The following is a 235,263-nucleotide window of genomic DNA, read 5'->3' as shown; positions in this document are numbered from 1 at the left end:
ATGTCAATTTAGTGGAGCAAAAATGGAGGTTCCAACAAATGGTACTGGAAAAATTGTATTTCCGTATGCAAAAAAAAAAAAAAAAAAAAAAAAAAAAAAACCTCAACACATACGTTATACCTAAGACAAAAATTAGCTCAAATTAATCCTAAAGATAAAACATAAAAGTATACAAAATTTAAAATATAACATAGGGGGAAACCTTTTGACCTCAAGTTAGGCAAAGATTTCTTAGATATGACACTAAAAGCACAAGCAATTAAAAAAAAAGTTTTTTTAAATTGATGAATTGGATTTCATTGAATTAAAATATTTTGGTCTGAAAGACACATTAAGAGAACGAAATTGGAAACCACAGACTTGATGAAAATATTTACAAATCACATTTGTATGACAAAGGACTTGTATCTAGAATAAAAAACTTTCAACTCAGCAATAAGAAAATTAATCTCTCAGTAAAAAAAAAAAGCATGAAAGACTTCAACAGACACTTGAACAAAATAGATACACAAATGAAAAATAACTACCTAAATAGATGCTTTTCATCTTTATTCATCATGAATAATGAGTAATTATTTAAAACTATAGTGAATATCACTACACAACTATTGAAATAGCATAATTAAATTTAAAGCCATTAACAACTCTAAATGCTGGTGAGGATGCAAAGCAAATAAAGCTTTCATACATGACTGATGGGAACACAAAACATCACTTGGGAAAGCAGTTTGCAATTTCTTATAAAGCTAAATATCCAATTACTATATGAATCAGCAATCCCATTTCTAGGTAGTTACTCAAGAAAAATAAAAACTTATGTTCAGTCAAAAATGTGTACCTCCATATTTATAACAGCTTAACTTACAATTGCCCAAAACTAGAAACAATCCAAATATCTTTTAACTGGTGAGTGATAAACTCTCATACATCCATAAAAGGGAATATTGCTCAGCAACTTTTTTTTAAAAAAAGAGCCACTGATACACAACAGAAATGTATCCCAAATGTATCATGCTAAGGTTATCTTTTTAAAATTTTTTAAGTTTATTTATTTTTGAGAGAGAGAGTGAGAGCGTGCACAAGCAAGGGAGGGGCACACGGAAAGGGAGACACAGAATTCAAAGCAGGCTCCCGGCTCTGAGCTGTAAGCACAGAGCCCTTATGAGAGGCTCGAACCCACAAACCACGAGATCATGACCTGAGCTGAAGTCAGACGTTTAACCAATTAAACCACCTAGGTGCCCCTATCATGCTAAGTTTAAAAAGCCATACTCAAGAAGTTGCATACCAAGTGATTCCAAATATATGACATGGTGGGAAAGCCAGAGCTACAGGAGTAGATAACCTATCATTGGTTGCCAGAGTTGGGACAAGAAATGGGTTGAATATAAAAGAGTAGCATGAGAGGGGGCGCCTGGGTGGCGCAGTTGGTTAAGCGTCCAACTTCAGCCAGGTCACGATCTCGCGGTCCGTGAGTTCGAGCCCCGCGTCGGGCTCTGGGCTGATGGCTCGGAGCCTGGAGCCTGTTTCTGATTCTGTGTCTCCCTCTCTCTCTGCCCCTCCCCCGTTCATGCTCTGTCTCTCTCTGTCCCAAAAATAAATTAAAAAAAAAAAAAAAAAAAAAAAAAGAGTAGCATGAGAAACTTTTTTTGGATGATGAAAATGTTATGTATCTTGACCGTAATTGTGGTGATTATATGATTCTACGTGTATTTCACAACTCATAGAACTATACACCCAAAAGTGTAAAATTTACTGTATGTAAAATTTAATTGTTATAACAAAAATAAATTTTAAAATAAAACTTTGTTTTAGATCCTATCTCCATGTGCTTTTTATATTATGCCAGAGTGCTTTAGCCTTGTATCCAGCAATAATTGTTATAAAGAACAGAACAGACTCTTGTAGACAATTAGTAGTCTCCACCAGAGAAAGCTTGATTCTGCATGAGATTATTTGCTAGTGAAAAACCTTTCTCTATAGGCTTATAAAGAGAAATGATGAGAAGATTAAAATTTTGTAAGTGATAGAATTTTAAAAACTATAGTGATTTCTCATCCATATAAAAACTAGGTAAAATCATTGCAGGCTGTCCAATAACTATTAAGAGCTAAAGAAACTAACCCAAAGGGACCGGACTGAAAAGAAACGAAAAGTACAAGTTAGGATAAAAGTATAATATAGTGTAAAAAGGGAGAGGAAATAAAGTTGAAAAGGAAAGACAGGATAAAAAGGGAAGGCGCCTGGGTGGCTCAATCATTGTTTAAGTACCTGGCGTAGGCTCAGGTCATGATCTCACAGTTTGGTTTGTGAATTCAAATTCCATATCAGGTGAGCTCAAGCCCCGTTTCTGGTGAGCTTGAGCCCCACTTCAGGTGAGCCCGCTTCTCCCTCTCTCTCTCTCTCTCTCTCTCTTTCTCTGTCTCTGCCCCTTGCTCACTTGTTTTTCTCCCCCAAAAATGATAAAGAGTGGAAAAAATACAATGGAAGAAATAGTATATACAATTTTTTTATCTTTCTCATGCAGCATGCATTTCCCATTATGTAGATATAAAAGCAAAAGCATATACAACTGGGTACTAAATGTTACTGGCTTTTACTAAGTTGAATTAACTTTCTCACACAATGAAGCAGATTTTTTAAAGTCTTCTTCCTTACAAAAGTATTGTCAATTATTTCCCCTTAGAGCTGACATATAAAATATCACCAACTATCTCAGAAAATAAAATTATCAAAATGTTCTCTTCTGAATATGTCTAACGCTGATTCTCATATCCTTTAAATGTAGGGAAACTACTGAGAAAGTAGTTACACATATTAAGCTTAAAACAACATTGAAATCAACTTTATCAGTCCGATAAAAGTTATCATAAAGTTATCAATAAACTATGTGGTGCTTTAACATTTACAACAGCACAATGTGCCATAGATATATATCTTCAGGGCATAAAGAAATAACATCTTTCATTCAAAGAAAACACCCAACCCTTCTAATCAAATTGTACTTATTAAGATGCCAATGAAAATACATAGAGACTTCCAAGTACACTATAAATTAAAGCTAAGAGAGGACAATTTATCAAAATCTGAGAATTTCCATGACTTGTACTGTCTATTGGGATGAACTGATAAGAATAGTCTTGAACTATACATCATATTTTCCAGCCTATGAACCAAAACATGACAGAATCTTCTTTTTGGCTTTCCCAGTGAGCACACTTAGAATGGACATGTGGGTTTTTTTTTTTTTTTTTTCTGTCCCAGCCTCTAATTCCCCTTCTTCTGGTCCTGGCATAGCGAGAGCCAACCCTCCTTTAGTATCTGTCCATGTAACTCAGATGAAGCTGACTCCACCCCATTCCAGGATTAAGCTCATGGACTAAGCATGGGCAATCAGAACACTGTGGGTCCCTTACTACAGTGATTGATTCAGGAATGGGCACCTGGACCAACCCAAGCCAATCAGAGCCAAAAAGATTCTATTTTAGGATTTTTTTTTAATGATTAGGAAATGGAAGATGTTTTTGTACCAAACTTGAACTAGTAGAGTGTACCTCTAAAGATATTAGTGTCCATCTTACTACCACAGGGACAGAGTTGAGAAAGAACTAACACAGAGAAAGCAGATCTCAGAAATGTTTTAGAGACTGTGTCCTAATGGGATCATGTAAGTCTCTGGATCTATTTCTGTAGATCTACCTTTAAACTTTTCAGTTTTTGAGCAAATTAATTCACTGTTTATTAGACCATTTGAGCTAGAATTCTGCCAAATTTAATGGAAAACATCCAGGCTAATAAAATTTATATGCTAGCCATTTTCTACATTTAACAGTCACCTGTTGAAAAACCAAACAAACAAAAAACAGCAATAAGAGTGAAATACCACTAGATGTGGTAGTTAATTGCAAAAGTAGGGAAAATGGCAAGAAGTGCATGGAGAATCCTCTACTTTCCATCTCCAGTCAGCCATGTCAAGGTAAAACAAGCTTTTTAAAAAGCTTCTACTTGGGTCTGATTTTCTGCACAGTAATATACATTTGGATTATGATATATCAGGGGCTTTCAACCAAGGAGATTTTGTTCTCCAGGTGACCCTTGGCAATGTTGGGATGGAGACATTTTTGGCTGTGATAACGTGGGAAGGGTGCTACCAGCATCTAGTAGGTAGAGGCCAGGGCCAGGGATGCCTCTGTACATCTATGGTGCACAAGACTGACCTCCACAATGAAGAATTGTCCAGTCCAAAGTATCAAGAGTGCCAAGGTTGGAAAGCTGTGATCCATAACTATCAACATGTACATCCTTATCTGTATCTATTTTTATATCAAGTACTTATTTGGGGTCTCTGCTTGTTTCTGTAGTTTTGATCATTGGCATTTCCTGATAACTACACTTGGTTCTGTATAAGAGACCACAGAACCCATTAGCAGACTCTTCAGAGACTGAGAAAAGATGTTTTCAGTAATCTTGAGCATTGCAGTCAGCTTCTGACTCAAGCTATGGAGCCCTGGTTTATGTAGCCACATAAACTCTGAAAAGGAACAGACCCTGTGACTGGGAATGGAAACTTCCACAGTTCTGAGGATTGCACATGTGGTCTCCACAGGAGACCTGTGGCACTTATTAAAAAGAATAGCAAAAGAAAGGGGGGAAACAGCTTTAAGTATGGAATGCCAACAGAATTATATTTTCAAATATGTGGAAAGTTGGTACTTCTTTACCTGCAATAACAGTAAGTTGTAAATTGAATTTACTTTTTTTTAATGTTTATTTATTTTGAGAGAGAGGGAGAGCGCGCCGGTGTGTGAACAAGGGAGGGGCAGAGAGAGAGGGAGAATCCCAAGCAGGTTCCACACTGTCAGCACAGAGCCTGACGCAGGGTTTATGGAGCCACAAACTGTGAGATCATGACCTGAGCTGAAACCAAGAGTCGGATGCTTAACCAACAGAGCCACCCAGGATCCCCATTAAATTGAATTTACTTTTAAATGGATCTTTAGACTCAGGTAATATTGTTCACCTCTGAGAGGCACTGAAAGTATAAAATTTAGGTTTACCTTGTTAAGTGGACAGATAATTTATCAGAGAAAACTCTATTTTTTAAAGTTGAGAAAATCTGAAGGAGCAAAACTCTTATTCTGACAAAAGTGTTCAAATGGATGAGGGAGAAATGTTGAAACTGAAGAATTCTCTAGCTTGCACAGACCAGATCCTTTCTGTAAGAGAAAAAAAGATAATGCTCATTCTGAGTCATGATATTAATAATTTAAAAACTGGTTTGTATATAAGAATAAATAAACAATTTGTTTATAATCACTGTGTTGCTTTATGCTCATTTTAAAAAAACTTTAAAACATTTAAGAAAATTTGCTGTGTTAGACTTACGAAAACATTATAATTACAGTCTATGTTAAAATATTTGGAAATTTTAATTGACTACATAAATAAATTTTTATTTATAGTTGTATAAAGAATGTGGGAATATTTGAAAAAAATTGTATGCAGGATTAAAAAAACATTAATTGACATACAAATTCCTCTACACACATAAAAATTCCAGAAAACTGCCTGTTTTACAAAATATCACATGGTGTCTGCCCCTACTTTAGGGCTATCTGATTGTATTGTCCTAAGAAAAGAAAGAATGCATAGAGAAAAAGCAATTATCAGAGAAGATCAAAGGAGGATTTTAAAATCCTTTTTCCCAGGGTGCCTGGCAGGCTCAGCTGGGAAGGCATGTGACTCTTGATCTCAGGGTAGTGAGTTCGAGCCCCATGTTAGGTGGAGCGATTACTTTTTAAAAAATTAAATATATGGATATATAAAACATTGAATTCTTTAAAAATAAATAAATAAAATCCTTCTCCCTCCAAATCATAGCATTTTGAGTCCATGTTTGAGAACCAGACTTCATGGTTTCGAGTTCTGTGGCTCAAGCATTTAATAATGGTGTCACTTTGGGGGCACCTGTGTGGCTCAGTCAGTTAAGCAACTGACTTTGGCTCAGGTCATGATCTCACGTTTTATGGGTTTGAGCACGCATCGGGCTCTGTGCTGATAGCTCAGAGCCTGGAGCTTGCTTTGGATTCTGTGTCTCCCTCTCTCTCTGCCTCTCCCTGCTCATGCTCTGTCTCTCTCTTTCTCTCAAAAATAAATAAAAAAACATTTTTTAATGGTGGTGTCACTTTGGGAAAATTATCTTACTTATTTAATCATTCTCTGACTCAGTATATTCATTAATAAATGGGAATAGTAGAAGCTACCCCATAGATTGCTATAAGGATTAAATGAAACAACATTTTATTTATTTTTTTTCAACGTTTTTTATTTATTTTTGGGACAGAGAGAGACAGAGCATGAACGGGGGAGGGGCAGAGAGAGAGGGAGACACAGAATCGGAAACAGGCTCCAGGCTCCGAGCCATCAGCCCAGAGCCTGACGCGGGGCTCGAACTCACGGACCGCGAGATCGTGACCTGGCTGAAGTCGGATGCTTAACCGACTGCGCCACCCAGGCGCCCCTGAAACAACATTTTAAAGGACTTGGCATAATATGTGAAAGATGGATAACGTTATTATATTACTCTAAACTCTGAAACCCTTCTCTTATGTCCTAGAATAGGCAGAAGTTTGTTGTTGTTGTTGTTGTTGGTTTGGTTTGGTTTTAGTTGTTTTACATTTAAAAATATTTTTTTAAGTTTGTATTCAAGTTCCAGTGAGTTAACATACAGTGTAATATTAGTTTCAGGTATATAATATAGTGATTCAACACTTCCATACAACACCTGGTGCTCATCACAAGTGCCCTCCTTAATCCCCATCACCTATTTCACCCAACCTCCCACCCACCTTCCCTCTGGTAGCCATCAGTTTGTTCTCCATACTTAATGGTTTGTTTGTTTGTTTGTTTGTTTGTTTATACATTTTAGAGACCCAATCTTGAAAATCAGAAGGAGTATTAGCCAAAAATTTTTGAATTTTACCTTTGACTTCGCCAAACTGTAAAAGAGAAAAAAAAAAGTTCAGTTACTTTTAATATTCTGTCATATTAGTGCAAAAAATTTATAGAGTTGGGAAGAAAACATAAGATATATCCCTGAGTTCTGTTTCATATTGAAATGGATCCAAAAGAGACAAAATTCAGATGAAAAGAGGCATATGGACTTTTACAATGATGGTGACAGAGATGTGGGATGATTCATATTTGTATGCTTAAGGTACACCATACCCTCTCCTGAGAGTTTGACATATCCACTTAACTGGTCCCCCAAACAGCCTTCTATGTGGACACTACTTAGAAGTGACATCCATTTTTGTGAATGGAAAAGCTAACACAGTGAAAGCTTTAGTAGCTTACCAGGTTGGGAGGGGTGGTGAGTGGCAGAAAAGTCACTACACCAAAAAAGTCTGAGACCTATGGCTCTGGGAACATAACCGTTTTTTACTTACTTTTATTACAGTAATAATAAAAGTTTGTATGTTTGTATGAAACAATAAGGCTAATAAAATGTTCTTTCCATTAATCACCATAACAGGTAATACTTAATGCTTACTATGCACAAAGAGCTGTTCTAAATGCTTAATGTGTATTAACTCTCTTAACACTCACATCAACACTATAAAGTGGATTACAGTTCATTTACCCAATTTGTTAACAAGGAAACCTAGGCACAGGAAAGCTAAGTGAGTTACCCAATGTGTACACATGTCAGGTGAGGAAAGGGGTCAGGTCACACCATGTAAACTGCATCCAAGGAGTATACTGCCTCTTACTATGAAAGAAATAGTCTCTAGTCTCTCCACTTTGAAATATTAAATAATACCTATTGTATATTTGAGAATAATGAAAAAAGGCTAATTATGGGGAAAATAAGTTAATTCCAATACTGGTTCATAAATTCATATTTTCAATGAACTCTTTTTAAACGTATACTAAAATCATTTTCCTTTGTGACAGTCCTGGCCCATGTAACTGAGATTTATACAAATTAGATACAAAAATCTATTGGGGGCGCCTGGGTGGCTCAGTCAGTTGAGTGTCCAACTCTTGATTTCAGCTCAGGTCATAATCTCATGGCTGTGAGATTGAGCCCTGCGTCAGGCTCCATGCTGGCAGTGGAGCCTGCTTGAGATTCTCTCTCTCCCTCTGCCCCTCCCCCATTCTCTCTCTCTTTCTCTCAAAATAATAATAATAATAATAATTTTAAAAAAGAAAAAAATCTTTTGTTTAAAGACAGAGCCTAAGAAATGTTTCTCTATTTGAATCAGATATTAAATAGATTCCTGAAAATTTCATTGCCAAAGTATACATGACATCATATCTTTTTAAACCTTTGTTTATACAAGGCCAAGTGAAACAGAATATTATTTGGATTAAATGTCTTTGAGACATGTATAAGCTTCACCATTTGCAGGGAGATCTATTTTACTGAATTTGAAAATGGCACTGAAAAACAGTAGTTGGAATGTTAAGACTTTCTATTATTTTACTCTTTAATTATTTAAAATATTTATATTCCATTACTTTTCTATTAAGGATGATCTTCATAAACTATGATAGAAACAATCTGGCATCATACCCAGACTTCGCTGATATTTCAAGCAATGGGGATAAAAATAATATGGTTTGGGTTAGTTTGAGACCTTGACTGGAGGCCACAGCTTCTGTGGCTTCTGAATTGTTTAGAAAAGAAGTTGAGGTTTGAATTACTCTTTTCCTACATTCTTTCATAAAAAGAGAGAGGAATGTTAAATGAATGATATTAATCAAAGAAAAAAAATGTTTTGGAGTTAGTCAATGCATCAGAAATTCAGACACCAGGGACCTGGAAAAAGAAGTGTTAAGGTAAGAGGGTGGTCCTCAAACTGAAAGCTGATGTGTGGTGTTCAAACTCAAGCAAGACAAGTTTTTCCCATCCCTGCACATGTAGAGCCTGGACACACCCAAGCTGACAGGACCAATTTAAAAAGAGAATGTCAGAAAAAAACTGGAGAAAGAGAGCATCACCCGAGAGTGAGAGGCAGATGCAGGCTAGAATGAGTACAGCTCTTCCTTTACTTACAATGGGCTTACATCCTGACGAACTCATCATAAGTGAAAAATATCATAAGTCGAAATGCATTTAATACTCCTACCCTACTGAACACATCACAACTTACCTAGCCTATCTTAAATGTGATCAGAATGCTTACATTCGCCTACAGTTGGGCAAAATCACCTAACACAAAGCCTATTTTAAAAGCGAGTATTGAATATCTCATGCAATTTATTGAATGCGGTACTAACAGTGAATAACAGAATGGTTGTGCGGCTACAGAGTGGTTGACGGTGTACCAGTTGTTTCCCTCATGGTCACGTGGCTGACCAGGAGCTGCTGAGGCCGCTGCCTGGCATCACCAGAGAGGATCATACCACATATCACTATCCCAGGAAAAGATTCAAATTCAAAATTTGAAGTACAGTTTCTACTGAATGTATATCACTTTCACACCATCATAAAGCCAAAAAATGCTAAGTCGAGTCATAATAAGTCAGAAACCATCTGTAATTTTGATTAGCCTCATGAAAAGGCAGATCATCTTTGCCCTGGAGAGATAGATCAATACAAAAATACATTGCACCAAAAATCATGCGATACAGTTAAAGCAATGGCTACGGAGAAATTATTAGCTATAGACATCTACATTTAAGAAAGAAGAAAAAACTCAAATTAATAACCTAATCTTCCACCTTAAGAAACTAGGAAAGGAGAATAAACCAAAAAAACATAAGCAAAAGGAAGGAGGCAAGAAAACTTAGTGTGGAAACAAATGAAATAGACAACAGAAAAACAGAAGACGGGTGCCTGAGTCGCTCAGTCAGTTAAGTGTCCAATTCTTAATTTCAGCTCAGGTCATAGTCTCATGGTTCATGGGATCAAGCCCCACATAGGGCTCTGTGCTGGCAGCGATTCTCTCTCTCTCTCTCTCTCTCTCTCTCTCTCTCTCTCTCCCTCCCCCACTCGCATGTGTGCACACTCTTTTCTCTTTCTCAAAAATATTTTTTTAAAAAAGAAAATAAAAACAACAGAGAATACCAATAAAACCAAAAGTTGATTCTTTGAAAAGATTCACAAAATTGACACACCTTTAAGTAGATTGACAAAGAAAAAAAGAGAAAATACTCAATTTACTAAAATAAAGAATGAAATTAAGAACATCACTACTGATCTTACAGAAATAAAAAGAATTTCCCCTCAAAATGCTATAACAATTACTTGCCAAAAAATTAGATAATCTAAATGAGGTGGATGAATTCCCAGAAACACATGAACTATTAAAACAGATTCAAGAAGAAAAGAAGCTCTGAATAGTCATATCACAAGTAAAAAGATTTAATAGGTAATTAAAAAAAAACTTCCCCCAACACTAACTCACACACACACACACACACACACACACACACAAGCCAAAAATTAAATAGATTCATTGGCGAATTCTACCAAGCATCTAAAGAATTAACACCAATCCTTCACAAACTCTTCCGAAGAATAGAACAGGAGGGAACACTTTTCAAGTCATTCATTCCGTGAGGCCAGTATTACCCTAATAACAAAACTCAGACACATCACAAGAAAAGAGACTACATATTAACATATCAATATGAATATAGATGCAAAAATCCTCAAAAAAATATTACCAAATAATCCAGAAATTCATAAAGATTATACAACACGACCAAATGAGATTTATCTGAGGAATGCAAGGTTCATTTAACATGAAAATCAATCAACATGAAACACCGTATTATGGACTAGCAGGGCCAAACCTACACAATCATGTCAATAGACACACACAGAATAGACAAATCATTTGCTAAAATCCAATACTCTCTCATAATGAAACACTCAGTAAATCAGAAATAAAAGCAACATTCTCAACCTGATAAGTCATCTACAAAACCACACAGCTGGGGACACTCAGCTGGGTGGCTCAGTTGGTTAAGCATCTGCCTTCAGCTTAGGTCATGACTTCATAGTTCATGAGTTTGAGCCCTGCATTGGGCTCCATACCTGCTTGGGATTCTCTCTCTCCCCTCTCTCTCTCTGCCCCTACCCTGCTTGTGCTCTCGCTCTCAAAATAAATAAATGAACTTTAAAAAGAGTTAAAAAAAAAAAAGCTAATATAATTAATGGTAAAAGAATACCTTTTCCCTAAGATCATGAAAAAGAAAAGGATGTCCACTTTTACCACTTCTATATAAAATTACACTGAAGATTCTGGAGAAGAATTTTATTTATAAAAATAAAAGGTTTAATATGTCATATATCAAAAATATCAAAAACAATTTTAAATATTTTTCTATTAATATAACCACAAACTAGAGACAGGAAAGTTGTACACAACTATAAGAGAGAGTTAACCATCCATAATCAAAATGGAAAAAATTTTAACACACTTTTTTCAGTATCTGATAGAATACAGATAAAAAGAAACAAGACTATAAAATACCAAATAGGGACTCCTGGGTGTCTCAGTCAGTTAAGCATCTGACTTCTGCTCAGGTCATGATCTCATGGTTGGTGGGTTCGAGCCCCACGTTGGGGTCTGCACTGGTTGTGCAGAGCCTGCTTGGGATTCTCTCTCTCCCTCTCTCTCTCTCTGCCCCTTCCCTGCTTGTGCTCTCTCTCTCCTCTCTCTCTCTCTCTCTCTCTCTCTCAAAATGAATAAATGTAAACATAATAAAATAAAATAAAATAAAATAAAATACTGAATAGCACACCCTACAAACCTGACCTAATAGAGGGATATCGAACACTGCACAAACACTGCAAACTACATTCTCTCAAATACATCAGTCATTTACATAAACTGCTATGACTTGGCCTTCAAATAACTCTCAGATAATTGCAAAAGTTTGAAGTCATATAAATAATATACTATGATCAGGGATGCCTGGGTGACTGAGTCGATTAAATGTCAGACTTTGGCTCAGGTCATGATCTCACAGCTCACGAGTTTGAGCCCCATGTTGGGTTCTGTGCTAACAGCTCAGAGCCTGGAGTCTGCTTTGGATTCTATGTCTCCCTCTCTCTCTGTTCCTCTCTACCCACACTCTGTCTCTCTCTCTCTCTCTCTCTCTCTCTATCTCTCAAAAATAAAGATTTCTTAAAATTTTTTAAACAAAATTTTTTTTAATAATAATATACTACAATCATAATTCAGTTACCCTAGAAGTCAATAACAAAAATGTAACAGGGAAATAAATATTTCATGTTTGGAAATAAAGAAATATCACTTCAGCTGAGTCAAGGTACAATTAATAAGTCATAATTGAAATAGATGACAAGGAAAGTAAAACTGTCTACTGAAAATGGAGAGGAAGTGTACAATAATATAGTGAAAGAAAAAGAAAAGAAGTGAAAGATGGCTTGAGAATATAAAGGAGTTAGGAAAAGAAGGTACTAGGTGGGGAAAATTGGGAATATCTTTACAAACAATAGAGACAAACATAAAATAACAGGAACTATACATTTTCAGAAAGCAAGGCAGAGTAGAAAAATGTACTATCTAATCCTGAGTTTTAAAATGCACCAATTGGAGTGCAACAAAATAAGAATTTATGGATATGTCTTTAACATAAACACACACACAGATTTCAGACCAGTAGTCTGACTAACTTGCTATCAGAACAGAAATCAGCAGAAAAATGAATTATGGAAAGAGCCCAAATATCCACTGACAAATGAATAAAGACGATGTGGTATGTGTATTCAATGGAATACTACTCAGTGATCAAAAAGAATGAAATCTTGCCATTTGCAACAATGTGGATGGAACTAGAGTGTATTATGCTGAGCAAAATAAGTGAGTCAGAGAGAGACAAATACATGATTTCACTCATATGTGGAATTTAAGAAACAAAACAGATGAACATAGGGGAAGAGAAGCAAAATAATATAAAAACAGAGGGAGACAAACCATAAGAGACTCTTAAGTACAGAAAACAAACTGAGGGTTGCTGGAGGGGTATTGGGTGGGAGGATGGGCTAAATGGGTGGGGTGCCTGGGTGGCTCAGTCGGTTGAGTGACCAACCTCGGCTCAGGTCATGATCTCATGGTTTGTGAGTTTGAGCCCCCTGTCAGGCTCTGTGCTGACAGCTCACAGCCAAGAACCTGCTTCTGATTCTGTGTCTCCCTCTCTCTCTGCCCCTCCCCCACTCATGCTCTATCTCAGTCTCAGAAATAAATAAACATAATTTTTTTTAAAAAAAGGAGGGCACTTGTTGGGATGAGCACTGGGTGTTATCTGGAAGTGATGAATCACTAAATTCTATTCTTGAAATCATTATTGCACTATATGTGAACTTGGATTTAAATTAAAAAAATAAATAAAATAATAAGAAAAAGGAGAATAAAATAAAGGAAAGCAAGTTAATTAAACTGAAGGAAGATTTTTTTAAGAAGATAGAGGGCAAACTAGACAGACACAAAAGGGAAAGTGTTTTACAGCAAAGCGTAAATAGTGATTGGAGCCCAAATAAATCTGACAAAGGAAGAGAGGTGAGGTCTCAGACAGTCATCTGGAAAGACCCACCCCATGTCCTCCACTAGAGACAGAGTTAAAGGTGCAAAGAGGGCATAGTAGGATCAGCTGGGAGAATTACCCTTGAAGATTGGGAGAAGTATGCAAAATTGCTGAATAAAATTTTTGGACAGATTGGGGGGGAACCAAGAATAGAGTAAAATATTCAAAGAATTATTGGGTGAGTTTCAAAGTAACATGAAGTTTATTGTAAGTGGACAATGCAAGCATGAGCTATGCCCTGTGGGGACATGCCAAGAAACGCATGGAATTTGGGACTCTTAAGGAAAAAAAACACAACCAAGATGAAGCAAGATAAAAGGGAGCCAGACAGGACAACAATAGATCAAGTATAGGCCTGCATTAGATTTTTGGTGGTGGAAAAATACCTCCTATATCAGATTAACCAATTTTAAAACAGCAAGACGGATGAGGTTTGTTTCAATAGTTGGTGCTTCTAGTAGATCCATAAGCTAATGGTTTGTTTCTCTTTACGATGGGAGACTCCCACAAAACCAAGTCTGAAAGAGTACATGAGATAAGAAACAGTAAGGCTGGGAAGAAAGAAGAATTAAAAACAAAAATGTCCTCGGTTTTGAGATTCTCTGCAGTAGAAAAATAAAGGGTATGAATGATTTTTTTAAATTTTTTACTTATCTTTTTTTTACCGGTTATTTATTTATAAAAGACAGAGAGAGAGAGAGAGACAGAGCATGAGCAGGAGAGGGACAGAGAGAGAGGGAGACACAGAATCCGAAGCAGGCGCCAGGCTCTGAGGTGTTAGCACAGAGCCCGATGCAGGACTCGAACTCACAAACTGCGAGATAATGACCTGAGTTGAAGGTGGACACTTAACCAACTGAGCCACCCAGGCATCCTGATTTTTCTTAAAGTAATTTAAATGTGAGAGACTCTGCTGAGGCTTTCTTAAAGGAGTAGAGGAGGAGCAGAGGTGAAAGAAATACTTGAGATATATACCACAATTGGGAAAATAAAGATATAAGTGTAAGAAATGCTACTCAAGTCCCGAAACAAAGGCTGAGGAAAACACGTGTTGAGGAGCACATGGCAGAAACATCCATCTACCTTACACTCCCAGAGGCAACCCCTTGAGATTCAACAAGGAGAACTTCAGTTAAGGAACCTGCTGAGGCTGGGGCACCTGGGTGGCTCAGTCGGTTGAACAACCGACTTCGGCTCAGGTCATGATCTCACGGTTTGTGAGTTTGAGCCCCGAGTTGGGCTCTGTGCTGACAGCTCAGAGCCTGGAGCCTGCTTCGGATTCTGTGTCTCCCTCTCTCTCTGTGCCCCTCCCCTGCTCATGCTCTGTCTCTCTCTGTGTCAAAAGTAAATAAACATAAAAAAAAGTTTTTTTAATAAAAAAATAAATTAAAAAAAAAGGAATCTGCTGAGGCTGATTCCCCAGTTGGAACATAAATGGAGATTATGTGAAAATCTTCCAGTGGAAGCAGATTTCACATGCCCTTCCATATAGCAAGAGGAAGTTGAAGTGGCTTCTGTAACATGAACTGAACTTGTGGGCTCACAAAAGTATGGTAACTGTTGCCAGAGTGCCCGTACTCAAAGGGTAAATGGAAATGAAGAGGTTTTGAATATTCTTGTTGAGGCAAAAATAGAGATCCACAAAAAACCTGGTAACTTGTGGTAATCCATAGGTGGAATTTTTCCCCCATCATGTGCAAACACACAGTATCCATAATTACCTCCAGTGAACTGACATTCAAAGATCATGGATCCAAACAACTCACTTGGAGGGACAGACATTCTGATGAACCTGAAACCAAAGTTTTCTCTTTTCAGTCTATCTCCTTCACTCACAGTTCCCATCTTTGGAGTTTACCAAGCACTAGGTTCTGGGACCATCATTTTGTTTGGGATAGCTCTTCTCTCCGAGCTTGGGAATATTGTGTGTGTGTGTGTGTGTGTGTGTGTGTGTGTGTGTGTGTGTGTGTGTGTGGTGTGTGTGTGTGGTGTGGTGTGGTAGGTGTGGGGAGCTAAAACTGTGATTGTGTTGCATAGCCTGTTATTTAAAGATGAAGCATGTTTAAATTAAATTTCTGAGATTCTGAAAGAACCACACCCATATCCATTAAAGACAGTACCCACTGAAGCTTTTCTAGCAGTGATTAAAATCACCTCCAAGCCTTTAAAAATATCCAGTTCCATAGGCCAATGATTATCAGAGTGTGGTCCGCAGACTATGACCAGAACCATCAGCATCACCTGGGAACCTTTTAGAAATGCAAACTGGGGGTAGGGTCCAGCAATCTATGTTTTACTAAACCTTTGCAGGGATTCTAAGGCACAGTAAAGTTTGAGGACCACTGGTCTAGTTTATCCCAAGCAAATGAAATCAGAAACTCAGGAGGAGTCTGGACATCAGATTCAGAATCACTGTATTAAAGAATCCCTGGGGCGCCTGGGTGGCTCAATCGGTTAAGCAGCTGACTTCAGCTCAGGTCAAGATCTCACGTTTTATGTGTTCAAGCCCCACATCGGGCTCTGTGCTGATAGCTCAGAGCCTGGAGCCTGCTTTGGATTCTGTGTCTCCGTCCCCTCTGCCTCTCTCCGCTCATGCTCTGTCTCTCAAAAATAAATAAATGTTAAAAAAAAAATTAATGAATCCCTGAAACTGGGACACCTGGGTGGTTCAGTTGGTTGAGTGTCCCACTCTTGATTGAAGTTCAGGTCATGATCCAAAGTTTGTGAGATTGAGCCCCGTGTCCGACTCTGCGTTGAACACTAAGCCTGCTTGAGATTCTCTCTCTCCATTTGCCTCTCCTTACTCATGTTCTCTCTCTTAAAAAAAAAAAAAAAAAAAAAAGGTAAAAAAAACATTTTTGTAAATTTCAAATTAAAAAAAAAAAAGAATCCCTGAATCTGTCTAGGCAGTGAACTGAGAGTCATCTGGCTGAGACTGAGCAGAAAAGATATTGGGAAATTAGAATTGGGGTTGGGGGAGAAGTAATTTAAGACATTTGTATTATAATTTCTTTGGAGTTTTGAAGATCAAGTAAATTTTATTATGACTTTTTTTATTATTTAAAACTCACAAGAACAAAATCTGGTTTCAGATTTTAAATCCTGTGGACTTCAGCTAATTTGTAATAATTAAAAGAACTTGAGATTAAAGTTGAGACACACACGGAAGTAGAGAGAACAGTGTAACTCACCTGTGTATTTCTCAGATTAAACAATTATCAACATTTTCCCATATTTGTTTCAACTACTCTTGTTCTTCCTTCTTTTTTTGCTTTTTTGTTTTTGGTTGTTTTCTTTTTTGTTTTTGCTTTGTTTTGTTCTGGGGGGAATGGGGCTACAGCATTTTTGAGAAAATCCCTGGTATTGTTTTATTTAGAATCATAGGTACTTTCCATAAATTTCACTAAAAAATAGGGCTATTTTCTTATATAACCACAATTCTATTTTCTTTCGTAACAAAATTAATAATTTTTCAGTATCATCTAACATCTTGTTTGTAATAATATTTCTTCAAACATCTTAAAAATATCTTTTGCAGGGGCGCCTAGGTAGCTCAGTCAGTTAAGCGTCCAGCTTCAGCTCAGGTCATGATCTCACAGTTCGTGGATCTGAGCCTCGTGTCAGGCTCTGTGCTGACAGCTCAGAGCCTGGAGCCTGCTTGGGATTTTGTGTCTCCCTCTCTCTCTCTGTCCCTCCCCGCTTGTGCTCTGTCTCTGTCTCTCTCTCAAAAATAAATAAACATTAATATATATATATACAATATACATATATATAATATATATATATGTATATTGTATATATATATATTTGCAAATTCATTTGAAACAGGAACCACACAAGGACCACACATGGTATTTGAATTACATTTTTTAACATTTTTGACTGTTAATTTTTAACATTTTTGACTCTCCCTTTTATATTCATGTCATCGACTTGTGGCTGAAATAAGATGGTTCTTCTGTAGAATGTCTTCATTCCGGGTTTGTCTAATTGTTTCCTCTTTGTGCTATTTAACTGTTTCCCTTCCTCTCTCCTCCCACTAAACTAGAAATTAAACGTTAGAAACTTAGATTCAGGTTCAAGCTTTTTTGTGCGACTAGTTCACATGTTCTCTGTACTTCATAAAGTCTGGTTGTTTGGCTGTGTTGATTTTAAGACTAACAAGTGCATTCAAACAATGGCTATCTGATCCTTCTGTTATAATCATCAACTTTTCTCTTCAAGATTTTGACATCCGTTAATGGTTACTGTTTGAATCGATTACTGCTTTGAACGTCACAAAATGGTGCATTTATAATGCTACTGCCCTACCTATAGTTGCATTTGAAATTCTATAAAACCAACTTACTCTCATCAACTATGCCCCCTTAGTTAACTTGAAATAGTATACAAAACAAGACGAATAAATGTTTAGCTCTTTCTCTCTTTGATAACATTTATCCAAAATTTGAGAAAACAAATTTAAGGCACACATCCTTCACTCAGCAGTTATGCTTCTAGAAATGTTTCCTGTATATAAACTTAGACAAGTGTGGAAAGAAATATGTACAAAGATTTTTACGTAGGATTTTTTTGTAATATAAAAAATAAATTTATGAAAATAACCAACATATTTCTCAATAAGATATTGCCTAAATAAATTACAATATATTTGTACATAAGAATACGATGCAGCTATTAAAAAGTGTGCTTCTCTTAAGAAACTAAGAAAAGGAACTTCCTGAATTTAATTTACTATCTATTGCAAAGCCACAGCAGTCATCTGATTTCATAAAGGCACTTCACATAGACATCATCTACTATCCCATTTATTCTTTAAAATAGTATTAAAAGCCCTGGACAACATAAGAAAAAGAAATAAGAGGTGTAAGAATTGGAAAGGAAAAGACAAAATAACCAATATTGGTGCAGAGAATGAGGGAGTTCAGCAAGTTTCCTCAGTACAAGATCAACATGTAAAAATCAACAACCTCTAAAGCAGCAGCAACCAACTAGAAAATATGCCAGGAAATAGAATACCTTGAACAATAGCGATAAAACTACAAAATGTCTAGCAAATAATCTAACATATAATATTTAGAATTTCACGAAATACTGAGTAAAGGAAAGGGCTGTGAATGAAAAACAAGAAAACAAAGGTACTGGTAAATATCAGTGAAACCTGAAGTCAACATTTGGATGATGACATAGGTTTGGACTAGGCTCACCATACTGCTCACTGAAACTTCAGTTTCAGCCACAGATTCTAGCTGCTGCCCTATGTTCTGGAACAATGAATAGGGAAGGAGAATAAATTTCAGGTGACAAGGGCTCTTCATATATCTGCTCCCAGCTGGCTGAAGAAGGCTTTGTGTTCAAAATCTTGGCTCATCTCATGGAATGCCCATCTGCATTTCTGCCATGTGATGGATTTTGTGCTACAAGAGGCAAGTTTCACGAGTCATTAATTATACCAGATGGTGATGAAAGACTTAATAGACAACATAAATCTGCTGGAGAAACAAACATCAACAAATCACTTCAGGAAATAGCATCCATCCATATATTATTATGGACAACACTAGTTTTGCCACAGTGGGTATCAGGCATCGAAGTTGGCTGGATAGTCATAAATTAAGTTATCCAGAAATCCAGATAGGAAATTCTTATTTTTACAAAATATAAAATCTCAGAAGATCACTTCTAGCAGGAGAAACATATATATTATGCCTCGATATTCAAACAGAAATATAACTCAGTGTGATACAGTCATCGTGCAGCTTGCTTGAAACCCTGTGAAAACAGAAAATTGATTAGGAACATACTTGTTACAGGAGCAGGGACCTATTATCTGTGACAGGCTTGTTCTTTTGAATAGAAAATGGTGCTAATGTACAGTAATGAGGTCAAAGTTCTATGGCCAATCCCCTGTGGGACAATTTTTTCTTTTTTGTTTTCAGGTTACATTGTATAATTTGCCCTTAAATAGGACAGAAAGGGGGTGGAAGGAGTAGGAATGGATAAATCTATCTCTATTACTGAAAAGACACTCAAATGACTTATTCTGCAGGTGGCAGATCAGAACCATCTTTAAAATGGAAGACAGCTGGAGCTCTGTTGGTTAACGGTCTGACTTAGGCCCAGGTCATGATCTTAAGGTTTGTGGGTTCAAGCCCCACATTGGGCTCCATGCTGACAGCTCAGAGCCTGGAGCCTGCTTTGGATTCTGTGTCTCCCTCTCTTCCTGCCCCTTCCCCACTTGCGCTCTCAAACTCTCTCTGTCTCTCAAAAATAAATAAACGTTAAAAACTTATTTAAGATTAATTTTAAAAATAAATAAATAATAAAATAAAATGAAAGACAGACATTCATTATGAACACAAATGATACTTGTCACTCCTATCAGTGGTGGAAAATGTTAAATATTATTTCAAGCAATGTAACCTGTTGTTTTACACTTGATATGAGATATAGTACTTTAATACCATATGGGATCTAGTAACAACTCAATTCACACTATTTTCCACAGAAAATTATGTCTTCTTTTGAATTTTCCTAGTTCAGCATTAAACATTAAAAGAACTCACAATAGTAGCTCATGGAGAAGAAATATATTCTGATGATCTTGCTAGCTTTCCCTGGATATTACAAAACATCATACTGCTAGCTCTTTTCCATAACAGGCATTAGTACAATATTTTTAACACTTGACTTTCCCATTATGAGTAAAAGAAATAGCTATTAAAAACTTAATAATAGTAATGGTATACATACTATTACTATTAGTATATAAACACTAGTATATTAAAAGTAATAGTATTTATTATGTTTAGCAATGGTTCATTAATTAAGACAGCTTGAAAATCTTTGTCAGTTTGTCAGAATTGCCACTAATCAAATTTGTTATATGGATATGTTTAAATAAGAAAATTAACACTGAACCTTATAAAACTGAAACTTTGGTACTTGAATTTTAGTCATAAATTTTGAGAAAAATAAAGTTACTTTAGAAAAAAATGAATACTTTCTTTAGTCTAAACATCTAGCCCCTGGATATTTATTAGCTGTAGATATAGAAAATGAAGCATAAGACAGAAGAAAATAAGGAATTACTGCTAACTTCTGGGATAAGCAAGGAAGGTTCTTCCCAGGGGACTCTATGTATCAGGCAGGATAGGCTAATTGCTACAGAAACCCAAGATCTCAGTGGCTTCAGCCACTAAAGGTTGGTTTCCTGCCCAATTCTGCAGGGGCTCTGAATATCACTGCAAATTTTATTAGTCATGTCAAGACTCCCAACCATTCCTTACCAGAGCCATTCTCAGAGTTACACTTGCTGTGGGCAACCTTGAAAAATGAGATAATGTCTTCTCCATGACAAAGCACAGTCTTGCTTCTGCTTCCTAGCAACATGGTGAATTCCCCAAACTCAGTGTTCCTTTTCCGTAATGTAGCCCACCACATGTGAAGACATCTCTCACGTGTCCTGTGCTGCATGAACGGAACTTGGGAAGCAAGAATAGATACAAGCCAATATGAAAAACTGGCTACTAGTTTTGCAGGGAATAGAAAGTACTTTATCTCTGACTCAGAAGTTTTGGGTCTTCTGCCAGGATCCAAGGAACAGTAATAAGTTTACTTGCTATCTTGCAAGTAGAGTAAAATCCTAACACTTCACAATTCTTGACAGGTGGAGATTGGGGCTCTGTCTCATGCAGTCATTCAAGGGACCCAGGCATATTCCATCCAGTGGCTGTTCCAGCCAGAGTCCTTACCTAGATCTAGCTGACGTGTGAGGGAAAGACCAACATGGACTGCATAGGAAGTTTAGGGTACTGGCTTAAAAGTGGCCTATATAATTTCCATCCACATTCCATTGACTAAAACGCAGTCATATGACCTCACCTTACTACTGGGAAGGCTGAGATATAATTTAAATGTAATTTAACTGTGTGCCCATGAGTAAAAAAAGAAACAGGGCTTGGGAAGGATATAGTGATGTCTTTGCCACAGACCATAATGCTGGTGTGATAATGGAAAATATGAAATTATTTTCTCAATGGCAGCTAGTGCCTGCACAAAATAAAATTAACAAATACATCTAGAGTAATGTTTTGTTGTGGAGGAATCAGCATTTCTGCAATACCATGAGATGAGGGCAAGAGTAAGAAGGAAGGTGTAGCATTCTCTATTTTTCTAGAAAATAAAGGAGGCCTACTTATCTTGATCTGAGGCCCTTATCCTATAAAGACTTGAAGCAAAAATGGAATTAAACTTGCCAATTAAAGGTAACTTAGGCTCTCTTATTTTTTAAAAGCCTATTTTGGTTTACCTTCATTTATTTCAGGTAATTTCTCAGTCATTTATTGTCTCCCCTATCAGAGAGTATCTGAGTATAGAGGTGAAGAGAAAAGGATTCTCGGGTCTAGAGCTCTAGGCGAGGTCCAGCATTGTGCTCCTGGCCCTCCCTGAACTCTGTGAGGCCATTTCTCATCCTGCTTGGACACTGGGCATCTTCCTGGTATCAGCTGCTGAAACTCACAGAAGGGAACTTGTAGTCTTTTCTCTGTCCTGATCAGATCCTTGTGCTGGTCCCTCAGTGATTTGAACTTGGCCTTGGTAGAATAGAAGAGGAACTGACTCCCTCTACTCTGGTGAGAGCATCCCCTCAACCATTCCAATCTGTCACCTGGATGCACCTTGTTGGTTGTTCTTTTTCTTTGACGGGACCTGAAATCCCAGCCTGTGCCCAGGGAAATGAGGAGAAAGTCCACGTGCTCCCATTTACCTGAACCTTATCTGATTTTGTTTTAATGTTCCACCCTAGAACTTGACCTGGAATGGGGAAGAAGAAGTCACAGATCTGAACACGTCCCCTTCCTTCTTCCTTTCCACTTACTTCTTTTCCTGGAGATCTCTCATTCTTCCCCATGTCAACTGCAGTCTTCCCACATCACAGCTTGTATTCTCCCTCTTCCTGTGCTCCCTAGTACAATTTTAAGTTTAGACTTCAAGGAGTTTGGAAATAAAGGAATCCTCTTCTCTCTCAACAAATGTTTCCTCCCAAGAGCCTCCTTTTACAAGAGCTCTAAATGCATCCATGCAATAAATAGTGTGTTCTCTGAAGCCCTGAAACCCACTGGTTCACTAGGTGGAAAGTCCCAGAACATTATAATTTAGAGGAAAGGAAAATACATCACTTCACTGTTGCAAATGTGTATCTGATACATTCTCACTCTTTAAGGAAAACTGCTAAAAATATTGATAATGTTTCCTTCCCACACATACCTCCAGTATAACTTGTAATGAATATTACCTTGTGGTATTTGGGGATGTCATAGCTTTCCGTTCTAGGACAATGCTAATATCTTGGATGACTTTCAACTCCAATATTACACAATCAAGTTCCAGTAATTACTTCTCTGGTCCTTTTTCTCATATGAGTGTTGAGTAGTATCCATTGTCTTAGAGCCACACTGGGACCTTCAATGTGGTTATTTTATGTTTAAAAAAAAAAAGAAGAAAGCCTTTGTCTTATTAGAGTTTTAATTTGTTTGGGGCCCCTGGGTGGCTCAGTCAGTTGAGCATCTGACACTTTTTTCAACTCAGGTCATGGTCTCACAGTTAATGGGTTCAAGCCCCTTGTCAGGCTCTGTGCTGACAGCATGGAGCCTGCTTAATATTCTCTCTCCCTCTCTCTCTGTGCCTCCCCTGCTCTCTATCTCACTCTCTCTCAAAATAAATAAACAAAACTTAAAAAAATTAAATAAAAAAGAATTTTAAATTGTTTATGTCAGTATTACAATTAATAAAAGGGCAAGTTTTCTTGATTACCATTACAATTTTTCAATGAGATTTCTGAAACAAGCCTGTTCTTTGTGTTAAAAGTCTGTCTTTTAAGGTCAGAAAAACTAAGAACTGTCTTAAGTAGACAATTAGGAAATGTAATCATAGAGGTTTGCTATTCTAAACATTCTTCATGAAGAAATTGTTCTTTGTCAGAGTCGGCAGGGTGGTGACACTGGGTACATCACTGCATTAAAGTGTGTCCCTAGATTCAGGTCCCTGTCTTAGGGGCACATGGAATAGGGCACTGGCATTTGGGCAACCTTGGGTCCAAACCCAGGTGTGGAGAGAAAGAAAGAGATGAGGAGTCCTTTAAACTAGTAGTTATACTCAAGTCATGATCCTTGGGTCATGGGATCAAACCCTGTGTTGGGTTCTGAGCTGAGTGTGGAGCCTGCTTGGGATTCTCTCTCCCTTTTCCACTCTTTCTCACACTCTCCCTCTACGAAAAACAACAACAACAAACCACCACCACCACCAACACCACACACACACACAAACAGAAAAAAACACTAGTAGTTACAGATTCAAAAGCACATCCTGGCTACACCTCTGTCAGATGGACATTAGTTTAGCCACAAACTATGAGGAATATTTTGTACTTACATATCATGAAAACATTTTCTGACAATTACCTAATATCAATGTTCTGATACTTCAGTTTGTCTTTTTAAAAATAGAATAAGCTGGGGCGCCTGGGTGGCGCAGCCGGTTAAGCGTCCGACTTCAGCCAGGTCATGATCTCACGGTCCGTGAGTTCGAGCCCCGCGTCAGGCTCTGTGCTGATGCCTTGGAGCCTGGAGCCTGCTTCCGATTCTGTGTCTCCCTCTTTGCCCCTCCCCCGTTCATGCTCTGTCTCTCTCTGTCCCAAAAATAAATAAAAAACGTTGAAAAAAAAATAGAATAAGCTGCCTTGTGCGTAGTAAGTTTCTTTTCACAGGAACTATTCAAACACAGGCGGTTGAGGTTTATAATTGAAATATGAAAATAGATTCCTTGATAATTTACATTTGACAAGATCTGTGGTCCTGTGGAAACTCAGTCCAAAAGACCAAAGAGACAAAATCAGTCCTTTGAATTTGAGGATGAAAAATTATGTCATTCAAAAAAAAGCTTTGGTCTTAAGAATGGAAATATATTTGAGGGGAGGAGCCAAGATGGCGGAACAGCATGGAAGTTTTTTGTGTCTCTCACGTCCATGAAATACATCCAGATCAACACTAAACCATCCTGCACACCTAGAAAACTGACTAGAGGATTAACACAACAATCTGCACAACCTGAACCACAGATTTCAACAGGTACATGGCACAAAGAGGTAAACTTGGGGAGCAAGAAGCCACAGTGGGCAGGGAGGTGCTTTTGCAGGCAAAGAGAGGACAGAGACGGGGGGTGGGGGGGGGGAGAATACGGGAAAAGCACCCCTCCCCAAAAGCAGCTGGAGAGAAAGTGGAAAATTGGAAACAGCTGCAGGGGCTAAACTAAAAAGGGAGAAAGGAGAAAGGAGAAAGGAGAGGGTTTAAATTGCATTAAGACTGTAAACAAGGGGAGTGCAAAGTCTGCAACTCCACAGCTCGATACCTGGCAGTGCTCTGGTGGGACGGGTGAAGCCCCAGGAACAGAGTGGGGTCCAGGAGGTTCTCAGGTGACACTGGGAAAAGCGGTTCCACTGCTGGAAGGACATTTGGTAGAGACTGTTGAAGCCACCTGGTCCCAGCAGAACCCAGAAAATGGCCACATTCACTGGTGCTGGAACAAGGTCATTAAGGGTGAAGCCTGGTGCCAGATGTGTGTTGTGATTTTCTGTAATCCCTGAAATGCTGCTGCTACACTATCTCACGAACTTTTTCTGGGGCGGGCTGGCACCTGGCTGCAGTCTCGGGGCACTGGCAGCAGCAGGGTCCAGCAAGCATTCCTGGGTGCAGCCGACATTCAGCCATTGCTCATTTGGCCATTGTTCAGTAAGACCCTCCCACAGAGGGGAAGAACAGGTCAAAGCCGCAGCCCTTCAGAAGTAAGGGGATGGGGAAAACAGCCACATCTGAGACAAAACTTGGGAGAGAGCTACTGCCTGGGGCCTGGTCACGGAGAGTGAAAAAGTGGGGAGTGGACAAAAGCTGAACTCAGAGGACGGGTGCATGATTGCTGATCTGGGAGAACAGACTGGGTAGCTGGCTGGCGTCATTTTCACCGCTCCTGCACATGCGTGCACACACCTATGACCACGCAACACTCCACCCCAGTAGGCTAGCAGCTCCATCTAGTGGAGAATGGAGCCGCTACACTGAGCACCGCCCAATTGGGGCAACCTTGCTCTTCAAAAACACAAGTCTCACTGCCTGCTTAGTTTATGGACTAGAAAGCGCTTCATAGTCTGACTTCTAGGGGAAAACAAAGTAATTTCAGTCCTATTTCAATCTGTTAGCAGGTCCATCTATTCAATTTTCTTTCTTTTCTTTTTCTTTTTTTCACTTATTTTCTTTTCTTGAATACAGAAAGAGAATATTTCATTTTTATATTCAGTGTTTATTAAAAATATTTTCCTTTAATTTTTTACTATATTTTTTACTTTTGTGTAAATATTTTCAAAATCTACTTTACTTCCATCATTTTATTTTAGTCTACTTCAGTGTATTCACTTTTTCAAATTTTCAAACTATTTCCTTTTTTTCTTTTTTCTTTTTCATTTCTTTTCTTTGTCTTGAATGCAGAAAGAGAAAAACTTCATTTGTACTTTCAACTTCTACTAAAAATATTTCTCTTTAATTTTTTACTATATTCTTTACTTTTGTGTAAAAATTTCAAGTTCTATTTTACTCCCATCATCTCATTTTAGTCTACTTCAGTGTATTCATTTTTTCAAATTCTCAAATGACTTCCTTTCCTCTCCCCCCTGTTTTTCTCTAATCTCTCAAACCACTTTCAACACCCAGACCAAAACACACCTAGGATCTATCATCATTTATTCGATTTGTGTGTGTGTGTATGTGTTTAATTTTAAAATTTTAATATATTTTTAATTTTAATTTTTTTTAATTTTAATTTTTCTACCTTCATAATTCCTTTTCTCCCTTCAGAATGGCAAAACGTAGGAATTCACCCCAAAAGAAAGAGCAGGTAGAAACGACAGCCAGGGATGTAACCAACACAGGTACAAGCAAGATGTCTGAACCAGAATTTAGAATCACGATAATAAGAATACTAGCTGGAGTCAAAAATAGATTAGAATCCCTTTCTGCAGAGATAAAAGAAGTAAAAAATAGTCAGAATGACATAAAAAATGCTATAAATGAGCTGCAATCATGGACGGGTGCCACGGCGGCAAGGATGGATGAGGCAGAATAGAGAATCAGCGATATAGAGGACAGACTTATAGAGAATATGAAGCAGAAAAAAAGAGGGACATTAAGACAAAAGAGCACGATTTAAGAATTAAAGAAATCAGTGACTCATTAAAAAGGAACAACATCAGAATCATAGGGGTCCCAGAAGAGGAAGAGAGAGAAATAGGGGTAGAAGTGTTATGTGAGCCAATCATAGCGGAAAACTTTCCTAACCTGGGGAAAGACACAGACATCAAAATCTAGGAAGCACAGAGGACCCCCATTAGATTCAACAAAAACCGACCATCAACAAGGCATATCATAGTCAAACTCACAAAATACTCAGGCAAGGAGAGAATCATGAAAGCAGCAAGGGAAAAAAGTCCCTAACCTACAAGGGAAGACAGATCAGGTTTGCAGCAGACCTATCCACAGAAATGTGGCAGGCCAGAAAGGAGTGGCAGGATATATTCAACGTGCTGAATCAGAAAAATATGCAGCCGAGAATTCTTTATCCAGCAAGGCTGTCATTCAAAATAGAAGAAGAGATTAAAAATTTCCCAGACAAACAAAAATTAAAGGAGTTTGTGACCACTAAACCATCCCTGAAAAATTTTAAGGGGACTCTCTGAGGGGACAAAAGATGAAAAAAAAAAAAAAGACCAAAAGCAACAAAGACTGGAAAGGACCAGAGAACACCAGAAACTCTAACTCTACAAACAACATAATGGCAATAAATTCATATCTTTCAGTACTCACTCTAAACGTCAATGGACTCAATGCTCCAATCAAAAGACATAGGGTGACAGAATGGATAAGAAAACAAGATCCATCTAAATGCTGTTTACAAGAGACCCATTTTAGACCTAAAGACACCTCCAGATTGAAAATAAGGGGATGGATAACCATCTATCATACTAATGGTCAACAAAAGAAAGCCAGAGTAGCCATACTTATATCAGAAAATCTAGACTGTAAAATAAAGACTGTATCCAATGGAGTACTACGTGGCAATGAGAAAGAATGAAATATGGCCCTTTGTAGCAGCATGGATGGAACTGGAGAGTGTTACGCTAAGTGAAATAAGCCATGCAGAGAAAGACAGATACCATATGTTTTCACTCTTATGTGGATCCTGAGAAACTTAACAGAAACCCATGGGAGAGGGGAAGGAAAAAAAAAAAGAGGTTAGAGTGGAAGAGAGCCAAAGCATAAGAGACTCTTAAAAACTGAGAACAAACTGAGGGTTGATGGGGGGTGGGAGGGAGGGGAGGGTGGGTGATGGGTATTGAGGAGGGCACCTTTTGGGATGAGCACTGGGTGTTGTATGGAAACCAATTTGACAATAAACTTCATACATTGAAAAAAATAAATAAATAAACCAATAAATAAATAAATAAATAAATAAATAAAATAAAGACTGTATCAAGAGATGAAGAAGGACATTATGTCATAATCAAGGGGTCTATCCACCAAGAAGACTTAACAATTGTAAACATTTATGTGCCAAATGTGGTAACACCCAAATATATAAATCAATTAATCACAAACATAAAGAAACTCATTGATAGTAATACCATAGTAGTAGGAGACTTCAACACCTCACTCACAGCAATGGACAGATCATCTAATCAAAAAATCAACAAGGAAACAATGGCTTTGAATGACACACTGGACCAGATGGACTTAACATATATTCAGAACATTTCATCCTAAAGCAGCAGAATATACATTCTTCTCCAGTGCACATGGAACGTTCTCCAGAATAGACCATATACTAGGACACAAATCAGCCCTAAGTAAGTATAAAAAGATTGAGATCATACTGTGCATATTTTCAGACCCAACACTATGAAACTCGAAACCAACCACAAGAAAAAATTTGGAAAGGGAACAAATACTTGGAGACTGAAGAACATCCTACTAAAAATGAATGGGCTAACCAAGAAATTAAAGAGGAAATTAAAAAGTATATGGAAGCCATTGAAAATGATAACACCACAACCCAAAACCTCTGGGACGCAGCAAAGGCGATCATAAGAGGAAAGTATATAGCAATCCAGAACTTCCTAAAGAAGGAAGAAAGATCTGATACACAACCTAATCTTATGCCTCAAGGAGCTGGAAAAAGAACAGCAAATAACCCCAAACCAGCAGAAGATAGGAAATAATAAAGATTAAAGCAGAAATTAATGCTATCAAAACCAAAAAAACAGTAGAACAGATCAATGAAACCAGAAGTTCGTTCTTTGAAAGAATTAACAAAATTGATAAACCACTGGCCATTTTGATCAAAAAGAAAAAGGAAAGGACCCAAATAAATAAAATCAAGAATGAAAGAGAAGAGATCACAACCAACACAGCAGAAATAAAAACAATAATAAGAGAATATTATGAGCAATTATATGCCAATAAAATGGGAAATCTGAAAGAAATGGACAAATTCCCAGAAACATATACACTACCAAAACTGAAACAGGAAGAAATAGAAAATTTGAACAGACCTATAACCAGTAAGGAAATCAAATTAGTAATACAAAATCTGCCAAAAACCAAGAGTCCAGGGCCAGATGGCTTTCCAGGGGAATTCTACCAAACATTTAAGGAAGAGTTAACACCTATTCTCTTGAAGCTGTTCCAACAAATAGAAATGGAAGGAAAACTTCCAAACTCTCTCTATGAAGTCAGCATTACCTCAATTCCAAAACCAGACAGATACCCCACTAAAAAGGAGAACGATAGACTAATTTCCCTGATGAACATGGATGCAAAAATCCTCAACAAGATATTAGCCAACCAGCTCCAACAATACATTTAAAAAAATATTCACCACAACCAAGTGGGATTCATACCTGAGATGCAGGGCTGGTTCAATATCTGCAAAACAATCAATGTGATTCATCACATCAACAAAAGAAAGGACGAGAACCCTATGGTCCTCTCAATAGATGCAGAGAAAGCATTTGACAAAATACAGCATCCTTTCTTGACAAAAACCCTCAAGAAAGTAGGGATAGAAGGAGCATACCTCGAGATCATAAAAGCCATATATGAATGACCCAACGCTAATATCATCCTTAATGGGGAAAAACTGAGAGTTTTCCCCCTAAGGTCAGGAACAAGACAGGGATGTCCACTCTCACCACTGTTATTCAACATAGTACTAGAAGTCTTAGCTTCTGCAATCAGACAACACAAAGATATAAAAGGCATCAAAATCAGCCAGGAGGTAAAATTTTCACTCTTCACAGATGACATGATACTCTATATGGAAAACCCAAAAGATTCCACAAAAAAACTGCTGCTAGAACTGATTCATGAATTCAGCAAAGTTGCAGGATATAAAATCAATGCACAGAAATCGGTTGCATTCCTATACACCAACAATGAAGTGACAGAAAGAGAAATCAAGGAATCAATCCCATTTACAGTTGCACCAAAAACCGAATAAATCTAACCAAAGAGGTAAAAAATCTGTATACTGAAAACTATAGAAAGCTGATGAAAGCCCTTGAAGAAGACACAAAAAAATAGAAAAAGATTCTGTGCTCCTGGATACGAAGAACAAATATTGTTAAAATGTCAATACTATCCAAAGCAATCTACATATTCCATGCAATCCCTATCAAAAAACACCAGCATTCTTCACAGAGCTAGAACAAATAATCTTAAAATTTGTATGGAACCAGAAAAGACCCTGAATAGCCAAAGCAATCTTGAAAAAGAAAGCCAAAGCATGAGGCATTACAATCCCAGACTTCAAGCTATACTACAAAGCTGTAATCATCAAGACAGTATGGTACTGGCACAAGAACAGACACTCAGATCAATGGAACAGAATAGAGAACCCAGAAATGGACCCACAAACGTATGGGCAACTAATCTTTGACAAAGCAGTAAAGAATATCCAATGGAATAAAGACAGTCTCTTCAGCAAGTGGTGCTGGGAAAACTGGCAGCGACATGCCAAAAAATGAACCTGGACAACCATTCACAAAATAAAATGGTGAATGGACACCATTCACAAATACAAACTCAAAATGGGTGAAAGACCTAAATGTAACACAGGAAGCCATCAAAATCCTAGAGGAGGAAGCAGGCAAAAACCTCTTTGATCTTGGCCGCAGCAACTTCTTACTCAACACGTCTCCGGAGGCACGGAAACAAAAGCAAAAATGAACTACTGGGACCTCATCAAAATAAAAAGCTTCTTCACAGAGAAGGAAACAATCAGCAAAACTCAAAGGCAACTGACAGAATGGGAGAAAATATTTGCAAACGACATATCAGATAAAGGGTTAGTATCCAAAATCTATAAAGAACTTATCAAACCCAACACCCAAAAATCAAATAATCCAGTGAAGAAATGGGCAAAAGACATGAATAGACACTTCTCCAAAGAAGACATCCAGATGGCCAACCAACACATGAGATAATGCTCAACATCATCAGGGAAATACAAATCAAAATCACAATGAGATACCACCTGACACCTGTCAGAATGGCTAACATTAACAACTCCGGCAACAACAGATGTTGGCGAGGATGCAGAGAAAAAGGATCTCTTTTGCATTCTTTGTGGGAATGCAAGCTGGTGCAGCCACTCTGGAAAATGGCATGGAGGTTCCTCAAAAAACTAAAAATAGAACTACCCCACAACCCAGCAATTGTACTCCTAGGCATTTATCCAAGGGATACAGGTGTGCTGTTTCAAAGGGACACATGCACCCCCATGTTTATAGTAGCACTATCAACAATAGCCAAAGTATGGAAAGAACCCAAATGTCCATCGATGCATGAATGGATAAAGAAGAGGTGGTATATATATATGGATGTATATATGGACTAATGGAGTATTAGTTGGCAAACAAAAAGAATGAAATCTTGCCATTTGCAATTATGTGGATGGAATTGGAGGGTAACAAGCTAAGTGAAATTAGTCAGAGAAAGAAAAAAAATCATATGACTTCACCCATATGAAGACTTTAAGAGACAAAACAGATGAACTTAAGGGAGGGAAACAAAAATAACAAAAACAGGGAGGGGGACAAAACAGAAGAGACTCATAAATATGGAGAATAAACTGAGGGTTACTGGAGGGGTTGTGAGAGGAGGGATGGGCTAAATGGGTAAGGGGCACTAAGGAATCTACTTCTGAAATCATTGTTGCACTATATACTAACTAATTTGGATGTAAATTTAAAAAAATAGAAAATAAAATTTTTAAAAAATGGAAATATATTCAATAATTGGGAAGTACTTTTATTGATTCACTTACACATTTTTCTACTTTATTTCTATAACTTCCACAACACAATTATCAAACACCTTGGCTTTCACAAGGAGTATCAACAAGACGTTACTTTACATGTAGTCAGTAAAAGACCATCAGATTTTTTTCCACATCTGCTGAGCATTCACAGTAATTTCTATTTTAGCAGCTTCCAATGATCTAACATGGAATAGAAGTCACTGCACATTTTTCTTTTGAAAAAATTATAAATATCCAAAATGTTGCTGATTCAGGAGAACTGCAGATGCCCTCAAACCTTCCTACATTTTTGCATATCCCTCGCCCAGCTCCTAGTCCAGACACTGCCCCCCACCCCACTCACTACCTTGATGCCCTGCAGTGAGTAGCACCAGTCATTTCTTGTTCTTGTTGCCTTGTGGTCTATAGTAGGCACCCCAGGGGAGAAGCACTTATTTGTTCTATACTTGCCTTTTCTGTCCTTTTCTTGTGACAAAAGAGGAAGCAATATAAAAGAATATTAAAATAAAAAAATAGGGGTGCTTGGGTGGCTCAGTTGGTTAAGCATCTGACTTTGGCTCAGGTCATGATCTTGCAGTTCATGGGTTAGGTTCTAGCCCCACATCGGGTTCTGTGCTGACAGCCCAGAGTCTGGAGCCTGCTTTGGATTCTATGTCTCCCTTGCCCTCGGCCCCTACCCTTCTCATGCCTTGTCTCTGTCTCTCAAAAATAAATAAACATTAAAAAATATATTTAAAAAAACTTTTTAACGTTTATTCATTTCTTGAGAGACAGAGAGAGACAGCACGAGCAGGAGAGGGGCAGAGAGGGAGACACAGAATTGGAAGAAGGCTCCAGCCTCTGAGCTGTCAGCACAGAGCTCGATGCAGGGCTCAAACTCACAAACTGCAAGATCATGACCCAAGCCGAAGTCAGACGCTTAACAAACTGAGCCACCCAGGCACCCAACATTTAAAATTTTTTTCAAATAAAAAACAGGAGCAGCTGTGGTCATTCACGTTGGTAAAATGGAGCCATAGAGCTTTTTTGCAATGGCATTATTGCAATGAACTCAGAGAGTTTAAATTGAAATGATAGTTTTTCTAAAACTAGCTATGTGACTTTGGGGAAAATAATTCATTTTTCTGTGTTTCATGGAGAACATGACACAAAAATTGAGGAGAGTAAAATCCTTCCCTCACAGTATTGTTGTGAAAATTAAAAAGTTAACAGATGTAGGGGCGCCTGGGTGGTTCAGTTGGTTTAGTGACCAACTCTTGATCTTGGTTCAGGTCATGGTCTCATGGTTTGTGGGATCAAGCCCTGTGTCAGGCTCCACAATGAGCATAGAGCCTGCGTGAGATTCTCTCTCCATCTCTTTCTCCCCTCCCCTGCATCAAAGTAAATAAATAAAATTTATTTAAAAAGTTAATAGATACAAAGCATTCAGAGTAGTGTCTATATATAACAAGCATAATATAAATGTCAGCTATTTTTGCTGTGGTTTTTTCAGGTAGGAAAAAAAGGACAACCAGCATGAAACTGATGTCCTACCTTCTATTATGATTTCAGTGTATTTCTTGTGATTTGGTCTTCAGGAAAAATAGTGACTCACTCAATTCACCTCGAGGTACTCACGTTCCCTTTTCAATGATTGCATTTTCTTAGAGCTACCCATCAGCCAATTGAGGCAATTATTATATGACCCCTTAGCTTTCTTTACTCTACATTTACAGTTTGACATCCCTAAAACCTACCTCTTATATTTTCATAGTAAATGGAGGATTATAAAATTTATACCCTAAGGTTACAGCCCACAAATTTAACTCTAATAACACTGTATAAACCAGGAACTGTCCAAATTACAGTCAATAAATAATAACCAAGAATGTTAATGCTAATAGAATTAGTTTGACAACCCCAAGAAAATATTTAAAAAATATATTTTATATGTCTAAACTCCATGAAGAAATATTCTAAGAAATACTTAAATTTTCATACACTGGAAAGCTAATCCATGTGAAATACGATAATGTCCAATTAGGCAGGATTTTTTAAAACTGGCCATTTAAAGTTCCAAAATTCTTTTCTCTTTAGATAAACCCAGGTTTTAAATTTGGTCAGCATTTCCATTGTTCTAGGAAGAGACCTGAAGGCTCCATGTCTCCCAGGTTTTCCACAGGAATGCTAACTGGCAGTGACAAGTAATAGCAGCTGAAAAACAAGTCTCCCAATGGACTGTGAGAGTCTTCAGTTCCTTCTTCCCCTGGAACCTGCACAGAAGAATGGCCCCTTTGCACTAAGTGAGTCTCTAGGTTCTTACATATTTGACTGATGACCTGAGAACAATCCATGATGTCCTACCAATCTGAGCAAATGGGGTACTAAGCAATTACAATGAACATTGAAGGAGATAAATGTTATGGGAAAGCCATAGAAGCCAAGAGAAGACAGGGGTCTGAGCAAAGCAGAGTGGTAAACAGTGTCCAGAGCTGCTGAGACTAAACATTGCTCAAGATGCTTTTTAATCATCTCTTGGATCTATGGTTTAGGTCATCCACCTTGTAAGTACAGTTTCCGTGGAAAGGTAGAGGTGGAATCAGATTTCCATGGATGGAAGAATGAATAGCAAGTGAGGATGTAAAGAGAGCAAAATAGGGCACCTGGATGGCTCAGTCGGTTAAGCATCCAACTCTTGATTTCGGCTCTGGTCATGATCTCACAGTTTGTGAGATCGATCCTGCATCGGGCTGTGTGTTGAAAGTGTGGAGCCTGTTTGGAATTCTCTCTCCCTCTCTCTCTGCCTCTCTCCCACTCACGTTCTCTGTCTCTCTCTCAAAATAAATATTTTTTAAAATAAAATTAAAATTAAAAATTTTTAAAAAGAGAGCAAAGTATACTACTTTCTCAAGAATTTTGTTTGACGAAGGGAGGCCCAGTAGCTAAAGACCGACCTAGGGAAGAGGGGGAACAAGTTTATATGTTAAGAAGAAAAACAAATAGAGAGAAAGCTTGAAAATAAAAGGGATGGGCTAGAATTAGGGAGAGTTTTAGGAAGAAACTAATGGATGAGATTTACAATTCAGCAAAGGGACTGGCCAGAGAAAGAGGAGGGCTCCCCCCATCCTCTGGCAGAGTGGGGAGCAGTAGATAAAGTTTGAAAAAGCTATTGAGAGGAAGGGGAAATGGAGCCGGTCAGAGACAGGATGAGGTCTACTATGTAATGCTCGTTGTCCAGCTCACATTGTTCCAACACCAGTTTGCAAGAAAATGGGAGACAGCTAGCCTGGTCCAGAGTTGGGATCTTGTCAGGTGGCGTGGCAAGAAAACAGATTTCAAATTTTCCTAGCCAGTCACACAATTGTGTAATTCCTAGAAATCAATGTCTTTTCTGTCTGTGTGTGTATGTATACATAGTTAGGAATAGATCTCCTAGTAGTTCTCTTTCTCTGGTAGGTCCCTGACTGATACAGACATTGTAGCTTGTCCAAGGGCACACTGCTGGTAGGTGCTAGAGCCACTCTCCTGACGTGGGCAGTCTGGGCCTTGAACCAATGTTCTTACCCACCTCCCCACTCTGCCTCTCCTGTAATTTCCAGTCATTAGTGGTCTAATTAAATATTCAGGACTTGGCCCTGAGGGAAAAAAACAAAGAGAAAGAAAGACAAATCACACCTGAATGAAGAGGAACACAGTATAAATGAGTTCATTGAGTGTAGGGATATGCAGAATAGGAAGAATAGCATTAGACCCTAGAGGAGAGATTTTGGGTTATGCCAGGAAATGAAGATGAAGAATGTGTATTTGCTTAGAAGAGGAGAAGAGCATTCCGCGTGGAGTGTGTGACACATGCAGAAACCCAAAGCAAGTCACGTAGAACATGGCTATGGCAAGCCTCCAAAATGAAAGTTAATAAGCAAAGAACATGAAATCTGTATTACATATCAATTGCTGCATAACAAAGTGAGAGCTGGAATCAAGTGAAAACTCAGTCTCACACATGCCTGGCAATTATGCGGTGTCTTCACATTAGCTTTTTGAGCTTCTCCAAAACATGGTGGCCAGATCCCAAGGCCGAGTATTGAGAGGGAGAAAGAGAGACAGTCAGACAGACAGACAGAACTGACCTTCTTATGATGAAGCCTCAGAAGTCGGGTAATATCTCCTGTACTTCTTTACTCCTTTAATTCTATTTCCAATTTCAAGTGGAAAGCAACGTGGAAAGGCGAGGTGTGGAGAGCATGTGGAACATGAAATATTGCAATGTTAATTTTGGAAAATACAATATCCCACACAATAACTCATGGCAGATTAGTCCCAGTGTGAGCTGATCCATTATCTCTTTTAAATGCTTCCTGATAAAAATTTGGTGGGGGAGGGGGAAGGCTGTATCACTCTCCTGGTTGTTTACAGAACCTTCATTCAACATTTTTCAAAAAGCAGCCTAGCTTTTTTTTTAATGCTTTTATTTATTTTTGAGACAGAGAGAGGCAGAGCATGAGCAGGGGAGGGGCAGAGAGAGGGGGAGACACAGAATCCGAAGCAGGGTCCAGGCTCTGAACTGGCAGCACAGAGCCCGACGTGGGGCCCGAACTCATGGAACGCGAGATCATGACGTGAGTCTGACGCTTAACTGACTGAGCCACCCAGGTGCCCCATCATCCTAGCTATTAAATCAAACCATTTAACTTCACACCTTGACCTCAGAGACCTGTAACAAATAAGCACTTTCTGTTGATGTTCTGTGATATCACTAGTGAAGGGGAGAAAGCTCCGAGCTGAGCAAGTGAGCACAGCAGTGTGGCCAACACCCAGCTCCTCTGTAGACAGGACTTGGAGCCAGGAGGAAGCAGGTAAGGTAGTTCCCATTTGACCTAGAAAATGACTTCCATTTATTGAAGAAGCATAAACAGAATCTGAACACATATGTTAATTATTTTTCCTATGGAGGGCACATGAGCCTGGGTTTTCCACTCTCATCACCTGGTACCATGATGGCATCATCACCTTCATACAAATGAGGCTTAAAGACACAACAGGCTTTTCAATCCAAGGATGCATGACTGTTTGCTCTGGTCTGAGGCTGTTGTCTTATGATTCACAAGGTTTCCTTAAATGCAGTTTCTTCACCTTACATGAATTGAATCCTGGCTAGCTGTGTCCCTCCATCCTGCATCTGTGTACTTGGTCTTAACCTTGTTTCCAGGACTTTCTGCCTGACTCTCCTAACTGAAGTCACTGACTTTTTCATGTATTTCCTGACAGCAATAAATGAACTTTTCCCATCGATTTTTGGATTAAATTATTTTTTCAATACCCCCAACAAGCTGCATTGATTGAGTCAGGTTTTTTTTTTTTATTAATTATTTCTACCAACTGCTTATGTCCTAATAATCTAATATCGAGAATATGTGAGTTTTTAGAGAATTGACAGAAAGAAACTGTTAGGAAGTTTCTGGAAACAAGATAGAAATCAAAGGAAATAAGTAAACGTACTTTGAAAACTATAAAACACCACTATTCAAATAATCACATACATATGTGCATGCAAACATATAGATATAGATATAGATATAGATATAGATATAGATATAGATATAGATATAGATATATACACACACACACACACACAAATGTATATATGAAACTTTTCTGTTTTTTGCAAACTTGTAAAAACATTTATTAAATACAATAAAACCTTGGATTGTGAGTAACTTGTTCTGCGAGTGTTCTGCAAGACGAGCAAACATTTCTAATAAATTTTAACTTGATAAATGAGCGATGTCTTAACAACACGAGTAGTAAGTGATGCCGAATGTCACATGATCACCACTGAACCAAAGGTTCTTGAAATTTGCTTTTGATATACAAGTGCTTTGGATTACAAGCATGTTTCTGGAACAATTATGCCCATAAACCAAGGTTTTATTGTACTTACTATGTAAGGGATGCAGTGATTGCAGGCACCTTCTGATAGTTGAAGTAGAGGAAGCCAGGAACACTAGGAGAGAGTAGTAGGAGCTAATTAGATAGGGTGGCAGGGGACAATTCATATAGAATTTTGCAGGATTTTAACTGCATTCTAAATTTAATGAGATGTCAGTGCAGGGTGGTAGAACAAATGGAGAGAGCTTGACTGGAGGAGATCTGTATTCTAGATATTTCTAATACAATTGTACCTGATTTGTTATTATTTAAGTTTTCTCTGTATTTGTTCAGGACTCCCCAGGGTTTTTGAACACTTGTACTTGAGACTAGTTTTGAATATCTTTCCCTAAAAACTACACCAAAGGATGAACTTACTGACAGAAGACTGGTCTGGGGTGACCTGAAAACCCCATCCAGGCATATAATTGGATATATTATGCTTTGGGAAACTTTCATATGTGGGGAGCAGGGCATGTAGCAAAAGTTCCCATCTAATCCCCTCGTAGGTATTGCCCACAACTGGTGAGTGGTGTCTTTCATGTCCTCAACTGGGAAACACATCTCTTACCACCTCCATTTCAGGGCTGGCGTCTGTACAGAATCAAAAGCAAGAAAGACTTACATTTTAACAGTTGATTCAGCATGTAGATCTCTTACTCATCCTCCATTTTACTTACTTATCATTCTCTAATAATGAATTGTGTCAAATTCTTTGTTAGTCAAATTTTCCTAATTTGTTATTTTTCTATTTTTTAAACTTTGGCTTCATGGTTAAACACACACACACACACACACACACACACACACACCAAAAAACAGTTGACTAGGAATGAAAGATTGTTCAAAATGCTCATAATATGTATTAGTATACATGTGTTTAAAAATGTGACAGGTAATTAGTTTTCCATAATGTAGGATTCTGGAAAGCTAGTTTACAATGAATAATGTATCTGGAAGAGTACAGCCATTAGTCTGAACCTCTAGGGCTTTTCAGTTTCCAAAGAGAAAATATATTCTGTATATAATTGCATGGCATTTTCAGTGGCTGCAGAAATACCAGTAACTAAGTACCTTTGATTATAATATTAACAAAAATTTGGTAAGATACTTAGCAATTTTTAGTAAATGCAATACATTCATAACTAGCAGGATATTATAAGTATTCCTAAAGTGGTCTTTAAATATTAAAATGAACATCTTTCTAATCCTTCTTTGACTCTAATCTAGAAGTAGAAATTCAAATTTTGCTGAGAAGAGAAGATTCCCACACCAGCCTGAAGGATTAACATCATGCCAAATATACGAAGGAGTCTGTAGGGGAAGTTTAAGAGAGCTTCTCTCTGTGTCATATAACCAAAATGGAATGTTTCCTGAGGCATCAAACTGTGATAAATTATCTGTTCCAGAATGCTTTAAAAAAATAAAATTATGCACTGATTTTAGTTAATAATGTACTCCATTGTTCTTCCTCAGTTCTCTGGGGCGTATCTCATAACCTAGGGAAAGAGACAGGCAGGAAGCAATTAATTACAATAGAGTCAGATACTTTCAGTAGAAGAAACAAAGTAGAAACCAATCCTGATTTTCCTTATTCTAGTTTCAGTCCTTTGACTGATGTGCAGGAGGTCACTGTATCCAAGATAGGGCTTCCTGAAACATAGTGAGATGTATAGTATGTGTAAGGTCATAGAGATGAATTGGTGTAAGTAGCCATGCTGGGTAGAGCCTATAGATATTTTTAGCTGGGTGGTATGCATACATACAGGTTATCTGGGGTTCATGAAGTTACCTCCCCAGTTTGTAGGCATTGGCTTCTGGTTTATAAAAGAGCAATTCTGTATTTACAAAGTGGCAATTCAGTCACATCTGGAGTTAGGATTCTGAGGACTATGTACAGACAGATCTTATTTAACAACCAAGATTTTTTAACTTCTGCCCATTGGATCATCTGCAGCTAGGCCAGGTACCCCCATGTTGGATAGAGAGTTTCCCATGGCTGCAACAAGAGGCCTGGTCACTGGCCCCTCCAAGTACTTTCTAACCTTGGCAATGAGTTCAGAGGCCATCCCTTCTCTACATCCTAGGAATTGAGCTATATAGAGGTTAGGCATACATTTCTTCCTGTGTGTAAATCCTCTCACTGATTAGCTCCTTTCTCTCTGATGACGGTGCTCTGTGTACTATATACTAACCACCTACAACCAGGGAGAGAGAAAGGGGCCAGCCTAACGTGGCAAAAATCCTCAGGCTTCACATAACACATCTTCTGATCTGTGGTCTGGCACCTCTTATTAATTATCTGAAAGAACAGCTGAGTGGAGGGAGTCTTACTGTTTGCCCTAGAAACTTGAACCCTTGAAGAGTAGGTTGATCAGAGTTTTGGTTTTTGTTTATTTTTTAAATTGTTCAAAATAAGGCTCAAGGAAAAACTGGCTTGCTCAAGAACACGGAGAGTTGACAACAGTCATTTATTCAAGTATTCAAAAATTATTTATTGAGGGGCGCCTGGGTGGCTCAGTTGGTTAAGCGTCCAACTTTGGCTCAGGTCATGATCTGGTGGTTCGTGAGTTCAAGCCCCGCGTTGGGTTCTGGGCTGACAGCTCAGAGCCTGGAGCCTGCTTCAGATTCTGTGTCTCCCTTTCATTCTTCCCCTCTCCAGCTTGTGCTCTGTATCTCTCTCTCTCAAAAATAAATAAACATTAAAGAAAAAGAAATATTCAAAAACTATTCATTGAGTACCCACAACCCTATTTTTGAAACTTTAAGATGTATCTTTTTTTCACATTTTGAAATTTCTGAAATCAGGGTCGGTCTTAGAGTTGCTGTCTACTAGGCCTTGACTGCCATAAGCACCAAAACTTGCACACTGAATGTCACCTTCTGGGAAGAAAATCTCAAAGACAATAATGAAGCGATCTTTCAAGAAATACTGCTTCACTGACACTCTTGATGGCACAGACAATGGTAAGGTGTGGGAAATACTGTATACTGGCAACGTGTCATTGAATATTAATACTGAAAACTTGCACTTCAAGTTGTTTCATGAATAGCTTAACCAGGGCGCCTGGGTGGCTCAGTTGGTTGAGTGACCAACTTCAGCTCAGGTCATGATCTCACAGTTTGTGGGTTCGAGCCCCACGTCGGGCTCTGTGCTGACAGCTCAGAGCCTGGAGCCTGCTTCGGATTCTGTGTCTCCCTCTCTCTCTGCCCCTCCCCACTCATGCTCTGTCTCTCTCTGTCTCAGAAATAAACATTAAAAAAAAAAAGAATAGCTTAACCGATTTATTTTGCTTATATTCTCATTTTTAGAGTGTGTAAGCTAATATATATGATAAATCTATGGTCTTTCTAAGTAAATCTAAAAGAGCTTCTCAGTAAATTAAAACAAAAAGTCTAACGTGACCAGACAGCATGTCCCGTAGTTTAAATGGCAGCATTTTTAAATTCTGACATACAGGAAGTGATGGTGTATCTTACAATTGATGTCATCTTAGATTCAATGACATATGGTATATTCCTGACTCTCTTCTAGATGCTGACTGTTCAGCCATAAAGAAAGGCAGATAACACCTCCGAAGCTTAAATTCTAAGAGGATAATCAAAAGAAACAAGGAAAATCTCTAGTGAGTGGTAAGTGCTAGGTAGAAAATTAGGATTAGGTGATGTAAAAAAGAGGGCCTAGGTGGCTTCTTTAGATGACCGAGTTTCTCACCTTGTGGTGGTGACTTTAGGCTAAAGAAGTAATAATACTAGATGGGCAGAAGAGTCAGGACTAGAAGAGTTTCCTAAATACCAGCATTCTTGCCAACATACCTGGGCTGGATGATGGCTTAATGATTGTGCCAAAGCCTATTTTAAAATTTCACTCTGGTGGCATTATTCTTATTTCAAAGTAAATGTGGACTTTAGAGCAAACCACTGCATCTGGTCATTTTAAATGGAAATATAATTATCTTAGATAGGTGGTATTTTAATGCAATTAAACACATCCAAGTTTTAATGCAATAAGTGATATTGGGAGAATGAACCTTGAACATCTTTGTGAAATGCAGAGAAAGGAAGGAAGGATGGAGGGGAGCGAAGAAGGGAGGAAGAGAGGAAGAGAGGAAAGGAGGAAAGGAAGGGAAGAAAGGGAAAGATGGAAAGGAAAGGAAAGGAAAGGAAAGGAAAGGAAAGGAAAGGAAAGGAAAGGAAAGGAAAGGAAAGGAAAGGAAAGGAATGGAATGGAAGGGGGAAAGGGAAAGAAAAAAGAAAGAAAGAAAAAAAAGATGAAAGAAAGAGAGGCAGGCAGGCTTCATGTCAACTTTCTTACCCAACAATACTTTTGCCAAAGCTTTAAATAATTAGAGAAAACTAATATCATAATTGAAGATTACCAGTTTGGAGTCTGGGCAAAGGGATGATTGACTCCATTGGCTTTTTATTCTTTCCAAAATTGATTGTTGTTTAGATAGCAGATATTTAAAACCAGGATGTTTATAAAAGACTCAAATAAAACGTTCTTGGTCAGAGATCTTTTTAAAATATCACACTGAGATTCCAAAAACAAGCCTACAAAAGAAGTGATAAAATTTTCAGACTTTGAAACATTGAGATCAAAGAATAAAATGTTAATAAAAAAGACACACGAGGTAATTCCTAGATAGATTAAAACTCAGATAGCATGACACTAACATGGTAACAAGGTAGTAAAGATACATAAGCACTACAAGAATTAATTGATTTTTTAGCTTAAACATCCTTTTGAGAGAGAGAGAGAGAGAGAGAGAGAGAGAGAATGCACATTCATGCAAGCAGGGGAGAGGAACACAGGGGGGAGAGAGAGAGAGAGAGAGAGAGACATAGAGAAAATCCCAAACAGGCTCCATGCTCAGTGCGGAGTCCCATGAGGGGCTCAATCCCATGACACTTGTAGCCAAAATCAAGAGTGAGACACTCAACCAACGGAGCCACCCAGGCACCCCAGCTTAAAGATGTTTACATCTTTATGCTTAAACATTATTTATCTTGGCCTCTAAAAAAATAGTACTTCAATTTTTTTAAAAGGAGAAATTAAAAGTTTTCATTCATTTTACATGTAATGTTTACTTTCCTCTCTTCTGTACCAATCACTGTGCTCATGGCAATAGAACCCTTAACATGCCAAGATTAGCTGAAAAAATATAAAAGCAATTGTAAACAGGTTATTAATAGTTTGAGACCTAAAATCTGAGGGGTAAAGTTGTACCTGTGTCCATCCCAATGAATATCAAAGAAAATTGGTCTCTAGTTGGGACATTAAGTGGCAGTCCCTTAGGTTCATGACTCTGCAACATGATGAGAATAAATCTTAAAGGTTTCTCTGGAAAATGCCCAAGGGGACAAATAGCAATCAACCTGCTGAACCCAGCTGCTACCCACCTCCTTCTACCCATTATGAACTGATGCTTTAGCTTCTATTTCCATCATTATAACCACTTTGGTAAATGAGGTGTTTGTGCCAAAGTGTGGAAGAAAGCCTTACAGACTAATAAGCATTTCTAATATCTATATTGGGAACCAATAACAGCTGAGTATTTTATTTCAAAGTGGAGGATTAGGAAACTGATCAATTTAAATTCTGAGGAGGCCCATCAAACATAACTGAGTGTGACCAGGCAAAAACAGAAATAATTTCTCCTCAATTTCAGGGGGTGACAAAGAGATAGGGATGATAATCTGCAGATAACCAGTTTCTCTAAGTAAGCTGAGCAAACACCACCAAGGCAGACAAGAATAATTTAACTAGATGACTCTTCTATTAAAACATATATGTGTGTGTTTGTGTCTTTGTAGGATATGGAAGAGTTAACTCCATCCTTATGCCAAAACAAATCCATCTTGTTCCCTCAACCTCATCTCTAATAGCTTCTTTGAAAATCTTATCTGTGAGGATAAAATGCTTGGTGTGACTGATAGCAATGCAAAGGGAAAAAAAAATGTTTCTAACCATTATGGATTCTGGGTCATTATTCATTCTAAACTACAGATGTAATCAATTTGCTAAAATAATCTCATATAAGTAATTTCCTGTCAAGAAAACATTACTGCAAAGGATATCAAGTTTTCCAATTAAGCATTTATACTTAAAGTTATTTCAAAAACCATCATAATGAAAGCACTATATTGATATACTAGAGGAGAATCTTTAATTATACAATGTCTATTTTTGCTGGGGCAGTATACTTTTTATGAATTGATCTACTTAAATTCCACAGTTGAGAATTACATCTATGAAACATAAATAATTCTATTGTATAGCAATGAAAAATAAACCAACCTTATCAACAATTCTAAATCATAATAATAAATAATCAATTACTAAGAAGTTGTACAATTTCACCATACATAATTTGCAAATTCATTATTTTTTTTAAGACTGACAAGGATGTTGTGAATTAGGGTGAAGACTATTATTCCAATTTTCAAGTGAGATTATTATGTTAAATGGCTTTCCAAAGCCTAATTGTAATAAGTAGAAGATCTGGCATTTAAGGCCAGTTTTTCTGACCCCTAATCCAGGATTATTTTCACTATTCTATTTTCCTAATGTCTGCAAAATTCATTCATTCATCCAGAGGTTCTAGTTCTCTGCTAGGAACTGTGGTACAATTCTGAGGAAAAAAACAATATCATGAACCTAAAATTCTATAATCAACTAAATTAAATTGAAAGGGAAGATGGATTAAAAACAATTTTAGATACAAATTTTTATAGAAAGATAAAAATCAGAATAAACTAACTTCTAAAAAACATACTTGAGATGCAAGGAAAATGAACCCAGAAGAAAGGAATGATATGCAAAAAGTAGTAAGTAGACATCATAAAACCACATTGGTAATCTCAGTAAATATTTATAATAGTCAAACAACCATAATGTGTACATTTTAAAATGTTAGAATTAAAAATCATAGACAACAACATTAAGTCCCGGCTTATTTGGGAGAAGGACAGAAAGGAGGCTCTAAGTTTAGACTTGTTGGAGAAATAAAAATGTTAACTATATATGGGCGTTAGACTGAGTAATGTCCCCCAGAGACAGCCATGTCCGAATCTCCAGAGCCTGTGAATATTATTTTATATGACAAAGGGACGTTGCAGCTGGGATTAAGGATCCCGAGACGGGACAACAACACTGGAATGTTCAGGTGGGTCTTAAACGTAATCATAAGTGTCCACATAAGAAATGTGATGAGAGCAGAGACAGAGTCAGTGTAATGACCAAAGCAAGACGCTAAACATCTGCCTTTGAAGATGGAAGTCTCGGAGGTGGAAAAGAAAAGGAAGAGATCCGTGCCCGAGAGCACCTGGAAGAAGCATGACCCTGCTGTCACCCAGGATACTGCTATCAGACTTCTGGCCTCTAGAACAGTACAAGAATAAATGTGTGTTGTTTTAAACCCCCTAATTTGTGGTAATTGTTACAACAGCCATAGGAAAGATATACTAAAAATGTGGGCATAATAACTAAGAGAACAGATGTGGAATATACTATTTATTTTCTAAGAATACCTATGCCTCCACTTGTGTTTCTAGGGGTGATTTTTATTAAAATAGTATTCCTGGGCACTCGGGCCACTCCTTCTCACTCTTGTCTGGGAGAGTCAAAATTACTTCTCTGAATGATAGTTTAGGAAAGGCAACTTGTTGGTTTGCAAACCGGCCCCTGTACACTGAGGGCAAGGAGAGACTGAAGAAAGAGCCAGCCTACTCCAGACCGGCAGGTAACAGTCTTAATAAGCAAGGAAATCTGCATAGGAGGCTTGCCATAAGACAAGAAAGTTTCCATACCTGCCCGCCGGACTCTTAGAAGTTTAAATGGAGGATTTAACTGGTTTCAGTCATGTATACTGCCCAGATGGTCTCAACAACCCCTTACTCTCATAAGGCTATGTCCTTGGAACAGCTCCCACTTGGGAATGATGGGCAGAACATACATTCCAAGGACAGGGAGACAGTGAGGAGCCTCTAACTGCCCAGATCCAGCTCATGAGTCAACAGTGGTCATATCCTCTCGATGACCTCCTCCAACATAACTGAATGCTTAGCTCAGCCCCTTCTAATCTTCTTCCTCCCTTGGGATCTGCTTATCAGGAGAGAACACACATTCTGCTCTGCTCAACTTTGTCCCTGAGGAAGGAGTTCTGTGGTTACTCAGCACTACTAGGGACCAGGTAATTCTACCTAATTCAGAGACAACAGACTTAGAGTCACATTCTCCAAAACCTTTGTTAGTAATACAGGTGGCATTTGACCTCTGTCTGCCTTACTCTCTTGTCTATCTCTCAGTTGCTTCAGAACACACAAGAGGAAAAAGCAAGATATTACTTATTAGCTTTTTGAAATCTGAATTTTCAAACAGATAACAAAAAAACAAAGTGGGAGGACTTGATAATTCAACAGAAAACACAGAAAGAGACAACAAAAAGAAGCAAAGGAATGGTGGACCACACATAAGAAGACACAATCAGAACAAAAATCCACAGAGCATTTAAATATATATGAGTTGGGGCAAAAAGCATACCAGCCAAAAAGCAACCCAAATAAAAGTGCTACATCAATGTTCATATTGCTCAAAATATAAATGTGATGTTTACAGGGAATACATTTCACATGAATACAAGATACACTTACATTGGTAAAAGATGTAAAACACAAAGATGATAAGAAATCATAAAATTACATACACCTGAATTCATAGCCTCAAAAATATAAAAAGTAAAAGTACCAAAAGTATAAAGACAAATTGACAACTGCATAATTAGAGGGGAAATGTTAATGCTATGTGTCAGTTGGTTATTGCTCCATAAAAATTACCCCCAAATTCTCTGGCTTAAGATAATTGTCAGTTATTGTTATTCATGAATGTGCTCATCAGCTAATTAATTCAAGTGCAAGATGAGCAGTTAAGATGACTTATCTTGGGGCGCCTGGGTGGCTCAGTCGGTTAAGCATCCGACTTCAGCTCAGGTCATGATCTCACAGTTTGTGGGTTCAAGCCCATGTCAGACTGTGCTGACAGCTCAGAGCCTGGAGCCTGCTTCGGATTCTCTGTCTCCCCCTTTCTCTGGCCCTCCCCCGTTCATGCTCTGTCTCTCTCTGTCTCAAAAATAAACATTAAAAAAAAATTAAAAAAAAAAAAAAGATGACTTATCTTTGCTCCATGAAGTTTCTCATCTTCTAGCAGACTGGCCAGGGCTTGTTTGCATGGCATGGTAGAGGTTCCAGAGAGAAAGCAGACACACACAGTACTGGGATCTAGGCTCAGAATAGGTGCATCAATACTTCTACTGTGTTCTGTTGGCCAATGAACGCGGAAGGCCTACCCAAAGTCACTACACGGGGAAATAGATTAGACCTCTTGATGGGAGGAGCTGCAAAGTCACAGTTTCACAGAGGTCATTATGCAGGGCATTCAATGTAATCAATATACCATGCTCACCTCTTTCAGATATTGATAAATCAAGGGGACAAAAATATTGGTAAGGATGTAGAAGAGTTAATAATTAGTAAGCTTGATTTTATAGATACTTGATGATAGATGATGAATAGATGATACAGAGATATACGATCTTGTATGCAACAAATAAACAAATTTTCTTTCCAAGTACATACGAAACAGTTACGCAAATTGAACTGAAAAGCAACAGGGAATTTTCAAGAATTTACAAAGAATTTGTCACTTAGATCACAATATTTTATTATAGTGCAACTTAATTAGATAACAACAAAGTGAAAGAAACTCATACATTTGGAGATTAGAAATAAACTTTTAAATAATTTATAGACTAATGAAGAAATCACAATGGTAACTATAATATTCAGATTTAAAATAAATAAAAATGCTGTAAAAAACTTGTGGGATGATAAAAGAACAACTTCAGAGGAGTTTATAACTTTAGATGCAGTTATTAGGAACTAAGAAAGACTGACAGTAAACAAGCTTAAGCACTCACCGCAGGAAGTTGATAAAGCCTAAAGAAAGAAGAATTAAAAAAATAAAAATAACTTGATTGCAATCATTTAGAGAATATTCTCCAACCACAAAGTATTTATGCTAGTTTTCTTGAAGTAAGAAATACTATAACTTATTCCTAAGTATTTCATATATTTCCAATATACAAATCTTGCACTTTTGGGATGGGGTGCCGTTATACCTAAGCACTTCATAACAATGTACTTAGGTTATTTGAAGATAGACTGTGGTAAATTAAAAGTATATATTGAAAAGTCGAGGGGTGCCTGGGTGGCTCAGTTGGCTGAGTGTCTAACTTCAGTTCAGGTCATGATCTCACAGTTTGTGAATTCGAGCCCTGCAATGGGCTCATTGCTGTTAGCACAGAGCCTGCTTTGTCTGTCTCCATCTCTGTCTCCATCTCCTTCTGCCCCTCCATTGCTTGCACTCACTCTCTCAAAAATAAATAAACATTAAAAAAGAAAGAAAGTCTAGCACAACTAAAACTTTTTAAAGAAGAGATATAACTTGTATGTCTATAGTGAAAATAAAATGAAATCAGAAAGAACTTGAGGGCATTATGCTAAATGAAATTAAGTCAGACAAAGACAAATACTGTATGATATTACTTACATGTGGAATTTTAAAAAATCAAACATGCTTCTTAATTTCCATATATGAGTGAAATCATGATATTTGTCTTTCTCTAACTTACTCCACTTAGTATTATACTCTCTAACTCCATCCATGTTGTTGCAAATAGTATGATTTCATTCTTTTTTTATGGCTGAATAATATTCCATTGTGTGTGTGTGTGTGTGTGTGTGTGTGTGTGTGTGTATATATATAAAACCATATATAAAACCAAGAGAGAATATATATATATATATATACACACTACATCTTTATTCATTCATCTATCAATGGACACTTGGGCTGCTTCCATAGTTTCACTATTGTAGATAATGCTGCAATAAACTTAGAGATACACATATCCTTTCAAATTAGTGTTTTTTTATTCTTTGGGTAAAAATACTTAGTACTGTGATTACTGGATCATAAAGTAGTTCTATTTTTAATTTTTTGAGGAATCTCCATATTGTTTCCCCAGTAATTGCACCAGTTTGCATTCTTGCCAAAAGTGCACAAGGGTCCCTTTTTCTCCACATCCTCTCCAACACTTGTTTCTTGTGTTTTTAAGAAATGAAACAAATGAACAAAGGTGGGGGGGGGGGAAGGAGAGATAAACCAAAAAACAGACCCTCAACTATAGAGAACTAACAAGTGGTTACGAATGAGAAGATGGGTGGGAAGATGAGTGAAATAGGTGAAGGGGATTAGGAGTACACTTATCTTGATGAGCACTGAGTAATGTATAGAATTGTTGAATCACTGTATTGTACACCTGAAATGAATACAACACTATAATGTTAACTCTACTGGAATTTAAGAAATTTTTTTTTTTTAATTTTTATTTTATTTTATTTTTTTCAACGTTTTTTATTTATTTTTGGGACAGAGAGAGACAGAGCATGAACGGGGGAGGGGCAGAGAGAGAGGGAGACACAGAATCGGAAACAGGCTCCAGGCTCCGAGCCATCGGCCCAGAGCCTGACGCGGGGCTCGAACTCACGGACCGCGAGATCGTGACCTGGCTGAAGTCGGACGCTTAACCGACTGCGCCACCCAGGTGCCCCAAGAAATTTTTTTAATTTTAAAAATTTGAACTTCTATAGTAGTGACTATAGGAATCAATACTGTATTATGAACATCAAATTTGCTAATCAAACTATATCTTAATTATTCCCAAAACAAAAAAAAGAAATTATATTTATGTGAGCTGATGGGGTATTAGCTAACACTACAGTGGTAATCAAATTGTAATATATAAATATATCAAATCACCATGTTGAACACCTTAAACTTATATAATGTTACATGCCAATTATATCAATAAATTAATTAATAATAAAAATTTTAAAATAAAAAAAGCTGAACTCATAAAAACAGAGTAGAATGGTGATTACCAGGGGCTGGGCATTGGGGAAATGTTGCTTAAGAGCACAAACTTGCAAATAGTAAATAAATAAATCCTGGAGAGCTTAGCACAGCACACTGGTAATAGTCAACAACACTGTACTATAAACTTCAAAGTTACCAGAAGACTGTATCTTAATTGTTCTCATCACAAATAAACTATCTGGAAAATCCAAAATACTTGGAAATTAAACAACATTCTTTTAGATAAACCATTAGTCAAAGAGAAAGCTAAAAGTATTACAAAATATTTTTAATTTAAGGTAAATAAAAAGAAAAACAATGCATCAAAATTTTTGGATCCTATTAGAGAAGTGTACAGGGGAAATGTATCAGATTAAATGCTTGTATTAGAAAAGAAGCAAAGCCTCAATGATGTTTTCACCTTAAGAAAGTAGAAAAATAAGGGCAAATTAAACCAAAAGCAAGTATAAAGAAGGAAACATAAGGAGTAGAACCAAATGAAATTGAAAAAAGAGAAAAACCAAGAGAGAAAAATCAATGAAGTTGAAAGCTGGTTCTTTGAAAAGATCAATAAATGAGATGAACTTCTACCTAAACTGATCAAGAAAAAAAGTGAGAAGCCACAAATTCCCAATATCGGGAATGAAAGAGGATACATCACTACAGAACCCACAGGTATTACAATGATAATAAGGGGTGCCTGGGTAACTCAGTCAGTTAAGCATCCAACTCTTGATTTCTGCTCAGGCCATGATCTCACGGTTCGTGAGATTGAGCCCCCCATCAGGCTCCGCACTGACAGCATGGAGCTTGCTTGGGATTCTCTCTCTCTCTCTCTCTGTCTCTGCCCCTCCCCAGTATGTTCTTTCTCTTTCAAAATAAATAAACATTTTAAAAAATGATTTAAGAATGTGAACAAAGTTTTAAGACTCAGCAAGGAGTATGGAGCCTGCTTGGGATTATCTCACTCCCCCTCTCTCTCTGCCCCTCCCCAACTTGTGCCTGCTCACACACACACACACACACACACACACACACACACACACACTTTCTCTCTCTCTCTCTCTCTCTTTCTCTAAATAAATAAACAAACAGACTTAAAAAGAATTTTTTAAAGGATAGTAAGAAAATAGTATTAACTTTTTGCTGATAAATTTGACAGTCTAGAAGAAATGGACAAATTCCTTAGACACGAAATACCAAAGGTTGCACAAGAAGAAAAAGATAACCTGGATAGCCCCATATCTATTAATAAAACCAATTTATACTTACAGATATTTCAACAAGAGTACGCAATACTCAACAAGAGTACTCTCAACAACAAGAATACTCAAATTTGCCAGTTTTGTGGCAAATTCTATCACGCATTTATGGAAAAACTAGCATCGATTATAGACAAACTCTTCTAGAAAATAGAAAAGGAGGGAACATTTGGTTTAACATTCGAAAATCAGTAAGTGTAATTCACCATATCAACAAACTAAAGAAAATTCATATGATCATCTCAGTAAATAAAGAATAAGCACTTGAAAAAATTCAAAGAAGGTCTTGGAAAAACCCACAAATAACATCATATTTAATAGTGAAAGACTGAATGTCTTCCCCCCTGAGTTCTGGAAGAAGGTTAGGATGCCCATTTTTACCGATGTGGGGAACAAAGGCAGAAAGAAATGCAGATAAAATTAAGTTTCCTTATAACCTGCAGCCCATAGACAAACATTTAAGACAGGCAGAATAAGACATTCCTCCAGGAGCTCCCAACTGTTTTAATGCTAATGCTTTGCTAGAGGGAAAAACAACCTTAGTCTGACAATGGGTAGGCCTCCAGGATCCTGTGATTCTTCCTTGACCTAAGAAGGTCCTATTGGAAACATCCCCTTAACTTTACTTTCCCCAACTCCCAAGGGCATAATCAATTGCTCTTCACAATCTTCAGGTACCTACATCCTGTACCTGTCCCTGCGCTATAATAAAACCATCTTTTTTGTACCCAAGAGGTCTCAAGAATTCTTTCTTGGCTGGAGGCTCTGAACCCTAACATTTCCACATCACTTACCATTCCATATTATACTTAATATTTAAACCACTCTATATAATACTTAATATTTTAATAAGGTAGTTGTTAATAAGGCCAACTAAGTATAGAAAAAAAATAAGTAAAAGTCATTCAGAGTCTCAATGAACAATCATGACAGTGATTGTCTACATAAAAACCCCATATAATAACAACAACAAAAAGCTACTAGAATCAATGCACAACATAAAAAATCAATTCTATTTGTATACACTAAAAATAGCCACTGAAAATTAAAATTAAGCCAGTGCACCCTGGTCCCAAAAATCTGTCTCTTGCTTCAAGAGTATTTAGATGAAACAAACCCAGGGCTGCCCCTTATACTAGCCTCCTGCCACCTGCCCCCAACCTTCCAGAGGCATCTTCTCTGCCACCCTCTGCCCCTGGAATCAGCCAACACCCTATTCTGAGCTTAGCTCCTTATTACCCATCAAGTATGAGCTCCCAGGTTCTTCAGATATTCCACTGGTGGGGGCCACTGTCAACCACCTGTACCACATGTACCTAAGGGCCTCCTACAGCTGCTACCATGTGGCTTGAGAGGGTGGATGCCAGTTGGCTGAGCAGAAGCGGGAGGATGCTGGACGTCTCTAGAAGATGAAAAACCAGCACAGAAGTGTGGAAGCCTCTTTTCCAGGATGTGCAGAAGTTGTCCCCAGATGAGTAGCATAAAACCATGGAAGCCACGGAAGCAGCCAGGGTTCTGGAGAAGAACCTGAACCTGGCCCTTCTGCATCTGCGAGCCCCAGCTTCTGTCTGCACAGATGCCCATCTCTGTGACTTCCTGCAGAACCACTTCCTACATAAGGAAGTGAAATGCATCAAGAAGATGGCCACCACCTGACTCACCTCCACAGGCTGGACACCTCCAGGCTGGGCTGGGAAGGTATCTCTTCCTCTTGGAAAGCCTCCAGAGCTCTGCAGCCTCAGAGTGCCCCTCTAGCATCCCCCTGGTGCCAGGACTTGTGTCTGTGACTCTCTCCCTTCAGCCACTAGGCAGCATCTTAAGCATCCCAGAGCCCTCTCCCAAGCTGTGAACCAAATGTAAACAAAAAAGCTCTTTACAGCAGAAAAGAAAAGATCATTGCAGCTTCTGGGTGGCTCAGTTGGTTAAGCACCCCACTCTTGGTTTCCACTCAGGTCATAATCTCACAGTTCATGGGTTTGAGTTCTGCATGGGGCTTTGTGCTGACAGCGGGGAGCCAGCTTGGGATTTCTCTCTCCATCTCTCTGCCCCTTCCTGGCTTTCTCTCTCTCTCTCAGTAAATAAATAAACATTTTTTAAAAAACAAAATTAAAATTAAAATAGTACCACTTATAATAGAACCAAAAAAACATAAAGTACAGTGTGGAAAATCAAATAACTATGTTCTGGGTAAGGAGATTATAGGGAATGCATCATACTGCTTTCTGGACATGATGAAAACAGCTGACCAGTATCTAGTTAATGTGTGTTTGGGGGTTGGGTCATGCCTGTGCTCATGAATTCCTTAGACTATGTGGTCTATGGAATATCTTATATAGTTCTCCACCCAGCTCTCAGCACCTGCTCTTTTGTAGTCTCAGGAACACCTTGGTTTTTTTTGCATGTTTTCTATGCTTTCTATACGTTCTTACTGGCATGTTGCATAATGTTTTCCCTACATTGTATACATAATATACAGGAGCTTGAGAGCAGCTTAGGGAGACTTCCCTTAGCTTCCCTCTCACCTCTCTTGACTTGTGGAGTCTTGAGTAATCCTTTCTGCCATCCTCGGTTTTGATGGACAAAGTCAAAAGCCGAACCCACAACTGGTGACCCTGACATGACAGTGATAGGTTCCAGAGGAAGCTCATCAGGTGGCAGAATCGACATGTTCAGGAGAAGAAAGTTCCAGACTTCAGACAGACCTCATCCCAGTAAGGGACAGCAATACCCGCTTGGGATAGCTGCCAACGTGTCTAGTTGAGAGTATTTCTTTTCTCTTCCTTTATCATGGGCCAAAAAAGACAAAGGAACAGCTATTATATTTAAAAACTTTACAGCAGCTTTTAAAGGCAGCTCATTGTACTGTCAAAAAAAGATCAATTAAGTAAATTGTTATGAACAATATGAGACACCTGCCCCTGGTTCCCAGACCATGGTACAGTTGATTTAGATCTATGGGAACAAGTAGGAAAAATTTTAAAAAGAAAACATGAAAAAGGAGAGAAGGTTCTGCTTCCATCTTAGTGACCTGGAGTTTATTCTGAACGGCATTATGTCCCTTACGTGTATCTCCAGAGAAGGAAAAAATTAAGAAAGATAGCCTAACACCCACCTCTCCTATGGCACCTCCTACAGTGGAGGACAACTTCCCTCCACCGCCTCTTCCTGTCCCTATTCTTCCCAATATAAAGCCAATACCTATATTGGAGGGACATAAACCATTAGCCATGCAGCAATGTTTACAAGAGGGATATGCTGCTGGGGAGTCTCATAGTTTCCCTGTCATTACCACTGCTGGACATCACCTTAGGCATGAGTCTCTCCTTTTTACTATCTTTAAGGAATTGAAACAAAGTGTTGCTGAGAATGGTATCCAAAGCTCTTTTACTAAGGGGATCATTGAAACAATAAGAAATGGTTATGAAATGACCCCTTGGGATTGGAAGGCATTAACAAAAACCATACTTCCTCACACCCTTCACCACCCTGCCCCTGCTGTGTGGACTTTAGAATATCAAGAGGGTTGTTGGGGCGCCTGGGTGGCTCAGTTGGTAAAGTGTCTGACTTTGGCTCAGGTCATGATCTCGCAGTTCATGCATTCGAGCCCCGTGTCGGGCTCTGTGCTGACAGCTCAGAGCCTGGAACCTGCTTCAGATTCTGTGTCTCTCTCTCTCTCTGCCCCTCCTCTGCTCATGCTCTGTCTTTCTCTCTCCCAAAAATAAATAAACATTAACAAAAAATTAAAAAAAAAAAAAAGAAGAAGTTGTGCCACACAGGCAATTCGTAATCAACATTTGCAATTTGAGTATTCCGACAGGAGTAGAAATGCTACAAGGCATTCCCAGACTACAAAAGAGCAGATGCCTGCCAAAAGCAGGGTGGGGAACAGATAAGATATCCCAAAGATAATATGGTCTAAGGAATACATGAGCACAGGCAGGACCCAACCCCTAAATACACATTAATAGATACTGGTCAGCTGTTTTCATCATGTCCAGAAAGCAGTGTAATACGTTCCCTATAATCTCCTTAACCAGGACATAGCTATTTGACTTCCCACAGTACAGTACTTAGATATAAAGCCCCCTCACATGCACAATGTGCAAGATTTGTGTATTGAAAACTACAAAATATTGATGAAATACATTAAACAAAACCTAAATGAAGAGAAATAGCATGTTCATGGATTGAAAGACTCAAGAATAAGTTGTCATTTCTCCCTAAACTATAGGGATCTATAGATTCAGCACAATCCCAATTTTAAAAAGCAGGTTTTTTTCATATAAATATTAACAAGCTATTGAAAATCTACATGGAAAAAACAAAGGAACTAAAATTGTCAAAAATATTTTTTAAGAATGTGAACAGGGGCACCTGGGTGGCTCAGTCGGTTAAGCGTCTGACTTTGGCTCAGGTCATGATCTCACATCTCGTGGGACTGAGCGCCTTGTTGGGCTCTGCACTGACAGCATGGAGCCTGCCTGGGATTCTCTTTCTCTCTCTCTCCCCCTCTCTGTCTCTCTGCAGTGCACTCTCTCTCTCTCAAAATAAACAAACATTTTAAAAAATGATTTAAGAATGTGAACAAAGTTTTAAGACTCACATTCCTTGATTTCCAGACCTACTATGAAATTAGAAGAATCAAGATAGTTTAATATTAGAAAAAGGATAGATATATAGAACACAGGACAGTCCAGAAATAGACCTGTATGTCTATATGTGGTCAACCAATTAATCAATTTTCAACAAAGATGCCAAGTCAATCAAATGTAGAGAAGTTAGTCTTTTCAACAAATTGTGCTCAAGCAATTGGATATCCATATGCAAAAAAGGAAAAAAAGAAAATAAAAGCCTTGACCCATACTCATACCACATACAAAATGAAACTTGAAATGATCATGTACCTAAAGGTAAAGCCAAAACCTGAAATTTCTAGGAAAGCTTTGCAATGTGGGGTTAGGCAAAATTTCTTAGAACACAAGAAAGCACAGCCCTTGCTCTGGCCCCCAGTGCTGACCCAGTCAGCCTGGCTCAGCCATGATCAAGGCGATCCTCATCTTCAACAACCACGGGAAGCAGCAGCTCTCCAAGTTCTACCAGCCCTACACCGAAGATACACAACAGCAAATCATCAGGGAGACATTCCATTTGGTATCTAAGAGAGATGAAAATGTTTGTAATTTCCTAGATGTAGGATTGTTAATTGGAAGATCTGAGAACACAGAAAGTACAAACCACAAAAGAAAAAAAATGAAGAAGACTTCATCAAAGTTAAAAATTTTTCCCCAAAAGACAATGTTTGAAGAATGCAAAATAAGACACAGACTGAAATAAAATGTCTGCAAAATACATATCTTATTTAAAAAACAAACAAACAAACAAACCTCATGGCATGCCTGGGTGGCTCAGTCGGTTATGCAGCCGACTTTAGCTCAGGTCATGATCTCCTGGTTCCTGAGTTGGAGCCCCACCTCAGGCTCTGTGCTGACAGCTCAGAGCCTGGAGCCTGCTTCAGATTCTGTGTCTCTGTCTCTCTGTCCCTCCTCTGCCCATGCTCTGTCTCTCTCTCCCTCTCTCAAAACTAAATTAAAAAAACATTTTAAAAAAATTAAAAAAACAAAAATCCCTCATATGTAGAGTTCACAGGAAACTCTTCACAACTCCATTGACAGTTGGGTTGAGCACTAGAAAGTGAAACTTGGCAGGTTTCCTTAGATGGAATAGGCATGGAGGAAATAGAACTACCTGCTAAGGAATCATGCAAACCTTTGCTGTTGTCTTGGACACTTAGGCGTCATCACTGCAGGAGACCAGCATCGTCTACTACTCTGGGGAACCCATTCCAACAGCGACATCATGCGGCAGTGAGAAGCAAATGCAACAGCGTAACGAAGTGGTTCCTGTACTCTACCAGCGTTGGTGGAGAAGCTGAACTTAAAGTTCTGGGGACTGCGCTGAGGCCCTAGAGTTCTTTGACAATTCTAGAAGTGGAGATGACCTCAAAGATGGGAGATCCTGAATTTATCCTAATTAGTTGGGTGGGTATTCAAAATAATTAATTACGAAAGAGATATGACTGTACTTATATCCTGAGTTTGTGAAGCATTTCATATTACCATAAATAGCACTATATTGTAACTTTATGCTTTATATATAGCCATAGTTTAAATTAGAAGAATTCGTGTTAGTCTTCTATTGCTTCCATAACTATTGCCAACTTAGTGCTTAAATAAGTTTATTATGTTACATTTCCATAGGTCAGAAATCTGATATGGGTCTCACAAGGCTAAAATCAAGCTTTGTTCCTTTCTGGAGGCTCTAAGGGAGAATCCATTTCCTTACCCATTTCAGTTTTTGGCAAAATTCAGTTCCTTGTGGTTATAGAACAGAGAACCCTATGTACTTGCTGTCAGCTGAGGGCCATTCCTGGAGTCTAGAAACCACCCACATTTCTCGGCTTGTAGCTCCCTTCCTTCTTCAAAGTGAGCAATGGCATGTTGAGTCCACCTCTCATAGACTCTCTCTAACCTACTCTTCTACCATCTTCCACTTTTGAGGATTCATGCGATTAGATCCTAGGACCCCTTCAGATAAACCTAGATAATTTCCCTATCTCAAGGTCTTTAACTTTGATCACATTTGCAAAGTCCCTTTTGTTCTGTAAGGTAATATATTCACAGGTTCTGAAAATTAGGCTGTGGATATCTTGGAGGGAGTGAGATTATTCTGCCTACCATAGATATATCGTGGTTTTTTTTTTTCAAGGATTTTTTATTTTCAAGTAACCACACACAACAAGGGACCCGACCCCACAACCCCGAGGTCAAGACTCACATGTTCCACCAACTGAACTAGCCAGACACCCCTGGGTTTTTTAATATTTAAAAATCTAACCTTAAAAATGTCTTGACTTTCCTCCGGGGAAAAGGCTAGGTTTTTAGGATAGCATTTATGTAACTATTCCTAACTTTTACTTCAGCCTGGCTCCTCATTCCCCTCCATTCATTCTATATTAGGTTTAAGTCGGGGTCAGTTGGGTTTCAGTATTTCAATAAATCTCCTGAAGCAGTATGCAAAATTTCATGTGTATGCTTATTTTTCTGGGGAAAAGTTCCAAAGTTTAGGTCAGATTCTCAAAGTACTCTGTGAAAGACCTTCCCCTGGGGGCGGGGAGGGGGGACTGCAAAACTGCTTGTAAATAAATGTATTACTTTCATACAACATACATTTTCATGCTTCCACACTTTTACGCATCCTGTTTCATGAAATTGGATTGTGTAGTGGAACAGGCATAGGCTTTGGATCTCCCTCAGGTCTCTGACTCACGCTAAGACTGACTAAGTGTGATGACATTTATCTAGGAAGAAATAATGAAGGGTATCAAGTTTGATGGGGAGCCACAAGATGAGAGCAATTCAGGACATGTTTGATGAACCTTCAAGATAGCCAAGAACTCAAGGGGAGATCATCTTAACTAAGGGAATCTAAGAAAGAAAAGAGTCATATTGTCCACAATAAAATTAAATGTTTGGATATGACAAAAGGTACACTGAACTGTGTTGATGCACAACAAAATAAGGGGAAATTTTGTCACATATGTGGCAGATTATCAACAAGAAAAAGCAAACTCTAAAGAACAGAAATTCAATTTTCATAGAACAGTGCCAACAAATAAAAAATCGTTTTATTCATGAGAGCCAAAAATGTTGTCCATATATAGATGCACCTAGAAATCATTGCACAAAATAAAAGCCATCAAGCATAAGATCTCATTTACACAGAAGGGGTAGTGGACTGACTGCAAAAGAACAGTAGGGAAACCTGGGGTGATGGAAATGTTTGTGTGTGCGTGTGTGTGGGGAAAATGTTCTTTTGTGTGATGGGTATGTCCTTTACATTGGTTACACAACTGAACCCATTTGTCATAGCCCCTTAAACTGTACATTTAGATTTTAATGAATGTAAATTATAACTCATCAGCAGATTAATAGAAATGTGATGGGAAAGTGGGAGAAAGCCAGGCAAAAAGGTAGAAAATAAAGCCACTCTATTTAAAAATTGTGTTTATGGGGGCGCCTGGGTGGCTTATTCAGTTGAGTGTCCGACTTCGGCTCAGGTAACGATCTCACAGTTGGTGAGTTCAAGCCCAGCATTGGGGTCTATGCTGACAGCTTAGGGCCTGGGACTGCTTCAGATTCTGTGTCTCCCTCTCTCTCTGCCCCTTCCCTGCTCACGCTCTCTCTCTCTCAAAAATAAATAAACATTAAAAAAATTTTTTTAATAAAAAAAAAAAAAAAAAATTGGGGGCGCCTGGATGGCGCAGTCGGTTAAGCATCCGACTTCAGCCAGGTCACGATCTCGCGGTCCGTGAGTTCGAGCCCCGCGTCAGGCTCTGGGCTGATGGCTCGGAGCCTGGAGCCTGTTTCCGATTCTGTGTCTCCCTCTCTCTCTGCCCCTCCCCCGTTCATGCTCTGTCTCTCTCTGTCCCAAAAAAATAAATAAAAAACGTTGAAAAAAAAAATTAAAAAAAAAAAAATAATAAAATAAAAAAAATTGTGTTTATGATCCCATGTATACATTAATGAAAAAGTGTATGTGTATGTGTGAAAAAGCTTGTCAGCAATCCAATACTGCAATCCAATGCTTGTATCATTGGCATACAAAGGACAGATCAGGGGATGGAAGCCAGACGGTAATGGATTATGGAAGAGCGGGAGGTGGAGGAAGTGCTCACTGCATGTAGCAAATTGGTTAAATTGTGTAGTTTACCTCTGGAGCAGCACTTAAGAATTAAAGGGATATATAGGAGGCATGCTGTAAACACTGTAGTAAGTCCCAGCACATCTGTTCAAAATGACCATTTTTGAGGGAATCCACACAAAGAAAAGAGCAGCAACTCTTGAGGTACAGAGTAACATTAGTTTTTCTGGAAGGAGACAGCATGGACTGATTATGCTTCAGAGGTGGAGCACAGGAGCAAATGGCCCATGTGAGCAGACAGAGGGTTAAGCCTGAGTAGTTAAGGAAACTCCAAGTTTTCTAGAAATCAGCCAGGCCTGATAATGCCACCCAGTCAGTTTTATGTTTACAATGGAGATAATGCCACATAGTCAGTTTTATTTTAAGAATTAGTAATAATGTATCTCTATGCATAGGACATGGCACAAAATAGATACTCAATTAGTGATATTCCTCTGCCTAGAAAGGACTCTAAAACATATTAAGCAATCACATAACAGCTGTTGGATGAATGGATGGATGGATAAAACTATGAACAAATAGTCAATTCCAGTGAACTGCACATTTTTCCAGACTGAGTTTAAATATCATTCCCTTTGGGAAGCTGCCTCCATCTCAAGCTACACACATTTTTCTCACTTAATAGTGTAAGTTTCAGAGCCAGATTGCCTGTGCTTGAATCTTGGCTCTACTATTTATTGTGTCTTTGGGCAAATCAAACTCTCTACTTGGCTTCCTCAACCACAAAATGGGGCTTCACTACAGTATCTACATCTACCTCATAGGGTTTCTGTAAATATTACGAGGGTTAATACAAAAATCTATTTGTGACGCTGCCTGGCACATAGAAAGCATTCAGTAAACATTAGCAATTGCTATAGTACCATATAGCACAGTTTACAAATTATTCACTTGTGTAGCCATGGAAGATAAGCTCCATGATCATAAGAACTTAGGTGTGCTTTGGTGACTGCCTAAAACTGTGCTCTGGGATCTAACAAGCATTCAACAAACAGATGTTGAATGTGAATACCTACCAAACAAAGACCATGAAAATGCCACAGTCCCAGCAGATGCACAACAGATGTTTGCTGACTGAAGGGAGGAATGGAGCCCATCGGGTGGGAAGGGGTTTCAGACTACTGGCAGTACTGCACAAGGGAGGCAAGCAGAGACATAGGGGATATTCCAGTTTATAAACTTTTTATTTAAAAAATAAAATTATAAACAAAATACAGAAAAATATTGACACCTGTGATAACAAGGAATTGATTCCTAATTTTTAGGGTAGTTTGTTATCCTGAAAGAGCGAAATCATGAGTTTTATACAGAAATTTTATTGTGCAAAGGAGGAATGTACTTTTTAAGGTTCATTTGCACTAGGTATTTGGCATTGACAGAAAAGGTGTTTCTACGTATACATTCAACACTCTGCAGCATATTTATATTCAAGTTACATCTCCAAATTCTATGCCAAATACAATCTAACTTACCATCAAAAATGCCTAAGATATAGTTCTGTTTATTTGGTAGGAGTGCAGTATGATTCTATTAAAAATAATTTTATACTCCTACTAGGTCAATTATATTTTAACTACTTCAACAAAACTCACTGACCTTTTTCTTCCCAGTTGAAGCCAAGCCTCTTCTAGACAAATTAAACACTAACAAAAACACTAACAAAATTTGGCCAGTTATAAAGTTATGTAGTTAATTTCTTCTTCCCTCCTTACAAACATTATTAAAACTTTCAATGGAAGGACACTCGTTCTAATAAATTACATTTTCTTTTACAGCAGTTAGGACACAATATGGATCCAAGTTACAGTAATTTTAACTTTTTAAAAGATGGCTGAAGCACTCTTCCCCTTCAGTTGTTACCAAATTCCAAACTCAGTTATCAAAATAAAACGCATTAAGAAACACACATAGATTTCTCAAAACTTTTCTCCATTTTCCCACACATTCCTCAAATCAGATTATTTATTCATTAACAATTTGTAAATTTCTTGCTTCGTTTCTCTCAATTACACCAGGGTAGTTATTATAATTTCTTGATAATCTCACCATTTTGTGTTTCAAAGTATGATTTTATTAAAGTCAACATAAATTACAGACAGCTTCCATTTCTGCTACAGTTCTCTGAGAAATCTATCTGAACTTAGTGAAGGGTCAAGATTTCATGGGGCGTGGCTTGGCAAACAAAACACCATGGTTTAAAAATTCTCATGCCTCCAAGAGATTAGAGACAAATCAAATCTACTCAAAATGTACCAATTCTCTCTTAATGATCTGAAATTAAGTTCACTTTTAAAAGTCCAGTAAGATAATTAAAGACAAAACAATGGAGACAGATGAATTTCATTTAGTTGAACTCTTTCTAATTTACTTCAGGTGGTAACTTCTCCTCCAGTACATGATGGCTGGCAGTTGGCGGTAGGCTGCTGGGTTGATACCACTTCTAACTCGGATTCACGAACAAAAACCACTGCATCACCACTTACATTTATAAGACACTGTGCCTAGACAAACAACAGGACATGTTTAATCACCAACTCAATAATATGCTTATAATTTTCTGTTATATTAGGGGCAGTGTTGCATAGCTGAAAAGCACAGGCTTTGAAGTCACTAGAGAAAAGACAGACAACCCAATAGAGAAATGAGCAAATGAAAAGAAGGCAACTCACAAGAAAACTGAAAAAAAAAAACAAAAAAAAATTAATAAGTTTTTTAAAGGAACAATACTGATAAATTTATTCTAAAACTGATCCTAAGTAACAGTCTTTTGCTCCCACTAACAGAATTATTTATTAGAGATACATCAACAGGAGCACCTGGCTAGCTCAGTGGGTAGAGCATGTGACTCTTGATCTAGGGTCAATAGAGCCTACTTTAAAAACAAATAAACAAACAAACTCTGATGTTATTACAGACATAGATAAAGAGTGTGGCCCCATCGGGATGTACTCTTCACTAGTATGGCAGTTAGAACTGGACAGTTCATAGTCCAAACTAGAGGTGGCTTTCACAGTAACTTAGGAGCAAAACTTCCAGAGATATTTAAGAAGATCTGGGATGTGAAAACAGTATGCCATGGTTACTAATATAGTTATTAAAACATGTTTTAAACATCTAGAATCCAAAAGCTCTGAAGAGCAATGCCCTTTGGTTGGGAGATGAATGGGAGGATGGGAAAGCCACAGGGGAAATCCTCAGGTTCCCTCACTGGATGTTTCCAGCTACATCTCACCTGGTTTTTATTTGGGTTCTCCATGAAGACACACTGCTTCATTATGTAGGAGACAACAGCATTCCCTCCTAATGCAGCGACATGAGCTCTCACCATTGCAAACACTTCAGCAATGAAAGCATGGAGAAAACCACTGACTCCTCCTTCCTAAATAGTAATATGCAAAAAATCAAACTATATACGTGGACATGAATGTATATAAAATGCCAAATAATATATATTAAAACATCTTAAATGATCTTAATATAATAGATGATCATTTTAATTTTCCTCATAACAGGTATCTGTTGCATGAATGAACAAACCTTTACTGCACACATGTCTGTGATGGGGATTAGTACCCTCACTTTACAGATGATGAAATCAAAGCTGTGGCCCTGACTAGCTATGACCACATAGCTAATAATAAAAAAAAAAAATGGCAGAGCAAGAATTCAAATTGTTTCTCCATCTTCAACATCTCCATCAAATCGTTCCTATCATTCACACAAATTGATGGCAAATATACATAATAAAACTTCTCTGCTATCCATATCCCCCATACTGAAGCATGTTCCAGGCACACTTGCCTTTTTATCAGTTTTCCATAGGTGTCAAGCACTTTTCCTTCCTCGGGGTCATTGTACATGCTGTTCCTGAAGGCTCCTCCCCAGTTTTCCACCAGAATAACTCTTAATTCCTCAGGTCCCTGTTTATACGTAACTCTCTCAGAGAAACCTTCCCTGACTATCAGATCTAAATTAAGTTTCCCTGTTATTTCCTCTGATAGCCTTTGTTGTATTTCTTTATATTACTTAACATCACTAGTAATTATGCATAAGTTACATGATTATTTGTTTAATGTCCACCATGCTCCAGTTCTACCAGACTATAAATTCCATCAGGTCAGAAACTGTCATCTGTTCTGCTCACAACTCAGTATGTGCACATACTGAGTTTTCCATACATATTTGTCAGGGAATGAAATCCAGTAGTTTGGAGAATGTTTTCAGTGTTCGAAAACAAAACAGAAACCAAAGTCTAGCTGAGAGCTTAAAATGCTGTTCAACCTCAGCTTTCTATGAATTTTACTGGAGGTTATTTACAGTCTAGGAAGAAATTTCAAACTTTAAACTGGAAGTGAATGGCAAAATTTAATGCACTGTTAGAAAAAAAATTTGACCAGATCACACCTTTCTAAAAAGCAGTAGTTTTGTAAAGGCTCTCTTTGTAACTGAGAAACTGAGGCATTTCAGCCTACTTCCAATTCATCATAGCTCAGGACATTTTTTCTTTCACTTATATCTGTTTCCTTCCTGCCTTTTAAATCTAGAAATTCTGATGGCAGAGTAACAGGGACTACAGAGGGTAATTCTTAAAAGATTATATAATTGTAAGCAAATAACTTATCAAGTAACAAATAAATTTGGGATATTATATTATGCCATACAGTTAATATTACAAATCTCTGCTGAAGAGAAATCCACTGTGAGGCAACATTTTGGGGCGTGGCTCTCAAGCAACAGAGAAAGCACTTAGGAAACAAAATTTTATGGATTAACATAGTGCAATAAGTACATGCTATTAAGAACAACTGGAAAGTTAATTTACCCATCTATACCAGCTTCTCACACCCAACTTTCTTTGTCAAATTTAAATGGACCTAAAAGCGTCACCTATTTTAATTCTATATTAAAAGGTTTTTGAGAATATATTAAGATAGCATCTTTTCTATCTCAACACAATGGAATATGATTTCCTAATTTATCATAAAGAAAACATCTATCTAATTAATCTGTCAGAAGTCATGCCCTCATTTACAGAAAAATATTTATGTCTATTCTCTGCCAGACACTGTGCCAGGTGCAGAATGGTGAGTACGATATTAAAAACATCATGATAGGGGCGCCTGAGTGGCTCAGTCAGTTAAGCATCCAACTTCGGCTCAGGTCATGATCTCACGGTCTGTGGGTTCAAGTCCCACATCAGGCTCTGTGCTGACAGCTCGGAGCCTGGAACCTGCTTAGGATTCTGTGTGTCCCTCTCTCTCTGCCCCTCCCCTGCTCTCTTTCTGTCTCTCAAAAATAAATAAACGTTAAAAAAAAATTTTTGTTTTTAAATAGCAGCCTCCCCATTGGAAAAAAAAAAAAAAACAAACCCAGCATGAGGGCAGGGTGCCTGGGTGGCTCAGTCGATTGAGGGTCCAGCTTAGATCATGATACCAGGGTCATGGGATTGAGCAGAGCACTGGGCTCTGTGCTGAGCGTTCATTGAGCCTGCTTAAGATTCTCTTTCTCCCTCTCTTTCTGTCCCTCTCACTATCTCAGGCTCTCTCTCTCTCTCTCTCAAATTAAAAAAAAAAAAAAGTATAAGGGTTATTATTTCTAAGGAAGTACAGAAACACTGATGATGACACAATGGGAAAAAAAGCATAGTTAAGGCATCTTTATAATGCATAGACTTTAAAAAAAACAAAGTGCTGCAGAGTTTATTAAGTTTCATACCTCAATAATTTAAAATTGTCCCTATTCACAATATTACTTTGCTCTAGTAAGACACAATGTAAATACAATTTTTCCTTGAGTTTAAATTCCTATGTAATGAAAGATATAATAGACTGACTCTGATTCTTAAATGTGACCACATCAAAACATTATAATTACTGTTACCCACTGTGGGGTAAGAATTTGAATAAATGGCATCCTCATATACTTCTGGAAGAGGCAATAAAATGAGCAGCCACATTCTTTTTCAGGGGGAGAAAAAAAACAGACATAAACTATCCACAGACATCTATCTATAATATAGTCCCCTACAGTTTCTAAATGTAAAACCATGAAAACTGCTATTTAAATAATAACAGGCAAATAACTACTTGAAAAAACTAAACTGTTCTTTCAGGCTATTTTAAATCTCTAATCCAACATGGATCAATTTACTTGTTTTACTTGTGATAAGGATCTGGAATCTCTAAAAATAAATGAAATTAAACCCAACACAATTCTTGTGCTAATACTCGGTGCTATATGAAATTTGGTAAGTCTAATCTAGAATCAATCCAGACAAATTACTGAAAAAAAGAAAAGAAAAAAGAAAAGAAAAGGTACATGTGCATGTGTGTGTGTGTGTGTGCATGTATCTATACTTTGGCAAAAAATAACAACCTGAAATTCGTTTAGTTTTGATACTAATGTCTTCAATCAGAAAATGTACAAAAACAATGCTATAAAATTACCTACCTCACGAAGAGAAGTGGTTTCCCGGATAAAAAACATGTTAATTATCCCAAGATATTTAGTTATTTTTGCTCCAGGAATGAAAGAAAGAGGTGTCATCTTAACAACCCCAACCGTAGAATTTGCACAAGGTGGAGCAGAACGGTTCCGGAAATTTCCTTCACCCATCGGACTTGCTTTTTCAACGGTGACAGCTAAATTTGGAGAAAGAAAAGAAAACCTCAAGATCAGATGTTGGTAACTCAATTATTCCCTAAGGCTTCCAAAAAAGTGGTGACAACATTCAGCTGTCTGTGAGGGTAAGCCATGTCATGAGAGTAAAGAAATTATCATGCACTGCATGCAATTAAAGAGAGAAAGAAAAACGTGAGAGGAAATGCTGAAATGGAATTCTTTTGGAAGAAAAATGGCATTCCTGCAAAAGAAAATGCTGATGCGGTATAGCTATGACAACACACAATGATCGTTATAAAGTGAAGAAAAAGAAAAAGCAGGAGAGCATTAAAAATTATCTGCTGTAGGAACAAATTATTACAAAGAGAGTGTGAAAGTTGTTATATTTCCCAGTGCAGTTTTTCCATCTGTTTCAGACAACTTCATCACTTTCAACTTGTAGATAAACCTTATGTTAACAAGTTGTAATGGGTTTCTTCTCCAAACCTTTTTGATCAAACTCATAATTTTAAAAACAAATGACCTTGGCTATCTAAAAGTTAACTGCTTATAAAATAACAAATAATAATAGCTAGCACTTATCAAGTAACTACTATAAGCCACACATGCATATGTATTATCTAATCCTTACAACCCAGCAACATAGATATTATCCCCATTTTACACATGAGCAAACTGAGGCTCAGAGAAATTACATAACTTGCCCAAGGTCACACAGCTATTAAAATGACACTTCTAGGATCCCAAACCAGATCTGTCTGGTTCCATATCCTGTGATCTTTCCTCTAAAACATCATTCGTTCTCTCTTAATGTACTATAAATTCTTTCACTCAAATATGTTTACCTCAAAGTCTATCAAAACACATGGAGTATAAAGAACACGTAAGTAATGATCCTGATTCTAGCAGTGAGATAAGAGTTTACTACTTTCTATCCAGAAATACCTCATTCTTTTAGCCCTCTTTATCACTCTTAGGAAACTAACAGATGCCATATACTACATAGTAGCTAGGGTCCTCAAAGAGTATCTCTTCTATAAGAGAGCTCATAATTTCCTTCCATTAGAAGGATATAATATCTATACACTTCTAAGAATACCTTCACAAAAAGTAAAATTTTTAAAACATAATTCTACAGTTAAAATGAACAAATCTAAAGGCCCTTCAATAACTTTTGCTAAGTGACCATTAGAGTCTGCAGCTTTCACACTCCAATACATGATTGATCGGCAATGTTATTACAGGGTAGAAAGGTCTAGCCTTCACCACTGGGAAATCAGGGATATGCTTCTCAGATCATAATGTGGTAGAAACATCCGCCTACTTGTCTTAATTGATCCGCGCCTTATGGTCTGAGCTTTCAGTTTAATGAGCTCTATCCAGCTGCTGCATCTGTCTGCAAAGGAACTGTAATCAACTGACGTTGCTGAAAACACAGACAGAAAACAAAAGAAAAAACAAAGAAAAAATATGGATGACGTCTCTTACTCGTCATAACACTCCTTCCGATGATGTAATTTAACTGTAACTTAGAAAAAGAATGGTCCTTTTCAAGTCAGATATGAGAGATAGTAAAGAGTCAAGCTTTAGACACTGATTTGTCCAAAACCAAGTTCTTAATTAGCTGGCTGAGCATTTTTGGTGATGTCATAGTTGTGTGGTGGTCTCTTAGGGGCAATGGAAGCAAGGTCTTACCAAAATATCACTGCAAGGACCATATACCGCTTTGACTAATGTTATTTCCCATTCTTTTTCTTTACAAGGTTTTAACTGTCTATATTTTAGGACTTTAATTCCTTATTTTTACCCTAAAACAAAAATAATGAAAATCAAATGCTGAAGAGCACATGAAAAAAAAAAAAATCACTGGTTGACTTATCTTTTATTAAAACACATTCTTTCTACCATCAGTAACAGAAAGGCCAAAGGGTTATTGTGGTCAATATTCTGTTTTCACGTCTGATTTTGGTAACAAGCTTCTGACAACATTGAGTGGGGAGGCAGATGTGAGTCTAACAAGTTCTCCTTTTTAAATAAAATAGCTTTTACTACTACTAAGCTAAAAAGAATGTCAAAGAGCTAAAATTTTATTTTGAGAAACAGGGAAACTATTAAGATGCTAAAAACTTAAATATTAGGTTAATTAATATTTTTAACGACACATTCTAACTACAATAATGCCACATTTTGGTGTTTATTCCACTGTCCAGTGCATTTCTCCAATGTCTGTATGTTTATGCACCACCACACTAGAATTTCACACCTTTGGTGACTATTTGCTTAATTAGACAAACTCACCTCTCTGTGCAGCTGGTATACCTGAGTTAGAACTTGCACTCTCCAGGTGTTCTAATAAGACAATATGAACAACATTAGCTCGGATGCTAAGTACAAGCCAGTATCTCTTCTTTGCTGTTTGTCAATACCATCTATAAGCCAGATGAATAGGAGGAAATCTTTATGGCTTCATTATAAAAGCAAACCAAATAGAAGAATTCAGGGTTTAAGTGCAGTTTCTACTGATATATGAAAACTGGCTCAGTTAATAAATAGCATGTCAAGGAAGACTGTTACTGTAACACAAGAAGAGTTTCAGAAACATTACAGACATGAGAAAATATAAACATAGTAACAAATGTTAGTAGGATGAAAGCAGGATGAGAAAACTGAGCAGAGAAATTAAAGAAAACCTGAAATGAAACTTGGAAGGGAAAATGTTTGGGGAGTGGGAAGGGTCAATAAGATTACAAATTACAGACAAGGCAATGACCTGTGTCTCACAGATAAACACAAGCTGCTTACTAGCCATAACCTTCCCCCTCACTACCACAATCCCCTTCATTCAAGGACTTCACTGTCAACAGTTCCCTCTGGTGGCATTAAGACGTTGTGGAACCAAAAAGTACTCTCCACAGACATGACTAGGTCCCAAACTAGAATCACTCCCTTTCCAGGAACCTCACAAAAGGAGCATCCAGAATTTTCCCTAATATTTCATATTTTTATTATAGCTATTTAAAGTATTGTACAAATTTAAACAGCACTACAAAAACTTCTGAGAATAATTCGAGTCATCCAGTTTTTTTTTTTTAATTATAAATTAAGTAAATACATATTTTTATCTCTGCTTAATGTATTAATCTTTTGGTAATATTCTTAAATTAACAAAGTTAAACCTTATACCAAAGAAGGTTTGGACAGGTTCTTGCTAATTGGGTGCATGGAAGTATGCATACTCCCTCTCCCCATTTTTATAAGGCAAGTGACCACCAGTTAATACTGCAAAGTGTAGAGTGGCTGACATTCCTCTTACAATACAGAGCTGCTGAATAAATGGGCTAAGTAGGGTCGACAAAATGACTGTGAAGTACCATGCTGTGGGTGTGCCCCTGACCATCATGCCCTCAAGACCGTAGATCTAGACAGGAAGAGTCCTCCCTGATTCAGGATCCTGAGGAGCTTTGGAAGTCCAGGAGGAGATGGAACCCACAGGAAGGAGACTACAACAGAACAGACACTCAGAGGCCTATCACATCTCCAGGGACAGCTAGTTCAGCACTGAAACAGACACGGTGCAGAAGGTGGGACAGCAAATGCCCACCCTCAGCCTCCATATCCCAGGTGGCTCCCGGGGCTCTCCTATGTCCTACGTAGTACAGACTTGTGGGGCGGAGACTTACAGAAAATATACTTGGCCTTAGGAATTCTGTGAAAGCTTTTAAAATGAGGGAACAGGGGTCAAAGCTTTAAAAAAATGTGAAAATTATTAACATGAAATTATCTTCTATAACTCAGTATTATCTGGGTAATAGGAAACTCCCCAGTGAGTAGCAACTACATGTAATTTAATAACAAATGTCCACCAAAAGAGCATGTAGAAAGTATCTGTTACCAGCTCTAAATATAAATTTTTAAAAAAAGAACCAAAGGTACACATTGATCTGTAAAATATTTGTTTTTTTTAAAGGATAAATAGTATATCTTTGCAAGACAGACAATAAATCTGATTAAGAGTAGTTGCCTCGTGAAAAGGTAAATGAATGGAGAAGGGGGAGCTAGATTTTGGACTATTTGATTTTTTCATAAGATTTGAATGTTTCACCGTGTACATTTATTACTTTTCCCAAAAAATTTTTGCAAAGGGTGGAGAAGGGTGGAGGGGGGAGGAGCAAGGGAAAATGTCTATTCCCTGACTTCATATATGTATGTATTAAATTAAAATTTAAGAAAAAAAAAGTTTTTAAATTGCAGATATTCTTAAGGGAAAGGGAAAGGGAAAGGGAAAGGGAGATGATTTTTTATCTCACTTCAGGACAGCAGGTTCACCCAACATGCTTGCCAAGATCTTAATTTTTCTCACAGAAAAAAGGCCCAAGATGAGGTGGTCCAGGGAATAGGTGAGCAGCACCTCAGACGTTTGCACACCTCAGTTATCTAAGGACCTCAGATTCTCAGTCACTCTGCTCCTCTAATTACAGTTTGGCTTTCAAGGTAATAGGCTTTTCAAAAGAGAAGGTACTACAGATATTAGTTATCTGGCTCACTGGCAAACTAGCAATTCTGGTGAAAAAGAAATAAACACATATGCAATCTCTAAGCCAATACTTAAAAAAAAAAAAAAAAAGAGAGAGAGAGAACATATTTCACATTCAGGAGTAGAAATCTTATTAAAATCTTTGAGATTTGTTGAGTAGCTAATGCCCATTGCCAGCCATTGGTATATTTGTCTACACGTGAAAGTCTCTGCTCCACATGTGAAAGAGTTTGAGACAAACACTTCTTATGTTAGGTATCCCCATTCTAGCTGCAGAAAGTCTCAACGAAGCCACACAGTAGCCCACTTCTCTTACAATTTCCTTTCCCACTGGATACAAAAAAATGATTATTTTGCTTCATTAAAAAGTCACCAGTAAGTGATAACCCTGTTATCCTCCCCCCCCCCCCACCAATGAACAATCCTAGAAAGTCAGCAAGACAAATAGAATATAAAGTTTTATTATTCTCTTAGTACACTACAATTGTATTTAACAAGCCCTATCAGTGTGGGGCGGGAGACTAACCTAGGTTAAAAGCAGTTGAGTGAAAATGAGCATATTGATGACAAACAGAAAATAATGTGGCAAGGACTCTTCCTCCCTCAATTATACATGCTCCAATGCTTCTGAAGTTTGAGACTTCTTCCATTCTCCTAAATAACTTGTCATAACCAAGGACAAAGGTATCAGCTGGCGATGATAAAGCTCTACAATGATCAATAACTCTTCTGACAACTTATTCACATTAGAATCTACAAATCATCTTTGCTTTGAATAATTAAAAAATACTTGAGATAATCTTATCTGGTCATCTTAAGGAAATTACCAAAACTAAAAAAAAAGGCCCTGAAACTTATGAAGATTCTCTGGCAGATTAAAAAATATGCAATCTGGAATGCCTGGCTGGCTCAGTCAGTAGAGCAAGCAAGTCTTAATCTCAGGGTTTGTAAATTCAAGCCCCATGATGGGCATGGAGCCCACTTAAAAAAATTCATATGCAATCTGAAGTCTTTAAAAATGTCTGCTTTATTTAGCTATTTAAACATTCTTAGTTTTAAGTTATTATGATCAAAATTTCACTTTATGTCTCTTTCAGCATTTCTGTCACTCTATAATATACTGATTAGCTATATCCTATGACTATAAAATCTGGCTTAATGACTGAGTTAAATAAGACAAATTATGTGTATAAACATTCAGTAGAAACCTTGTCCATAATGATATTCAAATACTGGTGGATTGATAATGAAATTGCCATATTATAGCTAAAAGATATTTAAAGCACAGAGAAAAATATAAATAGCTTCAATTTGGAAAGTACACTATGGGAAAAACTCGACTACTATCACAATATGTACATTAGATGACAAAGACAATTAGCTTCTCTATTAGGATCATTAAAGCTTCCACCTTGTACAATTAAAGGAGTACAACAGCCTAAACAACCTGTCTTCTTTAATGCCCATTTTCTGTTTTCCTGCCTGTTTCCAGGCATTCACTTCTCTCCTCCGTCCCACCCTTTATATCTTCTCTTCTAAATAACCCAGTAACCCAGTTCCATTTTCTTTGCTGTTTACTCCCTCTTCCGCAAACTCTGGATTTCATTGAACTCAAGCTGCCTTGAAGAAGCAAAGATTCCTTATCCCTACTTCTCCACCAATTCTCTTTCCTTCCTTCTTTCCGATATCTGGGATGAGTTTCTCATATGTTTTCTACTCTGCAGTTTCTCTTTTCCTCTCAATCTCCTTCCCCTCAGCATCTCTCTCCTTTCAGGACCTCCCACTGATGGTTGGGGCCATCAATAACATGGAGAACTTCAGTGTTTGGTACTGTTGCTACCATTTGGTTGTAGTGACAAAATAGATTTTAAAAAGAAAGAAAAAACAGACATGCAATGAATTGTTAATACATAAAGATATTTTTAGTTAGTGTAAAGAACTATGTAGTAGTTGTAAGAATTTAGAACCATTAGTTTGCAGGATAAAATAAAAGCTAACTTTGTAGTTTTTATAGGGTTATATTTCAAATGGCTAGTTTAAAGTAATGTGAGGCAAGTCATTTAATTTAAAAAATTAAACTATCTTCTAAAATCAAATTTGTCTTAACAAAGAATAACCCTTACAGCCTCAATAAAAATAAACATTAAAAAACTTCAAATGTGAATATCTAATTATGGAGTACAATGTATTGAGGGTATAAACCAACTTGTTTTTTTTTATACTGAAATCCAGAGTTTGACCTCTGCTCGTCACATTAATCAGCAGCTGCTTAATGCAAAGAGTACTCTCCTGCCAGCCTACAGCTTATGCCACTGAACATGAGGCTATCCTCCCAGCACAAAGCAAAATGAAAGCAGGATCAAGTTAGGTACAAAAGACTTTTCTTCTATACAGTTTCATCTGACAGTACATAAAAAACTAAATTTACCTAACCTTTTAAAAGCGTTAAACTCTCATAATTTTAATGAAAACTATTATCTTATTATAAACCTATAAAGTATTTGAGATATATTTATAGTGGCATATGATTCACATACATTTGTCTGAGATCTTAAGGACCACAGTATGGTACCTAATATATTGAGATTTAGGGCTTTAGACATATATCAAAAATAATTTGCTAACCTTTTATAAAAAGTATATGCATAAAATTTTTTAGATTTTCTACAGTCTGTAAGAAAAATCCTACTGATTTTTTTAATTTTTACCCAGATTACTTTCACTCAGATTCCCCATTGTTACTGTATTTGTTCTATCCCTTTATATATAAATTCATTTATATATAAATATATAGACTAATTTATATACATATATACATATATATACACATATATATGTATATATGTGTGTGTGTGTATGTGTGTGTGTGTGTGTGTGTGTATATATATATATATATATATATATATATATATATATATAAAATGGTCTCTTAAAGCCATTTCAGAGTGTAAAAGTAAATATTTAGAAAACTAAAGTATAGATACTAATGAAGAAAAAACATTATGAGAGTGGTATAAAAAATTTGCCATCCTTTTTCTCATAATACAGCCTCATGTGAATATAAGTAATTTATGTTGATGGCACATCATCTATGTTCCTCATAATATTCATCAAAGAATTTTGATGACCTCCACATGATAATTTCCTGGAATAAATTACTCAGGCTCAGCACCTTTTAAAATTTCAAATCAGAAAATCAAGACACCTAGCAAGGTAATCAAACTGGCATAAATTTGAGACCTACATCAAACTATTTTGTTACCCTGAGAAATAAAACCAAATATAACAAAATATGAAAGGACAAAAATGAACATGGATGGACAATTCAGGCCCAGGCTTACTCTACACGGTGAATTAGATTAGGATACACATAATTGAAGTATATTTTCTTCACATAATATTCACTCATTTTTCAGTAACACAAAAAGGAAAGGTTTATCTACAAGTTAAAAGATGGAAGTATAAATAAATATGCTGTGCATAGCTACGGAAACTACTCTGTCAACATACAAGAAGTAACGATTTTTAATAAATTGCCCTGTCTGTAATAACATGAAAAATTAAATTAAGTAAAACTTAATATTAAACTTAAAATAAAATGAAGCTTAATAAAGTTTTCAGAATTTAAAAAAGGGGAAAAGCTCCATCAGCTTAGCTAACTGACCTTAACAAAAGTATAAAAACCATAAAACTATATATTTACTTATTTATCAATATTAGTAGTCGACTTTTAAGCCTCTTGTGGTTGTATATAAGAAAGTCAAGAAGTTTTTTGGGCTTTTCCTAGCACTCTTTATTTATTTATTTATTTATTTATTCCTAGAACTCTTTACCTTTCTCTCTCTTGCCTGTTACTTCTAAATTGCTAAGCTTAACTTTTGCCAGATATTTCTATTCTCTATTTAAAACTTCCCTTCATGTTACAATGCTCAATTACTACATTCAAGTATTACACTCTATTATTCCACTCTTCAGACCTTTTCAAAACCCATCCTATCCTCAAATCTTCCAAAATACTTTATGATAACTTCTTCAAGTATATTTATTATAACCGATGTCCTCCTGAAAAGACTTGAGGAAGCAAAGACAATAAATAAGCATGCAACAGAAATGACACTTACAAAAGCATTCACAAAAAGGCACTACTAAACTTTTTAGTAGTTACTGATGATTCTAAAATGTAATATTCAAGGAAAAACACATAGTTTTTGCACATAGTTTTTGCAGTTAAGTACTTAGTATAAAAGTTTCATATATGTTAGTATTAGATGTGATGCTACTAAACATTATGAAGATGATGATGATGGCAGCATTGATCTGATTCGGTGGTTTTCAAACGTTTTGAAACTCTTTCTTACAACAAAATCAGATACAGAAAATCGGTAAGTAAAAGCATTACTGAATCGAAGCTCCTCTAGTTCAGAGGTAGCGGGTCCAGAGACCTCCCCTCCCCTCACTCCCTGCCCACCCTGCCTCCTAGAAGGCCATGAAGCACCTATGAAGAAACTCCATGGTTTGGAGAAGTTGAATTTAAAAATTATTGATTTAATAGATTTGAAGCTATTCGGAAATTTTTAATTTAACTTAATTAAACATTAGCCTCTGATTTTGATTAATTAGCTTTTGATTTATGTTTTTAATAACAGGAACATGTTAATTATTGAAGAACCATTTGCTATAGAAACCCAAGGAATGAGAGTTAAAGGCTAGAGAGAATATTAATCCTTTCACATCTTGCAGATGAGGAACTGAGGCTTAGTTGGCTTATTAGAGGTTAACTGGCCCAAGTTCTCACACTTGATCAGTCGCAGAACTGAGAAGAGAACCCAGGTCTGCTACTTTATTACTCCACTTTAGGGCCCCTCTCCACACTCCCTGAAATGAACTGCAATGTTTTAAGTACTGTTCAGATATGACCTATTCTACTCAAATTCTTCTTTCCTCATTCTACAAAGTATCATTTGTACAAAATAGACTCATGACGCCAACAAGCACTAGTTTTAATTACCTTTGAAAACACTTTGAAAGCTACTGCAGAAACTGCAAGTTATTGATATAGATATGAAAAATTTAAAGAATTTAAATCCAATTTTCTTCAGAAATCAGTAACTACTAACAAGGTAAATTGAGCTAAAGGAACCCCATATCCACAAGTATATATTCCTATAGATTGCCAATTGATCAAATCTTTTTGTTGTGATTACATTTTTGGTTTTGGTTCCCCCTCCACACCCCACCCCACCCACTGCAGGGTAAGGATAAACAAAATGACACCTAAAAGTGATTTGAACTAACCCTGTGGCTAAATACAAGTTTCCTGTACAAATAGGTGTTTTTAAAAAAAGTTGTATCTAGTCACTACAAAGAAGATTCTTCACAGTTCTTTTTGTTCTGGAAGCTATATTTAATTGATAAATCTGAACTCAGATTATCTTTGGATTTGATTTTTCCTCTCTATTCTTTCAAGGAGTTGAACTATGCTAAAATTCTCTATGGAGTTCTAAAGTAGAATTTTAACTTAAACAAGAAAGAGGACCATGTTTACCATGTTAGAAAGTTCAGAATCTGAAAGGAGCTTATCCTTTCATCTTCAAAATATGAGACAAGATCTATTTATCTACATAGATAAGCAGGCCTAGTGATTTAGTAAAGACTATGTGCAATGTGAATATAATACTATTCTGTATTATAACTAATTGGTATCAGATGAAATAACTGATAAGTATAAATCATTTAAAAATTTCTCTTGAATTATAAAATGTAAAAATTAGAAAAGCCAATTTTGTTTGAAATAACAAATGCATCACTTCTCAGAATAAAAACCTATGAAAAAACAGAAACTACACTTATTGTATATGTAATGCTATAAAATAAGGTATAGTAATTCTGAAAATTCTTATAATAAAAATTGCCCTGAAATCAGAAGAGAAATAGAAAATACTACCTCCCATTTTTCTCCAAAGATTGTACAGATCTATGTAGATGTATTGCTATTAAGAAAGCATCATTTTGCATTTGAAAATATGGCAGTATCTTTTAAGCACATAACAACGTTCCTCAATAATAACCAAGACACTCAAAAGACAGCTCATCCCTTTTTTACTTATACTACCCCCACCTAAACCTCTCCACACACCTTCTGAAGAAAATAAGTATTTTATTATCCATAAAAATGTAAACATTTTTGAAAAGATTCAATCGTTGCTGGAAAAAAACCTTACCAGATAGTATCAATATATCATGTGTGAGTAGTTACTTAGGGAAATACAGATTTCTGAAGATAAAACCTTAATACATTTGAAGTATAAGAATGGAGTATCACATGAAAAATTACCTTAATAATTTATATGAGATTACTTGAGAAATTAAAATAAGAGGAATATTACTCTCTCCCCTGTACGAACATGAAGAAACAGACCATGAGGGAATGAAGAATAAATCTTCATCTCAAGAGTAAGTAAGACTGCCTACAATGAAGAAGTAAAAGGAACAAGAAACTAGGATTTGTGTTCGCATTTCCCTCATTTAACCAACCTTTAGCTGGTGGAAAAGGATGAGAAGGAAGCGAATCTGAACAGAGCTCCAGTGGAAACTGCAGAAGTTCTTCATTATCTGTAGAGGCTTGAGAGGCAAGAAAAACACTAGTTATTTAGTAATGATCTAGTATTAATTTTTTTTAATTAAGAATCTGGGATAATATATATTTCCCCCCAATCCAATTTATTCTCGTTATTTTCTTTTTGGTTTCTCCCATAGAAACCCTTCACCTGCATAATGTTGAGAGATGCTCTCTTCCCTGCTAGGACTATTGTGAGATTTAGAAAAACTCCTAAGTATAAATCTCTTAGCATATAATAATAAGAACTCAATAACAAATAATAGCTCCACAATTATTATTCTACTTTTTGTACCATACTAGTTCTATGATACTTAAAACAGTTATTTTCTATCTTCTTTGATCAATATCTGAACGCAATCGTTTAATACATCTGTTTGACATTAATTCATGCTTTGCATGTAGAATGTAATCACCTTTAAAAATTTTAGACTAACCATGTATATTTCATTTAGCCAGGTAAGTCCTTAAAGTTTAGAAAGCATACTATTTCCCTGTCCTTTTTTTCAGAACACATAGCAGTTTTTAATAATGAGTTTCTTTGGAATATATTAAGGATGGTACTTCCTAAATTTTACTGGATAAAGGACAACTCTGAGAATCTGCTGGATACCAGGGAACCTTTCTTGAGAAGAATACATGATGTTTACTACATCAGTAGGTTCTCAGATGCCTTGAGGACCTCCCCAAAGACTCCAGGACAGAAATCACAAAATTTCTGCAGAATTAATATACTATAACCTAAGCCTAAAAAACAGCAGCACTCTTTATGGAAATAAATACCAGCAAACCACCTATTCATGTGTGAAAAATATCAAGTCAGTCACATTCTTCTTATCCACCAAGTTATAAAGATAGAAAAAGTGACATATCTCTTCTTCAAGAAAAAAGTCATTTATTTAATCTACCTTTTTCACTGAACTATAATGTAGACAAACATGAACTATGCTCCCATCCATCACAGGTTTACCTCTTTGCAATGACTTTTCAACATGTGTTTTTGTGGTCTGTAAAGCCTGATTTTTGTCAAAAGTTATTGCAACTGCTGTGACTGTAACCTAGAATTACAGAAACAACGTGATTAGCAAACTAATCATTGCCACAATAAGTTTCTCACAAACCTTCTTCAGTAGCATGGAACAATTTATACTAACTGGCTAATTTGCTTTTCCTGGTTAAGACTCTCAACCAGAACTGCCAATAACTATTCAGATATTCAGACTACAACTGAGTCTGACATGTGTACCTAAACCTAGATATTCCTGCAAGAGCTCAAGTACCTTCTCTAAAATACGGGGACAGGAGAAATCCCACATAAGTACACATTCTATGCTAGCCATAGGATTCTACCTTTGGATTACTAGAGTTCAGAAAAATAAAACATACATGGACTGATTCATTCTAATATGTTTAAAAATATTATAAAGCAAAATCCTTTATACTTATTCACTTATGGCAGGTTTATAATATTAAAACAGATCAGATAAAAGCTAGAATTCTTCTTCAATAATAATTGAAACTTGGGGTGCATGGGTGGTTTAGCCGCTTAAGTGTCCGACTCTTGGTTTCAGCTCAGGTCACAATCTCATGGTTTTGAGTTCGAGCCCTGCATCAGACTCTGTGCTGACTGCACAGAGCCTGCTTGGGATTCTCTCTGTCTCCTTCTCTCTGCCCCTCCCCTGCTTGTACTCTGTTTCTTAAACTAAATAATTAAACATTTAAAAAAATAATAATAATTTGAATCTTAATTACCTGAATTAATTCATCTTCAGGCAGAGATACTGTAAAATTTACATGGCAAAGGCAGCAGGGGATCATAGACCGTAGTTTAAAATACAGGCTCTACACAATAGGAAATATTAGTAATATCATTTCTTTTGATTCAAACATTTTTAAAAACTGATTTTTCACCACACACTGCATTATGGCAAAAGGGACATTTAAAAGAGTAAAACAAAGCTGGTCCACTTGTTTTGTGTATTCTTACATTAAGAATATTAGTTTAAATATTTAAGCAGACAATAAGATTTAATCATAATAACCAATAAGTCATAAAAAGTAATATAGGAAAAAAGGCTTTTTTAAAATTTATGTATATACAATAGATTCATATGAAGCTTAAAACTATGAAACAACTTAAAATATATGTCATCAATAGTGTGGCGTATTAAGATGGAGAGGACAACTTTAGCATTTTACCAGATGACAGAGTTAAGATTAAACTAGTATGTAAATGAAAATAATTTGGCCCACAACTGTGTAAGATATTCCAGACAACACATACACTTTCCTTTTTTAATTTCATAATTCTTAGAGGAGTTTTAACTAAAATATAGTTAGTCAAAAGATTCATACCTTGAGCAAATTTTCACAGAGATCATTAAAGTTCTTATTAAGGGCTTGATTAGTCAGGTTAAGGCTGCTTAATCGGATTACTCTTACTGATGTGAACATCTAAATATGGGGAGATATAATAGCATGTCATTTAATATTTTTAACTAAATAGTGTAACAGTTGATAAAACTGCCAAATAATGAATAATAAATAATCTAGTATGAAAAGGGCTAATCCAAAAAAAAAAAAAAAAAAAAAGAAAGGCTAACATTTTAATTGCAATAAGGAGGTCAAAGAAAAAGCATATATTAGAAGGAACTTGCTAAAATCACATACATTGTATTTGTTTAAGGTTTACCTGTATTTCTGATGTCCAATTATTTATACCAGGCATAATTTCTGTATTACAACTATAAAAGCCTGTTGAAATAAATCATAGTTAAACTATATGATAATGCTTCATCTATTTTTATGTTAAAGTAACATTTTTCAATTATTACATGGAATTCTAACTATAAGATCCATTTATTCTTTTTTCTAAAATACTATACCTTCAGTAGACTTTAGACCATCTCAATAAATTATCAGTTTGGTTTCTTTTTTTTTTTTAATGTATGACCATAAAAGGATTAAAAATCAGTTCACCTAAATTTTTGTGGTTTTTTCTTTTTAAGATTTTATTTTTAAGTAATTTCTACACCCAGTAGGGGGCTCGAACTTAAAACCAGTATCAAGAGTCACATGCTCCACGTGCCTGGGTGGCTCAGTCAGCTGAGTGTCAGATTCTTGATTTCGGATCAGGTCACGATCCGAGAGTCATGAGATCGAGCCTCACGTCAGGCTCTGGGGCTCCACACTGAGCATGTAACCTCCTTAAGAATTTCTTCCTCTCCTTCTCTCTCTCTCTCTCTCTGTCTGTCCCTCTCCCACTCTTGCTCTCTTTCTCCAAAATAAAAAAAAAAAAATTTTTTAATAAAAAAAGAGTCACGTGCTCTACTGACTGAGCTAGCCAGGTGCCCCCTTAGTTCACCTAAGTTCTAACATAAATATTTTTAAAGTATGTTTTTAGCCTTGGAGAAGCAAAGCACATGATAGGATGTGACACTGATAAAACCTTTAAAATAAAGTTACTACTGTAATAATTATGAACTAAAATACTGATACGTAAAACTAGTCTCATCTCAAAAGTAAAGTTTCTTCCACTCACCTGAAGGGGGAGGAACATCAGTAAGCAGAGAATGTACATCTTCCATAGCATCTGTGTCATCAATCTGAAAATAAAGATTAGAACTATTATGTAAGTATAAATACATAGTAATTTCAAACTTTAAAAAAAGAAAAAAATCATTGTTTTTATTACTTACTAAATAGAAAATATAAGAATCAAGGAAAAGTGGAGCTATTTTTTCCTAAGTTAAAATACAAAACTTGAAAAAGAAAGTTCTGACATCTGTAAATTTCTCCACAGTAATTATTATAAATACTTCTAAAAAATATTTCAGGGGCGCCTGGGTGGCGCAGTCGGTTGGGCGTCCGACTTCAGCCAGGTCACGATCTCGCGGTCCGTGAGTTCGAGCCCCGCGTCAGGCTCTGGGCTGATGGCTCGGAGCCTGGAGCCTGTTTCTGATTCTGTGTCTCCCTCTCTCTGACCCTCCCCTGTTCATGCTCTGTCTCTCTCTGTCCCAAAAATAAATAAATGTTGAAAAAAAAAAAAAAATATTTCACATTATAAAGTATATTCAATTAAGAAAAAGACAGCCTTCTATTAAGCCTTTATGAGGCATGTTTCAAAAAGCTTACAAAGATACATAAGCAATTATTATTTCTATTTTTATTAGCTAATAAAGAACAATTTCAAAAAAACAGGATCTTTCGCCTTAAATACAAAACTGCTTTAAAATTGAACTATATAGGGATAAAAAAAATAAAACTGAATTATATAGGGATAAAATTTAATAAATAAATAAATAAATAAATAAATAAATAAATAAATAACATTGACTTACATAGGGATAAATTTAAAGGCACATCTAAAAAAATAACTCCAAACCCCATTTCTCTTATATCACAATATTTCATTGTGAATAATTAATAGTGAAAATATCCAGCTAAACAAAGACTGACATTCATCTGCATGTTGGGTGTCTCACTCTCACACACTTCAACTGTCCCCTCACATTATCCTTGAAACTTCAAGAACCATTTTTAAACTTTACTTTAGAGACCCACCGTCATGGCCATACCTCAAACCGCTATTCCCCAAAACATTCCACCCCAGATCCAACTACAGTGTCCTGTCTGTTCCTTCTCTTACTTCATGAATCTGTACCTTGTTCTCAGTTCTGCACAGATCTAAAGCACTTCTGTTCTCTACTTAGCCAGGATCCAAGACCAGAAAGATCAATAAATGCTCCAGATCAAACTTCAGGTAATGCTAAGAATCACCTGAAGAGTAAGATTCTTGGGCCCTACCTTGAAATTTTCATTTACCAGGTCTGAAGTGGGCCCCCTGAACTTGCATTTCTTCTAAGATCCCAGATGGTGCTGATGCTATAGGTAGTCACAGCACACCTGGAGTAACACGACTCCAAACAGTACCCTGGAACCTTTTACCTCCTTAGCCTGACATATTCTTTCACCAACCTCCATTTTTTTTTTCATTCTCAGACTGTAGAAAAATATGAGAAATAGGCACACATCCATACACTTTGAGTTTTTTACAAATCAACACCCTCGCCTTAGTTCAGGCTTGTGCATCTTCCATGGCTGACATCCTGATCACATTCATGGGCATTGTTCTAGATTCTTCAAACTTCCAAACTCATCCCAACACAATCTACCATCAGCTTCCTGCTTTACTAAAATAAAGGCATCTGATTTTTTCTCTCAACTGGCACCTTTCTAGAACATTTATGTGTATCCTCATTTATTTTCCTTTCCTTCAATATCAAAGGAAGACCATCCTTCAAAGCTAACCATTTACAGAGGAGGGCAGAGAGAACAGATTTGCGAGGGAGGAAGCCCCACCTATCTTCTGTGTCCCATTTATCCTCCAGGAAAGTTCTGAGTGTATTTTCATAACCAAAGTTCAATTATGCCTTCTGAATTCAGTAAGAAAACACTACACTCAGAATTCACAGTACTTATCATATTACATGTAAAAAGGATACAATTATAATAACGTTATAACACATGAAGTAGATAATAATTATAGTAAGTGAAAGAACAGCATTTTAATTTCTTATTTAAATTCATTCAAGTTTACAAAAATAGCTCCAATATCTATCATTACTATTTTAAATTTTAGCATCATTTTATTTTAACCCATCCATTAATTTTTCCAGAACCACCTGCATTATTGTATCTGGTGTTGAACAAAAAATACATTACCAAGTTCTGATATTTTCAAGTCAATGGTCATTTCTGTAATAACATTTTTAAATGGATTTATAGCAGTTGTAATAATACAAAATCACATCAATTTAGGATCCGACTGCAAAAAATGTACACCTCATCTTCCAAAAACCTTAATTAATTTAATGCAGTAATACCTCCAAAACAAAAGCATCTTTTTTCCCATGTGAAAGGTCCAATTCTGTAACTTCATCAGAGCTTTCTGACTGAGATCTTAAAAGTCTTGAGCGCTGTCTAGGTTCCGGGATGGGTGACCCTATAATCTCTTCGGATATCTCCTGAAAGAAATATAATTGCTTTATATCACATAAGACTGTCTTTTTCAGCTCTGGGGTTATTTTGTAAACTGTAGTCTTTTACTTCTTTCTTTTTACTTAAGTATAATAGACATATAACATTATATTGACTTCAGGTATACAGCATAATGATTTGGTATTTGTACACTTCAGTTTGGTTTTAAATTTTTATATTAATAAATATCTGTGGAGAAAAAATCTGTAAAATATATTCACTCTATATTTAATTATAACTTTTATGACTAATTAACCTTTTAGAGAGTACATGGATATTTCCTTTTATCACTAGTAGCCTTGATACACTAATCTATAACCATACACGACTATCATGGACATAGCAGGGCAACACTGACATCTAGTGTATAGAGAGGACACCACAACGAGTAGGGAATCGGCAGCCCATCCAGTTCATGTGGTATTTCCTACCCAATATTTAAAAGACTGAACAGTCCAGAAATCATTAAAAATGTAGTTCTCCAGACGGATTCTAACCTTTTATATCTTTTCTTATCCAGTGGTAATTTTTCAAAGTGTCACATAATAAAATGAGCAATATGATAAATGTGTGTATGTGTGTGCAGACGTAATACATAATATTATGCAGGGATTTGCTGTACAACTTGTTAAGCTAAACAAACTGGTAGCTACAACAACGATCTTTTTTGAGGTCAGTGTATGGTGCAATCCTATATGGGTTTGCAAGCTCTCACCTACTGCATAGCCAAAGATCAGAGGTAACCAGAGGTTCTAAATATCTGTTGGCTATAAGAACTATCAGGAGAGTGTGAATATGTGAGCACAGATAGAAAAGGCTTAGCCTATTGCGGGCATAACAGAGCTATGTTTTTTAAAAAACAAGGAATATAAGAAAATTTTTTTCAAAGTTACAGCTTTAAATGCTCATTGTTAGCACACACCTTACATAAGACTACCACCACACTTTCATAATCGCTACCTATAGAGTAATTTCACATTCATATCTCTTATTTGTACCCCAAATTAACTTGCCCTGTATAAATTTGACAGGGTTCCTATTATAATGACCACACAATGAGAAAGAGTTGCAGTTCAGAGGTAAAGCAGTTTGCCCAGGTTTGAAAACTAGTTTAAGCGATGAACCTATCTAGATCAGTTCTTTTGCTCTGAGTACAATGTTCTTCTCTTTGTAATTTTTTTAGTAGTTTAAAATTTGGTTATGCCTCTGCTCACTATGTCCTGGACCTAATAAAAGCAACTATCTGGTATTTAATGTATCTTAAATTTGTAATGAGGTTCCACCACGGGTACCTATGGTATTTTGACACCTTTAATTGCCTGAATTTTCTCCATTTTAAGTGGTACTACACCCCTGCAATAGAAAGATTTTTCAATATTGAGGAAAAAAAAAGCGTATTCTCTGCAGCAGGAGCTACCTTCGTAAGAGAAGAAACACACTGATTCACATTTTCAGTGTGGGCATACATTGTCTTAGAAACTGAAAAGACAAAATTGTAATATAGGTGAGTAGTGGCCTACTACACTGACTTTGTCAAATTCCGAGAGGTTATGCTGAAAGACTGTAAGGTATTCATTCACTATCTGAAATAGGAGAGACGTATTAGAAAATCCATTAAGTAGTCTTTTGTGAAATATGGTCCTTTTTAACACATGAAATCTGTATAAGCTGAAATTTTAAGACTCATAACAGATTTATTCCCTCTAAAATGTACTTCTAAAACAGAAGTTCAATAAATATTTATTGAATAGATGAAGTGAGTTAATTCACATTTTCTAAATATGTCTCTGACTTTAAAAGGCTCACATTATTAAAGAAAGACATGTAAAAAGTAAGTGCAGTAATATGTAACAGGCCCTATGACACAAGCACATACAAATACAAGAAGAATATAAAGGAGGAGGGGTCAATTCTTTCTGTGAGAGGTCAGCATGGAAGTACTTAGTTGATAAATACCGTTAAGCAAAAGAATTCAGCTTATATCATGGAGCCCTAACATAAAGCTCTGCAAATCATTCTCCCCAACAGGCATAAACACTCTTAGAAAATGTTCAAATATCAAAGCATAATTATAAAAAAAAATAATGTACTGCAAACAAGCAGTAAAGTGTTGTGCAGAAAGCTTTTATAGAGGCTATGTAAGTATTAATATACTAACACACGAATTTTCTCAGTGAATTTAAAGAAGCTCTACATTAGCACTGCTCAATAGAAATATAAAGCAAGTCACAGGTAATAAAAAGGAAATAAAATAAATTTTAATAAAATATTGTACTTAGTTCACTATATCCAAAAGATTACATTGTTAACATACTACCAATATACAAAACACTCATGAGATAATTTACATTCTTTTTCATAATAAGTCTTCAAAATCCAATGTGTATTTTATACTCACAGCACATCTCAATTCAGACTACACACACTAAGTGCTCAACAGCCACATGCGACCAGTGTCTACCACACTTAGCAGTGCAGCTAGTTGTAGGTCATACCTTTAAAATTCTTCCCAGCTTAACAACTTTGCTAGAAAGCTGTAAGTCGGAAGCAGGAATACAGATCACTGTCCCAGACAACCAACCAAAATTTGATAGTGTGTATAAAATCAAATAATAAAAACCACAATAATAATGTTGTTATCTAAATACTTTCCTTTTGCAGAAGTATTTCATTATCAGAGACTCGTAAAGACAAACAGATTCATTCTAACTCAAACACTTCTTTCTTTCAATTCAGACCCTGGCTGTAAGGCGTCCTCAGAGAAGGAGGCCCTGTGAAACCTACTGCAAACCTGGTATAAAAGACTGATTACAGAAGTGACTGGTAGGAAAATTCTCAAAAAGAAGCAAAAAGTGAAAAATGGTGTATCTTTCACATTTTTACCATAGATAAGCAATCTTTCTTTTCACTAAAAATGAACATTTAAACCATTTAACTGTTCAGCAATATTTATCAAGAGGCTACTAGGAGGAACTGTCTGGGCCTCAGGAATACAGCCCCGAGGGGGCCTCATTTTACTAGGAGTAACAAGCAATTAATAGAATCAAAAACCTACTTCTTTGTGTTTATACATACACACACAGAGATAAAAGAAATAAAAAACAGTAAAACACAAAAAGGGGTTAGGGTTAGGGAGTATCAAAAACTGATGGGAGAGGGGCGCCTGGGTGGCTCAGTCGGTTGAGCGTCCGACTTCAGCTCAGGTCACGATCTCACAGACCGTGGGTTCGAGCCCCGCGTCGGGCTCTGAGCTGATGGCTCAGAGCCTGGAGCCTGCTTCCGATTCTGTGTCTCCCTCTCTCTCTGCCCCTCCCCCGTTCATGCTCTGTCTCTCTCTGTCTCAAAAATAAATAAACGTTAAAAAAAAATTAAAAAAAAAAAATTGATGGGAGAGTATAATTTTCAAATCAAGCAGAGTCATCTCCCTAAAAGGAGACATTTGAACATGAATGCAAAAGGAGGTGAAAAGAACGAGTATTGAGGAGAGCGAAATTCAACAGTGAAAAAAAAAAAAAAATGTCCAAAATAAGACAACTCAAAAAATATATTAACTCCTAAACAAGAACTTATTCACAATGTAAATTTATTTTACTTACCGGAGGATTAATTTCATATAATTCTTTATTCTTAGCAATTGTGTCATTTATCTTCTTTTGCATATGAGATATGTGCTGTTCGTAGGAGCCATCATTAGGAGTCTTCCCAGCAATCTGAATACCACCGGGCGTTGGTAAAGCAGCTAAATACACACCTGTGGCCGACTTGTAAAAATAATGGAGAAATAATAAGAAAAAATATCTAAAGAATAACAGTCCTTAAATTAGGAAAGTTGCCTTTGCCTTTCCAGCAAAAAGATCATTAGCATCAATGCATGCATTTGGACATGTTGAAAGAGCACAGAAACATAACTGGCAACAGGAATTGGTTGCTTTTGGTGTGAAACCTGGGTAGGTGGGGACAGCAGTGAAAGAAGGATTTACTTTTCACTGCACTTTAAAATTTTTACTTTATGATTGTAAAAAATAAGTTGCATTGAAAAACCAGTTTAGAAAAAAAAGATTAAAAATTGTTAAAAATAAATTTTTTTCATAAGTGAGTAAATAATTTACCTTTAAAGTGGCAAAAATAAAAGGGAAACTTTTGTAAAGCAAGTGAAGAAACTGAACTTCAGAAAGGACAGGAAACATACTCAAGATCACACTATCGATAAATTTGGAGAAGACACGTGAATATATTTCTCACTCTAAACCCCAAGAACTTTTCATGATACCACCCTACCTCCATAATTACCAAGAAATAAAATTTTACTTAATACAGATTTCTTTTAAATATTTAATTGACTGACTATTAATTCCTGACCCTGTAACAATACTACATGCCATCAGTACTAGAAAACTACTAGGGGAAATACAAAACATGATGTGTACACATACACACACACACATATACACACCTATGTGCATTTACAATTAAATATGCTTATATAAGCAAAGCAAAAATATGTAAGTATGAACGTCAAATTGTTAACACTGAAGGAGTGGAATGCAGACAAGAGAAGACATTTCTCTTAAGTCTGGATATTTGTGCATTTTAAACTGTGTGCGTTATCAGTCTTTTTAATCAATTGCCAATTTCGTGAAAGTCCATCCTAAAAACGGTATGATACTCTATGATGATGCCTGTGCAGTAGATGAGACTGATCCTCAGAAGCTCTCTCTCCTATTTTGCTCATTAGTGTCCATGACTATGTCTATGACCCAGTCTCTGATGTTCATCCTGCCACATGAAGCCCTAGCACACTATCTCTAGCACATTCTTAACTGTGCTCGTGAATGAGACAACAGTTCAGAGTGGTTGAGAACAGACTCTGGAATAAGACAGGCCTACATTTGAAATCCGGTTCCAGTACATGCAACCATACCACTTTGGACAAGTCTCAATCTATCATGGCATCCGTTTTCTCCTCTTATAAAGATAATATTGCATTCCTTCTGGGGTACCACAGTGCCAGAAACCCAGCAGGCATCAGACATCATCAGAGAGTCATTCAGAGATCAACTATCAAGGAAGCTACTCTTGGGACCTTGAGATTTATTTATTTTTTAAAAATTTTTTTTTCAACGTTTTTTATTTATTTTTGGGACAGAGAGAGACAGAGCATGAACGGGGGAGGGGCAGAGAGAGAGAGGGAGACACAGAATTGGAAACAGGCTCCAGGCTCCGAGCCATCAGTCCAGAGCCTGACGCGGGGCTCGAACTCACGGACCGCGAGATCGTGACCTGGCTGAAGTCGGACGCTTAACCGACTGCGCCACCCAGGCGCCCCGGGACCTTGAGATTTAAATGCACAGGCTAAACCACAACAGAAAGATCAAAATCTCAAACAGTTATAATGAGTGTCACCAGTGGTCAAGAAGGAAAAGATTGGCAAGAAAGAAAGATTGCAGGCAAGCACTGAAAAATTACACCAGCACCACAAGCTAGTTTCCTGGGGCACAACTATCGGAAGTGTTTGATACGGTTGGCACAGTGTTTTTAAATCTTTGAATCTAAATCAAGCTTAGTTCCCACAGATACCCACCAATAACTAGTACTGTGTTCAGGCCAAATTATACATTTGTAATTGCTAAGCATGTGAGTTTTTAGACAAATGAATTATAATGAACACTCTTCCCAAGTTGATCTAGATCTCAAATATTTTAATATAAATCAGATTACTTTCATTAATCATTATAAATTTCTCTTGTCAAAAATCATGATTACCTGATTAGTTTATCATCATTGCACAATTATTCCCTACATACAAAAATTTACATAATTGTAAATGTATGAACAGGAAATAAGTTAGCATTTTATCTGCAAGTGCATACTGAGAAAAAACACAAGTTCTATAAATTTCCTGAAATGTTTATGCATGTCAGAAAGATGGCAGAGAATTCCAATTTGAAAAGTGCCAGTATCACAAACATTCTAGCTAGCAAAGTGTCTAAAGTATAACAGGACTTCTATAAATACTGTTAATCAGTTTCTATCTGATCAATATATATTTTGCAGGCATCCAGTTCTCTGGGTCTCAGACTACTTATAAAGACAACTCTTACTTTCCCCACAGACAACTTTCTAGTCAGAACACACTTTGTAAGAAGCCTAGGTGAACATAAAGCTGAGACAAAGAGCTTTCCACCACCTCACAATTTATTAGCACTTAAGAAACACATTCTTTATTGCATATTCTACTGCTGACCGCAGGTGCACATTCAGTATGAAACTTTATTCTCTGTCCAGCAGTAAGCAAGCAGTAAGCAGTGTTTCATATGTATTGCTTTATTTTCTCCATACAACTAAAGATTGTGGTCCTCCCCCTCAGAAGTGATTTTGTCCCCTAAAGGACATCTGGTAATGTCTGGAAACATTTCTGGTTGTCACACTGAAGGGAAGCTATTAGCAACTACTGAGTAGAGGCCAGAAAGGCTGCTGACCACCCTAAAATGAACAAGACAGCCCCCTACAACCAAGAGTCTTCCAGTCCCAAATGTTAACAGTGCAGAGAAGAAACCCTGTTAGCAATACTAATATTTAGCATAAAAAAATAACATATTTTGCACAAAAAATAATAAAGTCCAGAACAGTGACAACCAACTTAACTAAACAAGCCACACATGATAATTTTTAGAAACTTGACTATTGACATTATGGTCAGAATAGAAAAATACAATAATATAAATAAATTTTACCTCATAATTTTATTAATTTAATTTTAAATAATAATTCATAAATAAATGTGAAAATAATATATTTTAAAACTTATCACAAGATTTTTCACTTCTTATAATGTCCCCAACCCTTAAAGGTCTTAATGCCCATTTCTCTAGATAAGTCTTTTTAAAAGACTTAGAATTGCACAAAACAGATTCTACTACAACTATAGAAATTATGAAACAAAATCAAAACTTCTAAACTTACCGCTAAGCCCATCAACATATTTTCACCCACTGTGATCTGAATTCTCAGTCCAAATAAAGCATTCATTCCTTTCAGTTTTAGTTTATTCATTAGCTGAGTATGTACTTCATATTCCATAAATGGCAACAGATTACTGATAGCCGTGGCATTTGCTTCTGCCTGTGCTTTCTTTTTTAAACGACATAACCTGTTAAGGAAAATAATTTAGTCACTGGAGAGTATTCTTGGTACCATCTTAAAAAATGTCCAATTTTTAAAACTTTCTATAAGTGTGCTTAATAAAACATTGACTTGTGTCAAATGGGGTTTATTAAGTTATATCAGTAATCTTTTCTGCCACTTTTCTCAATGTGTACACTTTTGCTAAAAGTCCTATTTTAATAAAAGATAAAGAAAAATCTCAAAATCTCTAGAAACGGAAAAAGTATTGACCAAAATCACTAGAGAATATAATTTAAAATCTTAGGTTTTATAACTCCATGTGATCATACAATGAATGGATAGCAAAGGAAAGAAGTTAATTTACTCATTAAAAGAACACAAAACTTGGGGCCTGGGTGGCTCAGCTGGTTAAGCATCTGACTTGATTTCAGCTCAGGTCATATCTCTTGGTTCGTGGGATGGTGCCCCATGTTGTGCTCTTCACTGACAGTGTAGAATCTGCCTGGGATTTTTTTCTCTGCTCTTCCCTCACTCATGCTCTCGCTCTCAAAATAAATAAATTAAAAAAAAAACAAAAAAAAAAAAAACACAAAACTTACCTGAGTATCTACAATGTGCCAGGCACTATTCTAAGTGGTGAGTACTCATCAACAAACAAAAGAGTCCCTTTTCTCATGGTTATACTCCAGGGGAGGGGGGTGGAAATAAGGAAACAAGATAACCTAGGATTATGTTTAAGAATCAGATGTCTGGGGCACCTGGGTGGCTTAGTCAGTTGAGCATCTGACTTCGGCTCAGGTCACGATCTTGCGGTCCGTGAGTTCAAGCCCCGCGTCGGGCTCTGTGCTGACTGCTCAGAGCCTGGAGCCTGTTTCAGATTCTGTGTCTCCCTCTCTCTCTGACCCTCCCCCGTTCATGCTCGGTCTCTCTCTGTCTCAAAAATAAATAAACGTTAAAAAAAAAAAATTTAAAAGAATCAGATGTCTGGGGTAGCTCCTGGGTAGCTCAGTCCATTAAGCATCCCTCTTGATTTCAGCTCAGATCATGATCTAAAGGGCGTGGGATCAAGTCCTGCATAGGGTTCTGTGCTGATAGCACAGAGCCTGCTTGGGATTCTATCTCTGCCCCTCCCCTGCTAGCATGCACTCTCTATCTCTGAAAAATAAATAAACTTAAAACAAAAAAATCAGGTTTCTGAAGAAAATGGACTAGGTGAAGCGAGTGGCAATAACTAGAGAGAAGGCCTCACAAGAGAGATGATACCTGAGCTGGGATCTTAAAGACAAGATGGAACCAAGAGCGTTGGAAAAAGGCAAATATGGAATGGAGCTGGCATATCAGAAGAGCCAAAAAGAGACTACTACACTGAAGTGAAATGAGCAAGGGTGAGAATCGTATGGATGAAGGTGCTGGTAAGCAGGGGCATGATCATGTTAGGGGCTTGTGGGTCATGGTAAGGAGTTTGATTTTATTCTACCAGCAACGACAAACTCCAGGTAGGTTTTAAGTAGTAATATGATCCAATTTATGTTTTAGGATATCATTTACATTGCTACACAGAAAATGGAATAAGGATAACAGAATTGATGAGGGGATAGCAGACAAAAAGCAATTTAGGTGACAATGAGAGCTGAGACTAAAAAGGTAGCAGTAAAGATGAAGGAAAAGATCCCAAAACTGGCAAACCAGGCTGTTTACACCAGTAGTTATCAAACTTCATCTTGAGAGCTCATTAAAAAACAATTACTAGTCCCCATGCCCAGAGTTTCTGATTCAATAGGTCTGGAGTGACGCCGAGAATCTGCATTTCTATAAGGTCTCTCAAGCATCATGATGCTATTGGTTGGTCTGGGGACCACATTCTGAAAACTGCTGATGGGCACTATTCCTTCCTACCTAAAACAAACACAAAAAGCTGGATAAATTATGTATTTTTACAAATCGTCTTAAAAGCTGGGGTGCCTGGGTAGCTCAGTCAGTTAAGCATCTGACTCTTAGTTTTGGCTCAGGTCATGATCTCATGGTTCATGGGTTCCAGCACCATGTTGGGCTTCACACTGACAGTGCAGGGCCTGCTTGGGATTCTCTCTCCCTCTCTCTCTGCCCCTCACATTCTTGTGCTCTCTCTCACTCTCTCTCAGAATAAATAAACTTTGAAAAACAATCTTCTTAAAAGCATCACAGGACCAGGGCAAGGGGTAGTGGGGTGTATAAACATAGGGAAATGGCATGAAGAAATTCTTCTGTGATGATGGAACACAGTTTGTGCCTTCACTATGGTGGTGGTTACACAAATCTGTTTGTGGGATAAAGTTGCACAGAACTATACATGTACACACAAATACATAAATGAATGCAAATTTAAAAAAGTAAAAACTGAGTAAGGTCTGTAGTATAGTTAGCAGTATTATACCAATGTTAATTTCCTACTGATACTCTACTATGGCTGTATAAGATGTCACCAATGAGGGAATCTGTCACCAATACAAATGGTATTATTCGTACCATTTTTGCAACTTCCAGTGAGCCTATCACAGTCTAAGGAAATGAAACACAATAAATAATAAAGAACAGAAATAAGAGAATACAAAAATATTTCAGATATTAAAATTATCAGTTAAACAGTCATAGGCTGTAACATAATAAATTTGAAAAAGAACAAAATAAAACTTCTAGAAATAAAAATAGATATCAAATATTTAAAGCCCCAATTATTGGACTTACTACAATATTAGAGACAGTTGAAGAGAGAATCAAAGAACTGAAAGATAAGAAAGTATTCAAGATATGACATAAACAAAAATAGAAAATTTAAGAAAGTAAGTAACATACATAAAAGAAGCAGTGAGAAAGTCTAACATTTTTAATTATAGTATCAAGAAGAGAGATGAAACATGGGACAATATCTAAACATTTTCTAAAACACATGAAAGAATCTACAGATTCAAGAAGCCCAATATATAGCAATAAGAATAAAAAATTCCATACTTAACATTTCATAGGGAAATTGCAAAAAACCAAAAATACATAGAATAGCTCACACATAGCCTGGGGTTGAAGGGCAGCTACCTTCAAAGGAATAAAAGTTAATCTAATAGGTTATTTCTCAACAGTAGTAATGAAAATCTGGAAGGCAATGGAAGGGTATCTTCAATGTGCTGCAAGAAAATAAATGGCAGCCCAAAATATCTTTTAAAGATAAGTAAATATTTTCAGACAAGCAAAACTAGTTCACCAAAATAAATGGTCTAAAGTCTATACCTCAAGCAAAAGAAAAACAATCCCAAATGGAAGGTCTAAGATGTAAGAGGAAATTGAGCAAAAAAAGCAAAAGTAAACGTATCAGAAATACAGGCATGCCTGGGTGGCTCAGTCAGTTAAGTCTCTGGCTCTTGATTTTGGCTCAGGTCATGGTCTTGCCTTATGTGAGACTGAGCCCCACGTCAGGCTCTGTGCTGACAGTGCAGAGCCTGCTTGGGATTCTCTCTCTCTCCCCCTTACTCAAGATAAATAAATAAACTTAAAAATAAAAACTAAAGGGGCGCCAGGGTGGCTCAGTCAGTTGAGCGACCGACTTCGGCTCAGGTCTTGATCTCTCACAACAAGGTTGAGTGACCGACTTCGGCTCAGGTCTTGATCTCACAGTTCATGGGTTCGAGTCCCATGTCAGGCTCCATGCTTACAGCTCAGAGCCTGGAGCCTGCTTCAGATTCTGTGTTTCCCTCTCTCTCTGCCCCTCCCCCACTCATGCTCTGTCTCTCTGTGTCTCTCAAAAATAAATAAAACATTAAAAAAAATTAAAAATAAACAAAAATTAAAATATATATACATTCAAAAATAAAATTCAACATGACTCTGTAAAATAGCTTTGATGCAGGGAGGTTAGGAAAGAGGACAGTGTCAAAGAATACCATATTTGGCATAAAAAGTGGGCAGAGCAAGGTATCATTCATTAAAATAAAGAAGGCTGGGGCGCCTGGGTGGCGCAGTCGGTTAAGCGGCCGACTTCAGCCAGGTCACGATCTCGCGGTCCGTGAGTTCGAGCCCCGCGTCAGGCTCTGGGCTGATGGCTCGGAGCCTGGAGCCTGTTTCCGATTCTGTGTCTCCCTCTCTCTCTGCCCCTCCCCCGTTCATGCTCTGTCTCTCTCTGTCCCAAAAATAAATAAAAAACGTTGAAAAAAAATTAAAAAAAAAAATAAAATAAAGAAGGCTAACATGAAAGAAGTGGAGAAAGCCAGCAGTTCAATATGGAACAAGTATGAGTTGCCTACAAGACATCAAAATAGGGTGTGAAAGTATATGGGTCTGAGGCTCAGAAAAAAGTTCTGGACTAGAGTTACAAATCTGGGAGTCACAGACATATAGAAAGCACATCTGTAGGAGCTGATGAATTCAACCTGGAAGAGAGCTTTGAGAAGAGAGTCCAGACCCGTGGCCCTTCAAGGACCACTGAGGTCCTGAATCAACAAGGACACTGAGGATTATACATAAGGTAGGAAAAAGCAGGGGTGGGGGGCGGGGCACTATGAAGTCAAAGGAGTATCAGGAGAAGATGATCAACTGTGTGACTACTACTATTGCTGAGATGTCAAGTAAGAGGAAGAGAGAAAAGCATTTCAATGGATTTGGTAGCCTGGCAGTTGTCAGTGACCTAGACAGTTATCACTGCTTCCTATATGCCAACCACAATTTAGCATTTCCTACTCCAGTACATTTTAAAAGGAACTGTTAAGAGCTAAATTAAGTAGTAAAAGAAACAATACATAGCATTGTTCTTTAAAAGAAAAAAGATAAATTTCTAAAATGTATAACATATTCAATGTCCTTAAAGCAGAGTCATGTGCCTAGCCTGAAACAAATTAATTAATAATCTTCATAATAACAGATATTTGTATAGAATTGAAATGTTTAAAATTGGTTTTGCATTTAAACTTATTTGAGTTTTATAAAATGGGTACTCTTCCTCCCAATATTCCATGTGACTAAATACAAGGTCCAGATAGTACTGCCCAGCCTGCCAGGTAGGAAACAGTACAGCAGACATCTGAAATAGATCTATTTGACTTCATACCTCATACTTTCTCAGGGACCCCAAATATTGTTTACACAAATATACCTTGCTTGAATAAGACAACCTTTTCCAATAACTGTTGCATCTGTTGGGAGGTCAATAGTTGTAAAGAGAACATCAGGAACTTTCTGTTTCCTGCAGTTATAGCAGTATGTGAGATGAGCTGGAAATGGCATATTCAGTTCGTCATATGGTATGTGGCAAAATCCACAACCTACAGGCAAATTTTCTTCTAGCCTATATGAATACATCAAGATAAAAAATGAAGCATTCTTAAAAAGTCTATGCATTTTTTCAAAAGCATATGTTATACATATAGTACCAATGTATAAACTATATAACTTCTACCACTATGAGAGTTATGACAGCCCCACTATGACTATTAAGAATTAAAAATGACCATGAAATCAAAACCATACACTTTTGTATGAGAAAAGACTTATACAAGTAGCCATTGAATTGCATCAATTCATACGTTTGAGAATGTCCCACCTGACAAAAACCACTATTATTCCAAAGCTAGTTCATAAAAACAAATGGTTAGATAATAAGGGTGACATTTTCCTACTGTTTGACAAATATAACACAAATATAATCACCAAATATAATCACAAATATAATCGTGGGTTTGAGCCCCTCGTCAGGCTCTGTGCGGACAGCTCAGAGCCTGGAGCCTCCCTCAGATTCAGTGTCTCCCTCTCTGCCTCTCCCCCTCTCCCCCACTCGTCTCGGTCTCTCAAAAATAAAATAAACATTAAAATTTTTTTTAATTTAAAAAGTCAAAAATAGGCATAATCTAACATTTCTAATTTCCAATGACTTAAGAATTTGTCAGAATTAAACATTTCTGAGAAACCGAAACACCTGTGTTTCACAAACAACATAAACCACAAGTAAACACACAACCTTCTCAATCAGTAAAATGTTTGCTGTAGTAATGCTTATGAATTCACTTCAGAATGGTATTTTTTTCACTCATCAAATCTGAGGAAATTAGGGAAACAGAAATGGAAGAAGAAAGCTCCATGGAGAACTCCAGACATTCACACAGCCACACCTCTAGAGCTGTGGAAAGATATGGGTTCTCAATTCATTCCAATCAAAAGTGACCTGTTAGAAGCTGAAACTTGGCAAGCGGACACATTAAAAAAGAGAAAAGAAACTCATACTGTATCTACTAGGAGTCAGGCTTCCTGCAGATTCCTTGTATACATTACTGCACTGAATTTCCAAAATAACCTAAATCAAATTACTCCCATACATTAATTATTCTTGTGTTGGGATGGCATTCTGGTATAAGCAACAGGGAAATCAGATGCTAAGTAGAGCTGTGTGATCTTATACAAGTTATTCAATTTCTCAGAGCCTCCTCTATATAACCAGAATGATAGTATCTACCCAGAAAGGCTTTTTTTTTTTTTTTTTGAAGACTAAGCAGGAAAACATAGATAAACACCCCCCCCCCCCCCACCACACACACACAATATAATAAAAAGCAAAGAGCAACAAAAACTAGTTCTTGGCCTGAAACCAACCTGAGATACTAAGTGACTTGTTTGGTCACACAAAATACAAGGCAGAAGACCTCAGATTTTAATGTTGGTTGGTTTGAACCAAAGCCCATGTGTCACAAAGGGGCACAAAAGATTGAACACTGGGGTAATTTTTAACTAAACACCTTACAGAAATTCAAACATAAATGATGCAATATCATAGGCATAAAAACAGAACTATTTAAATTCATGGAAGCATTTAAAATATGAAATATACAGAAGGGATTATCTCAATACTGAGTTTATAGGGAATGTTTTCTTCCTTCTACTCTCCCATACTTTCCAAATTTTCTCTGGTAAGCATAAATAATTTTATAGCAAGAAAAAAGACATTTTCCTCTTTTATAGATAGGGATGGTATCTGTATCACTAGATTGGCATATAAGAGAATTCACTGTATCCATCCAACCCACAATACCAAAATAATCAAGCTGCATGGGAAAGGCCATTTTTAAATCAGGCTTCTATCTACTCAATAATGAAATCCACTGACGTGAGAGAACTATATTGCAGCACTGGGACAACTCAAAATAGAACACTCTGACTTTTAATATACTTTAAAATGTTCCACCTTCTTTTTCCTATTTATGCTGACTTTTAATGCTCTGTAATATATTACAGTCAAAATACCTTTTTAATATAAACGAAAGAAGAAACCGACTAAGGTCTTCTATGTGCCTACCTGAGCTAGAATAACTTTGTTATACAGAGACTTGCAAATTTATACTAAATTTGATCACATATAGATTTTTTTGCTGTCTTCCTTAATACTGGGGGGAGGCGGGGGAGGGGGAGGGAAGCAAATATGCATACAGGGAAGTAAGGGGTAATTAAAATTTATATTATTCAGGTACTCTGGTACCAAACTAATAGTTTTCTGTATATATATATATATTTGATAATTTCATCTGTTTATGGAAAGTATTTTTGACATTTATGGAAGCTGACAGATTAAGAGATTAATAACTAAATAAACTAAAAAGTAATTTATTTTACCTAATAATTTCACTTTTACTTTCTCTTTCATACACATTAAAGTTATATTTCACTTTTTAGGAAACTTTTATATATAATTTTGTTACAATACAGTGTTTCAATTGTTCTGTAAATTATGAATTTTCTTTATGCAAATTGTTTCATGACCTTTTTCTGTTTCAGAGGTAGACAAGGGGGAAAGGAAAGGAAGAGAAAAATCAAAGGAAATTACTTCTATACTATAACAAACAAAAAATATACACTTGAAATTCTTTCACTGATAGTTACACATGTAACTTACCAAGATACTAGAAAAATTATAACAATGTGTGTCATATAGTGCAGAACTCAATACTTCTCTGTTGCTATAGGTTACACACAAAGCAGTGAAGTGCCTGGTCCTCATTTCTATATTAAGCCACTCTCATACAGAAGAACTATCCCAGCTCTAAAGTTACAAAAGTTAACCTCTCCCTTCTTTGCCATCATAGAAAATAAGCCAGGCTGCCATGACAACCTCTGTTCCAAACAGCCCTCCACGGTGCCATCCTGCAGAAATCTAGGGTTCAGTACAGCTGCCGTGCCGGATGCAGATAAAATACAGACCTCTTCACTATAAAAGAAAAAAACATAAAACAGTTAACATCTTCAGCCAATCTAACTTTGAAAAATGTTAAATATCAAAGTGATTACAGGGTGACAATTTAAATTCAAGTTAGACTCCACAAATATTAATGATATCATAAGATTATCTCCTATCCTAGGATAAAAAATAAAAATAATGTTATTAAAATGAAGAAGGTGGGGTGCCTGGGTGGCTCAGTCAGTTAAGCGTCCGACTTCAGCTCAGGGCATGATCTCACCATTTGTGAGTTCAAGCCCCATATCAGGCTCTGTGCTGACAACTCAGACCCTGGAGCCTGCTTCGGATTCTGCGTCTCCCTCTCTCTCTGTCTCTCCCCTGCTTGTGCTTTCTCTCTCTCTCTCTCTCTCAAAAATAAATAACCATTAAAAAAAATTTATTTTAATAAAGTAAATAAATAAAATGAAAAGGGTAAGAATTCTTTATACTTAAAAAATTGTAAAAGATAAAGCACAATATTAATGACAATAAATTCCTTTAAAATATGGTAAACCTGATAAAGACTGAATATCTCAAAGTAGTAACAAATTATTTTGCGGAATTCAGCAATAAACCATTAAACTGTATTAAAATACTCTTTAAATGCATACTAAACCTCATTAAAATCATTTTAAAAGTGTAACTATGTAATTATCCATATCCCTATAGCTTAAAGTTAATAATCAAAAGGTATCTGAAACAAATAATACCCAAAATATACTAAATGGAGCTTAAACTACATCATTATATGTATGACAGAAACCTCACTTTCAAAAGAATTATTTGGAATTCTTTATTACATATCACCTAATTTTAAATAATCCACAAAATTATTGAATGAGATCATACAAAGCAAAAGAGAAAAGTTGCAGTCTAGGGACAAAATGTTGGAAACAGTGTAAGTGGACCAGAAGTCTGAAAGGACATGAAAGAAATGGTCACTTGATCTGTAACTGAGTAGAGAGAGACCAGGCTCAAAATGTTTAAGTGGGCACTGAGAATGTCAAGGAAGAAGGTGGAACCCCTGATGTGCTGAATTAAGGAGCTCTAAGAGCAGAAGTACATTTCAAAGAGTTTATCCAATAATAGTACATAGGATGGATCAGAACCAAAAAAATTAGTAAAGATGGGATTTAAACACAAGATTTTTTGAGGTCTGGAGGGAAAAAAGAAGCTTGTATCAGGTGAATTCAAACTTCTACGTAAATCAATTTGACTCATTTCTGTACACTCCCGCATCTATCTGTGACCTATTTCCTGCCGCACTGAATGTACACCTCTGGCCTTCTCTGCATGCTACTCTACTAGCCTTAAACACTCCCTTCATGCCTCCTTTCTTCATTTATATAATTCATACTCATCCCCTGAGATTTAGTTTAAGCTTCAGTTACTTCATTAACCCTTTCTTCCAATCTTACTTCTAAACTCCAACCCTCTGGGCCCCAGAGCACCCTGGGATATCTCTGCCATACAATGTGTTCTACTTGTCATAATTCTCCAGTAAAATGTGAATCCAATAACAAAAACTATGTCTTTTAAAACCATAACCCTATGACCTGGGAGCATATGACACTAAATCTATGAATGAGCTAAGATTATCTACTGGGGAGTAAGGCAGGATAAGCATACAAAGTTATTAGTTTAACAAGTATAGAATCGCTACAATGGAGACAGAAAGGTGCAAGAATACCACACATGATCCACAGAGGAAAAGAAAGGGCCCTCAGAAGATGAAACAGCATGGCTCTCCACATATACCAGAGTCTAATCATTTTTCTGTAAAAATAATGACCACCACAAGCACAAGAGAATTACCCATGTAATAGTTGACAGTAAGGATTAACCAAGAATAGGAGGTGGAGGTGCGTGGATGGCTCAGTTGGTTAAGTGTTTGACTCGGTTTTGGCTCAGGTCAAGATCTTGTGGTTGGTGAGATCGAGCCCCACATGGGGCTCTGCGCTGACAGTGTGGAGCCTGCTTAGGAATTTCTCTCCTTTTCTCTCTGCCCCTCCCTCTCCTCTCTCTCTTGAAAAATAAACAAATAAACATTAAGAGAAAGAAAAAAAAAAGAATAGAAGGTGGGCAGCAAAAGGTCAAACAGTTTCTAGATGATATCTATTATAAACTTCTCAAGGGGTTGAAAGCAGGGTTCATTGATGGCAGTCAGCAAGTCAAATCAGAGCCCAACTAAGAAACTGGGGAAAATCTTGGTTAAGATAAAAGCCAAAACAAACCAGGTATAAATGTGCAAATGAGATAAGTGAAAAATATTAAGTTGTGATCCAAGAGTGAAATTTTATAGTTTCAAATTTTTAAAGGGGAACCATTTTGAGCAATAATGAAGCCTAAAATACAGTTGAAAGCTGAGGGATAGAGGAGGACATGAGAATAAGAAGGTACAAAGTCAGGTTGTTAGAAGGGAGGTAATCATGTTCAACTGGAGGAGACAGCAGAGAATTAAGAAAGGCAGAAGAATGTTTTGGAGGTAGAAAAGTCTGAACTGTGGAATGGCATGGACTTTAAAGTAAGAGAGGTTGTTCAGATGAAAAGTAGGAGAAAAAGAAATGGAGAACTAGGAGTATGGAAGTCTCTTCCTAACTCGGCAGAGTTAGGAAGGATGATGTGTTGGCAGAAGAAAATTAAGTTGCAGTTAGGTAAAATGAGTTTACAGACAAACTTTAAAGACACATTAGATCAAGGTTTCCAAATATCCCAGTAGAAAGAGTTAGTGGCGTCACAAACTGGAGTAAAGTAGGCCTAGAATTAAGACTTGCTATGTGCCAGTATCAATTCTGATTTAATTCGTCAGTAACCTTAACTGATAGATGGTTATAATTTCCATTTCAATGTATAAACTGAGGCTCAGAGGAATAGTTATTTTCTCAAAGTTTCACAGCAATTAAGTGGCAAAAATGGCATATGGACCTCAGTCTGATGTACTCCCAAGTCCACGCTCCTGGATCACTCCATAATTCTTCTTTTCTCTATATTTGCATAAAGCTTTTAACCTTTTAGATGACAATCCGTAAATTACAGCATCTAGAAAATCAAGTTATTATCATTTACCAGATGCTAGTTGATTCACTGTAGCCCACTACAGCATGACAGCCTAATGCTTTAGCATGTGATTTTATTTCTTGTCTGATTTCTGCCCACCACGCATCTCGAGTTTCTGGTTCATCTGAAAGATAAATTTTATATCAGTTCACTACTCAATAGCACATTGTTTATATGAGAAAGAAATGTTTAAAATAAACATGTTCTGGAAGGCAAAGACACACTAGTCTATAACAGATTTTAAAACTAACTTCACATGTTTAAAATGTTATTTCTCAAAATGCTTATTAACATTTTAATTTAATGCTACTTCTCACAAAATTTAACACTTTTAAACTTGATTGCTGGAAAATAAACCAACTAGTTCTATTTGCTTTATTACTTTAGGGGACATCTATAGGAATATATTTTATTAGATCCAACTTCAAATGTAGACCCAGAGTTTCCAGACTCTAATCCTAAACTGAGGATATTCTATGTCTCACTCACCTCGCTCAGTGAACATTGTGAGTCATATCCAGACATTTAATTTAAATTCTGATTTCATTTCCTGGTACCTATTTTTTATAACCCACTATATTCTAGGTTCTTTCCAAGGCAAAGATTTGTCAATGTTAAAAAAGAGAAAGCCATCTGTAGCCATCCTTGGGGGTCCTAAAGCAAAGTAACAAGAAATGAAGGGACCAGCCAATTTAAAATAAAGAGAGCAAATATGTTGAATTTAATACAAGTAATTGGGTTAATGTAAATAAGGACAAATTTCAGGCAGTACACTGTAACTCCATGTATGGTTCTGTAAGTAAGAAAATGCCTTAGAATCATAGCATTGCATTTGTTTTTTGTTTTTTTTTTTAACACAGAGGAATCCGGTATTGTTTGTAATGGAGCATTATAAATGGAGCATCTGGCACACATTCTTCCTAATCACTTGCATTTAGCTGCAAACTACTGGTGAACAGCAGCTGCAAATAATAGTAACATTTTATGTGCAAAGATGTTAATAACAGAAACAGTCTATAATGGGCATATCCTAATTTGTTTCTTTGTGTGGCCAATTCCATTTGGGAACAATTTGGTATAGAAAAAACTTTAACTCTAAATAGGATGCTAAACTCTCTTTGTAAATTTTCCACATAAAAGGCACTTATTAAAACTGAAAATCAACCAATCCAAAAACTTCCTTTTTTGAATTTCAGTATATATCCAGTTTTCAAAATATGTTTTTTTTTTAAATAAGTAGAATAAGTAGAATTATACTCACTAGTAAAATACTGAAGACAGCAAAGTAAAGAAAGGTTAAAGGCTTGTTATAGCAGACATTTCTATGATGTAATTTTGTTTCCTCCACAGGGAGGAGATCAACAAAAGGGAGAAATGAGATAAATGTCATAACTACAAATGATGCCAGCCAGTTCTTGTATTAAAGTTTTGGATCCAAGACAGAGCTACCCTAAAACTTTCCTTCAGGAAAAAAAAAAAAAGAAAAAAAAAAAAAGAGAAAGAAAGAAAGAAAGAGAAAAAGAAAGAGAAAAAGAAAGAAAGAAAGAAAGAAAGAAAGAAAGAAAGAAAGAAAGAAAGAAAGAAAGAAAGAAAGAAGAAAGAAATGCAGACTCCAGGGAACTGAGGAAAAAGATCCAAGTATGAGATAAAATAAAGAAGAGAAATAGAAAAGACTACAACAATATGGTGTTAGCAATCAATATTGTGAATTAAGAAATGTGTACGACAATTAGGTGGCCCTATTTTGCACATACACTATTATGTTAAAGAATTTCTTCATATTCCCCCTGTAATGTAGACATTAACAGCACAAATACATTTTCAAATCCTTTTTTTTTTCTTTTTTTAAGACATACATGTTTCCAGGCCAATTTGGGCATCTATTTAACATCGTTTCCTAATAAGGGCATTTTTATCGTAAGACAAACTCCTGTTCATGTAGTTGCTCAGACTATCAAATTATTTATGATTCTTTGAAAACAGGTATCACAAAAAATAACAAATATAACTCAGTTTAGAAAGTAACTATTTTCCCTGAAAAACATTGTAAAATAAAGATTAATTTTTCTTTAAAAACCCTAGTAGAACCCACTATTTACTTTTTAAATCTTTCTGGAAGTTTAAATATTATTTGCTAAGGCAAATAATTGTATACTATGTTTTTATAAAAACAGATTTTTCTCACATTAGACTTGCCTACATCTGTGCCACAAGTAATACATGGTAGCTTTTCTGTTTTAAAATGAATTTTATAGAAAGTAATCCATAACACTGTTTTTTAAATTAGGAAAAAAAAAAAAAAAAAAAAAGGAGGAAACTACTTATTTTCAGTTCAGGATATATTTATTTAGAAATGGCCAGCATGTCTAAATGGAAAAGTGTGTAATAATAATCACTATGAAATACATGTAACCACATAGATTACAAAGTTCATTTACATCAAACTTACCTTGGTGTAACACATAAAATAATCAGATAATTAAACCAAACGCTATGAAAGAATAAGTGGCTGATTTAAAAAAAAATCAACACAACAAAGGGCTGACTGCAGCGCAAGTGGAGCATTCATGTTCCTCTGACGAGGTCACAAGCAGCCTTTATTCTGACACATGAGCCACACAACTGCACATGGGGATGCCATTGGTGTATTTAATAAAGTATTTACAAGTTTAATAGAAGCTAAAGAGTTACACAACATGGGAGCTAAGGAAGCAAATGGCATATGTCCACACTCCAAAGAATTTGTTAAATTTTGTTTTTGGCTTAAGCAAAAGCTCAGAGAACAAAGGGTTTTGCAAAGCAGATTCAGCAGACAGGAGCCAGAAACAGTGGATATTTTGGCGCATGCTTGGATCAGGTGACAGTACAGACTGAAAACTATGGCAGCTCACTGAAATGGTTACAGAAAGTAATGGCCCTAGAGTCTAGGTGGAAGCAAGGCAAGCATACAGTAGGGAGCACTTAATCACAAACTAGGAACTGAATCAACAATAATTATCTACAACTGTAAGCAAGAAGCCAAAGGATGAATTTTTTGGCTATTAAATTTAGGGGTTATTTAATTAAAATTAAGAATCTATTTAATATCAAAAAAATTAAATTTATCTTCAAAGTCTACATTATATTTATATCAGAGATGAGCCAAAGAATATTCACTTAGTAATTATGACTCAGCCTTACTTATTATATCTGTAAATTCAGAAATATACTATTTAATCCCATAATGGGATTTTTTCAAGCTTAAGTAACTGCTAACTGCATTCTTATAGGAAATACATTGGTTGAATTTGAATTGTGTTATTCACTCTCCAAAAGTCAAAACTGAGGATCTATCATACTCATATAAAAGGCAAAATAAAGAATCTGGCTTAAAAATTTATGGCAACTCTACATACCACTCGTGAAACTAGATACAATTTAGTCATTTGAAGCATATACAGCTGAGATGTGAAGGTCACAATTAAAAAACATTTCAGAGATGTCAAGAAAAAAAATCTTCACTTTAAATACCATGCTCCTCCAAATAATCTATAGAACTATTTATAATTATAAAAAGATCTCACTTTAGAGGATATTAAAATTTATGTACTATATAAATTATATTTCATACGATGTTGTATTTGTCTTCTATGGGTCAAAACTCTTCATAGATAATATCACAAATCTTTTAATATATCCTTTTATTTATAGGCATGCACTGTGCTCTAGATCAATACCTCACTGAAGCTTCTTTTAGAGGTACTGTCTGCACATTTGGGTTGACATCACAATTAATTTTTTTTTTTTACTGTTACTTTTCTAGAGCATGGACATAGCTTGATATCTTGCCATCTTTTTAACATTTTATCTTACTTCTGAAGTACAGGTAAAACTGGTAAAGATTCGTAAAATGATAATAATAGCTTATATCTCAGAAAGTAAAGAAGTGAACAACTCAATATAATATGCCTTTATAAAACTTAGTCCCTTTGAGATTTTAGGCAATCACACACTTGCAACTAAGAAAAACTGACTACCTAAAGTGTTCAATTTAATTCTATTTTTACATAGCTCTGGAAGAGAATAATTCTGCCCTTGAGAATCTTTTAATCTGATTGAGAGAAAAGAAAATGGACAATTATTCAATCTAATTTTTAAATAAACGAGAGGAGATAAAGTGTTAGGTGGGCTCAAATAAACATCTTTAATACAACAATAATCTATCTTGTTAATGGAAGCATTAAAAAGCCACATTCTTAAACACCTTAAAGTAATATTCCAACACAAAACAACTCATTGAAGAACATAAATTTCCCTAATGAAATAGAAATTAGAGAGTTCAGGTTCAAGTGTGTATACCACCTCAAACTAGGTGGGGATTCAGTACCAACCTAGGAAGAACAGTCCCATCATACAGTAAGTGATGTGCAAATTCAGAGCAGACATCAAGCTGCAGTAATTTGGGATCTTAGGATGGTAGCTGGGATATAATCCGCGTTAGATCAAACTTGAGTCTTCACTATTCATAAAATAAGTCAGACATATAGCTACTCCTTATCTGTGAGATTTCCCTCTTTATACATGGAGAGAAGATTACATATAACATTTACATACTATATTATAATATTGTAATTAACATCCAGTTATATTAGACATATAAAGAGTAAAATTTCAAAATTAAGGAAATTACATGTCTGACTTTTTCTTACAGATAATAAAGAATGGAGAGTAATTGGTATCCAGTTACATTATATGCAGACAGAAAAATTTGTATTACATTTACATGTTGCATTACATATAAAGAGAAGTTCACACATTATACATGCTATATTTACAAAGCCTTCTTGAACTCTATGTATCTACTTCCTAAAACCCTCATTAAAATACTTAAAACCAAAGTCGGCTTAACTACTTTAGGCTTAGTTTTGCACATCTGTTTGTACCTCTCAGATGGAGTAAAAAATAACTACTGAGATCACCAGTAGAATTCAAGTTCCAAGAAAGCCTATCTCCATTTAACTCCTCTTCCTCCTCCTCTACACACACACACACACACACACACACACACACACACACACACACACGCATGCACGCACAGCAAAACAGTGCAAGAAATAGCCTAGATTGGCTGTGCAAACAGGGTGTCTGCCCGGCTGAACGATCGTGTTCCCAATATCCAACATCATGTTCAAGACATGGTAGGCACACCACAAACATCCATGAATAAAAAATTTTTACTTACAACTGAAAAAAAAATTAGATTATCAGATTGATATATTCTATAAATATTTCCCTACACATTGGTTGACTCACATTTTGAATATGTTTAAAGCATATAAAATATGTTTAAAGTAATAATTACACTTCTTTTTCTTGGTTTTGATTATCATCGCCCCCGAAGTAAACTAAATATTCTAAACAATTACAATTCAGATAAGTAACAAAAAGAGTAACATTTTCTAAATTCAGACCACTAATCTAAAGCTTTCCTTAGCACTAGCAAAAGTTCATTTATTATAAGATTGAGAAAATCTTAACTATAATACGTTCAAAAATCTACAATCTAAAATAATAAAATAGTGGTGCCCATGTGGCTCAGTCGATTGAGCATCGGACTCTTGATTTCGGCTCAGGTCATGATCACACGGTTCATGAGTTTGAGTCCGTCATGAGGCTCCACACTGCCAGCGCGGAGCCTGCTTTGGATTCTCTCTCCTTCTCTCTCGGTCCCTCCCCTGCTCACTCTGTCTCTCTCTCAAAATAAATAAACTTAAAATTTTTTTTTAAATAATAAAACTTTTAAAATATTCTCAAAAACAAAAGTTATCTAGTTTTAAACAAACTGTTTTACTAACTCAGTACTTGAAACATTCACTCTTGGGGCGCCTGGGTGGCTCAGTCGGTTGGGCGTCCGACTTCGGCTCAGGTCATGATCTCATGGTTCGTGGGTTCGAGCCCCAAGCTGGGCTCTGTGCTGACAGCTCAGAGCCTGGAGCCTGCTTCGGATTCTGTGTCTCCCTCTCTCTCTGACCCTCCCCTGTTCATGCTCTGTCTCTCTCTGTCTCAAAAATAAATAAACATTAAAAAAAAAAAAATTAAAAAAAAAAAAAGAAACATTCACTCTTAAAAATATTGTCTAAGTTTGGAAGCTCTTTCAAACTAGTACTTTTCAAACCACATTATATATCTATTTTATATTTCCTCTTGTTGCTTCCCGATAAAATATCTAAGCTCACATGCATCCTATATAAAAAAAGAATAACAAATTTTCATCAACTACACTGAGGCTATTGCTAATTAAAAATTATATCCGTACGCTATCCAGAAATACTTTCAGTGGTAAACTCAGAAGAGAGAAAAAAGAGATCATAGGCATTGAAAGACAATGAGCTAAGACTTTTAAAATCTACTCTGAAAATATTTTTTATAACTCAGCTTTCAAACAGACTTGGGTTTCCAAAAGATAGGACACAAACGCTCGCTGGGGCTTTAGACTTGTAGCTGTGTAGGATAATCCTAATCTCTTTCTCTCAGCTCAAAGTTGCCAAGAGACAATTTCACTTGCCACATTTTACTAATGACCAAGTCCTGCTGATTTTACATTTAAAATATTTACAAATTTATGGTTAAGAGTGTAAGCCCTCAAGCCAGAGTAGTTAGGTTCATGCTGTAGCCCAACAACTACCTATTTTACTTTGGGAAAACTATTGTTTCATTTTGCTCATCCACAAAATAGGAAAAATGTCTACCTCAGAGCTGTGTTTTGAGAACTGAATGACCTACTACCATAAAGCACTTAGAAGAGTGCCGGGCACACAGTAAGTGCTCTATAAACTTTAGCTCTCCTATCACCACCAAATCCTAGGTCACTCATCTGGCCAGAAATACTACAGTCAACTAACTAGCCTCCCTATCTCTAGTCCTGCTGCCTTTAAATCCATTCTCCATGCTATAATCAATGATCTAATACAAATGTAACCATTGTATACCCTGTCTTATTCCTATGCCGGCCCTGTTCCTGGCATGTCACAATACAAGATTTGCACATGGTGTCTCCTCCTTCCTAGCAGCAAGATTCATCTTGTCTTTCTCAAAGTCTGTTACCAAGCCAGAAACATAAGAAGGAAGATAAGAAAAGGTAATACTGTAATTTTAAAATAAATTCTCAGATAATTGAAGTTTTTTTTTTTTCCTTCTTCCTGCTCCATAAAAATATTTTCTATCACTGTAGTTAACACAACCTAGGACAGCAAAGCAGTAGAAAAAAGGACACACACAAAAAAGCTGAACTAACCAAGACATTCTGTATTCAATGTCAAACAATAGTATGAAGTAACTATGTAAATATCAAACAAGTAATGGCTAGGATATTGTTTTGTAACACAGTGCTAAAGTTTCAGAACTACATTAAAAGGATGTAACAACATACCTCCAAATACACTGTCTGAAGTATAAATGTTAATCTCTTATACATCCTTCAAACTGAGCTCAAAAATTATATCTCCAAGCTTCCCTGCCACATAGTTAATTTATGCTGTCCTCTTTAGTTCTGTACCTTGTATCACACCACACCACACCACACCATACCACACACCCACACACACCACACCACACAGTAAACCATTAACATGTTTTTCTAATCTCCCAGAATATGACCTTTTTGTGAAAACAGGGTTACTGGCATCTTTGCACACCTATCATCTAGCAAACTGGCACAAAATAAACTCTAATAAATGCTTGCATATCATATTTCATGAGATACTATTGTATGATTAAAAATGTTTTCCTATATCTTTCCACATTTTAATGTTTCTGGAATAAGAATATCTAATAGTTAATATATTTAACATGGTAGTATTTCCTTCTCTTTCCTCTTGGGAAGCTATCATTAATTGATGATACCTTATATAATAAATGGTGTCGGAGAATCCAAGAAATACAATATTGATGAATAATTTCTCACATTAATAAAAATTATATCAACAATTATTTTTTTTTTACTGATGTGGCCAATTATTGATTTTCTACAGTAATATAGGATAATAATGGCTAAATATTCCCTAATTACAGAGAAGAATACATAAATGATTTGAATACATTTATCATATTTTTGTTCAGAATTTTATTATTTTTCCTAAACTAATATGAAAATCAGTCTGACTTCTGAGTATGTTCCACTACCATAAAGATTCTAATATCTTAGTCAAAAGCACAGAACTATGAGAACATTAAACTGAAAGTGTCATCTTTTATCTTTTTTTTTTTTTTAAGATTTTAAAATAATCTCTGCACCAAATGGGGGCTCAAACTCACAACCCCAAGATCAAGAGTCACATGCTCTACTGACTGAACCAGGTGTCCCTTATGTTCTTTTAATATTTCTGTAATTCATATCCATCTTTTTTTCATACATTTACTACCTGACTTTATTTTAAATGATGGCAAGATATACTCTTTCCTCAACCGTGTTTCTCCTTGCCAAATTCTGTAATTCTGCTCACAGGCAACAAAGTATTAGACCTATAAGATTTAACTGCTTTTCTACTTTCCAAGACTGTTCTATCATCTAACACACATCTCACTCTAAACATGTTTGGCCTGACAAATTTTAAGCTCCTTAAATTATTAATGATCACTCTGTTCCCAATGTCCTTTCCCTACATAATTAGGCTTTTTCTCTTCCTATTCACTACTCTGCCTAATTTTTAAAAATATATTATGTTTATTAAATGAATCCAGCAGGGTATTTTTCCCACTAAAAACCAAGTATAACATATTCCATTCAAAATTATTATTTTAATTTTAATCAGTGTGATAATATACTGGCAAAAACTTGGACAGGAAATAGAGGTAATTTCCCTGACGACTTACCAATTGATAATCCACAAAGATTGGACCTTATCAGATTGTTTACTAGACTGAACTTAGGTAAATCTGCATGATTAACATGAGTTACTTCAGAGTTGAACATGTGTTACTTACATCAGAACTTACATCCTGGACTCCTAAGAACAAAAAAGTTTACAATATTGAAAAGATTATGGGATATTATCTAAAATGTGAGCCTCTTAGTGTTTTTGTTTCTCTATAAATAGATATACTTTCTGACACAAAGAACTGGTAAAATTCTTTAGGCAAAATACCAGCTTCTGATACTGAATCAAAATGGTTCCATTATTTAATTCCACAAGTAACATAAAAATTTAGATATTTATATTAAGAGAATATGCTTTTATCAAAAAGAAAAATTGGCTTTGACTCTAAACCACATCATCAGCTGTAAGGTTATCTTAGTTTCTGTAAAAGCTACAAACTATATCCACAAGTAAAATTACTTAAAAAGAAAATTATATTCTCACATGGAAGGGGAAGGAAGGGAGCTCATGAAAGCTGTTCATCCCCCCAAAATCTCTTACTTGCCAAATTCTGAAACACTTCTAGAATTATAAAAAAAAATGGTAATAGTTGTACTTTCATAGTATTTATGGAATACTAAATATATTCAAACCTAAATAAAGTTTAAACATACTTTAAGTTTATCAAGTCTAGCCATTTAATACTAATATTTAACAATTAATATTTCTTTAATCATAAAGCTAATGTCTATCTCATTTACCTTATATGAAGAAACTATCCAAAATCTAATAAATATAATTTAAATTTAGCATTCTGAAAGCTAATTACCTAACATAAGCCATTTATAATTTATGGTATTTCTATGGTTTTGGTTAATTCATTTTAGTTAACACATTTTTATATTTGCATTTCCATGGGAACTGTTAAGAGTTATAACATATGTACTGCAGAATGTGTCTGTATAACTGAATTGATATTAAATCTATTTAATCTAGAACATTTCTAAAAACTTCACTGAGCTGCCATAATTTTTGTCAGCATATGTAGTACTGAATGACCATCAAAATACCTGAATTGAAACTATTCCAGTCTAGCAGTTTGTAAGATCTTGTGTTACCCATAATTCCGACAAAGGCTGAGTTCAAAACAGCAAATTAGTAGATCAGTTTTAGGTGCAGAATAGTAGGAAAAAAACAAAAACAAAAAGAAAACACTACAAACAAGAACACAATTGACAATACCACTTGACAGGAACTGGAAAGACACAGACAGCAGAGTTAATAAGAAGTAGAAATAGAAAGAGAAGAAGGAGCATGCTATCATAATCTAACATTAACTAAAGTCTAATTGTTTGAGATAATGACCTTGATTTTTAAAACCACCCCATTCTTTTCCTTGTTGTATATATCATGTTTGCTTAATATTTAACAAAGGAGAAAATTCTAAAAGAACTCCAAAACAATAATCCATAGTTAGCAGGTGGTAGTGGTTTTAAAATAAGATTTTTTTCCTTCTACACTTAGTGTAAAATGAAAATTTCCCGTATTCACTAGTCAAAAAATAACTGCAAGATTCATTTGAGAGTGCAAATACAGCACTTTTAACATTAGCACATGCATTTCAATCCATTGTAAGTTTCTCTCAGCAGAGTAACTCAGTGTCATAAAATTAATACATCATCATCATGGTAGATGCTAATCTAGAGTTCTTTTTGTTTCAACATTCAGCTTTTTTCAACAAATTAAATCTTTTTCATAAATAATTATTTATGAAATATTAAGAGCATTAAAAAGAGTTCTTAAGAAAATGTCCTTTTTTAATGCATAATACCTACATAAAACAACCCCCAAAATGTGATATTTATATCAAAACAATGTAATATTGAAACCATTAGAATACATAGCTGATTTGTATTTAACTGAAAATAAAACAAAATTAAAATATAACTTATATACCATGAAAGAGCATTTATATATCTATGCCCATAACCTTTTGGGAAATAGCATATAAGTAACTGAAAATTTTTGAATTTTCATGTGAATTGAAAAAATTTCTGAAAGGGAAGGAAAGGAAGAGAATGTGTAAGCTGATAATTACAATACACAAATTGTATTCTGTAATAAGGAATACTGTTTTCTTCCCTGGGCCTGGATTCTTACATTTCTCACACCACTAGAATAAACTGGCAAGTATGATAAACCGTAAAAAAGAGTTTGTTGTAAAAAGCAATGTGATTTTAAATATAGCTCTCTACTTAACTTATTTAAATAACCCTTGTTTGTTCTCCCAGACTCTATAGCTTACTCAGAGTACATGGAAGCAACAATAAAACAAAAATGTTTTCAGTAAACAGAAGATACCACCAACAGTTAAATATACTCCTGAAACCATGTTTGGAGCTTATCAGTGGGTGCCAGCTATCAAAATATTTGAGTCAATGGTGCATAGAAACACAGGTAACAAGCCTTGGGTCACACAGTTAATGTCAGGTATATTAACTCAGTATTTCCTTGCACTTTCCAAATAATTCAAGTTCCCAAACACAAAGATACGGAACTTGCAGTGTCTTCAATGTCTCAACACATTAAACTGGCATCATTCATATATAGAATGCCTTTAATTACTGCAGAATATACAATACTACGTTAAGAAAAGACCTCCAACTGGCCAGAAAAAATAAGGAACATCGGAAAAAAATAATAAACCAGAGAAGAAAAAGAGAAGACTAATGCTTAAAGTATGTATTTGTTCAGCTTCAGAGTTAAATAATCTTAGCTACTATTGCTCTCCTAAAATCTCATTCAGAGTCTGGAAAAAATTCCATTCTGTTTCTCTATAACTATTAACTCAAATGACATCAAACCACTTTTACTTTTTTTTTAATTAAAAAAAAAACTGCATTAACTTTTTCTTTTTTAATTTAAAAGGATGGTAATGCTCTGTATCCTTAAAATCACTATCAGCAATGTTTTACATAAAATAGTTTCAAAGCATTTTTTTCCTTTTGTAGCTGTCAGTACAAGCCTCAGGAAGAGGTTATTGGAAGTGACAATTCAAAATTTTCAAAAGCATGTACGCATATGTGCCAAATAAGAATACTAACATAACTTAGGTCTAAGGTATATCATCAAAATAATAAGTGGCTTGAATGAGGTACTGGGAATCCAGTCAATGAGAGATGCAAGAAAACGCTCCAAACAGAAAATTTCTACCACACTTTTCATGCTTATTTTATATTCAGAAAAACCACCAAAGCATTCCTAATCCAAGGGCCTGAAACTGAGACTGGTTTGAGGCCTTTCTTTTATAATCATGGCCCCATGTTTTAAAAGAAGTGGCCTACTCTTCTTACCTGTTTGCTTATATAGAACAAATAGCTACAGAAAAGAGGTCTTTTCTCTACGAGAAAGCAGACAGCACTTTTTTTTTTTTTTAATTCTTAGACAATACAGAATGTTTACAATTAAATTTCAAAAGAACACTTGCTTTTAAGAATAAGGAAATTACTAAAATAATCCACAAAGAGTTACTGCTAATGAAAACAATTAACATCTTAAGATAAGGGCTGCAATGGTCAAACTGTAAAAATTTATTATCTGTCGGGGTCAAATAGCAGACTCAGAAATTAATTTAAGGATTCCCTCAAAGTGTTAACTAGGCCAGAAATGAATCAAAATTTGTTTTATATAAAATAGCAACTAAAATATACTTCTACTTATTTGATTATTTTTAATTAAGATTACTAGAAATACTTAAAGCAACATGTGCCAGTTTATACTTTCATTTTCATTTCTCTTTTCAGATAGATTTGATTCTTTAAAACTATAAAAATCAATTTTAATAACCACAGTTAAAGTAAATGAAACACTGAAAACAAACTCTTAAAGAACATACCAGGATTGTGGATGCGGTCCAAAAGCTTCACAGAACGTGCACTAACAACACCCCCAACATGCACGAGAAATCCAGGAGGAAATGCCGTCAAGGTAAAAAATGGAAATTCCTAGTAGAAAGAATGGGGGAAAAATATAACTGACCATGTGCAAAGTACAAAAAATGTGCTTGTTAAAAAGCCTGACCCCTTTAGATTATATTCATATTGTGAGATATGAATTCTATCCGTTAACAAAAGGCCACCAGTTATACCTCACTCATGCTTTGTAATTAAAAGTTTCCTTGGATGTTTGGAGTTCCTAATCCATTTCCCATATATATCATGTTACACAGAATCCAAACACTCTTCTTATCAATTCTCAATGAGGAAAAAATAAAAAAAGGTTCTCCGAGTTCCAGTTTGAGATATGTGAACACACTCTTCCTTTCTCTCAATCTCTTACACTGATGCAAAATCACAGTGAGATGAGGGGATTCCCCTGCCCTTCTACTTCGGGTCTGCTTTGCAGTGGGGCAGACACCTCCTCACATACACACACCCAATTCCAGGCTACTGGTAAAGACTCTGAAGGACTGGTGCAAGAGATCTACAAGAATGTGGGACTCGAAGGAGGAGTGAGAGAATGTGCAGTGTGGGTTAAGAGATTCACAGAAAAGTGAAGGACAAATACCAAGTTGAAGTGGGCAGAGAATCACTGTGTGAGATTATTTACTCTATCAACAATGAGCAGCAGGAGAAAACTTAAGTTCACAAATGTATATTAAGGAAAAGGGAGAAGTATGCAGATGACACCAAGGGAGGCAATAAAATTCCACAAGTTCTTCCAAGTTTTATTCTCCCCTTCTCTCTCAGGGGTATCTTTCAATCTCATCAATACAGAGGCAAGAGAGAAATGGTAGAGAAAGGAAATTCATTGAAATAGCACCAGGAAGAAAGGGGAGCTCCAGTGGCTCTCCAAATATGGAGGCATCTCATATTACACAAACTGGATGCAAGAAAAGGAAAATTAGTATCCAACTCAGATGGCTACAAGATTAACATAGATCACTTAAACAGAAATCACTTACCAGTAGCCTCAGCTATTCAGAACATAACTTAGAACTGGAAAATAAGCCAACCAGAACTCTCAACAGTCAAAAAAGAACTGTTATAGTTCCAAGTACTAAAGGTTATGTATTTGATTCATAAGAGATCCCTATAGATCATAACCATACTATGATATACAGTGATTATAAATATACAATTATAGGAACGTGTTTTAAAATCTATCAGTATCTTTTTTTCTGGACAACAGCAGATTAAATGCAGCAAGTGAAAGCTGGGAGATAAAGAGATACAGAGTACTACTAGAAGCAAGCACATTAAAAGCAGCAAGTACCGACTGAGTGCTTAAAGCATGGAAAATACAAACTCACCAAAGCATAATTCACAAAGCACAGCAACTTGGAGTCATTTAGCACAAAGGCAAACAGTCCTGCACACTTCAGTAAACCATTAAGATATAGTATAAAATACATATATACATATGTGTCTATATCTATAGACACACATGAATTTAGAAATAAATTCAGACAGAATTTGTAAGGAATCTTTAAATTAACAAGGGTAAGAAAAACCTAGGCTACATTAAAAAAAATTAAAAATCAATCTATGGAAATGGATAGGTTTGGCCCACCTGATAGGCAAAAGGAAAACCATGAAAAGATAGGAGAACTTCAATTACATTATTATAAAATGTTTAGTCAAAATACCTCCTTACTTCCAATTGAACTTTTTAAATACTTAGTAAGTTTTAAATGGGAAATATATAAGTAAACTTATGCTATGAGAAATTTAAGTATTTTAAGTATTTAGGCCTCTAGGATTTTTGTTTTTCAACTTTAAGTACACAGTTTTTAAATTTTCTCAAAATACTGAGGCCAAAGTATAAAAAAAACACTTTGCATTTAATCTTTATACTTAAACATTTTGAATATTCTGGACAAGAGACACCGGAAATAAAATTTTTATAAGCTACATGAAAAGCTGTACTTCCTTCTAAAACTAAGAAATAAGTTAGGTAAATTGACATATTAGAAAACATGTGCATATAAGAATTTAGGTAAGGGGTGCCTGAGGCTGAGTCGGGTAAGCATCCGACTCTTGATTTTGGCTCAGGTCATGATCTCGCAGTTCGTGAGTTCAAGCCCCATATTGGGTACAGCCTGCTTGGGATTCTCTCTCTTCCCCTCTCTTTCTGCCTCTCCCTTGCTCATGCCCTCTCTCTCAAAATAAAAATAAAAATAATTTTTTAAAAATAACTTCAAAAAAACAAAAAAGAATTTAGAGAAGTATAAAAATGAACCTAAATGATTTTTCTACTTGAGATTCTGACTCTTCTCCCAAATTCCAGAAGACAGATAAAGGGACAAGAGGGAAAGCATCATACTAGAGCTGGTGGTCATAGCAGAAAAAGTAGGGGAACGGCTGCCCAAAGACATGGACACCCACTCTGCCAATTTAAACTCTGTCCTACACGTCCCCAATTCATCCAATCAGCACACCTACTTGAACACCCAATATTTAACCTGGCGTAAAAAAAAATGGCATTGTTATGGAACCAAAATGACATTTTTAGATAACTCTCTCATAAGAACTACAGATGAACCTACAGAGGACTGTTACATACCTATCATCTCCACCCGCATCACCAGTGACTACTATGGCATACTTACAAAGTGCCAGCCCTCTGCAAAGTATCTTAAAATTATGCTTTATAATCTTTCCCACACCCTAAAGTAAGAGTTAAGAGGGCCTAGACTCTACATGAGCAACAAATCTTATCATATGGCTTCTTGTCATTTTTTATTAAAACAGTGAGGCAAGGAGCTGGTTTTAATCTCTAGTCTATCATAACACCTGATGAATTTATAGGTTTTCGTCCATTGAAAAGAACAGCTTCCAGGGTGCCTGGAAGTGCCTGACTTAACAGTTAAGCATCTGACTTCGGCTCAGGTAATGATCTCACGGTTGGTGATTTTGAGCCCTACATCAGGCTCTGTGCCGACAGCTCAGAGCCTGGAGCCTGCTTTGGATTCTGTGTCTCCCTCTCTCTCTCTGCCCCTCCCCTGCTCAGAGACCACAGAAGACATTTTCTCTGAAGAGTCCTAATATTTAAAGTGCCTTCCCTTGTGCTACCTAGGTAAGAATTCATATGTTGATATCTTGACATAAACCAAGTGCATGCAGTATAAACCTATTTAATACTATGTGTCCAAAGACAGGCTAGTTGGAAAATCTGGAAACACAATAGGAATAATTTTTTAACATTTAAATAGGATTTTTCTTAAAATATATTTAAATCATTTATTTTTTATCAAATATATTTTTTATTATCCTGAGATACCTTGGTCAACTTTCTAGATATAAAACCCCATGCCAGGTTCCTACTATGATTTATTGCATAATTTTACTCAACTTTTGCAAAGATCATAATTTATCAAAAGAGTTTGCTTTATATCAATGTTTCCCAAAGTATGTTCTTCACTAGCAGGTATTTTAAGTGGAATATTCTATTGTAAACTATATTTGGAAATACTAGGTTAAACCAAGTCAACTAGGTTTCTTTACTGAAGAAAAATATACATCCCAGCATCTGAAAAGTAACTTCATTTTTCCTAGAGGTGAAAGAAGAGTCATACTGAAAAATAAATCTATTTGCATTACATCAAATAGTTCATAGGTGGAACCTAAATCTAAATAAAACTTTTATCTCTATATCTTATCTCCTAGTAATCTGACACCTATCACCAAGATCTTGTCAAGTTATTTTTTACTGATTTTGTGAAAGAAAAAAGATAACATTTTTATTTTTGATAACTGCTACTTGAATAACTCATTAAATAAAAGATGCTGGACAAAGTTTCTCAAGAAAAAAAAATTTATTAAGGGTGGCAAAAGGTAGAAAAGAATATTTTAAAAATGAATATAAAAAATGGTATATCATATGTGCAACTTGATCTAGTATTCAAGTTGGCAGAGTTAAGGCATATCTGAACTCATATGGGGAGAATTCTTCATACTTCTGTACAAATCTTTCCCAAAACAAAGACATACATACTAATGGTAGCCATAGCTTTTTAGGAAAGTTAAAGATCATAATGCTTGTCCTATTTTTTATATACCCAGGATAGAGAGGTAGTTTCCTAAACTCAAGTGACTACTGCAGGGTTAGGTAACATAAATATATTGCCAACTCAGGTTTTACAAAGTTGTAAATGAAAACTAGAGTTTTCCCACATCTTTACCATTAATTCCATGAAGAGTATCTAATAATGTATGCCTCGTGTATTAATGTGTCCAAAACTTTAAGAATGTTTAAAACCATACTTGAAAACATAAATTTTATCCAAACTAAATCTAAAATAGTTTTAACTGATTAGTATTTTCTTTTCTTTTAAAGCTAGGTGTTTTCAAAAGTTCCTAATATAGATAATGAAGTCACAGGCACAACATACAGGCAAAATCTCACATCAAACATCAAGGCAACCCAAATTTTTCTGTTCTTGTGAATTCTAGAATGATAATTACAGGAAATGCTCCTTGTGTAAGGAACTCTGTAGAGAGTGTAATACTGGGAGTGGGGGAGGAGGAAGAGCATTCTAGCCTAAAAAATGAGAAGTGAACACGCACACCTTCACTCTGACCCTCTTCTCTGTGTTTCTAGTCTTTTTCTATATTTGGTTTTAACAAATGGTTTGAATGGTTAAGTGGGCTTTTGCAGGAGAGTAGCTGGTATGCCTGCAAGGTGCGAAAGTAGCTCAAAGGCAATTGCTGCCTGATAGGTACAAAGCAAACAACTGTGTGCAGCTAAAGTCTCATCCTTCTGCTTAGCTCAGCTTTCCTCTTCCCTAGCCTTGTCTAAAGGGCAAACTGCATACAGGTACTTTCAGCACAGGAAAGAAAGTCTAAAAAAAGTCTAAAAAAGAAGTTGTTATATTGTTTGTAATAATAGGATCTGAAAAAAACTATTCTCAAAAGCTAAACTCTAGAGAAGAAATACCTGTGTTTTATAGAATGCATTCTTTTGTAGGTATTTACTATGTTTTATTTTTTTTTTTGTAATGCTAGTATAAAAGGAACATATAAAAGAAAATTCTATAAATGCTTATAACTTCCAAATCAGACACAATGAAAGCTATGAACTGTGCCTTAAAATAACTGACATAACATATAAGTAATCATGCACTGCATTAAAGAGAAAAAAAATGAGCCTCATAGTGCTGATAAATTTTTAAAAATTGCATTACGGAAAGAAAAAAAGCTGGCAACATTTGTTAAAGCTTAAATAAAACTTAAATGATCAAGATTAAAACTAGAAAAGTTACCAATACAAGAAACAGGCTCTCACACATGTTCAGAAACATACCCGCCTTCTACAGAACCTATGAGGCGATCCTCCCTTAGCAATGAAGTTTATATAAAAAACAAAAAATAAAAAGAGAAAAATCATCCAAAAATTTTAACTATTCATTTTCCCATTTAACATTGTTAACTAAATATTAAACTTATAATAATTAAAGAGATGTATTCACATACCAAATAACCACAATGTTTATGTTAATCTGTAGAAATACAGAATCTGTGCATTTTTTACCCCTAAGAGATTGGCCAGCCATAAGAATAATTTTAGCATATAAACATATTAATATATTAAAGAATTATTTTAATATAATACAACTAAAATATTTTTTCTGAGAAAACTCTATTTCCTTTTATATACTATAATTTTAATGCAAAATTAGAAATGACTTCATCATTCAATGGATATTTCCAAATAGACTATTTCTAATAAAAGACTGGAGGACAAAACAAAAAAGTTACAGAACTATTCCAAATTAAAAGTAATTATTCATAAACAAATTACTTTGATACCTTAAATAAATTATGGACTGCAAAATTACATTATAGGTACATGATCAAAACTAGCTTATGGAAATAAGTTAAAAATGCATGGAAGCATACTAAAAAACACATTAACAGTTTAAGAATAAAGAATGTTGAGCAACTCTTACCCTTTGTTCCAGTGCTGACTGAGTCTGTTGTCTTAAAAGAGCTTTAAACGGCCCCCCTTCTTTTCCAGCACTACCACTTCCCATTCCTACAGAACATCGGTACATAAATAACAACCAAAAAACAGCTATAGAAACAAAGTTTCAATTGCATTCATCTTCATAAATATCATGAGTCGAAATCTATTAAAATGATCCAAACTTTAAAGTACTTCATATAGCAAGTATTTTACTCGATTTTATTCACAAAGTTTTCTTTAGAAGCAAGATGTCAAAGCCATACTGATCACCATTGGTTTTAGACTCAATTTGTTCTAAACCTTATTTTTTTAATTATGTTAATGTGATGAATTTTTGTATAATAGTCAACTTTGAAAAGTTGAGTCTTCTAATATAAAATAACCAAGATACTACCAATTACAGTGAGCCTTGAACAACATGGGTTTGAACTGCACAGGTTCACTTACACGTGGATTTTTTTCCAGTAAATACAGTAGAGTACTGTAAGTGTACTTCCTCTTCCTTATGATTTTCTTAATGACATTCTCTTTCCTCTAGCCCACTTCACTGCAAGAATACAGTATATAATACATATGTACAAAATACGTGTTAATCGATTATTTATGCTATCAATAAGGCTTCCAGTCAAAAATAAGCTATTAATAGTTACACTATGGGGAATCAGAAGTTATAAGTTTATGTCAGCTTGTCCAGGGGTGTGTTGTTCAAGGATCAACCGTCCCTCGCTATGCTAACAATTTAAGAATACTAAAAGAATGTTTAAAATACAGAGAGGATAAGCACTAATTGTGCTCACTTAAAATATTCCAAAATTCTCTAAAGAGCATGAGTTTTAGGCAATTTTGAAATATAGTTGTATCTATTTTCTGATAACTTCCCATTCCTAATATATCGTTCATGACAAAACACTATTAACATTCATAATTTTTAATAATCATTTGTAAAAACCAACATAAAAGTATTTTTAAAAACTAAAAATCACAGACATATAATAGACACATCACAAATGTACATAGTTATGGATGAAAGAATATTTCCCAAGCTCTTAGATGTATTTTTTTAAAGACTTAATTTTTCATTTCTTTCCCTAGTTTAATTTTATTCTTTTGATAATACCAATAGACCAATTATGGTCAAAGAATTATAGAAAGCAGGGGATAGGTGAGAAACTAATACTCTACAGACTGGAATTAACAGTTCAATCCCACCTTTTCAAAACTGAAGATACATACAGTCAGATTTACTGCAATGACTTCAAAAAGGAACTAATTTACCTTTACATTTTTAGCTGTTCTTGGATAAGGAAACAAATGTTAGCATGTGTATAGTCCCATTCTGTTCTTTAAAAATAAAAAAGAAATGTATTTTTCTTTTAGTAACCTAAACATGATTTTTAGAGACTATACAATACTAAACATAGAAATGAAACTAAGATCTTTATATGAAGGATACTGAAAGCCATAAAATAAAATGTAATCTTGTAGAGATAAACAAAACATAAGAAAATACAGCAGAATAATTTGAAAATTAATGCAATGGACAGAAAAAAAATGGATAATGAAAGAATCCCACCAAAATGAGACTTAAACTGATTCAAACAATAATTTACTAATGTAACCATATGGCTTAGCAACATGATGGTGCAGGTCCAAAGTGAATGGAGTTGGTGTGAAGGGAAAGAAAGTAAAGCATCTAAAACAGAAACTCTAGTAATGAGAACCTAATAATCATTGGAAATATACAGATCTATGTCCTCAGATATATAATTTTTTAGTATATAAAATAATTTCAGCAGAATATTCATAATTATCCATCAAGTAATCCTCAATCACATCCTCACGATCATTCTAATCATTTAACTCTGTCCACCAATAAGAAAAATAAGAAGTATGCCCTGTATAAAACACCCAATACTTCTTTACAATATGAAATAATTAATCATTTTAAAGGTGATTTAAAATAAAGGGATTAAAAAGCTGACATAATGTGATCCTACCAGAAGCAGCCAGGAACAGCTCTTCACTGAAAGAAACACTTTTCCTCAGAACTGGGCTGACAAGGCTAGAGTGATGAGGGGGAAGGCTAGACTCCGAGAGGAGGAGACAGGACTTTTTAAGATGAAGGGAACCACAAGAGAGAGAGGGGGAGCTGGGACACAGGTAAATCCTAGGCCCCTGTGGGTAAGGTGCTGTAGAGGAAAGTAGCAGAGAAAAGATGCAGATTCAGAAGATGATCAGAAAATGCAGGATAAGGAAAGCAATGATGAAGCAAAACATAACAGTAAAAATGAATTTTAAAATGCTTACATAAATTACACTAAGCATAGGAAGTCATTAGCAAGACCATCTACCCAACATAATATAAATAAAAGGCATAGTCTAAAACTTAGCACAACTTTTACAAACTCCACATTCATTAAAATTTTTTAAATCAGGATTTAAATTAGAATTTTATGCCATTCTAATCACTTTGAGATGATTTCTCAAAAACACTTAAATTGCCTGCCTTTTTTTTTTTTTGCTTAAGAATGCATAAAGTTAAAATGTGCACTTCATAAATTTTTAAAGCCAGAAACTTGTTGCCTCAAATACAAACATCATTTAAAATGGCAAAGTTCAGTTCTTCAAATGTTACTAAAATATATCACTTATGAGTATTTTAATTGAATACCCATAAAAAAAGCAAATGACCACATTAAACAGTTGCCATCATTAATTTAAAAAATATAGACATTAGCTTCTTTCTATCCAGATTTGAGATATATGTTACTACTTTTCTTTTTCCTCTAAATTTTAAATGCTAAAGTCTGATCATAACACTGATCATAACACTTTACAAAGACTTTCAAACCTAAGGTGCAAATACTCTCTAGATTACAAAAACTACAAATGGTTAAAAGCCTGATTTTTTTTTTTTTAAAGTAAAAAATTAGCTTGAGTCAGCTGTCAAATCAATATCTTAACACTAGTATTTCTAAAATTCCATTCCTACTAGTTGAGTACTTGGGAAAAAATATGAAAATAAAACCTGGTAAAATGTCAAAAATTAGAAACTATAGAAATAAATCAATATGAATTTTTTAAAATGATACCTACATGAAAAATAGATGATAGCTTTAACTACAAATAGAAAAACAACTTTCTCAGTCTAAAGCTTTATTAACTTATTCTATTTCTGGCTCCCCAGTTTACATAAATCAATCCTAGTCACCTTATCTCCACTATTTCTCAAGAGACTGATTTTGTATATAGGTAAATTTGAAGGCAGAGAAACATGAAATACATGCTCAATTATAGTTTTAGAAGTTTTAAAACAATCATAATTTTGCCATTTCAGATCTCGTTTGGAATGGCCCTCAGGAATATTCAAAGATATTTAGGGACTCATGATAAAGCCAAAAGACTAAAAATTGCTAATGTTCTATAAGTATGCTACTAAAAATAGTGAATAGCATATGATAGTAGCAAAACAAAATAATTTATTTAGAGGCAGCTGATGAATATAGACCTATATGAGAATAATAACTATTATACATAAATCTTTAAAAACTAAAGCTTTGGAGCTAGAAAATAAAATGCAATAAAGTTTTCATTGATAATACAATTGCCTAAGAGAAAGCTAAGAGAATCTGATTCAGTTAATTTCTTACTTCATAATCTTTTCATATTTGGACTTTTTGGTGAATTAAAGAAAAGGAAACAGAAAGACCAAGAAAATATTTTCAAAAATTTATCTGTGGGGGGCACCTGGGTGGCTCAGCCAGTTGAGAATCCGACTCAAACTCAAGTCTTGATCTCATGGTTCCTGAGTTTGAGGCCCACATCCGGCTGGCTGCTGTTGGCGGTAGCAGAGAGCCTGCTTGTTTCAGATCCTCTGTACCTTCTCTCTCTGCCCCTCCCCCACTAGCGCTCTCTCTCAAAAATAAACATTAAAAAAAATTCATTTGTGGTATGGCAAAGAAAAATGAAAACAAGAATACTGAAAAAGTAGTAAGAAGGAATACGCAAATAGCCAGCAGTCAAAGCCTGAAAAACGTTTTTAGAAAACTTATTCTTCAAATACTATCTAAATCTTCCTTGTTTTGATAGGCATGAATTTGAAGGCCTGAATCTCATCCTTTATTTAAAAATAAAAATTTTTCACTGAAGTTTGAATGGTTCAGTTTTTACGGCATAAATATGGTTAAGATGCCACAATCCACAGCATCAATTACTATAAAGTATCTCATGATTTTTAGATGTTATTCATATTACGTATATATATAAAAATAAAGCTATTCTTTTCAAATAATTAGGTATTCATATTTATCTTCCTCACATTTTGTGACTACATTTATAAAAGTAGATACTAAATCTACAGGCTTTCTTTTTAATGCCCTTTCTTTATAAGTAGCATTGGTTTTGGAATTGGATTGCTTTTCACTGTTTTCATAAAATCTGGGATCATTTCATAAATCTCTTGCCTAACACACAAAAGGTTATTAACACTGATAAAAACAACACAAGAACTATACAAAATGTCTTCATCAATCTGGAGAAAACTGTAAGACAAAGATAGTATTTACAAAAATTGCTAACTACTAACCTTTTAATTTTTGCATTTTACTTTTCTTAACAATACTGTTTTAAAGATTTGAATAATTCTACTTTAAGAAGTAATGTAATAATTTGACTTTTTAAACAATCTTTTATCAGAAAACATTCATAAAAACTCACAGAAATTATTTATCAAAATACAAATAGGAGGGGGAAAAATTATAAACTTCATACATTGAGAAATATGTAAGAGTAAGTAAAGCAAAAATGCTATTTTCTAACCTAGAGAGTAAGAGTAGCAAAACCAAACATTTTAAATAACAAGAAGTTAATAGATATATGTACTCCAATATAACCATTTCAATTGTTCCAAAAATGTTTTCATAATAAAATCTTAGAATTAAGTTCAGAAAAACAGAAAAATGAATTCAAAAATGCTTCTACTGCATGAGGAACTGGATTGCAAGCTACTAGTGTTACTTTCTACGCAAAAGCTTTAGAATGTTATTCCTCACAATATGAGCATGAAATGAAAAACATCTACATGCAAAAATAAATTCTGAACTTCATATCTACACTATGATTAAATCAATAAATGCAAATCTTTGAACAAGCTAATTTCTGAACTATATGAAATTTTCATATTTTAATGGTGGTAACTGAAAATGATCAGTATTCACATTGTCCTTTAACTTAAATGCCAAAAACAGGAGGAAAGCCTTGGATGGAAAGCTAATAAAGAACAGAAACAAATTTGAAAAAAATAAAAGAAAAAGAAAAAGGTGGGTGGAAGCGCCTTACCAGTTTTGGGTGTCAAACTCAAATCTGTGTCAGAAGAAGAGGACTGTCGACTGTAGGACTTGGAAGGTGAAAAGGAATAAGTTTGGTTTTTCAGAGGGGTTGAGGGTCCTGATGAGTGAGTATTGGGATTGGGATCTTCATTGAAGGGAATCCTGCCAGAAGAAGGTGGAGAAATATTAAGCAATCATGTGCCAAAGGACGTGACGGAAGGCAGCATGATCCAAACACCAGGAAAGTATTGGGCAGGGCCAGCAGTCATTTCTTAAGTGTGGAGCTGGGTATGAGGTCAAAGACAACCAATTGCTATTTAACCGTTCATCATTCTCCAGAGAAATAATCATCTGCACTGGAACAGTTAATAAGCCAAGTAAAAAAGCAAAGAAGCATGAGATGACAGACTAAAGGGGTAAAAAATATTAAAAGGAGAAATAAACAAAAAGAATAAATACATGACTGAAAATACTTTCAAATAAACAATGCTTTTTTTAAGTTACAAAAGAAAAAATGATGCTGCAAATGGTATGTGCAAATATTCACAATTGTTTTTATATTTGCACACACTGATATCTTCAAAAGAAAAATGTTTCCTTATCCTATAGCATCAAGAGTGCCACAGCTAAAAACACAACAGAGAGAAAAATGAATACAGCTACACAGAACCATTGTATTTTACACAGAATAGTTGCTTACCTGTTTTCCAAAGCTCTCTTCCACAGAATAAAACAGACCCTACTATGTAACAGGTTTTATACATAATAAAATAAGCAAATCAGAAGCCTCGCCAGCTATTTCATATAGAATCCAATAATCAATTTTATTTCTAACCAAATGCAGAAATAATGGCAAATCCTAGAGGACTGCCCTAAAAACTTACAGGATACATACATACAATAGGGTTCTTAGAGGATCTATGGAAGAGACTTTGGAAGCTAGAAGAACACTTTCATTTCCAAGTAGTTAGAACCTCTGCGGTGGCTAAATACTGGATTTCTTCACTGCAGCTGGACTTCAAGTGAGAAAAGGAGGAGAAGGAAAAGACTGATGGTACCTGCCTAACCTAAGCTACCTGCCTACCTGCCTGCCTGCCTGCCCTTGGCAGCCATGCTGCCTGTGGCCTGCCTTCCCCAGCTCTGGAGTCTGAGCAGTCTCGTACCAGTATAGATGAGAGTGGGAACAGACACAGAGAAGTTCTGAGTAAGTCGTGAGCCAGTAGCAGTGTGAATTGGGCTGTTGTGAGTCGAGCGGCATCCATGGCTTGGAGGATGAACCAGCGGAGACCTGAGGGAATTTGTAGTCAAAGCGGAAGAAAAGAAAACAATACATACAACAGATAGCAAAGTTATGTTAAAATAATTTCAAAGGAGCTTTAGTTAGGGGAGAGGAATTTTTAATCTCCAACATGCAAAAAACAAGTCAAAATTTAAAAAGAATAGCTAAATACTAACTTGACAGGATACAGTTATAGTTTTAAATGATCACATTAATAATAATAATTAGGACTGTGAATAAGAAAAATAGCAAGCAGAAATAGTGGCATTAAATAAGAAAAAGACTAAGATTTGTATCTTAAGATGTTTAAAATGTTTTCATCACCATAAAGCTTACTTACTACACAGTATTTTAGGGACAAAACACCCATAAAAGTGAAAAGTCAAATATAAAGTTCTTATGTTACTTCTGAAACTGAATGGATGTAATTAATTATATTTTTCCATAAAGAAAATTTAACAGAACTGTTTCTGTAATAGTGGTACTTAAGAATATGAGAAATGACAGCACAAAGAAAAATGAATGAACTAAATGGATATAAGCAAATGTAAATATTCCAGTATTTTAGCATACCAAGTATATTGCTTAAAAAACAGGTTACACTGGGAAAAAAAAACAAAGCAAGGGGACATTGCTTTTCAAAACACATTAATAAAACAATATAGATAATTTTTATCTAGCTGTCAAACAGAATATATTATTTAAATTTAAACAGAATTTATTAAACTACATTCTGAATTGAAATTTTGTAAGATATCAACTGACATCCTGCAAGATCATATCTATATGTATGTATAGATATATTTAGCTCACATACACAGATACATATTCACATATAATATTTACATTTTCATGAGGAAATTTTGCTAAAAGGGCACAGTTACGTTGAATGGTAGGAATGGTATATTAAACTAAGAATCCTATACTTCATATTAGTAATTATTTCACTACGTACTGCCTTCACTCACGCATGAGGGAAAAAGAATCAAATGTGAATATACTCTAAAAATATATCCTCATTTTTTAGAATTCAAATTAAAAGCAGATCAAGAGCTCAACTCTTCCTGGCCTTTTCTTTTTTACTGGCCAGTGAACATTCCCAACAATCACAGTCTGTCAAGGTTCAAACATGAGCTATCATTAATGGGCAACAATAGGTCTTTCACATACTCTACAGACTACTTTCTGAAAACATCACTGATTTTACAATAAGACAATGTTTCTGTTTTTGTTACTAGTTTAAATTAAAAATGTGTTTAACTGGGGCGCCTGGGTGGCTCGGTCGGTTAAGCATCCGACTTCGGCTCAGGTCATGATCTCGCGGTTCGTGAGTTCGAGCCCCGCGTCGGGCTCTGTGCTGACAGCTCAGAGCCTGGAGCCTGTTTCGGATTCTGTGTCTCCCTCTCTCTCTCTGACCCTCCCCCGTTCATGCTCTGTCTCTCTCTGTCTCAAAAATAAATAAACGTTAAAAAAAAATTTATAAAAAAAAAAAATGTGTTTAATACAACTGATAAAAATCAAACATCTCATTGGTGACCTATGTGTATACAAACAACTGAGTGAGGTTTTATTTGCTTTTTCTTTCTCTGTTGAAGTGACTAATGAAGTTAAAAATTCTAAGAATCAGGGATGTACAGAGGAGAAATTACAATTAACATCTCTTAGAAAGTACTTTTTTTGTAAGTAGAGAAGCAGTAAATTGTATTTAAATGCACTTTCTATCATCAAAATACTTCAGCAAGGACATATCAAAGAGATTTATATTATGCATTACACTAACCATCTGAAAGGAAAAAAATAAACCAATGAAGTAGAACACACCATTAATAAAGGTAAAATAAAATGAATAAAATAAAATGAACATTGTAAAAGTTTCAATGTATGACATCTAATTAAAATCCCAAATACCATCTGTATTCTTGGAGTTCTAATTCTTATCAGTCTCCTTGTATGAAAGATTATCTTGCAATAATACGTCAGTGACATTTCTAATAAATCCATTCAGACAGGAATATAATCCAAACTACCTTTTATCAAATTCTTATCTAGAATCAATGTTATAATTAAACATCTATAATTATTACAATCAGTTGAATCATAAAACAATTTAAACTAGCACCCAAAGTGATTCATTATCAAAAATACAAAGAAGGTGGCTAAAATAAAGAAGCCTGAGTAGTAGTTTTGTTTTTTTTTAAACAGCATGACTGTGGTAGTAAGATGCCTTTCAGAAAATCTTAATAAAGCAACTTAAATTCTTCATGGTGTGAATATTTGACAATTTAAGGCAGATGGCTACAACAAAATTAGAAAATAAGAACACTTACACAATCCCAGAAGACTTACATTAATGGAACTATTCCTGAATGTAGGCAAAAAGTACTCCATTACTATCAATATATCATCCTAAGACACCAACAGATAATACAGCATTCTTTCCACTAAGTAATTTAGTGGAAAGAGGAAAACTTCAGACATCACAGCTACAAAGCCAGACCCCTTCAGGCAACTTAGATAAAACTGGAGGGTGGCAAGAGAAGGAGGGGCCCAGGTCTTTAATTTGGTGTGGAAAATGAAAATAAAACCTGAATCCCTCAAAAAGTTACACCTGCAATTTGACTTTACCTGTGGTAGCAGGGAGTTCGTATCTTTCTAAGACATATCTTAAATGGAATATAAAGCAAATTCACTCTTCAGTTTATTTAAAACAATTATTTCACAGGGGCACCTGGGTGGCTCAGTAGGTTAAACATCCAACTTCGGCTCAGGTCATGATCTCACGGTTCGTGAGTCTGAGCCCCACATCAGGCTCTGTGCTGACAGCATGGAGCCTGGACCTTGCTTCAGATTCTGTATCTCCCACTCTCTCTGCCTATCCCCTGCTCACTCACTCGCTCTCCCTCTTTCTCTGTCAAAAATAAACATTAAAAATATAAGTGGCTTTCTTTAAACAATTATTTCACTTGTCAAGGGATTTCCCCAAAAAAATTAGGCAATAGATATAATACTATGCTCCCTCTTGTGACTAAAATTTAATCTAAATAACTGAAGGCTACCAGAAGGGAAATAATTAAACAAAAAGAATAAGCCTAAAAGGAAAATCTCATTTTTAAAAATATTGCTTAAAAAACGAGTTGAATCAGGGGTGCCTGGGTGGCTCAGTCGGTTGAGCGTCCACCTTTGGCTCAGGTCATGATCTCACAGTTCCTGGGTTTAGGCCCCATGTGGGGCTCTGTGCTGACAGCTCAGAGCCTGGAGCCTGCTTCAGACTCTGTGTCTCCCTCTCTCTTTGCCCCTCCCCGGCTCACGTTCTGTCTCTCTCTGTGTCTCAAAAATAAATAAATGTTAAAAAAAAATTAAAAATAAATGAAAAGTTGAATCACCATATTGTACACCTGAAACTAATATAACACTGTATGTTAATGATACTGGAACTAAAATTAAATTGAAAAAAAAAAGATTGTAATTGTTTTGTAGTCAACCTCTCTTGACTACTGCTAAACTGGGAAGCATTTAGATTTTTCTGACTACAGAATCCATCCTGACTCCCTGATAATATAGGGCAGGGGTCAGCAAATCATACCTTACAGGTCTGTTCTGTAAATAATCTGCAATCTGTTCTGTAAATAATCAAGTTTTATTGGAACACAACCACACTCACTCATTTGCATACTGTCAATGGCTGTTTTCATGCCACAATAGCAAAGTTGAGTAGTTATTTTAGCAAAGACTAAATTATTTACCTGTACCTTCTGGTCATTTACCAAGAAAAATTTGTGATCCTTAATCTACAAGAATCTCTAAATCAGTGATTCTCAATGGAAGTACTGTTGGCATTTAGGATAGAACAAGTCCAGGTGCGCCAACAGTTCAGTTGGTTAGGCATCCGATTCGTGACTTCAGCTCAGGTAATGATCTCATGAGCTCAAGCCCTGTACAGGGCTCTGTGCTGACAGTACAGAGCCTGCTTGGGATTCTGTCTCCCTCCCTCTCTTCCTTCCCCCACGTCGCCCCTGCTTGCTCTCTCTCTCTCTAAATAAACTTAAAAAAAAAAAAAAGAACAAGTCTTCATTGTACACAGTTGTCCCTTGGTGTGTAGGACAGTCACCATTTCTAGTCCTCAACCATGATCGTCCTCCTCATCCCAATCATTATGACAGAAAACTTTCATTTAAAAAAAATTTTTTTAATGTTTATTTATTTTTGAAGGAGAAAGAAACAGAGCATGAGCCTGTAAGAGGCTGAGAGAGAAGGAGACACAGAATCCAAAGCAGGCTCCAGGCTCTGAGCTGTCAGCACAGAGCATGATGCAGGGCTCAAACTCACCAACTATGAGATCATGATCTGAGCTGAAGTTGGATGCTTAACTGAGCCACCCAGGCGGCCTGAAAACTTTCATTTTAAAAATTCCCAGGGTCACCTGGTGGCTCAGTCGGTTAAGCATCTATCTGACTCTTGGTTTTGGCTCAGGTCATGATCTCACGTGCAGTGCAGAGCCTGCTTGAGGTTCTCTCTCTCCCTCCCTCTTTGCCCCTCCCCCACTCATGCTGTCTCTGTCTCTCTCAAAATAAATAAATAAATTTAAAAAAGAAACTTTTAGGGGCGCTTGGGCGGCTCAGTCGGTTGAGCGTCTGACTTCGGCTCAGGTCATGGTCTCGCAGTTGAGTTCAAGCCCCACATCACGCTCTGTGCTGACGGCTTGGAGCCTGGGGCCTGCTTCTGATTCTGTGTCTCCCTCTGTCTCTGCCCCTTCCCTGTTCATGCTCTGTCTCTGTCTCAAAAATAAATAAACACTAAAAAAAAATTTTTTTTTTTAAAGAAACTTTTAGGGCACCTGGGTGGCTCAGTCAGTTAAGCATCTGACTTCGGTTCAGGTCATGATCTCGTGATTCACAAGTTTGAGCCCCACATCAGGCTCTATGCTGAGAGCTCAGAGCCTGGAGCCTGGTGCAGATTCTGTGCCTCCCTCTCTCCCTGCCCCTCCTTTGCTTGCACGCTGTCTCTTTCTCTCTCAAAAACAAATTTAAAAAAACATTTTAAAAAAACCTTAAAAAATAAATGAATAAAAAATAAAAATAAAAATTCCTTGTAGATCACCACCATATTGAAAATCTTCTGCCTTAGACACAAATGATAACACATAAGCCAAATCCAGCCAACCAAAGTATTTTGTTGAATCACGCTTAGTTTTTTAAAAATGTATGAGTCTAAATTCCTTTAGATCAAAATCAACAAACTCCTTTTTTTTTCTGATAAACAAAGACAGAAACTGTACGGCTAGTGCATGAAATATTTCCTATCCAGCCTTTTACAGAAAAAAAGTGTCACCATGGGCTTTACACAGTCCTCTGTACTCCCTATTTAATTACACTCAATTATTTATATATATATAAACTATCTGGTCTCTGTAGACATTTACATTTGAGACCCCTACACAGGTCAACCTTTCCTGCTATACTTCTTCTTTCTATACTATGTTGCTAATAATCATAGTAAGATTATCAAGTATAGTACTGGGTTTTAAGCATTTCCCAGAGAGTAAGTAAAAATTCCATAAACACCCATTTTAAGCTTTAAATATACGGTGTCTAAAGATCTGAAATACTCAGTTGAGTTTTACATTTCTTAACTTGAATTTCATATTAAAACAGTATAAATAAAATATCAGGAACACCTAAATACTTTCAACCTTCAGGTTTTCATGTCACCTTTAATAAAAATCACCAAAGGAAAAAACAATCACCACAGGGAAAAATGTATGTTAAACCAGTCTACTAGAATATTTCAAATCAAATGAAAGCATATAGGTAAAAGATAAAAAGCTCCATAAGAACAATTCATTGATTCATACTTACTCCTTCATTTCTTTGGATGGGGAATTACATGCAGGAAGGAATGCTGCCGGGCTACTTAGTTTATCCAGTGTACATGCTGTTCCTATGGCGCGTACCACTAACCCAGATTCGCCTTCCAGATCAAAACATTGTAAGTACCCAACAACTGCATTTCCTCTCATTTCAAGTACTTTCAAGCCAATCTTCCTCTGCAGTTCACCTACAAAAAAAGGAAGAAAACTCATTCTGCTTCAGATCTTGACATTACATGATATAAGACTGGATATGGTAGCAATAAAAAAAGACTTGGAAAAAATCACAGATTTTTAGAACTTGAAAAGAACCTAAAAGATTATCTGCTCCAGCCTCCTACATTTCAGGGAGGTAAGATATTACTAGTTGCACTTTACAGATGCGGCAAGTTAAGATTCACTCATTCATGCATTCATTTACCAAATAATTTTTGGTTGTGTACTATGTGCCTGGCATTCTTCCTTTCTTCTAAGTGCTAGAAACACAGAGGTGAACAAAAAAGATATATTATTTAATATAGTAACTATAACATTATATATTAGGTATAAATATATTTATACTGATTCATAAATATTGTTTGGTATATTCATTAATATGTAATATTAATGTAATATAAAGGTGTTTATAATTTATATTTAAAACAAATTTATTATATGTAAGTATAAAATATTTATATTTATTAAACATAATATTTACACTTATTGTCAGATATATATGTAAATTTATATCCATGTAAATTTACATATACATACAAATTTTAAATGGTAAACAAGTTCTTCAAAGAAAAATAAAGAAACATAATGGGGTAAGAGTGTCAGGGAAAAATACAGGGAGCTACACCAAGTTGTCAGAGAAGGACTATGAAAAGGCAACAAAAAACTTTAGACAGAGTACCTAAACTCTGACTACAAAGAAATGCTAGAGGAAGGAAAACTAGAACCCAGTTCCCTACTTCCTTGCTCAGGGTTCTTTCTACCAGGCCACTTTATGAGCACAAATTCCTTTGTCTACCTAGTTAAGAAGGAAATACAAGCTTCTGGTTCAGACTTCCTCTTATAAAATGGCAATGCAGGTATGTTCAGGAAGATGGGGCCAAGGGTAGGGAATCAGTCATTCATAATTCATAGCCCTCACTGTTAACTTTCAGGTAGCATGTCAAAAGGAAGTAAAAATTGTAACAGTGTTAAGTAAATCAGTAAGAAAGTTTGTTTTTGTTTTTTTAAATACCTGACATTAAAGAAATGAGTCTCTGTCTGGCCTCATTTGATGCCCTTGGTGTACGAATTCGATCAATCCATTGATATTCTGGGTCTTCATTGACTACAAGCTCTTCTACAAACCCATGAATTATTACAGCTCTATAGCACTTTGGAATAGATGTTGCTGTTAAAAGAAATTACCTGTTATGCTTGTATTTATCACAAGATTAAATTCAATTTAAAACAATTTACAACTAAGTTCTTACCTTTTGAATATATAATACAAGAATGCCTTTTACTGTGCTAATTTCAATGTAATTATAATAGTTATACTTCCAATCAGTCTTCTAAGTTCCATATTATTCTTAGAAATAATCATTTTCTTTAATGAGATCTCTCATCTTTCTTACAGCAAACACAGTAGAAACAAATCGTATTTTTATAATTTAGAAAACAGCTATAGACAACCTTAAACAGCATTCAATACAAACTTTAAAAAACAAAAATTAAAGTCATCTGGTTAATCATTAAAAAAATAGGCAGAAAGTGCATAATGAATACAAAACACTTTATTCAAAGTACTTTGAAAAAGTTCTGTACAACACATATTGCAGCCTCAAAAATCAAACTATTACCTTTCTGACATAATCTGAAGAGTCATAAAGCCCTGCAGTTTCCAATAATCCATGGCCATATGGCCAACTGGTTCGGCAGTCTATACTACATAACAAACTCATTTAATATATAGAATTTCAAATGTCATTAGATTTAAAATAAGATCTAGTCAGATTCAAAAAGGGGAGAAACTAAAACCAACAAACAAAAACAACAACAAAAAGGGAGGGTGCGGGGGAGAAAACCTGAGAACATCTACACCAAACTAGTCTCTTAAAATGGGTATCATCCATGCCTTAAAGCTAACTCAACTACTTAGGAGTTTTCAACCCTATGAATCGAGGCTGGTTGTGACTGCCCACATCTGCCAATGCCAGCCCATACTACGTGGCACTTGAGGGACTGTAACTGTAGATGCCTATTGAATTTTGGATAGCACCACAAGGTTTGGCTAGAGCGCTCTGCTCCTATCTTACAGTGTCTTATACTACAGTAAAATAACAATGGATTTTTCTTTTTCTTTTGACAGTTATATATAGTTCATTATAGTCAGTCATATCTTTTTCACATTTGACAAGAGCAACTTGTTCTAATTCATAAAAGAAAAATTTAATAAGCAGTAAAATATTCATCTCTGTGAAAATAATGAAGATATGTGAAAATTATTTCAGAGCTTGTTTTTCAGAGGTTGCCCTACTGGACAAGAGTAAAATTTGCATTAGATGAGTGGCTGCAAGCTTCTCCAGAAGTTTGTGTCCAATAATAATGCTTGGCAAGGCCACTGGAGTCTTCAAAATACACATGTCCACCCACCACAAATGGCTCCATATCTCTATTATCTAATTTTAGACAGCCCATTCCGCATAAATCTAATTATGTCACACATGTAGCCTCATCAAATTTGTTTCCCCAAATGTAGATATGAGAGTGTGGGGATTTTTTTTCATTGATTGTGAAAGTACAAGTCCATCTCCCCTTATGTTGCTGCTGACTACTGACAATCAGCTGACATCAAGGTAGCATATGCTACTGTTCAGATACAGAATCACCTGTTTTATAACATCATGCTTACACATAAGCAGTTCAGCAAGGCAGTGATTTTCTTTCAATAGGTGGCCTAGATGAACTGTGGACTCTTCCTGTTCACCATACAGTATAGGCAGGTATAGGCTTATTGCCTTAGTTGTTTGGTTTTCAGGTAGGACTGTAGCAAATGCTAGCACATTTTGCATTTCCAGACCACAGTCACTAGGATATCACTTCTCTAAGGATGAATTAATTTGTAGCATTCCTGAAAAAAAACATTCTACCTGTGTTTTCAAACTTGTTTCTAGTCATTCTTAGATATTTCGGAGTAGTATTATTATGTGGTGCTTTAGCAATCAATTCTCCACCTATGGACCCAATATTTATTAACATAAGATTTAAGTAAACAAGATTAAGTTGTTTCATTAATATATGGATTGTTATTTAAAATTCTGGAAAGAACCCAAAATCTTCACCAGTCACTCTACTGGCATTAAGCAACTGTTACCAGCAATGTTTAATGTGATTCCTTCCAGAGTCTGGAGTAGAGGCTGGAGTACAAGCCAGAGTAGGGTCAGGAAGAGTGATCTCCTTCCTGCTGCCTCACAAACTCCTCTGACCTCGTAGGCATGATAACCATGCATACCTCATGTCCCACTGGACTATTCTAACAAAAATTTCTATGAACTCAAAAAAAAAAAAAAAAAAAAAAAAGATTGCATTTACTTTAAAATCAGATAAATAGTCCCCAGAGCTACAATAATTGTTTCTAAGAAATTAATAATTTTCTCTTTGGCATTAAAACCAAAGTATTATAGGTTTTCCATTAGCTTTATGAAATATTTGATTTCCTATATTTAAAAGTTAAGTTTCCTGTTAAATGAGAAATAAAATGTGTTTACTTACTGCAAAAGAATTTGACTCCACATGATGACTGCCTAAATCGATTTAAATCATTGAAGAGGTCTACTTTTACAACTACATTGATTTCCCCACGGATACCTAGAATTTCAAAAGGAAATCAAGTTTCTACGTTAACAAAATAAAGCACAACTAAATAATCCAGCAAATGAATGCCAAGTGATGATTTAAAGATAATGTATTAATCAGGGTGCCTGGGTGGCTTAGTCAGTTAGGCGTCCGACTTCAGCTCAGTTCACAATCTCCTAGTTCCTGTGTTTGAGTCCCACATTGGGCTCTCTACTGTCAGTACAGAGCCTACTTCAGATCCTCTGTCTCCTTCTCTCTCTGTCTGTCCCCACTTGTTCTCTCTCTCTCTTTCAAAATAAATAAATAAACTTAAAAAAAAAGAATTAAAAAAATAACATATCAATCATAATAGCAATGCTTTGTTTCCTAATTATGTTCATTGTAAGTAATTTATTACATTTTCTGAAGAACATGTATCCACTAAAGAATGAATAGAATTTTCATTTCTATTACAAGTCTACTTATTTGAATCAAGTGTAACTGGAAAGGAGCCCCATTTAAAGTGATGACAACGATGATGATGATGATGATGATGATGATGATGACGGTAACAAGTGAGCATGGATAACATTCTAAATGCTTTATAAGTAGTATCTCAAAGTGCTCACACCAACCCAGTAAGGCAATTTCCGTAGTACTATCATCTTCATGTTACAGAGGAAGACATTAAAGTTTAATAAAAGTTAAATAATTTGCAGTGTCAATAACTAGTTAAGTAGTACAGCCAGGATTAGAAGTCAGATCTTTATGATCCCAGAGTAAATGGTCTTAACAACTAATGGAAGAATCTGATTTAACACAAAAGAAGTTTCATTCTTTTCAATGAATGTAGTAAGTTAAAATGAGCTAAGAAATTCCAAAAATAAGGGTTTTCAACATGACCTAATAAATAAAAATGACCCAGTCTCTATCTCTTAACATTCACTAAATATTTTTACTGGACTGTTCTGACTTCATGTCAAATTCATACTTAATGAGGAAGGCCTTCTAAGAGTGACTTGCTCATTTACCCACTGAAATAATAAGAGATTATGTTCCTAACAAAGGGTCCATAAATATATTAAACCAATTATAAACAGTATTTAATATAAAATATTTAGAAAATTCATTCATTCATACTGCTATGCCTTTAATCCAAGCCCAGATTAATTCTCCAGTGGCTTGTTTTATTGGTAATTTACTATGGGATTGGATTTTATTTCCTAACTACAAAGACAATACATTTACATAGAAAAAAGCAAAAGAGGAAAAGAAGAAAAATAGGATTACAGTCCAGAAATAAAACTATCCAAGAATAAACATTTTATTATGTATTCTGCCAATTTATCCAATGATATCACATATATGCAATTCTTTTGTTTTTAAACAAATATGGAATCATCCTATAATAATGTTTTATAATCTGAATTCTATAAAATTTTACAATTTCACAAATCCTTTTATTTCCTTATGCCATTGTATTCTTAAAACACGCATTTTGTTCTGGCTGTATAATTCATGGTCTATATATGCTCTAATTTATTTAAGTAAATCCTCTTTTCCAATACATTTTACCATTGTAAACATTAATAAATAATAATAGGATCTAAGTATCACAATAAACACACTCTTACATAAATCTCAGCAAACATCTTAATTTTCTTATAATAAACTACTATCAATGGAATTGCCAGGTCAAAAATGTAAAACAGGCAGAAAGATGCTAGACTGTAGAGAGGAACATGTGCCAGCTCTTTACGGGTCCATCTGTCATTCTAAAAGAACGGTATATTTGCAGGCTGGCAGTTCTCAAACGTTTTAATGACAGGACCACTTTTACAATCTTAGAAATTATCGAAGACCTCAAAGAGATTTTGTTTACACGGGTCATCTATCAACATTTACCATGTTATAATTAAAATTAAAATTTAGAATGAAAATTAAAATTAAAGCTGAGAATTTTTAAAAATATTACTATAAACATTTTTATAAAAATAACTATTTTGAAAACCAAAAAAAATTAGTAAAATAGCACTGTTACATTTTTGTACTTTTCTATAATGTCTAGCTTAATAGAATACAGTTAGATTCTCATTTCTGCTCTGCATTCAATGTGTGGTAACACCATACATCATAAAACCTCTAGAAAACTCCACTGTACACTTGTAAGAAAGTGAGAAAAAAAATGGCAAATGACATGTAAGTATCATATTAAACCTTCTCATCTCCCTCATAGAACCTGTGCAGGGACCCCTAGGTGTCCCCAGACCACACTTTGAGAACCCTGCTTTAGGCAACAAAAAACCTGAAGAATTTTTAAGCAGAAAAATATCAACATTATCCACTTGAAAATGTTTCAGAAATAGTACCAATGTTAGATGATTTTTAAATAATGCATTAACTTACTATACTGCATATATTTAGAAGGGATTACTTCAAATTATGTTCGCAAAAATAACAATTCTACCAATAATACTTTATGACTATTAAAAAGAAAACATCTTTTAAAGATATTTTAAAACCACCACGTGTAGCACAAAAGTGTTTAAGGATAAATTTTAAAAACTATGATTTATTTTCTTAAAATATACTCCTTACCATGTATGGTATCATAAATTGGAAACCACCCTGAGATGACTGTTGCAGCTTCACTGTAGAGTAAAGGGTCAATATCAATGTACACTTTACCAATGGCATCATTTGCACTGTATGTGTCATGGTCAAGAACTGTGATCTGTAGAGGTTCATCTTGCAAATCTTCATCGTCCACCTAAAAGTATACCTTAAAATTAAATCTTTTAATTTAAAAACCTTCATTACCATAAATATATACATATGACAAATGTAAAAGATTACTTATTTCTGAAAAAAAAAGTACAGATTGATCTCTAAGCACAAAGGTAAAGGGATTAATTCGCACAAAAGTTGTAACCCCTTCTCCTATAAAAGATGCCAAATTTCTAAAGAAAAAAAAGTACAATTTGCCTCCAGGCACAAACATAAGATGATTAACACCCAAAAGGTTTTAATTTCATTTTCTACATAGTTATTCAGTGTTTCACTACTCTGCTTATAACGTCAAGCAAAAATGCTTAAGGAATGTCAAAACAGCTTCCATAGATTACCTACAGGAGAGCAAGGATGATAATGAGAACAATGATACCATAAATTCTAAAGACAATTTCGCAGAGTAAAACTGTAGGCAAAACTGGGGCGCCTGGCTGGCTCAGTCTGGGGAGCATGCAACTCTCGATCTCAGGGTTGAGTTTGAGTCCCATGCTGGGTGTGAAGATTGCTTAAAAAAAATTAAGAAGGAATTATTGTTGATAGCACTGATGTAATAATGTAACTGGATGATTAGCTTTCAAAAAAGAGGGTCCTTCTCTAAAAATTAAAAATTTATGAATGATATTGCATAATATTTTGAATATTATTTGTAAGAAAAAACAATTTAAGTTCATGAGTTAAGTAAATGAAATAAATGTCTATTCTCTCTCCTTTTACTTATTATCAATTACTTATCACATGCCAAGCAAGCACTAGCTATAAAGAGGGACTACAATGGAAAATGCAATGGACTAAATGTTTCTATCCCCTGAAAATCCATATGTTGAAGCCCTAATCCCCAACATGATGTTATTTGGAGATGGGGAGGTAATTAGGTCATAAGGGCAAAGACCTCATGAATGGGATTAGTATCCTTATAAGAAAGACAGGGAGAGATGATCTCTCCCGGCCATGTGAGGACATAGCAAGAAGACAACTGTCTACAAACCAGAAAGAGGGACCTCACTAGAACAAAACCATGATGGTCCCTGATCTCAGACTTCCCAGGATCCAGAAATGTGAGAAATAAAATGCTATTGTTTAAGCCAGCCAGTCTATGGTATTCTGTTACCGGCAGCCCAAACTGACTAAGGCAAAGAATGAGGCAAAAAGAGATTTCTCCCTTATGGAAGACATGCTCACTATTTTGGCTGCCCTCCTCTGCATACCATTCCATCCTCTAACTTGCTGGTTCTCCTCATCAAAGGTAGTGGTTAGACTGAACACAATATTATAGATATTAGTAAGACAAGGACAAAATATAAAAGGACTATTATTTCCTATAATTAGAATATTATACTTTTTAAATGCAGCCTATGGATGTTTGTCATTACAGCAGACACACCATACTGTTAAGACAGAGTTTGTGAGCCAAAAAAAAAAAAAAAAAACAGTCTGTGGTTAACTAAAATCCCTGTATCTTCCTTACATATGCTTTGGTCAAGTGATAGCTCTGCAGTCGTACACTTTGGTTAGTTTTTTAACTTAATTATGAAATATCATGACTTTCCCCACCCCCATTCAATTTCTTGTTGATTTTAGGCTAACAGTCCAACTTCTGAAGATTATTTAAGTATTAAAGTATAAGAAGGAATTATTGTTGATATCACTAATGTAATAATGTGGATGATTCACTTTCAAAAAAGAGGGTCCTGGGGCGCCTGGGTGGCTCAGTCGGTTAAGTGTCCGACTTCGGCTCAGGTCATGATCTTGCTGTCCATGGGTTCAAGCCCTGCGTCGGGCTCTGTGCTGACAGCTCAGAGCCTGGAGCCTGTTTCAGATTCTGTGTCTCCCTCTTTCTCTGACCCTTCCCTGTTCATGCTCTCTGTCTCAAAAATAAATAAATGTTAAAAAAAAAAAAAGAGGGTCCTTCCCTATAAGTCAGACATAATTAAAAATTTATGGATGATATTGCATAATATTTTGAATTTGCCTTGAAATATTCCTCCCACTCCACTGATCACCACCTATCCTGTATTCCATTTTACTCCAGCTCTTTCTTCCAGCCTAGAATACTGATGTGATCACTGGAACTCCATCTGCTAAAGTGGAGGCTAACGCGACCATGAATATGGAAGCCACAGGCTGTGAATGATGGAAAAGAAAGACAAAAGGGTCCTGGGTTCCAAATGATTGCATGGAGCTTCCAAATACCATTACACTGCCTGGCGTAATATTTCTTTTACATGAAAGAAAACTAAACATCCATTTGTTCATGATATTTATTTAAGAGTTCAGAACATATAAACTAAGGCCAATTACAACTGAAAGGTTTAAAAAGCATATAACAAACGTTAACTATAAACACAAAGTTTAAGAACATTTTTCAGGAGCACCTGGGTGGCTGAGTCAGTGAGGCATCTGACCCTTAGCTTCAGCTCAGGTCATGATCTCATAGTTCGTGAGTTTGAGCCCATGCTGAGCTTTGCATTGGCAGTACAGTCTGCTTGAAATTTTCTCTCCCCTCTCTCTCTGGCCCTCCCCCAACTCAGGCTAGCTCTCTCTGTCTCTCTCACACACACAATAAACATTTTTTAAAAAGGACATTTTTGGGGCACCTGGGTGGCTTAGTGGGTTAAACGTCCGACTCTTGGTTTCAACTCAGGTCATGATCTTGCAGTTTGTGATTTCGAGCCCCACATCAGGCTCCGTGCTGAGAGTATAGAGCCTGCTTGGGAATCTCTCTCTCCCTCTCTCTCTGCCCCTCCCCTGCTCTCTCTCTCTCTCCCAGAAGTAAACAAACTTAAAAAAAAATTTTATGAAGGAACATTTTTCACACAATATACACTATTACTAGAAGTACTAGCCAAAATAGTAAACTTGGTAAATTTTAAGGGAAATGGCTAGTAACTTCAGTTACTAAATCTCATTAATATTATAAAAATCCCTTATTTCATAAAAATACAAATATATTATTTTCCAAAGTTATCTCAGCTACTTGAGTATTTTGCAGCTTTAAAAATTACTAGTACTGCATCATCAATAAAATGAAATATTCTTATGCCCCATATCATGAAAATTACTAATACAAAATGCCCACCTCTTCCTACCATTCCAATAAAAAATGTAACTCACCAAAAATATTTTTTTTAAGTTTATTTATTTTTGAGAGAAAGAGAAAGAGTGAGCACACAAACAAAAAAGGGGCAGAAAGAGAGGGAGAAAGAGAATCCCAAGAAGACTTCACATCATCAGCACTGAGCCCCACACGGGGCCTGATCCCACAAACCACAAAATCATGACCTGAGCCAAAGTCAAGAGTTGGATGTTCAACAACCTGAGGAACCCAGGTGCCCCAACAAGACTATTTTTTTTTTAACCATTTCTAAGGTTATGGAAGAAAGAAAAAAAGAAAAAGCCATCGAAATGAAGCTATATGAGCATTTGAATGTTTTGCTAGGATGATGAAAAACACTGTTATTCTAATTCCATCTGAAATCATGTAATCAAGTTTGTCTACTTTCTCTGATTCTTATATTCCACATTTTTACCTTAATACTTAGTTTAAAATGACAAAAAAGATTTTATGCATGTGCAAACTGATGCATTTTCAAAATACATAATGTCAATTTTAAAACAGCAAGGGGAAAAAATGTGTGTATATATATGTATATGTGTATGTATATGTATATATACATGTACATGTATATACGTATATATATGAAAGAAAACAGAAAGGGAATCAAAATGCTCCATGACAAAAAAATCAGTACAAAGAACAAGGTTGGATTCACACGTTCTGATTTGAAAATTCACTACAAAGATAACAGTAATCATAAAAGTATGGTAATAGCACAAGGATATATAAAACAATGGAACAGAATTGAGAGTCCAGAAATTAACTCATATACCTGTGTCCAACTGACTTTTGACAAAGGTACCAAAACCATTCTATGGGAAAAGAACAGTCTCTTCAACAAATGGTACTGAAACAACTAGATTTCCACATGCAAAAGAATGAAGTTGAACTCTCACTTCACAGTATTACAAAATTTAACTCAAAATGAATCAATGACCTAACAGATAAAATAACAGATAACAGATAAAAATTAACAGATAAAATAACAGATAAAACAGATAAATAATAACAGATTATTATAATAGATAAAATAATAAAATCTTAGGAAAACACATGGTAGTGAATCTTCATAACCCCAAATTTGGCAACAGACTCTGATTTGAGACCGAAAGTGTGAGCAACAAAAGAAAAAGATAAATTGTACTGCAAAATTAAAAACATTTATGCATCAAAGGAAACTACCAAGAAAAATGAAAAGACAACCTACTGAATGCAGGAAAATAATTGCAAATCATAGATCTGATAAGAGTTTAATATTCAGAATATAAAAAACTTTTACGGGGCACCTGGGTGGCTCAGTTGGTTGAGCGACCAACTTCAGCTCAGGTCATGATCTCACAGTTTGTGGGTTCAAGCCCCGCGTTGCGCTCTGTCCTGATAGCTCACAGCCTTGAGCCTGCTTCAGATTCTGTGTCTCCCTTTCATCTCTACCCCTCCCCCACTCAAGCTCCGTCTCTCTCTGTCTCAGAAATAAACATTAAAAAAAAATTTTTTTTAATTAAAAAAATAAAAATAAAAAGAACTTTCACAACTTAACGACAAAAAAATAAACCATCCAACTTAAAAATGAGTAAAGGAGTAGGGCAACTTCGTGGCCCAGTGGGTTAAGCATCCAACTTTTGTTCAAGTCATGATCTCACAGTTCGTGAGTTCAAGCCTCGCGTCGGGGGGCTTAAAAATTTTTTTAGTATTTATTTATTTTTGAGAGAGAGTGTAAATAGGGCAGGGGCAGAGAGAGAGGGAGATTCAGAATCTGAAGCAGGCTCCAGGACCTGAGCTGTCAGCACAGAGCCCATTACGGGGCTCAAATTCATGAACGGGAAGATCATGACCTGAGCCAAAGTTGGATGCTTTAGCCAACTGAGCCACTCAGGCACCCCCCCACAAATTTTTTTTTAGTTGAGCAAGGAACTTGAACAGTTTTCCAGAGAAGACACACTGTGAAACACATGAAGAGAGACTCGCCATTACTAGTCATTTCAAAATGCAAGTCAAAACCAATGACCTACAACATCACATCTACATTTTTCATATTAAGCTAGTCACCAAGTCCTGTGAAGTCTACCTCCTTAATGTCATCTCTAAATATCTTCTCTGGGGAGTTAAAACATGAGGTGGTAGTTCCAAGTACAAGAAACTCAAATGGTCCTTAATCCTAAGAAATCATTTCACCTCATTCATGAGGAAAATGGATATGAAAATTACACTGCAAATGTCACTTCACACCTACTAGGATGGCTATGATTAAAAAAAAAGGGCAGGGGGGCGCCTGGGTGGCTCAGTCAGTTAAGCCTCCGACTTCGGCTCAGGTCATGATCTCACAGTTTGTGAGTTCGAGCCCTGCAGGCTCTGTGCTGACAGCTCGGAGCCTGGAGCCTGGAGCCTGCTTCGGATTCTATGTGTCCCTCTCGCTGCCCTTCCCCGACTTGTGCTCTATCTCTGTCTCTCAAAAATAAATAAATGTTAAGAAAAAAATAATAACAGAAAAAAACAGGGGCACCTTTTAAGTCAATTAAGTATCCAATTCTTAATTTCAGCCCAGGTCATGATCTCACAATTCACGGGATTGAGCCTGCATCAAGCTCTGTTCTAACAGCACAGAACCTGCTTGGGATTCTCTCTCTACCTCTCTCTCTGCCCTTCTCCTGCTCATACTCACTCTCTCTCTTTCTCTCTTTCAAAATACATAAACATTTAAATAAATAAGTAAATAAATAGTTGGTCTTTTAAATTTAAAAAAAAAATAACAAAGCTTGACAAAGTTGTGGAAAACCTGGAACTCTCATTCATGCTGTTGGGAATGTAAAATGGTGCAGCCACTAGGGAAAAGTCTGGCAATTCCTCAAAAAGCTAAATATATAATTTATCATATGACCCAGCAATTCCACTTCTGGGCATATAACCAGAAGAACTGAAAACAGGGACTCAAACAGACACTTGTACACTAATGTTTATTGCAGTATTATCCACAGTAGCCAAAAAATGAAAACAATCTCAGTATCCATCAACAGATAAATGGATAAACAGTGACATACACATGCACAGAGGAATATTATTCAGCCATAAAACATAAAGAAATTCTAATACATGACACAACATGGATAGACCTTGAAAACATTATGCTAAGTGAAAGCCAGACACAGACAAATATTGTATGATTCCACTTATATCTAATATAGGCAAATTCGAAGAGACAGAAAGTAGGTTAGATGTTATCAGAGTCTAGGAGAAGAGGGAATGGGGGTTATTGCTGAATGAATTTTTTTTTTTTAATTTTTAACGTTATTTATTTTTGAGACAGAGAGAGACAGATGAGCCAGGGAGGAACAGAGAGAGAGGGAGACACAGAATTGGAAGCTGGCTCCAGGCTCTGAGCTGTCAGCACAGAGCCAATCCGTGAGATCATGACCTAAGGCCAAGTCAGGTGCTTAACTGACTGAGCCACCCAGGTGCCCCTGAATGAGTAATTTCTGTTTGGAGTGATGAAAAGTTTTATAATAGTGATGTTTAGACAACACTGTGAAGGTAATTAATGCTATTAAATGATACTTAATAATGGTTAAAATGGCAACATTTTTTATATATACTTTTTATTACAACTTTTAAAAAATTTAATCTGTATACTGTTCTTAAGTGATTTTTGGTAACTGTTAGAATTACAGTAACAATATAATACTTCTGAGGGATTCTATTTTTTAAATGTTTTTATATTCATACACTATATTTTCTTAACATTATTTTTTAAAAACGCAATATTCTTAGCAAAAAAAAAAAAAAATTTATGGTGTAGGAAAACTACTATACCTGAAATAAAAAGTACTCCTACATTCCTAAGGGAAAAGGGTCACCTCTCACCTCCAAAAAAATATACTCAAAAATGCTGACATTTAAAAACTTACCTCAAGGAGCTTCAGTCAGTTAAGCGTCAGACTCTATTTCAGCTCAGGTCACAATTTCCCAGTTAGTGGAATCAAGCCCCACATTGGGCTCTGCACTGTCAGCAAAGCCCACTTGGGATTCTCTTTCTCCTTCCCCCATCTCTGCCACTTCTCCGCACACACATAAGCGCACTCTCTCTCAAAATAAATAAACTTAAAAAAAAATAAAAATAAAATAATTAAAACTTACCTCAAATTTAAACCATTCTGAGTTCCACTGAGGGTTGAGGGACTTGAGATACACATCTGTTTTAAAGGTGGTATTACCAAATTTTACCTAAAAACAAATAAATGATCAAATATAAATATCAAAAAATGTGAATAAAAGTAAATTTTAACATCAGGCAAGCAATGGGGGGGGGGGGAGGGGGATGAACCATGAAGGAGGAAAAAAGGCAACTATCCCCTGAAATAAAAGAGAAGAAAGCACAGATGGGTCCAGTAAGTTCATAGGCTATATCTGAAATAAGAAATTACTCTTCGACTAGCTCTACACAGAAATTAAAACCAGACTATTTTGTCAATATGAAGGAAGGAGTCAATATAGCCTTCAGGAATAAAAGTTCAGACAAAAGAGGAGTCTTAATGGCAGAGGACCAGCAAGAATAAAATCAGAAGGTAAAAAAGCCAGCTGACCATCCTCTCACCATCTCAGCATGAGAATCCAGAACTATAGCACATTATTGTGAGAACTTAGAAATAGCCTTGTGAGGGTCTGGGTGTCTCAGTCAGTTGAGCGTCCAACTCTTGATTTCAGCTCAGCTCATGATTTCACAATTTGTGGGTTCGAGCCCTGCATCAGCCTCCATGTTTAAAGTGCAGAGCCTGGTTGGGATTCTCTTTCTCCTCTCTATGCTCCTCCCTGCTCACTCGCACACACCCTCTCTCAAAATAAACAAACTTAAAACATATATATGTATATGCCTTGTATTTTCCAACTTCCCCGTTTTGTTATTTTTTTAAGCCCTTATTTGTGTGCACACATAATGATCAACAGCAAACCATTATCATTAAGGGTTTTATCTTCAGGAACAATGTAAGGGATTGTATGGGGAGACTATCTTATTTCACAGCCAGTCTTGGCATACACTACATCACAAAGATCCAAGGAGCACCTCGGTGGCTCAGTCAGTTAAACGTCTGACTCAATTTCAGCTCAGGTCATGATCTCACAGTTCATGATGAGATTGAGCCCTGCATCATAAAGCCCACTTGGGATTCTCTCTCCCCTTCTCTATCTGTCCTTCCCACACTCGAGCATGCTCTCCCTCTCTCTCTCAAAATAAATAAACTTTAAATCACAAAGATCCAAAATAAGAAAGGAATGAAGAATGCAAAAAGCAAACTAAATCCCTGGGGCTTTCTTCAGACAAAGAATGGAGATTATAAAATCTGACTGAACCCGAGAAGTCGTCCAGAAGCTTAAAAGCAAAACAGCTAGGGAACTACTATTTCCTAGATGGTCTTGCCTTTCCTAAATTTGATCTCTGCCCTAATTCTATTAGTTTTTACCATTATCTTTCCTAACCTCTAAGTTCACTAAAGCTTATCCCCTTTAAGACAATACCCAGGACATAGTTTTGCATACTGTAGATTCTTAGTAAATGCTAGTTCAAGCAAATAATCTATGAAACCTCCTTTCCTTTTTGCAAGAAATCTCCATTGGTTTTATAATATTTGCTTTTGTTGTTCTATCAGTTCAGGAAATTTTCTAAAAGCAAAAAAAAAAAAAATTATCTTCTGTCTATTTTTCTAGGTGTTTTATCATTTAATTTGAATTATTAGGCACAATACCAAGTACTAAATATGTACTTAGGCAGCATAGTTAGAGGGTAGAAAAGGTTTAAGAAATTCAGTAAAAATAAGAACTTTTTGCATGGCAAAGTATATAAAAGGGGCACCTGGGTAGCTCAGTCAGTTAAGCATCCAACTTCAGCTTGGGTCATGACCTCAAGGCTCCTGAGTTCAAGACCCGCGTTGGGTTCTGTGCTGACAGCTCAGAGCGTGGAGCCTGCTTCAGTTTCTGTGTCTCCCTCTCTCTCTCTGCCCCTCCCCTGCTTGCACTCTGTGTGTGTGTCTCTCTCTCTAAAATAAACATTAGAAAAAATTTTTTAAAAAAATATAAGAAAGTCAAAAATAGGGATGCCTGGCTGGGTCAGTCAGTGGAGCATGTGACTCTTACTGTACTTTTGATCTTAACCAAAAGGACAAGAAGCAATGGGGCGCGAGCAACTCTTGATCGCAGGGCTGTGAGTTCAACCCCTCGTTGGGTGTAGAGATTACTTAAAAACAAAATCTTTTTTACATAAAGGAAGTCAAAGATAAACAAAACACTGAGACAAAGTATTTGCTAAATATGTACCAAACAGCTACTTTCCTCAATTTTTAATGAGCTCTTATAAAGCAATATGAAAAAGATCAAGAACCCAACAAAAAAATGGGCAAAGGACATGAACAGACAATTCAAAGAAACAGAAATACAGATGGTTTTTATTTATCTATTTAATATATATGTTTTTAAAGTACAGTTAACCCTTGAACAACATGGGTTTGAACAGCACGCATCCACTTTATAGGCAGATTTTTTCAGTAAATATACTTGAGAACTTTTTGGAGATTTGTGACAAATTTAAAAAAACTCATAAACAAAATGAATAGCAAAAAAAACCCCTAGAAATAGCAAATAAACTAAGAAACAGTTATGTCAGGAATGCATAAGATATATGTAAATACCAGTCTATTTTATCACTTACTACCATAAAATACACACTAACTAGAAAAAGTTAAAACTGATCAAAACATGCAAAAAAAAAAAAAAAGACATAAGAGCATACACAATGCCATTTGCAGTTGAGAGAAATGTAAAGATGCAGTGTTAAATCATAACTGCATAAAATGAATTGTAGCACACACTGTAGTACTAGAATAATTTCATACCACTTCCTATTGCCACTGCCATGAGCCCAAGTGTTTTGAGTATCCACTTAAAACACTGTACCATGCTACCTATCTCCATGTGAGCAGTTCGTCTCTCCAGTAAATTGCATACTGCAGCACAAAGTAACCTCTTGCAGTTCTTGAGTATTTTTCATTGTGTTTAGTGTAATACTGTAATCCTTGAATAACATCATGGGACCCATACAAAGTGCCACTAGGGTTGCTTGAAGTGCTTCCAAGAATCAAAGAAAAGTCATGACATTAACAAGAAAAAGCTGAATTGCTTGATATGTACTACAGATCGAGTTTTACAGCTACAGTTGCCTGCTGCTTCAAGATAAACGAATCCAGCATAAGGACCACTGTAAATAGAGAAAATTCGTGAAGACACCGCTGCAGCTATGCAACAGGTGCAAAAACCTTGCACTTTTTGAAAAATACCTTTTTACTTCATATTGAAAATGCAGCTTTTACATGGGTGCAGGATACACTACACTCTAATATGATTCAAGAAAAAAGTGAAGTCATTATATGACAACCTAAAGCAAAAGGAAGATGAAAGATCTAAAGCAGGATAATTTAATGCCAGCAAAGGATAGTATCTTGATTTTAGAAAGAGGACTGGCTTATAACACGTCAAGATAACAGGAGAAATAGCTGCCACCGACCAAAACACAGCAGACAAGTTCCCAGATGCCACTGAAAAAATCACTGAAAAGAAACCTGCCTGAACAGGTTTTTGATGCAGACACAAGTGCCTTATTCTGGCGGGGGGAAAAAAAATCCCAAAAAGGGTATTTATTAGTAAGGAAGAGAAGCAAGCTCTGGGGTTTGAGGCAGGAAGGGATAGGCTAACTCTACTCTTTTGTGCAAATGCAGTCAAGTTTATGATCAGGACTGCCCTTATCTATAAAGCTGCTAATCCCTAAGCCTTGAAAGGAAAAGACAGACACCAGCTGCCAGTCTTTTGGTTATACAACAAGGTCTGGACAACAAGAATCCTTTTTCTGGATTGATTTCATTGATGCCTGAAGTCAGGAAATACCTTGCTTCTAAGGGACTGTCTTTTAAAGTTCTTTTGACATTGGACAATGTCTCTGGTCACCCAGAACCCCATTAGTTCAACACCAAGGGCATCAAAGTGATTTACTTGCCCCCAAATACAACATTTCTATAATCAGCCTCTAGATCAGGGGGGTCATAAGGACCTTTAAAGCTCATTACACATGGTGTTTTTTGGAAAGGATTGTCAACACTATGGAAGAGAATTCCACGAGAACATCATGAAAAGTCCGGAAGGATTATACCACTGAAATGCCATCATTATTATAGAAAGAGCCATGAAAGCCATCAAGCCTGAAACAATAAACTCCTGCTGTAAAAAAATGTGTCCAGATGTTGTACATGACTTCACAGGACTTACAACAGAGCCAATCAAGGGAATCATGGAGGGGAGCCTGGCTAGCTTAGTTGGTAGAACATGTGACTCTTGATCTTAAGGTTTTGAGTTCAAGCCCCACAATGGGCATGGAGACTACTTGAAAAAAAAGACTTTTTTTAAAAGGGGGAAATCATGGAAAAGACAGTGGATATAGCGGGGCGCCTGGGTGGCTCAGTCAGTTCAGTGTTCGGTTCGGCTCAGGTCATGATCACGCAGTCCGTGAGTTCGAGCCCAGTGTCAGGCTCTGTGCTGACAGCTCAGAGCCTGGAGCCTGCTTCAGATTCTGTGTCTCCCTCTCTCTCTGCTCCTCCCCCACTCATGCTCTAGCGCATGCACACTCTGTCAAAAATAAATAAACATTAAAAATTTTTTTAAGTAATAATAAAAAGATTGTGGATATAGCAAAAACGGTGAAGGGTGAAGAGTTTCAAGGTATGGATCTTAGAGAAATTTAAAAGCTAATGAACACCACACCAGAAGAATTAACAGAAGACAACTTGATGGAGATGAGGGCTTCCAAACCAGTGCCAGATAATGAGAAAAAAGATGTAAAAGAAGCAGTGCCAGAAAATAAATTGATATTAAACAACCTGACAGAAGGGATCTGAGTATTCAAGACTGCTATTGACTTCTCTTACAACATAGACCTTTCTAGGATACTAGCACCGAAACTAACACAAACAGTGGTACTGTACGGAAATACTTTTCGAAAAATGAAAAAGCAAAAATGTTAGAAAATGCAAATTACCATGTGCCTCCCTTTCCTGTCTCCCCTTCCAGCTCTTCCACCTGTTCCATTTCTGCCACCTGAGAGCAAGACCATCCCCTCCTCTTCCTCTACCTCTACATATTCAACATGAAAGCAATGAGGATGAAGACCTGACAATCCACTTCCACTTAATAAATCATGCTGTACAATTAATAAGCATATCTGTTGTGTGAGTGTCTTCATGTGAAAATCTAATAACTGTACAGTAAGAACCGTATAAGGCATTTCTGTGCCATCATCAGATGCCTAAGTAGTCATTGTGTACTAGACTTGTATAGAAGCGGTTAGCCTATACTTATATAGATACAGGTGAGCAATAGTTAATACAAAATTAATCACATTATTTTTCTGTTTTATAACTTTGCTTTCAAAGAATTATATACCACGCTGTGCCTCTCCATTATTGGAAAAACTGTGTATCAGCCTATCATCACGGGTTTTTTGTTTTTTGTTTTTAGCTACATTTCTAATACAGCATTATTACATTTCTAAAACTGCAATACTGTGTATCATAAAAATTTTTCAATAAAAAATTTTTTATAACAATTCATTTGTTAATGTATAAGCAAGGCTCCTGTGAAGCAATCCTATCAATTACACTAGGCTACCATAAAGCAATCATACTGCTGCTTCTTTGTTACCAATGTATAAATCATTATACTTCTAAATGAAGAATTTCTCGGGGCGCCTGGGTGGCGCAGTCGGTTAAGCGTCCGACTTCAGCCAGGTCACGATCTCGCGGTCCGTGAGTTCGAGCCCCGCGTCGGGCTCTGGGCCGATGGCTCGGAGCCTGGAGCCTGTTTCCGATTCTGTGTCTCCCTCTCTCTCTGCCCCTCCCCCATTCATGCTATGTCTCTCTCTGTCCCAAAAATAAATAAAAAATGTTGAAAAAAAAAATTTTAAATGAAGAATTTCTTTTTCACAGTATCTTTCCATTTTTGATGTCTAGTGTTAGTAATATGTGGAACATCTACTGTGTTTTGTATCATTTAAGACAATATTGATGTAGTTATAGATGATTCACCTTGTAATCATACAGTGTAAACTTACAGTATCTATAACACAGAACAGTACTATAAATATATTTTCTCTGCCTTATGATTTTATTTATTCTGAGAGACAGAAAGAGAGGGAGAGAGAGCACACACATGGGAGAGGGGCAGAGAGGGAGAGAGAGAATCCCCTAGCAGGCTCTACACTGTCGGCAAGGAACCTGATGTGAGGCTTGGTCTCACGGTTTGTGAGATTTCTTCAGCCAAAATCAAGAGCCGACACAAGTCCACTGCTTAACCCACTGATCCATCCAGGTGCCCCAATGATTTTCTCAGTATCACTTTCTTTTCTCTAGCTTATCTTAGTGTAAGAATATTGTGTATAATACATTTTACATACAAAATCTGTGAACCAACTTTATGTTATCAGTAAGCCTTCCAGTCAACAGCAGGCCATTTGTAGTTCATTTTGGGGGGAGTCAAAAGTTACATGTGGATTTTCAACTGTGCTGGGTTGGGAGAGGGATGTCAACTGCCCCTAAGAGGCCCCACCCGGTTCAAGGGTCAACCATACATCAAAAGATGATCAACCACATTCATACTATAAGAAATGCAAACTAGGGGCGCCCAGGTGGCTCAATCGGTTAAGAGTCTGACTTCGGCTCAGGTCATGACCTCACAGTTCATGAGTTCGAGCCCCGCATCGGGCTCTGTGCTGACAGCTCAGAGCCTGGAGCCTGCTTCAGATTCTGTGTCTCCCTCTCTCTCTGTCCCATCCCCACTTATGCTCTGTCTCTCTCTGTCTTAAAAATAAATAAAACATTAAAAAAAATTTTTTTAAGAAATGCAAACTAAACCAACATTTTTACCACATTGGCAAAAAATTTGAAAACAGTGTTGATGAGGTCCTCTAATACTTTGTTGGTGGGAATATAAATTAAAACAGTGTTGATGAAGTGTTCTAATACTTTGTTGGTGGGAATATAAATTAAAACAATCTCTAAGGACTGTAGTTTGACAATGTATCAAAATGTTAAATGCCTATACCCTTTAACTTTATATAGAAGTGCACAATGACATATACAGGCAGCATCATGGTAGCCTAAGACTGGAAATAACCTAGATATCCACCAATTTGGAACTGGTTAAATGAAGTATGGTAAAGACACACAGTCCAAATGCTAATTAGAAGAATGAAGCAGTTCTCTGCACTGGTATAGATCACCAAAATAGATCTTTCTTCAATGGAACAGCATGTATAGCATTCTTTGGGGGGAAAAAAATGCCAAAATGTTATAAGCCATGTAATATATGCCTACATACTGCACAGGTTATTTGAGAATGTACAACAAATGGTAACAACGGACCCTAGAAAAAACAGAACAGGTTGGTTAAAAGAAACACAGTATGAGAGATTGACTCATTTTGTACCTTCTGATTCTGAACCATGCACATACACTTCCTATTTGTAAAATGTATTATTTTAAAATTCAAAAACATAAAAAATTCAAATCATATTATATTTTCAAATATATTCAAATCATATTATATTCAAATCATATTTATTTTGATTAAAATTATAAAATTCTGGATCCACTTCCAGGAATTTATCCTAAAGAAACATTTTCACATGAGTCTCCTTCCTAAAAAAAAAAAAAAAAAAACAAAAAAAAAAAAACTAAAAAATCTAGTCATTAGATTTTTATCTAATGGAAAATTATTGAGTAAATCACATGTATCCCCATTAAAGAATGGAATTGATTTTATGCACTGTCATGCGGAAACGTCAATGACACAATAACTGAAAAACAACAAGTTATAAAATATATAAAGCATTATTACAGTCGTTTTTTAAAATACGATAAAACTTTTTTTTTTGAAAGGAAGGAGGGGGAGTAAACAAACACATGCCAAAGAATTGACAGCAATCATCTCTGAAGAGAGGACTGACATGGTAGGAAATACAGTACAGCGTACAGCATAGTAAGTACAAAGGAAGGGGCGTTCAAGCTTTACTTCTGAATTATTTCAATCTTTTGTAATGGGAGCTATTCATGTATTACTTCAATAACTTATTTTAAATCACAAACAGTAAAGAATGAAACTTAATGGGGATGGGGAACCCTGAGAAGAACAGAAATTACTGTTCAGTTACAAATTTCATTACATTTTAATATTCAAAATATCAAGGAAATACTTATTGCTTAAATTACCCAGTAACTGCTTAATTTGAAGTAAAATGTGGTTAGGATCATAAAACTATTCAAAACCTTTCGAAAGCCAAATGTACTTAACGGTTTGGATTCAACTGCCAAAACTACCATATCATTCTTTACGTTATGAATTCAGAGCCCCCTTCAGGTTTGTCCCACTATACTGTACTGTTATATTGTGCCTTTCATTGTTTTTTTTTTTTTTTTGGTCAACTGCCCATTCTAGATACAGTAAAGATCTGATAGCTCCAAACTGCATTAAACAAACATTTTAGAAAAAGGAAAAGGCTAAAGTGTGTATTTTTGCAAATTGTGATGATTCCCCTTCTACTAAAGAATCATAGTTCATTTGGTCTTATTTAATTTGAAGGAGATTTTATTACCCAGCAATTAAATGAATGCCTTACAACTTTATTAAAGAACCTCAGGGATTTTAATGAGATTCCCTAGTAAAGTAAAAGCATTCTCTTTCCCCACTCATTAGCTAAATTACCTTGAGAAAGTTATTTAACCTGTTATTTAAGGCTGTTTCCTCTTCTGAAAGGGGGGTTGTTGTAGTACATGAAAAAAATGCATGTAGAGACCTAGCAAAATGTCTGGTATGTCATTAAACATTAATTTCTTTTCCTCTCTCTGTTCACTCACAGGCTCCTGGGTAAACACAAAATGACAATATACCTTGCTGAACAGTTTGTAACATGCACATTAATACCAGCATAAACTTCCATTAATACTTCTTTTATACAGAACTTCTACCTCATTTATCCTGGAAATTCCTGCAAGAATAAACATCTTTAAATACTACTTGGTCTTCACTGGCTTCCTAAATTTCTCACATCATATGTAGTAGAAATTCCCTCAACCAATGCAATCCAGACCAGTATTTGATCAGTTCATCAAATAATATGGTTAAATCAAGGAATCATTAAAAATGATACAAACTGTAAAAATTTTAAGATAAAACATACAAATAAATATTCATTCCTCTATCTTTGAATGTAAGGCTAAGGCCTCTTATTTGAGTAAGGGTCCACTGTTAAGAGTTCTGCATCATCTTTTTTGCATAAGCCACACCCATAATGTACCATCTGTGATTTCCAGTTTAGGTTTTTTTTATGATGGTAGAACTTAAAATTGCTTGTAAAAATATATGAACACAGAATCCTAGATTTTTTACAATCTTTTCTTCATCTAATTCAAGAGTAATGTTTACTGACTGTATCCATATGTCTTTACATAACATTATCAACTTCATTTTCACACTTATTTCACCAATTTACATAAGGTTTAAATACATTACAATAACAAATAGAGTTGGCATAAAACAGGTTTGGGGAAAAAAACAAAACTGCCTTTTGGTAAAGTATTATCGGCCAACTGATGGGAGAAGCACGCACACAGGCACACTGGAGAATAATCTAGCAATGTGGGTATTCAAAAATATGCTTATGGATGGGGCACCTGGGTGGCTCAGTTGGTTAAGCATCTGACTCTTGATTTCAGCCTCAGGTCATAATCCCAGGGTCCTGAGATTGAGCCCCCTCAGGCAGAGCCTGTTTAGGAGCCTGAGCATGGAGCCTGTTTAGGATCTCAGGATTTTCTCCTTCCCTTTCTCTCTCCCTCCCTCTGCCCCTTTCCCCTGCTCATACTCTGTCCCTAAAATAAAAAAAGAAAAAAGAATAGGCTTATGGAAAGAATGCAGAACACTGGGGACTGTGATGAGTGAATTAATGCAAATTTGTTAACAGAGCTTCTACTGTACAAACTTCCACCCCATAGTTTTCAGACCATTCAATAATCTGCATCTCCCTACCTAGCAAATTTTATTCCCCACAAGAATCCTCCCTTCAATTACATATGCTCTATCCCTCTCCTTTTGCTTTTACCAAGTTTATCCTATTCATCTGAAAAATGTCCTTTTTTCCTCTCTGCCTATAGAAATTTGACCATCCTTCAAGTCCAGCACAAAGACTTCTCATGACCAGCTCAGGCACCATTATCTCCCTCTCTTACGAGCTTATACAGCACTTACAGTCTACATCACACAATTTATCCCTTTATTATACAGTAATCCTTCATTATCCCCTTTTTCCTGCATTAATCTTTCCCTTTCTGCTGGATTTTTCCTGTTACCACACAAATATGTTCTAATATCTTCTAACTTAAGTACTGAAAGACACATACTCCCCAAATAACACACCATTTCTCCTCTCTTCACAGCTGTATTTCTTTAAATAATTGTCCATTCTTGCCACACCTCTTCCTCACCTCCCTTGTACCCCTTAACCCTCTTTAACTCATTACAATATGGGCTTCCTTCACATTCCTCTTGTTGGCATCAGTAACAACCTCCATATTGTCCAATACAGTGATTTCTCTGTCCTCTTTACTTGACCTCCTCAGTGCCATTTAAATGGTTGAGGGCTTCCTCTTTCCAGAAACTTCCCCTCTTGCCTTTTCAGGCATTACTTTCCTGATTTTTCTCCCCCCAACTGGCTGATAATTTCCGTTTTCTTCCCCTGGTCCCCCTCCTCTAATAGACATTTAATATCAAGTTTTTTCAAGGATCCATTCTTCTTTCTCCCCTCATTCAGAGGTTTAAAAAAAGGGACAGAACCAACTCCTAAGGGAATTTTAGAAATTTCTATGGGTGTTTTTGTGGGGAACAATAGTAATATTTAGGAGGAAGGACCAGAGAAGGTAGGTGTCCTGCAATGCAAGAAATAGTCCCCTACAATGAAGACTTGTCTCATGACTTTCAAATGTCCTACCAGACAGTCACAAAGGATTAAAAACCCATCTCATTCTACAGATAAAAGTACTGTAATGGAGTTTTCATATACATAATTGTCAAGAAATAAAACCAACATGCTTTTTCCCATGAGTTGACTACTTTGAAAAATCAGATAGCAATGAAGGCCATCTGAGATGTCAAGACTGCACAACTGTCTCACTCTCTACGGAGTCAGCTTCATATGATTTTTATACAAAGTGAGGCACTCCCTCTCTTGTATCCTTGCTTTATTTTCTCCATATTCTCGCTATTTAACAGAGTTTATCTTTTCTTTAATGATCTTCTTTATGAATTCCCTCCTCTCACTAAAATGTGAGTTCCATGATTAAAGAAATTTTTGTCTAATCCACTGCTATATCCCCAGCACATTGTATTATACTCAGTACAGTGATGGGTATATACAAAGGCTTAATAAATATTCATGTTCTCAATCTGATTATTTTGCATCTTCTACTATGTTCATGAACAAGTACTTCCATATTGAAATACAAATTTTAAAGTCTCTTATCATACTATACTTAGAGCAATATATTGATTTTTAATTGTAAGGATTGTTTACATCAGCTATAAATACCATGCCAGCGTAGTAAAGAGTGGATTTCAAAACACGTGCTATATAAAGTGGGTACTGGGTCTCAGAATCGAAAAGCAATGGCCTGTATGAGCTCATTTCTAACTCACACCTCTCTTCTAAACACCACACTCACAAATCTAACTTCCTCACTGACAACTCCAATTAAAGTTCTTAAAGACGTCTCAAACTTAACACACCTCGACGGAAACGGACTCTTCACCTACTCAATCAATCTCTATCAATCCCATGGAGTCTCAGAAAATTACCCCCAAAATTCCAGAAAACTAAGAGTCATCTTTTAGTTTCCCTTTCCCTGGTCCCCTACTCCAGTCGACCAATAAATCCTCTAGAATCCCTCTTCACGGTGTATCTGGAATCCATCCACTTCTATTACCAAACCAACATTTTGGCTCCCATCTTCTCTTTTTTGAACTATTATAGAATCTCGTAATTAGCTATTTGCTTCCAAATAGCTTTCTCTTTTCAGTTATTTCTCTTTTCAGTTCATACTACAGGTAGTAAAAAAGAGTACTCATCTCAACAGCCGCTTACTACAGAATTTGGAATAAAATCCATACTCCCAATCACGGCCTCTAAGATCCTGAACGATTGGCTCCTTGACTAACTCTACAACTTTATCTTACACCATTTTCTCCTTTACTCACTATACGCCAGTCATACACATCTCCCTTCACTTCCTAATACACTCCCTAAGCAGCTGGCTCCTTCTCATCCAGCAGGTCTTCTGATGGACACTTCCTCAGAGGTCTCCCCCAATTACCCAATCTAAAACAGATGTTCCTTGCTACTCTCTATTGCTTTCATATCACTCATCACAGTTACATATTTAATCATTTCTTTGCTTTTTAATGTCTGTCTCTTCCACCAAAATATAAACTCCATAAAAGCAGGAATGAAGTCTATTTTGTTCACTATTATGTACGCGTCAGCTACACCAGTGACTAGCACTGGACCTGGCAAATAGCACTTATTAAGTATTTGCTGGAAGAAGGAATTAATAAGTCACCCTTAAATCCAACCCCTCCCTTACCAGCAAAACCATTGATTCCCAAGGCATTATTTTACCTAGGAAATGTCTCTTAAGTCTTTCTCCTCTAGTTGGTTCCCATAGCCATTCTCAACATGCACATACTGCCTGGATAATTTTACCACCTTCTTAACTGATCTCCCTGCCTCAACTCTCACTTGTCTAGTTCATCAATAACATTATCATACAAGTCATCCTATAAACAACCTAATACAAACATCACCTTATTTCATTTCTGCTTAAAAAGTTCTCTTTGCGGGGTGCCTGGTGGCTCAGTCAGTTAAGCCACCAACTTCAGCTCAGGTCATGATCTCACAGTTCATGAGTTCGAGCCCCGCATCGGGCTCTGTGCCGACAGCTCAGAGCCTGGAGCCTGCTTCGGATTCTGTGTCTCCCTCTCTCTCTGCCTCTCCCCTACTCACACTCTGTCTCTCTCTCTCTCTCTCTCTCAAAAAAAAACATTTAAAAAAAGTTCTCTTTGCTTATCCCTGCTTATAAAGGAAAATTATTCAGTACAGAAAACAAGATTTGGCACCAACCTACCTTTCCAGGCTCATCCCCCACAACCTCCACTACTCACATATTCCCTTTTACTCCCAGACACATCCCAAACTAAGATAGTTCCCTGAACATACCATGTATCTCATCCTGTGCCTTTGACGTTCCTTCTGTCTGGTAACATCCTGAGTATCCTTCAAGGTTCAGCTCAAATGTCATTTTCTTAGTAAGACTTCCTAAACCTTCAGAGACAGAATGAAGTTTCCATATTCGACAACACTCATCACCTTGTCCAGAGAGGCAATGTTAGCACAGTGGTTAAGAGAACAGACCACAAGGCTATTTACATGGTTAAGAAACCTTAGGCAAATTATTTACTGTTCCTAGGCCTCAGTTACCTTAACTGTAATATGGGATAATAATATAATAGCAGGACTGTTGTAATAAGAATTAAAAAGTACTTAACAAAAACCTGGCAATAATGAGACTCAACAAATGTTAGCTATTAGTTATTAACCTCAACTATATGGGTCAGTCTCTGAGCTACCTAAAAGCAAAGACTATGCTTTGGTAATGTGTGAATCTCCATTACCTAACAGCTGACCCAAGAACACACACAACATGTTTTCTCAAATGAAAATGAAGTTGGGATTAAGAATAACTATACCAATGTTTGGGAGGAAAAACTGCAATTATTAAGTCAGAAAACCTTTAGGGAACATCAAGAATATTTTATACTGAGGGGTGCCTGGGTGGCTCTCAGTCGGGTTAAGCATCGACTTTGGCTTAGGTCATGATCCCACGCTGGTTGGTATGAGCCTTGGGTGGGGCTCTGTGCTGACAGCTTGGAGCTTGGAGCCTGCTTCAGATTGTGTCTCCCTCTCTCTCTGCCCCTCCCCCATTCACGCGCGCGCGCGCGCGCTCTCTCTCTCTCTCAAAAATAAAAAAGTAAACATTAAAAAAAAATTTTTTTAAAGAAAAGAATATTTTATATTGATATGAAATCAGGTTGTATATTATCCTGTAGCTATCAACTCTAAGCATTAATAGCCCAAATGATTATTATTCTAATGCTCTGGCTCATCATGTCAACTTTCACTACAATTTTTACTTGGCTTCTTTCAGACTTTGGGTTATTACCTTCCGGGCCCTAGGCCTGTGCTAATTTGCATGAGCTTTAAACTAATCATCTGACTTAAAAAGCAATTTTGCAATTTAAATCCATGGCACTTAATTGGCTTCCTACCTCAAGGCACTAAATTACCCTAAAACAGCTCATCAGACCTACCAGTCTATACAAGAGCAGAAAGCTTTCCAGCTGTGTTTTAACTTAACACTGATGATTCAGAGAATGTTATGCTAAGGGGTGGATCGCCACGCCTTCTAGGTCTCCAAGTGCCCATAACGGACTGTATCTACATTTTTAACGTGATCTCCATCACTTCGGCGTCAGAAGCCACCCTCCTAAACAGAAGAATGTACGTGTGTGTGAGTTTCGGTGGCTGAGCGGCCACGCCTCAGGATCGCTTCCTGACTGGCAGGTGGCCTGTTATGAGTCCTGACATCAGGGTCACCCCAGCATGCAGAGCAGTAACTGCCTCCCCGCGCGGCGCGCCACAGACGCCTGTGAGCGCTGCACCCATCACATGGGCTGCAATCTCGTCAGTCAGCCCTCAAGGGACGGCTGGACAAGCACCGCACAAAGGACGCCAGTCGAAATGAGAATGGGCTGAAGAGCTGGGGGTGAGGTGGGTAGGATCCTTCACAGGGCTTGGCACTCCCTGTGCTTTGAGGGGCAGGACCTTGCACCAACCTCCACGAAGGCATCAGTCAGGTCACTAGCTCGGTCCATCACTGGCAAATGGCGCCCGGCCACGATTTTCACCTTCAGCTTCCCAGGCATCTTTCTCGGCTTCGGCCTCTCCTTGGGCTCCTGCAGAAACAAACAAGCGAGTCTGCGCCGAGCTCCAAGCCCGGCGGGGGAGGGGCGGGAGCGCGCGGGGAGCGGCGCGCGCTGCCGGGAGCGCGCGGGGTAACTGACAGTGGAGGGCGCGCTATGGCGCGCCGCGCCGAAGGTTGCCACTCACTCTCGGATGAGTAAGGGGGCTGTCCCGCGCGGGCGCTGAAGCCTCATTCCGGAGAGGCAGCCGGAGGAGTGGTCCCGGTGGATTCTTCTACCCCAGTCCCACAGTGCTGGTAAGAGAAGCAAAAGCCAGTCACCATCCCGTGGAGCCTCTGCCACCCCTACTTGTATTTTCCTCCCCCCAAAATGGCGGCTTTCGGGGCGTGGAGGAAACATCGATCATTCGGCGCTCGGCGCACTTTGTAGGGGAGAATTTAAATTCACGGAGAGCAGATGGAGGGGGCGGGACGGACTTCGAGGAAGCCAGAGGGCAGGGAAATAGGTCGAGCCCTGCATCATCCACCGAGCCGAGGCTGCTTCCCTGAAGGCGACCTGACTGCGTCCTTCAGGGACGAAGCGCTGGTTCGGCTCCGTGACTTCACTGGTCGCCGCCTTCCCAGCTGCAAGCACTTATTCTCGAAGGGTATAACGGAAGGGGTAGCGGCGGAGAGTGCTAGAGGAGGGATTGCCATCGGCCTTTACCCGTTAGTGGTTCATAAAGTCTGGTTAGCTGGTTTCTACCTGGACGGCGTGTAGTTTTTGTTTTATACGAAGGAGAGTAAGAAATGTCAGGGATATCTCGGGTAGTCAAATAAGTCTTCTTTAGCAACATTTTTTTAGTCAGTCATATACACGTGTACTGGGTTGTAGATGTTACTGGTTAGGTCTTGGGGGGAAAAAACAAAACTTTGAAATCCAAAGCCACTGCTTGAAGAAGTCTGCCCTGCATTCTTAGATCAGGTCAGTGTGCTTAATAAGCGCAGACAAGCCTAAAGATAAGACCTACTTTACTGGCAGGAGTTCAGGACCTCCTACCCTGTGAAATTTCTAGTCAACTGCGAGAAACCAACTAGATGAGATTAATTAAACATCTTGAACAATCAACCCAATTATATATATACATAAACATGCAAAAAAGAGGCATAATCTATAGGCTCAGACCATCAGAGAAAAATTAGGGAAATTAAGGCACACTGCACAGGATGTAACACAAATCACTCCATACCAAATATCAAAAACAGCATTAACGGTACATGCCATATCAAATACCAAAATCACCATTAACAATTCCAGTAGAAAGATTTTACCCCCAGATTCATCAGGAATGGAAAATTCCCAAATGAAGATTTTTTGTTTGTTTGTTTAAGCCAATACAACTTTAACTTTGAAAACACTGAACAGGTCCGGGTGCCAGGCTGGCCCTGAGGGTGCAGCGTGTGACTGTTGATCTCCAGTTGTGAGTTGGAGCCCCACATTGAATGTGGAAATTACTTAAAAATAAAATCTTAAAGGGGCGCCTGGGTGGCTCAGTAGGTTAACAGACTTCAGGTCACGATCTCGCGGTTTGGGAGTTCAAGGCCCTTGTAGGACTATGTGCTGACAGCTCAAAGCCTGGAGCCTGCTTGGGATTCTATGTTTCCCTCTCTCTGCCCCTTCCCCTCTCATGCTTTGTCTCTCTCTCTGTCAAAAATAAATAAACATTAAAAAAATTTTCTAAGGCAGCAAATCCTTCTATAGAGGGAACGTTGTTCACATTAAGTGAGAAGTTGAACTTCCAAAGGGAAAAGAAAAAGGCTTCCTCAATAAAAATTTTAAATATTAATCACTGACTTTTTGGAGTACAGAAAACTATCCATTCAAACTATGACTAAAGGCTAGAAAGCCACAGCTCCCAGGTAGATTTCCTTAGATCCTACTGCAGCTTTCTGTGCAACCTAACTACTCTTAAAATGCCCTTACCAAACTCTCATGGTGAGCGACAGACACTATGTGACCAGTTCATTTCGGTATGTTTTGTTTTGGTGGTAGATTTGAAATAGATTTTTTACTGAAATCAAAGTATTACCACGCTACCAATTCATTAAAAAAAAAAACAAAAAACTAAAACCTAAAAAGAAAAAAATTAGAAAACTGAAGTTTTGCAACAATCTTAATGGAAAATAATGTTTTGTATTACAAGATGTTGTAATGTAAAAATATATTTGCAAATTACACAATTTGAGGTTAACAATCTCAGCTTCCTAATTAGTATCCTGTAAGGTACTTGTTCATACCTGTTGCCTCAGGCTTCATTAACAGGAGATTATAATTAAGATGCTTCCTGAAGACTTTTTTTTAGTAGAATTAAGCCTGACTTCAGTTTGTTTTCTAATAATTGTACTGGTTTGTTTTAATTCATGCTGGGCACAGTGTGGACTTTTCCTGACAAATCTATCATGATCTGGTTCCTGATTAACTTTTGTAGCTTCATACTTTACCACTCTTTTTTCATCTCAGATCCTACAATAAATAAAGTTAATATGTATTGAATATTTGCTATGTACCTGCTACTGAATTCAGTGCTAGGGAGCTTTTAAAGCTCCCTAAAATCCTATGCAATAGGAATTATCAGCCTTCGTTTTATAGGTAATGAATTTGAAGCTTTGCAATGCTTACTTGGTGACCCAAAGTCATAGAACTGGTAATATCGGAGGCAGGATTTATATCCAGGCAGTTTGATTCCAAGAACCCCTCTTTAAAGGCTGTGTGTAATTTCGGGGGCACCTGGGTGGCTCAATTGGTTAAGCAACTGACCCTTGATTTCGGCTCAGATCATGATCTCAAGGTTCATGAAACTGAGCCCCAAGTCTGGCTCTGCTCAGGCAAGATAAAAATTGCTTGGGATTCTCTTATCTCCCTCTCTCTGCCCCTCCCACACTCGTGCTCTCTCTCAAAGAAACACTTAATAAAATTTTAAAAAATAGAGGCTTATGTAGTTTCCTATAAACTATGCATTTTTCTCTGTCTAGAATGTCTTGCTCATAGTCATCCTTGCAAACGCTTAAGAACTCGTAACTCAATTTAAGTATTACTTCTTTTTTTAAGTTTATTTATTTTGAGAAAGAGAGGTGGTGAAACCAGGGTAGGGACAGAGAGAGAGGGAGAGAGAGAATCCCAAGCAGGCTTCATGCCATCAGTGCAGAGCCAAACTGAGGGGCTCCATCTCAGGAACCACGAGATCATGACCTGAGCCAAAATCAAGACAGAGATGCTTAACTGACTGAGCCACCCAGGCACCCCTAAGCGTTACTTCTAACGTCTTCCCTTATCTCCTTCTTGATAAACCTACACTCCCACTTCCACTGCTATGCTGCTACCAAATCCACTATATCTATTATTACACTGTCTATATACATAATTGTTTTTCTGTGTCTCTCCCCTATTAAACTTTGAGTACCTAGAGGAGAAGGACTGTTTCCTGTACATCTCTCAATTCTCAGTTCCCTCCCTGTGCCTTTCATGTGATCCATGAATGCTTACAGAAGTAAATACTTGTGGAATTAAATGTTCATAACGTATACATTTATTGCTTTGCTCTCTTTTCTGGCTTCCTAAAATGTTCCTTTTAATCCTTCTCCATCCTCTCAAGGTTAAATTTCTCAAGGGTTATCTATATTTGGTGCCTTCTCCTCACTTCACAGACACTCTTAAAACAATTTCTGACTTTAGCTACCACCACTCTACCAAAACAACTTTCACCAAGGCCATCAATAACTTTTGGCTGTAAAATCCAGTGGACAGTTTTCATTTTACAGGACTCAGTAGCATTTGACACTGTTAATCATGTTCTCCTTGAAATGGTCTTCCTCTTCATATTCAGACACCATGCTTCTCTTATCTGTTCTGCCATATATATATATATATATTTATATATATATATATATTTATATATATATATATATAAATATATATATATATATATATAAACATATATTTCTGCCTTCTCAGCTTCCTCGCTGTCCTTAACAAATACGAGTTTTCTTTAGGGTTTCAGTTCTTGTCCCTCTTCTAACTATAGTCTCTCCCTAGGTGATCTCATTCATGCCCATAATTTTGATTTCTTTTATTGAGCTGAGGATTCTAACACTTTTATCTTTAGCTCACAACTTTCTTCGAGTATCTGGACCCATATATTCAATTGCCTAGTTCCTGTTTCCATGTGGAGTATCAAAGTGACCTTAAAATCCATATCCAAAACCAAACTTATTTTCTTTACCTCTCCTACAACTGTAACAACAGCAATTATAATAACAACAACAAAATAAAAAGCCTGGTCCTCCTCTACTGTGTTACCCATCTCAGATTGCAAAACACCAGCTACCTAGTCAAGTGCTCAAGCTGAAAGTTTGAGGGTAGGTACAAATGACAACTTGAACACTCAGGTACTTTTACTTCTCAAGCAGCAAATCAGCTGAGTAAAGGGTAAAATTGAGTTAAATTGTTAGGTAGACTCATCTTCCCATTGGTTCCCTTGTAGCTCATAAAGGAGTGTTTCATGTATGGTGGGCACAGTGGCCACAATAATTTAAAGTTTCTCTAGATTGGAAGATTACTGAAGTGGGAACACGTTGCTTTGTATCAGTATCGGTGCATTTGGTGGGCCATGTCAACCTGGTGTAATTAAAAGGTTATAGGCCTTGACTTTCTTATTGTGCCAGCATCAGGACAAGCCCTCCTACTTGTGCCTGTACTGCAAAGCCTAAAGGTTTTCCACTTAAGTCTACTTAAGGCCTTTGTGGAAAACTCTAGCCACAATTGATAATAATCTTTGACTCTTCCTCTTCTTTACTCTTGATGCCCAATTAATTTCTCAAATCCATCTACTTTCCACCATTATTTCTCACCTGGAAGACTGGAATCCCCACTTCTACTCTTGCTTTCATCTAATGCATTCACCATAAAGTAGCCCAAGTGATCTTTTAAAATCGTAATCTCTGCATTACTCTGTTTTAGAGGAATTTCTTGCCAAAGATCAGGGGATACTCCCTTATTCTTGTCAGACCCTTTTCTTTATAAGAAAGTAAAAATGTTCAGGGGTGCCTGGGTTGCTCAGTTGGTTGAGCATCAGATTCTTGATTTTGTCTCAGGTCATGATCTCACAGTTCATGGAATCGAGCCCCACATCAGGCTGTGGATTGACAGTGCCAGAGCCTGCTTGGGATTTGGTCTCTCCCTCTCTCTCTGCCCCTCCCGCACGTGTGCTGTCTTTCTCTCTCTCTCAAAATAAATAAATACTTAAAAAATAAAAGATTAAAAAAAAATTAAAATGTTCAGGGGCACCTGCATGGCTCAGTCGGTTGAGCGTCCATTTCTTGATCTCGGCTCGGGTCACGATCTCATGATTCATGAGATTGTGAGCATCGGGCTCTGTGCTGACAGCGCAGAGCCTACTTGGTATTTTCATTCCCTTTCCTTTCTCTGTCCCTCCCTCATTCACTTGCTCTAGGCCACTCCCAAAATAAATAAATAAACATTTTAAAAAATAAATAAAATAAAATGTAAAAAGTAAAAATGTTCTGAAATTCAAGAGACATTGAAGTAGGTTTTTATTTTTGTCTTGTTGGGTTTTTTAAAGTCAGATTATACCTTCTTCCCCTGGTGTTAATCTATCACCTAGCACCGAATTATTCCATTTCAAATGAATTGTTCAAATAAATTGTTTCATTTCAGTATCTACAAACTGAAGTAGGTCCCAATTCACCTCACTTCCCAGGACCCAAGTTATATGTCTGACCCTTAAAAAGTTAACACTATACTTCCTCCTATACATACCATTTTTCCTTTCCCATTAGATGGCACTAACAGAGTTTTTATGATCCTATAAGCCATTATCTTCACAGAGACACTAACACTTACATTAATTAAATTAATTACATTGATATATAATTCCCTAACCCCTTGAGGTTAACTTCAAATCTTTTCCTATTCTTAGGGGAGGAGCCCAGTAATCTATACAATGTACACTGGAAAGCAAAGCTAGAGATATATATTTACTGAATTTGTCATTCAGCAAGATTCAGCTCCCAGTGTGGAGAAGCATTATTCAGTAGAAGAGTGCTGACAAGTGGAATGGTTGCTAATTACTGCAATTGATGGCAAGAACAAAAGTAAGCTGAGTTTATGGCTTGTGCCCTGCACAGCCTACTGTGATATGACACCTACTCGGTCTGTTCCAGATAGCTACATAAGAAATTTTTAAACCTGCTATAGGTTGTGTTGCTTCCCACAGGAGGGAGTAGTTTTACATGTTACAGGTGGTATACATGCAGACAGCAACTGCAGTTCAGATGAAGTTGAAATTTTAACAATACTTGCAGAAACCCTATTGGAACAAGATAAGTTACATATCTTTTAATACGAAAGATGTCAAAACTTAAAAAAATAAATCAGTAAAGATGTTGGGACTTGAATAATATTCCAAGTTTAAATTCAGCTACATACCCTGGGACCTTACCCACTGTTACTCCCCTTGTGTCTTGGCCACCAAGTAAATAATCTCTATAGTGCCTCCCATTTGGATAAAGAAACTGACCCATCACTTCCCCCAGCTGAGGGAGGTTTGTTTAAACATCCCCTGGTTCATATTACTCTTCATGCCTATTTACCACTATTCAGATAAAAACCAAAATTTAAAATCTAGACTGTAAGAGTCTGTAAGATCATGTAATCTTACATGACTTTATTTTTCATGACTCTTCCACTGACCTATGCTGTCTGCATTGATCTCTTTTCAACTGCAAAAAACCCTACCATGTTCCAATTCTTAATTATTGATGCTGTGTGGAAAAAAGAAAAATTGAATGTATTCCTCACATCATAATGGTTGGAACTTCTATCACAAAGAATGAATATCCCTGATACGTAAAGAGCTTCTAAAAAAGCTAAAATCCTTTTGGAAAATGGAGGAGAAATATAAACAGATGGTTTATAGATAGTTAAAGGGCCCTACAACATATTAAAGAATTCTCATAATAACGATGCAAATTTATAACATAAGGAGTTGTTATTTCTTGCATACCAGAAAGGGCATAATCCAAAAGTTTGACAATATACTCTGTAGAAAGGCTGTGGGGAAATAGATTCTATCATATACTGCTAGTGGGAATGCAAAATTACATAACCTGTATGGAAGAGAATTTGGCAAAATTCAGCACAGTTATGTATGGATTTGTGTTTAACCCAATAATGCTACTTTTAGGAATCTACTCCAGGGGCACCTGGGTAACTCAGTTGGTTTAGCATCCAACTCTTGATTTTGGCCCAGGTCCTGATCTGGCAGTACATGAGACTGAGCCTCGTGCAGGCTCTGGGCTAACGGGGCAGAGCCTGCTTGGGATTTTCTCTCTCCCTCTGTCTTTGTCCCTCCCTCCCCCACTTACTTTCACTCTCTCTCTCAAAATAAATAAATAAACTTAAAAAAAATAAGGGGGACTCTATCCCAGAGAAACACTAACAAAGCTCAAAAAGTTGAGTGTACAGGCTATTAATGGCAGCATTCTTTGAAATGGCAAAAGACAAAGAACAACACATATGCCCATCATAAAAAGACTGGTTGAATAAACTATGTTATTTTGCATACTTAAATAATATACAACTGTAAAATAAAAATAATATCTATATACTATTATAGAGTAATCATCAGAATATACCAGCTAAGCTTTAAAAAGAAGAGGGGAAAAAAACAAGTGTCTTTTATCTAAGAAAGGGGAGGAATAATAATACAAAGAAATTGTACTTATGTATATTATTTTTATTTCTATTTATTTTTTTAAACGTTTATTTCTTTTGAGAGAGAGCATGAGTAGGGAAGGGGCAGAGAGAAAGGGACAGAGGCTCCGAAGCCAGCTCCATGGTCACATCAGAGAGTCTGATGTGGGCTCGAAGCCACAAACCATGAGATCATGACCTGAGCCTAAGTCAGACGCTTAACCAACTGAGTCACCCACGTACCCCAGGCTTATATGTCTTCTGCTTTGATACAGTAAGACATACCCAGCACCAATGAAGTAGTCTTGCCAAAAAAGAAAGAAAAAAGAAAGAAAGAAAGAAAGAAAGAAAGAAAGAAAGAAAGAAAGAAAGAAAAAAAGAAAGAAAGAAAAAAAAAATTGAGCCTGAATCTGATCAAGTCTCTAATTACCAGTTTTACAGAAAATACAGACAAACATGTTAAACAACACCATGGGGATGCAACCCAGAAAATCCAAAACATGGGCAATTCTATAGAACAAAAGACCCAGTTTCTTATACAAATATATTGCAAGGCAAAAAAAGGTGGTGAAAGTTATATATTTTAAAGAATTTAAGACATGATTCAACCAAGTGTTGTCTATGACTCCTGGGTAGATCCTTATGTAAATAAATCAACTGCAGGAACATTTTGGAAACAATTGGAAACATTTCAATTTTCATTAGATGCTTTAATTTTGATAAAATTTTGACTAAATTTTAAATTTTAGTGCTTTAATTTTTACTAAATTTTAATAAATAAATATTTATTATTTAATAAATAAATAAATATTTATAAATACACATTTCTCAGGCATAATAACAGTCTTATAGAAATTTTAACTCTTTATATTTCAGAGATCCATATAATAATAAAAGCTTTATTTTAAAAGTTCTTCTACCATGGGGCATTTTACTCACTTTACTATCTGGAATACTCATGACATTTGGGTTGAAATCTGAAAGATGAGTAGAAACCCAAATGTTGCTTCCTCATATAAACTTTCCCAAATCCCCAGACTAGGTCAGCTTCTCCTGTTATGTAGTGTCCTAAGTACCTTAAGTTATCCTTTCTGATACTAAAATAATGGTAGCTAGATAATTAATTATGCAAGTAGCTAATGTCTTCTGCCATAATATGTAAGCTCCATGAAGTCAGGTACCTTCCATTTCAGCCCACCATTGCATCTCTGACACATTATGCCCAATAAGCATTTCAGTATATTTTAATTGAAATAACACAATTACATACCCCTGGGGTACCGTGCTGGGTCATTCAACAGAGCCCACAACTCTCTATCTCAGGATCACGAGTTCAAGCCCCATGTTGGGCATAGAGCCTACTTGAAAATATATATGCATAAGACATAGGGTACCTGGATGGCTCAGTTGGATAAGCAACCAACTCTTGATTTTGGCTCAAGTCATGATCCCATGGTCGTGGGATAGAGCCCTGCATCTGGCAGCTCTGAGTATGGAGCCTGCTTGGGATTCTGTTCTCTCTCTCTGCCTCTCCTAGCTCAAACTCTCCCAGTCTCTCTCAAAATAAATAACTATACATTAACAAAAAAGAAGGTATTTAAAAAATGTATACATAGATGCATATATGTATATACAAATGTAAGAAGAGGCTCTGGTGGATTCCCAAGTCCAATGGAATGCCAAGGACTCATGAGGAGATAACATCCCTGATTCAAATCTTGGCTCTGTCATTTACTAACTGTGAGATTGAGTAAATTTCTCACCATTCCTGTAAAATAAAGGATTCTAGGGAGAACTAAGATAATGCATTCAACATTTCTAGTACACAGAAGTATCCAACAATTGTTAATTATTGTTTAGTTATTCATTTATTCAGCAACATTTTTCTGTGGCAGGAACTGTTGAGGGAACCAGATATCATGATGAATTAGAAAGGTGATATCCCTGCCCTCATAGAACACATTTTAGTAGAGGAAAAACTGATAAACAAGTAAATGAATACTATAACTTTGGGCAAGTACATAGACTGTAAAGGATGATAGAAAAAAATGATAGGGAGACAGTTTTAAATTGAATGACTTGACAATAACTCTCTGGACAATGATGTCCTGAAAATAGGAAGAGAAGAGCAATACCAAGATGTAGGAAGAAAAGGGACAGTAAAGAAATTAGCTTCTCCATGATAAACTATTATGTTTATAGACTGATTTATTTTCATTATAGGTTTGCCAGGTTTTTTTTCTTTTTGGTTTATGTAATTGAAGCTGTTGTTCAGAGCACACAAAATAAAATTATATTTTTTTTTATATTATAAAAATGGTAAAAATTGTTTTCAACTCTTCTGTATATAATTTTTGTTTATTGTTTGTTATAAAGCATGTATTCCCCCAGAACAATGCCTCTTATAGTGGACATTCAGAGAATATTTGTTGGATAAATGAACTTGTTGAATGAAGAAAGCACTACCTGTCAGTTGTTGGAGAAATTTAAGATCCAGGTAAATGGTAGTTCCTCAGTGTTTTAGTTGACCAGCTGTGTGGCTCTTTTAAATATATGCAAACAGCACCCCTTTCAAAGAGCTCTTAGGAACTTTTGACTACAGGGCTCTCCCTTCCCCCACCCTGCTGGATGTTTTGAGGCATTTCCTCTCCTGCTAACCACTAGGCAACTGGGGGATGGGGAGGAGAATTTAGGTGTAAAATAGACCCTGGAACTGGCGAATGGTGATAATTTGCCTCTGGTCAGTAAACATTCCCCTCTTTCCTTCCTGTAACACAGTTTTTTTCTTTTCTTTTCTTTTCTTTTCTTTTCTTTTCTTTTCTTTTCTTTTCTTTTTCCTGTAACACAGTTTTTGCAAACAACAAAGTATTTTTAAAATTCTATTTCTGTGATCATATTTTCCACAGCAGTGTAAAAGCCCTGAGGCATAAATGAACATCACTGTGCCTTGGAGAAAAGCAAGCGAGATAAAGAATGGATAGCTGAGTGCTGTTGTTGTTGTTGTTGTTAAGTAATTGAATTGACCCTTTATTTGCTATTATCTTTCCCATTTCCGAAATAAACCATACATATTCTCACTTGTTACTGCTTTTCCTCTAGAATGCACCTTCTCTCCCTACCTACTCAAATCTCACTGCCTCTTTCAATATCAATATTTACTGTGGGACCCAAGGAATTTAACAAAAATCCCCTAACCCTGGACAAGCAGAGCAAGACTAACTCCATTTTATGCTACACCCACCATCTCATGTATAACCCCCACGTGACATAAGACACTCCCCCACCCTAGTCAAGCCGCTGAGCACACCCTTACTGGAAACCGGCTCAAATAGGAATGCGGAACCCCTAACCGCCAAAGAATGTAAACCCCGCCTTTTGCCCGCCAAACTTGCGCGCCAATTCTGACCAGAGTGATAGGCTAGTTCAAACAGTTACTGTAGAGTAAATTGTTAATTCAATTGGCCACCTGCGTGTGGACTGACATGACTATGCAACTTTCTGTGTGTGTTACAATCTCATTGGCCACTGGCCCCTATAAAACTGCTTCGACTATTAACTTAGGGGTCCAAGTCCCTGCTCAGCTGTGTCGGGTATACTTGGGCCCGAGCTCGAGTTTGTAAATAAACCCTTGTGCATTTGCATCGGTATCAGCTCCTTGGTGGTCTCTCGGATTCGAAATCGGGGGCATTACATTGCTAATAACACTTTATATTTATATAAGGCATAAAATGTAGACCTTGATCTCCAGAAGGCTGCAATTCAGGTGTGTAGATAAAACATTCATACAAAATAAATGTAACTGTAATAAATGACCACAGTGGGTATTAACTGAATGGTTTGGACAATAAATTATTAAAGGAGTTCGAAAAAATAATTTGGGAATAATTAGAGAAGAAGCCTCATATAGAAGGTAAAATTTGAATGGGACATTTCTAGATAAGTGGAAAGTCATTTGAGAAAAAAATCAACAGCAAAAATGTTAAAGAATGCTTATGGCATAGTCTAGAAAGTATGATCAGGCTAGTTTGGCTGGAGTTGGGATTTTTTGGAGAAAGATGATAACTTGGGAGAAAGATAGGATATACCTGGAAATATATGTAGCAATCAGAATTGGGAAGGAGGTGATTCAATAGATAAGGCTTAAGATAAAGAACATTCTTGTGTAGTCAAAAGAAGCCATTTAAGGATTTTTTTCTGGTGGAAAGAAGCCTAATTGGAACAATATTTTGCTACAATAAATTACATGAGGATTCAGGACCTCATAAATTGAACTGCTGAAGACTGAAAGCAAAATAAAATCCCTGCTGGGAGCACCTGGGTGGCACAGTCAGTTAAGCATCTGATTCAGGTCATGCTCTCGCAGTTTGTGAGTCCAAGCCCCGCATGGCCTCTGCACTGAGGTTGCAGAGCCTGCTTGAGATTCTGTCTTTACTTCTCTCTGACCCTCCCCCACTTGTGCTCTTTCTTTCTCTCTCTCTCTCTCTCTCAAAATAAATAAACTTAAAAAAAAAAAATCAGTGCTGTACTTCAGTCATTAAATTGGCATGAGGGACGCCTGGGTGGTTCAGTCAGTTAAGCACCCAACTCTTGGTTTTGGCTCAGGTCATGATCTCATGGTTTGAGAGGTGGAGACCCTGTGTTGGGCTCTGGGCTAACAGTGTGGAGCCTGCTTAGGATTCTTTCTCCCTCTCTCTCTGCCCCTGCCCTACTCACATGCACACACACTCTCTCTCTTTCTCTCAAAATAAATAAATAAACATATTTGGAAATAAACATATTTCCTCTCCAAATCTCCCATATACTTGTCTGCTAAATATAATAGAAAAGAGGTGAGAAGGAAATTCTTAAGGAAGAATTGATGAGAATTAGACACTATATATCAGGGAAAGAAAGACAGAAATGAAAAAAACACATACCTCTGTTTCAAAACAGAGTAAAAGAAATGGTGGCATGGTGTCATCATTACTAGAAAAAGTGAAGTCTGGAAGTCAAGAAAAATAAATTTAGTTTTGTCCATGTCGGGTTCTGTGAAGTCTTCCTGAACCATTTTAATCTGCTTTGACCACCCCAAAACTTGGTGATATGACAAGATTCATTATGCTCACAGTTTTGTGAGTTGATTGGATGGTTCTGAGAAGGAAACTAAAATGTCTTCATTTTTATTTATTTTTTTACTTTTTTTTTTTTTTTATGTTACAGAGAGAGAGAGCACGTGAGTTGGGGAAAAGGGTAGAGGGAGAGATCCCTCGACCCCCCTGGTCTTAGCTGAAATCAAGCGTCAGATGCTAGACCCACTAAGCCACCCAAGTGCCCCACAACTTCATGTTTAGAAAGGCTCCATCTTTGCTGGTTTTCTGCTGGGCCTCATTTCTTCATGTTCTATATTTCACCTTGCATCTGAATCAACCAAAGAAGCTATGTTCCCACTCTGAGGGGGAAGCAAGAAAGTTAATGATTCTCCGAATTTCATCTTAGGCCCCCAAACACCTGATAACATCTAAGAAGAACCGGATTCCAAATGTGTTCCAGGACATTAGCTTTGTGGTTTTTTTTTTTTTTTTTTTTAACGTTTATTTATTTTTGAGACAGAGAGAGACAGAACATGAACGGGGGAGGGGCAGAGAGAGAGAGAGGGAGACACAGAATCGGACGCAGGCTCCAGGCTCTGAGCCGTCAGCTGACGCGGGGCTCGTATTCACAGACCGCGAGATCGTGACCTGAGCTGAAGTCGGATGCTTAACCGACTGAGCCACCCAGGCACCCCCCAGGACATTAGCTTTGAACAAACATCCACCGATGCTGATATCAATATCCCCTACCTGCAATAATTTATGAAATAACACCGATTGTTCACCTGTCATTTGCTTTGATCAGACCCTACTGTGAATTCCCGAAGGAACACATAACCTGGACCTCTTTCCGATACAAACCCCTAACATCACACAACGAAGAGACTCACTCTCCCTTCCTTTCCAAATCTCCCATAAACTTGTCTGCTATACTCAAACACTTAAGCTATTCAGTAAACTCTGCTTTCACTTGTTCCTGGCTCAAGTTTGATTTCTATTCTTGGCTGGTCCTGCAGGACCCTCTCTGGGTCCTCTGATCCAGGCTGTCTACCTTACTTCTATAGGTTTTGCTGGGCCCACTCATGTGACTGCATATAGGATGGTTACACTGGAATGTGCTCTTATAAATCTGTCAGTTCGGCACTGGCTGTCTGGTCTCAGGCTCTTCTGCATTGCCTGACATCCTATGGCAGGATAGATTGACTCTAACAAGGTAGACTCAAGAAGCATTCCAATAGGGCAAAAGCTATCTTCTGCTGAAATGTATTGCCTTTATTGTTTCCAAAGTTTGAAAAGTACACCCATGGTCAGGACCCATCGTCATGAACTAGTCACTTCTTTCCACGTAAAGTGACCTTGATGGCTCAAATGACATCAAACTAAAATGTTTTGTTTTTTATATTTAGGGCCACGAAAGGTGGGCATCCTTTAACTGATGTGTTGCATAAATACAAATATTCTCGTGACACAGAGTAAGCTACAAAGACAAAAACACCCTTTATACTTTTTTCTGTCAACCTTGTCTTAGTTTTTAAAAGTTGTATATTGAGAATCAAATAATCCTACCTTTGGGGCACCCTGAACTTTTAATGACAATGTATCAAATCCATCTCTTTCCAGATAAAAGATTGTCTAATGTTCCAAGAGCACTTGTTATCCACAACTTTCTCCGCTTTTTGGTTTTCTGACTCAGAAATAAAAATAATGGTTTGAGATGTTCCCTGAAGATTAGTAATTTTGTGAAAAACAATCAGGGATTAGCAGAATGAGGACACCTTAGTCCACTTCCTCAATTATTACAGACTTAGAGTAGCAAACCATGAAGTTTTAATAACTAAGATGTAAGGAAAAAATAGCTGGTAGACAGCATTGGAAAGTTGCCTGGAAAATTTTTGCTTGGGGTCAAATAGAAAAAATAAATTAGAGAACAAAGTTGATCACAGAATATAGTACTTTTATGTGATGTTTCATTATGTAACAATCTAAAATTTAAGTTTAATAGTTATTTTAAAATACTTTTTGTCGTCAAAATCATAATTGACTGAATCAAAGGCTCATTTCAGCTCTCTTCCTACCTTGCCAGGGTACAACCTATCCACACAGAGGAAAATACTGATGGGCCTTCCTTGTCACATGGTGATGGTGACTGGAATCACAGAAATGGTGTCTAGAAGAAAATAGGTAACTCTCTCCTTGAGGCTTCTTTTTTAAATTTCTTCCTCTGTTAAGTGGTCACAACACAGTGTTGTTGCTTAAAATATCTGCTTCTCTGAATAATAGAACAAAAACTTAGCAAAAGCTTTGGATTTCTAATCTTCTAAACAATGCACAAACTCCAAAATATGAATAGCTGATTTACCCACTTGGTAAAATCTAGAAATTGCTGCTTCAGCTGGGGAAAAGCCTGTCTGGAGCTTTTTGCTCATCATTCATTGAGCTCTTACCAGATTCCTCACTTAGGGAATTCCAAACCCAACTTCCTACTTTTCAACCTTCCAGTCCTATCTCTGGTCATACTTTTTTATTCTGGAAAGAGCAAAACCAGATAGTCTGATATGTGGCATCTATAATTTGACACCACACTAAAAACCGGATTGTTTTACTTTGAAATTTCAGTTTGAGATGAAACTTGTAGATTCACATACAGTTATAAGAAGTAAAAGAAGAGTCTCATGTACCATTTACCTAGTTTCCCCTAATAGTAGCACCCTGTAAAACTCTAGCATAATAACATAACCACCAGCTGATATTGTTAGCTCTCCAAAAGAATGTTTTGTTGTCTTATGGATTAGCTAGCTCATGTGAATTCATTGGCCAGCAGGGTAGCCTGTGCAAGCTAATTGTGTAACCAATTGAAGTTAAGAGTCATGCAGGAAGAATTGGATTAGTTATGACTGAATGAAATTAATTATGTAATTGTGAAGTTGTTCAAATTCAGTGCCATTAAAGGGGTGGTTCTCTGTGGGAATATAAGGAAAAGTACTGAGAAAAATCTTAGGTGTTTTTGTTTATTTGTTTTCAACATACACTCCCATTCTGATCAACTTTGATGTGTAGTGCTGGGGCGGGCAGAATTCTAAAATGGCACCAAATTTTTCACCCATTTGTTGTGCATGCTATTCGTAGGACTGTGTATATGATTTTTCCTCTTGTGATTATGTTCTTATGTGGCAGAGGTGACCTTGAGATGTGGAGATTATCTAGGTAGGCCTGACCCAAATACATGAACTCTTTAAAAGTAGGGAGTTTTCTCTGGCTGGTTGCAGAAGGCAAAGTCTGGCTGGCCTGGAAGAAAGCAAACATACCATATTGTGAAGTAACAATGGTGGCCATGGGAAAAGACCTAACAGCAGCCTTTAGTTGCTTAGAGCAAGTCCTAAGTGACAGCCAGCAAGTAAATGGGACTTTACTCCTACAACTACAAGGAACTGAATTCTGCCAACTGCACCGGAGAACTTGGAAGTTAATTTTTCCTTAGAGTCTCCAGACAAAAACTTGTCCAGCTAACTCTTTGACTTCGGCCTTGCAATACCAGACTTCTGAACAGTTGGGGAGGTAGAAGATGAGAGAGAAACTCAGGTGACTCTGTAAGGACCCCTCACAATTCTGAGAGACCTCTGTTTTTCATAATCAGCATATTAGAATTACATTGTGCGGGGCGCCTGGCTGGCTCAGTCAGTAGAGCATGTGACTCTTAATCTCAAGGTTGTGAGTTCAAGCGCCACATTGGGTCTAGAGCCTACTTAAAATAAAATTAAAAATTTGGGGCGCTTGGGTGGCTCAGGTAGTTGAGTGTCCGACTTCGGCTCAGGTCATGATCTCACAGCTTGTGAGTTCGAGCCTCACATCAGGCTCTGTGCTGACAGCTCAGAGCCTGGAGCCTGCTTTAGATTCTGTGTCTCCCTCTCTCTCTGCCCCTCTTCTGCTTGCACTCTGTCTCTCTCTCTCTCTCTCTCTCTCTCTCTCTTAAAAATAAACATTAAAAAAATAAAAATTTAAAAAATTAAATTAAAATTTAAAAAATAAAATAAAATTACATGGTGAAACTAGAGCACACCAAAGATTTACAACAAAAGGAAAATAATAAATAAAATGTCATGTGGCCCTGACTCATGTTGGAATCATATCCAATAGTAGCAAGCCCAGTACAGTCACATTTAATTCACTATTGTCATGAACAAAAACTTATGGTAGCTGGCACACATGTCATGTCGAAGCATATGTCTCATTATGTAAAAAACTTAAACGTCCCTGTTAAACCTCAAAATTTCTTAATTATTTCACTCTCTCTTGCTTTGCTACTTCATTTCTCTAAGAAAAGCAGATTTCTCCTTGTTGTCAAGGTAACCACTTTACTTTGATGTTCATGGGGCACTTAGGAAAAAGTCCGCTCTGTGCGTTGATTTTTTTATTGTTCTTGCTAGGAAGACCAATTCAGTTGCATTTAAAACGTACTAGTCACTCCACGTGATTTATTATAAATACATAATCTTAACCCTTTTTGAGGGTTCATTCATCCAACAAATACCTACTGAGCTACAGCTCAGCAGTATCTTTAAGTTAGGCTCTGGGGAAGAAGAGGAATAATGTGATCCCTGTTGGACAACACACAGCTTTGCGGTAGAGATGGGCTTCAAACAGGGAAATGCAATGCAGCAAGGCAAGTGCTGTGGGAAAGGTAAGGACAGGGAATTGAGCAAACATTGAGGAGGAGTGGCTAATCCAGTTTGGGGAGATCAAAAAAAGGCTTCCCTGAGGAAGTGTTTCCTATCGCTGTGGTAACAAGTTGCCATGAACTTAGTGGCTTAAGACAACACACATTTGTACAGCATGGTGACTATACTTAATAATACCATGTTGTAGGGAAGCCTGGGTGGCTCAGTCTGTTGCGTGTCTTACTTCGGTTCAGGTCATGATCTCATGGTCTGTGAGTTTGAGCCCCACGTCAGGCTCTGTGCTGACAGCTCAGAGCCTGGAGCCTGCTTCAGATTCTGTGTCTCCCTCTCTCTCTGCACCTCCCCCTACTCGCACTCTGTCTCTCTCTGAAAATAAAATAAAGATGTTAAAAAAAAAAACTAAAAAAAAAAAATACCGTATTGTATATTTGAAAGTTGTTAAGGGCGCCTGGGTGGCTCAGTCGGTTAAGCGTCCGACTTCAGCTCAGGTCACGATCTTGCGGTCTGTGAGTTCAAGCCCCGCGTCGGGCTCTGGGCTGATGGCTCAGAGCCTGGAGGCTGTTTCAGCTTCTGTGTCTCCCTCTCTCGGACCTTCCCCTGTTCATGTTCTGTCTCTCTCTGTCTTAAAAATAAATAAACGTTAAAAAAAAAATTAAAAAAAAAAAAGTCGTTAAGAGAGTTCTCATCACAAGAAAAAAGAAACGTAACAATGTATGGTGATGGATGTTAATTAAACTTATTGTGGGGCCCTGGGTGGCTCTGTCAGTTAAGACTTCCAACTCTTGATTTTGACTTAGGTCATGATTTCGAGATTTGTGAGATCAAGCCTAGCATGGGGTTCTGTGGTGACAGCATGGAGCCTTCTTGGGATTCTCTCTCTCTCTCTCTCTCTCTCTCTCTCTCTCTCTGCCTTTCCCCACTTACTCTCTCTCTCTCTCTCTCAAAATAAATAAACATTAAAAAAAAACTTATGGTGATCATTTTACAGGACATACAAATATCAAATAATTATGTTGTACACCTGAAACTAACATGTTATATGTCAATTATATATCAATTAAAAAAAAAAAAAAACAGCACAAATTTACTTTCTTGCAGTTCTGGACATTAAAGTCCAAAGTCAAGGAGTCACAGGATTGTATTCTTTCTGAATGCTCTGGGGAAGAATCTGTTCCTTGACCTTTCCTACTTCTGTTGACCACATATATTCCTTGGCATATATGGATGTCCTTGTGGCAGAACAGGGCATTATTCAGCCTACCACAGGAAGTAACCAGAGAAGAAAACCGAAGAGTCTTCCAGGCAGTGGAAACATGTGGAAAAGCCTAAAAGAGACCTAGATGAAGGGAATTATAGAAACTCATAGTTAAGTGTCTTTGCCTATGAAATGATATATAAATAAAGTAATAGTAGTTACCCCACCTTATCATATAAGATGAGATAATATATGTAAAGTTCTAAAAACAATGTGTTCATTCTGTGCTCACGCATAATGGTAGTCATGGTAATGATAAATAAAGGAGGAAGAAATCTACAAAAGAGGCTAAAATAGTAAGGAGAGACCATTAAGTCTTGTTGAATTAAACTGAGAGGGATCCATTGAAGAATTTTAAACAGAAATGTGGCATGACTACATATGTATTTTCGTTGACTGTCTTTGCTGAATGGAAAGCAGATTGCAAGAGACAAGACAGAAGTAGTTAGGAAGGCTGGGACAAGGGTGAAATGAATGAAGCACTTGCTTTGTAGGCACAATTTAAGAAGGCACTAAAAGACTCAGTACACAAGATAAATGATATTTTAATGCAATATATTTTTTAAGATTTAATTTTTTTAAGTAAAATGTACATCCAAAGTGGGGCTCACACTCACGACCCCAAGATCAAGAGTTGCATGCTTTACTGACTGAACCAGCCAGGTGCCCCAAAGCAATATTTTTTAAAAGTCAAAATTAGGGCGCCTGGGTGGCTCAGTCTGTTAAGTGTCCAACTTCAGCTCAGGTCATGATCTCGCGGTTCGTGAGTTCAAGCCCCATGTCAGGCTCTGTGCTGATGGCTCAGAGCCTGGAGCCTGTTTCAGATTCTGTGTCTCCCTTTCTCTCTGACCCTCCCTCATTCATGCTCTGTCTCTCTCTGTCTCAAAAATAAATAAACGTTAAAAAAAATTTTTTTTTAAATAGAAGTCAAAATTAATGCAAAACAACATGAAATAGCTTATGAAAATTGTAAATAAACCTAGGGTTATTAGGGAGATTATTGAAAGGATGTTATAATAATCCAAGTGAGAGATGATGAAAGCCTGAAGCCAAGGAGTAACAGTGGCTGTAAAGACGGATGGATTAAGGATAGCTATGAAGGGAATTGTGGCAGGAAGGGTTGGTCCTTGTATGAGAGTGTACTCAAGGGGAAGCAAAACATTTAGATGGGGGAAATGGTAGAGTGTGTCAAGGAGGAAATTAAGTTCTATTTTGGACATAGTGAGCTTAAGAAGACTCTAATACATTTAACTGAAGATTTCAGTAGGCAATTGGAAAATGTGAATATAATGAAGCAAAAGTTTTCTGCTCCTTCATCTGTTAGCCTCTAAGGTTCTTCATGATTGTCTTCCTGCCAGATCAGTTCTATGGTTCTAAGTTCTAAGAAAGAAAAGGTTCTTGAAGGACCTAATTCTTTGGGGTATAGGAGCAACAGGTTAGAAGCTACTTTTTGAAAGGGAGATAACCAGGGAGTGTCAGCCATGTGATAGAGCAATTGATGGATCTTCCCTTTGTCCCCGAACCATTTTCAGGTCATTGCATTTTCACTCTCACTGTTCCTTTATGATTCATGACCTCAACCTCTAACCTTTGTTGATACTATCACTTATTGACAACTTGGTCAATTTCCTCTTTCCCATCAAAGACTTTGACCCCTGGGTGAGCTGTCCATACCCTGTTATCAACATGGAGCTCTTTCATTCTTAAAATCTTACATGCCAACATACCACTCCAGGACTTTGATCTTCCTTCCGATTCTTCCTTTAGTCACTTCTGTTATCAATCGGTTCCTTGAGCTCATTAAGACTTAACTGTCCTTGGGGCGCCTGGGTGGCTCAGTCGAGTAAGCGGCTGACTTCTGCTCAGGTCATGATCTCACGGTCCGTGAGTTCGAGCCCCGCGTCAGGCTCTGTGCTGACAGTTCAGAGCCTGGAGCCTGTTTCAGATTCTGTGTCTCCCTCTCTCTGACCCTCCCCTGTTCATGCTCTGTCTCTCTTTGTCTCAAAAATAAATAAAATGTTAAAAAAAAAAATGTTAAAAAAAGTTAAAAAAAAAAGACTTAACTGTCCTTGACCCCCTGGATTAGGTGTCTATCAGCTCCTTTCCACCTTCATTTCTATTTCTATCCAGTTTATACTGCAGTGGTGCATTTTGTACCAGTATCCTCAATGCCCATATTTTGTTTCCTTTTGTTATATCACCCAACAGACTAACTGCAAGGACCATCACATAAAGAGATCCATATTGTATATTACACAAGAGCACCCTACAAAAGGAACAAATAGAAACCAACCCAAGCTCTATTCAAGGTCTTGGGGTAGTCCTTCCCTGAGGGTGCAACTTTTTCTAATCTGCTATGGTCTAGAGCAGAGGTTCACAAACTATGGGCACTGCAGACCAAATCTACCTGCTGCTTGTTTTTGTGTGACTCACAAGCTGATAATTATTTTTACATTTTTAACTAGTTAAAAAATTCAAAGTAAGAATATTTTATGACACACAAGAAATTGCATTAAATTCAAATTTTAGTGTCCATAAATAAAGTTTTATTGGAATACAGTCAGGCTCATTCATTTACATATTGTCTGTGGCTGATTTCACACTACAAAGGCTGAGTTGAATAGTTATGATAGAGACCATATGGCCCACAAATCCTAAAATATGTGCTGTCTCTGTCCAGCAGGTCTCTTGTCTCTGTTATCTGTGTACTAACGTACTAACACCTGAACTATTAAATATTTGCTAGAGAAGAGCCAACAACCATTATACAGATTGGTGCATTGGACAATATATTCATGATCCTAAACCCCACCTGGAAAATCAACATTACGTAGATTTCCTTCTAATTTCCCTAGTCAGCTCTCTTTTCTTCAGCCTTTCATTTTTTCACTCCTCTAAGCCTCCAAACATTTCACCCCCTCATCCCAACAGATGCCTCACCTCCTACTTTTAAGTGAAAATAGAAGCCATCAGACTGGTACTCCCTCAGTTTCCTGCTTCTGCACCTACAAATTTGGCTGCAGTTGTCCTCATCCTTTATTTACTACCTCGTGTTTCAGTAGAAGTGGAACTATTTATTTATTTACTTATTAAGTTTATTTATTTTGAGAGAGAGAGAGAACAAGCAAGGGAGAGGGGCAGAGAGAGAGGATCCCAAGCAGGTTTCACACCATCAGCGCAGAACCCAACATGAGGCCCGAACCCACGAACTAGAGACCATGACTGGAACAAAAATCAAGAGTCAGACGCTTAACCGACTGAGCCACCCAGGCACCCCCTCTCCACTCATTTACAGCAAAATCTTCAACCAGTGCTCTGGATACTGTCACCTTCCTCTTCTCCAGTGTCCTATGGCAAATGATTAGTTCTCCTCTCCCTTGAAGCTTAACATTTCCCTGTCTATTGGTTTCACATCATTAACATTTGACAAGATAATTATCAATGGACATAGCTAACCTCACACCTCTTCCCTGAAAGAATTTCTTGACTTGGCTTCCGGGGGGTCACATTTCTAATTATCCTACTTTCTCATGAGCTGGTCCCCTTGTCTCATTTGCTGGTTCCTTCTCATGCCCCCAACTTTTAAACCAGTAGTTCTCAAACTTTTTAGTCCCAGGACCACCTTTACACTACCTTAAAAATTATTGAGAACCTCAAAGAGCTTTTGTTATGTGGCCTGTATCTATCAATATTTACTCTTCTGGAAATTAAAATTGAGACTTTTACAAGAATTATCTATGCCAAAGCATAAGAGACTCTTAAAAACTGAGAACAAACTGAGGGTTGATGGGGGATGGGAGGGTGGGGAGGGTGGGTGATGGGTATTGAGGAAGGCACCTTTTGGGATGAGCACTGGGTGTTGTATGGAAACCAAATTGACAATAAACTTCATATATTGAAAAAAAAAGAATTATCTATTGATTCATTTGAAAATAATAATTATACACCAATTACATGTTAATAGAAATACCATTTTTATGAGAAAGAAAACTGTATTTTCCAAAACAAATTAGTGAGAAGACTGACATTGTTTTTACATTTTTAAAAATCTCTTTAATGTCCAGTTCAGAGGCCTAAGGATACACAAAGTACAGCCTATCGGCCAGATTCAGCCTACTGCCTATTACTAGAACACTGCCATACATATTCACTTCTTTTTTTTTTTTTTTAATGTTTATTTTATTTTTGAGAGAGACGGCATGAACGGGAGAGGGGCAGAGACAGAGAGAGAGAGAGAGGGAGACACAGAATCTAAAGCAGGCTCCAGTCTCTGAGCTGTCAGCACAGAGCCCGATGCAGGGCTCAAATTCATGAACTGGGAGATCATGACTTGAGCAGACGTTGGACGCTTAAGCCACCCAGGCTCCCCTTTATTCGTTTATTTCTGTATTGTTTATGAAAGCTTTCTCACTACAGTGGAAGAGTTGCACATTTGTGGCAGAGATTGTGTGGCCTGCAAATCCTAAAATATTAGGTATCAGGACTTTTGTAGAAAAAAAAATTGTCCACTCCCGGTCTGGTGAAATAGAGAACAGCTGGATCCTCATTTCTGCTTTTCATTCAACCTAATGTAATAGGTTATTTTCATTGAAGCATATGAAGAAAATCTGACCTCACCAGATTCGTGTTTGGAAAAGGAAGGAATATTTTAATAGCCTTTTCAGATAATTCTGGACATTTTCCTTTGATCCCACATCTCAATTCCAAGAAGTGGTTTCTTGAAGATTAGTTGTAAAGTGTAATCTGAAATCTTACCAATGAACTTTTTAAACTTACATTAAAATCTATTCATCTATCTTGCACTTGGAATGGCTCTTTTAGATGCATGATTTGCTAATGTTATAAATTGGTCATTTGGAAAATAATATTTCCCTAGAGTGCCTGGCTGGCTCAGTCAGAAGAGCATGTGACTCCTGGGGCGCCTGGATGGCTCAGCCAGTTAAGCCTCTGACTTTGGCTCAGGTCATGATCTTGCAGTTTGTGACTTGGAGCCCCAAGTCGGCTCTGTGCTGACAGCTCAGAGCCTGGAGGCTGCTTTGGATTCTGTGTCTCCCTCTCTCTCTGCCCCTCCCCTGCTCGCACTCTTTCTCTAACGCTCAAAAATAAATAAACATTAAAAAAAAAAAAATAAGAAGAGCATGTGACTCTTGATCTCAGGGTCATGAGTTCAAGAACCATCGTGGGTATTGAGAGTACTTAAAAAAATAAAATCTTAAAAAAAAGAGAAAATATTGTTTCCTTAATTATGCAGATCTTCCAAATGTTTACATATCACATTATATGATATCAAAAAATTATATTTGTTATTATTACAACCCACCTCATCAAACAAGTATTGGGAACCTATCAAGCTTGGTAGATATATGTCTTCCAAAAGTCTAAGTTTTGCTCGAATGTTTAAATTTTATCACTGGCAACAAATGCCATCCGTTTATTTTCCTTGAAGTGGCAAGGTCACTTGGTTCATTTTCAAGAAAATGTCTGCTAAAAATCCAAGTCTATATAAAACCATAATCTTTTCTGTTAGTCAGGTTTTTTTTAGAAGATTTTATTTTTTAAAGTAATCTCTACACCCAATGTGGGGCTTGAACTCATGACCCTGAGATCAAGAATCACATACTGTACTGACTCAGCCAGCCAGGCGCCTCTGTTAGTCATTTTTTTTTTTCAAGTAAAAATTGTGTTCCATGAAAAATATCATTAGTTTGACTTGCAATTCAAACAATGGCACAAGTGTCTTTTCTTAAGACAAGCACAGTTCTTTGGCTTGTACTGAAAGTTCTTTAAAAGGACTTTCCATGTTGATGGACAGAATGTTAAATAAATATGTACCGAAGCATTGAGAACCAGTGAATAATGTTTACCCTGTCCTCAAGAACATGTTTCAATGAAACTGCACCTTTATTTTAAATATAAGAAGATGAAAAGTACAATGTTTTCTAATAGAGTTTGATGCCAGTGTCTTGATTTGTGCTAAAGTGGCTGCAGGTTCACCCACCATTGTTTTTGTATTTTCAATGCAATTGTTAATATAGTATATAAAAAAAGAAAGACAAATAATGTTTGTGTACTACTACAAAAACAGTTCTGACCTCCAGGCCTCCGTGAAGAGATCTCAAAGAACCCCCTGGAGCCACAAACCATAATTTAAGAGTAGTTGCTCTGAACACTCAAGTATCACAGGACTTAATCTTTGTATTTCCCATTTTCAGTTTACTGTCAGTTCCTAGAAGATTCTTCATCTCATGGCTCTAAATTATATATTCTTACAACTCCTAAATTTATGTCTCTTGGCTGAATATTTCTCCTATAGACTGGATGTACATAGGTGTGATATTTTGATTTATAAGAAATATATATTTGGTCTTCATCTCATTTCTGGCATAGAGCTCTCAAAACCATTGGAATTTCCTGAGTAGTAAGGGTAATAAGTGTGTCTTAATATTCAAAACAAACATCTCACAACCACACCTACGTTTATGTTAATGAGGGTACTTTTTTTTTTTTTTTTCAACATTTATTTATTTTTGGGACAGAGAGAGACAGAGCATGAACGGGGGAGGGGCAGAGAGAGAGAGGGAGACACAGAATCGGAAACAGGCTCCAGGCTCTGAGCCATCAGCCCAGAGCCTGACGCGGGGCTCGAACTCACGGACCGCGAGATCGTGACCTGGCTGAAGTCGGACGCCCAACCGACTGCGCCACCCAGGCGCCCCGAGGGTACTTTTGAAAACACCTAAGAATGGGGGCTTCGTCTAAGGGGAACCCACCTGGTGATTGGATGGTTGGAATTTTCAGTCCCACCCTCCTGACCTCTGAGGAAGAGAGGCTAGAAGTTGAATTGATAGCCAGTGATTTAATCAATCGTGCTTACAGAATTGAAGCCTTCATAAAAACCCAGAAGGTCAGGGTCAGAGAGACCCCAGGTTTGTGAACTCGTGGATATTCGAGGACACTCCTGGAGAGGACACAGAAACTCCATGTCCTCTCCCATATACCTTGTCCTATGCATCTCTTCCATCTGGCTGCTCCTGAGCTATATATCCTTTCATAATAAGCTGGTGATCTAGTAAGTAGATGTTTCTCTAAGTCATGTGAGTCACTCCAGCACGTTAATAGACCCAAGGAGTGGGGCTGTTGGAGTCTCCAACCTATAGTCATTTGGTTAGAAACACAAGTGACAACCTGGACTGGCACTGCCATCTCAAGTAGGGGAAAGGCAGTCTTGTAGGACTGAGTCCTGTGGGATCTGACACAATTATCAGGTAGATAGTGTCAGAAATGAGTTAAATCATAGGTACCCAGCTGGTGTAGAGAATTGTTTGGAAAGAGTCCACACGTCAATATTGGGTGCAGAATCATAATAGGTACTTCAAATCTAATATTCTTAGGGTCCTGGGTGGCTTAGTCAGTTAAGCAAATCTAATATTCTCAAACAGAATTCTGATCTTACTAGTAAGTCCTCCCCAAATTGCTATTTGCATTCTTCCCCATCTCATTAAATGATCTCATCCGTCTGCTTGCTCAGGCAAGAAATCTTTGAGTTGTCCTTGACTCTCTCTTTCTTTTGTACCTCACGTTTGTCAGCAACTTTGTAGATTCAGAAATCAGATTCTTACCATTTCTCATCATCGGCATAGCTACTACCCAAGTGGTCCAAGCTACTATTATATCTTATCTAGATCATTCGACCACATTTCCTTTTTATTTTTTTATTTTTTTAAATTCTTTATTTTTCAGAGGGAGACAGCAAGACAGAGTGTGAGCAAGGGAGGAACAGAGAGAGACACACAGAATCCAAAGCAGGCTCCAGGCTCTGAGCTGTCAGCACAGAGCCCAACGAGAGGCTCAAACTCACAAACTGCAAGATCATGACCTGAGCTGAAGTCAGACATTTAACCAACTGAGCCCCTTTTCTGCCACCTTTCTTGTTTCTTCCTTTGGCTACCTATGGGTTTTCTGTTTGTTTTTTTCAATGTAGCAGCCAGAATAATTTTTTTTGAAAGGTCAGATCATGTTGCTCCTTGGCTCAAAAATTACCATGTTCTGGGGTGCCTGGGTGGCTCGGTTGGTTAAGCATCCAACTTCAGCCTAGGTCATGATCTCGCAGTTCCTGAGTTCCTGCCCCACCTCAGGCTCTGTGCTGGCAGCTCAGAGCCTGGAGCCTGCTTCAGATTCTGTGTTTCCCTCTCTCTCTCTGCCCCTTCCCCACTCATGCTCTGTCTCTCATTCTGTCTCTGTCTCTCAAAAATAAATAGACATAAAAAAATTAAAAACAAAAACAAATAAAACTACCATCTTCCTATCTGTATGAGTCATCCTGGGCCACCATAGCAAAATGCCATAAACTGGGTGGTTTAACCAGTAGAACTTTGTTTTCTTGCAGTTCTTATAGTTCAAGATCAGGGTTCCAACCTGGGTGGGGTTCTGGTGAAAGGTCTCTTCTGTGAAGACTGTCTTCTCACTGTATCTTCACCTGTCAGAGAAAATGTGAAGAAGTTCTCTTGTGCCTTTTTTTTTCTTTTCTTTTTTTAAAGATTTCATTTTTAAGTAATCTCCATCTCCAATATGAGACTCAAACTCACAACCCTTAGATCAAGAGTCACATGCTCCAATGACTGAGCCAGCCAGGCACCCCTCTGGTGTCTTTTCTTATAAGGACGTTAATCCAATTGGATCAGAGCCCTATCCTTGTGAACTCGTTTAACCTCACTTATCTGTATAAAGTCTCTGTCTTCAATACAGTCACATGAGGTGTGAGGTCTTCAAAATATGAATGAGGGGTGGGCAGGGAAGAGAAACAATTCAGTTCATAGAACCATTTCATTCAGAGTAAAAGCCCAAATCTTTACAATGATGCTTTAGTTATGCATTGCTGCATAAAAATCAGCCCCCAAATGTAGTGGCTCAAAACAATATCCATTTATTTGCTCATGATTCCATGCATCACACAAATCTGGGCTGGGCTTAAGTGGGAGATTCTTTTGTAGCTCTTGCTTGGGGTTACTTATGTATTTGCAGTCATCTGGTAGCCTGACCAGGGCTAGACTATAAGAAGACTTCACTCACTAGCGAGCCTGGGTGGCTCAGTTGGTTGAGCATCCAACTCTTGATTTGGGCTCAGGTTACAATCCCAGAGTTGTGGGATCAAGCCCCACATCAAGCACCACACTGAGCATGGAGCCTACTTAAGATTCTCTCTTTCTGCTTCTGCCCCTCTCCCCCACTTGTGCACTCTCTCTTTCTAAAATAAGAGCTCTAAAAAAAAAAAAAAAATACCTTGTTACCAATACTATTGAGTTTTAATAATGCATATACAAGTTGTGCCAGGCTATCTCAGTGGGAAGAACATGCAATTCTTGATCTCGGGGTCATGGTTCGAGCCCCACATTGGGTGTAGAGATTACTTAAATAAGTAAAACTTACAAAAAAAAATAATGTGTATATAAGCTTCAAGTATCACAGTTTTATTCCTTTTTAAATTAGCATTTTCTTTTATGTGATAGTAAATTAAGAGTTTTGCATTATATGGTTACCTCTAGTGCATGGATTCAGCTATTAGTTTTCTAGGGCTGCCATATAACAAAGTATCACAAACTGGGTCACTTGAACAACAGGAATTTTTTGTCTCACAGTTCTGGACGCTAGAAGTCTGAAATCGAAGTATTGGGACGGTGAGATTTTTCTGAGGGCTGTGAAGGAGAATCTATGCCCGTCCCCTAGCTTTTTGATTGCTAGCAATCTTTGGCATTTAGAAACATCACCCCAATCTCTTTCCTTATCTTCATACAATATTCTCCTTGTGTGCATGCCTGTATCCAGATTTACCCTTTTTATAAAGACACTAGTCGTATTAGATTAGGGGTCCACCCCACTTCAGTATGACTTCATCTTAACTAATTTTTTTAAAAATTTTATCTATTTATTTTGAGAGAGAGAGAAAGACAGAGGGAGAGTGAGAGAGAATTCCAAGCAGGCTCCACACTCAGTGCAGAGTTCCACTGGGGGCTCAGTCTTAACTGACTGACTCACCCAGGTGCCTCTCATTTTAGCTAATTAAATCTGCAAAACCCTAATCCCAAATAAGAATACATTCTGAGGTACTGGAGGCTAAGACTTCAATATATATGAATTTTGGAGAGGAATACAACATAATTCAACCTGTAACATGCATATTTAATGGAAAATTAAGTACTATATTACCATTGATGATGGAAGTGTAACTTACATAATGTGTTTGCCACTATTTACATTCACCCTGGGGGCCATAGTGATAGTAATGACTATCAAAAATCCAGAAGACACTAATCAGTTTAAGAAGCATTGGCATCTACTTCAAAAGTAAGTACTTTTTTTTTTAAGCCTATGCTGACAGACAAAAATTTAACATGAGCAAATGTAGAAAGCCCATTTACTTACCACTATGTGATGCATTAGATCAAATGACTGTTTCAATTAATTTCACTTATTTTTTATTGGATCCTTTTCTGTGCACTTATGAAAAGTGGAACAATAGTTATTAATGCGCTGTATCAAATAGCAGAACAAGAACTTTACAAACAGTTAAATGATGCCTGTTTCGTAAAAAAAGTTTTTATATATTTATTTGAGAGAGAGAGAGTACAATCAGGGGAGAGCCAGAGAGAGAGAGAGAGAGAGAGAGAGAGAGAGAGAGAGAGAAAGAATCCCAAGCAGGGTCCACACTGACAGCATGAAGCCTGATGTGGGGCTTGAACTCATGAACTGTGAGATCATGACCTGAGTGAAACCAAGAATTGGACACTTAACCGACTGAGTCACCCAGATGCCCCAAATGATGCTTGTTTTTATGCCAGTGTTATCAGATGCTTCCAACAGAAAATCCATTCATCTCAATAATGTTTTTTTTTCCATCTAATTCATGGAATCAAAGTTAAGCTTTTGGAAGGTCATTCTGTCTAAGGTGTAACATCTGAGCATATGACATTGTGAAGACTATTGTAAATTTCACTTACAAATTTCAACATTGAAACCTAATTTTTTGAAGATTATGCAAATACAAATGCTGATGAGTCACAACATCATGGTAAAAACAATGATCCAAGCCCCTCCCCCAGTCATACTCTGTCTCTTTGTCTCTCTCTCTCTTTTCTTCTCTCTCTGTCAATGTGGGGCGCTCTCTCAAAAGTAAATAAAATTTTTTTAAAAATTTTAATAAATAACTAAATAAAGTTTATTTATTTTTAAATAATTTCTGTACTCAATGTGGGACTCGAGCTCACAACCCCAAGATCAAGAGTTACATGCTCTACCGACTGAGCCAGCGAGGTGCCCCTGTACAGCCATTTTAGAGTATTTGGCAGTTTCTTATAAAGTGAAATATACCTTTCACATATAATTTAACAATCTCACTCCTAGATGTTTACCCAAATGAAACGAAAACTTGTGGCCATACACAGACTTCTATATGAATATCTATAGCTTTATTTTAATCACCCAAAATTGGAAACAACTCAATGTCTATCAGCTAGTGAGTAGAAAATATTATGGTACATTTAGTGGTACATCCATACGATGAAATACAACTTAGCAACAAAAGGAAACATATTCGTGCAATCCCTATCAAAATGACACTAGCATTCTTCACAGAGCTAGAACAATCAATCCTAAAATGTGTATGGAACCAAAAAACACTCCGAATAGCCAAAGCAATCCTGAAAAAGAAAACTGAACCTGGAGGCATCACCATTCTGGACTTCAAGCTGTATTACAAAGCTGTAATCTTCAAGATAGTATGGTACTGGCACAAAAACAGACATTCAGATCAATGAAAAGAATAGAGAACCCAGAAATAGACCCACAAAGCTATGGCCAACTAATCTTTGACAAAAGAGGAAAGAATATCCAATGGAAAAAAGACAGTCTTTTCAGTAAATGGTGTTGGGAAAACTGGACAGCGACATGCAGAACGAACCTGGACCACCTTCTTACACCATACACAAAAATAAACTCAAAATGGATGAAAGACCTAAAGGTAAGACAGGAAGCTATCAAAATCCTAGAGGAGAAAACAGGCAACAACCTATTTGACCTTTGCTACAGCAGCTTATTACTTGACATATCTCCAGAGACAAGGGAAACAAAAGCCAAAATGAACTATTGGGACCTCATAAAAATAAAAAGCTTCTGCACGGCAAAGGAAACAATCAGCAAAACTACAAGGCAACCGATGGAATGGGAGAGGATATTTGCAAACGACATATCAAATAAAGGGTTAGTATCCAAAATCTATAAAGAATTTATCAAGCTCAACACCCAAAACCAAATAATCTAGGGAAGAAATGGGCAAAAGACATGAATAGACACTTTTCCGAAGAAGACATCCAGATAGGTAACAGACACATGAAAAAATGTTCAGCATCACTCATCATCAGGGAAATACAAGTCAAAACCACAATGAGATCCCACCTCACACCTGTCAGAATAGCAAACTTGAACATTCATGCAGCAACAGATGTTGGCAAGGATGTGGAGAAAGAGGAACCCTTTTACATTTCTGGTGAGCATGCAAACTGGTGCAGCCACTCTGGAAAACAGTATGGAGTTTCCTAAAAAAATTAAAAATAGATCTACCCTATGACCCAGCAATTGCACTACCAGGTATTTACCCAAAGGACAAAAATGCTTATTTGAAGGAGCACATGCACCCCAGTATTTATAGCAGCACTATCAACAATAGCCGAAGTATGGAAGGAGCCCAAATGTCCACTGACTGATGAATGGATAAAGAAGATGTGGTGTGTATATATATATATATATATATATATATATATATATATATATATATATACAATGGAATATTACTCAGCAATCAGAAAGAATGAAATCTTGCCATTTGCAACAACACGGATGGAATGAGAAGGTATTATGCTAAGTGAAACAAGTCAGTCAGAGAAAGAAAAATATCATATGATTCCATTAGTATGTGGAATTTGTATGGAAGGAGCCCAAATGTCCACTGACTGATGAATGGATAAAGAAGATGTGGTGTGTATATATATGTGTATATATATGTGTATATATATATATATATATATATATATATATATATATATATATACATACAATGGAATATTACTCAGCAATCAGAAAGAATGAAATCTTGCCATTTGCAACAACACGGATGGAATGAGAAGGTATTATGCTAAGTGAAACAAGTCAGTCAGAGAAAGAAAAATATCATATGATTCCATTAGTATGTGGAATTTAAGATCCAAAACAGATGAACACAAGGGGTGGTAAGCAACAATAGTGTACAGAGAGGAAGACAAATGATAAGAGATTCTTAAATACAGAGAACAAACTGAGGGTTGCTGGAGGGGTTTTGGGTGGGGGGGATGCGCTAAATGGGTGAGGGGCATTAAGGAGGGCACTTGTTGGGATGAGCACTGGGTATTATATGGAAGTGATGAATCACTAAATTCTATTCCTGAAATCATTATTACATACTATGTTAGTTAACTTGGATTTAAATTAAAAACAATACAAATTTTTTAAAAAAGAAAACATATTTGTTTATCCATTCACCCTTTGATGGACATTTGGTCTGGATCCAGCTTAGAACAATTAAAAATAAACTTGCTATAAATATTCAGGATCAAGTCCTTATGTAGGTGTATGTTTTCATTTCCTTGGATAAATACCAAAGAGTGGAATTGTTGGTTTGTGCTATAAGGGTATTTTTAATTTCATTTTTTTTTTTTTAATGCCAAACTGTTTTCCAAAAGGGTCACTCCAGAAATCTTTGAATCAAGTTCCTTCATATTCTCTCCAACACATGACATTGTCAGTTTTTTTGTTTTTTTGTTTTTTTCATTTTAACTACTGCAATGGATGGGCAGTAGTATCTTATTTTGGTTTTAATTTACATTTCCCTGATGACTTACGATGTTGAACTTTTTTTTTCATGTTCACTTTTAAAAAACAGACTCTTTCTTTTCTTTCTTTCTTTCTTTCTTTCTTTCTTTCTTTCTTTCTTTCTTTCTTTCTAGAAAACTTTTATGTTCACAGCCTTCCCTGGATTCTCTGCATCCTCCCCTGATCTCTTACATACTGATTTTCTAAGGCTTTGTCCTGGGCCTTCTTTTCTCTACAGTCTCTTTTCTCTTCAGTCTTGTCAGATCAAGTCCCTTTACTCTTTGGGCTTCAGATACCATCCAGATGCTAATGATTTTATAGTATTTAATAGTAGTAACAGTGAATAGTTAATAAAATGTCATATTTCTGCTACTACATTATGATACTTTTGAAACAGGAAGAGTGTCTCAGAGTCCTCACATTGCCTAGCAAAGGATAGGTAGACATCCAATTAATGCATAAAGTTAAATGCTGTATCCTTCCTTCTTTCAATACGTGACTTTGTGTTATATTTAAAAAGAGATACAATTGATCCAAGGAAATAAACAATAGATATAGACATATATATGTCTCTCTATATATACATAAAAAGACTTCAGATAGAATGTTCAGTGAAAGATCTAGGAGGTGATAGCTTTTGAACATGGGCTTAAGGGGAAGTGCAATTTGAATAGGCAAAACAGGGGGTGCCTGGGTGGCTCAGTAGGTTGAGCATCCGACTTTGGCTCAGGTCATGATCTTGTGGTTCATGAGTTCGAGCCCCGTGTGGGGCTCTGTGCTAACAGCTCGGAGCTCGGAGCTTAGAGCCTGCTTCAGATTCTGTATCTCCCCCTCTCTCTGCCCCTCCCCGACTCATGCTCTGTCTGCCTGTCTCTCTCTCTGTCAAAAATAAATAAACATTAAAAAAATTTTTTTTAAATGAATAGGCAAAACAGATAGAACAGCATATTCCTGGTGTAAGGGGTGCTGTGAGTGTGTTAGGTATTAGGGAACAGTGTCTATGTGATAAATACAATAATACCTCACCTCTGAATTATAGAGATCTTTTCACATCTACTTGGTTCAGCTAAATTACAACATGACTTGGTCTGGTTGGCACAGTAAGCTGTACTATCTCCACTTTAGAGATGAGTGAGAGTGAAGTAACATGGTAGGTAAAAGGCAGAGCCAGGACTAGAAACCTCTCGTTAGCCTTCTTTCTAAAACTACTTATCACTCTGGGGCATTTGTAGAAACTGAAGTCCATATACTTCGATTTTTTTTCCAGCTCAAGATAGGTTTACTCTTGAAAACCTTGCATTAAAAATAAAGGCAAGTTGTTGGGGGAATGGGTTAAGTGGGTGACGGTGTGGTAGGGACCCCTCCCTAAAGAAAAAAAAACAACAACCCAAAGACAACCTGACTATACGCTTATGTGACAACATCCCTCAAGATCTTGTAACATGAGACCACTTAATCTGACTACATGTTTGTGTGTTACCATGTATGGGAGACAAAGTAGTAGAAAATATATAAAAAACTATGCCACGTGGCATTTGGGGCTCAATTCTTTGGGTACGAGCCCAACTGAGCAGTGCTGGCATGAATAAAGTGGCTTCCTGGAAAGAAAGGCCTAGGTGTCATGACTCTCTGTGTGAGAATCCTGCTACAATGAGCATTAAGGAGGGCACTTTTGGGAATGAGCACTGGGTGCTATATGTAAGTGATGAATCACTAAAATCTACTCCTGAAACCAATACTACATTGTATGTTAACTACCTAGAATTTAAATTAAAAAAAAAGAAAAGAAATATTGAGATAGGACCGTGTGTTTCAACAGCAAAAATAAATAAGATAAAAATAAAAATAAAGATTCAAAATTAAAAAAGGCAAGTTAATCACATAAATGAAATGGGATTATACAGTGCAAAAACACATAATTTGCAGCAATAGCCACTTTTATTCCAAAGATATTTTTCAGATCTTTCATAATTTGCTGATAGGAATGACAATTTCTAACTTAATTATTTTAGGTATCTTTCTAAGCTTCTTATATTTCATTTATACCCAACTGTGACTGCAGGGCTATTTCTTACACTTCCATTGTATTTGACCAGGATAAAGTTTCAAATTAATTTTCTCTATAGCTGCATGTGAAAGAGATGTAGAGTAATAGCACTGACTCAGCACATAAATAGTAGAACTTAAAGAGGGTAAAAGTGAATTCCACAGTGGTCATCTGTCATGGTTAAGGAATAAGATTTATTTGGGAAATAAAAATGAAGGGTCAGCAAAAGGAGATGTGTAAACTTCAGGCCCCACAAAAACCTACATCCAGCCCTTCCTAGAGATCTTGGAACCCATAGGAAATTGAAATCATTTGCTGAGGTAGAAGAAACCAGCAGCTTGTGGATAGCTTAGTTGTGGATAGTTCAATTGCCATCCTAACCACTGGAAGATGGAGCTGTTTATTGTCTGGGAAGCATTACTATCTGGAAACTCAAAAAAGAAAAAATAAATCTCTGTCTTAGCAGTTTATTATTTAAAATATTTAAATATTCAAATTAAAATTTAAAAATGTAAATGTTAGGGGGCACCTGGATGGCTCACTCAATTAAGCGTCAGACTTTGGCTTAGGTCATGATCTCATGGTTCATGAAATTGGGCCCCAAGTCAGGCTCTGCTCAGGCAGGGTGAAGATTGCTTGGGATTCTCTTATCTCCCTCTCTCTCTGCCCCACTTCAAGTTCTGTGCCGACACCTACAACCTTGAGAGCAGGACTCACATGCTCTATCAACTAAGCCAGCCAGGCACCTCAGATAATTTTAGTTAAATATTTTAATTGTCTGATTGGGAAAGCTTCCCAAATATTTAAATAACTCATAAATCTAGAATATTTAATATATATATGTATATTTATATTGAATCTCAAGTTATTTTCAAAGTTATGACACTATTTATAAACCTAATAACATTGTCTTATGCCTTTCAACTCATCTTATGCCTTAAAATTGCAAATCTAAATCCATGAAACTTTTTATATAAGAATCATGAGGGGTGCCTTGGGCTCAGTTGGGTGAGCAGCCGACTCTTGATTTTGGCTCAGGTCATGATCCCAGGGTCATGGGAGCCTGCTTGAGATTCTCTCTCTCTCTCTCTCTCTCTCTCTCTCTCTCTCTCTCTCTCTCTCTTCTCTCTCTCTCTCTCCCCCCCCCGCTTCTCTCCCCAACTCATGCTCTCTCTTAAATAAAAAATAGAGTCATGAGACAATCTGTAAAATATTAAATATTTCAAACTCCTTAAAACATTAAAATATAAAACATTAAAATATACCAAAGACAAATAGCTTATTCCCAAACATACCATAAAAATATTAATACTATGATTTTGGTTTGCTTCATCATCTTAATATGTATTTCTTAATAGAATTCTGCATTCTTGTCAAGGAAAGACAATTCCTATATGTTTTACATTTGTCACAATTTGGTCTACAACTTACTTTTACTGTAAGATATCATTGATATCAAGTCTGTTAGGAAGGGAGGAGAGGGGAAAGTAGAAAAATAGCCCAGCCTACCTTAAATTGGTAGATGCTACCAATATCTACAGAAATATTCTGAAAATTACTGACAGGCTAAGATAATTTAAGTCGTCTTTAAACACATTGTCATTCAACCCCTGCATACAGCCCGGCACATAATAGATTATCAGTGAATAATTATTGTATAAATTAGTGCTTAAGTTATTGTGTAAATGAATAATCTTGTTTTACTCTTCTTAAAGGTGTTAGAAATTTGGCAGCAGAATATTCATTTATATAGCCCACCCTGATCTCAAATTCAGCACGTTTGAAGCCGCAATTATAAATCATTGTTTCCTTAAATGTGTTCCACCATCCCCAAAATATTCTCCTGTATCCTGTTTTCATTAATTATTGTTGCATAATAAACCACTCCAATAATTAGTGTTTTTTAAAAGCTGTCATTTATTTGTTCATGATTCCGCAGTTTTTTGGAGGGCTCAGTGGCAATGGGTTCTCTGTTTCATATAGTGTCAGGTGAAGTCGTTGGTGTATCTGGGAGCTAAGCCAGGCTAAAATATTCCAGGCTGCCGTCCTCATACATCTGGGCCTTGGCATAGAGTGTGGAAGCCAGAATTTCTCACTTGAAGCCCCTGGTCTCTTACTACTCAGTAGTCTAGTCCAAGCTTATTTACGTGGTAGCTGGATGCCTTCAAAGCAGAAGCTTCTGAAGGTTTGTGTTTTTGGGTGTTCTAGAATGTCCCTTCTAACACATTCTGTAAATCAAAACAAGCCACAATCTAGTTCAAGTTCAGGGAGGGAGCAGGGAGGAGAATTGGATTCTACTTTTGATTGGTGGAGTGACATGCACATGCAAAGTTAGGAGGGATTGTTGGCAGCTGTCTTTAGCTGTCTTCCCACAGTCCATCATCTAGAATTTATCTTCCACTCATATGCAAAATACATTAATCTACCCCACTCCCCCCAGATTTCATCCCATTACTTTGCTAGCCCAAAATCCAAGATCTTGTCATCTGTACTAAATCCAGTTGAGGATGAGACTCCTCAGGTTCAGTTAACCTTGATCTGGAGATCTGCAAGTTAAAAACACCTGTCTCCCCACCGCCCATCCTGACATGGTGAGAAAAGGATAGAGCAACTGCAAGAGAAACTCATGTCCTGAAAGCAGGAGACATAAGACCACATAGTAGTCATGGTCCATTTCTGAAACCTGGCCAGCATACGTGGCCATGCTCCAAACTCCAGACATGGGTCCTAGTTCCATTCTCCGGGAATTTTCTGAATTCACTGTTCTATTGATTCTTGGTTTTGGACTCTTTGGGATCTTTGCTCTGCCTAAGTTATCATTTTTTTGTTTACATAAGTAATTGTCACAGCCTGCTTTCTTCCATTAGAAGTTTAGGGTCTAGAGGCTTCTTTCAAAGTGAACTGTCTTTGTTCCTTGGTACAAGAAGATGATGCTTTTGCTGGGGCAGTTCTTTTAATGACTTTGGAAGTTTTATATAAATCATTCTGGGGTTCACTCTGTGCTTCAAAAGCCATATTGATAGTTGTTTCCAAGACAGCCCTCTCTCTTCTTGGGGCACATTAGGCTACCGTGGGACGATGTCCTTAGGATTCTTAGAAACCTTCCCATGGAACTCTATGGGTTTGTATGACACTTCCTTAAGTCACTCTGAAGTCTTAACAGAAGTTCTTACAGCTGCACCATTGACTTGATCATGACTGCATTTTACTGGCAGAGCTCTGAATTTTAACTTTGTCCTGAGAATATCTCTTGCTTTGAGACATTTTTGCCTGCTGGGAAGACTGTCATAGACTGTATATGTCCTCTAAATTCCACTTGAAAATTGAACAATCCCTTTTTACCCTCACCTTTCTCTTGAATACTTTATCATATGTTTTTGCTAAAAGAGATCGATTGACAATTTTAATGTTCTGTCTGGAAATCTGCATAAACAGATCTATAGGTTTACTGAATACTTTTTCTCTTCCAAGCTACTACAGTTAGCAGGCTTGCTAATTGTTCTTCCACTTCACCCATACATACATGGTTCCCCTTCCAATCTCCAATAAATTTTGTTTTTGCTATTTCTCTTATCTTTATTGACGAGATAAAGGCTGCTTTCCGGCCTCCCCCAATAGTCTCCTTGTATCTGTCCATTCTCTGTCCACCACCCAGTCCAAAAGCTAATGCTGCATATCTTATGCTTTTTGTTGTAACTGAATTCCATACTCAGTACCAGTTTCTCTATGAGTTCTCTATTACTGGCTCCCAAACTATCCCCAAACTTAATGGCTTAACACAATTATTTATAATTTCTCATGATTCTTTGAGTTGGCTAGGCTCAACTGAATAGCAAATCTGTTAACATAGTATTTGTTGACTAGGATTACTCTTATGGCTACATTCAGCTGGGAGCTCAGATGAAGCTGAAACGTTCAAGATGACCCCTTGAAGGAAAGGTCCATAACTGTACAGTATAACTGCACAATATAGCTTTTGCTATAGTCCATTGGTCAAAACAAGTCACAAGCAATATGGATGAGAGGAGCAGCGTGTGTTGTAAGAAGAATTGTTGACAGTCATTTTTGGAGTTTAAGATTCTGCACTCAATTTCAATTATGTGGGAGTTTTTTCTCCACACCAAGCAAATCTCTGACACCAGCCGGGTGTCCTACAGTTTAACTCAACTCAGTTCAATTCTGACCCTATCTACCTGCAGTTAGCATCCGATCCCACAGTATAAGGGCTTTGTCCCACAAAATTACTCCCACCCAGTTCAGATGTCAATCACAAGTGCAGGTTGTCACCTGTGCTTCTGACCAGCAATAAATCTGAGGTTCCCATGACCCCCTTTCTCATCTCAGGTTCAATTAATTTGATAAAGTAGCTCACAAAACCCAGGGAAACATGTTTACCAGTTTATTAAGTGGTGTGATGAAAGGTACAGATGAAAAGCCAGATGAAGAGATATTATAGTGCAAGGTATGGAAGCATCCTGAACACAGGAGCTTCTGCCTCTGGGGAACTGGGGTATGTGGATGTGAACACCGACCCTGGAAACACTCTGAACCCCATACTATAGGGATTTTCTGGAGGCTTCCTCATGTACTAACAATCATTTATTAACTCCATTTCCATCCTCTCTCTGCTGAGGTATGGGGTGTGGGGCTACAAATTCCAAACTTCTAATCATAGCTTGGTCTTTCTGGTTATCAGCCTACCTCTAGGGCCATCCAGGAGTCCACCTAGAGTTGCCCCATTAGAACAAAAGAGTCTCCCAGTGCTCTCATCTCTTAGGAATTTACAAGGGTTTCAGGAGCTCTGTGCCAGGAATGTGACAAAGACCAGATATATACTTTTTATTTTAAATCACAATATCATAAATTATTTCTCAGACCCCCCACAGCTCTTTGGCTTTTGTTGATTGTACTGTTCAAGAAGTCACATTAGGCTTGCATACAAAAATATCTTGGATTTATCCATCTCTTAAATTGAATCCAATTATTTATCCAATTATTTTGTTAATCGTTTCTGCAAAATAGCTATTAAATATGTTCTTTTATTTCTATTCTCTTAGCTTCCACTCTAGTTTATTTTTTTTTATTTTTTATTTTTTCAACGTTTTTTTTTTTATTTATTTTTGGGACAGAGAGAGACAAAGCATGAACGGGGCAGGGGCAGAGAGAGAGGGAGACACAGAATCGGAAACAGGCTCCAGGCTCCGAGCCATCAGCCCAGAGCCTGACGCGGGGCTCGAACTCACGGACCGCGAGATCGTGACCTGGCTGAAGTCGGACGCTTAACCGACTGCGCCACCCAGGCGCCCCTCCACTCTAGTTTAGATCATAGATCCCTCTAGTTATGAGCAAAAAATCAAATTGCATGACAAAAATCTATAAATGCTCAGTATATAAAACCTTCTATAACTAAAATAACACAATTTGACATATTTAATGATATTTGTGGTAGTTACTGTGCCTAAAGATTGGGAATCATAAAAGGAAAGCAGCCCTCACAAATAGCTGTAATTTACCATATACAATAAAAAATAAAATTTTAATATTTTCCTCATTTGTTGATTCTTCATCTTTCTCAGCAGTAACAATGTTTGTGATTTTTTTGTGTGTGATATCTTGTAGCATTTCATCACTATTCATCACACCCACTGCAATGGGTCCTCCATATTACTTCCTGATAGTTGATCTTTTGGGGGTACTATCCCATCTTCAATCATGGCCAGAGTTTAGCTGTTCTTTGTCCTACCCTTGGGAATCTCTTCTTTCTATCCTTTTCCGTGCCTTTTTTCCTAGGAATCTTGATGTAATACGTTAATGCTCCACAAAAAATTCACTTCATTTCCCTTCTAACTTGGCTTAGAGTCTATTTCCCTGTGCTACTGACTTGGGGCTTGGCCATGTGACTTGCTTTAAATCAACAGAATATGATGTAATAGGAAAGTATGTGAGCACAGGCTTTTCATGTGCCTGCAAAGTTTATCTTGTTTTCTTGTGCTGTGGTGATTTGACCTGAGTGGCTGCTGTAGAAACGTGGAGCACACCTGAACCCTAACCTGCAACATAGAACTTGGAACCCAGAGTCTAGAAATAAGAATCTTGCCTAGAAATAGTAAAGTAGCAAGCAACCTACAGATCCTTAAGAGAAAAATGAATGCTTGTAGTTGTAAATTTCTTTTTCCTTCTTTCTTTTTTCTTTCTTTCTTTCTTTCTTTCTTTCTTTCTTTCTTTCTTTCTTTCTTTCTTTCTTTCTTTCTTAAAGGTAATCTCTACACCTAACATGGTGCTCAAACTCACAATCCCAACATCAGAGTCGCATACTCTTGCAACTGAGCCAGCCAGTCATCCCTATTTATTTATTTTTGAATGCTTATAGTTTTAAACCACTGAGTTTGGAGTGGTGTATTCTGAAGCATTATTGCAGAAATAGCTGATTAAAACATTTGAGCAGTTACTCTCTTTTCCCTGATCATAATCCATGAGTCTTGGGACCAAAGAGTTTGAGACTCCAGAACCTTTGTGCCTAGAAGTTGTATATCAGTGGTTTGAGGTGAATACATAATAACACCAATGCTGCAGGATTGGAGAACTGGAGCACCAGGATAAAGCACCGGAAGGGCGAGATGGCATTTAATAATGACACTCAGATCTCTGACATGTGGACATCTCAGGGGTAGGGAATATGAAAGGATTGTGGGCTGGGATTAAAGAGAATACCGGTTCTGAGCCTGTTGTATAGTACACTTCCAATATTTCCAATTGAAAATATTAATTAACTGATCTCTCTCCCTTGAGGGCAGACACCATGTCCATCTTAATTAAATGTCCCCAGCACATATTGACTACTCAATAAATATTGGTAGAATCTTGAAAATCTTGAAAAATTGAACAGAAAGCCAAGATGTCAAATGTGGCCTAAAATGGGCATACATAGTCCCAGAATACCTTGTAATCCACCCCTTTGTATTTAAAGTCGCTAAGACCTATATCTGTTCAGCAATAGTATTAGGTTTAATTTAATATTAGGTTTGAGCAAAAGATCCACTTAATAAAATGGAAAAAACCCAAGTCTTCTCCCTTCCTGTCTTTGTATTAATTAGATATAAAAACCTTTAAATCCACAAGTAGAAATAAAAAGTCTAGATAAACACAGACATTACTTAGATGCAAAGGAGGTTTGTTCAAAGTTGAAAAGGTCTGTCACCAAACTAAGAGATGCATATTACAGAAAAACTAGCTATACAAAACTTTTTATTATTATTATTATTATTATTATTTTTTATTTTAAGTAGGCTCCACACCCAATGTGAGGCTTGAACCCATGACACTGAGATCAAGAGTCACATGCTGTATCAAAACTGAGCCAGCCTGGCACACCTATGAAAATGTTTTTTCAATGATTAAGAAAATTTAAATGTGGAAAGGATATTAGGTATTACAGAATTATTGTTAATTTTCTTTTTTTTTTTTTTTTAAATTTTTTTTTCAACGTTTTTTATTTATTTTTGGGACAGAGAGAGACAGAGCATGAACGGGGGAGGGGCAGAGAGAGAGGGAGACACAGAATCGGAAACAGGCTCCAGGCTCCGAGCCATCAGCCCAGAGCCTGACGCGGGGCTCGAACTCCTGGACCGCGAGATCGTGACCTGGCTGAAGTCGGACGCTTAACCGACTGCACCACCCAGGCGCCCCTATTGTTAATTTTCTTAAGAGTGATAATGTAGTTATACTGTGGAATGTCCTTGTTTCTTCGGAGATACATGCTGAAGTATCTACGGGTGAAGTTTCATGATATCTGTAACTTACATTCAAATTGTTTAAAAATATTGTAGAGGGCAAGATGGAGTCACTTACATCAAGCAGTGACTCATGTCAGGCAACCAAGAGCGTTGCAGCTAAGACCAGATAATGCTGAAACCGGCACAGACTGATGATGCCCAGAACTGACGACCAGCAGAACCTGAAGAGGTCTTGAAAGGCCCAGGGCTGATTAAACTCCTTTAAAAAGGGGTGACTTTTGCAGCAAACTGTCAGACTCTCCAGACACTAACCCTTTCCCATCTGACCACCCTGAAAAGGCAACTGGTGCCAAAGCTCTGGCTGACTGGTCTCTGAGCATAGCAGAGATCCTCCACTGCTAGAATATAATTAGCAGTATGCACAGAGAGCTGACCAGACCAGACTGAGGCCTCATCTCTACTATGCATTCATAGATGGACTTTGAGTTGGGTTTCTCAACTTCTCACCTCTTGCTGTATCTTGTTTGTAGTGTGCTTTACTTTGTGTGATATGTATGAAACCAACTTAAATGTGTAACAAAATGGCATTGAGTTTGGAATCTTGGACCTGCTTTACAATTATGTTAGCCTTGTTTTGTGATTGAATAAAGCTAACCGTGTGGAAAGACACAACTCATGTCTGTGCACTCATAATGTGCTTGTGACAAACATATATATAAATAAAATAGAGATTAAGCAAATGTTAACAATTAAACATTTTTTAATCTACGTGGAGGGTGTATAGGTATTGTACTATTTTTTCACCTTTCCTGTATGTTTGAACATTTTCAAAATAAAAATGGAAATAAAGGCTGAAAGATGCAGGTTCATCAAATGGGAGAAAAGAGGAGAGGATGTTTTAAAAATGGATAGAAATGAAAGTGTCGTAGGGGTATCTGGGTGGCTCAGTCAGTTAAGCGTCCAACTCTTGATTTCGGCTCAGGTCATGATCTCACAGTTGTGAGATTGAGCCCTGTGTGGGGCTCTGCACTGGGCATGTAGCCTGCTTAAGGTTCTCTCTCTCCCTCTTCCTCTGCCCCTCCCCCCCACACATGCATGCTCTCTCTCTTAAAAGAAAAAGTTAAGGGGCGCCTGGGTGGCTCAGTCAGTTAAGCGGCCGACTTCGGCTCAGGTCATGATCTCGTGGTCCGTGAGTTCGAGCCCCGCGTCAGGCTCTGTGCTGACAGCTCAGAGCCTGAAGCCTGTTTCAGATTCTGCGTCTCCCTCTCTCTGACCCTCCCCCATTCATGCTCTGTCTCTCTCTGTCTCAAAAATAAATAAATATTAAAAAAAATTTAAAAAAAAAGAAAAAGTTAAAAAGAAAAAGAAATGAGAATGTTGTAAAGACAGAAATAAATTTTACCTAATTCACAACTTTGTGGTGAGCTAATTCTCTGTTTGCAATTTATTTATTTGTTTTTGTTTTTGTTTTTTGTATTCCCTGTTTGCAATTTAAAAATATATTTCATCTTATAAATATATTTCAACATATAAAAATGCTGAAAATACTTATCAAGTTTATACATTAGGAAATGCTCATGTAACCCACTGTCTGATATATCTGTTCATAATTTAAAACTTGTAAAAATTGCGGTGCCTGGGTGGTTCAGTCAGTCGAGCATCTGACTTCCGCTCCGGTCATGATCTCATAGTTGGTGAGTTCCAGCAGCTCATGGGGCTCTGTGCTGACAGCTCAAGCCTACTTCAGATTCTGTCTCCCTCTCTCTCTGCCCCTCCCCCACTCACGCTCTGTCTGTCTCTCAAAAAATAAACGTTAAAAAAAATTGTAGAAATTATTTTTTCTTATAAGAGCATGAAGGAGATTGCCAGTTGCTAATTTATTATGTAATACAGTTATATTTGGAAATGTGGCTGCCAGTTAAAGACTGTTTCCCAGCTTATGTTGTAGCCAGACGCCACCATTGACTAAGTCCTATTGAGCAGAAGTATTATATGCCACATTCAGAACAGAACTTTAAAACGTGGTGTGTGCATTTTTTCAAGTTCTTCCCCTTTTTGTAAGTGAGAACACTGCCTAGGACTCAGCTTCAAGCCAAAGAGACACCTAAGTGCAGGGGTTCTTAATCTCAGGTTCATGAACTTGAACGGGAAAATATTATATCCTTGTCTTCACTAGCTTCTAGCTGAAATTAATATTTTCTTTAATTATGAATGTAAACAGCAAACCACACTGTAGTATTAACAATACCTATGAATTTTCCACCCCAAAAATATTTTCATATCACATTAGAATTTTTTCAGATCTCTCTAAATATCATTTATGCTCAACAGTACTTCAAGGTTATGGTGGTTATTAGATCATTGTTAGATTATGATGCTTAATGAATTAAGTATATTTATTATTATATCACTATTTAGAAAACTATTTTGATAACTGTAATCTGGTATAATTTGTTCCCTTTATTTTTTTACATGTTTTTATTTATTTATTTTTGAGAGAGTGAGTGTGCAAGTCGGGGAGGGGCAGAGAGAGAGGCAGACAGAGGACCTGAAGCAGGCTCTACGTGGACAGCAGAGAGCCTGATGTGGGGCTCCAACTAACAAACCATGAGATCATGACCTGAGCCAAAGTTAGACGCTTAACCGACTGAGCCACCCAGGCGCCCTTGTTTCCTTTATTTTTTTTAACTTCTTTTTAAACTTTTTTAAAAAATTTATTTATTTAGTTTGAGAGACACAGAGACAGCACGAGTAGGAGGGGGCAGACAGAGGGAGAGAGAGAGAGAGAGAGAGAGAGAGAGAGAGAGAATACCACGCAGGTTCTGCACTATCAGTGCAGAGGGGCTCCAACCCATGAACCCTGAGATCATGACTTGAGCCAAAACCAAGAGTCGGATGCTTAACCGCCTGAGCCACCCAGGCACTCGAATTTCTTTCCTTTATATCTAAATGTATTTCAGGGGCGCCTGGGTGGCGCAGTCGGTTAAGCGTCCGACTTCAGCCAGGTCACGATCTCGCGGTCCGTGAGTTCGAGCCCCGCGTCAGGCTCTGGACTGATGGCTCGGAGCCTGGAGCCTGTTTCCGATTCTGTGTCTCCCTTTCTCTCTGCCCCTCCCCCGTTCATGCTCTGTCTCTCTCTGTCCCAAAAATAAAAAAAAAAAAAAAAAAAAAAAAAAGTTGAAAAAAATAAATGTATTTCATTTTATGCATTAAAAAAATGTATTTTATTTTATGTATCATTTTGAGAGTTGGTCTATAAGCTTGAATAGAGTGTCGGAGGAGTTTATAGCACAAAAATGGTTAAGAACTATTGCCCTAACCTGAAACTAATACAATATTGTATACAATTATTTTTCAGTCAAAAAACAAAACAAAACAAAAAAAAAAGAACTCTTGCCCCAGGCAATGGTGGAGACACAGGATGGAAAGTATAAGATTCGTTTAATGACTGTTTACCCCAGAACCTGCAGGAAACTCAGTTCAGTCACCTCAGGATTGTTACCTAAGAGCACACTAAATAACAACACTTTAAGTCATTGTATGTTGGGGTGTCTTTTAAATAAAAGTTTGCCTTAAATACACAGGGCATAGATGTGGCTAGAAAATATAAAATAATACACCTGAAATTTTGATGTTTATGTGGTTAAATGGCATAATAAGGAATTGGAGGAGTTTCAGAAAGAGACGGTATACTGGGACTAGTGTTTGAAGAGATAATAAGCAGGATAGCCTAGAAATGAAAAAAGTCATGAATCTTGAAAATCAGGATATATACCAAAGTTCAAAATAAAATACTGTAAAATAAAAATAAAATAATCTACACCAAGGCCCATCATAGTGAAAACAAAACTAGATCATCTTAAAAGAAAAAAAATGCAGTACCCCTGTAACAAAAATATTCTGATATTAGAATAATATTCAAGATATATCATTAATTTAAAAAGCAAGGTCAAAATAGCACATAAAACATGATACCCATTTGTGGAGTGTGTGTGTGTATTATTGTAGTTAACAACCAGCCCACAAATTTCATGGAGGTTAATAAACGACTCTTCTGAACCAGTATAATTAGGCTCCAGGACACCACTGATTGTAACTAAAATAGAATGCAAATCCACAGTGATGGCAAGAGATTTTTTTCCTCCTGACACCAATACATGGTATCTTTCCCAATACAATTTCTCCAACTCTGCATCAACTAAGTGTGTTACAATTCAATTCAAGATAGACACTAATTACCCAGTCCTAATGTCAAACTCCACAGATTTAAGTGATCAGTCTCACAGGAGTGATCACACTTCTTTTTCTTCTTTTTTTTTTCAGTGTTTATTTATTTTTGAAGGAGAGACAGAGCATGAGCGGACTTGGGGCAGAGAGAGAGGGAGACCCAGAATTCGAAATGGGCTCCAGGCTCTGAGGTGTCAGCACAAAGCCCAATGCAGGACTTGAACTCACAAACCGCGAGATCATGACCTGAGCTAAAGTCAAACGCTTAACCGACTGAGCCGCCCAGGCGCCCCTAAGGGGGGATCTCACTTCAGATGCCAGTCACAAGTATCAGGTCCCAGGTTAGCCACACTTCTGTCTAACTTGGCTACAAATACCGGGGTTCCCTCAAGCCCACCGGACTCAGGTTCAACAATTTGCTAGAACAACTTGCAGAACCCAAGAAAATGCTTTACTTGCTATTACAGTTTATTATAAGAGATACAAATGAATAGCCTGATGAAGAAGTACAAGGGTGAGGTCCAGAAGATTACTGAACCCACGAGCCTGTGGAGCTGGGTGTACCACCCTCGTAACATGTGGATGTATTCACCAACTTGGGAGTTCCCCAAACCTCATCATTTGCAGGGTTTTGTGGAAGTTTCATCTTATGGTTCCTACGTTCAAGCCCTGCTTTAGGCTCTGTGCTGACAGTGAGGAGCCTGCTTAGGATTCTCTCTCTCCCTCTCTCTCTTTTTCTCTCTCTCTCAAAATAAATAAAATAAATAAATAAAATAGGGGTTCCTGGGTGGCTCAGTCAGTTGAATGTTCAACTTTGGCTCAGGTCATGATCTCCCAGTTCGTGAATTTTAGCCTCACATCAGGATCTGTGCTGTCAGCACAGAGCCCACTTTGGACCTCTGTCCCCCTTTCTCAGCCCCTCCCCTGCTTGTGCTCTCTCTCTTTCTCAAAAATAAATATTAAAAATAATTTTTAGGGCGCCTGGGTGGCTCAGTTGGCTAAGCGTCCGACTTCGGCTCAGGTCACGATCTCACTGTCCATGGGTTCGAGCCCCGCGTCGGGCTCTGTGCTGACAGCTCAGAGCCTGGAGCCTGTTTCAGATTCTGTGTCTCCCTCTCTCTGACCCTCCCCCGTTCATGCTCTGTCTCTGTCTCAAAAATAAATAAACGTTAAAAAAAAATTTTTTTTTAAATAATTTTTAAGAAGTAAAAGCATTTGAAAAATCTAAAATATCAACAAAGAATACCTCAGTTTTTTATTTTTTATGTTTTATTTTATTTTATTTTATTTTTTAATGTTTATTTATTTTTGAGAGACAGAATGTGAGCTGGGGGCAGGGGGGCAGAGAGAGACTGGAACCGAGGATCTGAAGTGGGCTCTGTGCTGACAGCAGACAGCCTGATACAGGGCTTGAACCCATGAACCCTGAGATCATGACCTGAGCCGAAGCTGGCTGCTTAACCGACTGAGTCCCTCAGGCACCCCTTCCGTGTTTTTTGAATGTGAGAAAAATTCTGTTGTAATCAAGCTGTTTTAGAAATAGCAAGAGTAGGGGTGCCTGGGTGGCTCAGTCGGTTGAGCGTCTGACTTCGGCTCAGGTCACGATCTCGCGGTCCGTGAGTTCGAGCCCCGCGTCGGGCTCTGGGCTGATGGCTCAGAGCCTGGAGCCTGCTTCCGATTCTGTGTCTCCCTCTCTCTCTGACCCTCCCCCGTTCATGCTCTGTCTCTCTCTGTCTCAAAAATAAATAAACTTAAAAAAAAAAATTAAAAAAAAAAAGAAATAGCAAGAGTATTCAAAGTATTTTAGAAGGCTCTATAACCTTGGTAACAAAAGTAAGGAACACTGTAAGAAAATAACATCATAGACAAATCTCACTTATGAATGTAGACCCAAAGTCATAAATGAAACTTGAAAAAAATCATGACCAGATAAGGTTTTTTCCATGACTATAAGCATGGTCTATCTAACATCAGAAAATCTGTAACAATTTATCATATTATTTCATGTTCAAATATTTACACTACAAGGATTCTCACACATGTCAAGTCATGTACAAAGGTCTTCACTGCTGCCCTTTTATTTTTTTTTTTAATTTTTTTTTTTAAACGTTTATTTATTTTTGAGACAGAGAGAGACAGAGCATGAACGGGGGAGGGTCAGAGAGAGAGGGAGACACAGAATCGGAAGCAGGCTCCAGGCTCTGAGCCATCAGCCCAGAGCCCGACGCGGGGCTCAAACTCACCGACCGTGAGATCGTGACCTGAGCCGAAGTCGGACTCTTAACCGACTGAGCCACCCAGGCGCCCCACTGCTGCCCTTTTAGTTTAATTTTTTAAAAAATGCAAGTAATCTTTTTTTTTTTTTAAAGTAAGCTCTATGCCCACCATGAGCCTCAAACTCATCACCCTGTGATCAAAAGTCCTAAACTCTATGGACTGAGCCAGCCACCAGGTGCCCTCCCCAAAACTAGAAATAATCTAAATCCTTTTCAATAAGAGAGTAGATAAGCAAACTGTATATTATTCACTGTATGGATTCCTTTGCAGCAATTGGATTGAATCCATTGCATATATATGCATGTTTAAATCTCAGATAATTTTTAATGAAAAAGCAGTGTGTAGAATACTATGTATAACATTTGTGTAATATTTGTAAGCGTGAAAAATATTATACAGTGTTAATGGATACATACATGTATGGTAAAATATATGAAAACATGGATAGGAAGAATATACATATATACATATACATATCAATTTCGGGATAGCTGTTCTTCTGGGGAAAGATAAAGGAAAACAAGGCAAGAGGATTTCATCTCTATAATGTTTTATTCCTTAGGAAATATGACTGAATTTGCTAAATCTGGATTATGTGAACATGATTGGTTGTAATGTTGTTCTTGGTACTCCTCTAGTAAGTTCTCATTATTTCATTTTTAAAAAGTTAGAGATGTTTGCTTGATGCGACTAAAATAAAATGTTTGATTATAAAGAGGGCAATAATAGCTCCTACTGAGACCATAAAGCCAGTTAATTATACAGTAGTTCTAATATTGACATATGATTTCAGTTTGTATGGAAATGTACTGTTTTAGGACTACCTCCTTAGTTTCATTCATTACCATATCAAAAGCGTATGTCTTCAGAGTTTGTATCCTTGGGAACCTTCCTGGTTGCTAGGTAGACCAATAAAAGCCCTAAGATTCACATTCAGTTGTCCATGACGGTTACTAAGCTAAAAAGAACCAAGGAGAGATAGGGGAGGAACTCGTGTATTCTGACCAAATTAGAGTTTTAGTGTAATGTTCAGCCGAGATCTAAAATACCACATTAAAAAAATTAAAAAATAAAATACCACATTAAGCCCCTTGAAGAGTACAGAGAGATCTAGAACAGTCACTGCTCTCAAATAAGTTCCATTTTAGTTTATTCACTTAAAATGTAACAATAGAGTATGACAACGAATGGTAAATATAATAGGAATTCAGAGGCAGAAAAACATCTCTGTGAAGTGAGATACTTGGTGAGATTTCAAGGGGAAAATGAGGCCCTGGGTGGGAAATAAAGGGTGAGAACTGTTCAGAGAAGGGAGCAAGGTGGGAACCAAGTCAGGGTTTAGGAAGAGGAAGTCGGAGGCCATAGAGCAGAGTGTATGAGATGAATACCTCTTGCTTTGTCCACTACAATATATTTCAAATTATTTTCCTTTATTTTTAAAATATAAGCAACACTATTTTATTTTATTTTATACATAGGTAATTTTCCCAGTTAAGTAGAGATATGGTGTAAAAAAATAATTTAGAACCGAATTGCCAGATGATTTCAATGCAGTAGAAGATGAAGGATGGGAAAATCCAAAGTGAGGTAAAAGTTTTGTCTTGCTTGAGGGGAGGATGTTAATGATCAATTAATTCTTTATGTGAAAACAGTATAAATATGTTTCTTACTCTACTTCTTTTTTTTTAAGTTTTAAAAAAAAATTTACTTATTTATTTTTGAGAAGGGGAGGGTAGAGGGGCAGAGAGCAAGGGGATCCCAGGCAGGCTTAGTCAGCATGGAGCTGGACGTGGGGTTCAAACTCATAAACTGTGAGATAACGACCCGAGTCAAAATCAAGAGTCAGCCGCTTAATGGACTGAACCACCCAGGCACCCCAAGACTTTTTAAGTAAGCTCTGCATGCAATGTGGGTTGGATGCCAAGTGCCCCTTACTCTACTTACTTCTGTATTATTTATGTGTCATGAGTGAGAGCTACCAGTCCAGATCAACTTCTTTCTCTACATTCGTTTTTTTAATGTTTATGTATTTTTGAGAGAGAGAGAGAGAGAGAGAGAGGGAGAGAGAGCACACATGCATGCACACAAGTCGGGGAGGGGCAGAGGGGCTTGGGCAGAGAATCTGAAGTGAGCTCTGCACTGACAGCAGTGAGCCAGATGTGGGGCCCGAACTCATGAACTGGGAGATCATGACCTGAGCCTAAGTTGATGCTCAACCGACTGAGCCACACAGGCTCCCCTCTACATTAATTTTACTTTAGGAGACGTGCTGCCTATCCCTACCACTGGCCCTTGAATGAATGAAGCCCGCCTTCTCCATTCCAGAACCATTCTCTAATTCTGCATCTCAGAGAGGAGGATGTAGGATATCCTCAGAGAGGATATTTAGGATGTATTCTCTCACAGAAGTCCCCGAGCGCCTTATGCAAATTCATCTACTTCCACTCTGTGGGTAACCAGCTTTACATTTCAGGAGTCATAGGGAGTGACAGACCTGATGGAGCAATGAAAGATATTTGCTCTGCTCTGACATTTGTATGAAGAATTGGGCCATTCAATGTGGCGCCTGCATGGCTCAGTCTGTTAAGTGTCCAACTTGGGCTTGGGTCATGATCTTGAGGTTCTTGGGTTTGAGCCCTGCCTAGGGCTCTGTGCTGACAGCCCAGAGCCTGGAGCCTGCTTCAGATTCTGTGTCTCCCTCTCCTTCTGCCTCTCCCCTGCTCTCGCTGTCTCTCTGTGTCTCTCAAACATAAATAAAACATTAAAAAATATACTAAAAATAAATTAATTAAAAATTAAAAAAAGAAATATATTCAAAAATAAAACTCAACATGACTTTGAAAGATAACTTTGATGCAGGGAGTTTAGGAAAGAGGACAGTGTCAAAGAATACCATTCTGGCATGAAAAACTGGACATAACAAGCCTGCTTCAGATTCCCCCTCCATCACTCTCTGCCTGTCCCCCACTCACACACTGTCACTCTCTCAAATATAAATAAACATTAAAAAAAAAAAAAAAAAGAGGGGCGCCAGCGTGGCTCAGTCGGTTAAGCTTCCGACTTCCGCTCAGGTCATGATCTCACGGTTCCTGGGTTCTAGCCCCACATCTGGCTCTGTGCTGACCGCTTGCCGGCTTGAGCCTGCTGCGGATTCTGTGTCCCCCCCTGTCTCTCTGCCCCTCCCCCACTCGTGCTCTGTCTCACTGTGTCTCAAAAATAAATAAATGTTAAAAAAAAAAAAAACAGAATAGGGCCATTCTAGTGACTTTTCTTTCAAACAATATCAAAACGTGTCTCACTCTGCTATATGTAAAATATCCGTAATATCTCCTTGGTCCATAGAAGAGGTCTCAAAACATTTTAGTTCCTTTGTCCTCTCTCTTTAGTTACCACCACTCTTATTATTTGTCCTAGTTCTTTTAAAATTCTTTTTTGATCCAAGAGTCTTTTTCTCTTGGATATTATGTAGCTTATTTTCCATCCAAGTAGATCAATGAGAGCAATAAAGTAAAGGAACAGGGTGTTTAAGGGTAAATCCGAGACTAAAGCACACAAGCAAGAAGAGGAGGAGTGGGGTGGGAGGTGGGAAAGAGCTAGTATCTGGGCATCAAGGAGTATTTGGACTTTGTAGTTGTGACAAGTACCAATCGGTGTTACTGTTAAGTATATCGAATGTTAGAATGTCTTGAATCTGATATTTATCATTGTCATTGCATATGGGTTTTGTTTTTTTGTTTTTTGTTTTTTGTTTTTTTTGTCTTTGATTACTTAGAAAGTTTTCAGGTATCAGAAATTTTTAATACTATTCTGGATAAATCAAGATGCAACCAAAACCTCTTCATTGGCAAAATATGAAACTTTATTCTTTATTTTTTTTAATATATGAAATTTATTGTCAAATTGTTTTCCATACAATACCCAGTGCTCATCCCAACAGGTGCCCTCCTCAATACCCATCACCCACCCTCCCCTCCCTCCCACCCCCATCAACCCTCAGTTTGTTCTCAGTTTTTAAGAGTCTCTTATGCTTTGGCTCTCTCCCACTCTAACCTCTTTTTTTTTTTTTTTTTCTTCCTCTCCCCCATGGGTTCCTGTTATGAAACTTTATTCTTTAAAGTGAAGAGCTTGGGGAGCCTGGGTGGCTCAGTTGGTTAAGCATCTTGATTTCAGCTCAGGTCATGATCTCACAATTTGTGAAATCGAGCCCCACGTTGGGCCCTGCACTAACAATAAGGAGCCTGGTTGGGATTCTCTCTCTCCTTCTCTCTCTGCCCCTACCCCACTTGCTCTCACTTGCTCTCTCTCTCTCAAAATAAATAAGTAAACTTTTTTTTTTAAACGTTTATTTATTTTTGAGAGAGACAGAGACAGACTGTGAGCAGGTTAGGGACAGAGAGAGAGGGAGACACAGGATCCGAAGCAGGCTCTAGGCTCCCAGCCGTCAGCACAGAGCCCGATGCGGGGCTCGAACTCATGAGCTGTGAGATCATGACCTGAGCTGAAGTCAGAGGCTCAATCGACTGAGCCACCCAGGCGCCCCTAAATAAGTGAACTTAAAAAAAAAAATAAAGCTAAGAGCTTGCTTGATTGCCTTCAATGTAACTATTGATTTTAATCTTATTATGAAAAATTCTTAATACTCACAAAAGTGAAGAGACTGATACACTGAACCCTAATTAATACATGAAGCACCCAAATGTAAAACTGATAATTATTTTGCCACACTGGTTTCATCTACCCTCCTTTTCTTTCTTTTTGTTGCTAAAGTATTTTGAAGTAAATCCAAGACCTCATGAGACTTCATCTCACCTACTTATAATTCTTCTGATTTTTAATTGAATTATCAAGTAGTTAACAGAAAACAGGATATTACAGGAAGTATCTAGTGAGGTACAAAGTGCAGTAATTAATCTTTTCTCATTTAATCAAAGCGAGCAGCAGGGCTCTAGTAATATCATTATACTTAGAAATGGAAATTAAAAAAAAAAAAAACAAGGAAGCAGTTTTAAGTACTTTTAAGCCCTACTTCTGTTTTCCTTCCTCTTGACCTATTCCCTATTAACAACTGGCCACTGGGTACTCTGGCCTCTCAGTGTAACTAGAATATATGTGAATCATACTTATGTAATCCATCAAGTGATTGGCAGGATCCTAGGACACAGTTCAAATAGAAGTTTTTATTTTTACAGCAAAATCCTGGCCCTTCTCTCTGGGACATCTTTGAAGTCCTTTTTATTTTAACACTTCCATTTATGTTACTATTATTATAAGTTTGTATCAGTATCTTAGAATAATTGTTCTTAGTTTCACACGAAAAAAAGATGTGAAGAAATAAAATACCCAATGTTGATGAAGATATAGATGGTGCATTTCCAGTGGGAGTATGGGTAAGTTGATGCATGGAAATAAAAACCTGGTTTGGTAATAATAATTGAATACCAAGTTGCAATATTTGGTATTTAAAATTCTGTTAGCCTGTTCATAATTGAACAGGAGAAAAAAAATTCTTAATGTAGGAATGACCTTCCCTCTGCCAAAACTTGGAGTGAAAATGCTGACTGCTTTTTTTTTTTTTTTTTTTTTTAATTAAGCTTATTTACTTGGGTTGGGGGGAAAGGCAGAGAGAAAGGGAGAGAGAGAGAAGCCCAAGCAGGCTGTGTGCTATCACCTCAGAGCCTGATGTGGGGCAGGATCCCATGAACCATGAGATCATGACCTGAGCCAAAATCAAGAGTCAGACACTCAACCAACCTGGCCACCCAGGCGCCCCTGCTTTTTTTTTTTTTTTTTTTACATTCCAGCTTCCCATGTTTTTCCTCCAGAAAGATCACTCTGCCAGACTGAAATGAAGGACTTGTGAGATGCAAAATTTGAGATTGGAAAAGGGTGAGGAAAAAAAAAAGCAAATTGACTTAGAGTCATTTTAAAAACAAGTGACAAATTGGGGATGGAAAAAGGGAAAGCAGTTGAGAAAAGGGAAAGAGAATATTGATTGTGGTTTGTCAGTAAGGGGCTCCAGCATAATGTGGGTTTATGGAAAATTGAAAGAAGAGAAAAAGAGATGTGGGAAGTGTTGGTGGGTATGTGAATCGAAGTTTATTAACAATTTTAGATGAGAGACAAGTTAATTATTAGAATCCCCTCAAAAATATTTTGGCTGTTGGGGCACCTGAGTGGTTCAGTTGGTTAGGTCTCCGACTTCAGCTCAGGTCATGATCTCATAGATCATGGGTTTAAGCTCCACATCAGGCTCTGTGCTGACAGCTCAGAGCCTGGATCCTGCTTCAGGTTCTGTCTCTGTCTCTCTCAGCCCGTCCCATGTTCACGCACTCTCTCTCTCAAATATAAATAAACATTAAACAATTTTTTTTTTTAGTATTTTGGCTATTTGAACTATACTTCTTTGAGAATGTCTCCATTCATCAACAAATATATTTCTATGCTGGTACATCTTATTTGAAAATTCCTTTTTGATGAAAGCATAAGTTTCTACCAAGTGCATATATTCGAGTTAATATACCATTTTTCTATAACTGTGTTCATATTATTTCCATTTTTCTACTACTTAAAAACCACTGTGATGAATATATTTGTACTCATGGCTTCTTTCCTGTTTAAGATATTTCACTAGCATAGATGCACAGAAATAGAATTACAGAATGAAAATTATAAATGTTTCATACTGTCAAATTGGTTTTTTTTGTTTAAACATATCAACTTATACACACTCCCACTAGATGTTTTTTAAGAACAGTCATCATATATACCTTCATCAACACTGCATGCTTACTTTCTTTCTTCCTTCCTCCCTTTTTTTTTTTTTTTTTTTTATAGTCTTGAGGTCTTTTATTTTTTCTACACTTATGCCATGAATTCATAGGGAATGGGTTCTGGCAGCTTAGACTCCTTTCAATCAGCTCTCATGAAGTGTGTTTCTCTGGGTAGAGCAGGCTAATGCTTCAGTTGAACCCAAGTATCTTTCTCTTCATTTTCCTTCTTTTTCTGATCATTCCCTTCAGGAAGCTATCTCTGCTCTTTGTGTGCTTAACACACTTAATACATACATTAATTCTATTGGCAAGAATCTTGCCCTTAACTTGTATGTTTACAACAGTGCCAGCCAACAGCATGCTGGCTAACACTGTAGGTTCTTCCAGTTTTGCCACCATAACATTTGTGGGGCATTCCTTTTTGAACAGTGCCCATTCCCGTGATGTCTACAATATTATCTTTCTTGCAGATTCTCATATATATGGCCAAAGGAAGCACTCCGGGTTTTCTAAAAGGCCTAAAGAAGGTAGCAGGTGCTCTTCCTCTTTCCTTTTGTGTTAGTCATTTTGGCAAATTGCTGGAAGATGGTGGTCCCTGGGTGTTTTATTTCTTAGTGTCTTTTTTTATGTGATTGTTTCAATGACTTTTATTATGCTTGCCAAATCATAAGATTGGACAAACTTTCCTATTCTCATCAGAAAATAATAGCTATCAGGGCATCTGGGTGGCTAAGTTGGTTAAGCATCCGATTATTGATCTCAGTTCAGATCTTGATCCCAGGGTTGTAAGTTCTAGCCCCATGTCCAGTGCAGAGCCTACTCAAAATAAATAAATAAATAAATAAATAAATAAATAAATAAATAAATAAATAAAATAATAATGACTATCATCTTTGAAAGAAGACTACCTCCTTCCATTTTGACCTCAAACTTTCTAACTGATTAAGTTCTTCTTTTCAGCTTATCTCTTAAGTCAGGCAAAAGACCCTGTGGGCAAGTATCCCCTTGAGGACTGCCCTGGGCCGGCAAGACGCCACCCATGAAAATGATGACCTGACCTTTACTGCCTCCCAGAATATACCCACTGACCTGTGTCCCACATTTTAAAAATATAAACCTGGAAGTATTTTCAGCACTTTGGACATTAGTCCACCGTCTTGTTGACCTTACTGAAATAAATTCCTTTCTTATTTCACCACCACTTCTCTCTGTACCTTTGGGTTCTGTGGGCAGCAAGTGGCTGAACCTGGTCTGTCTAGGACTACTGGATCCAGGAGTTATATTGCACCCCTGTGTCCTGGAGGCTACATCTTAGATTACTTTGCATTTTCCTCTTAAAGTAATTTAAAAAAAAATTTTTTTAACCTTCATTTATTTTTGAGAGAGAGAGAGAGAGAGAGACAGAATGAGAGGGGAGGAACAGAGAGAGAAGGAGACACAGAAACTGAAGCAGGCTCCAGACTCTGAGCTGTCAGCACAGAGCCTGATGTGGGGCTCGAACCCGTGAACCACGAGATCATGGCCTGAGGTGAAGTCAGTTGCTTAACAGACTGAGCCACCCAGGCGCTCCCTCTTAACGTAATTTTAATAGATTATCCCTTATGTTTTTTTCTATTCTCTCTCTCCTTCTTTCCCCCCTTCTGTTCTCCTCCCTCCCTCCTTACGTTCCTCCTTTCCCTAGTTTCCCCTAATTTTTTGGTAAAGCTGTTTTATATATTTTTTGAAATATATTTTATTTTTATTTTTTTAAGTTTTTTTTTTTAAGTTTATTTATTTGAGAGAGAGAGGGTGTGAGAAGGAGCGGGGGAGGGCAGAGAGAAAGGGAGAGAGAGAACCCCAAGAAGACTCTGTGCTGTCAGTGCAGAGTTCAACGCCGGGCTCAAACTGTGAGAATCATGAGATCATGACCTGAGTCGAAATCAGAAGTAGAATACTTAACTATTGAGTCACCAAGGCACCACTGAAATATATTTTAAAAGAACAAAAACAAACTCTCTACCCTGGTAATATTCACCTTGTGTGCTTTTAGCAATGCAAAGGGACCTCATTCACTCACACACTCTCTTTCTATTTCCTATTTAGTTTATCTTGTTTGTGCCTTGAGGCAGCACGAAAAGATCTAAATCTTCACTAATCTGTTCAACCTCCTCCATACATACTCTTCATTCTCTTCTAGAACTGACAGCAGAATATCAGGTGCGGTGTTCAACTGTGATGTGTAATGTGAATTACACATCATTTGTACAACCGCCAGGCGCTCTCTTTGGATGGGGGCCTGAGGCACTGGCGGGGAAAGGATTCACCCAAGTTAGACCAAAGGAGATAGAAGTTTATTGAACACATCACAGGGGAGCTGCAGGCAGGACAGCAGAGGAGACACCATCGCTATGAGGTGGTGTTGGGGGGGCCAAAGTTAGAGGGCGGAGTGAGAGAATATGGGGATTACTGACTTAATGTAAATAGCCTATTGGTTAGTCGCTTATTGTGTTTATTTGTATTCAGTTCGGTGGGGTGGGTGCCATAGGCTCTTTTGCCTTACTCAAGTTTCCATTACTCAAGCCTGTTGCCTAAAAGCAGCCTTTACAAAAACCACAACAGAAAATAATGGGAATTATCTCTTAATAGATTTCAATTGCCTTATACTGCTAAGTTTTAATAAAAAGTTTATCTCTCCTTGAAGAGAGCTATATACCTCATCATGGTGTTCTCTCAAAGTGTTTATGAAGATTAGTGATACTCATACAGTGTGTAGAACACTGGCTGACATAAAGAAGTGTTCAAAAACGTTAGTTGTAGAAGTTCCCAGAAGGCACGTGTACAATCAATCAAGATTTTCTGGTTATATTTACCCACACCCTCATTAAAAGAGTACTATTCTTTTGCATTTATTTTTGTGACATTACAAATTAATAGAAATTCTATAAGTGTCTGATTTGAACTCAGTTCAGCAGAAATACTACTTTCTTTCATTGAGAAACTCATCCATGTTTGGTAAACATAGTTATATATCAAAAACAAAGAGGATTCTTTAATTGCAGTTCAGCTCAAATATTCTTAAATTGTTTTTTTTTTAAGATTTTATTTTATTTATTAAAAAAAATTTTAATGTTTATTTTTGAGAGAGAGAGAGAGAGAGAGAGAGAGAGAGAGAGGGAGAGAAAATGCAAGCCAGGGGAGGGGGGGCGCAGAGATAGAGGGAGACACAAAATCCAAAGGAAGCTAGAGGTTCCAAGCAGTCAGCACAGAGCCCGAAATGGGGCTTAAACCCACGGACTGTGAGTTCATGACCTGAGCTGAAGTCTGGAGGCTTAAGTGACTGAGCCACCCAGGTGCCCCTTAACATTTTATTTTTAAGTAATCTCTACACCCAATGTGGGGCCTAAACTCACAACTCCGAGACCAAGAGTTGTCCACTCTTATGACTGGGCCAGCCAGGCAGCCCAAATACTCTTAAATTGTAAAGTAATTAGTTCAGGTTCTTTTTTTGCCAGGAAATAAAAGATGAACAAGACAGACATAAATGTCTAAATTGTTGCTAAGCTGGATTTTTACTTAATACCACGTCTGAAAATATTTCACCTGTATTTGAGGAAATTTTATGTTCACATTAAACGATTTACCCAAGTTAACAGATAGGAGGAGACCTGTAGCCAGACTCATAAAGCTGAGAAAATAACCATATCAATGCCAATGTTATTTTACTTAAAATCTTAAAGGTATGCCATCACATATAAGAATATAAACTAGGGGTGCCTGGGTGGGTGGCTCAGTCGATTAAGCATCCCACTCTTGATTTTGGCTCAGGTCACAATCTCACGATTCATGATATTGAGCCCTGTGTTGGGCTTTGAGCTGACAGCTTGGAGACTGCTAGGGATTCTCTCTCTCCCTCTCCTCTGCCCCTCCCCTAATGGTGTTCTCTCACTCTCTCATATACAAACAAAAACAAACAAACATACAAACAAAGATTTAAAAAAATCTAAATTGGAGTGCCTGGGTGGCTCAGTCGATTAAGCATCCGACTTCAGCTCAGGTCATGATCTCTCACAGTCCGTGAGTTCAAGCCTTGCGTCAGGCTCTGTGCTGACAGCTCAGAGCCTGGAGCCTGCCTCAGATTCTGTGTCTCGCTCTGTCTCTGCCCCTCCCCCACTCATGCTCTGTCTCCCTCTGTCTCTGAAAAATGAATAAACCTTAAAACAATTTTTTTTAATCTAAACAAAATTAAATTTGCTTTTTAACAGAATGTTTTTTAATCACTGTATCACTATTTATTTCTTTGAAGAATATTTCCAAGCACATATTTGAGTATGTGCCAAGTTGAAAGTCCCACTCTTATGAGAAATGAATCACGAAACAAAGTTCAAATGAAAGTTTTGCAACCCTAGCCACAGCACATTTAAGGTTGGAATAGTTAAACACAAAGGAAAATTTCGAGGGAATGTCTCAGTGAATGAAAGACAACTCACAAGAAGTAGAGCCCTGTAAGAGCATAAAAGTATGAAGAATTTCCTACTTCCAAAAACATTTCTTAGTCTAGTTATATCAAAATTGTCATGCACTTTATATTCGTAGTACAAATAGTTAATGAGTTACTTGAAGAAGTTAAACAATCGTGTAGAATTGCAAGCCTCAGGTCATATTCCACCATCTAGCTCACTATCACCTTACTGGGAAATTAAGATCTCTTAGAACTGTTCATTGACTTCACAGTAATAAATTTGCAAAAGCCTGAAGTAAACAAAGTGATCCTTAGAAAGCCAACGCAATTTAGATGTTTTTCATAATTTTAACAGGTATATTAGTGTCAGCAATTTGGTGAAAAATAAAATCAATTATCAGCTCTGTTAGGTAAATCTCCTGTAATCTTATGAAAAAGGTCTAAATAACCTGGCACATTCAGCACTTTATACTCAGGAACATCAATAACTTTTCCAAAATGTGCTAGTCATCCAAAACTTAACTTCAACTTTCATGATGAGAAATACATGTAACTTTTTTAATTCTTTAATTAATTCAATCATTTTCTAAGTGACTACTATGTGGCAGGCATTGTGCTGGGTAGGTGATACAAAAATGTTTAAATATAGCTCCTATCTTTACAGAGCATATACCTAGTTAGGGGAAAAGAACCATAAACAGAAAAGTATAATAATATGATATGAAAGTATATTATTTGCAACTTTATTAAAGGCAACATTTGTACTGGTCTTTTACTTTCTGTTTTCATTAAAATTAAATTGACATAGCAAAATTAACCATTTAAAACTGAACAATTGAGGGGTGCCTGGGTAGCTCAGTAAGTTAAGCATCTGACTCTTGATTTTGGCTCAGGTCATCTCATGGTTCATGAGTTAGAGTCTCGTGTCAGGCTCTTCCCTGAGCATGGAGCCTGCTTAGGGATTCTCTTTCTCCGTTCTCTCTGCCTTCTCCTGCTCGTGCGTGTGTGTGTGTGTGTGTGTGTGTGTGTAAATAAATAAACATTTAAAAAAATGAACAGAGGCACCTGGGTGGATCAGTCTGTTAAGCATCTGACTTTGGCTCAGGTCATGATCTCACAGGTCGTGGGTTCAAGTCCCACGTTGGGCTCTGTGCTGACAGCTCAGAGCCTGGAGCCTGCTTCAGATTCTGTGTCTCCTTCACTCTCTGCCCCTCCCCACTCTCACTCTCTCTCTCTCAAAAATAAATAAACATTAAAAAAAAAAAAACCTGAACAGTTCTGTGGCATTTAGTACATTCACAATGTTATGCAATTACTATCTCTATCTAGTTCCAAACGTTTCCTTTTCTTTTTTTTTTCTAGCTTTATTGAGATATAATTGACATACAATATTGTGTAAGTTTAAGGTGTAAAATATGATGATTTGATATACATATATATTGTGAAATGAGGTTAGTTAACACACATAAGGTAGTGAACAGAGCATCATTTCATATAGTTACTTTTTTGTATGTAATAAGAACTTTTAAGATTTACTCTTAGCAATTTTCAAGTATACGATACAGTTATGTTAACTATAGTCACCATGCTGTACGTTAGATCCCCAGAACTTGTTCATCTTACAACGAGAAGTTTACGCTCTTTTACTACCTTCACTTATTCTAACTCTCATCCCCCCACCACCCAAGCAATGACCAGTCTGCTCTCTGGATGTTAATCCTTTATCAGATATATTGTTTGCAAATATTTTGTTCCATTCCATAGATTGCCTTTTCATTTTTATTTTTTTTAAGATTTTATTTACTTTAAAATTTTTTTAAAATGTTTATTTATTTTTGAAAGAGACATAGAACACAAACAGGGGAGGGGCAGAAAGAGAGGGGGACACAGAATCTGGAGCAGGCTCCAGGCTCTGAGCTGTCAGCACAGAGCCCAATGCAAGGCTCAAACTCACAAACTATGAGATCATGACCTGAGCTGAAGTCAGATGCTTAACTGACTGAGCCACCCATGTGCCCCTTTAAGATTTTATTTTTAAGTAATCTCTACACCCAACGTAGGGCTCAAACTCATAACCCCAACATCAAGAGTTATGTGCTCTACCAACTGAGCCAGCCAAGCACCTGTGCCTTTTCATTTTATGTTTTAATGATAAACCATTAATCACAATTCACAAGTGCTAATTCTAGCATGATAAAAATAAGTAAAATAAATAAGGTAACACCCTTGGTATACTATTTATTTGCTACTAATGCTAACGTCAGGAGATTCATATATATTATAAATTATTCTGAAGTATCCTATGGGCTTCTAAAATCTTTAAGGGCTCTAAAGGTTTTTCAAAGCCTTTTTTGCTGGAAAAATATACATAACTAGTTTAATAAGCAGTCTCCTCTCAGTACAGCATAAATATAAAACTTCTATTTTTCTAAATGACTTCAACGCTCCTCAAAGTCCCAATTCATCTCTTAATGACATCTCAGTCAGAATCCAAGCTTCCCAGTCATATTTGGTTATTTAAAATTCAGCTTAGGGGCGCCTGGGTGGTTCAGTTGGTTGAGCATCTGACTTCAGCTCAGGTCATCATCTCACGGTTCATGGGTTTGAGCCCCACATCGGACTTTGCACTGACAACACGGAGCCTACTTTGGATCCTGTGTCTCCTCTCTCTCTGCCCCTCCCTCGCTCACACTCTCTCTTTCTGTCTCAAAAATAAACATTAAAATAAAATAAAATAAATTTCAGCCTAGTTTGACCCACTAGGTCTGGGTTCTGCTCATCCGAGAGTCTCCCTTTCCCGATGTTAGCCAGTTTGTGGCCTGAGAGACTTAGAATGGGAAGGAAAGCTCTGTGCTTTTTTCTCTTTATTGGACATCTCGCCAGCTAAGTATGGTAAGATGTTCTTCAGCACAACTCTAATAAAATATATACTGTGGACTCTACTATTTGTTTATAGGAAGTCAATGAACTCATTAACATTTTAGTATCTACCATTATCAACCAAGGCTTTCAGTGATATCTGTCTTGTATGGACTCAGAATCAACATTTCATAATTTGAAGCACGTGGTTGCCTCTTTATAACTTTATAGCACTGTTCATTCAAGAAATGTTTGTGGATTATCTACTCTGTGTCAGACACTGTGTTTACAAACCATAGCACAAGGAACAAATGGGTTTCTTTTGAATATATTATTTTTTTTAAGTTATACACATAGTCCTAGACTACGTAATATAAGCAGATATTTTCTTTCCTTTTTTTTTTTAATGTTTATTTATTTTTGACAAAGAGAGCATGAACAGGAGAGGGGTGGAGAGAGAGGGGGGCAGAGGATCTGAAGTGGGCTTTGCACTGACAGCAGAGAGCCCAATGTGGGGCTCAGATTGATGAACTGTGAGATTATGACCTGAGCTGAAGTCAAAAGTTCAACTGGCCAAACCACCCAGGTGCCTCTCTCTTTTTTTTTTTTTTTAAGTTTATTTTTTATTTTGAGAGAAAGAGCACATACAAGTGCGCGCACATACACACACACACACACACACACACACACACACACACAGTGGGAGAAGGGCAGAGAGAGAGAATTTCAGGCAGGCTCCACACTGTCAGTGCTCCTGACAAACCATTAGCTCATGACCTGAGCCAAAATCAAGAGTCCGAGGCTTAACTGACTAAGCCACCCAGGCGCCCATCCCTAAGCAAATATTTTCTTTTTACTGATGCAAAATCTAAGTTGTTTCTAACTATTTCAAGGTTCCCCCTGGGATTGATAGTTCAGGTTGACTTAAACTGATCAATACTATTAACAATAGCAAACATACTTAGTAGGTACTATGTGCCATTATCGTAAGTGATTTACATGTTTTATTTAATCAAAGTAATAATATGATGAGCTAGTTAGTAATATTATTCTCATTTTACAATGAGAAAACTGAGTGTGAATAGTCATTAAACTAGCTTTTTTTACTTATCTGCTAAGTAAGCCTTGACCTCTGATTCAAAAGCCAGCTGAGCTAGTCCAGCTGTCCAACTGGAGCCATGTTTTGAATCTAGGCTTTGCCCCTTACTAGCTTTGCAAGTTGTTCACCTTTCTGTGTGTCAGTTTCCCCATCTATAAAATGGAAATAACCACTGTGCATTTCTTATAAGTATTGTGAGATGAATTAAGTTAAAATAAAGCATTAGAGTCAGAGTATACTTGATAAAAAAAAAAAAAACCTTACATATTACAAGCCCAATACCCCTTATCAGAAATCTATGAGGCTTGATGAGTTTTAGAATTCATAATTTTTCAGATTTAGAAAGGTAAATGAGAGTAGATAGCAAATTTTATACAATATTTTCAGCAGAGTCTGGGAACCTCCCTAAGGCAAATAAATGAATATACCTGATTTAAACTTATGAATTCATACAAAGTGGAACAAATGACTATCAGTAATTTGATTTTGCTTCAATTGCTTCAATTCAATTCTGAATCTGTCACTCAATTAGTCTATGGCAAACATCAAAAAGAACTTTTGGTTTTTACAGCTTATGAGATTTGAGAATTTTGGTAAAGAACCTGTTATTAACAAGTGATATAACCTAACCCATAATGGTCAGAATCATTTTTACTTCAGGGTTTATAATTTCAAATAGGACTTAAAGGAACATTTCCCGTGTAAATTCTCTTTACTGGTTACTTGGCAGAATTTAACATTCAGTGATATCATTTGACAACCAATTTCATTTCATCTGCTTCACAAAAGGTGTCTTAATTGTGTTTCCATTTCAGAAGTTCTAAAAGACGTTTTAAAATCATTGTAAAATTTCGACTAGCTACCCAATACAAAGCTTTTGATTCACATTTAGGTTTCATTTTTTGCCTTGAATTTTAAAAAGCCATTTAAATGCTTCCTAAACCTTAATCGTTTTGGTGCAATAATCTGAAAAGACTTTAAGTCACAACAATCATTCAGAATAGACTGGATCTTATTGCAGTTAACATACAGCTTCCCAAATCTTTATGATTTAAACAATAAATAAAAATAATATAAAAAATATTGAGAAATTGCTCAGTGGGGCATTATATTTGAAAATTAAAGTTACTGGAAATATGTTTTGGCCAATTGACATATTGATTAAATTATTTAAGCCAAATCATCTGAAGCTAATGTTATTGATAGTCATTGCTGAATAGGAAAAAATAGAGGATTTTTCTTCATACATATTAATATTTTATAGTTTTAAGAAATTAGTATATACTATAGGAAAAAGAATTCTTACACATCTTTATTTCTGGGTAATTTATTCTTTTTGCTGCAGTTGCCAATATAATCTTTAAAAACTTTTTTTTCTTCCAAACTAGTTATTGGTGGTGTGTAGAATCCCATTTACATTTCTATATCCCATTATAACTAAGGTAGACTTGACTGATCTCAAATAGAGATTGATTTTATGGGTCTCATTGTGTCCCCCACCTTCCCTTCCCTAGGATGTTTTTATTTTTTATTCATTTTATATTTTTATTTATTTAATTTTTAAATGTTTGTTTTTGAGAGAGAGAGAGAGAGAGAGAGTACACGCACAAGTGATGAAGGGGCAAAGAGAGGGAGACAGAGAATCTAGAGCAGGCTCTGAGCTGTTAGCTCAGAGTCCAATGCGGGGCTTAAATCCAAGAACAATGACATCATGACCTGAGCTCAAGTTGGACACTCAACCATCTGGCCACCCAGGTGCCCCCTTTAGGGTGTTTTTAAAAATGAGGAATGCCTGGGTGGCTGTCAGTTGAGCATCCAACTCTTGATATCCACTCAGGTCCTGATCTTGTGGTTGTGAGACTGAGGCTAAGCCTCCAGGGGGGATCTGTGCTGAGTGTAAGCCTGCTTGGGATTTTTCTCTCTCCCTCTCTCTCTGCACCTCCCTCAGTCTTTCTCTCTCTCTCTCTCTCTCTCTCTCTCTCTCATAAATTGTTTTTAAAAAATATATAAAATGATAAACAGTGCTTATTATCTCTTTTCCTATTTTTATTAAAAAATTTTTTTAAGGTTTTTATTTATTTTTAAGAGAGAGAGAGAGAGAGAGAGAGAGAGAGAGAGAGAGAGACCATGAGCAGGGGAGGGGCGGAGAGAGAGGAAGACACAGAATCTGAAGCAGGCTCCAGGCTCTGAGCTGTCAGCACAGAGCCCAACGTGGGCTGGAACTCATAGACTGCGAGATCATGCATGACCTGAGCCGAAGTTGGATGCTCAACCGACTGAACCACCCAGGCGCCCCACTTTTCCTATTTTTATGATAAAATTGTTATAAATTGACCTATAAGTTTGCAGTCCACCTTGTGTATATTGTTTTCATATCAATTATTTCCCAAATATTGTTCATGTATTTTAAATTTCCTTTTTGACTCAGTTTTTATTTATAAGAATGTTTCTTTGTTTCTTAATTTTGGACCTTTCTTTTCAACCACAGGCTAATAATTTTGATTTTGTATGACTTGGCATGTGTCCTGTCTTAATGTTTATTATTTTATGACCAAGACAAAATACAATTAACATTAAAAGAGTCAACTTGTATCTATATAATACATAAGTTTTATATTTCTTTTGTGGGTAACTAGGACACTTTATATTAATCAGATTTTTGTTTACCGTTCTGTCTCTTCTCCTTTTTCCCACCTACCTTTTAAATTTTTTTCTGTCTGAAGATCTGTGCGTTGGTCACCTCTCATATATTTTTTTTCAGACATACGGCTTTGGGCCAAGATGGTGTAACTTATGGGGTGCCTGGTGACTCAGGCAGTTAAGCGTCCAGCTCTTGATTTCAGCTCAGGTCACAATCTCAGGGTTGTGGGATCAAGCCCCATGTTGGGCTCCACACCCAGTGTGGAGTCTGCTTAAAATTCTATTTCTTTCTCCTTCTACCCCTCCCCTGTGCTCACTCGCTCTCTCTCTCTCTCTCTCTCTGTCTCTGTCTCTGTCAACTTAAAAAAAAAAAGAAGTGTAATTTGATTTGGCTATTACTATTTTTGAGCAATGACTCAAAGTTTTAGGAGTGGGTAGAAACTACTACTGTTTTTTGTAAAATATGTCATACATGTCATAGATTAAAAATCCTTGGGGACTGATCCTTAAATAGCCCGATTTGGCACATTTCAACAGCAGTGGTAGTGTAAACCATTTGGATAAGATATTCGGTCAATTTCTGTCTAATGTATAATACTTGGTTCTAGACCATACGGTCCTAACACGTTGACAGGAAGAAAGAATCACATTTTACCAAAGTCCAAATACATGAAATCCAGTGTTTCCTCATCACTAATGGTCTGACACCATCATAAAAGTTAATTAATTAGTACAGTAGGCTTTGTCCTTTTTAACCATCAGGATTTAGTCTCACTATACTTTAAGCTCTTCTGGATTGTTATATTACCTGATTGCCTGATAAGCTCTTATCTAGTGGTTACTTAGGTATCCTGGTTTATCTTGCCAGTTGACAATTAATAGGACTCATTCCACCTATCTTCATTTAAAAAACAAAACTAAACTAAAACAACTGGTATTTCATTTAATTCTTCAGCATCAATCTTCAGAATTTTCGTATCCATAAATCCTCCAAAATAATGGCCAATCTCTGCATCTTCTCTGGGTTTAGGTGGCTTGAGATATTATCACTATGTCACTCCTCATTCCTCGCTATTGTGCTCTCTTTCCAGGTCATGTTACTCAGGGAAGCTTTAAAATATACAATGAGAAGAAAAGGAGAGAAACATGAGCAGACCTAGTGGATTACAAAGGACCGGAGAAAGTAGGTCCTTGATCTTCTCCTTACCCAGAATATTCTCCTGTAAGTCCTGATAAATCTATCCCAAGGAAAGAATAGAGGAACATCCTTGGGGTAGGCAGACCCTGAAGCCATAAGTCAGTTTGGGGGTTTGAAACCCACTTACTGAACTAATGTCAAAACATTCGAGCAATTCTCCTGGATTAAGTTAAGAAAGTCTTTTACCTTCTACCATCTAATAATAATGGCACCATCTCGTTTAGTAATAACTAAAAAAATTTTTTTAAGTTTGCTTATTTATTTTTATTTATTTACTTTATTTTTATTTTATTTTACTTTATTTTATTTATTGCAGTGTATATTTATTTACGTATTTATTTTGAGAGAGACAGAGAGAGTGTGATCAGGGGAGGGGTAGAGAAAGAGAGAGAATGTAAAGCAGGTTCTGCATAGTCAGCACAGAGCCCATGTGGGGCTCAAACTTACAAAACCATGAGATCATGAACTGAGCCAAAATCAAGAGACAGATGCTTAACCTACTGAGCCACCCAGAAGCCCCAATAGTAACTAGTTATAATGTGCCATTTCATTTAATTCAGATAAACATTTAATAATAACTCAAAACATATTTGAGATTTGAGTCCTTATAAGGGCCACTCATTATTTTGAAGATTTGACAATCATTTATTTAAATCATCTTGGCATCACTGTTATTATCACTGTTTTGCAGATGAGGAAACTGAGGTTCAAAAAGATTAAGTAAATTGCTCAAATTCTATAGCAGGATGTCTAACTACTAAACTCAAAACCTTTTAATATCATTTATTACCTCTCTAATCTCTGTGTAATATGCCTTAAAGAGCTAGAAATCAAAACTACACCCTTTGGAGCAAGATACAGTAAAATATGAAGCTGAGTAAGTGGCCCTTATTTGATGTGTGTTTTTCATATGTTGTAGTTACACAGGGAGTAGATATTAGTCTTTTGTAGTTTGGATGCACACACAATTACTCTGAAATCCTTGCCTACCATTATCAAGATATTGCTTCAAACACTCTTTATGGGGTATGGAATAGGCATAAGAAGGGAGATATTAGGGGCGTCTGGGTGATTCAGTCAGTTGAGCATCAATTCTTGATCTCAGCTCAGGTCATGATCTCATGGTTCGTGGGTTCGAACCCCGCACCGGGCTCTGTGCTGACAGTGTGGTGCCTGCTAGGGATTTTCTGTCTCCCTCTCTCTGCCCCTCCCCTCCGCACTCTCTCTGTCTCTCTCAAAAAGAAATAAATAAACGTAAAAAAAAAAAAAGAATCGAGGGGTGCCTGGGTGGCTCAGTCAGTTAAGCGTCCCACTTTGGCTCAGGTCATGATCTCATGGTTCATGGATTTGAGCCCCGCATTGGGCTCTGTGCTGACAGCTCAGAGCCTGGAACGTCCTTCGGATTCTGTGTCTCCCTCTCTCTCTGCCCCTCCCCTGCTGGCACTCTGTCTCTCTTTGTCTCTCAAAGATGAATAATAAAAAATAAAAAATAAAAAGAAGGAAAAAAAAGAATTGAGATATTAAATGTTTAACTTAGGAATTGGTGTTAAAGTAATTGGGTTTGTCTGGTAAAGTTGGAATGATACTAAAACAATATAGAGTGATTATTCAATTCAGTATACCTTAGGAGTCTGAAAAAATTGTTTTTGGGTGCCTGGGTAGCTCAGTTGGTTAAGCATCTAACTCTTGATTTTGGCTGAGATCATGATCTCATAGTTCGTGGGATCTAGTCCCACATAAGGCTTGGTACTGACAATGAGGAGCCCGCTTAGGACTCTTTTGCTCTCCCTCTCTGCATTCCGGCATGTGTATATGCATGTTCTCTCTCTCAGAATAAATAAATAAACTTAAAAAAAAGTGGCCTCACACATCTTTTAAAAAATTGCTTTGAACTATAATGCAGAACACATTTACTCTATCACCCATTTTATTATCCAACAAAAAATTATTGTCTATTGAATGCCAATCATCATCTAAATCCTGGGAAAAATGGATTTATTTAAGTAGGCTAATTTTTTTTTTTTTACCTATAAGGTGATATTTTTGCTCCTGATGTACATAGAATTAAGATGAAATGATCAGCACTTGTGAACATTTAGTTAATTCCATTTAAATAACAATGACTGCTAAACCCACTTTATCAAATACTATGAAAAATGTGATTTCAGTATTATTTTAAAATTTATCTGCTCTCCCCACTGATTTTAAATATTACCTTTATTGCATACTAATTATCCATATATACTTGGTTTTCTTTCTCCCTCTCTTTCTTTCTCTTTTGATTCCTGTGTCAGCCTCACAATTTATGGCTTTATGAAATGGTTCAACATTTGGTAAGGTGCATCCCCATTTCATTAATGATTCTTTTTTAAACGATGTTTTATTTTATTTTATTTTTTAAAGTAATCTCTCTCCCCAGGTGCCTGGGTGGTTTGGTCAGTTAAGAGTCGGACTTCTGCTCAGGTCATGATCTCCTGGTTCATGAGTTCAAGCCCCGCATTGCACTCTGTGCTGACAGCTCAGAGCCTGAAGCCTGCTTTGGATTCTGTGTCTCCCTCTCTCTCTCTCTCTGCCCTTCCCCCACACCCACTCTGTCTCTCTCTCTTTCAAAAATAAATAAACATTAAAAAAACCCTATTTAAATGTAATCTCTCTGCCCAATATGGGGGGCTCAAAATGACAACTCCAAGATCGAGTCATGCTCTACCAACTGAGCCAGCCAGAAGCCCCATTCCTATACAAATTTTCTTTAAAGTTTATTTATTTTGAGAGAGAGAGAGACAGAGAGAGAGAGAGAGAGAGAGAGAGAGAGAGAGAGAATGTGAGTGGGGCAGGGGCAGAGAGAGAGGGAAAGAGAATCCCAAGCAAGCTCTGCACCGTCAGGGGCTCAAACTCACGAACTGTAAGATCATCACCTGAGCCACAATCAAGAGCCAGACACTTAACTGACTGAGCCACCCAGGCATCCCTGTACCGGATTTTTTATTAACTTTTTCCCCTTACATATTTCAGATGGTTAAATTAAAATTTCTCTGTTCAATTCAATCCATATTTGTAATTTACACTATGCAAGACACTGCCTTGAGACCAAGGAAGATGTAAAGAGGAAAAGAATTCTTGTTCTCAAGGAGTTCTCTATTGTATGAAATAACTGAGTAATACTCTGATTCTAGGAATATGAAAAAGAGGCAAGCTAGAACCAGCATGAATAGACATGTTTTATAGAGTTAAAAATTAGCTCTTATAACTGAACATGCATATAAGTAGCACAGCCTTTCTTAGATGTTTAATGTGGCTGTTGTGGTAGTTTTACAGGCAGCCAGACCCCTAGGCTATCTTAAAGTTGTGAAGTGCATGACAGGTGCTGCCTCATTTTTATGTATCATCTCTTAAAATCTAAATATTTAGAGACTCTTCCTTTTTCTTTTTTTCTTTTGGTGGGGAAACAAGAGCAGAATATTCATGTCCTTTACATTTTTTAAAGTTTATTTATTTATTTTATTATTTATTATTATAAGTTTGCTTATTTATTTGTTTGTTTATTTATTTATGTAAGTAATCTCTACAACCCAATTTAGGACTCAAACTCATGACCCCGAGATCAAGACTCACATGCTCTTCTGACTGAACTAGCCAGGCGCTCCCAGAGTGCATTCAAAAAATTTTTTATGGGGGCACCTGGGTGGCTCAGTCAGTTGAGCATCCGACTTTGGCTCAGATCATGATCTTGCAGTCTGTGGGTTCGAGCCCTGTGTCGGGCTCTGTGCTGACAGCTCAGAGCCTGGAGCTTGCTTCAGATTCTGTGTCTCCCTCTCTCTCTGCCCCTTCCCTGCTCATGCTCTGTCTCTCTCTCTCTCTCTCTCAAAAAATAAATAAAAACTTAAAAAAAAATTTTGTGTTTATTTTTATTTTTTGAGAGACAGAAAGAGAGAGAGAGAAGGTTGGGAAGGGACAGAGAGAGAGGGAGAGAGAAATCCCAAGAAGTCTCCACACTGTCAGTGCAGAGCCTGAGGCCGGGCTTGAACCCACAAACTGTGAGATCATGACCTGAACTGAGACCAAGAGTTGGACGCTTAATCAACTGAGCCACCCAGGAGCCCCAGAGTTATTCATTTTATTTTATTTTATTTTATTTAACGTTTATTTATTTTTGAGACAGAGAGAGACAGAGCATGAACAGGGGAGGGTCAGAGAGGGAGAGGGAGACACAGAATCTGAAACAGGCTCCAGGCTCTGAGCTGTCAGCACAGAGCCCGACGCGGGGCTGGAACTCATGAACCGCGAGATCATGAGCTGAGCTGAAGTCGGATGCTTAACCGACTGAGCCACCCAGGCGGCCCCAGAGTTATTTATTTTAAACATGTTTTCAGTTTGGTGGTCAATCTAGCTATTAGACATGACCACATAACCTTGTTACACATAATATTTTCTTCTGTAAATTCTTTACAATGTTACTCTGGTAACTAAAGTTAACTCCACTGTAATTAAAAAATTTATGACCAAAGCCTCTGGATTTACATTCAGTGATCCTTTCATTTCCTCATATATAATGCTCATTATGTAACAAGTTATAAACATTTTACTAGTCTTTTATGTGTAGCACAATCTTTATGACTTAAATCTACAATGTGGGTGGCATATGGCAGAATTTGTTAGGTGTTCTAACAGATGTATAAAAGGGAGAAGTAAATTTGGACTGGGAAAATCCAAATAGGCTTTATAGAGATAGAAAATGTTTCCCTTTTTCCCTTCTATGGTTCTTTGGCTGGTCTAAATTAAATTGATATAAAACAGATTAACAGGAGAAAAACAAACAAAATTGTGTATAAGGGAGCCCCATAAAGATTGGAAGACTCAAGGAACATCCAGGTAATTGAGACTTATGCAACATCCTGAGCTAAGGAAATGGGTAGTGGTTTGGGGATACAAAAAGGAGGAAGACCTTTCGTTGGAAGTCACAGAGGATGTTTGCAAAACAAAGCTTACCCTACTATGCAGATAAGTTTCTTAGGGAAAAAGGTACCTCTGGAATGGCTCTCTTTCCTGTACAGGTCCCCTTTCCAATGTAAATTTAGGCAATTGAGGGGGAGGTAAAGAGCTTTCCTGAATCTGCTAGGTTTTGATCGTCTTTAGCTCA

At 36.9% G+C, this 235,263-nt stretch overlaps 1 protein-coding gene, 3 long non-coding RNA genes and 1 pseudogene across 29 annotated transcripts; 1 reads left to right on the top strand and 4 right to left on the bottom strand.

The window, feature by feature from the left end:
* Positions 1 to 18,358: 18,358 nt before the first annotated feature.
* On the bottom strand, positions 18,359 to 42,744 carry LOC131519872 (uncharacterized). The gene is made up of 3 exons (XR_009265839.1): positions 37,904 to 42,744; positions 36,093 to 36,154; positions 18,359 to 18,983 (listed from the first exon to the last, which is right to left on the bottom strand). It is a non-coding gene; the product is annotated as an uncharacterized LOC131519872 (long non-coding RNA).
* Positions 42,745 to 42,900: 156 nt separating this feature from the next.
* On the bottom strand, positions 42,901 to 56,676 carry LOC131519873 (uncharacterized). Its single transcript, XR_009265840.1, has 5 exons — positions 56,514 to 56,676; positions 52,791 to 52,972; positions 47,868 to 47,886; positions 47,062 to 47,233; positions 42,901 to 46,826 (listed from the first exon to the last, which is right to left on the bottom strand). It is a non-coding gene; the product is annotated as an uncharacterized LOC131519873 (long non-coding RNA).
* A 4,378-nt stretch (positions 56,677 to 61,054) lies between these two features.
* On the bottom strand, positions 61,055 to 162,519 carry C2CD5 (C2 calcium dependent domain containing 5). Of its 25 annotated transcripts, none has more exons than XM_058743377.1 (30): positions 162,381 to 162,519; positions 162,107 to 162,226; positions 147,218 to 147,304; positions 139,783 to 139,954; positions 137,122 to 137,217; positions 134,603 to 134,758; positions 133,364 to 133,562; positions 126,240 to 126,391; positions 122,900 to 123,091; positions 120,886 to 120,971; positions 120,240 to 120,272; positions 114,832 to 114,940; positions 112,007 to 112,072; positions 102,112 to 102,226; positions 98,941 to 99,036; positions 95,941 to 96,132; positions 90,663 to 90,849; positions 87,296 to 87,460; positions 83,546 to 83,686; positions 81,202 to 81,265; positions 80,353 to 80,414; positions 80,016 to 80,114; positions 79,413 to 79,502; positions 78,631 to 78,718; positions 77,579 to 77,665; positions 68,809 to 68,859; positions 67,835 to 67,936; positions 66,340 to 66,530; positions 63,122 to 63,268; positions 61,055 to 62,390 (listed from the first exon to the last, which is right to left on the bottom strand). In XM_058743377.1, exons 2-30 carry the CDS (start codon positions 162,194 to 162,196, stop codon positions 62,259 to 62,261), a joined length of 3,447 nt encoding a protein of 1,148 aa, XP_058599360.1. In that variant the 5' UTR covers positions 162,197 to 162,226; positions 162,381 to 162,519; the 3' UTR covers positions 61,055 to 62,258. The 25 variants fall into 25 exon arrangements, with proteins under 25 accessions (XP_058599360.1, XP_058599361.1, XP_058599370.1 ...); XM_058743378.1 differs by having other exon boundaries at positions 67,835 to 67,906; XM_058743387.1 differs by lacking the exons at positions 122,900 to 123,091; positions 126,240 to 126,391 and adding an exon at positions 127,393 to 127,517.
* LOC131519870 (leucine-rich repeat-containing protein 34-like) lies at positions 134,765 to 136,888 on the bottom strand (annotated as a pseudogene).
* Positions 162,362 to 210,323, top strand: LOC131519871 (uncharacterized). 2 transcript variants are annotated; one of them, XR_009265837.1, is made up of 3 exons: positions 162,362 to 162,489; positions 177,095 to 177,192; positions 210,159 to 210,323. It is a non-coding gene; the product is annotated as an uncharacterized LOC131519871 (long non-coding RNA). The 2 variants fall into 2 exon arrangements; XR_009265838.1 differs by lacking the exon at positions 210,159 to 210,323 and adding an exon at positions 204,712 to 205,290.
* The last annotated feature ends 24,940 nt before the right edge of the window (positions 210,324 to 235,263 follow it).

The sequence above is a fragment of the Neofelis nebulosa genome, chromosome 8 (assembly GCF_028018385.1).
Source record: "Neofelis nebulosa isolate mNeoNeb1 chromosome 8, mNeoNeb1.pri, whole genome shotgun sequence".
Lineage (NCBI taxonomy): Eukaryota > Metazoa > Chordata > Mammalia > Carnivora > Felidae > Neofelis > Neofelis nebulosa.
Note: the sequence above shows the minus strand (reverse complement) of the source record. Positions and strands in the feature narration are given on the sequence as shown.

What these genes read in the sequence shown, in the direction of transcription:
- C2CD5 (XM_058743377.1), bottom strand. Translation starts at nt 162,196, where the DNA reads ATGCCTGGGAAGCTGAAGGTGAAAATCGTGGCCGGGCGCCATTTGCCA. An exon ending in TGACTGATGCCTTCGTGGAG is followed by an intron (nt 147,305 to 162,106) that starts GTTGGTGCAAGG and finishes ATTTGTTTTTAG; the next exon opens with GTAAAATTTGGTAATACCAC. An exon ending in GCGCGGATCAATTAAGACAA is followed by an intron (nt 66,531 to 67,834) that starts GTAGGCGGATGT and finishes CTCCAAATTTAG; the next exon opens with CTGTCACCGTTGAAAAAGCA.